This window comes from Hibiscus syriacus, unplaced genomic scaffold, assembly GCF_006381635.1.
Source record: "Hibiscus syriacus cultivar Baekdansim isolate YM2019G1 unplaced genomic scaffold, ASM638163v2 tig00001120_pilon, whole genome shotgun sequence".
Classification (NCBI taxonomy): domain Eukaryota; kingdom Viridiplantae; phylum Streptophyta; class Magnoliopsida; order Malvales; family Malvaceae; genus Hibiscus; species Hibiscus syriacus.
In genome coordinates, this window is record NW_024061845.1 from 172152 (window position 1) to 405542 (window position 233391).

General features: G+C 33.7%; 16 protein-coding genes, 1 long non-coding RNA gene and 9 pseudogenes across 25 annotated transcripts; 10 read left to right on the forward strand and 16 right to left on the reverse strand.

Moving 5' to 3' along the window:
- Positions 1–10559: 10559 nt before the first annotated feature.
- On the forward strand, positions 10560–12457 carry LOC120120111 (annotated as a pseudogene).
- A 4307-nt stretch (positions 12458–16764) lies between these two features.
- LOC120121201 lies at positions 16765–18826 on the reverse strand (annotated as a pseudogene).
- An 8621-nt stretch (positions 18827–27447) lies between these two features.
- LOC120121211 (vesicle transport protein GOT1-like) lies at positions 27448–31019 on the forward strand. 2 transcript variants are annotated; one of them, XR_005515972.1, is made up of 8 exons: positions 27448–27505; positions 27716–27773; positions 29237–29328; positions 29421–29501; positions 29587–29684; positions 29768–29849; positions 30749–30850; positions 30954–31019. XR_005515972.1 is itself a non-coding variant. In XM_039140629.1 (7 exons), exons 2-7 carry the CDS (start codon positions 27743–27745, stop codon positions 30785–30787), a joined length of 423 nt encoding a protein of 140 aa, XP_038996560.1. In that variant the 5' UTR covers positions 27448–27505; positions 27716–27742; the 3' UTR covers positions 30788–30938. The 2 variants fall into 2 exon arrangements, 1 of the variants encoding a protein (XP_038996560.1); XM_039140629.1 differs by lacking the exon at positions 30954–31019 and having other exon boundaries at positions 30749–30938.
- Positions 31020–42450: 11431 nt separating this feature from the next.
- On the forward strand, positions 42451–43108 carry LOC120120743 (auxin-responsive protein SAUR72-like). The gene has a single exon (XM_039140288.1). It carries the CDS (start codon positions 42593–42595, stop codon positions 42986–42988), a length of 396 nt encoding a protein of 131 aa, XP_038996219.1. The 5' UTR covers positions 42451–42592; the 3' UTR covers positions 42989–43108.
- Positions 43109–44141: 1033 nt separating this feature from the next.
- On the reverse strand, positions 44142–52161 carry LOC120121220 (nucleolar complex protein 3 homolog). 2 transcript variants are annotated; one of them, XM_039140645.1, is made up of 13 exons: positions 51913–52161; positions 51517–51659; positions 51237–51412; positions 49544–49752; positions 49325–49427; positions 48719–48882; positions 48005–48143; positions 47437–47616; positions 47213–47349; positions 45724–46050; positions 45329–45468; positions 45131–45231; positions 44142–44804 (listed from the first exon to the last, which is right to left on the reverse strand). In XM_039140645.1, the coding sequence occupies exons 1-13, from the start codon at positions 52080–52082 to the stop codon at positions 44307–44309; spliced, it is 2487 nt and encodes an 828-aa protein (XP_038996576.1). In that variant the 5' UTR covers positions 52083–52161; the 3' UTR covers positions 44142–44306. The 2 variants fall into 2 exon arrangements, with proteins under 2 accessions (XP_038996576.1, XP_038996570.1); XM_039140639.1 differs by having other exon boundaries at positions 51517–51686.
- An 18905-nt stretch (positions 52162–71066) lies between these two features.
- LOC120121236 lies at positions 71067–72580 on the reverse strand (annotated as a pseudogene).
- Positions 72581–79977: 7397 nt separating this feature from the next.
- On the forward strand, positions 79978–82005 carry LOC120121245 (ubiquitin-NEDD8-like protein RUB2). 2 transcript variants are annotated; one of them, XM_039140657.1, is made up of 3 exons: positions 79978–80191; positions 81206–81465; positions 81575–81698. In XM_039140657.1, exons 1-3 carry the CDS (start codon positions 80099–80101, stop codon positions 81642–81644), a joined length of 423 nt encoding a protein of 140 aa, XP_038996588.1. In that variant the 5' UTR covers positions 79978–80098; the 3' UTR covers positions 81645–81698. The 2 variants fall into 2 exon arrangements, with proteins under 2 accessions (XP_038996588.1, XP_038996586.1); XM_039140655.1 differs by having other exon boundaries at positions 79980–80191; positions 81663–82005.
- Positions 82006–83006: 1001 nt separating this feature from the next.
- LOC120121262 (pre-mRNA-splicing factor ATP-dependent RNA helicase DEAH7-like) lies at positions 83007–91039 on the forward strand. The gene is given in 19 exon segments (XM_039140667.1): positions 83007–83160; positions 83265–83304; positions 83394–83523; positions 84274–84489; positions 84949–85005; positions 85008–85027; positions 85137–85359; positions 85665–85838; positions 85966–86108; positions 86327–86421; positions 86603–86711; positions 87373–87550; positions 87633–87862; positions 87955–88131; positions 88419–88667; positions 88935–88996; positions 89097–89249; positions 89337–90947; positions 91019–91039. Coding segments are annotated over 17 exon segments (3822 nt in total). The 5' UTR covers positions 83007–83160; positions 83265–83298; the 3' UTR covers positions 90937–90947; positions 91019–91039.
- Positions 91040–96130: 5091 nt separating this feature from the next.
- Positions 96131–97757, forward strand: LOC120121272 (annotated as a pseudogene).
- A 170-nt stretch (positions 97758–97927) lies between these two features.
- Positions 97928–101164, reverse strand: LOC120121284 (annotated as a pseudogene).
- A 2195-nt stretch (positions 101165–103359) lies between these two features.
- Positions 103360–104398, reverse strand: LOC120120122 (heat shock 70 kDa protein 10, mitochondrial-like). Its single transcript, XM_039139845.1, has 2 exons — positions 103795–104398; positions 103360–103673 (listed from the first exon to the last, which is right to left on the reverse strand). The coding sequence occupies exons 1-2, from the start codon at positions 104396–104398 to the stop codon at positions 103360–103362; spliced, it is 918 nt and encodes a 305-aa protein (XP_038995776.1).
- Positions 104399–112803: 8405 nt separating this feature from the next.
- LOC120121295 lies at positions 112804–117756 on the forward strand (annotated as a pseudogene).
- On the reverse strand, positions 117271–135826 carry LOC120121313 (uncharacterized WD repeat-containing protein C2A9.03-like). 3 transcript variants are annotated; one of them, XM_039140710.1, is made up of 11 exons: positions 135403–135826; positions 135057–135224; positions 134882–134968; positions 134526–134660; positions 134293–134403; positions 133859–133950; positions 133675–133780; positions 133417–133503; positions 132886–133308; positions 128167–128181; positions 117271–117282 (listed from the first exon to the last, which is right to left on the reverse strand). In XM_039140710.1, the coding sequence occupies exons 1-9, from the start codon at positions 135580–135582 to the stop codon at positions 132892–132894; spliced, it is 1383 nt and encodes a 460-aa protein (XP_038996641.1). In that variant the 5' UTR covers positions 135583–135826; the 3' UTR covers positions 117271–117282; positions 128167–128181; positions 132886–132891. The 3 variants fall into 3 exon arrangements, with proteins under 3 accessions (XP_038996641.1, XP_038996634.1, XP_038996647.1); XM_039140716.1 differs by lacking the exons at positions 117271–117282; positions 128167–128181 and adding an exon at positions 132654–132803 and having other exon boundaries at positions 132888–133308; XM_039140703.1 differs by lacking the exons at positions 117271–117282; positions 128167–128181 and having other exon boundaries at positions 132653–133308.
- LOC120121304 lies at positions 124584–127912 on the forward strand (annotated as a pseudogene).
- Positions 128376–131634, reverse strand: LOC120121346 (high mobility group B protein 10-like). Its single transcript, XM_039140732.1, has 6 exons — positions 131444–131634; positions 130317–130395; positions 130022–130184; positions 129839–129916; positions 128849–129207; positions 128376–128709 (listed from the first exon to the last, which is right to left on the reverse strand). The coding sequence occupies exons 1-6, from the start codon at positions 131581–131583 to the stop codon at positions 128623–128625; spliced, it is 906 nt and encodes a 301-aa protein (XP_038996663.1). The 5' UTR covers positions 131584–131634; the 3' UTR covers positions 128376–128622.
- A 3177-nt stretch (positions 135827–139003) lies between the features above and the next one.
- LOC120121367 lies at positions 139004–139903 on the reverse strand. Its single transcript, XR_005515982.1, has 3 exons — positions 139833–139903; positions 139669–139749; positions 139004–139108 (listed from the first exon to the last, which is right to left on the reverse strand). It is a non-coding gene; the product is annotated as an uncharacterized LOC120121367 (long non-coding RNA).
- Positions 139904–147032: 7129 nt separating this feature from the next.
- Positions 147033–152729, forward strand: LOC120120132 (actin-related protein 8-like). The gene is made up of 13 exons (XM_039139849.1): positions 147033–147044; positions 147180–147580; positions 147883–147968; positions 148134–148204; positions 148356–148423; positions 148537–148598; positions 149140–149237; positions 149521–149602; positions 149893–150035; positions 151269–151417; positions 151709–151842; positions 151948–152066; positions 152459–152729. The coding sequence occupies exons 1-13, from the start codon at positions 147033–147035 to the stop codon at positions 152534–152536; spliced, it is 1503 nt and encodes a 500-aa protein (XP_038995780.1). The 3' UTR covers positions 152537–152729.
- A 1292-nt stretch (positions 152730–154021) lies between these two features.
- LOC120121356 lies at positions 154022–155144 on the reverse strand (annotated as a pseudogene).
- A 1822-nt stretch (positions 155145–156966) lies between these two features.
- Positions 156967–174246, reverse strand: LOC120121335 (annotated as a pseudogene).
- A 1620-nt stretch (positions 174247–175866) lies between these two features.
- On the reverse strand, positions 175867–177310 carry LOC120120143 (pentatricopeptide repeat-containing protein At4g11690-like). Its single transcript, XM_039139853.1, has 3 exons — positions 176839–177310; positions 176121–176452; positions 175867–175992 (listed from the first exon to the last, which is right to left on the reverse strand). Exons 1-3 carry the CDS (start codon positions 177308–177310, stop codon positions 175867–175869), a joined length of 930 nt encoding a protein of 309 aa, XP_038995784.1.
- A 14703-nt stretch (positions 177311–192013) lies between these two features.
- LOC120121373 (cell division control protein 48 homolog C-like) lies at positions 192014–195939 on the forward strand. Its single transcript, XM_039140741.1, is given in 10 exon segments — positions 192014–192515; positions 192679–193295; positions 194046–194198; positions 194497–194613; positions 194744–194848; positions 194944–195009; positions 195124–195188; positions 195263–195464; positions 195574–195705; positions 195804–195939. Coding segments are annotated over 10 exon segments (1878 nt in total). The 5' UTR covers positions 192014–192142; the 3' UTR covers positions 195852–195939.
- Positions 195940–198625: 2686 nt separating this feature from the next.
- Positions 198626–199273, reverse strand: LOC120120153 (pentatricopeptide repeat-containing protein At1g62670, mitochondrial-like). The gene is made up of 2 exons (XM_039139859.1): positions 199186–199273; positions 198626–198963 (listed from the first exon to the last, which is right to left on the reverse strand). The coding sequence occupies exons 1-2, from the start codon at positions 199271–199273 to the stop codon at positions 198626–198628; spliced, it is 426 nt and encodes a 141-aa protein (XP_038995790.1).
- Positions 199274–201285: 2012 nt separating this feature from the next.
- On the reverse strand, positions 201286–204776 carry LOC120121383 (vacuolar cation/proton exchanger 5-like). Of its 4 annotated transcripts, none has more exons than XM_039140745.1 (12): positions 204392–204774; positions 204009–204273; positions 203864–203931; positions 203740–203768; positions 203409–203605; positions 203109–203321; positions 202857–202997; positions 202611–202727; positions 202488–202541; positions 202005–202121; positions 201637–201733; positions 201286–201535 (listed from the first exon to the last, which is right to left on the reverse strand). In XM_039140745.1, the coding sequence occupies exons 1-12, from the start codon at positions 204430–204432 to the stop codon at positions 201510–201512; spliced, it is 1365 nt and encodes a 454-aa protein (XP_038996676.1). In that variant the 5' UTR covers positions 204433–204774; the 3' UTR covers positions 201286–201509. The 4 variants fall into 4 exon arrangements, 3 of the variants coding, with proteins under 3 accessions (XP_038996676.1, XP_038996681.1, XP_038996685.1); XM_039140750.1 differs by having other exon boundaries at positions 204009–204269; positions 204391–204774; XM_039140754.1 differs by lacking the exon at positions 202488–202541 and having other exon boundaries at positions 201287–201535; positions 204392–204773.
- Positions 204777–206281: 1505 nt separating this feature from the next.
- LOC120120169 (oleosin S1-2-like) lies at positions 206282–206676 on the reverse strand. Its single transcript, XM_039139860.1, has one exon. It carries the CDS (start codon positions 206654–206656, stop codon positions 206282–206284), a length of 375 nt encoding a protein of 124 aa, XP_038995791.1. The 5' UTR covers positions 206657–206676.
- Positions 206677–206946: 270 nt separating this feature from the next.
- Positions 206947–208583, reverse strand: LOC120120181 (cytochrome c oxidase assembly protein COX15-like). Its single transcript, XM_039139869.1, has 5 exons — positions 208376–208583; positions 208045–208223; positions 207831–207941; positions 207312–207443; positions 206947–207227 (listed from the first exon to the last, which is right to left on the reverse strand). Exons 1-5 carry the CDS (start codon positions 208581–208583, stop codon positions 207057–207059), a joined length of 801 nt encoding a protein of 266 aa, XP_038995800.1. The 3' UTR covers positions 206947–207056.
- Positions 208584–210622: 2039 nt separating this feature from the next.
- On the reverse strand, positions 210623–214618 carry LOC120121412 (probable galactinol--sucrose galactosyltransferase 1). The gene is given in 16 exon segments (XM_039140767.1): positions 210623–211018; positions 211246–211284; positions 211287–211417; positions 211552–211686; positions 211780–211847; positions 211940–212081; positions 212161–212182; positions 212185–212708; positions 212804–212908; positions 212995–213086; positions 213190–213238; positions 213557–213648; positions 213747–213943; positions 213946–213982; positions 214163–214388; positions 214455–214618. Coding segments are annotated over 15 exon segments (2214 nt in total). The 5' UTR covers positions 214361–214388; positions 214455–214618; the 3' UTR covers positions 210623–210635.
- Positions 214619–233391: the final 18773 nt, after the last annotated feature.

The following is a 233391-nucleotide window of genomic DNA, read 5'->3' on the forward strand; positions in this document are numbered from 1 at the left end:
ATTTTATAATAATTTATACACATGATAGTTATATTTAAAATGAGGACTTATATATTATACTAAGTAAAATAGAATTTATCAAATTGAATCAATAATAAAAAGAATTGTTATTTTTTATTAATTATGGATTTACGTAACAACGTTTGTAGAATATATGTGAGTAAAATAAATTAATTTTTTTTAAAAAAATATTATATTGTAATCACATTGAACTAGGGGTAAGCGTTCGATCGAGTCGAGTCGAGTAAACAAATTTCGAGTTGACGAGTCCTATTTTATAACTCAGAGTTGACTTGAAATTTTTTTGAGTCGCGTTTATAAAATTTGAGTCGAATCGAGTCAAATTTTTGAGTTTCTATTTAAATTTAATTGTAAATATTTATAATATTATGACATCTCTTGATTCCAATTTAAATGATATTTTATAATCATATACAATACGTATATATTTTTTTGTATTATTTTCATATGTGATTTACATATACCATACAAAGTCGAGAGACTTGACACAAACTTCGACTCAGATTTAAAAATCAATCTACTAATTACTAAAAAATTCGAGTTATTAGAGTTGTATTTTACACTTGATTTGAACTTAAAAAATTTTCAAGTCTAATCGAATTTTTCTCGTCTCTACCTTAAACTATTCAAGAAAAACATGTCTTTCAACATAAATTGAGTTTTTTTATAGATGGTTCTAATCTATCCTCTTTTTACAACCTTTTCCAGGCAATTAAAATGACAAAAAAATTGAATTATTCACAATAATTCAAAAGATTTAGTTTTGAAATGACAAAAAACTGAGTAATAATTTGAATGCTTTGATAGGGTAAGACAATCTTTACCGTTGGCAACTTTTTTTTTATTTTTTTATGATTATAAAGTAGTATATATTCAAAATATTTTTTAATTATTGACAATGCGTAGACACCATAAAAACGTAGCTAGTAGCTACTCGAATTCAAGACATCTAAAAAAAATAATACTTCCCTTTAACACTTAGATGACTTGACGAGTTCATAAAACATATAATTCTTAATATATATAAATTACCTTTTAATGAATTGTATGTACTTCAAGTATGGTATAGAAAATAAAGTTTTGTTGATGAGTTAATAATGCTTATTGGATTCATTGGGCTTAGACGCAACCCAAGAGCAGAGCCTAATCTCTATAGCCCAATAGTTAATCTAGATAGGTCTCGTCATATAGTCTATGAAGGGCTTCGGGCTAGTGACTCAGTGCCCAGTGGCAAGTATCTTTTTGGGTCTTTGTAATTTTAATAAACATCTGAACCTGAGTTTAAAAAGAAAATCAACAAAAAATAAAGGTTCACGATCTTAACTTTTATATTAATAATTTGTTTTCATATTTATTCAAAGTTGTATATCTATGTGGGTGTTATTCTCAGCTTTTTAGTATTAAAAAACAAAAATTATACTATTTTATTTGAGTGTGTGTATTGTTTATTGTATGCATAGTGCGCTTGTGAAATAAATTAGTATGTTAAAAACTGGAAAAAAATATGAGAAAGATTGCATAAGATATATTAAAAATATGTCCAAATATATACTATTTTGGATAACATAAAACAAATCAAAGTACAAAAAGAAGGTTGCGTTGTCTAACGTTCAAACAAAGAAACTAACAAATGGACAAAGTCACCTTTCTTAACCCAACATTAAAATTTTAAAAAGGACTGGGCATAAGAGCTTGCTTTAACAATGCATATACACATATATTTTTATATTATAGTTTCCTTATACGTATTTCTAGAATGCATATTGTAGGGAACATCTTAGTTCCAAACCCTGGAACCCTTACTAATTTATAAATGTATATAGAAAGGATTGTGTTTTTCTCTTCTAAGTTATTATTGCAATTAATATATATAATTATGATTAAAATTAATTAATATAAATATGCAAATAAAATTATAATTAATATTTATATAATTATATTTTTAATAAATATTACAATACATAAATAAAAGATTTGTAATTATAGTCAAAACATTCATATAATTATGATTAGAATCAATCATTATATTATATATAAATAATTGATAATTAAAATATATACAAATTTACATATAATTAGGGATAGACTCAAAATTTTATGTTAGAAACAAACTTATTAATTTTTTTAAAGCAATGTGTACTTACAACATTTTAAAGGAGGTGAAAATATTTTTCAAGAAAAAAAAAATATTTAATATATATATATTCAAAATTTTTAGGGAGAAAAACCACTCTCATACGCCCCCGGTTCATCCCTATAAATAATGATTCATTAATTGAGACTTTCAACAGTTTGAGATAACTAATGAAATCTTTAAATCAAACCTTTCTCAATATAACTCAAATATAATTTTGTTAATAGAAGTGGCTAGTTTTATTAAAAATATATAAAAAAAATAAATTACAACGAATGTTTATTACTATGACCGTAAACTAAACACATAATAAAGATATTCTACTATAATCATTAACACAATAAAACTAATCATTTAAGATCACAAAAAGACTATATAAGAAAAATGTTAAAATTTTAACCAAATAAACTCAAACAAAAGCTATATACGAGGAAATATGACCTCATCGGCAAACAAACTACAAAAGAGGATCAAACTATTGAGATATCATCGCCAAACTGTAAATCAGAATTCAGCGACATGAAAAAACTATCCACAAACACAAATCACATATCCAATCAAATTTGAGGGTCCAAAGCATGGAAGATCAATATGATAACAAATAAGCGCCATCTTGATCAGTCGTGACAATGTCAAATCCAACCTCAAGAAGAAAGATAAACGAAACCAATAATCAAACGACCGAAAGCATGCCATAAAAAATAAGAAAAATTGTGTCATAAAAAAGAGTAAAGTGTGTCATAAATGTAAAGTTATTAAAATAAAAAATAAAAATACATTATAATCAAATAACGAGAAAATAATGAATATCGGCAGTCGGTGACTAGTACCAAGACTAATATTGTCATCGATCATAAAGATGAAAAAGGAAAAATATTAACAATGATCAAAGAAGGAAGAGAAAATTAGGGCAAAATTCTAGAAAAAATTAAATATAATAAAACTTCAATTAAAATAAATCTTTAATAAAAAATCCTCCATGATAAAATGTTCAAACATATTAAGATTATCATTAAATCGTAATAAAATTAAAATTTAATTACTTCATTTACATAAAACAAAAAAATTGAAACCAAAAGAATAAAGAGAGACATAAGGAATTAATAGAACAATCATTATAATTTAATGGGAAGCAAGCAAGTGGGTATGTAAGTGGGGATACAGAGACAAGTCACAATCATTAAAAAAACTTAGTTTAATTTAGAGACATATTATAAAGCTACATTTTCTAGAATGTTTAGTTTGTTCAAGGTTTTTTTATCCTATCATTCTTTCTAGTTTATATTCTAAAATCATAAAGAAACGCAAAGGTGAAAATCCACTTATCATCAACCGTCACAAGTCATTTTCAAGTTTAGTTAACTTTTCACTCTATGCTCCAATGCCCTTTGTTTGTTGAAGAAATTATATTATATTTTTTTATTAAATAGAAATATATTATATTTTAAAAATAAATATCAAATTTCAATTTCATATAAAATAAGATAATATAAACATTTTGATCACTCGATTAATTAATGTATCTTATAAACGAATAAAAACGATAAATATATTATAGGAGGTTTGAGAACATTGTGTGAAGTTGTATCTCTCTATATATATACACGAACATTTTGGTGTACAAAAAGTGCATAAATTCATATACCATCAACAAATTGTATTATAATAGTCCTTAATAAAGTAATAAATGATTTTAAATAGCTATAATTGTTTATTTATTATTATCGATCAAATTATGTTTTGTGATCTGTTGGTGATATAAATTAGATTTGTTCAATATCAAATTATTTGTATAAGGTAAAATATATATTCAAAATTACCAACAATCAATTGGTATAGTGGGATGAGACACTAAGTACCTTAAACAAAGTCAGGGGTTCGAATCCTAGCGTTTGCGAATGGAACAAACTGGGTTGGGAGGGTCGCTCTCGCCTTTGCAGTACCCGATTTGGATTAATCAATCAATAGATCGGATACCAGTGATTAATTCAAATATATATATATATATATATATATATATATATATATATATATATATGAATCAAACTCAAACTATTTTCATAAAAAAAGTTGCATACTATTTGTTGGTGATATAAATTAGAGGAAAGCAACAGCTAAAGGCCATTAGTTAGGACTAATCCATCTTTATTCATAAAAAAAGTTTCATACGATTTTCTAAATTTCGAATACATTGTAGTACTTTAATTTATATATTATACAAATTGAATTGATCATTTAGAATTATAAATTAAATTAAACAAAACTTTCTATCTTAATATAGATTAAATAGAATTTAAATAAATATAAAATATATTAACATCGAGTATAGACTCGATCCAACTAATTATAAACCATAGACCTAAAACATGGCAAAAGTAATAACAGTTATATCATATATTGCAGAATGTGGGACACAAAACTAAAAAATGCAGCGGCCTCTGACAGTCCCACAAACCGCCCCGCAACGCCCACTTACTTGGCTTACACTATTTTAATTTTCTTGTTTGCTTGCTAAAGCAAACCCCACTTCTCCCTTTTCAGATATATATCTCTCTTTCTTGGATCACATGCTGCACGATTCTAATCTTTTTTATGTCCCATCATTCTTCCATTGCTCCTTATATATACATATTAAATAAACAAATAAATATTTTGATGACCATTTATCTCAACATGTTAATAATTTATAGTTTAAAAATACAGAAGCAGATTATAACTGTTACAAAATAATTCAATATATGAACTAATTCAATTAAATTTTAAGTTAAAATATTTTCACGTTTAAAATTCTCCAATAAGTTATTTGGAAAAGAGTTTTACCGTTTAATGTGGTGGGATTAATAGGAGTCTTGCGGAATGCACTCTAAGCAATCCATAACCGGCCAGACCGCAATGAAAATGACTTATTGACTTCCCTTCATCAGCTTTTATCTTAGTTTAGCTTTGTATGTAACTTAGATTAACCTAAGAAAATCATTAATGTATGTTACAGTTGAGCTTACACTTTACCATCTGTAGTAAATATTAATCAACTAACCCAGGGTCTCATTGGCCGGTAGACTTATATTACAATGTTTGAATTATTCAATCAAATTTAAATTTAAAATAAAATAGTCAAGTTGCGGTACTACTAGTATTAGTACTGTGTGAACGAGGAGGCAAGCAGGCAAAGAATAATAAAGAAAGAAGAGTCGATGAACGAATCATAATGTCTCTCATGAAGATGTATATATATGAGAGATGAAATTAGGGCATATAGGCAGATAGGGTCACTATGATTTCCATCGTAATATTCTGATCTTCAACACAAGATTGAGCCGCTCTACTTTCCTCTTGAAACAGTTTCGTTATTTACACTATAGACGGGACCAACCACTCGCATCAAATAAAAGTTATTGCATGTGACTAGACCGCTCTGGGATGAACCGGACTGTGGTTCACATTCGTTTTCACTGAACTTTTTTTTTTTTTTTGGTTTTAATCAATAATGATTACTGATGGTAGTATATATTCTAAAGATAATAAACGCTCAAATACCCTGCAATTGTTGGTGTTCGAACCCGAAACTTCTAAAAATAACAATTATTCAGTTGATTCTATCCACTTGACCCTATTTAAAAAAATTTAAAAAGTAATTTTAAATATATACATATATTCATAAAAATGTCCACCCCAAATTAAAGTAGAGACTAGTTTGTTTTCTTCAAGAGCCGTGTAGAGAAACGTCACAAAAAGTGTCTTTAATGTTTAACTTGCATCACCAATAGAAATGAGCACACAGAGATGTTTCGCTAAGACATTCATGACTGTTCCTTTTCTTTTTTTTCTGGAAAGGATTTGGTTTTACCATCATAACACTTTATCGTTTATCTCGTCGTAAGTATCAAGTTTTTGCCCAAAAATAAATGATGTGCATCCTAAATCACGAGTTCACGACTCACACATCCAGTAATCTAATGGATGCAGTAAGAACATGACTGAACTAATAGAATAGGATCATTTCTATCCTTGCCGATTTGATCAAGATTAATATTTAATCAATATATTTTATTTAGCCATATATAATATTCTCAATAATAAAATATTTTTTGAGCAAAACAAATATTTCTTAAATATTAATATAGGATGCTTCATTTTTTATGGTTTCACAAAGGACAAATAATAGAAAAGGAATATAGGTAGGTAGGATGTTGAAATTAGTCAGAGAAAGCTTGGAAGCCTTAAATTTAATGTTAACAGAATCTATCACAAGATATCCTTTCCTAACTAATTCACAACACCATCAATCACAATTATCACTTCCTTCTAACATTTGATATCCGATCGTAAGTGGGGCTAACCTACTTTTTCCAATTTCTTTAGTTTATTCAAAAATTAAGATTTTGTATTGTTTCTCTTAAAGCTTCCTTTCTTTGACAAGTTAAGTGGTTGATGATTTTAATTTAAATTAATTCAAATAAATTGTTGATGATTATGATCGAACGGGTTTAATTTGATTAAAAATTAAAAGAAGAAAAAAAGTGTTATTTGGATTTTTGAAGGTTATTTGGATTACTCACCATTATAATACAATTACAGTAGCATGTCTAAACTATAACAAATCTATGTAATACCAGCATATAGTTATTCTTAAACTTAATAAATTATGGAGAAAACGCACACAATTTAATAACACTTAAAATCTATAATGTCATAATTCTCAAATGTTCAATTTTATCATTAAAATAAGAGTTATTGGCAGAACTGTTAGGATTAAGTTCAAAGTTTACAATGATATAACAATTGAATGGAAATTAAATTATCTGAGAAATTGAATCTATCAGGGAAATACATATTATGTAATCAATTCGGCAAACAAACCCTTTCAAATTGAAATGGTAAGTAAAGCCATAATTAATTAATTGCCAATTAATCAATACGAAAGGGAGATGTGACTAATTATATGATGTATGGTCAATTTGTGTCATTAAGTTTTGAAGTTAGAATAGTAGTCCTGTCCATGAATGACTATATATATATTTATATGTATGCATGCATGCATGACAATCAAGAGGATATATCGCATCAGGTCGCGATGATTTTATCAAATTAGGGTCATGATTCTGTGGTTGATGACATGGACCCATCTTTGAGAATGTTGCTTAATTAGCAAATAAAACTTATAAAAAAATTAAGCAGTGCAATTAATTAATTAAATAGTGCTATACTTGTAGTATAAAAAATTAACACTTCTTTGTGAAGTGGAAGGGTAAATAATATAGGAGAATAATTGTACAAAATGATGTTCTTGTGGGTGATATTTACCTGTTTGAAATCACGCAAAATAAATAAATAAATTTACAAAAGTAAAAAACATAACCTAAATGTCAAAGGGTAAATACCAAATTTCCATGTACCGAATATGGAACTAATCTTTACCAGTTTTTTGTTTTTTCTTGGGAAATGCTTATTATCCTGATCATTACGTAACAACATGTTGACACCCTAAGATCGTAGGTCTTCTTTCTGTATAGATAGATATACCCTTTGAAAATGAGGTATCAACTTTTTATATTTTATTCTAAACAAATACAACTACTTGTTGTTTTTACTTCCTTTTTGTCTTTTAACTGTCTTTTTGTATTTTGATTAATGCACAAGTCTGTCCCTTGGTTTTTATTTCTTTACAAAATAATCATAGGGAAGCTTCTAAATGAAAACGAGCATGTAAAGAAATGCAAAGACGTAAACGGAATCCAATACTGTTCCATCTTTATAATATGTATGAAATATACAATTTATATTTAATCAATAAAATCACGAATTAAATAATAACAAATTATTTTAAATTTTCAATTGACATTAATCTCAAATTTAATCTTTGAAAAAAAAAATCCGTATTCCTTCCTCCAATCAAAACTTGTATTATTGTTCAAAGTAAATAATATTTAAAATATTTATGATTAAATATCTATAAAGGCAATGTTACATAGAGTGAAACAAAAGGAATGAAGCTAAATATGTTGTGATCTGCTTTACGAAGAAACAACTGTTTATAAGAAAGAAATGTGTGTTGTGTTTGTATACATAGTTTTCACTGCATTTTACAAGCATGCAATTTAGCCAATTAGAAGAAAATAAAATGTTACAGAGCATTAGAACATAAAATCAAAAGTAATATTCTGTTCCGTTTATACGCATAGATAACATGCCAGCTTAGTAGTACTCAGCGATCCCCAAAAGTCACTAATTATAATATATAATAATTACAATAAGAGCACTTTTGATAGCGTGCGTCTTAGGGTTTTTTTTAAGATCAGTTAATGCTCTATATATTTATAATAATAACATTGTTTAAATGTAATAACTCTATTTTATAGTTGGTGTTATTTAATAATATTGATGTAAATTGAATTAATATTGATAATTTATTATATTTTACTTGATTGGTTAGAGTGTATAATGAAGTTTTGTGTTATGAAAATCGAGATAGTAAAAAAATTTAGGGTCAAGATAAAAAAAGAATTGCATTAAAAAATAAATTGAACAAAAATGTAATTATGGAAATTGGATCGACCCATGCTGTGTGATTATTAGTAGCTATAAATTTCATCTATAATTAGGGTAAAGGCTTGAGTGAAAATCTAACTTCCGCACGCACTAATACATTTTTGTTTATATCCTACCATAAGAAGAATTTTAGTTAGAAAAGGAATAAATTATTCGAATTAAAAAAAAGCAGAGCTGTAATTACGAGAACAATGAAGTAGTAAAGGAGATAAAGGCAAGGGCAGTGATGATGACAAGGACCGTAGCTTTAGTGGGATCTCTCCCTTACTATACCCCCAAAGCAGAAGAAAGAGACAGATAATAACACACACAAATTTTTTATCCTATTTATCTTGATAAAGATTGCTTCTATATCCGACACTTATCGCTATATTAGCCATGCCAAATGGCAAGGGCGGCGCACCAATCACGACTTATTTTAATTCTATTAATATCGAGTTTGAGAGTCCAAAGTAATAAGATCAGCATAAAAATCAAATAAATATCATTTGAATTTAGAAGATGACGTAAAATCAACTCTAAAAAAAGACTTGTTACAACAAGAACATATAAAATTATCCACTATTTTCATACGAAAAGGAAAAAAAATTAAAAAAATACAACTCATATTACAAAAAAAAAGATGAAAAGAATAATAATTCACAACCAAATCAAAATTATTATCATTATTGACGAAAAATATAAAAAAATAAGAAAACAAAAACACAAAAAAGTGTTACATCTATATAAGTAAATACACAAGTACAAATAAAATGTTGATGTGAGGTTAATTATATTTAATATATTTTAACTTAAAGAAAATTTATTATTATATAAAAATATAATGTAAATATTTACCAAGAGTTAAAAAACAGTAATAATTTATATAGCCTTTATTTGCGTTGTTTTAATTGTTGCTAAAGTGAGGAAAATCTTGGGGCATAAAATTGGCGGGAAGGAAGAGGGGGTGGGGGTGGCGTGAAAATTTGGTGTCACGCCGTCCAAACGAACCTGTTCGTATATTCATTCATTTACCCTATCTATGCATCTGCCACCCCACGCGCAATCAATAACACTCTCTTCCCTTCCTCTTAACTATATATATTTATCTTCACCCTTTTCTTTACCACCTTCCTCTCTTACATTTCATCTTCTTTTTTCATATATAACAACACTCTCTCTCCCTTTGCAAACACTAACAGTCTTATAATCTCTCATTTCGATCTTCCGGCAAAGTATTCATCCCAAGAACAAGCCAAAGATCCCAATTTCCATCTTGGAGTATACATATGCTCCCTCTCTGCAATCTGCAGTTCTCACTGCGATCAGGGTTCTCTGTTAGCGTTTGTCATGCATATGCATTCAAAAGAATATTAGATTTCTAAATCATGCACATAGATCAAGTAGCATCATGTGGTAAGTAGATCAGAAGAGTTTAGTTTTCTTTATTAATGGAGAATAGGAGCTCTGATAGCCCACCACCGTGTAGAATTCGAGGGTGTAAATTAGTCTAACATATCGTTGGTGGGGACGTGAAAGCATATTATCCACTAACACCACATCGGAGTGCACTGCACTTAAAGCAACACCATGCTTGTTTGTGCCAGCAAACAAAGTGAAGCTTTTCGGCAAATTTTTATGCTTAATTTGCCCCTACCTAAGCTCATGAAACTCGACCAGACATCAAACATAACACTATTTGGGTTCAGTATAGCCTGACATTCTCTCTCTCTTTCTTTTTTATTCATTCTGAGATTGAAAAAATAAGCATGCAGAGGCTAACCGGCTTTGGGTCCCATAAGTTACATCATAATCATCATTGATCACCCACTATATAATAAAAAAGTAGCTACTCTTGCAACTCAAGAGTTGAGGAATGAAGTATAGGCAAAAATTTCTTCATTATCTTTGTAAAAAGCATTGGCAATTCTTGTCATCCAAGGGTCATGTCTTTCTCTCCCAACTTGCCTTGTATCAGGCTTACTCCAAAAACAAACTTCAACTCTATGTTTGTTGGGACACAACAACATTGTTAAAAAACCTTTGGGAAAACCTTGATTTATGCTTTCACTCTTTTTTTTCTTTCGATATAATATTTTTTTCATGTTTTCCAGGAATAGATCCATGAGGATTTGGAATCATGCGTGCCACCAGGCTTTAGATTTCATCCTACTGAAGAAGACTTGTAGGTACTATCTCAAAGAAAGATTAATGCACTCAAAATCGATCTAGATGTTATCATCGAGATTGATCTATACAAGATGGAGCCATGGGATATCCAAGGTAAATTTATTCATTAATTAACGAATGCTGTATATCTAAGAACTGCAAGTTTTTAACTTGGGTTCTACTTGTTGGTCCTATGCTAGCTAGGGTTTGACGTTTTGTAAAAGAAAATGTAAAAGAATAATTTCCTTTAGTCCAACTTTCTCTTAGTCATAAACTAATCATGTAATGATATATATCACCATGCCATGACAGAGGTGAAAGAGATATTTTCAAAGCTAACATATGTTCACACTAATGTTCCAAAACCAGGTTTTCCTGTTGACTAATACACGGTTTGGTTTTGGTTTTGTTCAGCAACATGTAATGTAGGGAATAAAGAACAAAGCGAGTGGTACTTCTTCAGTTATAAAGATAGGAAGTATCCAACGGGAACAGGACGAATAGAGCCACTGCGGCTGGGTTCTGGAAGGCAACAGGGAGGGATAATCTGTGCTTTCTAAGACAAAATTATATGAGAGAAAGACCCTTGTTTTCTACAAAGCCGTGCACCTAATGGTAGGAAAACTGATTGGATCATACATGAGTATCGACTCCAAACTTCTGAACTCGGACCGCCCCAAGTAAGTTATATATGTATATATATATCGATGAAGGATTGAATATGTATATATGTTTAATTGTTTACTGATATATTGAGTTTATTGGGATAGCAGGAAGAAGGATGGGTGTGTGTGCCGAGCATTTAAGAAGCCGAGTCCTAATCAAAGGCAAGGCTTTGAAGCATGGAACCATGCTTACTATATCAGAGATACCAGCCAAGTTACTCCATCTCATCTTCATCTTCACACGAAACAAGGATCAAGTTTTTATGAATCCTATGGTTCCGATAACCACACAATTTTTTGGACAGCCAACAACAATCATTGAACTACCGCAACTGGATAGTCCCCCGGCCATTACTGTATCACCAAGTTTAGCAGAAAAAGAAGTGATTTTCCACTGCGATGAAGAAAAGAGAAATAATAGCAGCAGTCAAATACAAATAATCGACTGGAAGAACTTCGACAACTTGCTTAACTCTCCGTTGACTTATACGACATCTTATCCGTTTCAAAGTACTGCGGCACTAATAACCCAAAACGATGAATTAGAAGCTCAAGAACAACACCATCTCCTGGGTTGCTTCCCTGAATCATAGCGGAAGCAAAAAGTTCTTCAACTGATTTATGCTATATAATGCCTGATTCAGACACCTAAAACTCTTGTGTCAAAGTAATATATATATATATATTGGAAGTAAGTTTGAAAATTATCCTTGACCAGATTTACCAAATGTAACTGCATAAAAGTAGATTACATATTGTAGTAGAGAAAGCAGGTTTTGTTATGATAGAGATTTCCTGCATGCTTTAGGGTGTATGCAGAAAGTTTCACTTTTACTTTTCTTCTTCTTCTTCTTCTTCTTCTTTTCATTTGTCATGTTTACAAAACTGTATATCGCGCATGCACAGGTGCATATATGTATGTAATAATGTTGGTCTTTGTTTATTTAATTATTGTTTTTCATCAACGTGACTATTTTTCTTTGGTTACGCCATGAATATATATATTGTAAAACTTCTCCATATTCTCTCTATTTATTTATCAAGGTAGAAGACAGAAAAAATGGAAGTGATAGTCTCGTCGACATTTCTTTGACTATCGGTTAGACAAGTGACGGTGAAAAATTTCCGGTGAGCTCGATGATCATCGACGTTGGAATATTATTTATATTTATGGTAAGATGAATTTAATTTAATTAAATTTGTAGCATTTAGAATGTATATAATTATAAATCCTTATTGCATCGGACGATAAAGGAAGAAATCGAGTACTTGACCATGGTGTGGTTTTGAAGAGCATGAAAGCGTATGGTGGCTGAAAATTGTAGTGTTTTTTTGTCCAACATGCAGGGATGACACAACAGTGGGTTGCATGCGGCTGACCTTCAGCATTTCTTAATTTGCAGCTGACTATATTGACATCTTTTAAATTCTGGAGGTTTATAATGCCCTTTTTTTTAATTAAAAAATAAATCTCGGCAACAAAAATTAAAGATCAGATTCAAATTGGTTGCAAAAAGTAAATCCAAGCTAAAGTAAAAGCGCAAGGCCCAAAGGTTCAATCCATAAGGCCTGCCCAAACGCGGGCTTATCTTCTGACATATTCTTATTTTTAAAGGTTATAGAGATTCAGTACCTGACTTTAATCTTACGGTTTAAATGTACGTGAACTTAATTTCTTGATTCAATTAACAAACTATTTTTATCCAATTAAATGCTTGAATTTAATATTTTATTCAGTTATATTTTTTTTGGTCAGTTATTTACATTTGAAAAATTACATTTATACAATTTCAAAACTACTTGAATTCTTTTAATTCCACCCGACCTAAACAGATATAGATCTAGATCCAAGTCTGGATTGAACTATAAAACAAATTTATATGTTTAATTGGAAAAAAATTATATCAAGAAGTCAAATATAAATATTATTTAATAAAGAAAATTGAAGTATTAAATTGAATCTTGAAGTAAACTTTAGATACCAAAAGGTATATTTACCCAGTTTTAAGCGTTATCTTCAACCACTAACAAGTCCGCTGCTGATTCGGAGAGCTAGTTCTTTTGATGTTGAACAGTGAAGACCGAAACTTAGAAAGAAAGGAAAATGCTTCTCCAACTACAATCTCACATCGGCCTTTGTATAATCGGCAACATGTTAGTCTAATGCTATGTTACTTGGACTCCGATGTGAGTGTCGATATGGTTGTCTGGCGCAGGCATGATTGATTTTTTTTTCTAGTTTTTCCATGTATTTGAAGAGTCTTTGGAGAATTATATCCCCATACATATGTCCGAATATGTGGTGGACTGGGTGGCAGCAACTTAGGTTACAAAATTCTGCTAAAAGAGGGTCAAAAATCGAAATAAACCTGTTCTTTTAGCTTAGTAAAGACACTGGATAATGCTGCTTTCAATGGTCCAGGCCATTGTTAGGTGTTATCGTGAACCAGCTCCGAAAACTCAGGGCAGCGATGGAGGTAAATGACACTAAACTTCTCAACCTGCAGGTAAGTTTTGTACTCTCTTAGCTTCAATTGTTTTTAAGATGAAATCCTTGTTTACAAAGAAAAACTGCAACATTCATTGCAGATAAGTTTCCATTCTTTATTCTTTGTTTAATTTAGTCATTCTACATGAGGGCCTCAGTTATCGACTTGGTCTTTCCCTTCATCTTCAGCCCTACTGTTTTGTTTTCCTAAAATAAATTCATTATGTTTTTTCGGAGCACTTTGACTTTAGTAATTTATACTTGTAGATAAAGCCATTCACCTAACAGGTGCAGCTAAATTTCATTAATTATCAGGAATGGCTGCTTTTAAAGTTGATTTTTAGCCGTTAGATTTCTTTTTATTTCATTTCTTGATTTCTTAAAGTTTAGCACCTTCAAACTATTTTACTTGGTACTTGCGCCTACATATATTGGTCCAAACAAATGTCTTGACTGATCATGAGAAGTAAGCATGTTCCCCCCCCCTTTTTGATGCTCTTGTTGTATAGGCAAACTCTTTTGTTTTTATGAAAATTAAGAAATATAGCAGTAAAACTGAGAGAGGTACATTATACTCCGTAGTTTGCTCTGCATGTATAGATCATAGTTACCTCTATTCCAAAGTAATTTAAGAAATGCATTATTCTCAGAAACCAGCAATATGATTAGAGTTGGGAGCTGGAATGTTGATTATTCATCCCTGTTTTAGTTGCAAGAGAGGTGTTCTGGTTTTGTCCTACATCATTAAAATTTTGGATTTACCCTCATTTAATTTCAGCTTTGGTTTCTACTATTTGTAAGGATTAAAGTCAAAGAGTTTAGGATTTCTCTTTTAAAACTAATTTTGAACTTGAAGTTTCAAGAAATGATGTTATCTTCATCTATTGCATTGAGACCAAAATTTGGTCGAAGGATTCTAAGTTTATGCTGTCACGTTCTGTAGCCCTATATTCGAGAAAGCTTCAAATCACTCAAAATTATATATATATATATATATAGTTATTTAATTTCGTAAATTTTATTTTTTAGAAAATCTAAACTAATAAAATAGTAGAGAACTACGAGTTATTTAATTTTGTAATTTTTTAAAAAAAAAATTAAAAAAAAATAAACTAATAAAGGGATAGAAATAAGACTCATAGAAAGATCATTTTCAACAATGAACAAATGAATAGAAAGATCATTTTCAAGGATGAACAAATGAAAAACCTTAATTTTAAAATAGAAAAGATAATAGAATAGAATAAAAAAATATTATTGTTACGCATTAAACTAACACATCCTTCTACTGTTAAAAAATTCAACTTTTTAATAAAAAATTAATATAAAAAATTTAATGTTAGAAGTAAAACTTTTTAAAATTTAATTACAAAATCTACACACTCTTGCAAATATATTCATCTGCTAAAGAATTGCAGATAAGAGCCTGTTTTGCAGTGCAAAAGAAAGCTGATTAAATCAGCCTTCAATCATGTTTATTTCACATTTTTAAATTTCTGATTATTTATTCCAGTTACCATCACAAAACAAAATGCAAATTGGTGAAGACTTTCAACACTTTGTTCGTAGCTTTATAGTGAATTTTGACTTCTCCTTTCTGCTTAAACCATTCTTCCTTAAAATGTTTGTTTTAATTTCAGGAACAAGTCAAAAGTGGAGATGCCAGTGAAATTGAGCTTCTTGAGCTAGTTGCCATTATGTTGAGGAGGAAATTTCATCCAGCTAAGAATAAGTTTTTGCTTCAGGCAATACAAAAATGGGACGGAGATGATTAAAACCTCGCCCAGGTATGATATCATTTGGATCTTCCAAATCTTACAAGCTGAAGCAATTGGTTCGTTTTTGTAAACCGTACTTCATGAAATGTGATACGTTTGTCTTGCTTTGCTGTTACAATAAGTTAAGTCAATCATTTTGTGTATGATCATTTCTTCTTTCGAATCATTTGGACGATTTCCTCGGAAACATTATCGGCTGTTAACATGACATCTTCGTCCACTAATGAAGCATTCTTCTTCTTTTGAGTTGTGAATCATGCACTAAACATGTGTTCTAAAGGAAGAGCATTGTGAACATCACGATTGCGGACTTCCTGCTATATATACTGATTGAAGCTTTGTAAACATGAAATGACTCTAATCTGTTCTGCTAACCATTGCACGGGTTTACAATGCTCTTGGTGTCGGTTATGTTCGGGACGGGAAGCTCTAGAAAGGAATCAATCAATTTGAAACTGCTGTGAAGCTTCAACCAGGATACGTCACAGCTTGAAACAATCTCGGCGATGCATATGAGAAGAAAAAGGACTATAAGTCTGAACTGAAAGCATTCGAGGAAGTGTTGCTTTTCGATCCTAATAATAAGATAGAACGTCCAAGGCGAGATGCCTTGAAGGATCCTGTGGAAATGTACAAAGGAGTTCCTATCAAATCAAAAGACATAATTTTGGACCATGTGACTAAAGGGTTGTTCAAACAATGGAACAGTCAAGAGAGAAATTGTCATTTATTTTACCATGTTGATACAATCTCTATACCTATATTCCATCTCATAAAGCTGATTCCCCTTAATCTACCTTGGCCATCACATATGATACCTTTTTTAGATTACTTGATCATGATATAAACTCTGTAATTTTGTATAATTAAAGTTAAATTTCCAGCAAATAACTAAAAATAAGTAAAATATCCTTCTTACAATCAAACTAATAATAATCCTGGTATCTCACTGTATGTATACATAGGATGGTGAAACGGTAGATAGTCTCTAATGTGCTCCAGCCATTACGGTTCCAGAGTTGAGGGGAACTTGATTTTTGGGATTGGGGAGTGCAAATATAGCCAACACAGCACTGATGGCAGCCACGATAGAGCCCAATACAAGGCTGGTAAGTTTCCGCCACCAAATGCAGCATCCAGAGGTCCACTCACCACTGATATTACCATCTGTCAACAACAAATCCCCCATTATTTGTACTCTTTTTTGAAACCGAATTCCACCAATTTAAGATGAAACAACCCCATCGTTACCTTTTAAAACCAATTAATATTGGCTTCTATTTTTGGATTTTGCTTACTCTTCTTCTTAACTAAAGGAACCATTTTGTAAAATGCAAAGGAAATTGATGTATTTACCTGGGGATAACTATAGATAAGTTTAGCACTCCCAATGACAGACCTACGATTTTGATTTTTGAGATATCCATCAAAATCATTTCATAATATAGCAAATAGAAAAGTAATACCTATATTTATACGTATAACATTTTGACATACCTTGACCGCCACCGGCGTCAGAGCAATAGATGGATGCCAGCGCGAATGGAATGCTAAATGTTACCTGCATGTATGCATCATCGTCATTTAAATAAATTTAATTAATAATATGAAAGCTAAGAATACAAATAGATTAGCAAAAAAACTAAGAATTAATTAAACGCTAAACGGATAAGATAAGGTGACGCGATGATATAGGGGTGCCCGTGATTCTAAAAAGGAATCACGGATTGTCACTTGAAAGCATTTACATTTTATTTTTGGTCGACGGTAACATCAAACATTAATGGAAGAGCGGTGGATAAGTGTGAAATAAAAGAAAAAGAGAAACTGACCGCTAATGGAATACCGAGCAGTCCGAACACGGCCAAAGCAGAGCCTTTGATGTTGATCGGTGGAGGGGTCAAGAATTGTAGTCCACGTTTATTCCGCCAAGCCTCCGCCAACTTAGTAACCGCCACGGTTCCGGCCAAGCAAGCGGCCAAAATGAAGTTGACCACCCCCACAGATTCTTAACCCCGCCCATCAACCGGCTCACAGGCTCCAACCCTAACGACGCAAACGCCAACACGATGGAGTTTATCATTAGCCCCAACGCACCGGCACGCACTCCTTGATCGTACAGTTTTTGTTCATTCGCGCTTCCCTTTACATTCCCTCCGTATACCTCCACTCCCATCCAGTCAGTGTCGTACAACAAGAACGGGAACCAAGCGATCCAATTGAGGCATGTAACTAGTAGCAATATCCACATTGGCTTTTTCAAGGTCTTGAATGCCGTCACTAACTCTCCGATGAATGCCTTAGATTGTCCTCCTTCGTCTCCGTCTCTAGCATCCTTACTTGTTAATGGCGTCTCTTTAACGGTGGTGACAGCGGTTATCGTCACCGTCATGAGGAAAACAATGTCGATTAGGAAACAAGTTTTAAGGTTTGCGCAGTATACGTCACAGGCTGTTGTTACAGTGAAGGGAAGTAGTTTATGGAGGTTGGAGAAGGAACCAGCCGCGTAACCCAAAACGTTCCCGATAGCCATGAAGAACGAGAACCACCCATTTGCGATCCTCATTCTTTTATGATCGTTTGCCGAAAGGTCAGCGAGGAAAGCACGGCAAGGACCTTGTAACATGTTGTTCGCGACATCGAGGATCCAAAAACCAGTGACGAAGATAGCCACCGCTCTCGGCTTGGTGGGACTGTGGAGTGAATCGCCGGCTCGGTGGCCTATGTCTTTAGCGAAACCGATGAAGAAAACAGCGACGGCAACGAAACAAGCTCCGGCGACAATGAAAGGTCGACGACGACCGATGCGGGAGTTGCAATGATCACTGCTGTAACCTACGATGGGTTGAACGAGGAGGCCGGAGATGGGGCCACAAAGCCAAATAAAAGCAGCCCAAACATGAGGAACGCCGAGGGTCTGAACGTAAGGGGTTAGAAGGGAGAGTTGCAGAGCCCAGCCGAACTGAATCCCGGCTGCAATGGCTGAAACCACCACAATATGCCATAGCGGACTAGGGTTTCCGTTTTGAACTGTCTCCATGGAACTGCTGCTGCTATTCAATTCAAACTTTATTATAGAGAGATAAAAAAAATGGATAAACAAGAAGCTGATGATTTGATTTAAAAGGGCGATGAGCATATATGTTATACGTATTTGGATTTTGGATCCTATGAACCGTGAATCATAAATAATATAACGACTACGCTAAAAAAGAAAGTCCGTAAATTAGGGTATTTATTTATTTACTTCTCTATTATTTAATTTTTATTTTAATCTTTTAATTATTATTTTCTGAAAATCATTATATTTTAATTTTATTTTTTTAATTTTTTTTATAAAAATCAACATAAATTTTAATGTGTTATCATAATATAATGTCACATCAACAAAAAATTGATTTTAAAATTTTACATTAATATCATTGTTAATATTTTTCAACAACGAAAGATCAAAATAAAATAAAATCAAAACATAATATTAAATATTTTTTAAATAATAATAAATTGACTGAAACAAAAATTATGTAATAGATAAGTACCCAAATAAGTAATTTAACCTCAAAATTACACATCACCCATATTCCGTATATTCACGGTAAGTTTTGATCTTAATTTAAATTATCGAATGGAATGAATGGATAGATTAAGAAATTAAATAAAATGAAGATCGATTCGAATAAATTGTAATGTCTAAATTTATAATAAAATATGAATTTTGAAAATGATGAATCTTAAATTGTTGAAGGTTGCCAAAAGAGAGACTATGGATTAACGCGTAATTTATTGGGAATTTATCTTATCCATATTAAGGGTTAGTTTAATATTGTTTTTACAAGTGATTTTAAAAAATATTGAAAATTAGAGTTTAAAATTTTAGTGTTTGGTATTGTTGTAAAAAAATATCTTTGAAAAGATAAAATATATATTTTAGACATTATATTTTTGTAATAATCTGAAATGATTACAATATAATATATATTTAAATTTTTATTTACCAATTGACAAAACTCAAATTTTAATCACTAAAGTAACTTAGTTCGTAGACTTTAAACATGATAATTTAAATTTAGAATAATTCAACTTAAATAATATCCAAATTCATTATATATATATATATATATATATATATATTAGTTGTTTGGGAATTTTTTTCTTAATAATTGATAATATATATATATATTATAAATACAATTATTTGAATTCGAGTCTTCTAAAAAATATTTTTTTCAAAAAAAAAAAACTTTAATGGTTGAATTAGAGAGTTTATTTAAGGCATTCAATTCTGTATCATAATTTGGTTTTTAGAATCAAAGTTTCAAATATCTTATCACTTATTCCTCCATTTTTCTTATCTCTTTTCCATTCCCATTTCCCATTTATTTATGGATTGATTCTCCCAAAATATAAGACATTAATTCTCATTTATTGGCATTTAATTCTTATACCAATTTGGAATTAAATTTAAACGTTTGACTTTTCTTTTTCTTGTAGTTTTCATAATTTTAATATTTCTATAATATTTGGTAATTCAACAACATCGTCTGGGGCATGCATGATCATGTAGAAAAAAAGGTAAAATGTTTCGTCTCAGCTTAAATTTCCAATAAATACATTTTGTTCTGCGAGGTTATCCTTGGTTAACTAGTCATTCAAATTCACATGTAAACATTGTTTTTCTATTAGTGAGAGAATATCAAATAATATATGTTTAATTATTTGATAGTAAATGTTCATACACCTCTACATACGTTGTGCTCGAATTTAAAACCTTAAAAGATAACAATCCTTTAACCATTAATATCAGTTTGAGCCGTATGCAAACATTAACTTAAAAGATAAAAACAATCCTTTGACCATTAATATCAGTATGAGCCGTATGCAAACATTACTGTTGTCAGACCTTTTGGTGGACAAATATTTGTTGAAAGTTGGGAGGTTGTTCCAAATTAGAGGTTCCTATATCAGCTTCGATTGTATTGGTCGAACATTATTTTAATTAGCAAATCGATTATATTCCAAAAGTGTATGGAGGCCATGGGTAAGTTCAACATTGCCCTACCGACGAAACAGGGATGTCGACTGCTAATGCACTCTAATTCGCTTGCAGCTAAAGTTTTAAAACCCAAGTATTACTCGAACACGATTTTAATAGCATTCAGAGTTAGGGAGGAATCCTTCTTATACCTGGCGTTATGTTTGGAGATGGGGTTGAAGTGCAGTGTTGGAAATGGTGTCTACGTTGATGCATGGAATGACCATTGGTTTCCTGGTAAAGGATCCTGCAAACTTTGACAGAAAGTGGTGCCTTTAGTTTAGTCTGTTATATATGCTCATGCAGATTGGGTTTCATCTGTTGAAGACAGGAGATCAACGACTAGTTATTGTATTTTTCTGGGTTCAAACTTTGTTGTGTGGAGTTCAAAGAAACATACTGCGGTTTCGAGGTCTACCTCCGAGACTGAATATAGGAGCTTGGCTAATGCTGTTTCTGAATTTGTTTGGGTTGAACATGTGTTGAAGGAGTTCGGTGTTCAGTTACCTGGTGTGTCAGTTGTGTCGAATGACAACACATCTACTGTGTCCATGGCAGCCAACCCAACACACCATGCTAAAATCAAACATGTCGAAATTGATTATCACTTTGTCAGAAAGATCCTAGCTCAACAGCTTATAGTCAACTTTGTTCCTTCAGCTGAACAGGTTGCAAATGTTTTCACTAAGCCTATTCCTCCATCCAGTTTGAAGGTATGAGATGCAGGCCTGGTGTTTTACCCGTTGAGGAGTAACAAGACAAAAGTCAAACGAAAGAAAATCAGAAAAAACGTTATATAAACTGAATAGGGTTGGCTGTTATTCAGTTACATGGGCCGTTAGCTGGCTTGTTTGGTTATATAAACTGAGAACCTTTGTATTATTGGGCTAAGTCTATTTTTTTTTGGGATAATTAAGCTTTTATTACCCAAATGATAGCAGTAACCTGCTACAAAACAAAAACAATCCAAAGAGCAAAAAGAAGGGGATCCTAATTACAACAAAATCATACTATACCCCAGTAATTACTGAGAGAAAGATTAGTTCTATCTAATCTATTAACATTCCTATTACTAAGTTGAATTCTTACAATTTACTTGATAGATTCTAGAATTTCATTCTCATTTCTGTAGGTTCGTCTAAATAATATTTGGTTTCTTTCTTCCCAAATAGTATAATTGAGAGTCCACCAAAAAATCTTCAAGATCGTAGTAAGAAAAGATTTACCTTTCCATGTATTTGTTGCCCATACAAGCAGATCATCCCAAGTTTGGGATGGTTTTTGTAAGCCTACAAGTAGTAGAATATAATTCTAGATTGTTGGAGTAAACTTACAATCAACAAATAGGTGGTTTCTTGATTCACTAGCTTCAGAACAAAGAATGCACATGTCATTCGTTTCAATACCGAATCTTTTCAATCTATCCTTTGTGGGAAGTTGATCTAAAATATCCATCCAAGAGATAAGACTGTATTTGGGAATGTGGAAAGAAAACCATATCAGATTCTGTAATGGTACTTTACTGCTTTTCATTCGAACCTCTTCCCAAATCTGCTTAGAATTCATTGCTCTAGAGTCGAGAATAGGACGAGCAACTGATCGGTAATTCATAATTTTCCTTAGGAGCCAGCTTGAATTCGTAGGAGCTTCTATCGCCCAAAAATCATGGTCCTTAAAATAATAAGATTGAATCCATGCAATCCAAAGGGATCCCTCCCCTGCAAGAAGTCGCCTAATGAGGAGCAGCATGCAAGATTTATTTCATGACTTGATGTCCTTGAGAACAAGTCCACCTTCCGTTTTTGGTTTACAAATTCTGTCCCAACTAACTCTAGCTTCCACAGCAGGAATATTAGAACCTTTCCAGAAGTATCTCGAACAAATATGTTCAATTTTATTGATCACAGATTGAGGCAGAATAAACTGCCTACACCAGTAATTAGCCACACTAAAAAGGAAAATTTATATCAGCTCCAATTTGCCGGCATAACTCAACTTCAACCTGGACCATTGATGAATTTTGAGTTTGATCTTGTCGATGAGAGGCTGACAATCTTTAACAGTAAGTTTCCTCATGACCAGAGGAATCCCCAGATATCTGACTGAAAGAGATCCAAGCTTAAAACCAGAAGACTTAATTACGGTGTCAAGAGACTGAGCAGAAATTCCAGCAGTAAAAATTTTGTATTTAGCAACACTGAGTTTGAGACCTGAAATTTCATAGAAATAGTCGAGAACAGAGGTTACTACCATGACAGATTCCATATTACCTTTGATGAATATTAGCAAATCATCAGCAAAAGTTAAATGTGTAAGGCAAGTTCTCTTGCATTTATGGTGGAAGTTAAAGATCCCTTTAGCAGCAACATTATTTAATAATTTAGAGAGGATGTTCATCACCATGACAAACAAGATAGGGGAGAGAAGGTCTCATTGTCTAAGACCCTTTTCAACCTTAAAGTACCCTATTAAGCTACCATTGAAATCAATGGAGTAAGTAACAGCAGAGTAGTAAACCTCAATCCACTGCATGAAATAATTTAGAAAACGAAGGGCCTTGAGAATGGAAGGGATAAAGTTCCAGTGAATAGAATCAAATGCTTTATGCAAGTCAATTTTGAGGGCACACCTAGGTGAAGTAGATTTCCTCCCATAACCTTTCACAATTTCTTGGGCTAAAAGGGTATTATCGATGATACTTCTTCCTTTGACAAACGCATACTGGTTTGAGGAAATGATATTTGGCAACAAGAGGGTTATTCTTTTAACAATAATCTTGGTAATGGTCTTACATATGACGGAGCAGCAGGAAATAGGTCGAAAGTCTGAAACTTTGCTGAGATTAAGAATCTTAGGGATCAAGATAAGAGTTCTTTAAGAAGACTTATGGAGCAGTCTTTGACATTAGGGTCATAGGAGCTAATGAGTCTTTTGAAGAAATTAACAAATTCTGAGGACATGTCATCAAATGTCTCAAGCCTTCTTCCTTGATCATCAACAATCACTCTAATGGTGTCTTTTTTCCTCTTAGTTGCAATTACTGAGTGAAAACATCTGGTACATTTATCTCCATCTTTAAGCCAGTGGATTTTAGTTTTTTGCTTAAAGAACATTTCCTTCGCTTCCTCTAAGGAATTGAGTTCATTTTGCAAATCCAGATCCTTATCAATAAGCTCAACACCATTAAGAGTGAGAATTAGCTATTTTTTAATTTCTTCTCTCTTTAGTCTAACCCGAGAAGAAATGTCACTATAATAGTCATTGTTGAGGGTTTTTAGACAAGCTTTAAGTCGTTTGAGCTTAAGAAATAGTTTCTTCATAGGGTTTCATTGGATAGGCACAGACCAAGAGTGGTTGACAATACTAAGGAAATTGTGATGAAGAGTCCAACAATTAAAGAATTTAAAAGGCTTTGGTCGGTTAGTTGGAACCTCTTTGTGAAGAAACACCAAAGCCATATAGTGGTCAGAGGGACCAGGAGCCAAAAATTCCACAAAATAGTAGGTAAAAGATTATGACCATGTTAGATTAATGAGAACTCTGTCGAGTTTGCGAGCAAGATAGTTTTCCTTTTACTTGTTACTCTAAGTGAATGAAGGACCAAAGAATGGATGTTCTTGGAGTTGGAGGTCTTGAATAACATCTTGGAATTCCAACATATCAAGGGAGGTGGTCATACCAAGATGTTCATGAGCAGAAGTTTCTTGAGGGTGAAGAATAACATTGAAATCTCCTCCCAAAATCCATGGGAGGTTACAGAAAGAGGAATAGATATTTCGAAGGTCTTGCCACAAATTTCTTCTTGAAATTCCATCATTGTGGCCATAGATTGCAGAAACCAAGAAAGGGTTGTTATTGAAGTAACTTTTGACAGTAATGATTTGGTCAGAGACATGGCATAAAGAAATATTTAGATCTTTCCTCCACAATAGCCAAATTCTATCATTCATAGCAAAGTTATAATTGGTATAATTATTCCTATTTTCAAAGGTGAAGACTAAAATAGTAGTAGAATTTTCCAGCTTGACATCGGTTTCCAACAAACAAAGAATGTCCACTTTATTAAGGTTAGTTAGGACCTTGCCTTGTTTAAGAGGATTGTTCAATCCTCTTACGTTCTAGAATGATATAATCATTGGACAAGAGGTGAAGGAGATTGTTCCCCTACTAAGCTTCCAGCAGTACTTTTAGACTTTTCAAGACTGGTTTTCTTTTTTGTTTTGAGCTCTTTGATCAAGACAGCAACTCCAGAAGCTGATTTCCTGGGATGTTTAACTTGGAAGTCAGGACATGGTTGAGTCTCTTCAATCGAAGTAAGAATTTCAAACTTATTACTGGAGACCGCTAGAGCTTTGTTGGGTTTTATTTTTGGAGGTCTACCTCTGCCTTTTTTGGTGGGAGAAGAGGCAGTAGTTTGCGAGATGTCAACAAGACTTTGAAGAGCTGGAGATAAATGAGCATTAGCATTTTTAAGAGCTGGGACAAATTCTGTGCTGGGAGAAGAGTGGAGAGAAGTTTCTTGAGAAAGAGGAGCATCCAAAGAAGCAGAGTTAATTTTCGAGGAGTGAAGATCAGATGCTGCTTTAATACTAGCAGGAATTTCCTTTAAAGGACATTTCACTGAGCAGATGACAACAAAAATAGGGTTTTCCTTTTCAACTGAGTTTTCTATTATAAGAGTATGAGAAGAAGAAAGAACTTCATTTTTCCTCCAAACTTGGGTAGTTTGAGGGACTAAAGGAAAGCCTTACAAGTTTTAGCACTATGACCAAATGTGTTGCATGATTTATAACAGGGAGGAGACCAGGGAACTTCAACAAATATTGAAGTTGTTTGTCCATTGTTCAGGATAACATCAATGTGTTTAGGAATCACATCTGAGGCCCTAATTTCAACACAGACCTTGGCAAATTCTAAACGAGACTTTGAAGCTGTAATTGAGTCCATAGAGAGTGGGAAACCTATGGCACTAGCGATGTAGCTTATGCCTTTACTAGAGAACAATTCAAGAGGCACGCTATACAAATGAACCCATAAAGGAATCCTAGATAAGTCAAATTGCAATTTCTTCATATTAGGTTCCCACTTCCTAAATATTAAGGGCTTGTTAAATAGATGCCAAGGGCCATTTTCCAGAACCCATTCACGAACAGATTCAGAATCAAAAGTAAACAGGTAGAGATTTGGTCCAGCGTAACTGACCTGAACTTTGGATCCTTGCAAGGGCTTTCTCCATAAGCTGTCGATGATTTTATGGAGAGAAGAAAAGCTTGGAGTTGCCCTGAGTACTTGCCCAACAAGAAAGATCCTCCATTCAGCAGTACCTTCTTCGAAGACTTCAGGCGGTGAGTGAACAGTTGAAATCCCATCTTTTTCGTTTGGGGGAAAATAACGCAATTGTTGATCGACAGAATAGGAGAATAATTTGCGCCAATCCATCTAAGACCGAAGGAGAATGGAATACTTGAAGATTGACAGTGAAAATCAGAAGAAATCTGTGAATAATAGGAACGATCGACGGTGACCCGAGTGGGTTTTCAGATTCCATTAGATCCGCTAATGTGCGCCCAGAGAAACCCAAAAGCATGCGCCATGGGATTTTTATTTTAATCACTGCTTTTTTTTTTCAAGTCTTTTTTATGTATAATTGAATATTGTTTTTCTATTCAGTTTCTTTTTCTTACTTTTCTATTTGTTATCCGTTCTTCACTGGTTCATCCTTCTTGCTCATCATTATCTTCTTCTTCATCTAGCTTAGCAGTTAAGTAAGTTTCAGACAGTAACTGATACATGTATGGACGGGTTCAAAATTTCGTGTCATGCGATTCTTTTGAAGAAATCTTGAGGGAATAATTTCTTTGAATGCCCATCTTCTCCTTTAATTTCTTCAATTGCAGTTTGCAAATTGTTTGTTGGCGACTGCATATTAATATGACAGTCATTTGGCTTGGCTGGACTGCATATATATATATATATGAACAACGCTGGAAAAATCAATTCAATAAGACTAACATCCAATCAACATAAGGTTTATTGTAAAATCATTGAATAAAATAAACCATTTGCAAATATTGATTTATATGTGTAAATTTCAAGAAAAAGAAAAGTTTTACATTCAAATTTCATGACCAGAGGAGACTACACAGTCAACTTTTTATAGTTTGTATCGGATCAATCCGTGTTCGTGATCTAAACTATGCTACTTATAGTATACCTAATTAAGCGTGTATTTTTCTTTTGACCCAAATATACCTAATTAAGCATATACTTAACAAACTTTTTTACATTAATACGGAAAGGTCGATTTTGGCCATTGATACAATACTTTATTACCAAAATGGGTATTTGAGCTAGGTAGCTGAGCTGCAGCAATTGAAAATCTTCTGCAAGTACAAAAGGAAAAGCTGGAAGTAGAAGGGTTAAATTAGAATCGTTTTTTTACTTTTTATATGATGGATGAGCTGAAGAATGTGTTCAGTTTTGATTGAAAAGCTGATGTAAGTGAAATTCGAAAATATAAATCGAAGATGAGGAGTTTTATGTCATTTTCGTTGCACCTAATGCAAAAACAGAGATGTAAAATTAAAATTTATATTTATTTATCTCGAGTCTTTCAACCTCTTTTTAATCACATTTCCTCGCGGCTACCTCTCTCGCTCGATTCTCATTCCTGAAATCACTCTCACGAAGGTGTTTCTCTTCGCTCTCTGTTTGATTTCCGAGAAAATACTTTCGTTTTTCCTTTGTAAACAAACGAATTTTGGATTTGAGATTTGTTTTCTTATTCTTCCTCTTTTGATAAGGACTGTCTACTCTTTTAGATCTGTATTTAATTATTTAATTCTGTTTTCTGATTCTCTCATGATTCTGTTTTTTTTTTACTTGTTTTGCTCTTTGAAGGTAACCGGTATCTGAAGAATCAGAAAAATGGTTTCCTTTGAAATGAACGATCGAAAAAGTGAGCTTTTATGTTCTTTTTTTGTGCTTTCTTTGTTTCTTTCAATTCAATGAACGCATCTTTGAATCTGTGGTTTTTGTGAAACTTCTGTTGGTTTGTTACTTGAAATATGAATCGATGTGAAATCCATAGCAATTTTAGTGAAACACAAATCTATGAAATTGGTTCTTCTTTTACTCTTGCGAAATTTATTCATTATTACGCATGTCAGTAAAATTTTAGAATTCATTCTGAGTTAGGAAAGTCTTTCAAATTTTCTTGTTATTTTACATTGAGATAGTTTGGGAATGCTTTGATGAACTAATTTATTTAAGCCGTTTAAATATGTTTGACAAAGTCAGTCGAATATATTTCCTTACAAAGAAAACTTTATTATTATATTATTTGATAGTAAAAAAGGCTAATATTAACACTTAGCAGTACATTAGTGGGATCTTACGTAACCAAATCCTAACCCATCGTTGGCAAGGATGTTCTCAATGCCCAACGGCATATTGACTTAATCGAAAAAACTAGGCATATTATTGAGCTCAAGTTTGGCCATGATCAATTTCAACATCCCAATACCTATTACAAATGTTTTTAATCTTCCTTATCAATGACATTCCACTGTCTGCAGCATGATCATCTTTTATAGAAAACTTTTATTATTGTTTATTAATCTATAATCCAAACAAATAGTTCAATAAATTATTAGGAGCTGTTTGGTAAGTTATGCTGCTTTATTAAGAAACAGATATCAGCTGGTAATTCTAATAAATTGATGCTAGCCAAACTTCAAGAAATTTTGCAAGTGGATCTCCGTTGATCACATTTGATGTGGTTACATTATGTAGGATTTTTAATTGATTTGTACCAGTCTTCTCGTTCTTCAAAGTTCAAATAGATAGGGAATTCAACAAGCTGTAGTTCCAATTATTAACTTCTTTTATGTATTAATTTATTCTTGACAAAGCATGTGCACCATGCTTGCTTGGAGTTGCTCATGATGGTATTGTTTAAAATGCACAAAATTACAAACCCTCTTACATGTATGTCTTGTATAGAAATACTAATTGAAATGGTTTGGGGTTATGAAATTTTCATAGGAGTATTGCAAAATGTCTTACTATATGTAAATAATTTAATAGATTATTTGGTGATAAGACTTTTACCACACCCTAGCTATATGTGATATAGACTATTTTGTTAACTCTTATTTTTGCTAGAGTCTAATCCTTTTGGTTTCAAACTGAACCTATCTGAACAAATTATTTGTTCTGTTATGTGGATTGTTGTGAGTGAAGATGTTTGGAGGTAAGTGGGGTGCTTTCGTACCCTCTATCATTTGGTTGACATGGACTTGGCTAGTGGAGACATATGGCTTAGTTTGTCATTAATATTTTGAGGAAAAAAGCTATTTTTTTGTTCACTTTTATTTGTTAACTTTTATATTTACTAATATTTGAAATTATGAAAAACAGAAATTGGGCTGGGATTAACGGGATTTGGCATATTTTTCTCATTTCTGGGAATTATCTTCTTTTTTGACAAGGGCTTGCTTGCCATGGGAAATGTAAGCTTAACTTTTATTATCTTTTTGCACTATTTTATTTTCCACATTGAATCATACTGGATTAATTCTTTATTTATTTTTCTGTTAATCAGGTCCTTTTCATATCAGGAGTGTCCTTAACCATTGGTCTGAAGTCCACCATGCAATTTTTCATGAAACCTCAAAATTTTAAGGTTTTATTTATTCTCTCTCATACATAAACACTCTCATACATAAACGTATCTTTCATTTTTAATGATGTATTGATGCTGAATTCAGGGAACAATTTCTTTTGGTGTTGGCTTCTTTTTTGTTGTCATTGGATGGCCTATCATTGGCATGATATTAGAGACTTATGGATTCGTCGTACTCTTCAGGTCTATATGAAATTTTTATTATCTTGATTCAACACAGATGCCATCTTTTTAGCTTATTGTTTAACATCCTCCTTTTTTTTCAGTGGTTTTTGGCCGACTCTGGCAGTGTTTCTGCAGAGGATACCCTTTCTTGGTTGGGTGTTCCAGCAACCATATGTCAGATCGGTATGTTCAGTTTCAAATTCAAGTAGATTTTCTTTTTAAATCAGGAACTGTCTGTAGGGCATGGATGCTTGCAATCTATTATTTTGTTTGTTCTTGGTTGGTTGGTGTAAAAGTTTAAAAGCATCCTGGAACAGTTCCAAAAACTGATAATTGATATCTTTTGTAGTCTCAAGAGTATGAAAGAAGGCTACATGGACTATCTTCACACACACACACACACATATATATATGGGTACCTTATTTAAACAGCCTTTCATCAAGTTATGAAGGTTATAGTTATCTATTTCTTTTCTTCCCCCCTCCCTCCCTGAAATCAACTGAAAATTATGTCAGAGAAAAAAAAATATGTTTGAATAATGATATGAAACCTGCTGCTTGGCTTAGTGGCTAATAGGAGTTTACTCCTCAATTTAGGTGGAGGGTTTGAGTCACAAGGTTTGCAACGTGGTGTGTGAGAGAGTTTTGTGTACATATATATGAAGTTAGGATCATGATTTAAGATCTATTCATTGTTAAGTATGAATAACGTAGATTAATAATGTTTCATTGTTTTTTATGGTGATTTTGTAATAATCTTTTATGATATTAAATTTGGAGTTATGGTAAGTTTTGAAACAATAAGGAAATGAAGAAATTTCTTGATTCTTAATTTAATCTTCATATTGATGGGAGGAAAAAGAGTGGGAAAAATTCTTGAAGCACAACCATAGATTAAAATTAACCTTGACATTCAAATTGTGCGAATTCCGAACGATCTGATCTTGATCTGAAGAGTAAACTGAACATCACTTCAGACATATGTATAGATGATGTTTTTTTAGTTTGTGGAACTGATTGATGGTCCTTTTTAAGAGGAAATTATTGAACTAATGTTAGTCCTTTTTTCCTTAATGGTGCAGTTGTTGGACCGATATCGGGGCAGGAGGGTGCCTGTATGATGTCCTCCCCAAAAGTGGAAATAGTGATAGGCTAATCGACTTTTGTAAGTCCTCTTCACTGAGTGTGTTGAATTGAATGGAGTTCTTATGAACTAAATAGGCGCAAGTGGAATGAATGGATGGAAAGAATGATGCGAATTTTATATATCGAAAGAAAAGTTTATGCTAAGTGGTGAAACATGTTATGTACTACCCATGCCAAATATGATGAAAATCGATTTTTTTAATTCTTGAAAATTTATGTTTGTTTGTTTGTTTATGAATTCTTTTATTTTTCATTTAAATATTACTGAACTGATGATTCAATTGTTTGAATCCATTAAATCTAGAATCAGTAATCTGATTATTTTCATCACTGATTTGATTCTTATAATATTGGTTTTTTATTATTATTTTTCATTTGATTTCTGTTTCAAAATTACCCTTTTTTCTTATTCAAATGGATGTTGTACATAAATAAATAAAAGAATAAATGGTATGCGCTACAACTTTTTTTTAATTTTCTTGTATTACGATTTTAATAGAGGTAGAGAACTATGTAATTTAACTTTGGTAAAAAAATTAAGAGTAATGTACACATATGGTCCCTTAACTATAAGATATTGTTTTGTTGAGTTCTTTAACTATTAAAAGTTACAAAATGATCATCTGATCGTAGGGAGTTGCTTTTGTGAGTCTCTTGACTATTAAAGGTTACAAAATGGTTTCCTGATTATAAGGAATTGTTTTGTTGAGTCTTTTGATTATTAAAAGTTACAAAATGGTAACCCAATTATTCATTATATTCCAAACTTGTATTTTTCCGTTAAAATTCTAATGGTAGTATGAGTTGGACGTTCATGATGATTGAGATATGATAGTAGTTTAAGATTTTAAGATCAAATTTTATCATATCTTTGTCAGTAGGTTAACGTCCAGCTCAATCTGTCGTTAATTTTTTAACGAAAAATGTCGAGTTTAAAACATAGTGAATAGTCGGGTGACCATCTTGTAACTTTTAATAGTTGAGGGATTCAACAAAACAACTCTTTATAGTTGGGGGTCATTTTATAACTTTTAATAGTTGGGAGATTCAACAAAATAATATCACATAGTCAAAGGACCATTTGTATAATTTACTCAAGAATTAAATGAAGGTGAAATAAAAGTAATTAAAAGGTCGTGTAAAATTGAGAAGAAAAAGATTAAGCTAAATAGATATTATATGTGCAAATGGACTTGAGATAAATTGAATAAATAATGGACTACATTATAAAATAGTCAAATCAAAATGAGTATGTTTTGAAATTTAATTTCAGTTTTTTTTAATTGGAAAAATATGAACTCAATTCGAACTTCAAAATTGATTTAATTTACTTGACTCCAAAAAAAAAAAATCGAGTTTTAATCATCCTTATTTTAAGTACCATAATCTATCTTCTTTTCTTTTTAAATTATTGAAGAATTAATAAATTTTTTATTGTTTAATTAATCATTTATATGTGTATCATGTATATTTATTCCATGAAAAAAGTGCAAATATAAATATAAAATAGAGTCGAATGTGGCATAATTTTAAATTATATATAATAAATGTATTAAAAATGTTATGTGGCATTATTTTTATCACAAATAATATTTCTTAAATGAGCCTGGTCCATTCGATTTAAATTTCAGAACTTAAATGTTGGCCGAATTGCATTTTGCTGTTCCTTTCAATCACGCACCTCCATTGCACTGCCTGGCCAATTAATATCCAAACTTGATTCAAACTCAAGCATTTTAAAAATAAAAATTCTTCATTCATTAGTATAATTTAAATTAATTGGAACTGAAACATAAAATTTAAAGGGAATAGTGGAATTGAGAAATGTAGTGTCAAGGCAAGACAAGGCTAGCCCAATTAATAAAGCTCATTGATTGAGGCTGTCGACCAACAGAATGATTTTATTTTAATTTGTATTTTATCCAGTCATTTTCCAATGTGCTAAAAAGATTAATTTGATGTGTATCACTCATTAATTGCAACCTTTATGATACCAAGAGGATAACATCAAATATTACTTTCAACGATTTTTTTTTCATTATTAAAAACTCTAAAGGCCTCATTAAATGTTCCACGACTTTGTTGCTCCCTCACAACCACGTCTATTTTGTGCAGATGTGAAGGGAGGAACCATAATTGGTTTATATTTGTATATAAAATAGTTAGTTAATTTACGCAATAAATAAAGCACAAAATGTGAGGGTTAGATTATCAGAGTTTGTAAAATTAAAACACGTATAAAGTAAATTTGAAACAAGATGTGTAACCTTTGGAGTAAATATTAAACACAACGAATTTCATTTTCATAAAGCCTTGATGTAGTGCTCGACTTGTAACAAATTCTGCCTTTTATTTAATATTTTAAAATACGTGTGAAAGGTGCCACCACAACTTTGTTGCAGTCTAACAATGTCATCGATGATGATATCATTTATATATTCAACCCTTTAGTGAGCTAGAAAGCAGGTCTTCTGATTTTCTCAGATCTCAGTGTAGAAGAAGAAGGATGTATTATGCAAGTGTTGTTGCGTATCACATATTCTTCAATCCAACCAAGTACCTCTATTTTCTTCTTCTACTTGGCTTTTCTTTGCTTTACATTTTCATGTTTCCAACAGATATGAAAGAATGTGCAGCTCTGGTTTCAGCTGGAAACAACAGTTTGTGGGATTCCTTACATCCTCCACCTTCCCCTCATTCCTACTTCAATCTCTCTTATCACTTCATCTAATTACCTTCTTACATCTATACGCTGTTGCAACATTTCTGGGTCACTTAATTACGTCGAGATATGTAAATTAGAAATTTATAAATTCCGTTTCATCCTCTATTTTACAATCAATATTTAAGTTGTAAGTTGACTGTTGAATAATATTGTCTCCAATAACATTTCAGATATTCCATCCCTTTTCCCTTTTTATGTATGATGTTAGCAGTGTCTTTGAATTTCTGGTTTTATTTTGGCATAATGTCCAAAATAGCCCCCAACGTTTCACTTTGGGGCAAAAAGCTCTATCTATAGATGAAAATTATTAGATAACACGCAATTAATGCTTCAGAATATGAGTATTTTTTAACCTAAAATGAAACGTTGAGGCCTAAAATACCCCAAGAAAAAAAAAGAATAAGTGACAAAGTGATTATCCTGTCAAATGTTAGGGACCTTTTTGCTCTAAAATAAAACGTTGGAAGCCAAAATGCCTAAAAAACAGAATAGAGAGTAAAATAACCATTTTGTAAATGTTGAGGACTAATTTTGACACTATACCTTTTAATTTTGGGTAAATCTTCTTTATCGTTCAAATCCATCCTCTTTAATGTTAACTTTATGGAGCCTGATAATATTATCGTTGGAAGTAAAAGATTGATGAAGGAGATTTTGTTGATACTAACAATAACCGGAAAGAATGTAAATGGTAGCAACGATCACAGGGTTAGAGTAAGCAGATGGTTATAGTGATATGATTGCTGCATCTTACATAGTGATCAAGGAGATTGACTATTTGGATTTTCTAAGGGTCTGTCTTATTAGTCCAGTTATGGGCAATTCATAATGCGCTTGGAGACTGCTTTACCATAAGATTAAAGTGGAATCTGTGATATAACAGGAGCAGTTCATTTATAATATAGTTCAATAATTACATTTTATATGCTTTCTTAATTTTTGCACTGTTTAATTCTATCGGTGTATTTTTGTTTTAAATTGATGCAGATTACTTTAAAATGCATAATTAATGTTTTTATATATTTTTAAATAAAATAATTAATATCTGCTGTTTTAGGAATTAGTATCATAAAAACTAGGTTATAACTTCTGCAGTAGTCAAATCTAAGCCCAAATCTACGCAGCAAGGGAGAGCCCAATCAATAAATGGCAGAAAGAGCTTTCGCATATTAAGTATTTTCTAAAGTTTGAAAATATTATCTTTTTTATTTAAAAAAGATAAACTATGAAGTTGATGAATATTTTTTCTTCCAATAATTACGAGGAAGGAGTAAGAGTCGAGTTTTGTATATATATATATATATTATTTTTTAACAGTCTATAGTGATTAAAAGATAATGTATATTTAAAATCTTTTTTTAATTATCGGCAACGCACGCACACATTACAAACGTAATTGTTTGAACTCAAAACCTCAAAGGATAACAACAAATGAATGGGTGTCCCTTTTTCCCATATATATGGAGTAAAGGGGAGGTAAGATAGTAGGCTACCCCCAACATCAGGTTGAGAGTAGCTTCCATAAGAGACCTCCGAATTATGAAATGCCCTCCGAGAGACCTCAAAGGATAACAACACTACCTCTAATTACTTAGACTACTTAATTAGTTTGGACATATATAATATTAACATCAGTTGCATCTTATTGTTAATTCTAAAGCAAAATGAACATTTTGGGTTAATACAAGTAATCATGCATGCCCAATCAAAGACAGCAGCATTAAACAAACAAAACTTCATTAGTAAAGATTAGCTGCTAGGTTGCTTTCATTTAAGCCACCCATCTATTTGTTTATGGGGAAAAAGCCACTGAGCAGGGGACCACCTTTTTGTCATGTTCATTTCTTACAATCACAATTCACAAAAAAAATAAAAAGCCTTATTTGATAAATTATTGAAAATTGACAGTTACAATGATTTGATGTTTTAAGCTTGTTTGATCCATTATTTATTGGATTTCTTCAATGAAAATGTGTGGAAAATGAATCTAATTATTCTTTGCAATTCATTAAAAAATTGGCAGGTAAAATGAATGTTGAAGCTTCAAAAATTAAGCTATGGTTGTGTTCATTTTGTTTTTAAATTCAATTTACGACTAAAATTTTATTTGGTCGGTCATGTTTTTTCTTCTGTTGATGATAAACACAAGAGGTCCTAGCAATTAGCCTCTGCTGTCTTAATCTAACCTAACACAATTGTTTTATTACATGTTCTAATATGTTTAATTACATTTTATGATGGAACAAACAATGGATGATAAGCAGAATGGGTCCTAGCCAATGGTATGTCGATGTCTTAATCTAACCTAACCCAAAATATTATTTATGGATTAAAACAAAATGATTAATGTCACGTTAGTTTAAAATAACTCGCTTGACCTTATTATTTAGAAACGAAGTTAGAAATAATATTTAGTAAAGAATAATATCACATTAAAGTATGTATAATCGCTAGAAAAGAAAAACAAAAGATGATATAAGATAAAAGAAAACCAGGTTTTTCTTACCTCAATATATTTCATTTAAAAATATTTTTTATCTGACACCTAATTTTAATTATTTCCTGGATTGACACCCATTTATATTTGTAATCATGTTCATACAATTATGTATCTTGACACGCATCACATACATTTGTTCTTTTTAGATAAAATATGTACATTTTCTTTATTTTTGATCTCATATTTTTTTTCCTTTCATTTCAACTTCACGTGTGTCCATGTCATGGTCACGCAGATGTCTTACAAAACGCGCTTTCAAAGATGTTTCTCCCATAATTCGTTTTTGTTTTATGTGACAAAATATAGTGTTAACCCTAAAAGTAATTTTAAAAATATATCATAATAAAAATAATTTTAAAAATATATCATAATAAAAATAATTTTAAAATAGATATATGTAGATAAAAAAAATGTGAAACCCAATTATAAATAATGTAATAAAAAATAATGGTTTTTGACTTCAAGGCTAGTCCTAAAACTGTTAAACATATGCGATCAGAAATCTAGAAAAGCATGGTGATTGCTTATTTGCTTAGCAGAATTTGAGATTTGCAGCCCCAAGTGATCACCCTAACAACTTTAACAATGTCTGACCCGCTTGCCCTAATTAACACCTTCATTTGTGTCGACATTTGCATATGTGTAGGTCCATTTTCGAACAAGGAATCGTGTCAGTATTCCATTCTAATAAACAATTGTGTCCGTAATGGGGCATGTACGGATTCCCTAACTCTACTAAATATATCTTTACAATCACCTAAAACTTGTCCCCTGTAATTTATGCTTTGCCATTGCATTTTCGCTGGGTGATGTGATTGAGAGATTTGTTCACTACGTTTTTCCAATGTAATTAGTTGAAAGCCTGAAACAATGCAATCAAGTAAGCAGATCTTTAAGTTAAAAGGGTCTATGTTTCATTCATTAATTAACAAAATTTGCCTAAAAAGTTGGGTGCTTTTTGTTGTTAGGTTGATTTGGTTTGTTGAGGGTTTGTACGGAAACGTAAATAAAAGTCTGTGGGCAAGTGGGAAGTGTCAATCGCTGGCAGCCATTGTTCTTGTTTCTTTGCTGAGTACTGATATTATGTTTTAATTCTACTCATTAAATATTATATCTCTTAAATAAAATTATAAAATTAAATTCTAATGTTTATGAATAAATTAAGTTGGAATGAAAAAGTCACTCTCACAATAAAACTTCATAAAGCCTGATTCGAAATAATCGATCGATAGATCGAATCACGGTGAGTCGGCTCAGCCTTCGTTTTCCCTTTTAACACTAACGGTGACCGTATGGCATCGTGGAAAGCCAAGCTTGCTGACTCTTATCAATTTTAATTATGTGTTCCTTTGACTTGGATCCCACTCTTCTCTCTTTACTTTTTTAAACCTTTTTATCTGTAACTTCTTTTTATAAAGAGATTTATCTCTGGGTTGTAAATATATACTGCAATAAGCTTTTTATGAAAATATTATTAATAAATGACAGCAAGATACAGCACGCATATAAGCATTCGCACGCGTTTACGTGTCATAATGCAAATTCATTAAATATTCCCTTATCAGTATAACCCACTCGGTCCATTCTCAGATTCCAACCGAAATTTAATATTCAATTTTCGGTCTTATTATTATTTGAGTTCCAACTGTGATTTATTCAACCAATTTAAGAATTTGATTCAGTTATGTTTTAATATATAAACAGACTGGTGTCATGTTTCCATTATTTATAATATATTCTTCAAACATATCAACCGTAAATATTTTTAAATCTTTTTTAGACAATTTTATATTTTCTTTATTAAGTTCCTTTTAAAGTTGTAATTACAACTATAATTAGTGTTTTTATTATTTATAATATATATTCATCAATGTTCGGTATTTTTATTTTTTTAACAAACGACAAGAGCATTCGATCGGGTTTCGGTAACGAACGAGTTGCTAGAAAAAACAAAAGATAATAACGTCGGTGGGGGAGCATATATGTTTGCGGAAAGATGGACGAAAGACGGTGGCTAACAGTATCACTAACGTAGTCAGAATTAAATATTGACAGGAGTTAAAATATTAGATTATTTAAGAAAAATATGAAGACTTAATAGGTATTTAAACTCAAAATTCAGTATGAACCAAACAACCTTAGTGATTAATGGGTTGTTGTTATCTTTGAGGTCCCGAGTTCAAACACGTATAATAGGGACATGAGCATTCATTGTCAAATAGTTGAAAGTCTTTGTACAAATATTACCTTGTATTCACCATAAATTAAAAAAAAAACCTCAAAACTCAAAAGACAACTTCTAATTTTCCTAATATTTGAACTTACAATGACTTAAATTGTAATTAGACCAAAAATTTGAGAACACAAACTTTTCATTCTTTTGTTTGATCCCTACTTGATTAAATATTTGATAAATTTTTAAATTTTTTAAATTTAAATATTTATTTTTACATGAACCAAAATAATATTAAACTAAAATTATATCGAAAATATAAATTTTAACAGTGGTCAGAACGTTTGGGCCATAAGGGACCTCCGTCCCTGGTGGCTAATGATGTCAATAAGCATAGATTAGGATTTGGGTTGGAGAATATGTGTTTTTTTTTTTGGAGTGTAAAAAAATAAAGTTTTAAAAGCTTATGGTCAAAATTAAAAGTTTCAAAGTTTAAGGGTTAAATTTGAATCTAGTTTTTTTGTTAACATGTCACGTCATTAAATTAACATGAGTTAATGATTTAGTTATCAAAATAAGATAGATAGAAAACATAAGTGACCAAATTGCTACTCTTTCAAAATTAATGACCAAAATAAGATAGACTAAAAAAAAGTAACTGCTCATGTAGTTTACCCGAAAAAATACATACATGTGAAATAATTTAAAAAATATTTAATGTGTCATTACAAAAATATCAATAAAATAACTTAAATACACAAAATAATATTTTATTATAATAAATATACAAGTTATTCGAATCTTCATTGAAATGATTAAATTAAAGAAAGAAAGAAAAAAACATGAATCGTAATTAAACTAGTGGAGTTGGTGAAGCATATAGCTAGGCCTAGATGTGAATATCCTTTAACAAAATCTTGCCTTTGGTTGTGGATTGCAAGGAAAAAACTAGGTCATGTTGTTTTCAAGTGCCTAACCAAACGTGATTCTTTTTATCTAGAACAAGCAATCAAGTTTTACCACGTTATTTTTTAAATAGTTGGGATCATTGTAATGTTATATCTGTTTTGAATATTTTTTATTTATTAATAATGTACGTATATCTTATTAACCTAATTGTTCAAATACGAATTCCCAATGAAAAATAATTTTTCTCTTTATTCATCAATTTTAGTAAGGGTAAATGAAATAGTTTTGTTTGTAAAATAAAACAATATGGTATGACGACGAGGATGGATTGAAGGAGGGCGGGTGGAGATAATCACCCTCTGAAAATTCAAAATTATCATATATTTTATATTTCTATACGTATTTTCTATTAAAAACTTATTTTCGCCTCTTTTAAATTTTTATAAATTTATCATCTCCTAAAATTTTAAAAGTCCGTCCCCTAACATAAAATCTTACATACGTTTAATATTTATTTTGTACGGGGAGAAGAATGAAGTAGGAATGTTGTGCCCTAATCTTGGTAGCATTGTGGTTTGCCTTTACGTGATGAAAATGGCTGCTACGATGAATAATAGAAATAGTTGGTTTTTAGGTGTTTCATTATCTAAATTATTTGTACTTGATAACGGCCTTGTTCACATTGTTCTTCTTTGTTTGCTCCAAATTCTCATGTACACTTACAAAACACGTACGCCAATACAAAGAAATCCAGTTGATGAGAAAGGTTTCATTTTTCTTACCAATTAAGGGGGGAAATGAACCGTAAATAGAAATATTGAGTGGGTGATGTTAATGTGAAGAAGTGCGCACATCATTGGATATTGCAATAAGAGTGTTAGGGTTATACACCATCTTAAGCTTCGGCAACAATTATCAATTTCTTCCTTTAAAAGTTTAGATACAACTGAACTCATCGAGTGATCTCGATCATTTAAGAGAGTGTTGTTATCTTTTGAGGTTCTGAACTCGAACAATTATAATTATAGGGTGTGTGTTTTATCAATGATTAAGAAGGATTATAAACAAATATTATCCCTTATAATTATACTAAACTATTACAAAATATTTAAATACATCTCGATTTTCAATCAAACCAATATACATTATAGAGTTATTACATGTTCATTTAATTAAAAAATATTTTATTTATTGATTTGTTTTTTTTTAATTATAATAAAATATAATTTTATTATATATTTTATTTATTGATTTGTTTTTTTTAATTATAATCAAATATAATTTTATTATATACTACCATAAATACCCATCAAAATAAGATGTGATCACTCATAATTATTTTCATATTTAATTAATGGCTGAATTAAGATATAGGTTACTAACCACATGAAGTTATTTCTACTTACTTTGGACAAATCTTTGCGCACTAAGTTCATTTTCACATTTATAAGGACAATATTACAGTTGATTTGACATAAAAATAGAGTTATTAAATCCATATATATCTAACTTCATTTCACTTTTACAACTACAACACCATCTTCGATCATCACGTTTTCTAAAGAAGATAAAAAGTAAGGGCTACTTTATTATTTACTAGTCATCCAGAATAAATATATATAAAATTGTTTCAATACATAAATCAATTATGATTTTGATAAGTACTAGTAATGATAAATATTAAAACAATTATAATTAGTTTAATGCTTATTCATTATTAGTATACGTTAAATACAAAAAAATAAACTTTTCAAAAGATTTTCAATCCTATCATATATGATAATATTTGAATGATTGATTTATTAAAATTGTATTTAAGTTTGTATCCTCAAACAATATTTAATCATTACCTAATTGGAGGTATATGGAATCCAATGAATTAATAGAATATTTAAAAAGAAAAACTACTTAATAATATGGCGTACGAATTACTCAAATAAATGCGAAAATTAAGAAAAATACAAAATCTTTATCGTTCACCCAAAGGAAAAGATCACCACAAACGTGAAAGAGCCGTGGGGTTGATCAACTTGACAATTCATTTCTTAATTTCTTTTTTAAATATTTTTAAATATTGCATATAACATATGCTGTAATATATTAATAATAATTTATCTTATATAAAATTAATATTTTAATACTATATATTTTATTAATTCAAAATTTTATATCTTTATAATATAAAAAATATTATGCAATCATATAACATGAATAATTCTATCCATTGAACACATCAAATGACTTGTAATAATATCTTAAATTCAAACAATTGTTTTTTAAAATATACATATTATTAACTAATTAAAAATTAAATAAATATTATCTTATAATTATCAAATATTATTAAACAAAAACAAATCTTTTATCTCCATGTTCCCTTATTATTCTGTCTTTTCGAGTTAAAAGAGGAAACATTGGTATCAAACTTTTCTTTTTCACAGTCTTTCTTTGTATAAACAGTATCATCAATTCTCAGGCTGAAAATTGAACGTGTATTACACGTTGTAAAAATAATCAATTCTCATTGGACAGTGGTCTCACGCGATTTGACAAGTGTAATAAATCATAAGGAATTCACACGTAGGCAACAGACAAAAGGTGTTAAAAGGAAATAACGGAACTGTACTGCCACGGACTACGGAAAAGACAGCGTTCTTCCGTAATTAAGAGAGTAAAATCTAATTAAACGTATTAAACTTTTTAAAAGTTTGATTAACTCATGGCCGATCAAAATATATTCTATTAATTGTTGATTGAAAATTTTGTATTATTTTAATCATTTAGTCCACTGCATCTTATTTATAAAATATAGTAATAAATTGAATTGACAATAAGTTATTACATTTTGTTTTATGAATAATAAAAAATATGTTGTTAATAATTAATTTGTTTTTGCAATGTTAACAGAATGTAGTAAGTGATATTAGTGATGAAAGGAAATGTTATTTTTCAAAAACGTCTTAAATTCTAATAGTTATATATGCAAGATATATATTTTATATTTATTTAAAATATTTATTAACCACTTATAAAAGAAAAAATCTTTCATAACTATTTACAATGTACATATATCATACAAATATAATTATTCGAACTCAAATTTTTTTAAAAAAATAATTCATTTTAATCATTAAAACTCTTTAGTAAATTCTATATATACGTTATCGGTAATTAAAATTGTGATTATATTATTAATAGAGATAGCAACCGTACCTGGTAAGTACTCCTACTTGTACCACTTTCTCTCTCTCATCATCATCATATCATCGCTATCATTTCTTTAATTTCTCTCTTTCCTCTTCTTTATATAATGCGTCCCTCAATCTCCTTCCTCCCGACTCACACTTTCCTTCTTCTTCTTCAACCAAACCAAACACCGAGGAGACGACAATCTCCATATTGAATAATAATAGTTTCACCATCGAACTCCAAGATATATTTTCTTCTCTTTGTCACATTTCATAAAAAGCCAAATGAAACAACTCATTCGCCGTCTCTCCCGCGTTGCCGATACTTCCTCCCAATACAGACTCCTCCGTTCGGACCGCAGCAACGCCACGCGTGGATCCGAGTCATTCCGCATCGCCGTGTCCTTTTCCAAGAAGCATGGACGCCGGTCGGTTCCCGAAGGACACGTGCCGGTTTATGTAGGGGAAGAAATGGAGCGGTTCGTGGTGAGCGCTGAGTTGCTGAACCACCCGGTTTTCGTTGGATTGCTTAATAAGTCGGCTCAGGAGTACGGGTATGAGCAAAAAGGGGTGCTTCATATTCCCTGTCACGTGCTGGTTTTCGAACGGGTCATGGAAGCGTTGAGACATGGTGCGGAGTCACGTGACCTCCAAGACCTCCTCTGCTCTTTCGATTTCTAAGAGGAAGAAAACGGTAATAACAGTGTGTCGTTTTGGGTTGTGTAAATATAGGAGGTTAAAATTTGTAGGGTTTTTTTTTTTCTGTTTAATTTGTCCAGTCCGTTTAACAGAAATGGAGGAATTGTTTTTCTATTTTTTTGCCCTACCAAATATGTTGTTTATTTTTCCTCTTATACTTCGACTTGTAATTTTCTGTGTACAACTCCATTTTTAAAGGATTCTAACATCTCCAGTTTTTATGTTTGGTTTCAAACCAAAACTGGAAGGCAAAATTAACAGTGTAAAAAAACAAACATATATTCTACAAATTTGGGATGGTTATTCACTTCTACTTTACCTTCCCACGAATGTGCTTTATATTTGAATTTTGAATTAATTTATTAATTAAAATAATGGAGTCCTAAATTAAATTATTTAATGCTGATTCCTACAACGACATAAAAAGAATTCAACTGCAAGTAGCTCAAGTATATACTATACTCTGGTAAAAGGGTAGACTGTCTTAATTGATTTATGATCTGATGCAATTCTCTTTGCGGCTAATATAGATAATTATTGTAGCCCACTAAAGAATTAAGCTAATTAGATGAGTTAGTTAAATATATGTGACCAACCTAATCGCACTTGTAGTTGACAGAAAAAAAGTCCAATAATTCCCGACCTTAGTGATTAAAGAATTATTGTTATTTCTTGAAATCTCAAATTCAAACACCATGAATATTAGAAGTGTGAGTATTCAATGTTAAATAGTTGAGAGTTATCTTTAAACAGATATTACATTGTACTCATTCCAGATTAATAAAAAAAAGAATACCTTAGAATATGATTTTAATTATTCAAAGCAAGTTAATCGTACTAATTATTATTCAAAATATATTTAAATTTAATTAACATATGTAAATATTAGTATAAAAAATTAAATAACAAAGAAATTGTGAATTTGGGTTGATAGGACCCATGGAAATCTCTGCCAGAAACCATTGAAGCATGATAATTGATAAGAAAGAAGACAGGAGAAAACAACTACGAGTAACATTAATATTATGGTTAGCTCTATTTATAAATTATACTTATTTTATTATTTAAAAAGGGATCAACTTGATATGTATTGGAAAACGAAAACCTAAAATCCTTTTAATGTTTGGAAATAAGAGAATCAAAATATGATGTTCCTTTTGCCTCTGACCATTGCAATAATTTTCAAGTTTTTAGTAATCTTTGTGAAATCAAGACGTCTGCACTTAAAACTTAGACCGAAACTGTAATAATAAACAGCATTATCAAATGGAAACTTACCAAAATGAATTTTATCTCAAGTTCAAACCCTAGCACTTGTGCATTTCTTGCTTTTCTTAATGGCCGACTTCCGTTGCTTCTTGTATTCTTCATATAACTGCAACGATGATGTTGTCCGATCCAGTTCCCCCCTTAATCTCTCGTTCTCTTTAATGTCCCGAAGGAGAGCAAAATGCCTACCGAGCTTCTTGCTGACCTCGTTTTCGTCGATCGGGGAAGGCTCATCTCTATCCAACATTGAGGGGAGTGCAGTGCTTCTGATTTTCCTCTTGTTATTTGATTTCTGGGTACTGCTCTGAGGGTTGAATTTGAACAAACCCTCTTCCAACGACAAGTTCTTAAAAGCTTGTTGAGGAGAAATGTTGATATAAACCTGGTTCTGGGCAGAATTCATGCTTGAGATGCCTGAGGCCAGTGTCGATATAGTTGGATGGTAGTGTTTAGACAGAAGATTCAGTTCCCAAAGTACTGAAGCAAGAGCCCCACTTAAGCTGGGGTCTGTGCCATATGGTTGGTATTTCTGGTTTTACATAGTTACAAAACAAAATACAAATCCAACAATCACATTAGTCCCTGTTAGTAAAAGAACCGAAATTCATAAAAAAGTGCCATAAAATTTCCATGCGTCACTATTCTTAATTATCTTCTGGACATTCTTCCCATAAACGAATCGCAAAGCTTAGAGCATAAAAATAGGTCAACAAGATAAAACGTAAATTTTAAAAGGAATGTTGAATTAATTTGCCAAGGAATCAAGGATATAGGAATAGAAAATTAATGCAATGTCACTCAATAAAATGCAAATTGGAAATTGTTCCATCATTTAAATAGTAGCAGAAAACTTACAGCGGCAATTGATCCTGACACGGAGCCACCACCAGCATCATTTTCTAATAGATTTCGGCACTTTACATTTTTCTGAAGAAGCTGCTTTAATGTTACCAAGGCTGTACATTCAAAAAAAGAAAACAAAAGAATGGCTTAAAAATACCATAATAAAGAACTGCAAATTAAGTTCTCCAGCAATTCAAATAACTCACTCACCAGCCATGGATTCAGCAGATCCAAAGCATAAAGAAAACGTGGCTAAGCGTTTTACAAATGCAGCTGCCTTTTGCATGTCATGTTGCCTATCATCACATAGAATTATCTTAAGAGCCTCGGCTAAAACTTCACCTTGATCCCTGCAACATAGAGAAAAAGCAAAAAAAATCAGCATTGACGACACATTTTGCAGTTTTCTTCTGGTGACTGGCTTTTCTTAAAAGGGAAAAAACCTGTTCCTGTTTCAGAAAATTGATTTCAGCGTTTAAAAAAGTTTGCACTAAGCTAGCCTCAGCCAGCTTTCGCAGCTGGACAAGACTTTAATCAAAGTGTTGATATTTACTCCGAAGCTACTGCTATTTAAGATAAAATGTAAGGGATGGCCAATATCCTACCTTCCAGGCCTGTAGTCAAGCACAAGATTGTAAAGCTGGACAAAAAAGTCTTGTAAATCAACATTCAAAGCATCAAGATTGCTCCTCATAACTTTAAAAGCAACAATGCAGCAGTGAAGGCGCTCAGAGACAGTCAAATTCTGCACTTTCTGGGCAGAACCATCTGAATTGGTACCTCTAGCGGCCAGCCTTTTCAAATAATTCATAAGATCCCCAATGTAATCCAGGTCAATCAGATGAGAAAACTTTCCTAAACCACTCAAACAAGGAGCTAGCAGATGATGTGCACCAGATCCACTAGAAGTTATATTACCATTCGCTTCAGAACTGAAAAGAAAATAATGGAATTACCTGGTCTGCTAGGGCTTAGAGATTTTAAAATATAGTAAAAATACAAGTTCAACTTAAATAAAAATAAATGGTATAAGAATTCATATGGTAACCACTTTATCATGTTGTCGGCAACTCGGTATTAACTACCCTAATCTAACATTATTTGGAAATCTCAATCAATGTTTTTTTGATAGAATTTAGGCCTCGTTAAAAACCCCTTTTGCACCCTCCATGTTATACAAGTAACATGAAGGACAAATAAGGAGGAAAAGAGTACCTAGAAATTTATAGATGAAAACTTTAGTACATCATAAGCAAACCCTCACAATCTGCTAACATCCCCATGGATTACATAAATCTCAATCAATGTTAACAGAGTTATGTTTATGAAACATGTATACCTAAACATAAGGAGATATTAAGATACCATACAAAGATAAGTTGAAATTCAACAAAAACAAGTTTGGCATAAAAAATCATCTTTTGTCACTTTATTTCATGTATAAACTAGGAAGAAGTCAAGCGAAAAGACCGATAGAGGAGATATATACAAAACAAGTCCCTCGCTGCCTTGCCTTATGATAACCTAGTGGCGCATCTTCCTTCAAACTAAAGCATGACATAGACTAGAGAAAATAAAGAGAAAATAAATATGATTTTATTTCTGGAATATTTGTCATCCACTATCCCTTTATAAATAAATCAAATACTAACGAGCTTTTATTTTGTATTATTATGGAAGCATACATGGCTGAAGCCAACACCCCTACGGCTACAATAATTGGTCAGAAAAGAAATAAACATCTCTCTCTCTCTCTCTCTCTCTCTCTCTCTTTCACACACACACTCTCTCCTGAGATCAAGGGCTGGGAGAGGTAACAAAAGAGCTCTTAGAAACACAATGCCCCTGAAACAGCAAGAGAATTCAGGGATCATCATTGCATTTGGTTAACTAGTTCTATTTCTACATAAGAGATTTCTCAACATATTTAGGCATATTATTGGTTCAGGGTTTCAGGCAAGGAGTTGAACATTGTTTTCATCAACAGAATAAACATGCAGCATATTTCAGCCTTAAACAATCAGTTACTGAAAAATTCAGAGTACCACTAATCAACCACACTGATAATTGTAATAGCGTAATGATCCAACACACCTGACTACAGATGATTGCATGGTATGCCTCAGGATGCGGAAATATGTCTCAAATACGGCAGAAAGTGTCTCAGACTGCATTCTCTTCTTTTCCACAACATCTGGTGTATAAGATACAGATTTATAATCTGCAGCAACCTAGGCAAAGCATTCAAAAATCAATGCAGTGATAATTATAACAAGATAAAGCAAACTTAAAAATAATGCAATTTCGGGTATAAGTACCTCTTCCTTCATCTTTGCTATAGTTTCTTTCTTACTTATCTTTCTGTTATTTCCTTGCAGTTGATTCGACTCCTCAAAATTCTTCCTCTTTTTATTTTTCTTGCTCTTCATTTTGTTATTATTATCTTCTTGAACTTCCGGCTTCCACAGATCATCATCAAATGACAAAGACATTAAGACCTGAAAAGGCATTGAAAATTAACTTTAGAAAAAGGAATTAAAGAGCAGGGAGACAACGTAATACATATATTACATATAATAACAAAATGAAATTTAGAACAGATGATGACAACTCAACATCTAATTAACATCTTAAAGATAAACATTCATTATGAAATTGAAATCCTATGTTTTCAGTTGTTGACCTCCATCTTGCATTCCTTACAACAACTTCAAATACCTTCTATGAGACAGCGGAAATGGAACTTCAACAAAGTTATTATCTTCTATGTCAAGGTTAAAAAGATCAGGGGTTGGAGATCATTATAGTCTCGAGAAGATAAAGTCCATAAAACAGATACTAACCATAAATGTAACGTGAAACGTAGCATTTAAGACTATCCAATACCTCAACAGAATCAGGATGCAGTTGACAATCATGAGCTTTGACATGATCCGCAATCAACCGAACGGCCTCAACAGTAGCTTCACCTCCATGTTTCCCCTCATTGGTAAAAAGTGACTTTATAGTTGAACAACAAAGTTTCCTGTAAGCATGTAATAGATACTTTGGTTGGAAAAGACAAAAGAAGCAAAGATGTACTTCATGTGATCATCACTGAAGCAACAATAGTAGCATGTTTTAAGGAGGGTGCAAGAAATTAATATCCAGGATGATACAGAAAATTCAAGTGAAATCTGTAATGATTTTCAAGTGATGATATTCAAGTGAAATCTGTAAGAAATAAAGTGAAACAATAGATTGTAAGATACTCCATAGTTTGATGGCTTTGGTCATTTGGTGAGGATTAACAGGTAAGCACAGTGATTGAGAAACAGAGAAGTATCAGCAGCTTTCTTTAAAAGGAGGCAACAGATCACTTGCCTCCTCTATGCATGAAATTATCAAAGTAATAGGATTGATCTTCTTGAGCAGAAGCTCAGACTCGTTAGATGTGGCAGAATGAAATTGTTAGCACACTGCTTTGGAGTTTAATAGTGCGTCTGAGTTCAACCATACAACTAATATATCGAATTCCCGTTAATAACGGCAAAACTTTAAAGGCCCTAAATAGATTACTGAACAATTTTAAACATTTCAAAGAACATCAAAACAGTATACCTTACAACATCATCTGAGGAGCCTATGTTTCTGACAACAGCTACTAACAAGCTTTCTCTGAAGTTGAAGTGAGGAACAGCATCAAGCAAAGTACAAACACAACGAACCACAACATGATGAAATATAGGCTGCTTTTCTAACGCTAACAACTTTTGCAGGAAGCCCTGTTGCATAACCCGATATTAGTATGAAGAAGAATGCCAAATTAACAACTATTTCTTGCACTAAAAAATAACTCAAATGGTGTGGAAACATCAAATCATATTGTTAGTCATACTACGAAACCAGCTAAAAGCTAGAATGCCCATAAGCATATCTTCATCACGATAGATGCAACATTTACTAAAATATATGACTTTGTTCACTAATTGCAGTGGCATTACACATTCTTTTCATATTCATCAAGAAATAATATGATTAAACAAATCCATGTGCCAATTAAACCACATTGTAGGCTTTCAGATAATAACAGCCTTATACAAAGAAAAGGTGGTAGACATACCTTTATCAAATTGTGAATACACGCATGTAGACTCCACTCAAGGACTAAACCAAATTATAGTTCAGAATTCAGAATAGTGACCACATTAAGATAGCAGTTCAAACCTTATAAGCTGATAGAAGTGTTGATTCATAGAACCGCATTTTTTTAACTTCCTTGGAAACTTTCATTTCTAGCTCTTTTTCAGTTGGAAGTCTAATCCGGTAGCTGTATTTTGCACGTTTAAAAGTTGAGTAAAAAATTGAAATACAATGCAATGAAAAGGAAAATTATCACAAAAAGATAATTAAGCGGCAGTACAGAAGGAAAGGAAAGATAGGTACCCAGGAATAATGTCTTTGAAGACAGCCAACAAGGAAAGCAGTCCAAGCTTTACGATTGTGTTATCGCCGTCTTTGGTAAATTGCAACATCTCTTTAAGAGACTTAATGTTTGTCTCTGGGTCTGCAAGTAATGCCATCCCAAGATCAGCTAGCTTACGCTTTTTGGTTTCAAATGCTTCTTCAGCCGTGAGGTCTTCTTTCACTTCTGCCTAAAAGGCAAACACTCTTAGAATATTGAAGATAATGAATAAAGAATAAGAATACATTATCTAGTCATTACCCACTGTAAATGCCATGAGGTAGGAACAAATGAAAAAAGCACACAAGCAGGATTTAGCACATCTAGCAGAATGCTCAAATAGATTTTTTTTTTTTGGGGGGGGGGGGATTTCTCCACCTATCTACCCCAAAAAATTTATAAAAATTGAGAACGACATCGATATAAATTGAATGAGAATGAATAAAACCTACCAGAAGGGTTTGTTAACATCATACATGTGTAGCCATTTTTAAGTTCTTGCCTTCTTGGTGATAATTGGTTTATGACGCAGAAATTATGATTACCACCATCCAAAAAGTTATAAACTTTGTGATGCACATACAAAAGCAAGAGGAAAATTTTTGTTTGCAACATCTTGACATGTAGAGAAGGGAAAGCCTTCCCCGAAAAATCCATATATATGAATATATAGATAATAACAAACACTTCCCTGAGATTTAAAGTGACTGAATCATTTCTATAAGATTCAAGTAGAATTTGCAGGTCCCCTTTCTTGTTCTCTTAGGACAGCTGTAAATATCATGATTTACTGATCACAACATAAGAAAGAATCCAATAAATCTGATATTTCCTTTTCTAAGGTAGGCAAAATTAAACACATTTAGATGCTTGACAAAATTAAGCCAACAACACTTTTTCCCATCAAATCCCATCGATCAACTCCTCCAAACTAATGATTCAAATGGCTGTTTATGCCAGAAAATATTGCATTACATTTCACCTTCAAGGCTTCCAGCCCCTCTATTTTTAAAATCCAATTGAACAGAACACTGAGAGCTAGCTTCTGCTATCAAAAATCCTAAAACCTTGTTTTTTAGATGTAGGCACTGAACATAACCCAACTAGGGAATTACATGAATTCAAATTATATCAGCCGGTCCAAAAGATAATACTTGTAGACTTCATAATATATGAACTCTGTTTCCATCATGTTCTGGTGATTGAAAGAGGTTATCATAAAGATGTAATAAGGATAAGGCAAAACAATAAGTGCCATAATAGACAAGCTGCTCTCGTTTAATTCAAGAACTCGAGGCAGTACCACATATAGTTATGTTGGTGCATGGATATAAAGAAATCTAAGGCGGGATGATTGTTATAATTGTCTGATAGGCCAGTCCAGCTCAAGTTTCATATAGTGCTACATGAATGCTGCTACAACTCTGATGCTCAACAAGAATGTTCCATTTTCTATGCATAGTGTATTAACATAATTGAAAATAACTAAGTTGATTATCCTCATTAGATGTAGCCTGTAGTGTGTAACAAAAAGAAAAGACATGGAACATTTGATTTCAAACATTATGTAAAAAAGGTTACCAAATCTGTCTGAGATGCTAATGTAAAATTTAATATTCACGCTTTTCTTGCTTAACATTGAAAGGCAGAAAGAAGAGAAATATAGAAACATACTAGTGCGGCTTCTTGTTGAGTTGGTTGCACTTCTTCGGTTTTAGCCGATTCCTTCCCCAGTTTCTTAGCCTCTTTCTTACTTTTTTTAAGCTTTGCTCTCCTTTCAGCTTTTGTCATCTTAACCATGCTCTTATCTACATCCCCTTCATTTTCAGCCACTTCTGCTGTCTGGGAAACTGCATTGTATAACAGCATAAACCATTGCATTCCTTCATTAAATGAATACACTTTCTTTAGAAACAAAGAAAGTAAAATAATTTATTGAAAAATGATAAGATACATGTTCGGTAATAAACTTCTCCATCCAAAGACTTGACAGGAAGAGCATCAACTGGAGCAACTTCAACAACACTTCTCTCATTCTCTTTGTGCTCCAACGCCTTCCTTCTTCGTTTCTCATATAAAGCCTCCAAAGCATCTTCGCTCACACCCTCCACCCGTGTGACTTGCCTGTCCACAAAAGAAGTTGCCATCATAAGTGGAAATAACTAATTCCCATTTCAAGTTGCCGCACCCAAATGCCAGTTTTAAAATTTAACTAATTACCACTATCCAAGTATTAAACCAAAGTATTTTGAAATAACAATCAAAAGAATTTCCAGTAGATAATAAATGATTTTGTAGCTTATATCTAAAAAAAATGAATCCGATAATTGAAGGGGGGGAAGAATGAGACTTGTTAATAGAATGAGTATCCAAGCGAGAGACGAAGCCAGCGTAGTCTTTGTTTTGATCAACGAATTGGAGATCCTCGTCAGAGACTTCAATCTCATCTTCTGCTATCTCCGGTGGGAGTTCCGGCGGCAGAATTATCTGCTTCCGCTGCTTACCCTTCCCTTTCCCCATGGCGATTTATTTTAATATGGTTTTTATTTTTTCTGAAATAAATAGAAATACGAAATTTATATGGCTCTTCAGTCTTCACTCTGCGATAAGCACTAAGCAGAACTGCAGAAGGATGCTAGGGTTTAGGGTTTATCTGTCTTCGAAAGGATATAGCCCAGGTCGAAGGCCCGTTGGGTCGGACTGGCAGCTAATATCTCGGGTCTCGGCCTTCAATAAAACTATTTTTACTGTATTTTTTAGATGGATCACTCGACTATAAAATTATAAAATAACCACTTAAGTTATTGGAGATTACAAAATGATTATATATATGAAACTACAAAAATGAATGTGAATACAAAATTTTAATTTAAAAGTATATAATATAGAATTTATTTTTATTTTAAATCTGACTATAATATAAAATATTCAATTATAAATCAACTATTGCATTTATTTTAGTGATTTAAGTATTCTCATGCTCCCTAAATAATTTAAGATTGAGTCCTTACTTGATCAATTTTATTTTTTGTCATTAACTGTACTATAAAAATATATAAATAAAATGTTGTAATTCATGTATCAAAAGTGGAATTTAGCCCATGATTAATGTGTCCCATTTCCCTCAACTTCTAGGTTTCATCCACCCAAAAATCATTTTTTATTAATTTATTTTCTTTTAATCAGACATTTGATTGGAGGATCACATTTATAAAATGGTCTGATTAAAAAAATTAAAAGATAAATAATCAGATTAGAATTTATCGCTAATTAAGTAGTAACGAGTGTTATTTTTTATTTTTGGTTCTAGACTACTTTTCCTCTGGTCTTGCGAGAGAGTAACAACCACCATCGTTAAAGACCTGTTGAACATTTTATCACTCAAAAGATTCTTCTCGATGCAATTTCAGTAGAGCACCCACTGTTCACGTAAAATTAACAGTCTTGTAAATTAAAAATATGTTATCAATATCGATAGCCTATTATTTTAATAGTTAAATGATATTGATAATTTTTATTCTATTAAAAAAACTGGAACTAATCTAAACCTATAACAACCTGGAAATTTGAAAATAATATTTAATTAAAATTGAGGATTTAATTGTGTAATTGGTGAAAATTAGAGATTAAATTGAAAGTTTTTAAAACTTGTAGGTTGTTGTACAGTTTAAGGAAATTCAGGGATTAAGCCATGAATTTATCCAAAAATATGTCGGCAGACACTATATAAAATGGAGAATCAGATGTGCGTGAGGTAAATTATTAACCAAAAAATTTATAAGTTTTCTTCCTTTCAAGTCTCAACTTCTAATCACGATCCCGACGTCGTCCGACCTCTGATCGTCGTTTTAAAAACATCATCGTGTCCATCATCAAATGAGGAACAAACCTCTTAAATTAATTGAAGTGAAACGCTGCCAAACGCCATGAATTTCAAGTCAAAGTCTCGACCTTTTTTTTAGTTCAATCGCCGAGAAAATCTTAAATTCATCGCCGATCGTTGCTCCGTTTACGACATCTCCCGCACCATCGTGTTCTTTATGTCGTTCCGAGTCCGCCGGTATCATCCTTGGTCTCCGTCGACGGCGGCGCGTGGGGAGGTGAAGCGGTCAAAGTTTCCGATTTGTTGAAATCGAGCTCTCCGCCGTTCAAAAATTTGAATCGAACTTTGTAAGTATCTCGAAATCGCTCAAAATAATTTTTAGGAATTTTTCCGTGAATTATACGCAGTTGGTCCCATGCGCCACCATTGCGTATGAGGAATGTAAAAAAGATCGGTTTGACCGGTTACAACCCGACACGACCCGTTGACCCGACCCGTTGACCCGGCCCGTTGACAGTTGACCGGGTGCTATTCTGGTAATTATTTGGAAAAGAGTGCTATTCTGGAAATTATTTTGAAAATGGTGTTATTTTCATAATTTTTTTAAAAAAATATTTTCCTAATTTTTTTTAAAAAAATGATATTTTAGTAATTATTTTGAAAATGGTGATATTTAGTAATTTTTTTTTGAAAATGATGCTATTTTCGTAAAATAATTGTTCATATCTTGACCACCTTTGACAAGAACTTTGATTGGTTTTGATAGGCCATTAAACGACCGTTAATATTTTTCGAGAATACCTATCCTGATATTTTTCGACGTCCCGAATACGTTTTTGGGGTCCGTTTCACCAAATTCGAACCTGAAAATCTCCAAATTGTCAGTCAACCCTTTGACTTTGACCAAGAATTTAAATATCCGACAGGTCATACTTTATGTTTTTTGACGTCATGAATCTGATTCTGAAGTTCGTTTTACCAAATTCTGACCCGAAATTCCCAAATCGAGCACGTGAACCCAAAAAGGCTTAGTAATTTAATATTTTGATTATTTATTTGAGTTTTGGTTAAGGAATTGATTCAATAAAATATTTTATGAAGGTACTCGTGTTTCACCTGAGCGAGGATCAGTTAGGTCTGGAGTTGTTCGTTCGTCAGATCAGCCCGAACCGCGTACTACAATAAATACATGTAGGTTTCCGTATATTAATTAAATAAAGATTAAGATTATTTATACTAGGATTCCAATATGAATTTTTTTCTAATTCGTAGGATCTAGTGCTGCAACAGAACGTGATCGACAAACCCAGTAATACGCTTCCCTATCTAATTTCTCAGATTGTTACAGGTGTGTTTCCCGACAGTGTTACATTATTATTGTTTTAAAATATATATTTGAATATTGTGTATCTGATATCTGATTTACCGCATATTTCTGATATGATTTCTGGTTACGGTATTTTATATCGATTCTCTTAATACTGATTATCCGATATCTGAATTTCCGTATACTACTGATTTGTCTTCTGATTTTCGTATTTCTGTATATGATTTACAAACATGAACACTTTTATGTTTTAAAGAATTAATCATGGTTTTCATTCAAATACATTCATGAACATCTCTATCATTGGGGGTATTGTTGAAGGAAATATATCTGTATGTTCCTCGGCTTTGTGCTCAGGGCCTTATTTGTTGTGTGGGCTGGGTGTATGGTTCAGGGGAACCTACACATTTTGTTTTGATGGGCTGGGGGTAGTGTTCATATTTTTTTAACGACATAATTGCATAAACTGATTTTACTGGAATATTTTTATCAGTATGTTTTTATATACACTGTATGGAGCACACTGGGCTTTTTAGCTCATTCTGTAGTTTTGCCCTTTTCAGATAACATCAGACCGTAAACTATCAGATTTGGCATCAGGAGAGATCAACTACTTATTTTGTACGAACTTATATTTCTATATGTTTTTCAGTTATGTTTGGTGACATGTATTTGCTATCGTTTTGGATATATCAATATTATTAACATTTTGTTATGTATTATATCTAATGTATTATAAGATGTTTTAAGGAAAAAAAATCTCTGAATGAGATATGTGACCACTTAGGTTTGGGTCTAAATTACAGACCGATTCTGGGGGTTACATTTGGTGGTATCAGAGCTTTCGGTTTTAAACACTCGGACTGTATATGGGTCCTAAATTTTGGATTTTTAAGAATTAAAAAAATGTCACCTTATTTTATGATTTAAAATTTTCTGGAGATCTCTGATGCTAATCTGACATATGTTTCAAATTCTTTTTGTAGAGCCTTATAGATCCAACGATGAGTGTTGCTAGAGCTCGTAGGAGTGACTCGACCTTCTGTTACGATTGACGATCCAATGTCTTCACGTGATCCTCCTGTTCCGCAAGTAGATCCGACCCTTTCTCATGATGATCAGTTTATTCCTGTGAGATACCCTCCCGTCACTGGAGATGAGGATACTGACGTGAATGAAGACGTCATTAATAGAGCTATATTCTGTATGTTTCAGAGAGCTGCCAGAGCCCCTAGTAATATGATTGCGGTTGAGATTTCAAATTCTTTGGTCGCTGCTGATGTAGTTCCATTCGAGGGTATTACTGGTGGACCCCAGACAGACGCTGAGTATTGGCTGGAAAACACATAGAGAATTATGGATGAGATGAACCTCGGACCTGAGCAGAAGTTGAAGGGGGCCCTAACTATGTTAAAGAAAGAGAGCTTTAGATGGTGGAAATCAATTTCTGGTAGTATTCTGAGAAACCAGTTAACATGGGATCTTTTTAAGACTCGCTTCCGGATTCACTACATCGGAGAAAGATACTTGCAGGAGCGACGTCAGGAGTTTCAGAATCTGGAGCAAGGTAATATGTCTGTTATGGACTACGAGGTTGAGTTCATCCGATTGAGCCGTTATGCTCCTGGACTTGTTGACACAGAGACAGATAAATGCTTGATATTCGAAAATGGACTCCAGTATGAGATCAGGAGTCGAGTTGCTACCCATCGGGAGAGGAATTTTGATGCCTTGGTTGAGATAGCCAAGACTGCTGAGGAAATAGAGCGATTGGGTATGGAGCGTAAGAGAGATAGTGATCGAGCTCAAACTCGATTCAGGAGGCCTTCTGGTTCTGTTGATTCTTCTGCATATCCTAGCAAGAGAGGCACCAGCTTACTTAGGAATGCATAAAAAAATTTGGTACCTGTTTTAAATATGGTTTTGGTGACCATTTTATAAGGGATTGTCCAGTATCAGTTACTACAGTTCAGACACCAGCTCGTACTCAGAGTATTGTTCAGACTCCAGTAGGGGGTTATACTTAGGAGAGGGCACCTGGATCGGCTAGTAGAGGCCGAGCATATCATAGTAGGGGTCCAGTCAGATCTGAGGCCAGACAACATGCATTGGTTTACACTGCCAGACTTTGACAAGATCGTGATGGACCTAATGTGACTACAATTACTATTACTATTCATTCAGTTCCCTACTTTGCATTGTTTGATAGTGGCTCTACCAATTCCTATGTATCGCATTCCATTTCTGATGGTCTAAATATTCCTGTTGAGAATACTGAGCATTCGGTGATAGTTCAAAGTCCCTTAGGCAAGTTCATAATGTTGGATCGTATTTTTAGAGAATGTCCTATAGAGATCAATGGGGAAATTTTTCTGGCCGACCTGATGGAGTTACCTTTTGGAAGAGTTTGATTTGATTCTCGGCGTAGATTGGTTGGACAAACATCGAGTAAATATTGATTTTGAGACCAAGAGAGCTATTCTGAATACCCCAGATAATCGAAAGATTGTAATGATCGGGGAACGCCGTGGATTTCTGACGAATGTTGTGTCTGCTTTAGTAGCTGAGAAGATGATCAGGAAAGGTTCCGAGGTGTTTCTTGCTTTTATATTGGATACCAGGAGTTCTCAATCTGATATTGAAGGCATCCGGATTGTCAAGGAATTTTCTGATGTTTTTCCCGAAGAGTTGTCTGGATTACCGCCGGATAGAGAGGTTGAGTTTGAAATTGAAGTCTATTCTGGTTCCACTCCGGTTTCAATGGCTCCTTATCGTATGGCCCCAAAGGAGCTTAAAGAACTGAAAGTCCAACTTCAGGAGTTGTTGGATAGGGGATTTATCCGACCCAGTGTATCACCGTGGGGAGCCCCAGTTCTCTTTGTCAAGAAGAAAGATGGGACATTAAGACTTTGTATTGATTTTAGAAAACTGAACAAGCTCACGGTTAAAAACAAATATCCTCTGCCCAGAATCGATGATCTATTTGAACAATTTCGAGGGGCTTTTATCCTTTTAAAAATAGACTTGAGGTCTGGTTATTATCAACTCAGGGTGAAAGACTCGGATATTCTGAAGACTGCTGTAACACCCCAACCCGTACCCGACCCGGATACGAGTCCGAGGTGTCACATTGACTTTTCAAACTTTGACTCTTGACAAAATTCAAAGAAAATTTAAAATTTTCCTTAGAGTAAAAGCAGTTTAGTTACGTAATTTGACCACAATAACCAAAATCGATCAAAGCATATTTAACTCAATCAATTAGTACATGCCAACTATATTCAAAATAACAAAAATCATTTAACTAATCTATTTTCTGATCTGAAATCTTGTAAGGGAGATGTTGACCTGTATTGCTCCTCACAGCTTCCATATTCACTTTTTGTAACCTGCGTGTGAAACACTCACACGCTAAGTCGATGACTTAGTGAGGCATAAAGAAAACACATCTAATGGAATTCATACCCACTAATCATGCATGACTGTTTTATGCTATCAAATTATACAACTCATTTACATATACATCAACACATATTCATGTATATTATGTAACATATACCATAACCCCTATCACACATATATCATATCATGCACACATCATATCACACATCATATACATATATCACATACATTGTTCTCATATCACCAACCTGTTTATCCTTACTAATTCCCTTGTCATTACTTCAATTCCGTCATATGAGCATATAATGAATATAAACATATTATATATTTTTTAATAAACCACAATACATTACTAATTTCTATAATCATATAATATATAAACACATAGCATCTCATATCACCATGACATATATGCACTTCTACCATGTCACGAGAAATACACATATCATTATATCAAATTATGTTCTCTTTTCAAAGCCCATGTACACATGTGAGAACTATAGATATGTGAGTATATAGAGGTTGTGTACTATGCTATCACCACAGCTCGTATAATTACACCGAAGTGCCACGTAGAATTGCACCGGAGTGCCGCGTAGAATTACACCGTAGTGCCATATAATAACGTCCATAAGGACCACATATCATTCCTTAAGAATCATATACATATACTAGGGATCAAGTATGTGTCTCACCAGACTTCACACATGCTCCAAAGAATACATATATGTCCCGAAGGACCACATATCATTCCTTAAGAATCATATACATATGCCAATGATCAAGTATGTGTCTCACCAGACTTTACACATATTCCAAAGAATACATATATGTCCCGAAGGATCGCGTAGACCCTCTACTCTTGGCATGCTAACTATACCCCTAGCTCTCAAGACACATAACATGGGCATTTTCTTTTATACTTATCATTTCACATAACACATAGTTCAATTACTCATAGAACATTTTCATATGATTCACATTTACATATCACATAGCTTATATACTTTCTCACGTAGTTACATAGATCCATGTCATATAACATATATCACAAAGTGCATATAATCACATATATCATATCATATAGCTTAGATCATTTCTCAGATGTTCATATAAACATACATATCATATCTTGTTCACATATGATCATATATGCTTCATATAACACATAGAAACACCTATAACACTTTCTCATAGCTTATATTAATTTTCAGAGTCCTTTCATATTACCTGATGACATATATCATATAGATATATAATAACTGATATCATATTATCTACATTATGCTCCATTTCTTTGTATTCCCTTAGATTATAAATTATGTCATATTTCTAAACATATATCATTTAATAGTATTTTTATTTAGGTGCTAATTTAATCTCTTTACTTAATTCAATTTCATATATTCATTATAATCTTTTCATATAGCTCCATTATACTAATTCTCATAATAAATCATACCACTATGTACTTGTCCAACTCATGTTTCCATTATGCATATACTGTTACTCATGTTTACCTAGTTCATATCACTTCTCATAAACTCACTTTCATCATATTTTCTTATTATTACATATTTTATCTCATAACCATGTATTCACATAGTCTTATATTTCATTATCATATTACTTATATTTGTTCTCTTATGACTCTTAATAAACATCTATTTCTATTTCCCTACATCTCTCGACTTATCTTCTATATTCCTATAATTTCATAACTTATTTTATATTCTCTTAATAACACTTAATCGTGTTTTTACATAAACCACATGGCACATACAAAACATATCAATTCAGATAATCAAACATACATACACTCATATTCAACTCATGCCTTTAATCATGAATTCATATGTAACACTTCAGGAAATAGACTCATCGCAAGTCTTATTCCCATCACACCATATACTATTGAATATGCACTCACCTGGTCTCACTAGTCAATCTCGATCTCTAATCTTTCCCCTGATCGATCTTACTTGCAGAATGTTCCAGAATTTCCTTATGCTCAGAATCTACATAAATGTACATTTTAAGGCAATTATTAGATACCTACACCTTGTAGTTGGATACTATCAACTTAAACGAACTTATTAAACCCATATTTTCAATTTTACTTTAGGGGGTATCGATTCCCTACTGGGGGTATCGATACCCTCATGACATTCTGGAATTATGTCGTTTGAGAGGGTATCGGTACCCCTTTGAATGGGTACCGATTCTCCCTAACCCAGAAATCATTTTCAGCACGAAATTACTTCATTTCCTCTCAAACACTTCATATATCATCCTCTTTCTTATTCTTAACTTACATATACATGCTTAAACTCATTACTACTCATTCAATACATCTTTAACTTCAAAATCTAATTCTCTACATATAATTCAAGAATCACACTAATTTTTCTTCTTGTTCTAAATTCAATTACATCACTTCATATCTCTTAATTCAACCATTGACAAGTCAAATTTATCTTCCAATTTGAGTAAAGAACTCTATTCCAGAATTTCATTCAAAAACTCTTAATCTTTAATCCATCCTAATTCCACTATCCTTTGTTTTTAAGATGATTCAAGATTTCCTTAAGCTTAATTATCATCCAATAATCATAACCAAACCTTTAGTTGAACAAATAATCAACTAATGAAGAAACTTACCTTTGCTTATGGCTTCACGATGGAAAAGAAGAGAATGAATAAGAGAAGTCTGGAACTCTCTCATATTTCCCACGTTTATAATACTCAAAAAGGAAGATAAAAATCTTTCCCATGAAAAGACCATTTTGCCCCTTTAGTTCATCCATCTTTGCTATTTAATCCAATATTAAAATTCTTTACTTAAATCCCAAGACTTTCAAAATTTACAATTTAGTCATTGACCCTGATTTGGGATGTTACAACTACTTTATGTACTCGGTATGGGCATTATAAGTTTTTAGTGATGTCATTCGGGTTAACAAATTCCTCTGATGCTTTTATGGATCTGATGCATAGGGTGTTTCGACCTTATTTGGACCAGTTTGTAGTTGTGTTCATTGATGACATACTGGTGTATTCTAGAAGTGAAGCAGAACATGAGGAGCATTTAAGAAATTGTTCTACAGTCTCCAAGGGAGAATAAGTTATACGCTAAGTTGAGCAAGTGTGAGTTTTGGCTCAGCAAAGTGACTTTTCTTGGACATATCGTTTCTGCTGATGGTATTCGGGTGGATCCAAGCAAAATATAGGTTATTCTGAATTGGAAGCAACCCATGAACGTTTCTGAGATCCTTAGTTTCTTGGGCTTAGCTGGTTGCTATCGTCGTTTCATTAAGGGGTTCTCCCTTATTGCAGCTCCTCTGACGAAACTATTGAGGAAAAATGTTCCATTTGTATGGTCTGAGAACCAACAAACTAGCTTTGAGAAATTGAAGATTGTTCTAACTCAAGCCCCATTGATGATTCAGCATAAATCTGAAAAAGATTTTTCTGTCTACATTGATGCTTCTCACTCTGGATTAGGATGTGTTTTGATGCAAGATGGGAAGGTTGTCGCTTATGCTTCGCGTCAGTTAAAGCCGCATGAGCGTAACTATCCTATTCACGATCTGGAGTTAGCTGCCGTGGTTTTTGCATTAAAGATCTGGAGACACTACCTCTACGGAGAAAAGTGTTATATGTATACTGATCATAAGAGTCTGAAGTATCTATTTACTCAGAAAGAATTAAATTTGAGAGAACGTCGCTGGTTGGAGGTTCTAAAGGACTATGATTTAGAAATAGAATATCATCCAGGGAAAGCTAATGTAGTGGCAGACGCCTTGAGCCGTAAGATGATATCATATCTCAGAGCCTTATTCGCCAACTTGAATTTATTTGATGATAATAGTTTGTTAGCAGAGTTGCAGGTTAAACCTACTTTGGCCGATGAGATTAAGACCAAACAACTTCTGGATAGCTCATTGCCTCCCATTATTGAGCAAGTTAAGCAAGGATCGAGTTCAGAGTATACTGTGGACCAGGATGGTAGTTTGTGTTTTCACGGTCGTTATTGTGTTCCTAAAGATGATGAGTTGAGACGGGTTATTCTTCAGGAGGCTATAGTAGTCCTTATGTTATGCATCCTGGCGGGGACAAAATGTACAATAATCTCAAAGAGCGCTACTTATGGACTGGTATTAAAAAGAATATTTCAGATTTTGTGGTGAGGTGTTTGACTTGTCAGCAGGTTAAGGCAGAACACCAGCATCTATCTGGATTGTTACAGTCAATTAAGATTCCTGAATGGAAATGGGATCGCATTACGATGGATTTCGTTACTGGTCTTCCTCTGACTCCTTCCAAAAAGGATTCTATTTGGGTGATTGTTGATCGAATCACCAAGTCAGCGCACTTTATCCCTATCCGGATTAACTATTCTCTGGACAAACTGGTTAAGTTGTACATTTCGGAGATTGTTAAACTTCATGGTGTACCGTTGTCTATCATATCTGATCGAGATCCAAGGTTCACTTCCAGGTTCTGGAAGGCTTTGCACGAGGCTCTGGGTACTCGTTTGAATTTCAGTACAGCTTTTCATCTCAGACTGATGGACAGTCTGAGCGAGTTATTAAGGTGTTGGAGAATATGTTACGGGGTAGTGTGATTGATTTTCGTGGTAGTTGGGAAGATTTCTTGCCACTAGTTGAGTTCACTTACAATAATAGTTATTAGGTGAGTATTCGCATGGCACCGTACGAGGCTCTGTATGGACGTAGATGTCGTACTCCTATATGTTGGACTGAGTTGCATTATAGAAAAACTTTGGGTCCAGACTTGGTTCGAGAAACTGAAGATACTGTCAGATTGATCCGTGATCGCTTAAAAGAGGTATTCGATAGGCAGAAATCATACGCAGATAAGCGACGTAAGGATATCGAGTTTGAGGTTGGAGATCAGGTTTTCTCAAGGTATCCCAATGGAAGAATGTATTGAGATTTAGACGTAAGGGTAAATTGATTCCGCGATTTATTGGGTCGTATCGTATTTTGAAGAAAGTTGGACATATTGCTTATCAACTTGAGTTGCCTCCCCAGCTCAGTCGTATTCATGATGTTCTTCATGTGTCTATGTTGAGGCGATATCGTCCAGATCCGGATCACATCATTCAGTTGATGAGGTAGAGCTGAGACCTGATTTGTCATATGAGGAAGAACCTATTCAGGTTTTAGAGAGAGATGAACGAGTTCTTCGGAATAGGCGTATTCCAATGGTCAAAGTTCAGTGGAGTAATCGTAGCCCATCAGAAGCTACTTGGGAGACATTGGAGTCAATGGAGGCTCAATTTCCTCATCTATTTTCATAAGGTAAATTTCGAGGACGAATTTCATGTAGAGGGGGAGAATTGTAACAACCTGGAAATTTGAAAATAATATTTAATTGAAATTTAGTATTTAATTGTGTAATTGGTGTAAATTGGGGATTAAATTGAAAGTTTTCAAAACTTGTAGGTTGTTGTAGAGTTTAAGGAAATTCAGGGATAAAACCCTGAATTTACCCAAAAAAGTATCGACAGACACTTTATTAAATGGGGAATCAGATGTGCGTGGGGGTGAATTATTAAGCAAAAAATTATAAGTTTTATTCCTTTCAAGCCCCAACTTCTAACCCCGATCCCGACGTCCTCCGACCTCTGATCGTCGTTTTGAAAACACCGTTGTGTTCATCATCGAGTGAGGAATAAACCCCTTAAATTAATTGAAGTGAAACACTGCCAAACGCCGTGGATTTCAAGTCAAAGTCTCAACGTTTTTTTAAGCTCAATCGCCAATAAAATCTTAAATTCATCGCCGATCGTTGCTCCGTTTACGACACTTCCCGCACCATCGTGTTTCTTATGACGTTCCGAGTCCGCTGGTGTCATCATTGGTCTCCGTCGACGGCGCGCGTGGGGATGTGAAGTGGTCAAAGTTTCCAATTTGTGAAATCGAGCTCTCCGCCGTTCAAAAATTTGAACCGAGCTTTGTAAGTATCTCGAAATAACTCAAAATAATTTTTAGAAATTTTTCCATGAATTATGCGCTGCCAGAAACGGTCCCACGCGCCGCCACTGCGCGTGGGGAAGGTAAAAATGATCGGTTTGACCGGTTACAACCCGACCCGACCCGTTGACCCGACCTGTTACCGTTGATCGGGTGCTATTCTAGTAATTATTTGGAAAAGTGTGTTATTCTGGTAATTATTTTGAAAATGGTTCTATTTTTGTAAATATTTTTTAAAAAGATAATTTTTAATTTTTTTAAAAAAATGGTATTTTAGTAATTATTTTGAAAATAGTGATATTTTGGTAATTTTTTTGAAAATGATGCTATTTTCGTAAAATGATTGTTCATATCTTGACCACCTTTGACCAGAACTTTGACTGGCTTTGATCGGCCATTAAACGGCCATTAATCTTTTTCGAGAATATCTATCCTGACATTTTTCGACGTCTCGAATCTGTTTTTGGGGTTTGTTTCACCAAATTCAAACATAAAAATCTCCAAATTGTCGCTTTGACCAATAATTTAAATATCCGACAGGGCATACTTTATGTTTTTCGACGTCCTGAATCTGATTCTGAAGTCCGTTTTGCCAAATTCTGACCCGAAATTCCCAAATCGAGCACGTGAACCCGAAAAGGCTTAGTATTTTAATATTTTGATTATTTATTTGAGTTTTGGTTAAGGATTGATTCAATAAAATATTTTATGAAGGTACTCGTGTTTCACCTGAGCGAGGATCAGTTAGGTTGGAGTTGTTCGTTTCAGATCAACCCGAACCGCGTACTACAATAAATACCCTTAGGTTTCCGTATATTAATTAAATAAAGATTAAGATTATTTATACTAGGATTCCAATATGGATTTTTTTCTAATTCGTATGATCTAGCGCTGCAACAGAGCGTGATCGATAAACCCAGTAATAGGCTTCCCTATCTGATTTCTCAGACTGTTACAGGTGTGTTTTCCGACAGTGTTACATTATTACTGTTTTAAAATATATATCTGAATATTGTGTATCTGATATCTGATTTACCGCATATTTCTGATATGATTTATGGTACGGTAGTTTATACCGATTCTCTAAATACTGATTATCCGATGTCTGAATTTTCGTATACTATTGATTTGTCTTATGATTTCCGTATTTCTGTATATGATTTCCAAACATAAACACTTTTATGTTTTAAAGAATTAATCATGGTTTTCATTCAAATACATTCATGAACATCTCTATCATTGGGGGGTATTGTTGAAGGAAGTATATCGCAGGTTCCTCGGCTTTGTGCTTAGGGCCTTATTTGTTGTGTGGGCTGGGTGTATGGTTATTGGGAACTTACACATTTTGTTGTGATGGCTGGGGGTAGTGTTCATATTTTTTTTAACGACATAATTGCATAAACTTATTTTACTGGAATATTTTTATCAGTATGTTTTTATATACACTGTATGGAGCACACTGGGCTTTTTAGCTCATTATGTAGTTTTACCCCTTTTCAGATAACAACATACCGTAAATTATCAGATTTGGCGTCAGGGGAGATCAATTACTTATTTTGTACGAACTTATATCTCTATATGTTTTTCAGTTATGTTTGGTGGCATATATTTGCTATCGTTTTGGATATATCAGTATTATTAACATTTTGTTCTGTATTATATCTAATGTATTATAAGATGTTTTAAGGGAAGAAAAATCTCTAAATGGATATGTGACCACTTAAGTTTATGTCTAAATTATAGACCGGGTATGGGGATTACAAAACCAGTAGTTTCTTCTTGTATTATCGATATTATGATCACTTCTAGGGGTTAAGAAAGTTATTGCAGTCCGCATGGGAGCGTTATTTGGTTAGAGAATAGGTCGTCTTGTTCCCTTTTCTTGGTATATGCTCAATCAACAATTTCCACAAATCCTTAATAAGATGAGTTCAGATAAATTATTCTTTGGTTGAATCATCTTCTTAGATCATTTTGACACTCTCGCAACTATCAATCTTGACTATTACTTGCAGGGGCGTTCAAAATTATCCGATTTGAATTATTTGACCCGTCGTTCCATTGACCCGGTTAAAAGATATTATGTATTTATAATGAAATTATTCGATTTTATCCGACCCACTGTTTTTCTCGGGTTTCTGGTTCGAGCCCGAATCACAAAATATCCTTTAATCGGATATCTGTCGACCCATTACCTGATTTCTTTATTTTTTTATTTTTTATTAAACTTTTTGTTACTAATTCTCAAATTATTTTGTCCTATCATTCTAAATTCTTAATTTCTTAAATTATTTTCACCACAACATTTTAAATTGTTAATTTCTTAAATTATATCACCCCAACAATCTAAATTATATCTCAAATTATTTCTTTTAACTTCAAACTATTTTAAATATAATTGTATTTTTTAATATTATTAATTAATTTTATCTTTTAATTAAGTAATTTGAATTTTTAAATTTTATGGGTGGATTATGTATTATAAACCTTTAAATTTTAAAAACAATATAATTTTTTTTAAAAATTAAAATAATTTAAAATCAACTACATGTGACTCGAAAATTAAGGTACCCAAACTTTACGAGTACCCGATTATGAATATGCAACCATATAAAACCATATATATAATGTATATTGTGTTTATAATATGTAACATTTTCATAATATATATATATATATATATATACAAACGCATGTGTAACCAATAATGATAATTAATTCATATAATCAAACACATATATTCACATAACTAATAATAATATAATATAATATAATATATATACCTATATAATAAGCACCCTACATATAACTAAATAACTAGCCCATTAATCTTTTGTATTTAATTTAATTAATATTATATATAAACATAAATGAACTTGGATGCAGTCTTGGACAAAATGAGTATCTACAATGTTTATATTTCTTTTGTTCCATACTGCCTAAATAATCGCTTCAAATAATATATTTTTAAATTAAAACATTAAATTTATAAAATCGCATGTATTCTATATAGTACTCAAAATAGACTAAAAAGAAGAAAAAAAAACTAAAAAAAAATGCAATGAAAGGTTTGACCGCAAAATTGATGTACTTAAAAAATTTTGAGATTTAAGGTTTAAATTATGATTCATTCAAACTTGAATCTTCTTGTATATGGATTATATTTATATCTATTTTAATTGTAATTATTTATATATTATATTATATTATATTGTGATTATAAATACATTTTTTCATATCATTTATCAACAAAATTATGAATTTATTGTCATTGATGAAAATGGCAATTATTTTAATGCTTTGCTGAATATTATAACAAGAAGTAATAGTTTGAAGCATCTATAAGCTGAAGTAATTTCAATTTCGTTGACAACTAAATACATGATACATCACCAACCATAATACATTTATTTGCATATTCATAGTTTATGAATCGAATACGTGCTAGTTATCATTTAAATAGATATTTGGTTATTTTAGGAAAAAATATTTGAATATGAATAGAATATTATGGTTTGAGATTTTTTAGAAAAAATAATTGGTTACTTTTTACCGGATCGATGGATCTATTATCAAATATCTGTATATATATTTATTTATTTAGTTGCCCAGGTTTCAAGGCTTTGCCTTGACTAATTCGGATCAACCCGTATCGCACACTTGACTTTGGTGGATGAGTATCTCAATAAGCATTTTATGTATTGAGTAATTTTATCTATATTTTTTTTGTACAAAAAGTATAGGTCATGAGTGATTCCCCCAGTCCAGGTCAAGACATACCTAAGACCCAATTGAAATTTATATAGGAATTTACAGATTACCCACCCAGAGTGACGGTTGTAGGATTCGAACTTGATCTTACAAGCTCAAATTATTAAATCTCAACCACTTGTATCAATACTCGTTGACATTTTATCTATAGTTTTATATATGAATTGATTGTAGTTATAATTATATTATTTTTTAAAAATAAATTTCCTTATTATTTATTTCTCTATAATATGTATCAAATTCATTATCTACTTAACCGATTTAATAAATCGATTAAATAATTTAGAACCGTTAAAAATATTAATTAATGCTTCTGATGTAAAAAATAAGCTAATTAATTTATGTGAAACTGTAAGTATCTTTGAAGTTAGCAGTGAGCAGAATAATTAGATTTTTTATACAATTACCCATATTTGATTTAGTAATCAATTAATCTGATTCGGATATTATAAAAATTAACTATACAATAATTTTTTGTTTAACTTTTCAAATAATTCTGGACCATTTAATGAATTCTTTATAAATTTAATTTTCTTAATCTAAAATGATAATATGTAAATATATTTTATTAATAATTTTAATTATCAGATAAACTAATATCAAATAATAACTATAAATTTTCAATGCAATAAAAGAATGGGTAAAGTACATAAATTATCTCTTGTTATATGATACTACTTTGTTGAGTCCATTGACTATTTAAAAGTTACAAAATCACCTAACTATTCATTATGTTCCAAACTCATCCTTTTCATTAGAAAATTAACGATCATCGAGTTAGACGTTAACATGCTGATTGAGATACGATAGTCGTTTGAGATTATGAGTGCAAATCTTATCACAGCTCAATCAATAAGTTAACGTTCATTTCAGACTGACATTAATTTTTTTAACAAAAAACGACGAGTTTGGAACATATGAATAGTTGAGTGACCATTTTGTAACTTTTAATAGTAGGAGACTCAACAAAACAACACTTTACAGCCGGGGTCATTTTGTAACTTTCAATAGTCGGAGACTCGGAAAAATAATATCCTATAGTTGAGGGATAATTTGTGTGATTTACCCTAAAAGAATTAAGTCTGCGAATTCTTTGACCAGTCGGATAATGATTACTTGTGGTATTTAAAAAGCTGCAGATGGTTTTGGTCCCAATTTTACGCCTTTGATTAGGCTCACCTACCTATTCTATAATTTCCAGAAAATAATCTAATTGGACCTTCCCTTGGTTTTTAATTAACAGAGGCATGTACTTTTTAATTACTTATGGCATTTAAAAATCTACGCACGTAAATACCTTTAGAAAAGTAATATAAAAATTAATTTGTTGTTTTTGTTGTAAACTGTGATAAAGAAAGTAGCTGATGACGGGACAAGCAGATCTGGTTTGCTAAATGAAAATATATGTAAGAATGGATCCATGGATTGATAGGAACCATTGTTTCTCTTAAATTTTTTAAAGTCTTATATATTTTAATTTTTTACATTTTTATTAATAATTTATTTTCATTCCTCCTAAAATTTTATTTTTTTAATATAAAATTTTATAATGAGATCGATATGAACTGAAACGAGAAGGTAGGTAGAAATACTTTAAAGGCGATGAAGCAAAATTAAATTCTCATTTATTACGTGTTAGGTATATTAATGAATTGGTGTAGTAAATGGAATCTAATTACGCTCATGCAGCAACCCTAATAAAGCTCCTCATTTGAGTGTAGTTGAATGCAGTTTTCAACCATTTATATGACCACAACCATATTTTTTTCCAACATTTACCATATAACCGAAACCAAAGGGTAAGTTGAATAATGTTGAAATGTGCAGCAAACAAATCAAAATTAATTTTATGATGCAGAAATGATAAATGCCTTGAATTCATCGGGAAATGAAGCTGCATTGTTCAACACTCAAACTCGGGGATTTAAAGATTAATCAATTCATTGGTTTTAGACTTTATAGCGTTTCTGTTGAGTTTCTTTCGCTTTCAGCTGGATCAGAGTCCTTAAAGGCTGATAATTAAGTGGAACAAACTTGTCAATGGTGCTGCCTTTGTTGCCAAGTATCATGTTGCAAATATAATTAACTTACTGAATTAAATTTTAATTCGATTGATATAATTAAAATTGTAACATATAAAAAGATACGAGTTTAAACTTATTTAAAACATCGTTTAAAGGTTGTATTATATTAATGCATCAATATAACAAATAATCGAAATTCTGGATTTTCAATTCTAAAAATCTATATAGATGCATTCTTTAAGCAAAGTATTGGAACCGCCTACTTAATTATGTCTTTAAATGAAGAAAGCTTATTTGAAGAGTGTGGTGGTGCAACTTCCTTCAAGTGTAGGGTTCGTAAAGTTTATTTAGGCTGTCTTGGTATTGAAACTTATTTACAATTAATTGATATAATATATGGTGACAAAATAAGTATACCTAACATGGAGCATTTATAATTAAGTTGTTCCTTATTATTTTTTTCAATTCAATAAAACAATGCAATAGAAGTTAGTCAGAAACATAATTCAATAATACAATAAGATGGAAATTAAGAATCGAAGGGTAAATTAAGTTTTAAGCTAACTTGCATTAATTAATTTGATAAAAAAAACATGGGATAGAAATGAAATGTGTTAAACTTAGAGGAGGTTATAAACTTATAATTGATCGTTTTTAATAGTTCAACCCGATTTTCTCTAGAGAAAACAACGTTTACTTTTATCACTGATATAACTCAATGAGTTCATGATTTTTTAAATTTTAATTCATTTGATAGTTTATATTTATATAAAAATGATAATTTCATATAATGGATGATCAAAATAATCAATTACTATAATAACTCTATACCAATAATGATAATAAAAAATTGCACCCCTCTATCTATTTAAAGTGGATTGTTTCCAAATTCATTGTATGATCCAAATTTTGCCATTTAAGAGTGAATACTAATACTATAGTTTAAATTCTGAATCTTGTTATTTAAGTATATAAATTCAATTTGTGAATATTTACATAGTATAATATTTAAAATTAAAAATAAATAAACCCAATAAAAACCAACAATCCATTTTTTTTTCTTTTATGGTCTTCTCCATCCAATATACACATACCCGATTTTTGCTAAGACATCTAATTCATCTATCATTTACAAAATTATAATTAAGCATTATTGAATATTCAAGTCCTTCACATTGATATATTGAGATCAATGGAGCCTTCTTAGCAGAAGGCATAATAGGAACAAGGGTATTGCATCTAGGACATTTAGGGTTATGTTTCATTATTAACACATAGGATAAGCAACCGGGGCAGCCAGCCGCGACCGGCGATGCGAGTTTCTCTTCACCTAAGTCAACCTCTCGTGAATCTTTGATCGAAGACGATGATGAAGAACACGAAGGAGATAAGGGTAATTTCCACAACGATGACATTGATGTTCGCTTCTTCACCGGCTCTTTCTCAAACCTTTCGAGCGCGAATTTTACTTTGTCGAGGGTGCACACGCTCTGGTAATTGCTTGATGATGGTGAAGAGACTAATTTCAATTCCAAGCTGTTCTCATCAAATAGGTTTAGCAAAGGTTTAGAAGAAGGCAACGGCGATGCCGGGAAATTCAAATCTTGAAGCTTTGCCATTGTTTGATTAGTTTGGTGTTTAGTCCCATCGGATGATGATGAAGAGTTTGTAGAATTGCATCTTTGCAAGTACACTTTACCAGACTGCAACCAATTTACAAAATAATCAATGACACATTAATTACAACATTAATCTAATAAATTGCTATTAATGCGATGATTCAAAGAGAAGTTATAATAATTAATAAAATTAAACTATAGCAGGCGGCATTTGAAGTTGCAGATCATTAAAGAGTAGATTAATTTTAAGGTAAATAAATGCAAATTTTAATGCTACTGATTGGTCATTAACATCAATTTCTACAAGGAAATAAAATGTTAAGAAATGTGAATGGGTTATATACTTCGAATCTAATATTTATTTAGAATCTCATTATAAATAAATGGCTTCTTTCAGTTGAATAAACTAATTAATTAGGCAACCCAATTGTGTTGATTTCTTTGAAGAGTGAAAGCTGATTTAATCTCTCAATTGCTTCATCATTTTCTCAAGATCCAAACAGAAGAATTTAACAATAACAAATATATATTTGATTCCCAAAAGGCATGACAGTAAAAAAAAAACTCCAAACAAATAAACAAAAATGATTAAAAAATATTGTAAAATAAATAAACCTTCATAACTAAAATCAAACGAATAAAAAAATCATTTAACAAAGATAATTAAAATTAAGCTTCCATCGATGAAATCGAAACCATGAGTGAAGAAATCAAATCATATAAAAGAACGGCACGTACCTTCAAGTCAAGGTGCTTCTCCCAACCGTGAGGGACATGAAGGTCGAGGTCAAGTTCTTGGGATTGATCATTTTTGGTATCGATCAAGGCGGAGCCACCGCCTCCGGCGCCAAGCAAGTCTCTAGTAATCAAAGCCGTTGATTTTGCTCCAACGGATTCATTCCCCAGCGTTAGGTCATCCTTGAACCCACTTAAAACTCTGTGCGAAGAGCTAACGTCGGCAACCATGGCCAAAGAGCTTTTTCCTATTCTTCTCTCTTAAGACAGAGAAAACAGAGTTTTTCTTTTTGGCTTTCTCTTGGAGTAATGTGACAATAAATATATAGAGATATGTGAGCCATTTATAGGTGTTATAGCGAGTATCATAGTTACGTTATTTAATATAAATAAATAAATGAAGGGTCATAATTGGTGTATTTAACCACTATTAAATTAAATTAAATTTTGATTTAAGAAAATATATCAATTGATTAAATTATTTGTTCTAATTTATTTGTTTCATTTATTGATTTCATATCTATTTAGGTGTTATTAATAGGTATTTATAGATACAATTATTTAATTAAGAATTTCTTTGAAGAATGAGAAGGTTACCATATATGTTATTATATAGATGGTAATACATTTAAATTATTAATATTTCGGGTGCATTGATTTCATTGAATAAGATTTTTAGAAAATGTTTTTCATAAATAATTTTCAGTGTTTGATTCCTGAATACATAATTTTTTTTATCTTTTATGTAGATTATTTTCTTCTTTTTAAAGGGTAAATATTCATAATTATTTTAGATATTTAGTAATAGGGTAAGGATTCATTTATTCTTATGAAACTTTTATTTTTACATTTTTTTATGATTTAAATGGTGAAAATAGAAGAGTGTGTCAATCTCAATTTTCTTACGGTGAATATCTTCTCATTTCATATTTTTAATATTATCAGTATATTTCCACTCATCAAATAGTCTTAAAAATGTTTAAAAATAAAAAAGTTTTACACAATGTTAACAATTTTGCTTTTCAATGGTTAAAGATCCACTTACACCGAGTGTAAAACTCTTAGTACACTTTCTAAGATTGTTAGATGAGTATAAATATATGGATGAAATTATATTCTTATCTTTTTTCAATGAATATATTTTGTTATTTCTTACTGTTAATGTCAGTTGTATATTTTCACTCATTAAACAACCTTCATTAACTGTTACATTATTGATGAAGCGTTTAATATGTTGACGTGACGGTCCATGATGATAACATGAAAATTCACATAATACAAAATTAATTATTATTTTTAACTAAATACAGATTTAATAAGTTTTGCATATATTACAATAATTAATAATAAAATTGAATCAGACGTGCTCGTTGAATCAAATAGCATGGAAGCTGTGAAGAGTTTTAAATAAAAGGTCAACGCTCGTCAAAAGTTTTTGCTCGTAAAATTATTGAACGAAAGATCTTCGATACTCTCCCTCAGTTGATTATGATGCTACAGAAAGAAACTGTACTAGTTTCATCAAATTAAGTGTCCTCGATAGATTAAAATAAAATTATTAATAAAATTTTATTTATATAGAATTAACATTTCCGTATTAATTTTAACAAAGACCCACACCGATCAACTAATAACATTTCAATGTATTTATTAAGGTAGGAATTTCGATGGAGGGTCCGAAATGAGAAGAGAAAGCATGCAAATAAATAAATATCCGCATTAATCATTTGGAAATACAAGTGGACAACTTTTAGGAAACTCTGTTTAGAACACATGTTTATAATTCCAGCACCCCTTTTCTTATTATGTTTCTTTGACCCTCATTTGGTTTTATTTGTTTTTGGATAAATTACACAAATGGTCTTCCGAATATAGAGTGTCAACTATTATAATATATAAAATGATCTTCCGATTATGGGGTGTTATTTTGTTGAGTCACCCGACTATTCATATGTTCCAAACTCTCCATTTTCCGTTAAAAAATTGATGACAACCTGAGCTGATCGTTAGCATGTTGATTGAGATATGTTAAAATATGATCTTAGAATTCCAAACGACTATTATATCTTAGTCAGCATGTTAATGTTCACCTCAGACAACCATTAATTTTTTTACTAAAAATTACGAGTTTGAAACATATGAATAGTTAGGTGATCATTTGTAATTTTTAATAGTTAGAGGACTCAACAAAATAACATCCCATAGTAAGAGGACCATTTATGTACTTTACCCTTTGTTTTCAATTTAATTTTGTAAAGTTATCTAATACATAAATAATCATGCCTTTAAATTCTGCCAACCATTTCTTATACCACTTGTTAGCAAAACTCATATAAAAATTTAAAACAATAACATTTTAGTCAACGTAAGTAATTTAAAATCTATCAATATTATATAAAATAATAATCCATTTAATTCCTGATTATCCTTTTATTATTGTTTTTATGTTTAACAATCAGATCCGCTAAAATCTCAAAACAAAAAATCAAAAATATTTTTAGTCAACTGATACAAATTAAAAATATTATCAATTTTGCATAAAATAATAATCTATTTACTTTATCATCTTCTCTATTGAGTAAACAATACATTTTTAATAGTACTATATATATGCATTCAATACTTCAAAAAATCTTAATTAAAATTACTCATGTTGCATTTAATATTATAATTAATTTAAAAAACGTAATAAAACATCTAAATAATACAAAATATGTATTAAATGGATTAGGTTTTGATATGACTACGTGTATTGAAGTTGTGCAAATCATTTTTGACTTTATTTAAAAATATTTGAGGCGTTAGTTGAAGGGAGATGAACGACCAGTGATTTGTCAATTAAAATTCTAGTTTAATATCGTTGCTTCGTTCATCTACTTAGGATCATTTTCAAAGTAGTTAACCCTTCCATCTCCTTCATTTAATATTTAGTTTTGAGGCACGAACGAATTGAATTCAATGGTCGAGGGACTTTATTTTTCTTAAAGGTCACAGATCCGAGTATCGACAAGGGTACGAATGTTTATAGTCAATTGGTTGAGAGTTTTTGAACACATATTGTATTGTATTTACTCCAAATGTATAAAAATATAGTTTTGAGCACAAACCAAACAACCTCGTCGGTAAAAGAGTTGTTGTTATTCCTTAAGGTATTGAGTTCATATGCCATAAATTCACGGGTGTGAGCGTAAAAGAAATTAGTGTTAAGTTGTCGCCAACATATCTAAGAGACAATGATTATAAGATAATATATGTTTAGAGTATTTTTAATCATTGATAACGCAAACACAATCACATACCATACATACTCAATTTCATATTAGCATACATTATTTTTTAAGTTTATCATGCAAGAATCATTAACATAATTGTTCAATATTATTTTATTATTAATTTACTATTAGCATTTAGCCACAAGAAACCCAACATATACACACAAGTCAAACAATTCTTCTTATTAAACAACAATGGAAAAATAAAAATGATTACAATCAGTGATGGATGACGCAACACTTAAAAGCAAACATAATCAACCGAAGACGAAACTAATCAAAGCATAGATCAACATAAGGAAACCAAAATGCAATGTCCAATTTCCTTGAACTTCGCAAAGTAAGTTTCGGGTTGTTCCTGGTAATGAACCTCGAACTCATCTTCTTCCCCAAATCCATCGGTGAACTCCCCATTGTTGATCCTCATCTTCATTTCCCCAATCCAAGTGTCAGCTTGTGGTACTGTTGGCGGTGATGGACCAAGAGAAAGCGGTCGGGAATAATTGTTCCCGGAAAATTTCAAAATTTATATTTTAAATATTTTCTTTGTATTTTATATCAACAATTCATTTTAATCTCTAAAATTTTATAAATTTATTCATTAATATAAAATCGTGCATTAGGGAAGGTTTGAGCCACCAAAACATAGAAGATAAGATGCGAAAGCAAAAACAAAGTAATGGGAGCCCAACAATGGCGACGTTAGAGACAAGTTGACTCAGCTTGAGCCATGAAGACAAGTGATGAGAATATGAAAATGAATAGGAAAAGTTCGTGGAGCTCGTTCCTCTTGGACACAAATCCGTTAATATTTTTTATTAATTTGATATGAGTACAAGATGATATGTATATAGAGATTTAACTATTTAAGATTAAACACAATACCCTTAACATATTTTATACTCAAATCCTAGACTTCAAGGAATTTTAACCAAATTACTTTTCTTAATTAGTTTAAGTTATGAGTATATTGAAAATATACAATTTTCATTTCTGTTTTGTTTCTTAATATACGTTTTTAACATTTTTAGTAAAATATAATTTTAAATAAGTATTTTAACGTTAAAAATACATATTAGGAAACAAATTTAAACTGAATGATTTAGATAGATAATTTACATACTACCATCAACAATTTTATCATACTATTAATAACATATTCGATTTTAATTAGTATTTACATTTTTTTATATAACCTGTTAAAGTTTTTATTAAAAATAAAAAAATATTTAAAACTATAATGAAAGTTTACAATCATAAAAGTAAACTAAAATATAATCAGAACATTGTTCTACAACCATTAACATAAAACTAGTCACTTAAGATCACATAAATACCATACAAAGAAAAAGTTAAAAAAACTAACAAAAAATTCGAATAAAACATAGATACGAACAGATCGGATATCATCGGCAAACAAACAACAAAAGAGAATAAAGTTAATGTCAAAATCACCGAAAAGTCGCATATTAGAGTCAAGCGACGTGAAAAAACTATCCATGAACGCAAATCACATATCTAAATCCAATCCGATGATAAACATGCCATACAGACAAAATTATTCAAAACTAAAAAAAAGAAGAAAAAAACATAGATGTGATATAAAAATTAAAGAAAAACCAAGAAATATCGATAACGACAACTAATACAAAGATTGACGTCGTTGTCTACCAACTAATAATGAAAAAGAAAGAGATAAAATATTTAAAGTTTTTTAAAGAGATAAAACGGCCAGAGTTATTAAAATTTACATATTACTACTCCAAATGTTTATTCATTACATTTATATACTTTTAAATTTGAACTTAAATATGTTTTAAAATCTTAATACATATTTTAACCATACGTGTAATTAATCTGTACATTGCGTCATATATAAATTAGTATACATATTACTAAATGTATTGTTTTCTTTAAATACTTAGTAGAAATAATATTCTTTTTTATTAATTTAAGGTAAGTACAAGATAATATCTGTTAAGCGACAATTCTTGTCCTTTTCACATTAAATACCCGTACTCTCGATATTCCTGGTGCTCGAACCCTGGAGATCAAGGGATAAAAAAAATTGCTATGACACTAATGATTAAATATATAAATAATTAGTGTATATAAGAAGAAATCTATTTTCCTTGAAATGGATTTTAAGGATGGTTAATTGTAATTTGAATAGATATTCTAAAAATACATTTAATTATATTTATCTTCGTATCATTGCAGTTTTAGGCAAAGGAAGGTGTAAACATTAAAGATCCACCATAAAGTTTTAAATAAGAGTATACCACATTTAATACCGTGAAAATATTTTATGATGGCGAAAATTTATGTTCTACCCAACTTTATAAAATAATTGATAAAATTAATAATTCCAAAACATGTCTTCTCATTATACTTCGTAAATTCATATTAAATTTTTATACATGGTATATATAATGATTTAATTTCTAAATACATAAATTTAAGATTTAAATATCGAATTTCGTGAAAAAGTTGTGCAAAGAAAAACAAAATATTAAAAACAAAAATAAAAAATGATTTCATGAAAATTGTAAATATATAAAAATTTAAGTAAAACATGCTATTAAGGTATAGAAAATTATACAAGTCTATACTAATTTACACTCTTTAGGCTTTATTGGGGCTGAGTTGTTTTCTCTACTGGTTGAAAGCGTTGTCATGCATTTATTCCTTTCTAATTAAAAGAACATTTAAATTATCTTCCTAATACCAGCCGAAAGAGTATAGATTCATTTGTTCAGTCAACAAGAGTCTTTCCATTGTCACTCATAGAACATAGTGATGCCTCAAACCCGTAATGGTTGAGATGCCTTCACATATTTCTGGTTGAAAGGCACGAAGATACATCAGTTTCACCTTAACTAGAGAGATTATATCGCGATATCTCCACCGAACCAAGAGAATTGAGATGCCTCAACTCCAATAATAGGAATCCCTCTATTGCTATTATAAGTTTCGAGATTCCTTTGTCCTAGCAAGAGGAAATCAAAATACCCCTCATTGCTTTTACTAAAGCAACGATGCCTTCGCCTGTCAATCATACTCCTCTAAGAATGTCGAGTTATCTCTTCTATATCTGTAGGAATGAGGATGCCTCCGTCCCATCCTAGTCACAAAGATTATATCACAATCTTCATCGACTAAAAAGAGTCAAGATACCTCCGCTAAGGTTATATGGATCTGTTATTGACATTTACAAAGTGTTGAGATGTTGACGTTGCCCAGACATCCCACTAAAGCATTGAGAATACTTTATAGAATATATATACATAGAAATAACTTCACCTAATCTAAAAATTACCCACTTAATTAAGATAACAATACGTTTGAATTGTGAACCTAAGCAAGATTCATAAAAAAAACGTCAAGGTCATTCGCAAAATGTTTAGAGTGGAGATATATTCGCCCGTTCACTAGCTTAAACGCTTTAATAATAGGAACAAAAATCTAAAACTCATTCAACTAACAGGGCCCATGAACCATCAAATTCAAAATAATTTAAAAGGTAAATTAGGGTAAAATAAAAAAAAAGTCATAACACATATTACAAAACAAGGCTAAGCCATATGAGTACCAATAAATGTAAATTATAATCGACAGAAATTTTCCTCCGATGCCCTTCCCCCACCTTTTATGATCAATGAGTTGGGTTCCGTGCTTGTTCCATTTGGATTACCGGATGAACTTTATTTTGTCTTGTCTATAGATTTGATTAAGGTGAAACATTGCTTGCCTCCTTCAAACCTTTTATGATCAATGAGTTGGGTTCAGTGCTAGTTCCATTTGGATTACCGGATGGCACTTTTGGCTTTCGTCCTCTCTTCTTCGTCTAGATTTATATAGTTTAGGGTACTTTCTAATCAAACAAATATCAAATTTACATTTAAAATGGTGAGATGCGTTTGAAGATACTTTCGACGATGGTGGTCAGAACGGTACTCAATATGATTATCAGAATATGGGTTTGTTTAAGTTGATGAGAGAAATAGAAAGAAAATGGGAGGAAGAAAAAAATGGAAATGAAATTTTTTTTACCCGCCTTTTAGTAATTAAAAAAATATTTGTTTAATTCATGTCATAACAACATTAGAAACTTGACGGTGAAGTAACTAACAAAAAAATGTATAAAGCTAAGAGAATTAATTGAAAAAAATTAAAAATGTAGTGAATAAAATGGGAGATAAAATAAACTTTAAGTTACTAAATTTTTAATTTACCTGATATAACTTTTCATCTAAATGAAAAGTTGAATATTCGAGTTATTACCATCCACACAAACTAAAGTCAGAGATATTGCCTGAAGCTCTCCAAATCCGAAATTCCAAATATAGCGTGAAGGTCCCCACCAGCCACCACTAAGCAAATTCCGACTTTAATAGAACACAGATTTTGGAGATTCCCATTCGCCGCTCGTTTTCTCATTACCACAAAACTAATATATTTAATTTATACACTTAAATATTCCTTTCCCTTCCAAAATTGCTTCTCAGCTTGTTTGCCAAACATTTTATTTGAAGAAAAAAGATTTTTGCATAGGAAAGACATGCAGATCTTTGTGAAAACACTTACAGGGAAGACTATTACTCTCGAGGTTGAGAGCTCCGACACCATTGATAATGTGAAGGCTAAGATTCAGGTCTTTCTTCTTTTGTTTTTCGTCTTCTATGCTTTTGATCCGGGTTTATCTTTTTTTGAAGGAATTAGTATTGTTACTGTTGTCGTAGTTGATATCGTGTTTGGTTGATGACAAAAATAACTAACCGATAATGGAAAACAATTCTAATTTTTTGAAGGGGAACTGTAGCTAGACCTTTTCTGTTTGGTTGAGGAGAAAAGTACACAAAACGAAAAGAAAAGCTAAAAGGCAAAAGGCAAAAGAAAATCGAATGGGTTATCACAAATTATGTTTTTCTTTTCTTGGGTGTATTTGTTTGGTTTCAAGTTTGGCTAAATTGATTAGATGCTGGAATGCTGCTAAGTCTGAATTCAAATTTTCTAGGAATGGAAATACTTTGAATTCTGAACTATATTTTGTATATAAAAAAAAAAACATTACTCAAATTTTATTTAGGATGAGAGACAGTTTGATATTCAATGGCGAAAACTTGCCATGATCACCCAACCTAACATCGAAACATCATTGTAATATTTTTGCCTTCTTGATTTTGTTCATAGCTTTTCTGCTATTTAACAGTGCTGGTAAATGATACTGTGTTGTTTTAAGTTTGAAAAGTTATTACCTAATTTACATCTCAAGAAGCTTTGATTTAAAATTTTCAAGAAATACTGGAAATTTATCATTAGTTATAAATAAGGTTATATCAGGCTAAATTATCCCGGGTTTGAGCTGCAGGGTGTGTGTTGTCATTAGGTTAAGAAATATTTTGAATAGATATTCCCTTATAATCGCCCCAAACTAATCACACACATAAAAAAACATAGTAAGGGGTATGATCCTCCAAAAACTTTCGAAAATGTTTATGATACAATCTAATGATAACAAAATTGTCAACAATGTCTCCATCTTGTGTTTTATTTATTTTCTTCTTATGAGTGTTTGTGTTACTCTGCCTTTTTTCCCTTTAGTCGTTTCGTTTTTCTTCCTGTAATGAAATGTCTGTGGATGCACGCACCTATTTCCACTTTACAGGACAAGGAAGGAATACCTCCTGATCAGCAGAGATTGATCTTTGCCGGCAAACAGCTTGAAGATGGTCGAACTATTGCGGATTATAACATCCAGAAGGAATCGACCCTTCACTTGGTTTTGAGGCTTAGGGGAGGAACTATGATCAAGGTCAAGACTCTCACTGGAAAGGAAATCGAGATCGATATCGAACCAACTGATACCATTGATCGGATTAAAGAACGTGTTGAAGAAAAAGAAGGAATTCCACCTGTGCAGCAAAGGTAGCCATCTTGTTCTCTGGGGGTTTCCTTTTTACATTGTTATCTTGGTTTGAATTATGTGCATACACCCTTAAAGATGCTTGTCGAGTATAAAGCACTTGGCTTTTAGTGGTTCACGTTTGCAGTTAGCGACACTTTATGGACTCCTCTTCATAATCATGATGTCTAATTTCAGTTGAACTGTTCCATGGTTGCAGGCTCATTTATGCTGGCAAGCAGCTCGCGGACGACAAAACCGCTCGTGAATACAATATTGAGGGTGGCTCCGTGCTTCACCTCGTGCTTGCACTGAGAGGAGGAAGCCTTATCAGAAACGTCTAATGGCATAAACTCTATGGTTTGCATACTTTGCAATGTGATCTGTGGTGATCGAAAAACATCATCTGATAATTTTCTTGACATGTTATAGACGTGTTCTGTTTCTTCTAGTAATCCATGGCTCACTGAGGAAGTTTACTTATCTACTTCCTGCTTTGAAACTGGGAAACTTTTGAGACAATCAAAAGAAATAAACTTCCTTCTGCATGAATTCCCTGCCAATGGAGCCCACAGTTGCTGCTTCGTGCATCTTATGTTTAGCCTGGATTTTTAAACTTTAGAATCCCTGATTATTTCTGGTAATCCTAGACGTGTTAATGATTATATGACATAAAAATGATAAAAAAAATAACTAAAATTATGTTCACATTTTGATTGTGTATGATCTTGTGTGTATCCATGTACAATTTAGTAAAAATGTTTATAAAATAAAATAAAGAAAATCACACAACACACTATTGGCATACTTAGATGTCCATTTAAATTTGCAAAGTCAAATGGATAATATATCTATCAGTTTCATTTTAAAATTGAGAGAAATGATAAAAAAAAACTCTTATTTTAAAATTGAGAGAAATGATTAAAAGCTTGGAATATTTAGAAGTGCAAGCTTGTTTGTGTGCAATTACTACATAATTTATGCTTGCTAATAACAAAAGCATATGGAAGAAAAATAAAAAAAATAAAAAAAATATTTTTAAAGTAAACTATAAGTTATTTTACAAATAAAGTGAATGTTAAAAATAATAATTTGTAGCTAGAATGAAGCTTGAACCCACTTTTCAATATTTTCGAGGTCTCAATCTAATCACTTGAGCTAAAGTTTCATTAAATTTTAAATGACATATAATAGATTTAAAAAATTATAAAAGTATTTATCTATGATTTTTTTAAAATAAATATATTACAATAATAATTTAATAAATTTATTTTAAAAGAATCTTATATTCTCCTAATTAAATATTATATTTTTTCGTATCTATCAAATAAATCAAATATAATATAATAAATCATAAAAAATACACTGTTATTAAAATTAATATTATCTTCTGAAAAATTTATCCTTATACATTTTGTGGATGAAACTTAACCTTATAAACACTTTAACAAAATACAAGAAAACGCCGTCGTACTGGAGTTGAATTATTAATATCTCATTTTTATTGACACCGTCGTCTGATTCACCTTCAAATCCCACACAAATTAGAAATAAAAAGGAAAAGAAATAAAAGTCCCTCCCGGTCTCGGCATAGGGCATAGGGCATCGGCCATCCTTATTTAAGCCTTTTGAAATCTTTCATAAATCTTCGGCAAAATTATCTTGAAGTGATAGATTTTTCGTTAATTTTCTCCCTACAAGAGTTTCCTTTAATCACTGTAAGTTTTGTTTTTGGCTTTATTTCGTTTCGATCACTAGTAGGTGACTAGGATTTAATTTACCTTAAATTAGTGTAAACCTTGTTCTTTAATTGTATTTTCAGGTTATATTATTGTGGATTTTCGTTTACTTCAGCGATGGAGGTTGTTTAATTATTCATTAATTTTTTTAAGTATTGAATATGGATTTTGTGGTTTGGACTTTGATTTTTTTTTTTATGTTTTAAAAACAGCAATTTGATGTGAATAAAACGATGGAAACATTGGAACCTGAAGTGGGCAATGACGGAAGTGGTGGGGGATTGTTTGTTCCAAAGGATAGACCCAAGTACATAGCTCCTGCTACCAAGAAATCTGTTTTAGGTATATTTTGGCTTTGACATAAAGATGCCGCTATAATACTTTTTTTAGGTTCTGAAATTTAATGGATTGTTTGAAATTGCCTGGAGCTTGATTGTGGGGTAAATTGTGAAGTTTAACTATTAGAATTGTTGAAACTTTTAGTAGTTTGATATATTACTCATTCTTATTGTATCTTCTTTCAGAAGGGTGCTCGTATCGCTTTACAAATAAAGTGTATAGATTAACTGAGTCAGTTTGCTAGCAGTCTTGCCACTTCACTTTCAAAATCTTGTCCATCTACAAGTATTATTTTGTGGTTTGGAGGTTAAATTTATAGATAACCTGATTCTTTTGGTTATCTTCTACTCAACTTTGTTTTCTGTTTCTTTGGACATTAGTTTGTTTTTCCAGTAGGGTTTTTTGTGCCCTTATTCAGCTTTCGTCGTAATAAGTGCTTCCATGGAGTGTATAGTCTGTTCTGATGGTTTTGTTGTTGAGAGTACTTTTACTACTCTTTTTTTCTTTGTTGTCTTATCATGAATCATGATTCTAGTCAATTTTATCTCTCTAGAAAAAAAGGAAGTAATAGCATGTTTGCTTTATTGCATAAATACACATATTATTTTTAAAATTTTGATTATCAATAATGCCTAACTTGTTCTCTTCTTCCTATGTATTCCATTACAGCTTTTAATTGTATTTTCTTTTAGGCATTTCTTCCTCCAACTAGCCTTTTGTTTGTTGATTGAGTGTTTTTATTTTAATTATTAGGTTTGGATGTTCGTGCTAAAGAGAAGCAAGGACATTCTAAGGTTGATGATGGATTCAAGGTTCCTAAAGAAAAAATCACATCCATTGCGGCATCTATTGATGTGGACGAGGGGTTTGAATCTTCAGAAGAAACTAGAAGTACTATTACTCATGGTAGCCGAAGCCACACTAGCAGACACTATCGTGATAAGACAGCTAGTGTAATAACTAATACTGGTAATCTATTTATTTACTTCGTCTTAAATAACTAAGTTGTTTGCACGATGACCAGCTTTGACATTAAGAATTGAGATAGATTTCCAGCACATGCTTTCTTAACCTTGTGGTTTCGAGTTATGAAACAATCTTTGTGCTACATTTGCCTTTTGTGGGAACTTTTTGTGATTATTTGGGGGTGGGTGGTTTTTTTGAATGTGGTGGTTCTGACAGTATACAACTTTTTCCACTAGTATTCCCTTTATTTTAACAAGCTTCAAAGGTTCTTTTCTGTCTGAAATACATTTTTTACATTGTTATGCTCTTCCTGCGTTTATGTTTTTCTTTCTTTCCTTCTATTATTCAATTTTAATTTCTGTTGTTGCTATATTGCAGAAAGTGCAGTTTCTGTAGACAGAGGAGGCAATTATGATACGGTTCTATTATTCAATTTTAATTTCTGTTGTTGCTATATTGCAGAAAGTGCAGTTTCTGTAGACAGAGGAGGCAATTATGATACGGTTTGTACTCCTTGCTCAGAGAACATAGGAGTTCAGATGCATGTGAATAACTTGCTGTCAATATTATTCTTTTTTTCGTTTTGTTGTACTTTTTATTCTGCAAACTTATTAAACCTTATATACATCTGGTTATTCTTTCAATTGAAGGTTCAAGCTTCACGTAGTCGGAGTTCCCGTACTGTCTCTTCTAAGAGTCCAAGGTATGAGAGAGATGAACATGGTACGGAGAGAACATGTTTTGGCGATGATTCTAGAAGTGAGAACAGGAACACAAGAAAGAGACACTATTATGATGATAGAAGAGATACCTATGGTCGATCTGGTGAAGATTATAGAAGAAGCCGAAGTAGATATGAAAGTTGGACACCTGGTATGTGATAATACTAAACAGAAGCTAGTTTGGGTATTTTATCTCTGAAATAACTTTTGCATTTCGGCTGTAATGCAAAAAAATTAACTTGTGCATTTTTCTGGGGTTGGGTGTTATTATGGGATGATGGATTATGCATCCAAACTCTATTACTTGGAACTAAGACATATTTAGGTTTGAGAATATTCTTGGTAACTTGTCATGTCAACATGCTGCTTAGAGTTTGTACTCTAATAGATTCATGCCATCTTTTCGGCATCTTTGCTGATGTGCAAGAAGGTAACTCATATCTTTATCCTTTGTAGGCAGATCTGATTGGGATGATGGAAGATGGGAATGGCAAGATACACCACACCGGGATGGTTACTCTGGTAGTAGCAGGCGCCATCAACCTTCTCCAGCTCCAATGTTTGTTGGAACTTCACCTGATGCTAGATTAGTTTCTCCATGGATGGGAGACCACACTCCTCGTTCAACTGGTATGTTATTCAGAAAGTAAAGCTTTCCTTATTCTTGATGCCATCCACTGTTCATTTCTTCTTTTATTTCAATATTTTGAGTTGAAAGATAAAACAATTTTTATATTTGTGCTGAAATTTGGTACAGTTGGTGCCTCTCCTTGGGACTATGCATCTCCTTCTCCAGTTCCAATACGAGCCTCTGGGGCATCTGCAAAATCTTCAAATTCTAGATATGGTCGGGCATCTCACCAGCGTAGCTTTTCAAGGGAAAATTCTCAGTCATTTGAGGTAGTATAAGGAATTGTCGTATTTTCTTTTCTTTTTCTCTCCATTCCCTCATAGATATTTATTTAAGTAATATTTCTGGAAATGAATGAACAATTATTTGATAGTGGTTAGAGGCTGTAATATTTCTCTCTTTTTTTGCTCTTTTCCCCTCTTTAAAGTAATCTTTTTACATTTTTCAATGGTAATTTTTTTATCATAATTTGTTATCTACTGTTTAGAACGAAGCAGATAAAAAGGGTTTGGAAGAAGAACACAATTACGAGATTACAGAAAGTATGCGCTTGGAGATGGAGTATAATTCAGACCGTGCATGGTAAATTATGTATTTAATTCATCCTAGATTGAGTATCTTATGGCTTCGTGCTTCAGTATTAAATGAAAATGGGAATTTGATTGGTTATTCTGTACAGTGACTTTTGACTGTTCATTTGTGGGCTCTATGAATTCTGCTGAAAAGTTGTCTCAACTTTCCTTGCTGGTATATCCTTATGTAGGTATGATAGAGAAGAAGGAAATACCATGTTCGATGCTGATAGTTCGTCATTTTTTCTTGGGGATGAAGCTTCATTCCAAAAGAAAGAGGCAGAGATGGCCAAAAGACTGGTATTGCTCTAGTGCTGTATTATCAAATAATTTTTTATGTGCAAAGTATTTGTCATTTTTCATGCTGTCATTTATGGTAAAATGTTGGATGCTTGGTTGAAAATCTTAGTAACTTATGTGTACTATCGCTCATTCTTGTGCAAATCTAGATATAAACACGGTTTAGCTGCTTCGTTGAAATAAATAGACCTTAGTAACATGTATTCAAAGATATTGATTAAAAATTGTTATTATCTTAGGGTTCATAATATCTTCTGACATTGAGTTCTGAATAATATCTAAATGATAGCGTGATAAGTGATGACATTGAGTCATGGCTTTAACATAAGTGATGAGATGTAAGAAGTAAATAATCTTCCGAAAATAGTATCCCTTCACACCTTTTGTTTATTAATTTTCAAGCCACTGTAGTTGGGGTTAAATGTTTTGCAGAGATTTAGAACTGGAGGAGCTATTCCTTTGTCATTTTATTGCCCTCCATATTTGGATATTAAAATAAGTAGAATGATAAACTTTTATCTACTTTTTTTTTTTATTTTCCTGGCTTAAGTTGTCTTAGTTTGAACATTTCCCCCTCCTCTCTGTCTCTCTCTCTTAAATCTGTTACCTGTCGTTTGCTGAATAAAATGGTTTCTAAACAATTGTGTCGGCTCCTAAACAGGTTCGAAGAGATGGGACTAAGATGTCCCTTGCTCAGAGCAAAAAGTTGTCTCAGCTTACCGCCGATAATGCTCAATGGGAAGACCGACAGCTTTTAAGATCTGGGGCTGTTAGAGGTACTGAGGTGCAAACTGAGTTTGATGATGAGGACGAACGCAAAGTGATTCTTCTAGTACATGGTAAGTGGATATTATGATCTTTCTGTTGATATATGAAATGCTCATATGTTTGGCTAAAAGTTCTGTATTTTTGTTGTCACAGATACAAAACCTCCATTCTTGGATGGCAGAATTGTTTTCACAAAACAAGCAGAGCCAGTCATGCCCATAAAAGATCCTACATCAGATATGGCCATAATTTCACGCAAAGGATCTAATTTGGTTAGGGAAATTCATGAGAAGCAAAGCATGAATAAATCTCGCCAACGATTTTGGGAGCTTGCAGGCTCTAAGCTTGGTGATATCCTTGGAGTTGAGAAAACAGCAGAACAGGTATTGTTTATAAAATGTATTTTTGACACTTTCTTTTTACTAAAAATGATAATGTATTTCATCAATTAACTGTCTCTTTCATTGGATGCTAGATTGATGCTGACACTGCTGAAGTAGGCGAACATGGTGAAGTTGATTTCAAAGAAGATGCCAAATTTTCACAGCATTTGAAGAAGGGGGAGGCTGTAAGTGAATTTGCAATGTCCAAAAGCTTAGCAGAGCAGCGTCAATACTTGCCCATATATTCAGTTCGAGATGAATTGCTGCAGGTTTGACATTTATCTGTTATTATATGTTGATATAAGTTTGAACCAAATAACAACTTTAGCTTACCACTTGCTCTTGTTGGGGCTGGTGGGTGTTAGCCACCTTGGACATCCAAGAGTTAAAACTGCAGCTGTCTGAAAGGAATGTAAAAGTCCCCCCCCCCCAATAATTTTTTTGGGTTTTTGTCATTTTTTTTAATTTTTAAAGTTGTATTATATCATGTTGACTATTTCTAAAGTACCAAGTTTTTATTGACCTTCTCCTTATTCTATTCTTGTATGTTTGACAGGTGATTAGAGAAAATCAAGTAGTTGTCGTTGTGGGTGAAACTGGCTCTGGGAAAACAACTCAACTTACACAATATCTTCATGAAGATGCGTACACTACAAATGGTGTAGTTGGTTGTACCCAACCTAGACGTGTGGCTGCCATGAGTGTTGCAAAAAGAGTTAGTGAAGAGATGGAAACAGAGCTGGGCGATAAAGTTGGCTATGCTATACGTTTTGAAGATGTGACTGGACAAAACACCATAATTAAGGTGTCATTCAGTTCTTATTTGAAACTCGATGTCAGATCTTTATACACTCAAGTATAATCTACATTTCTTATATTCTTAGCTTTTGGGATGAAGAATGCACAAATCTTTGTCTTTTCAATTCCAGTGGTTTGGCCGTCTTTCCATTGTTTTGGTCTAAAATCAATTTATTAGTTTCCCAAATAATTGTTTGGAGCATTGTCCCTTTTCCTTTGTTGTGTTTGCTTTTGATCTGACATTCTAATTTTTTTTTGTTCTTCAACTTTACAGTATATGACTGATGGAGTCCTCCTTCGTGAAACATTAAAAGATGCTGACCTTGACAAGTATCGGTGAGGAGAAATTTATCTTATTTTTCTTGTCTATTCCAATCGACAAATGAATTAGTGTTGAAACCTATGTTATTTACTTTCAATTTTGCAAATATTGCAGTGTCATTGTAATGGATGAGGCACATGAGAGATCACTAAACACTGATGTGCTTTTTGGAATATTGAAAAAGGTAGTTGCCCAACGCCGTGATTTCAAGCTTATTGTGACATCTGCAACACTAAATGCACAGAAATTTTCAAATTTCTTTGGAAGGTAAAGTGTCTTGTTTTAATATCAACATATGCCGACATCTTCCTCTAATGAATTTAATATAAATAATTATCATTTTAACTTTTGCAGTGTACCAATTTTCCACATTCCTGGTAGAACATTTCCCGTCAATACTCTGTACAGTAAGACTCCTTGTGAAGATTATGTTGAAGCTGCAGTGAAGCAGGCCATGACTATTCATATCACCAGCCCTCCAGGTGACATACTCATCTTCATGACTGGCCAAGATGAGATTGAGGCGGCTTGTCATGCCCTTGCAGAACGAATTGAGCAGCTTACCTCATCCACCAATAAAGCTGTTCCTAAACTACTCATACTACCAATATACTCTCAGTTGCCTGCTGATTTGCAGGCAAAGATATTCCATAAGGCTGAAGACGGAGCTCGCAAATGCATTGTTGCCACTAACATAGCCGAGACATCCTTGACTGTAGATGGAATTTTTTATGTTATTGATACCGGTTATGGTAAAATGAAAGTCTATAACCCCAAGATGGGTATGGATGCCCTTCAAGTTTTTCCTGTTAGTCGAGCTGCTGCTGACCAGCGTGCGGGACGTGCTGGTAGAACGGGGCCAGGCACATGTTATAGGTTGTATACAGAGAGTGCGTACTTAAATGAGATGTTGCCAGCTCCTGTGCCTGAGATACAGAGGACCAACCTTGGCAATGTGGTGTTGCTGCTCAAGTCTCTCAAAATAGAAAACTTGCTAGATTTTGATTTCATGGATCCACCACCACAGGAAAATATCCTTAATTCTATGTACCAGTTATGGGTCCTGGGCGCCCTTAACAATGTGGGGGCATTGACTGACATTGGATGGAAAATGGTGGAGTTCCCATTGGATCCCCCACTTGCGAAGATGCTTCTGATGGGTGAACGGCTAGAATGCCTAGATGAGGTCTTGACCATTGTTTCAATGCTTTCAGTCCCATCAGTGTTTTTTCGACCCAAGGATAGAGCAGAGGAGAGTGATGCTGCCAGGGAAAAGTTTTTTGTACCAGAATCCGATCACTTGACATTGCTCAATGTTTACCAGCAGTGGAAATCTAATCAGTATCGAGGAGACTGGTGTAACGACCACTTTTTGCATGTTAAAGGGTTGAAGAAAGCCCGAGAGGTGAGATCTCAGCTATTAGATATTCTGAAAACACTGAAAATTCCGCTAACATCATGTGGTTATGATTGGGACATTATCCGCAAAGCTATTTGTTCTGCATACTTCCACAATGCTGCAAGATTAAAGGGTGTTGGAGAGTATGTTAATTGCAGGAATGGGATGCCATGCCACTTGCACCCCAGCAGTGCTCTTTATGGTTTGGGTTATACTCCGGAGTATGTTGTTTATCATGAATTGATTTTGACAACAAAGGAGTACATGCAGTGCGTTTCGGCCGTGGAGCCGCAATGGCTGGCCGAACTGGGTCCCATGTTCTTTTCTGTGAAAGAGTCGGATACGACATTGTTAGAGCATAAGAAAAAACAAAAGGAGACTAAGAGTGCCATGGAGGAAGAAATGGAAAATTTGAGGAAGGTGCGAGCGGAGGCAGAGAAAGAAAGCAAGGAGAAGGAGAGACAGGAGAGAACAAAGCAACAGCAACAAGTTTCAATGCCTGGTTTGCGTCAGGGTTCTTCTACTTATCTCAGACCCAAGAAATTCGGTTTGTAATTGCAAATTACATTGCATTTGCTGTAGTTGATAAACTCTGCTTATTTGTTGTTAACCCGTCATCTAGAGATTGTTGTATTACATGCGTAGCAAAAATGAATTTTTTGTATAATTACTATTATCCGACTTGGAGATTATTGTGAGAACTTTTCTAATTCAGTTATTTCATTCACAATATCTTGATTTGAATATTAATATTACTTAAACTTATTAGAGAGTATTTAATCTGTTTGAAAATTTGTTTTGCTTGAAAACCAATGGAATCATGATATTTGATAGGAAATTTACAGAGAAATTTGTAACTCCAAGTGAATTTTGTTATTTACTAAAAATCTATTAAATACGATACACAATTGAGTATTTACTGACCCGTATCGCTCATCTGATTTTGGTGGGTGAGTCTCTTGGCAGAGATTTTTTACATACATAAAGACTCGAACTCAAGACCTTGTTTAAGCGATATCAAACTGTTTATCGCTTGAATCAACCCCTGTTGATAATGGATACTCAAATTTGATAAATCACTGAAAAGAAATGTAAATACCTAGCAAGATTATTAAAATCAAGTTAGTTTTTATTTGGGTATCGAGTATGGTTGATATAGTATGATTTAAAATATGATTAATTTCGATTTAAAAAGAGTATGATTAATCGGAATGTTAAACTTACATAGTTCCAACTTGAATAGATAAGACATGAAATCAACATTTTCTATTTCATCGACATTTATAACCCGACTAATTGAAAACTTGGTAACAATCTTTTCTTCACTTTTTTAATCCATATTAAATTTTATTGAAGTAAAAAATACAATTAATTAAAGAGAGAATTTTAGAGACTTTGTTTACAATAACAAAAAAAAAAACTTAAAACATAAAATAAATAAAAAACCTAAAAATATGTAATAATACTCTAACATTCTTTTGAAGATGATGTCCAATCATCCATAGTAATCTATTTATAGTCAATAGTACTTATTTGTCTTTATCAAATTTGATACACTTAGAAAAATGAAAGAGCGTCGAGTGAAAAGTAATCTTACAAGCTACTTAATAGAATAAATATGAATACATCAACAAATAACTATAAAAAATCTAACAATTAAAAGATCATTGATAATAATAAATCGAACATAAACGACGTGAAAATCTTTATACAGTCATGCATATTTTCTTCACTTTTTTTCTAGCTATAATTTTTTATCAAATCATCTATAAGATTATCCTTACTTTGAATATGATCAATATTAATGAAAACATTAATTATATGAAATCTCACGTAATTTTGTTTTCTTCTTACGAATATGGATTTTCCATTATGATATTTGCTGGTTGTTTCACACACTAAAGTTGGCTAAATCGAGAGCAATTTGCTTGTGGTTGAGTGGACAAAGAACAATCATTTTTTCGTCTTTTATTTCGACAGGAAATGTGGATTGATTACGTGTCAAATTGTGGTAGGTGACAAGTGCATCAAGGCGACTACACACATGCATGCAGGATGGGTAAAAGCTGTAAAACCAAACCCAATTAAAATTCCTTGATTTGGCAAGATTTGAAACTTCATGATATCTCTGAAGATTATGACAGTAAGAAAAAAATATAGTAGCACTTTTTATTGTTAAAAAATCAAAATTATTATTTTTCCTTGAAGGCATATGAAATTTTGAATGCTTGACAATTAAGAGAAGTTAATGGTGATAAAAATAGTTGAACCATGTAGAGATTTCTTTTAGACCGTTATTAGATTTTTTTTACAACAGTGCCCAATTCACTTTTTTCCCTCTAATTTTTATTTTATATTAAAAAAATTATTCTCAAATTCTAAATTATTTTATCGTAACATTCTAAATTTATAATTTCTTAAATTATTTTATCATAATATTCTAAATGATTTCTCATTTTTTAACATTAAAATACTCTAAATTTAATCGTATTTCTTTAATTTTATTTTTTAGAATTTTTATCTGAAATATGATTAGATGTGTATATTGATGCAAATAACTTACTATGATTCCTAGTTATATATTTAGATACAACATTCGTCTTACAAAATTTATAAGCTTTATATAGTATTACTAGGTTTTAAATATTTTAAAAATCATCATCTCATTATTTTATCAAAAATCATGTAAGTCATCATTAAATATCATAAATAACTTTTGTTCTTTTCATTCGAACATATTCCATAACTTTTTTTTTAATTCTATGTTCTTTTCTTTTATATACTGTCATAACTTTCATACTTATTGTTATAGCCTAATGTATATGTAAGAGAATATAAAGTACATGAGTTTAAGGTGCACATTAGGCACAACACGGTGCTGAATCATAACTGAAATTGCATATGATGCACTTCAGTGCAATCATAACCTGATGACCAACAGTGCTGAACATTGGTACACGAATGTACCAAAACTGAACTGATAACTGATAATCACTCACTTAATGGCATGCCAAACGTACCTACGACTCTCAATGCAACATACAGTGGGCTTATATGTATCATCATAGAATTATTTATTAATTTGTTTCTAATAACTGTAAAACATATGATATCTGTAAATATCTGATAAATGTAATCATCTGATAAATGAAAATCATCTGATAACTGTAAATATCTGATAACTGAAAATAATTTGATAATTGTAAATATCTAATAACGGTGAAATGTCTGATAACTGTAAACATTTAGAATTCATCATCACAAATATCATACTTGGGTTGTTCATACCCAAAATCATTCATAAAACTTGATGAAAAATATTATAGAAATATTCCTTACTGAAAATTTATAAATCATCCTGGAAATAAATAAACTAGAGTCATTTGAACAATTTACGTATAAATCAAATATAAGCCTCACTAAGCTTTAAAAATTGTTTCCACTACACAATTTATTGAAATTTCATATTATGACATTTTGCATTACCTTCAAATAAATATTATTATGTATTAATATATATATTGAAAAATTATTATGTTTGCACCACTGAAGACTAGACTCGAATACATATCTAACCATATAAGACACTTTGTCTAGTTCCACTTGTACAATTTATAGTAAATTCTCGAAGTTGGTTGACAGAAGCTGTTTTGGATAGAATTTGCTGTCATTTTTTCTGACCTATCATTGATTAAAAATCCATATCTTTTTTATACTTCTCGAAATCAGTCACCGTCTATTTTAAACGAATCTAGATTGACATACAAATCTAGATTGACATACGAATCAACGATGTAGATTTCATCCTCTAATCAATTCTGTATAATTTATGGTAAAATTCTAAACTTACTATTTGAATCATAATTTCTAGACAACTTTCTTTAATTAACATCCTTAGCTTAATTTCATAATTATGTAAGCTTAATAAATGAACCTTTAGGCTAGAATTACAATTCACATAACATTAGGAGTCACTTGTTACTGTAGTAACTCCGTCACTGGCTCATCGCAAGTCAATGTTTGTACGATAACACAAACACAAATTAAAAGCACTCACATTTGCCTTCCTGTCGAATCGCCTCCTCGATAATCTTCTCAATTTCCACACTTTTCCTTCTTTTTCGAGTTACTTGGATCACTAGATTTATTGAGGTCTGACGACATCATTTAATAACGTAAAATGTTCAAAGTATATGTTAGTATTGAACTAACATAATCTAAGCGTAAATATATAATTCGATAGAAATAAAATTGATACTTAAATCTATATAAAACTAAATCGTACTCCCATCAAAATTTCAAACTTCTCAAAATATTTCCTTAAACTCCAAAAATATATATTTCCATTATCAACCCTTCAATTTTTGCTAATTGCATAATCAAACAACTAATTATGAATTATTTCTATAATTCACCTTAACTTCCCATTAAATTCATAAGCCTTTCACTATTATGGTCATGTCACATTAATCACATAAAATTTCCAGCACCTTAATATAATATTCAAATCAACACTTTGACATCTAAAAACTTGCAATTTCATCCTTAACTTTTTGAAATTTTTCAATTTCAACCACCCAACTTGATAAACTTAAAATTCGATCCCAACTCAACATTGAAACTAAAAAATGAGCACAATCGAAGGTATTTTTGGTGCTTTTCAATCCTCACAATCTAAATCGAGTCATCGCTTCAGCCCTTGGCTTATGGAGAAATTAGCTAAGTATGACAATCATACTTAGCATCTTTAAAAATAAAAATAAAAAACTTTGAAAATAAAGAAAAACTTTTATAAAACCAAAAACAAAGAAGAAAAATGAAATCTGAATGTGTTTTCAAGCTTACCTGAGGGGTATTTATAGCTTTCTAAATCCCTAAAAATAATAGAAATATAATTCATAAAAATAAGAGATAATTACTAAAGATAATTCTTGAAAAATATTCAAACAAAAATCCTAAAAAATGAGATAATTTCGAATTCGAATTTCAAAAAGCGACTGATCCGTTCATCCTTCTAGAAACACTGACTGGACCTTCTAGAAACAGCTAACTCAACGCTACGTCAAATGCATCATGCCCACTAATCCAACCTTTATTCTAAAAATAAAAAACTGTAAAATTTTATTATTTTAGTTATTATGTTATTTTAGTGTAATTTCTAAAATCTAATTTCTTGCACAGGAAATAAATTAAAACTAATAAATCAACCATAAAAACTCAAAAGGAGCAAATTAAAGACAAAATAATAACCAAATAAACCACCGTCATTAAGTCAAAAAAATCTTGTGAAAACACTTTAAAAGGTCAAACTGATTATTATTTTTTTCAGTTTAAAAACACTTTTAGTGAAAAAAGAAATTAAAGATCACATTAACCACGTGGGATTCCATCTTCCATCCACAAAATGGCCTCTCTCTCTCTCTCTCTCTCTCCCCGTGTGTCTTGATTAGGATGGAAAATCTAAATGCCCTTGTTGTTGGATTGTAAAAACAAAGTTATCATCAAAGTGGGATCACATTAACCAAAGCCATTTCCTGTCCTTCCAAGTTCTACCCACTGCTTTTTTCAGATCTTGTAATCTGCATATTCATTCATTTAGATTTTATTGTTTCTTTGAGTATTGCATGGCCAAATATATAATGTTAAAATAGTATTCAAGATACTAATATCACAATTTATGATATTAATTGGAGGGCACTCTATTTTCTTCCATAACTCAACCTGAAATATTACTGTTCCGGGGATCCTGTGCAGCCATGGAAAACCAGATCCCTTGCTTTCTACTCCTTTTCACCTCTCTGATCTTCATATTCATGGCTTTGAGGATATGGATGAACTCCAAATCTAATCAATTTGCATCAAAGCTACCACCAGGTCCTCCAAAACTGCCACTCATCGGGAACTTACACCTCTTCATTGGCACTCAGCCTCATCACTGCCTCACCCGTTTGGCTCACAAGTACGGCCCCGTCATGCTTCTTCAACTTGGGGAACTGTCGTCATTTCTTCAGCAGAAGCTGCTAAACAAGTCATGAAAACTCATGACTCCATTTTTGCTGTGAGGCCTTATCTCTACGCTGCTGTGAGGATAACCTACAACTTTCAAGACTTGGTTATTTCTCGTGGTGATTACAGTAGACAAATACGCAAAATTTGTGTGCCGGAGCTCTTAAGTCAGAAACGAGTTCAGTCATTTAGAACAATCAGGGAAGAAGAGGTCTCTAATTTGGTGGAAACCATAAAATCGAATTCTGGGATGGCTATCAACCTGAAGAACTTGTTGTATTCTTTATCACTTACCGTACTCTCAAGAACAGCCTTTGGGGGAAGATTCAAACAGCAAGATGCATTCAAGAAACTCCTTCCTGACATTATTGAGTTGTTTGGAGGCATCAGTGTTGTTGATGTCTATCCTTCCATCAAATTTCTTCATCTGATCAATGCTGTGAGGCCTAAACAGAGGAGACTCCATAGAGAAGCAGATAAGATTCTCGAACGTGTCCTTCAAGAACATAAAACTGCAATGAAACAGGAAAACGAAGTAGATGATATCGTTCAAGTCCTTCTGGATATTCAGGATCGTGGAGATCTTGAAATTCCTTTATCAACCTCCGGCATCAAAGCCATTCTCATGGTTAGTGGATTAAATTCTGTTCTTTCAGTCTTTTTTTTTTGGGATGGTTCGTTGCAGACAATAAATCCCATTTTCAGGATCTGTTCCTGGCTGGGGCTGAAACCACATCTTCAATCGTAGAATGGGCAATGGCAGAACTGTTGAGAAATCATCAAGTGATGCAAAAGGCACAAGCAGAGGTGAGGCAAGTTATTGGTGATGGAGATGATGTTAATGAATCCGCCATTGTTGAACTGAAGTACCTCAATCCAGTCATCAAAGAGACACTAAGGTTGCACCCACCAGCTCCTTTGCTACTTCCCAGAGAATGCCAAGAAAGTTGCGAGGTTATGGGATGTGAGATACCAGCCAAATATAGGGTCATAGTTATTGCATGGGCGATCGGAAGAAATCACAATTACTGGACCGAAGCTGACAAATTTGAACCAGAGAGGTTTATGGAAAGTCCACTTAGCTACAAAGGAACAGATTTCGAACTAATTCTTTTTGGTGCAGGAAAGAGGATGTGTCCTGGTATGGGGTATGGTATTGCCAATGTTGAACTTATACTTGCAAATCTACTTTATCATTTTGATTGGAAGCTTCCTAATGGAATGGATCCTCAAGATCTTGACATGGCTGAGATTTTCGGTGCTTCTTTGAGAAGAAAACATGATCTGTGTCTAGTTCCGCTTCCTTATCAATTTGGCACTTGACGTGAATACTGATTTCTACCTACTTTAGCAATAAACAAATGAATAAAATGTTTGATTTGTGATGTTCTTTCACATTTATTTGGGACAAAACTTTACATATATTTTGAGTTTTAAAACTCATCTTCATGTTCTTGAAGGATTATGACATACAATATTCTCAAACTTCGAATAAAAGAGAAGTTAAAGCACTAAACAACTTCGCTGCAATGTGCAGTTTCTAATCCGTACTGTCTTCATCCTCATCGCTGTAGAAAGGCAGTGGCACCGATTTAAATGCACTTCACCACATTGTTCAAATGTTCATTCTCCAACCTAAAGAAATTCCATATGCCACGTCGAATAATCTCGATACCAGCTACGGTAGCAGTCAGTGCTTCTCTATGCAATGACAGATTTAGATCCAACACGGTTTGCAGCCACGCAAATCTCAGCAACACATTCAAAACCTGCATTTATGTATACAACCGGCTTTGTTAGAAACTGATCATAGCTGTTCCGCCATGCTTTGGAAGACATATAATATGTTTCATTTTAGTACCATTGCTCCGAAATATACACTTTTGTAAGGGATTAGAAGCTTGTCCCTCAACCAGCGGTTCTTGGACTGCCTTTGAAGAAGCCCCCAGTCGACAACAAGGTCCCAATAAGTACCATAGATAGCTGCCATGGCCGAGAACGTCCAAGCTAATGCTTCCCAACTGGTTCCCCTGTTGAGGCCATAGGCAGTCCTCATACAGACAGCAACAATTGTCAGAAACTACTTCAATCCATTGAGAGCTTGCATCGAATCTCTCTCGTCGTAGAACCTCCGTACACACTAACAGTTTGAAGAAGTATTTTAAACCTTCGATGTTTTTTTTTTCCGGGAATAAATTGAAACAGAAATGGAAGTGACAATACCTGGAGGAGACAGACCAGTAGGGGATTACTGCAACTATGAAGTAAAAAGTGTTGAATATGTCATTTGATTTGCATGTGTTTTGTCTGAGTTTGAAATCTCCCCAACCATAATGACAAATGTAATATTCCAGGCTTCTGAATGCTTGTACCTCGCTAGTAAACTGATCTGCCAAGTAAAAATCTTGAAATCTAACCTGCATCATTATTGCAAGTCACAGATTAATCCCCAATATATTGATTCAGCTTCAACAAAGGTATTGAAATTACTATATATATTTACCATGTATAGAGGAGCACATATACAACGAAACAAAGTTCTGAGCAAGAAGAAACGGCTTGAGCGATAAAGGATGTTGAAAGGACAGAGTAATACAATTACCACAAGCTGGTAAAGATCAAAAGAAAATGGGAAAAAAGATCAGGAAATTGTTTTGTTGAATTTGGATTTGTGATTATGAAATCAAAGTCTTTAGTTTTTACCAAAAGAAAGGTTAAAGGAAGTAGTTCAGTCTATGCTTTATAATCTCCGGTTTTAGGGTCCATTTCCATATCAAAGTTGGAGACCACGCTAATGAGTGCTAGCGTTCCGAGACCGAAACTCAAGAGAAGAACTTCTCGATATCCCAGCTCTGATCCTTGCTTGAACCCAAATATGGAGTAATTAACTCTGTATTTCCTCCAAAAGTATATATTCCCGGCATGCATAAACATATGCAGAACCATGAAACCAAACAAACTGCAATCATAGATAAGGTCACTTTGTCAAACAGTTATGGACTTATTTTTGGGTTTGTTTCAATGAAGATGTGAAATAGTATAAGAAAATAAACTATACAGAGGGAACATGCTTTCCATGTACTGTGTTCTTCCTTCCTTATCGAGGATATTGCGAGCATGTATAATCAATACCAGCGCCAGCACGAGGGCCACCGTGCAGCCAGCGAAGAAGCCTGAAAGATCATTTTACAATAAACATCTTTAAGTTAAAAAACGAAACATCTCCGCATGCCATTCTAAGTGAAAAGCTGACCTGTGCTGAATGATATCCTATGCCTTTCTTTCTTCTTTTTTGGTCTCAACTTGTTCATGCAATTACTCCGGTTTGAATTCGAGAAATGTTTGATGAATGTGGCTTCAACCCTCTCCATTAGCTTTGTTACCTGAAACAACAAACGTTTTGCGTTTAGACCTCTGCGACGTTATCTGATTTTTTGAACCGGGAAGCTACCTACCTCATCAGAGTTGCCAATATAAGAATCATCCACTGTCCACATATAATACTTTGATGCTCTTCTCGATGTCATCTGAGAGCCATGAAAGGAGAACAGTCAGTACCATCAGCCTGGTCGAGTTGAGATTGGATTCTGTTCGATGTTAAGAAGGCTTAAAAGTCATACCTTATCGTATTTCTTCAAGATTTTAGAGAATGCTAGCACATTCAAGAAGCTGTTTTTAGACACAAGCATCATAGATCAATCAATATACAATGTAAAAAAAAAATAGAAAGAAAAAGTAACCAAATATATAAAATTGGTTTTTAGCCATTTGTTTACCTGTAGTTCTTGAGACGCCGAAGCCTGTAATAAAATTCAATAAAGGCACGTTTCAATTGGTTTTCGATTTTCTTTAGATTCTCCCTGCTGAAATTCATTTTAGCAGCTGTTGAAGTAGCTTGATTCAACTTAACATGATTCAACACCTCTTGTGAAGCAAGTCTAATACTGGGAACTTTATTGGGCTCATCTTCTTGAATCTCTTGGCAGCCGTTATTGGATTGTTTAACATCAGTCGTTCCTTGTAACTGGTTCATGGGAATCATGATTTCTGCAAATTAAGCCATGGATATGAATTGTAACATCTCTCAAATTTGAAATATAAAACAATTTCTGAACAACTTACGGTGACTAGAACCAGAAACAAATTCCTCTAATTTTTCAGTTTTTATCCGAAAAGCAATTAAAGCATGCATTTGATCGGTGAGTGCTTCAGCTTCAGCCATTACTTCCTTCACCTTAGACCAATAAAACTCGTTAACTTTATTCAACTGATTATCAAGCTTTTTAAAGAACTCTTGCTCGTATTCAGCTCCTTCTTCTGTAACCATAAGAAAAGTGGTCTCATACTTCCCCGAGCCATTTCCTCGCACAGAACTCACAAGAATCGTTTGGTTTTCAACATCGTGATCGTCGAAAGAACTCGCACGTCTGTTTTGTGTGCGATTCAAACCGCTGAAGCTTCTATAAAGCGTTAAGGGTCGTTGAAGCCGAGCCGGGGTATCCGGTTGCCGATTCATTTGTTTCCAACGATGGATTTCTTTCAAACACGTCTTCAAAGAACTGTAATCCACGAAAGCTTCCTGCCATTCAGGCACCATTTGAGCAGCAAATTCCTTCCCGAACTTCATTTTATAGGAATACGATAGAGTACTTAATTTGCTGCACAAGTATGCAGGAAAATATCAGCAAATTAGTACAAAAGAACTTGGATCAATCAAAGGGGATAGAGGTAATAATAATGTTTTATAGCCTAAGAAGAAGACTTAAAGAACATGAGAAAAAGGAAACTTTCCACGATATTTCGATCTGAACTAACTTGTGCTTTTCTTTGCTTTTGTATGAATCGTAGCTTATAAAAAATGCCGGTGGTAATGTACGTGTAAATTGTTGCTGTTGTTGATTAAATTAACTTTAAATCAAGTGTATATTTCTATTAATATCATATATATATATAAGGATTATTAATATCTTTTATTTTAAATAAACAGCTTATTTAAATTTTAAAATCATAAACTCTAAAACAATCATATTTATATAAATTATATATCATATGATTTTTATATTTAATATGTAATTTAATTATAAAAGGTTGCTCCGAAATCCATTTGTTTAATCTTTGAATACAAGTGGTACTGCTACTTTTTTTCGGCTCATTCCGACCTAGTACTCGCTATCTCATTGTTTTAGTGGGTTTGTTAATATTCATCTTTCTTTTTTAAAAATAATTATTTTTGCTTGCCATTTTTCTTCGTAAAGCTGAAGTGAGTGTAAAGTAAACCGACGATGATTTCATCGCGTTATGATAGAATTTTATATTTAAATTTTAAATATAATTCAAATTATATTTATAAAAATACAACTGAAAAATTAATCTTTTTGTATTGTAAAAGTAATTGTGAATGGGGCATTTATTGTAATTAACGAATTAAATATTTCAAACATATAAATTTTCTCAGTGATGCCTAAAATATAGAGATATCATGAATCGGGTTAAGTCAAATTTTTTATTCACTCAAATTTAATATAAATGACGAATAGTAAACCCTTTTATATATAAAACTCGAATTTAAGAGGATTTCACCCAGTCAAATCTTTTAGGTGAAAATTTGCATCCAATCTAATATATATATATATATATATATATATTTAGGTAAAATAAAGACCTAATTAAAAATAATAATATAGAGATAATATATAAGGATAATAATAATACTATATTTGGTTTGGTCTGATCGAGTAATTTCATCCTAAATTCAAATTCAAATATGATCACCACATCTGAAAATGCTCACGTGCAGCAGTCTTAATATACGATTAAAAAAAGACGCTATCGATTTTGTTATTAATTAAATAATAAAACCAATAAAAATTACCAGAAACATTATTATTTCTACTGGTTTTGTTATTATTGGGCGCTTTACTGGATTTGGTAAAGCGCTATCGGTTTTGTTATTTTTTCTACTGATTTTGTTATTATTTGACACTTTTACCAAAATATTAAAAAAATTATGTTTTAAGTAAAAATGATAACATTTTAGGTAAAAATAATAATATTTTAAGTAACTTTTTATCAATTTTATTATTATTTAAATAATAATAAAACCGATAACATCTTATTTTAATCTTATATTAAAGTATGCACCGTAGAACTTTTCAAAAAATTGACTGATTAAACCCAAACATGAATTTTTAATAAATAAATAAATGACCCGATAAAATGGGGTCAAGTTGGAACCATTAGCCGCGAATCAAATGCTCATCCTATTAAAGTTTGACAAAAATTCACATCTCTATGTCTCCTATATAGGGACGAACCTACGTTGTAGGTGGGAGGAACAATTATTCATCACATAACTTTGATGATTCAATTATTTTTAGGTCATTACTATTTTTGAATTCATTATAATTAAGTCATTGTCCTTATAAACTTTGTTGGTTTCATTGTTTTTAAGACTCTTTCAATTTTAAAATGAAATTATATCTTGACCTCTAATTTTTCTGATTTAATTATTTTTTAAGACTCTTAAATTTTAAAATAAATAAAATTAAATCATAATCCTTTTAAATTTTATGATTTATTCCATTTTGATCTTATTTATCTTAAAATTAAACAATTTATCTCTAGTAGTTCAATTATAACTCTATCCTTACTCGTTTTGTGAGTAAGGGGACATCAATGACAAGGTGAGCATGAAGAAGAGATAGCAGCATGTATGCAGTAAAGAAAGTATAACACTTGTATATTGATTGTGTAAAGAACTGTGTATGGAATACAAAACTTATGTTGTTTATATACAGTTTCTAATGTCTAATACAAGCTTAACATACTTCACAACTGATACTAACAACCCTAACTACCACTAACAGCTTCAAGAAGCTCCTAACTACTTTACTAACAACATCATGCAAGCTAAGTATGCATACATAGTAGCATGGGCACCATTGTTACTGACTCGTCATGCTAACATTCAATCTACTTCTTCTTCTTCTGTTCTTCTGAACTTGAACATCCTTGAACTTGAAAAAAAAGAACTTCAAATGTTGCTTTGGCCAATGGTTTAGTAAAACCATCAGCCACTTGATGAGCTTTTTGATGAAAAGACGAATACTTGAAATGAAAGTGCGATACATCCTTCCGTTCAACTTGAATCGGAAGTGTTGATGCTTCCTTCCGTTCGTCTTGAATAGGAAGTGCTGATGATTCCTTCCGTTCGTCTTGAATCGGAAGTGCTGATGCTTCATTCCGTTCGTCTTGAATTGGAAGTTCTGATGCTTCCTTCCGTTCGACTTGAATCGGAAGTGCCGATGCTTCCTTCCGTTCTTCTTATTCACAATACGAATGAATAACACGAGCAGTAGTGAACCAAAACAACCAAATACTAACTAAAACAACATCTAAAAAATTGACATCTATGAGTATCATTGAAATAAGCTGGAACAGTGATAACAGCATTAGAAACGCTCTTTCCCAGGTAAGCCTCGACAGTTTCCTTCATATCGGTCAAAATAAATACAACAATTTGGCTAGGAGAATATTGTTGTCTGTTCGCTTCGACCCAGGCATCTCCATTAAGAGCCCTCACAATCTTGAAAGGAACCATCCCCATTTCTTTTATTATCTGGGGATCATCATATCGTCTACCAATCAGAGGCTTGGTCCCAAATAATGTATTAGTTGGATTGGTAACTGCCTGACGTTTTGCAGGGGTGCCCACAAGTAACTCTCCCTTTTGGTTGAAGGCAACAACAAATGGTGTGGTTCGTGTACCCTCCGAGTTCTCAATAACCTTAGGATTCTTTCCCTCAATGACAGCAATACAGGAGTTGGTTGTCCCCAAATCAATACCAATAACATCATTGCCTGCAGGTTTTGCACTGAAAGCTCTTGAAAAACTTGTCCAATTAATTCTTGCTGAGCTGTTGCCATTGCTAGTAAGGTATCTGTAAGCAGAGAGAGGTGTAGAGACGGCGTTGCATCGTCGAAATGAACGAAGCAAAGCTGTCGTAGCCATGACTGTAACTTGGACGGAGAGTAGAGGAGGATCGATTTGAAGTTCTTTGTGAAGGTAACTGTCCGCTGTTTGTGAGTACTATAAATGGTGCGGATATGTGTGCAAGTATACACAATCGAACAAGTAATAAAGTGATGAGTGAGTATCGTTCTCCACAGGGATTGGGGAAAATCAAATAAGTTTGTCACAACACTTTACTCTGTCACCTAAGTAAAGTTAGAGATGGTATATATACAAATGATGATGTTGTGGAAAAATGAATGGATGATATGGAAATGAAACGATGGCAATGTGGTAGCAGATGAATATGTTGTGGCAAAATGGATTGAGTGTAGTGCGATCAGATAAAAATGTAAAGGCAAAATAAACTGTAAATACTGGATTTGCTTATAAGAACTTTAGACTCCTCACACGACAAGCTACTATGGGAATGAGTGATAGGAGTTACCTAGGAAAATATAAGTCCACTTCTCATAATGGTTTTACTTCTATGCCTTAACTGCCCGACAGAGTTTACTAAGGGTGCCCTATGCTATCTCTAGTTAAGGGACTAGACAGATTGAAGATGCCTTGGCAAAATCGATTGGCGTTAGCTACTGCAGGGATCCTATTGGTCCAGATAACAGGATATGTCTCGGCAATACCTTTTTGCGGCAGTATTAACATCTAACCTATCGCTCATGCACAAATCCTTTTAGTCGAATGAAATCCTAGCCTTATCTCTAAGGTGGATTAGGCCTAGTTACTATCTAGAACCCCTTGCTTATGTGGTTCCTCCCTAGTTTCTCTCAAATACTAAGGATATGTTACTTAGGCCTTCTCTCGAATACTAAGTAATCACCTAAGGAATCGTTACTCTCATAGCTCCTACAACCTTAAGGCATTAAAATTCATAAGCAAAACAAATTATAACATAGAAAAATAATCATTCATTAAAGCAAATCTTAAATATCCAAAATAAACTCCCACCAAATAGGATTAGTTCATGGTGGGGTTCAAAATAAGCAGGCACAAAGCAAGTTAATCTGTTTCTTACAACCCAAATAATAAATAACGAAAGCAAAGAGCAAAGGGAAGGAGGAAAAGCCTTCGACGTGCACTGTCGGAGCTTCCCTCGGCCACAACGAACAGTCCCAGCGATCTAGCTCCTCTCGGACGCCTAGTTCGCCACTCCCTATAGCCTGTTAACGGAGGAATACCACGACAAAAACGATTGATGGGAAAAAGAGAGAACTTTTTCTTCAAATTTTTAGGCTCTTGGCGGCTGTCTAAAAATCTCCAAATCATTTTTTTTAAAAAAAAAGTCAGGCTTCTTCTTCTATTTATAGGGGAGAATGAACCTATGGTTTTGTGTTAAAATTACCCTTGCACCCTAAAGTTCATTCATTTTATGCGCGAGTTGGTGCAAAGATGGTAACTGGCCCCTCCTTTAATGCTGATTGCAGAAAGCACTTTTTATGCCATGACTGATGGCTCTTACTAAAAATATATTCTTTGACTTTTTCTGCCCAGAAATGCCGTTCGAGATGTCGCGGCAATCACATTTTGCTCAGTAGTCTCCTTATGTCATGGCATTTCCCTTTTGCTTTTCCTTTCTCCCAAATCCTGCACATCATTAAACAAAACACCTTCCCCATAATGCAACACTGATTACAAAATAAAATGCCACGACAAACAAAATTTCACCACATGCAACTATATGCTCCTAAATGCATCTATATGATCCAAAATGGGCTTTTAGACAATCAATAACTTAAGTGAAAAAGTCCAAAATATGACCTTTTTACGGAGTTATCACACCCCCAAACTTAAGCTATTGTTTGTCCTCAAGCAATGGATAATATTAAGCAAAATAAAAATACCCTGACAAGTTCAGAAGCAGAATAGTTATATGGTATATAATTTCAGCCCTCAGAACATTTGGCTTCAACATGTTAGACTAGTTTGAGAAATCAAGTACTGTCCCCTAGGGCAAGATTCTTTGTGTGGGTGTGTGCGTGTTTGTTTCCAGTCCATGCTTAACAAACCTAAAAATTTTCTACGCAAGTTTTCTTGTTTTGCCACGACATTTACAATTTTTACTCCCACATTCTTTTCCTTTTTGCTTTTTTTTTTGTTTTTTTAACACTGCTACGAGGGGAGTCAGCCCATCACACCTACCATCCCACACTCTAGGTGAAAGGGAGCATACATTCCACCCCCGAGCTAGTCAGGTAGAGTCATCCCGTGACTACTTTCATTCACTCATATACCATAGCTGTCATTTATTTATTTGTAGTTTCCAGAAAATGCCATGGCATAGCAGAGTGTCCCTCTACAGATATGCCGAAGCATTTATTCACAACTTCATTTTTTTTACAAAGTGGGGTTTTCATCGTTTATGCTAAGACATGTAAGAGTTTTCTTATAAAAAAAATTTAAGTTCCTTAAGCATGAAAAATATATAATCGTGTATTCAAAGGTTTCAAAGAAGCAAGTCCTAGAGTTGGTTCTATCATCCTCAACAGTCATGTACATTCAATCCTATCCATCAAGAGTTCATCATCATCGGGCATCATTAATTTATTCCAGAAAACCCATTCAACCACTTACTAATGTCATGGCATATTCATTCTACTAATACTATCATGCAATGATTTAAGAACCCTACCTCCCCCAAACTTGAGAGAAGCATTGTCCTCAATGCTTAAAAAAGACTATAGAAAATTAAACTACATGTTATGATATGCAATGCAATGCAAGGTACCTTGACTTTACGCTTGTGGTGGTGCGGCGGTCGTACGACGTGTGCGCTTTTGAAATTGTGTGGAGCTGGACTGTTCATGATTTGATGCTGGTACGGTTGAAATTTGGATGGACCCAAACCTTGCAAAGAAAAATAAAATAGTAAATTAAAAGGAAACTGAATAATAACAGTAACAAAATAACCATTTATTTATGCACAAGAGTAAAACTAAAATGTCACGACATCCTTAAGACGTTGGGCCAGTATCAACTTTATGCAAAAGAAATGCAGTCTTGTCACGCAATGGTGGGACTCCTTGGTAAGCTTTCAGGCGCTGTCCATTGACTTTAAAGATAGACCCATCGTCCAAGTTCTTGATATCAACAGCGCCGTACGGGTAAACATGGTGGACTTCGAATGGTCCTGACCAACGTGACTTTAATTTTCCCGGGAAGAGTTTGAGCCTAGAGTTAAACAGCAACACTTTCTGGCCTACATGAAAATGTCGAGGCAAAAGCATTTTGTCATGCCACTTCTTGGTTTTTTCCTTGTAGAGCTTGGCATTTTCATATGCTTGTGCTCGAAACTCCTCAATTTCATTCAGATTGAGTAGTCGTTTTTTCCCAGCAAGTTGCGCGTCGAAGTTTAGCTTCTTGATTGCCTAGTATGCCTTGCGTTTTAGCTCAACTGGCAGGTGACAGGCTTTTCCATATACCATCTTGAAGGGCGACATTCCCAAAGGTGTTTTAAATGTTGTCCGGTATGCCCAGAGTGCTTCATCGAGTTTTGGGGACCAGTATTTCCTTCGAGGGTTCACCGCCTTCTCGAGAATCTGCTTGACTTCACGGTTGGACACTTCAGCTTGCCCATTTGTTTGTGGGTGATATACCGTGGCAATTTTATGTCGCACTCCGTATTTCTGTAATGCCTTGGCAATTAGCTTGTTATCAAAATGGCAATTATATAACTATAATTTAAAATCGATTTTTAAACATTAAAATTCATACCTGTGTGCCAGCATTCTGATCGATTAACACCCTAATTTATTTTAAATCATCAGGTAGCTCCTGATGATTTTTCCTATCAGTAGACCACCTATTCAAGAAAAATAATTTCCTATTCACTGTATAAAATTATTAACATACAAAATCAGTTTTATAATTACCTCAAGAGTAGCGGAAATAAGAATGGGTTCTTGACAACGGGACATAAAAAGGGCAATCGATACCATGCACAACACTGCAGCAGCATGAGACATCCGCCGATAGCATTACGCCTGTAGTCAATGGCTCAACACATCTCCCTATACAGGCAAGCCAAAACTGTCGAGCCCCAACTTAGTGATCTGGCCATATGAAAGTCGCCATGATGTTGCAACCACATACAGTGAACTTGGTTGCGCGATTTGTCTGGCATCAGCAACCCTCCTATCAACTGCAGTATGCACGCCCGTGCATACTGTTTAACTTCATCGTCAGACGCGTCCTTGCTCAACTTCCAAAAATTGGCATATAACCAATTTAACGGTATCTCCACCGTTAAAATTTTCCGGGACACGTCCTAGACTAACCCGACACAAAGTAGTCCAAGAACCGGAAGTTATCCCTGATATCATACCTCCATCCACCGGAAGCCCCAGGTGCATAGAAACATCCTCAAGCGTGATCGTGCACTCTCCACACGAGAGATGGAATGTGTGGGTCTCCGGCCTCCACCGCTCTACTAAGGCAAAAATAAGGTTTGGTTCTATCTTACAATGACCCTGATATCTACCTAGGTGACTGAATCCAACCTCTACTAAACACGACATTACACGAGTAGGTATAACTAACTTAAGGTTCCTAATAAAAGGATCTAATATATATCTCTCCTAAAAATAAATAATTACACAAATTAATTTTTAAACTAATAATCATGCATTAAATTAATTAATTAATTAAATTAAAACGTTAAAATGTTACCGTATCAGCAAAGTGTCGATATATATGATTTCCATCCAACCATAGTAGGTCGCCTTCCATTTTATGTCTGCAAAAAAAATTAATTAAATAAAATATTTAGCAATTAAAATAATTAAATAAATTATTAAAAAACTAAATATAATAAAATATACCTTAATAATAGAATATAAGAGTATTTGAGAGAAGTTAAGAGGATTTGGTATGATGAAAATGATTGAGAATTGGGGTATTTATAGGGAGGGATGGGTGTGAACGGGTGAGGGTAATTTGGTAATTAAGGGTATAGCGCGGGGCAGGGCCCGTTCCTTTCTGACGCGTGTCAGAATCACAGGTAAGGCGCGGCCATACCCTTAATTACCAACCTACCCTTGCCCGTTCACACGTGTATCCATGTCAGCATAAGGCGCGTCGCAGGGGGCGCGCCTTACTACAAAGGTTGTTAGATCAGAAAATATAGTCTGACCGGTGCCTGATCGGGAATATTAAATTAAAAAAATAATTTTTTAGGAAAAAAGCGCCTTACCTTAATCCCCTCCGAAATTCAGTAGTCTTTCAAACAATTTAATTAGATGAAATATAATTTCTTTGTTTATTTAAAAAATCATAAATAATAAAAATTGATGCTCTGAATAATTTAATGAAACGTTATTTTCCTAAGTAGATGTAAAGTTTAAAAATATATTAAAAATAAAATTAATCTTATTTTATTTAAATTTATATTTTAGTTTTAGTTTTCTTAAAAAATATGTATATGTTATTTTTATTTTCAGTATTTAATATCTACAATCCATTATATAAAATATTGTAAGTATTTTTCTAAATTTATTTTCATAATCGTTACTTATTTTATCTATATTTGATCATATTATATTAAAAATTAAAACATACTTGTTATTTCATGTCACTCGACTTTGATTGGATTTAGACTCTATAATTAGATTTTGATACGATATTTGTGTTCATTAATAATTTTCTCACGTTACTCTTCTATGATTTATGATTTATCGATGATATTTTACTAGTTTGATATTCTTTTGTGATTCGTTTGTTGATGTTGTTAGAATTGTTTGTTTTTATCTTTTGTTCAAGTTTTTGTTTTGTTAAGTTTTTAACATTTATCTTATATAATCATTGTGCGATCTTAAATGACTAATTTTTTGTGTCAATGATTACAAAAATATTCTAATTATGAGTTTAGTTAATAATTATAGAGTTCATTATAATTCTAAATATGCTAAATTTTTTTAATAAAACCAGTAAAATTTATAAAAAAAAATTAAAACATACTTATTGAATTAAATTATTAAACTTACCCAAAAAGTTAAAAAATATAATGTTATATAAATATAAATATATTTTTATTTTTATTTTTAAAAGAATATTTATATTTATAATTTATATAATAATTTATAAAATATAATTATGTAGATAATTATTTAATAAATATTAATAAATAATATATTGAAACACATTGATACTAATATGGTAAAAATATTTTTTAAATTCAATCGATCTTTTTCAAATTTTAAGTGAGCAGTTAAGAACAATCATAAAATTAATATTTTTTTATTAATTATGTATAATTTTAATTGACGTAATAATAAATTTAACATTAAATATTTTTATATTATATCAATTTGATTATAATTCTAAAAAATAATTTTAACTTTTAGTATTTATAAAATATGTTAAATTTTCAATCAGAATTAAATCAACTTTATATATAAATATTAAAAATTAAATATATTATCTTTTCAATTAATATTTGATAAAATTAAAGAAAAATATTAAAATAATGATTAATTATCTTTAAATATGCATTTTTAAAATTAAAACTTTTTTAAAAATAAATTATTTAATTTTAAAATTAAGAGGACTTGGACTTATCTAGTAATCTTAATAGTAGATTATTCTTCTTAAATATTTCATATTCAAGCAATTACGTCTATAAAATATGTATGTATTTTTAATTAATTAATTTTTTTAAATAGATACTATATTGCAATTTACTTAGATTATTAAAAAAAAACTTTATATGTGTTCTTATCGTACCAATATCTATCTAAAGGTCTGAACCAAAACGTCTTACCTATGATTGTAAACGAATTGAGTCGAGCTAAGTATTGATGAGTTCAACACGACTCAAAAACTTTAAAATATAGATCGACTTAGCTCGAAAACTTGCGAGCTTAAAATTTTTTAAGCTCGACTCGAACTCAAAATCATGAACTGAATTTCGAAAAAAAAACTCAAAAAAACTCGAAATAAATAAAATCTTAAATTTAACCCGGTTAAAACTCGATCCCGAATTTTAATTACATTTATATTATATTTTAAAAAAACACATAAATATTAATATTATTAATAATTTATTTTTTAAAATAATAAAATTTCATATATTATTTTCTTTAAGTAGCTTGCGAGCTTTTCAAGCATGAAGTAGTACGTTTCTACTGGTTAAGAATTTGAATTGAACTCGAGCCGAATCTATTTAAATCGAATTTTATCAAATTTTGATCGAATCAATCTCGTTTACTCGCTATCTAAATCGTTTTATTTACAGCTCTAGTGTTGTAGTGCCCGGTGGCAGGCTTGAGTGCTTTATTCGTGGTGCAGGCGCGTGCTAACCATACAAAAGGCTTCGACGCGTGGTTCTCTACCAACAAGCAAGACACGCACACATGGAATCCGAAACCCAAACCCAAAAGCATGATTTTTATATTTATAAAATAAAAAATGGTAAACTGTATAAATAGTCTCCAAACTTTTAAGTTGCTTGCACTTTGGTCGCCCAACTTTTGAAAATCACAATAAAATCATCAACTTTGAGTTCATTTTCATTAAGGTCTCTGCCATTACTTCCCGTTAGTTTTAGCTTATATGTCACTTAACTCCGGTTAACCCTCTTTTTCTTCTTCTCTCACCTCTAGTCACCCCATATTTGGTCAGTGGTGGCTCACACTGCCATTATCAGCGTCGTCTCCCAACCACACCCGACCCTTGATTCATACTCACGGTCCATCATTCATCCCAAATCGTGAGAATACAGTTCGAAAACCCATCCCTAATCCCCATCGTCAGTCATTGATAACCTTTATTGTCGGTACCAATAGAAGTACAACCCTATTTTAACTAAAACCCCTCTAGCCATCACCAAAACTCACATCTATTTGTCGTGGAGAGGGTCCTGAATCTAATCAAAAAATCCTAACGCCCCTTTTATGTTTTCATCAATTTTAGTTGATTGGGTCGTTCGTTTGCCACACCGCCACCACTGTTGAAATCCTCACATTGTTCCGACCAAAACCCAGTCGGTTGTGCCTCCTCACCATTGCCCCTCATCGTCTGCCGTTGGTTAAGAAGAAAGAGAAAAAGGAAAAAAAGAAGAAAATAAGGGGATGGTGTTAACGGGAGTTAAGTTCCATGTTAGCTAAAACTAACGAGAGATAACAACATTGACATACTGAAAACGAACTAAAAATTTGATGATTATATTATAAGTTTTAAAAGTTAGTTTACCAAAATGTAAATGTCTTAAAAGTTTGGATATTATTTATATACTTTACCCTTAAAAAAATATTGTTAAGACAAAATGAAATACAAGGTAATAATTACCGAGAAAAAAAATATAAGGTAAAGCAAAAATTATCGAACACAAATTTTCTGCTGCTCCTCTAATAAATAAAAGAAACAGTTAAATTAAATGAATTTTAATGAGGGATTTTCATTTTCCTTGTTGGATCTGGAACCCTAAAGTTAAAGTAGATGGTATCCATCTTCATCCAAGCACATGTCATTCAAATTCAATAAAAAAGAAACCAAAAGGTTTGATCTTCAACTATTAATCCTATATTTCATTTCCTCTCCACTACATCGACTCTTGTTCGTCTTCCCCGCCCAATATGTTTATTATTGTAAACCTTTAGCAATGGATTGAAACTAATTAAAGTAAATACCCAGATTTTAATTTCTTGTTTTTCTATTGGGTTTTCCTTGATATTCGATACCGTGCTGTGTAGATACTTGATCTGCTTGGAACATGCATGCCAGACATAGAAACGCTGGGAATGACTACAGGTCTAATTCTATGACGATGGGGCTTTCCTCCTCCCGAATATCCCCTGAAACCTCGGGTAGAGGCCATGGTTTTTACAATTCAGAGTACCGCAGCTTCAAGCGTGGTTTTGGGCGTGGTCAAAGCCACCCAAAATCATTTCAATCGCATCCGCCTCCACCGCGCGAAGGCACTGACATATTTCTGGAAGCTGGCCGTCTTGCGGCGGAATATTTGGTTTCTCAGGGATTGTTGCCCCCGAGTGTGCTGCCTGCTAAATGGCAGAACGGTAGGTTGAAGAAGCAGATGGGGAATTATCAAGATTATAGGTCACAAGAGGGTGATAACTTGCACCTTCCTTCCGATGGCCGAACATCGGCCCTTGCTCGTCTGAGAAATTCTAACTCTGATTTGGGTTTAGGCAGGAGGAGGTATGCTGATGATAATAACTCCTCATGGTCTAGAAATCTTTCTAAAGGAAGAAGGAAAGAGGGATCTTACCGAGGTCGAGGACATGGGGGTAGCGGATCATGGTCCAATCGGATCCGGGGTTCTCCTGATTTGGAAATCGATGATGATAATGTTTCTGGACATCATGAAGAGTCACAAGTTGGTAAAGATGTTGGCGATGGATTGCAGAAGCATGTTTCAAGCGAGTTTGTGCAGAAAGGTGAAGAATTAGATAACTTTGATGATAAATACGCCTACAGGATGAATTGAGTTCAAAGGCAAGTTCTTCTGGTGCCGACAAAGATCTAAAGTCTGAAGCTGATGGTGATGGTGAGCTCTTGAAGAGATCCGATGAATCAACAGATTTTAGAATGGAGACTGGAGAGCTGAAAGATGGAAGCAACGATAATGCTGAAAATGAAGAAGAGGGTATTGAAGGATTTGTCTGTTAAGCACTCTTCGATGGTGGATGATGTCTCCGGCAAGACTAGTACAGGTTTACTGGCACTATGTAATTTTGCTAAGGTGCCTACTAAAACACGTTCTTCGTTGACAATGAAGAACTTAAAGGCAGATTCAGTTTCAGTCAATGAGCAGGAAAGTGTTTCTGATTTTGAAACGCCCAATGGTCCTCAGGCGTTTCTCGAAGACAACACTTTGGGAGGTTCCTCTGGCGATCTGCTATTAAATAAAAGGCAGGATTTGAAACCCGATTCTGAACTTCCTGAAGATTTGTCTGTTCATTCTTTTGGCTTAGATCACATGTATGGTGTTGAGCAAGGAAAGTGTACAAGGTCTCGGTCTTTCCCTGATAGAGCACTCAGTGAGCAGGAATTGGTTCCGGACATGTCTGGCCTCCAAAGATCCTGCTCTATGGTTACTGTTAAAGAGAGAGGCGAAAAACGAGGTTTGGAACAGAGTGATTTGAGGGAGGGAGCCAAAAAACCTAGAGAATGGCTTGAGCCTGTGACTACCAAGGCTGAGTTCCTGCCATTTTCTGATTTTGAGGACAAGAAAGTAGGTCTAGTAGAAGGGATAGCTTCAACTTCGGAGGAAGTTGGCGTGATTGTCGAGAAAGGGATCCAAGACAGCTTGGTTACTAATTCACATTTTCCAGGTGGAGATGGTGAATCAAGTGTCAATTATGTTCAAGAGAAACAGCTTTTTCCAAATGCATTCAAGATCTGTGACCTTAACCTGATTGAAGCGTCTGATATAAATGAAAGTCACCATAATGATCCGATTATTATGTACTCATCTGCTCCAGAAACCAAAATTGAAGCAGCAACGATTGGTATAGACTTGTCCATGAGTAATTCCAATGGTTCTGCTGGAGGTAATAGGCATGCAAATAACTGTAAGGAGATTGAAGTGATTGATCTAGAAAATGATTGCACCCAAGAAGACAAGATTGTAGATAATTTGGAGAGAAAGTAAGTTTACTTTACCAGTATGCTTTATTCATAATTCTGCTCATATGTTCCCCTCATGCATACAAATATTGACAAAATGATCTTAACAACATGGTTTTCGGTTATTTCCCACCTTTGTCCCAAATGCAAAGTGCCTCATGCGGCAACTAATTCCTCTAGGCTCCCATTGTCTTCTTGAATGTGAATTGTTTATCATGTAGGAGTGAACCAATGTTTGTGAGCATGAATGGCGATATGACTGATGTACCAGATCAATATGATGGGCTTATGATCACAGAGTTCCTCAGAAATTTTTCCAATTGCGCCTCAGATGATATCAGTTCTCACCCTCTACAAAATGAAAACATTAACACTCTGCAGAATGAGATGGGCCTTCATAATGGAGAGGTACAACACTAATTGCACTGAGTAGGATGTTCATTCAGCGTACAAATCTTTATGTTATTTACACCTAGTATCTTAATACTTACTGACCTTAATTTATGTTAACGAAAATTTTGCATGTTCCTAAATGTCAAATTTCTTAAAAAATGATATTGTGATGGTGATTATTACTATATTACTACTTTTTTAAAGAATAGCTATAAAAAGCATTTCAGTTGAATAAGTTAAGCATTTGCTTGATGTGTTTATTGGGATTTTATTTTCAGGGAACTCTTGCTGATGACGACTCAATATATATGTCCCTGGGAGAAATACCATTAAGTATGTGTCCTATTTAATTTATGGTTTGCTCTCTTGTGGCTGCAGGCTGGTTGAACTGTCTGATCTGTTGTTTCACTGGACCAGTAATTTAATACATTGTACATTCATGCATCAATTGAATATTGTGGAAACATGATATATGTTTAAAAGCTGCTAAAGGCAAGAAATAAAGATACATGGAAACTTCTTTCTTTTTTATGCATTTTTAGATGCTGAGAATTTACTTCTCATTTCCCCTTTAACTGCTACCATTTCATATACTGCATTTTCCGAAAATGATTTAATTGGTATTTGTCACCAAATTTCCTGAAGTTGATTGATTCCGGAGAACTCCTTTGAAAAGAAATCCAGTGGTGTTTGCTGAAAGAATACAGATGTATATGCTCAGCATCTGCAATTACCAAGAGGGTGCCTGTAAGATTGGCTAGTGTGTGCTTAGGTTCTAGATAGTAACTAAACTTTTTGCATTTTATGATTTGAAAGAATTGTGATCTTGTAAAGGATTATGAAACTTATTGTATGTGCTTAGATTATAGATAGTTTATTGGTCAGTTTTGGATAGAAAAGATAAGAAAGAATAACTTTAACTTTATAAAGAGAAAATAGGAGGGATACAAAGAGGGAAAGCTAAATCTCATGTTTGGCTTATTGATTGAAGGGAAGGCTAATTGAATACTGGGAAATTTTCTTCAAGTGATAAATCAACAATATAGTGACTAACTCACTATATCCAAACTTCCTCTCCCCTAGGTTTGATTTGGAAATTAAATAATTGTATCTCCTGTGGTGACTGTTCTTCTTCTCCATTTTCCTTGGTTAACCCGAACAAAAATGAATTCTCAAGCACCAGGGTTTTGCAATGACCCCACGGTTATGCTAATTTTGGATTTCTTTTCTATTTTATGTAAATCAGGTGCTAAGATGTGTGGTGGGAGAAGTTTCCTCCCATAGAAGGCTTTCTAAGAGTAAGAACATCCTGGAATAGCTGCAAACTTGCATGAATAAGTTTTAGGGTAGCTCAGGTTTTTTCATTAGTTCAAAAACATTTTCGTTGATTTCTTGGCCACAGGACAATTTTTCCCATTTTAGTTCCATTATTTATTCTGCATTGCATTTTAATGTAAACAATTGCTGCTAGTTTCTTACTTATTATTGGTAAAAATAGGTTAAATTATACATATGCTCTTCTAACTAAATATGGTTATGCTGTGAATTCTTTTTCATCCTTTTCGACTCATTTATTTTTCTATCCTGAGAAGCCTTTGATGATCTTTTACAGGCTTTTTTCCTGCATGGGAGCAACCACCAGCACAGGAGTATGAAAAGCCATTCTGATTTAATTGTGCAAATATGTGATGAAATATCGCTTAGCATGTTAACATTAGTCACTGGAATTCCTCTCTCATTGTTGTCTGTTCCATCCTAGTGCAACTTGCTTTTGAATTTATGCTTGTATATCTCTGCTGCCGATAGGAATTTACAACACGGTGAAGCGTTTCTTTCATTTGGCTGTTCGTCTACCTGATAAGAGGAAAGAAATCTCATCATGTTGATTTCTAAAGTATATTTTTCCTTTTTCGCTTGGACTGGATTGAGATATAGAATGATATTCAAGTAATTTGCTGAAAGTCTTTGTAGCCAACTTAGCAATTTTTAGCCAGGATAATGCTGATTGGGATAAACTTTGACTCTTACAATCTCTGATGTACAATGGTACTTGCATGACAATCCCTGGTAAACCTTGATGAGCAGGGATAAAGATAAGTAGATATATTGTATTATAGTATTATTTAGGAGGAAATTTTTTGTGGTTGTGGACTATACATCTCGAGTGTAAGTAGGATAAGATACTGTACTGCATGTGCCACAACATATGTTCTGAATCTGCAAAGACTCCTTAAGGGGATATAATGATTGATGCTCCTCAAATCTTATCTACTTGTATTTAATCTCGATTTCGAGCTTGATAGTATTTCATGCTTGTGTAATTTACCATAAGGTATTTAACTAGTACAACTTTGGTTGCCACACTATCCTAGTGTTTCTGATATCTTGTTATTCATACCAAGAATTCGTCTCCCTCTCTCTGTCATTTCCTATTTTCGTTCTCTTGACTGACTAAATTCTCTTCGGTTCCTGCCCTGTCCATTCCATCCCTTGATGTAGAGCAGCTAAGTTAGCTTGTTAGCTCTCAAATATATCTGCTGCAGGATGAGTGGCTTAGGCTTACTACTTGTTCTAGTTAAGCTATCCACTGCTTCTCTCCGCAACAATTTTGTTCGTTTATTTATTTTCATATACTAATATTTTATAACTTGCGGAGAGCAAGTCTTCACGCATTGCATCCTATCTTAGACTCTTGCACTATATATATATTGTAAGATATGAAAAGAAAGTAATGGGTAATTATATAATAATCATTGGGTCAAATTATTGTTGGTTTTCTTAAAAGTTGAGACTTGGAAGGAGCAAGTAATCTTAGCTGATGATTTGACCAGGTGAAAAGAGGCCCTACAAAAGCAATGATCCATTAGATAAGGACTGGAAATGAATCATCCAAATGCTCAAATTCTCTGGTTTCTGCAATGTAAGGAGCACAATTCTCTTCTACTGAAATCATCATTTCTTCCATTAGCAAGTATGAACATTGTCAGAATTCATGATTCATGTATGAAATGAACTTCAACATTCCGTTTCTATGTAAAAGGATGGTTCATGAATTTGAAGGAGCAGAAGTCTGACCCCATTTTGTTCTGAGATAGAGAAGCTTGCTTTATTCATTTAGGCCCCTTCTTTATTGAATTGAAAGTCCCCCCAAACATGAAATCTGCAAGTACAGCAGCTGCTTGTGCTACATATTTCTAACATACGACAGTCTTAATATAAGACTAAAGAAAGACGTTAGCGAAAATGTTAATATTTTTTTAAATATTTTTGGTAAAAAAATTACGGAAAACATTATTATTTTTTATCTAAAACATTAATATTTTTTTAACATTTTCGGTACAATGTGCAATATTAATATTTTCGATAGAAAAAATAATGTTTAGGTAGTGCTTTATCGAATATATTAAACATTTCCGGTAAAGCGTCCAATAATAATATTTTAAGTAATTTTTTACTGAAAATGTTAAAAAAATAACATTTCTAGTAGTGTATTTTTTTAACTGAAAATATTAAAAAAAATAACATTTCTGATAGCGTATTTTTTTAACTGTATATTAAAACCGTCGTACCTTCTTGAGTTTAGCATTGGTATGTGATTCTTATAATCATGTTTTCGAATCCAAGGCTTCTGAGGTAGCCTAGCCTAGCCTAGCCTAACCAATCAGCATCACCCCATGCATTCTTTTGGATCACAGCACTTCTCTCTGTCTCTCTCTCTTTTAAGAAAGTTCATATGTTCAACATAATGGAACCATGAAATATTATATGTAGAATTTAGCATAGCCCAATATTAGTTTGCGTTTTGGCAATGTTATGATACGCAGAGGGCTACATCTCACTTAACCCCTTTGTCTATAATCGGGCTGTTTCCAATATGATCCCACGACCACTTGGTCTCCGCGTTTGTATATCTGAAATATTTAAACTTATTCATTTATTTTTTGTACATTCGTATATAATATAAGTGATAAAAGAAAATATTTTTTTTGCATATAATATTATTTGTTTGAAGAATGGTTTCTCGTTGTTGTGACGAAATACATAAGGTTTTTTTTTTGTTAAATAATACTATATTGAATAAAATAAATTAGAAAATAAAGATCATCAAAAGTTGTTGATATGATATTTTTATATATAATCGATTATTGACCTAACATATGTTATATCACTAAAATAATAACATAATATATGTCACATCATTTAATGATGTGATATGTGATATAATTTTTAACATAATGATATTATATGTGTCACGTCATTCAATATAATGATATGATAAATATCACGTCATTTAAAATGATAGTATATATCAGATTACCAAAATGATAACGTGATATATATTAAATGTTAATCAACTATTTATTCTTATTAAAGATATAATGTTTTATTCTAATTCCTTAAAAGATTTTTAGTATTTATGTTGTAATAGAGAGAGAAATTGAAAATTATTTTGTTTAAAATATTTTATAATTATATTTCTTTTAAGAAATATAATAATTTAAAAAATCTAAATTAAAATGTAAAAATTAATTTTATAATTATATATAATTTGACGTCAAGATTTTTTAATATTTTAAAACATTTTATTTCCCAAGGTAAAGCTACCGTTAATAAAAATTTACCGACCAATACTAGAAGATATAGATATAGGTGGCACAGTACTGTAATGTACCGTCCTTTTAACTTTATTATAAAAGCCATCGTTTTCCCCTTCACAGTTAAACACCAACACTACTCTCAGTTAGGGATGATAAACGGCAGGTGGAGTGCGACATACTCATTTAATATTTTTAAATTTACTATCCGTTCACCATTTATGATGTGTAAAATTTTTTAAATACACACCCGTCCACATAAATATATTTCAAATCCATCATCACACCACTATCTAACTGGAGACATACTCGACCAAATTCGCCTGACATCAACTTTAAGTTATACATAAGTAATAAATATAAAACAAACACGTCCATTAATTATCTGAGTTAAATGTTAACATAGATCTTAAAGTATATAAAACACCATAATAAAAGACATAATTAAAGCCTACAAACATAAATGACAAACACATAATATTTTTGTTCTTTGACACACATAAATGACAAAATCTAAAATTATAACTAAATTTATAATGATCCAAAATTTAATGGGTATTTAGGGCGGGCGGATACGGGATGAATAAGGTCTTAAACCCATCATTCACCCACTACCTACGACGGGTACCACTTTCTAAATTCACACTCGTCCACTACTCACCAAAATTATATTCATCCTCGTCCCAATTAAAACGGATACGATGCGAGATCCACGAAATTAGATATATTTGCCATCACCCCTAATTCATTCTATAACCATGAAAAAACGCTGATTTCTTTTACATCTTATTAGATCATTATTATTTGAATTATTTCATTTTTTATTCTAATTTGATAATAAAAACTATATTATAATATCGATTAATAAAAATATAAATATAACATATAATAAATAACGTCATTTATAATAACATGATGTTATTAATTGATATTATTAATTTTTAGAAAATTTGAATCTAACTAATGATTTTAATGATAAAAGATAATATTAATTTTTTAGATATTTTAAATTCGAGCAACAATAACTATAAAATATTAATTTATTGTCAATATATTTTTAAATAAATATTACTTTATTATCATTTCAAAATATTTTAAAAATAGTTTTAGATTGTTTGAATAGAATATAATGGTACTGCAAACTTTTGCTTGCTTTTTTTTTAATTATTTTAATTTAAGGGAAGAAAAAGAGGGGGAAAGGGAACCTGATGCCTCTTTTGATGAGTGAGTGGGTGGTTCTGATTTCCCTTCGACTTTCTCTATCTCTCATTTTCTTGGGTGATTTTTTTTAAAAAAAAATTATTTGAATAAAACATTCAAAAGATTATTTATATGAATTTTATAATACACATCAAAGTTGTATTAGGCTTCTATGTCTCTCCAATGTCACATAGAACAGGACTCTCCTTTCCCCCTATCACAATGCGTCTCCCCCTCAAGTTTAACATTTTCAATTTTTATCTAATGATTAAAACTTAAATAAAATATAAAAATAGATACCTTATTCGAATAATTTTTTTCTAACTGTATTATTGCAAAAAAAAAAAAGAAAAAAGAAAACCTATTTTCTTTACCTTCTTTTCTTTCTTCCCAAACAAACACTCATCCTCTTAAACACTAATCTTTTTTGCCTTCTCTTCGATCAAAATTTCCCCCCAAAGGTAATTTCTTTTGCCTTAGTTCTCTCTTCTTTTACATCGATCCCGCCTGTTGTTGTTGTTCAAAGCAAAGGCTTCACTTGTTTTGAATTCTTCCACGTTCCTTCATAGAACTATTTACATATGATTTCACCGTCTCCTTTGTCTTCTCAGCTTCTGGATTTCTTTCTTGCTTAGTCCCAGGGTTACCAGGAAGGAAAATCTAGTCTGTGTTTTAAAATACTGGATTTCCTTCATGGGATCTGTTCTACTGTATGTTTCAGATTTGGGTTTCATCTCTTTCTTTGCTTCATTTCATGAAGCTTTCTGTGCTTGATTGCCTCGTTCAGTTTCTTACACGGTTTCAAAATTTTCCCGTTTATATGTACTAATCTCTGCCTTTATTCTCTCTATTATCTAATTAATTATGGATTGCCTTTTCTATGGAACTGGGTCATTTTCTTAAGACTTTTGGTATTGGATGGTGTTGTCACAAAGTCTCAAAGTTCAGTACTTTTCACTTCTCTGGGTTTGCCCACATAAAATAACGTTCCTCCAAGGACTTTTGTTGAGCAACATCTTTACTTGATGAACCAAATCACACATGCTTCCGATACACTTCCCTTGGCAAAATTCTTCACGTAATGCTTTGAAAAAAAAATAATTCTTCACAAATTGCATTTGATTAATTATTTACTGAAGTAACATGATTTCTATAGTAACAAGGTTGGTCGCCAGGTGCTCCAGGCAACCTGTGCAGGTCACCATGTCGTCCGAGCTCGTCCAAGAAAGGTCGCCAAGCAATTCATGCAGCGTTCAGTCTTCACGTGCATGGACGATGCAGATAACTGCTGCATTTCAACGCCCTTGGAGATAGGTCGCCAAGCAATCCAATGTTGGCCCGTGATTCCCCAGCTTCTGCTCCCTTGCTACATGGTAAACCAGAATGGCAGCAGCAACTAAACCAGAATGACATCAATATTTGTTGCATCCCAACGCTCGAACCCATTTCAACAAATAAACAGGTCGCCCGGAGCACCTAGCGACCAACCTGTTACTGTAGAAATCATACTATTTCAACAAATAATTGATCAACTGCAACATGTGAAGAATATTATTTTTTCAAAGCATTACGCGAAGAATTTTGCCCACTCCGCTTCTTTCACATAAAATAACGTCCTTTCACCGTCTTATCTTTTCCATCTTCTTCATACCATCTCATCTTTTTACTTCTCTCTATTATTGCTGGCGATATATGAATGAAGATGCGAGTGGGATATTGTTTGATCTTGTGAGTACTGTTTGCTAGAAAGAAATTATAAGAGAGGAAGGAGATCAGAGGGGAAAGTGTTATGCTGAAGATAAGGGGCTCTACTGCTGGAGAAAGAAGCAATATAAGTGTGGCTTGTGACTGTTGTGAAAACAGCCGAAGAAGAGAGAAGCTTTTCATCAGATGTTATCCATTGAAAACCCTCCACCAGATTCCCCATGTCCCTGCCAAGCTCTAGTACAGCTGAAAAGTGGTGGTGATGAGATTGAGAAGCCTCCTCATAAGCTTCCCTTGCCTGAGGTAGATATGCTAAAGAAGTTGATAATCATCATCATCATCAGCATCATAATACCCCACTCCCCAAGTTCTCCATCAGGTAATATAATCTAATCTTAGTTCAATTCAAGTTCTCTTCAACTTCAGAATGAACAGCGACCTTCATGCTTTTTCTTTGATCTCATCTTAAGACATCTGTAGGGTCAGATCCAGAGTTTTACCTTATCTGGTGACTCAGTTCAACAATATTGACACACCCCATTTTTGATTTCATGTCACTTTGGACATGGGATTTTATTTTTTGGAGCAAACTTCTGGGAAGTTCTTTGCCTTCCCTTTGCTGCTAGGTGTGTACTTGTCCATTCCAGGGAGAGTACTTTTCATTTCCCCCCTTTCTTTTTCTGGGGTAATTCAGTTTATAATAGATCATTGAATCTTGGGTTTTGTTTTGCTTGGTTGTTTCTTCACTGTTGATGTATTTCCTCTCTTTTGAGAATTTGTTAAGGTCCATGTATCCCCCTTCTTCCTGACTCAACGTACAATATCAGAATCTTCTAGAGTTCAACCTTTGATTCCCCTAAGAAAGCTCGAATGTTCAGTTTTTGCTTCTTTTATTATTACTTTCCCTTTTTAACATGTAAATATTTTTTCATGTATTTATTCCAGTTAAAAATTAAATGGCTTAATGTAAAGTTAAGTGTTCAAATTTTCGTGTCATTTTTTAAAATATTTTAAAATATTATTGTTATTTTTAAAAAAACCCAACATTTTTAAAATTACAAAAATACCCCAAAATTCTAAAATCCTTAATTTCAAATTTTATTTCTAACCGTAGTCGGTCATCGATCACCGTCTTCGTCGTGGAACGACCATCCATCTGTCGTTGTTCACTAACTAATAGGCTGTCGCTCTTATTGTTACCCTAAACCCATAAATCTCAAACCCTAAACTTAATTCTAAGTTTAAAATGCTTATCATAATTTTATCATTTGGGGCGTGCGTACGTTTACTGGGAATTCATGAACGTACAAGTTTGTTTGCGTTCACATAGGGTGTTGGGGATTCATGGGGTTGCTTGCATTCACACTGGGGTGTTTGCGTTCCCGGAAACGGAAGAATTAGCGTCGTCTGAGTTTTAGTGTTTTTCAATATTTATTTTTTAAAAATATAAAAATTTAAAAAATAATTTAACATAGGTCATTTAACAGCTTTTTTTTAACGTTCTCACGAGATTCTTAAAAATTATAATAGAAAAAAATATTATGTACCTACTTTTAACAAAAACTTTCTTTAGACACCTAAAGTTAATTTAGGGAATAGTTTGCGTACCTATTTTTGATATTAAGCCAAAAAAATTAAATTCCTGCCCTATATAACTTCAAATTAAGTACTGTATGGGGTTTCCCATTTCCTTCAGTTTATCATCACCGTTACTTTCTTCATCTTCGATTCTAAACTCTCAGTTCCATTTATCACAAACATATATCTATGTCTGCTTAAAGAAGGTACGAATTTTAATTGCATCTTTTTTTTTCTCTATTTTCAATTCTTTTTTAAATTATTTCAATTCAATCTTTGATACGCTTTCGTGATGTGTATTTATAGAAAAAGTTAAGCTCATTTGCTTGTGGAGTTTCTTGATTTTTATTCGAGATTGATGTTTAATTGATAATCCAATAATGATGCTTTTATATTTTATTTCACGTCATTGACTTTTTTCCATATTGGGGGAAATGACTGTGTTGATTCTCTTTTTTTTTTCCTTCAAAATTTTAATTGATTAGGTCATGATTTTGGTGGAATGGTAGTTATTGTTCCCGATCCTGATCTGAGTGAATCTTGTGCGATACCCAATTTACAGTTATGGATTTGCAAAGCGAACGTTCTGCACTTGAATTGGTTGAGGATAATGAAGCCACTCAGAACGTAATACCTCGTGTCGCTGGCGATACAATCAAGAATAAGCACGCCGCTGATCACGAGAATAAGTATAATGGATCGTGCACAAACGATGATCAGACTCAGAGGTTGTCCACGATTCAAACTGACAGATCCAATGCTTTGACAGCTGATAATCCTGTAAAGGGTACTTCTGGGATTGTGCAGCCAATGCATTCACCTCTTGCAGCTGTTAAATCTCCTTCTGCGTCATCTACTTCTTCCACCAAAGGGTATGGCTTGAAGAAATGGAGGCGGATTAAGCGAGACTTTGTTAAGGATGCCACTTTCACTATGGAAAGCGGTAAAATGTTGAAGCGCGGTTTAACCGGTTCCACAAATCCGGATCCAAGTAAACCACAACATAGGGCATCACCTGAGATCAAGCAGAACAGTGGAACCCCTACTGGACCAATGAATATTTGAAGAATGCAAGCGGTTCTCCTGGGTTCATGATGCATAGCCCTGATTCAGATTCCATTTTTGCAGTTGGAGCTGCTTTTGCTTCTGCTACAGACTCTGAAAATAGTGAGGATCGCAGTAGCAAGTCATCTATTGCAGCCAGTATGCCAAAGGTCAGATATGACCTGCCTTCAGTTTTGGGCTACATTCACGAGCAACACCAGATGGAGAATTTAAGTGGGAACACCGTGTATAATTCAAGTCAAGGAGTTCAACAGGGAAAAGGTCTGGCTGAAAGCAGCAAGAAGATCAGAGGAGTAAGGGTCAAAATCGAGAAGGAAAACTCTCATTCCAGCATGGAATCCGACTCAAGAAGCTCCAACTTTATCTTTACGCAGGGTCCAGTTTCAGTGACGAGTACGGAAAGCAATGTGGAAATTCCATGAATTATGATGGGGAAAATAGTGATAAGGCTCATGAAGACGAGCCCCAGATCAGTGAAGAAGATCAAACTGCTTATAGGAAAGAAAATTCTGGTGGCATTGAGGAACTTTCATCTGATTTAGCTGCTGGATTATCTTGGGAGAATAAAGCTGAAAAAAGTGAGAATCATCAACCTTCACCAGATCAAGACCCGTTGGTCCAGTCTATTCTTGGACTCCGGTCTGTTCAGGAAGCCCTTGAAAATGGTGGGTGTTCTATCCTCCTGAAAATTTTGATGAACGTTCTCATTGTTTGTTTATATATTCTTTACTAATGGATACTGTATCATATCTTTCAAGTTTAGCTTGGTGTTCTTAATTTGTTCAGGTTTAGTTAGCTTATTTTGGAATTTCAGAGATATTTCCGTTTACTTAATGCATGTGATAAGAAGGTCCTCCTTTAATTCGGGGTTGGTACAAAGATAGAACTTGGTTGTTATTTATAAATCCTGTTGGGGCCAACTATTAAATTCTCAAAACCAGTCTCCATGCATGTTCTTGGCTGAACTGGTATCAGGTAGTCTTAGATAAGTCGAGAACAATTTTCTTAATGGGCAGGTAGGGCTGCTGTCAACATATGCTGTAAAATGCTAACGAGAATATCATAAGGGAACTTCAGAATATTATTAAGTTAGTGAAACTATTTTTCAATAATTAACAATTGATAGCAGTGGTAAGTATTTGGTGAAGTCTGATTGCTTCAGGAATAAGGTTGACCTAGAAAAGGACATTTGCCAAGAATTGATTATTAGAAAAGAGTAATTATGTTCAGTTTATATGAGATTCACACCAATTGATTTTTGCTGGTTTATGGTCAATGTTAGAACGACACTCACATTTGTTTCGGTAGTCTTCAATGCATCATGGATATTTGTTGGTTAACATTACTCATATGGAAGAGTCTAGGACTTCAGCATACATGTTTTCATTGTTGGTGAAGTTAAATTGTTAATTGTCTATTTTACCCAAGTACTGATTTTTTCATCTAGCATAATTGCTGACCGTGCATATTTCCCCCCCATGCAGAATTACATAAGCTAGGAGATATAGGCAAGGAACCTCTACATGATGGTTCAGTTACCATTAAGGGTGTTGATGTGGATTCTACTTTTGCTGATGAGGAAATCCAAGAAACTTGCTCATCTGACCAATTAGCTTCTGAAAAGATAGCAAAAGGTACTTCAAGTTCCTTGGAAACTCAAATATTTACCTTGACACAGAAAGTAAAATATTTGGAGAGCAAACTGGAGGAAGCAAGGATCGTACTTCGGGCGAAGGAATCAAGAATTTTTCAACTGGAAACTGTAAAGAGTATCAGGTCACAGAAGGAAGAATCAAGCACTGCAGATTTGCAACAAGATAAATATAGGGAAATGGAACTTGACCTTGAGGGCCTCTTCCAACAGAAAGTGGAATCTGAAATCGAATTTCTAGTTCTAACCAACAAAGTGGAGAAGTTGAACAGTGCAGTATTTGAAGAAAAAACATCATTGGCCGGAGAACAAGAACAGATGTTGAATAAGCTCAGAGAGGTAGAAAGCAAGGCTATAACGTTAAAGAAACAAGCAGCGGAGTTGGAAAAGTATCACGGAAATATCTTAGACGTGGAAGAAGTTTTGAAGATGCACGGGAGAGTGAGCAAGGTTATGTCATGTTTTTTCACACAACTGGTACTACTGGTTTTGGTGTTCTTATTCCATATCTTTAATTTTTCAACCCATTCAGGGGTGGTTGTCCCCACCTGAGTTGAGGAAAATAGGCCTTTTCCTTTTTGCTACTGCATGTGTGTATTCTACTGTGTCTAGGTAATGTTCCAACTGTAAGATTTCAATGGTTAATTCCACAACTTGGTTAAAAGTGGAAATTTTTTCATACTTTATTAGGGCTTCTCTTCGCAGTATTACTGCTTAACCTATAATTACAGGGTTCCTTTTTCTGTGAAGATATGTATAATGCAATTCTATACTTATGGCCATGGGGGACTGCTGCATGCCGGTGGCCTGGCTTTGAATAATAGTGGTAGTCTATCTGAGCAAACCTCCATTATTCTCTTTATAATTTGGAAATGAAGGACGCTATGTGAATGACAGTTGAAATGTGTACCTAAGATTCATCAGATTATTCGTTTTTCCTAAAAAAGGTGCAATGAATCAGCAAAGCATCATTGATGAACTCCAAACCTTAAAAACTGGTTTTAAAGTATATGTTAATGTAAATTTAATATCTCCATATGCTTTCCATATTGCATATTTTCTACTAGACAACAATATACTAACTTCACTACAATGGCTGTTGGGGTAGAGAGAACGAAACATAGGAGGAACAATCTCAAAACTCGAACATAAATCGTGAAACAAACATGAATGATACCAAAAGTAAAATAAAATAAAATAAAAACATAGCACTGGAATTATGTTCTAGGTTTCTAGCATTCTGAAAGATATATAACCACATTTTACAAAGCTCTCCCATCTAATCACCCAAAGTTTCAGCAATGGGGCAAGGTTAAGATAATCCTCGTACAGAGAATTTAAGGAAATGGAAAAGTTGAGCAACAACAACAAACATACATTGAGCTAGGGTTTACATCTCATCATTTAGTTCCTAACAACCAACTCATCAGAGACTACTAAGGCGTCGAATCATGGGAAGATCTATATTGCAACATTTCAGTTCTGTATCTCTCATCGTCCTTCGTCCCTTTCTCCTGATAAACCTACATCCCAATTAAGAAATGTCATTTTGAAAGAGCTTCCAATACTTGAATGAAACAATGCAGTAGTAAAACCACAGAGACAATATATACAGATATATGCTGGATTATGTGAAACAAAAGATTACTAGTCTACTTCCACCTGTTTCTCGGCCTCTGTAAGATTGCTTTCTAGGTTTCCAATCTTCTCATTGATGACTTTCTCTTCCCCATAGTACGAGGGTTTGATTCCATCGTAATGTTCAGAAAAGAAAACATTATAACCACTCCTGTTAGGCTTTGGCCTAGAGGGGTCTTGTAAAGCTAGCCGGGATCTCTTTCGGCGTAGAGGGGGTACATCTAATGTATTTGAACTTTGAGACAATTGAAGCATTTGGGGGATATGATATAGGACACCTTTAAATTGATCAGACCCAACCCGAACAGTAACCAGATAGCCATTATCAAATTTTCCATCAATAATCCCCGTCACAGAACTGCCAATCTGCAATTCCTGAGTACCTGCTTGTATGAGAACGGTAAGAGCCCTCATTAAACAAAACAGCTGCATTAAATCACTCGCAAACAGGTATACAAAATAGACATATAAGATGGTGAAAATTTTGGTATAAATTATAACTAAAACTACCCTCTAAAATCCTTTCAAAATAAACTGATATAATTTTCAAATGAATGTTTTAGTCTCTAGAAGCTTAAACACTCAGCAATTGACATTGAAATGTTCAATGTTGCTGCTTTTGTTTTTTTAAGGAAATTTGATTTGCAGGTTTCATAACCCTTTCAACCAACTAGTCTTGATTCTTGAACAGCTAACTACGTAGGAAGAAACGTCACTTATTGCAGATTTTTCTGGATTCATTGAAATGCAACTGCAATATGCATGGTTTTCATAGTTGAAAATATATTTGAATTTTTTTTTCTCCAGAAAAAAGATTGCAACTAAAATGGCTATCAAAATATGATAGGATTGACAAAGACATGGCCATGCAAGTCTAGTAAGCCTAGCAATATCAAGTAATAAATGTCGATTAGATATTGGAATGAAAAGCTCCTTCATATAAAATACAGCTAGAAGTTAAAAAAGCCTGCCAGAGTAAACAGAGCTGCCATATCAATAGGTAGTTAAACATACCGACAGCTGCTAATTGGTTTGGAGAGGCATCTTCCCTAGAATTTGCAGATCCGGTCACAAGGCTCCCACTGGCACTGCCTGCAAGGATGTAGTTAAAAAATATATAAATTTACAAGCTGCAAATATTTCTTCAAAGACAAGGATGCTTCCATCCAAGGGGAAAAAAGAGTAGTTACCAAATACCTGGGGTTGAGACTGAAGAGACTTGTTTGCGGAAGTAATAGACTTGCTCGAATTGATAAAGCAACGATAAATAATACTTCCTTAAAACAAAAGATGCACTTGTAATGGTTGTTGGAAATCTGAAGGCCATAATCACTTCCTTCCATCTGCGATCTTTTATTACCTGTAAACCATTTCAAGGAAATTTAAATGGAAAATGAAAATAAACTTCCCTTCAGAGTGGCTGTAACAAATTAACATGTTGGGACAACTCAATTAGTTGATAACTCGAAAACCTTTAAAGAACTTTTTATACCTTTTCAAGACCTCCTCGTGATGTGACCTCCACAAAGAGTTGATGCAAATCCAGATCCTTTCCTCCAACAACCGGAACCCTATCCGACCAAAACAACAGAAGGCAATATACCCTAAGTAGTAGTTTACTTGCCCTAAATATATGTTATATTATTTCCCAACCCCCAGTTTTCTCTTTAACGAGTCAAATGATACATACTTTAAAAGCGTTAATGAAAATGAAAATGGAACCTCCAGTCTCCCACCTTAACAGGTGTGCACACATTTGTGTCATGTTTATTCATGCATAAACATTCTACATCATATCTCAATTTAATCAAGGTAAACAAAGGAAAAAAGGTAGACAATGAAGTTTGCAGGTTAGAAAAAGGTTACAAATTCTGCATCGACCAAGACCAAGAGACCAGATACATCAAGCAATACAAGTAACAAGAAAGAAGAATCATAAACTTAGGCAGATAATTTGATGCTATAGTTTCAAGCGTCAGGATCTAATTGCAAAACAACTAAATACTCTAGAGTAATTGAGACCGTTCAAATTAGAAATGAACACGCAGAATTTGCTATAATCCTCCATCAAAGAGCAAGTTTTACTAGTTTAGTTGTTTCATTTTTCCATAAAGAAAATGAGATGCTAAAAATGTTATAATTAGCAGTAATATATAAGAAAAACACCAAGTGTGCGCGATGTACAACATAAATTTATCTATCTATATATATATATATACACACACAAAAATAGTCAGCCAAAAACCTGCATGCAATCTAAGAAAAAGGGTGCTTATCAAGAAGAAAAGGGAAATAGGGGAAAATTACAACAATGGAACTTCAGATTAAACTGTTAAAGTGTAAGATGCCTTTTTTCCAGTACACAGAAATTAGAAAAACTAATCGAACTCATAAATGCTAGTAATGAAAGCAAATCATAAGAACATCCAGAACACCTGAAAATTGCAACACATAAATAAATAAATAAAAATAAGAAAAGAGGACTCCAAATATGAAGGACAAGGATCTGTGAAAGGCTACTCTTGCAAAATAAGCAGTTACAAAGCAAGGGGGGAAAACAACCCAGACAAGGAAATAAGGTTGGGAATAGTGAAACAAAACAAAAGATAAGAGAGTCACTTGAATTTCAAGCCGAGAGATTTGTGAAAAGCTTTGAGCTTTTCCCAGAAAAGGTCAGGACTTTGAACAACATCGTCGTAGTTAACGGTGGGAGAGGGATGCCCATTCCTACTCTGACTCTGCTGTTGATGCTGAGACATCTTTAGACTCAAATTCAAAAACAGTTTTGGATGATGATTTTTCCCCCTTCCTTTTGTCTTATGATTTATGGTATGCTATGTTACCCTATTAATATTAATTAATTAATGTTAACAACAAGCGATGCCAAAGTAAAGTTGGGTCGGCGAAAGTGTAGGATAAGGACAAGGCAAATTAAATAAAAAGTTATAACAAGGATTTTTTAATATAAACATTGAAAAATAATCCAAAAAACACACCATAATAATTAACTAATAATAGAATTTTTATAATTGAGAGGAAAATATAACCCTCCACCCAAGATTTACTAAAATAATTGAAATTTGTAAGTAACAATAAAATTGAATTATACTTATGATTATTATGTTATTCGAATTTTTAATTTTAGTAATTAAATCATTTGATTATTTAAATAATATTAATTAAATCACTAACATTTATCGGAAAAGATGGTATGATAATTTAAAATATATAATCATACATCTGATTTATTGAATTTATATATTCTTTTAATTAAATTTTAATTATAATTTAATATAATAAATTTAATCTTCTACGATATAATTAGAAGAAAATAAATTTAGTAACAATGAAAAAAAAGGGAAAATCAAACTTAAAATATTTAGCAAAACATATACATACCAAACCAGTGAGCCAAGGGTATTGGATAGTTATAATTAATCATATAAAATATACATTATATATTACTAATATTTAAATCCGTCATAAATTTATAAAATCTGAGGAGGCCATGGTGATGTTGCTTAAAGAGTATAGATTAAGAGATGAAAGATTTTGACCATTTTTAAAAAAAATACATATAATCAACAAAATGCATTAAATACTTGACAACTTTAATTTGGTTGGCTTTAATCAAACCAAAGTGGCTGAATATAATCATTTTCCTGAACAGTAAGGATGTTAATTCATATGTGCATGTAAACATATTTGTTAGAAATAAGAAACAGCAGTGAGCAGGAAGGAAGAAAGAAGCTACACGTGTTACAGAAGAGCAACGCAAATGGCTAATACAAAGGATTTGTGAACCATAGTTGTAACAGCATTCATTCTTGTTCACATAAACAGCGTTTTCTAGCCTTCTGTGCATACACCTCCCATTAACTTATGTTTGATGCCAAACCACCCTAAAGTTACAGCATACATTTTACATTTACATCTAAAATCCCCCCTTTTACTGCTTAGATACCATCAATAACCAAACAGACACGCTTATTTTTGTATTTTCCCCACTTCTACCGCTCAGATTTCATTAGTAACCAAACCGACACACTTATTTTGGATACTTCAACTCACATAATCAGGGAATCGAGGTATGAGTAGTTCCTCCGTCGACCATACTCAAGAAGGCTACCATATGTACGATCCCATACACCAATGAAGAGAGACTCTGTGTCAGGACTGAAGGATAGCCCGGATATCTCACCGAAGAAATCGATTTCTTGCTCATTCTCATACCCACTTTTCACATCATACACATGGACAAAGTCAGCAGGCTCAGCCATCGCCAAGTACCTACCATCAGATGTGTAGCGTATGGACCGTATTGCTCCAAGATTTCCCTTGAGGACTGAAACCGACTCGGACAAGTTCCGAACATCCCAAATCCGGCAAGTTTTGTCTTGGTTACCAGTTGCAAAAGTGACACCATCAGGATGCCATGCTGATGCAAATGAGTAATCCAAGTGTCCACGCAAAGGCATAACAGTCTGCAATGCAATTTCACATTGGCAAAACACTAAATCCCAGCCTTTGAAATCTCCAAAAAAAAAAGGTATATATATAATAAAATGGTGCAAAAGTAAGCAGCTACCTACCTTCCCCGTGTCAGAGTCCACCAACATAACATCAGGGTTGTCTCCAACGATTATTAAAAGTTTCCCATCAGGGCTCAGAGAAGCATGCTGCAAAAGCATGCACAGGCAGAGATTACAGTATCTCTCCTCAAGTGTATCTTTTACAGTATTAACAGAACCAATAATTAGAATATTGCACAATAAATTTTTTTAGATGGAATAATATTAAGTGTATGCACCAATCTAAAACAAACAGAATCCCCCATAAAAGGAACTTACATTGACTGGCCAAAGAAAATGAAAATGCTTAGAAAGCTGATATTTCTCCATATCAAAATCTCTTACTCCACAGTCATTATTTGAGGCAGTAAAGTGAACTGCACCACTAGTAATTTGAAAACAAAGCAAAATTAGGTTCAGGTTGAATGTGGTTGATGCCACCAACAGTGGGAACAAGATATACCTTGGAGTGACATAGATGTCAATGGCATTTGTAATGGCATTGTCATCGTATGTGGACCTGGAGCAAAAGCCTATTCCAGGTCGATCTAAATGCTACATTCCAGATCAAAATCAACATTAATTCTTAAGATAATTGGCAAGACGACAACAGTAAATAAGAACTCAGCCAAAGAACAAACATTTAACCTCTTCAAAAAGAAAAAAAAAGTTAAGCTTTTCGTTTTAAGCAATAAGCAATTTAAAAGTTGGAAAATCTTGGAACAGAATGAACAAGAAAACAAACATCATAGATTCTGAAGAGCTCAATGGAATCATTTAGCCAGACTCATCTTATAAGATGACTGAAAATCCAATAATGGATTGAAATAAAAAAGTTTAGATGTAGACATTCAACTTCAATATAACATTTTTCTTTTGGGTAAATACACTACTTACCTTGCATATCAGTTCACCCTGGAATCCTCCAGCAACTAGCAGCTTATCTTTAACTGCAAGAGTACTGACTTGAGTTTGAGTAAAACCTTCCATCAGACTTCCGGGATGTTTCTAAAGGAAGAACAAACACGTTGGTCAATCTCAAAAGAAATAAGAAAGGGGGAAACAAAAGAATAAAAAAGGGTAAAAACACCAACAAATCAGAAAAAGCCAATCACTGCCCGAACACTAACCTCAGATGGTGCCACATGGCCAGAAACATTAAGAATTTCACGCTTTTTGTGTTTCAACGAAGACCAATGAATGACAGAAAAATGTGACATAAGATAAACATCATGTTTTGATGTAGCCCATACCAAGTTCCTCAACTGCATCACCACAAATGGACATGTTTACCAGTCAGCACAGTCAGCAGAAAAAAGACAAAAGGTCTGCTAGCAACATCTTAAGATAGGAAAAAGGAACTTAAAAAAATCTATGAACTCACAGAATATGAATGGGTAAAAGAAAATTAAAAAAAATATACTCAAAAAATATGAATGGGGTAAAGAAAGCTGATTAATGAAATGAAAATTTCCATTTTGCTAACCTGAAAATGAAGTATTGTTGATTTTACAGATCTTGAATTTAGTCTGAAGTCATAAAATGATGCACCCTTGTTGGTAATTTTGCAATCCTATATACAAATTTAGCTCAGTTAGCACCAGAACATTAGAGCAATGAATTCATATACAAGGAAGTGAGCAACTTATAAGGACTTTTACCTTCCCAGACCTTTCTCCAGATTGAGGGATGTTCTCATAGTTCTTGTACTGTTCTAGCCTAGTTTGCCTGTATTTTTCCCTAGTGATGCTAAGCCGACCCCAAGGAATTCCCTGGATGTCTTTTCCTCTTCTAGCTTGAGCAGCAGAAGTATCAGAAATTTTATTGTTCTGCAGTATATTCAAATTACATAAGGGCTTCAAGTTCATGGATAATATAATACTAGAACAAAAGGTTCAAAAGATTTAAAAATAGCAAAGCCATGTTGTATATTTGCCTAAAATAATGATTCATGAACTCAGTTGTTAAAGAAGTGCCCATGTGAGTCTTGTAAAACATAAAACAAACCGAGTAGTCATTTTCATCAACATCAGGGTCTGAGCCAGAGATATATCTGCTGGGAAACTCTTCATCCATTTCATCATCTATGTCTTCAATGTCATACTCATCCATGTATTCAGCATCATCTTCTTGGTAATGGGACATATTCCACCCGATAAAAAAACTACACCAATATAAATTAAGCATCAATAAAAAATTAATAATAACTCAACAATAATAACCATATGTCCATACTAACAAAGAAAAAGGTCACAAAACATTGATTTGGAATATTGTCTTGGCTTAGATTTTTAAGGAGTGGACTTTGTGCTAAGTACACTGATGAACTGAAGATTTTAATTGATCAGATGGGGCAAATTTAATATCATCGTGACAGTAATATGATGAGTAGCGCCACCACAACTTATCCAAGTTTCAATCTAATTTTTCTTTTTGAAAATAACATGCCCCAAACAATCACAAATCCATCATATCAGTAATAGTTTTATGTTCCTTTACAACAAGTACAAAGCACAACGCTTACATGATTAAATCGGCAAGGACTTAAAAAAATTAGAGATCAATATAGCCTATAAGTCAATACAATCATAGGTTATTTTAAGGAATAGGGTTGATATAGAAATTAGCTTCTCCATTCAAGTATGCAACACCCAAAAAAACACTAACAAAACCTTCCCAGGATCCCTAGTTCAGAAACTTTTGCCTCCTATAAACAAACCAAATCTTCGTGAAATTCATAAACGAACAAATTTAGGGTCTGTAAAATAAAACTGCAAACAATGATTCGAAAAAAATGGGAAAAGAGCCTTATTAATAGAAACCCCAGCGGAGATTCAAACAAAAAAAATAAATTAAACTCCAAAAACAATCACGCCACAACAAGAACAAAATTCACATGAGAACAATAACACTTATCCAAAAACAAACATTGGACAACAAAAATTGGTGGGGTGGGGGAACCCTAATTTTCCTTTTCCCCCCTAAAGATAAATAAATAAACGGAATCCATTCCTATACGAAACTATGAAGCGATTATAAAAAAAGATCACATAACCAAAAAAAACATGATCGAAGAATATAAACATCAGCAATTGGATCGTGAAGCAGCAAAAATATAATAAAAAAAAAGAGAGAGAGAGAGAGAGAGAGAAGAAAAAACAAAGACCTTTAAAATAATTGATATTATTATGGGATGGGAAGCTGGCCTTCGTCTCCGATCTGGAGATTAAAAAAACCAGCATAAGAATTGCATTTTTTAAGAAAATATATATATTTTAGTATAAGAAATCTTAGATTTTATGTATAAAAATAATATCTGTTTTTTAGTTGTACTAACAAATAGTAATACAAACAATATTTTAGATATTATAATAAATATATTAAATCGATTTAAAAAATTAAATATAATTATATAAATATATTTATCAATTAAATTATTAAATATTGATTATATTAAAATTTATACATACATATATAATTAAAATCATTTTACATTAATAAAAACTGATTATTACTTAATAATAATAATTTACACTATTATTTAATGTCACCAACTGACATCTATTCAGTCCATTCTTTTAATATATATATATATATAAATGAATATTTCATTAATTTAATGATTTCTAATTATTTTTTAAAGTTTTATTTGATAAATTTCTTGAAAAAAGAAATTAACAGTATAATGAATATTATATTATAATTTAATGTTACAAATTAATCAATATTTATTTAATTAATTTAAAAAAATAATTATACAAACATAAAGAGATATTTTAATAATTTAATAAAATTTAATAAATTCAAAGGCTCTAAGAGTCAAAATTTAGAAATGTAAATTGAAGTTCAACGACACCACCATTTTCTTAAATTTCTCTTCTAATATTTTAACTTGGATCAAAATATAAGATTAAAATTAAGTGTTTATAGATATTATATATACAAATAATTATATTTATTAAACATGAAAAATAAATAAATACATATTTCTTTGAATACGTATAATTGATTTAAAATCAAAGTTTTATGTATACATTTTATTTTGTTGTTTAGTCTCATGTGTATATTGGAATTTCAGTTTTAAAATTCATGTATCAAATTATTGATTACACATTCGATTCGAGCAAAAAGTCCACATATTAAAAAAACATGTATAAAATTAGTATTTATTCCAAAATTGATTTATTTTACTTTTGGATAAACTACACATCTAGTACCTAACTATCATTTTTGTTCCATTTTGGTCATTCAACTATTTTTCGTTTCAAAATTTTACCTAATGTTACGATTTGGTCACCCGCCGTTATAAAATTAACAATTATGCTAATATGTCACCATAAGATAATGCCACATCATCATGATTTTTTTTATAGAAAAAATACCACGTTAGTAGTTCTATTTTTTTAACGATAAATGACCAAAATAAAACTAACAACATAACATTAGGTATGATTTTGAAAGAAAAAAAACTAATAATTAGAGGATCAAAACGAAACAAAAGTGATAGTTAAGTACTAAACATGTAGTTTACCCTTCTCTCTGACATGGAAGGTTTTGTTGTTAAACATAAAATTTTCAGTGCAAGCTCAAGAGCAATTGGAATGAAGTAGATTTCCATGTTAGAATGTCATTTCTCACTTTTTCTTTAACCTGGTCCTGTATGTAAGAACTTACAAAATTAGAAATTACATCTCAGTCATCACTCTCAAAGTCAATGGGAGCTTTTCCATACTCTTCATATCAAATTATACACTTGAAGGTTTATGGTGTATAAAAAAAGAAATGAAACTATCATAAAGCCACTGATGAGTGCATTTACCATCAAAATAAGGGAAATATTGAGACGTCTTACTTATATGCTTGGTTCCGAAGCTGATGATGACCTTGTGGTTTTGACTGGCATGCCGATAACATCATACGTAAGCGTCTAGCAATCCCGAGAATGAAGGTCGAACTGTAGGATCCGGAGCCCAACACTGCTCCATTAGTAACTTCCACTCAGGGTTAGCTCGGTACAGGTGGCCTCGGCGTGTTGCTTACAATGCCTCCTGCATGAGGTAATTAATCAGACCACAGACTACCATGTTAAAGTATTCAATTCACCATGGACGTGCATGGAAACGTGAGTTCGAAGCATTGTCCATGCTATAGTTATTCATAGATTGACACTTTAAATGGAGGTAAACTATCGACATGATAAATATTGAATTTAACAGAAGAAAATTTATGAAAAATAGAAAATTGGCTGTATGCACGGCATTCTAGGAAAAACTATATTTAGAAATATTACCTTTCTTTACTAAGAAAAACATGTCTAAGAGAGCCATTCACCATGAACTCAGTGACAGTGGCTGGTGTTCCTCCAGGTCTATCATGCACCACACCATAAAAGGTCAGCTCATTGGGGTGGGGAAGCTTTGAAAGGATGTCAGCTTCACGCCAGAACTCCCAGTCTGAAAAATATTTTATGTCGATTGTTATTAGTGACATGAGAAGAAGTATGAAAAGTATCAACATCCATTGATGATGCACAAAAAGCGAAGAAACAACAGGAAAACTCACGAATCTTTCTTGCTCAGATGAACGACCAGTGAAACATTTTTTTTATCCGCTTGATGGCAACATCTGTTCCTCTCCATTTTCCATGGTAAACAGTCCCAAATGTACCTGAACCCAACTCCTTTAGCTCTTCGAGATCTTCATTTCTAATGATCTGCCATGGAATTTGACAGAATTAGCTAACATGGAGTTAGAAATAGGGAACAAATTAGTTGAATAATCTTGGGACAAGAGGCAAAAATGCAGAATTTTTCAGTGTAGCAATACGCTCAATTATATTTGTTTGCCACATTTCTATTTAACTCATCATTATAAATAAAAATAATGTGATGGAAACAGATTACAGATATCGCAATGGTGAATACCATCCAAGGTGATAAAATTGGCAGAATGCTGGCTCAGGTGAGGTAGACGTTTACTATAATCATTATATGCATATAATAAGTGTTTAACATCTAGAAAGTAATCATTGGAAGCTGCAATGGTGCCATTGGAAAACAGATTCCACAAATGGTAGTGATGGCTGATCATGAATGGATACCCATGATACAGACAGAGAAAAAACTTCTAGAGAAGACTTAAGCATAAGCACATATGAATAAAATCGGGCTAAGCTTTATATTAAAGTTGGAAATTTTGGACAACATAAAAGCGAAGTTAAAATTCACCAGCTCTTTCTGTATTAGGGAATTAGATAACTGAGGATAGGTATACCTGCAACGTACTTGTATCAAATTCTTCATGGGAATGAAACACAAGAGATAGACCAGTACTCTGAATATCCAATTTCCAGCCCTTGAAAACAGGGACAAATGCAAGAATTATGTTTAGAAGCAAACGATATATAAATCAAAACCAATTGCACTAACCACTAGTACTTCAGACACAAATTCAGGTACCTGTAGGTGTTGCCCAACTCGTGCATTTTCATCATCCTTGACTGTATACAAATTCAGGGAGCCGTCTCGCTTTCTCCCTCTATTTTCTTGGTCAATTACATTCAAAATCACCTAATTGTGAATTTGGTAATAAATAGGTCATTCTTTTTTTAAAAAAATTACTAATAATTTTTTTTCTAAAAATTATAAATAGAGGATTAATTAAAATATTATTATAAATGTATTATTCTATCATTAAATATTTTTAATGCATATAGAACAGCTAATTTTATTAAAAATATAAAATATTCAAAATCACAAATGAAGTAGATAAACTAAAAATATAATTATAATATTTTTCTATAACTATTGACATAATAAAATAGTTCATCTAGAAATCACTCACGGACCATACGAGGAAAAAGTTAAAACTTATAGAAAAAATTCGAACAAAAGACAGATACACACAAATCTAAGCGCAGCAGCAAACGAACCACAATAAGAGATTAATCTACTAAAAGGTCACCGACAACCGCAAATCAGAATCGAGCGTCATGAGAAAACTATTTATGAACATAAACCTGGTATCCAAGTCCAATCCGAGTGTCTAAAGTAGAGAAAATCAACAGGATAACATAGGGGTGAGCAAAACTCGACTCGATTCGAAAAATTAATTTCTTTCAATTTCAAGTTATTTGAGTTAACTCGAATTATAAATTCGGATTTCGAGTTTGAGTTGAGTTGAATTTTTGAAATATTGAGTTACTCTAAAAATCGAAAATTTGACTAATTATTATGACAATGTTACTATTTAGTCCCTAATTTTATTATTCCTTAAATTTCTCTTTCGTTTTAAGTTATTTTTTACCAAATTTGAACCATATGATCCTAAACCATTATAGAATACATATGTACTTTCAATTTCTCTTTTTGATAACAAGTTTTCTATTTTTCAATTTAATCTCTCAATTTCGTTTTCCACCAAATTTGAACCACATGCTAAAATACCACTATAGAATACATATGTAACTTCAATTCTTTTTTTTATTTAGTCCCTTAACTTTGCATTTTACTCAATTTGATATTTTGATTGCAATTATTTACAAATTCTTTCTTTCTATTAATTCTTTGACTCCTTTATACTCTCATTAATATTTTATCCCTCAAAATACTTTCTTTTAAAATATAATATTATGAATATATTGTATAATTTTAGATTGTATTTGATATATTAAATAACATTATAATGTGAAAGCAATATAAAATATATATCTTACATAGTTAGAGAAAGTCAAAAAATTAGAACCAATCCTTATCATAGTAATTATAATAAAATTAAAATAGAAACTCGAATAACTCGAATCAAATTTCTTAAACTTGACTCGGTTCAAAAAATTTAAAGTTAAGTTCGAGTTATAAAATACGACTCGTCAACTCGAATAACTCGAAATTTTTTGACTCGACTTGACCATATGCTCAGTCGATGCAACATCAAATCTAGCTTTAAAAAATTAAACGAAAAAATAACTAAACAGAACTAACCATAAATACAGACGATAAGAAAAAATGTAGTATAAAAACAAAATTATTAAAAACTAAAAAACAAAAATAAATAAATATGTGATATATGAAAAGGTAAATAAAGAACAAAGAATAAAGAGGATTGACAACAAATATCAAAATTAATATCATCGTTTATCAAAATAAAATTAAAAGAAAAACGAGCGACGGTAAGAAAAAGATGACAGTAGAGTTTTTCTGAATATTCTATCATTGAATGATAGATAAAATAATAATGTAATATGATATATTAACAATTTTAGCTCTCGAAATTTATTCAAATCTCTTCTCGGACATATTTAAAATTCAAACTATAGAGATAAATTAAGGAAACTTGGAATTGATCTCTACTATCGGATGAATTAAGGGTCCGTTTTTGTGGCTGTAATTGGTTTTCCGAAAGATGAATTACTGTAATTTGAATTACTGAAATTTGAATTACTAAAATTTGAATTACTGAAAAATGAATTACATTTCTGGAAAACGTTTTCCGGAAAATGTTTTCCGTAAAATGAATTACATTTTTCTGAAAAACATATGGAAAACGTTTTTATAATGTTTGGAAGATGTTATTTAAACATTTTTTCCACTAGTTGAAGGGTTTTTTAAAAATTATTTATTACAAATATTAAATACAATAAATAATATTATTTATCATAAAACTTTTTTATTATTAAAAAATTTATTATTATTAAATAGTATTTTTATAATTTTATTAATAAAAATATTAATTTTTGTATATTTTATTGAAATAAAAATATTATAAATATTATAAATTATTTTAAAGTATAGTGTTATATATTTTAAAAATATTAATTAGTATATTTTAAATATATTTATTAAAATATATAAATAATATTATTCATTATTAAATATATAAATTTTTTTATTATATATTATTAAAATAATAATATAATATCTTATATTATTATAATATAATTGATTATTTTATATATATTAAAAATATAATATTATTATTATAAATTAATAAATAATAATATTTTGATGAAAATGATATTAAAATATTTTATTAATATTAAATTCATAAAAAAAATTATTTTGAGTATTTATTCTTTGAAGTGAAAAATTCAGAAAATGACTTACGTAATCCTTAAGTCATTTTCCATAAAACAAAAAGGAAATTTTGTTACTAGGAAAATGAATTACGTTCAGAAAAACCAATTGCGTGAAACAAACACTGGAAAATATTTTCCGGAAAACGAATTACGTGAAACAAACACGGGAAAACATTTTCTGGAAAACGAATTACGTGAAATAAATATGGGAAAACATTTTCTGGAAAACGAATTACATGAAACAAACATAGGAATTCGGGGAAAACCAATTCCGTAATTCCAATTACGGGAAACAAACAAACCCTTTAGGGTGCGTTTGGTTCACGGAATGTAAGATTACCAGTGGGAATGTAAGATTACCAGGGAATATGATTACTGGGAATGTTACATTACTGTGTTTGGTTTGTTTGGCAGGAATGTATGATTACAGTGTTTGGTTGAAGGAATATGAGATTACTAGAATGTATATTTTACCAAATTGTCCTTGTACTATATGTATTAAAAAGTGGAATTCTAAATATTTAAATTAAAATATTCATATAAAAAAGCATAAAAATATATTACTTTATTATTTTAAATTTATATACTTTTTAATAAAATTTATATATAATTTTTTTATAAAATGTAAAAGATAAATGGGTAGAATAAAAGAGTAAATATATCATGTATTATTTTAATTATAAATAATATTATTTTTTACATTAATTATCTAAAAAATATATTAAAATTTTACATCATGATTTAACTAAATAAGCATATGAAAATTTTAATAGATGAACCATTTTACTCCTAAAGATAACAAAAGCTAAATTTTATAATTTAAACATTTTTTAAAATCAGAACAAAAGGTAAAATTTATATTTATTCATTCAATAATTTCAGCATTTTATTTTGAAGTTCTTGATTGAGGTTTTTATTATTATTCTCTCCTAGAGTGGTCTTCATTGTTGTTTAAAATTTGCTCTAGTTTGTGGTGTCGCATAGTGGATTTGGAATTCCCGAAGATTGAAGTTTGATTCGCAAATTTGACTGTTGAATCTTTTGTCCATGTTTGGAGCAGGGCATTAGCAACCATTCCCAATTTTAATTTTAACATTGCCGAGGTAACAATTAATCTCTTTTTTACGAATGCCCTGCTATCCCAATATAGTAAAACAATTTAAACCAGGCTTACATGGAATAAGGATCAACCCGGTATAAAGAATTAAATTGAGAAGTAAATAGGTGTTCGGAACATAATTAAGGGATAGTATTCTCTTGTCCACTTAGTTATTCTAATGTTGAACAGAAATATCTTACAAGTATGGAGTTAAATTTCCCATGGAAGCTTCAAACTTTCATAAATACCCCATAACTCAGCATCCAATATCGAGCAGCAACCTATTGACTTTGCAAGACCCTTTTTATTACAACACAACAGATTCATTCTATTTTGTAGACAGGGCTAGATGAACACAAAACATGTGGTATTCTGGATACCCATTACGATGCAACATTTATGAGAAACACTGGGAAGCAACAACAATGTTCTAAAGTCAAAATGAAAAGTAAAAGTGCAAACTAAAGGATAAGAGATAAGCTTACGTTCTTTGTTTAGCTTACAGAACAAAAATAAGTATAACATTAACCATCAAAAGCAACAACAATATTTAGACTTACAAAAGATAATAGCCATGACATTCTAAACTTAATCATATATGTTGGCTATATTATATACACAAAAAACTCTTCAGAAAGAGCATTAAGAAATTCCTTAAAGGAGGGCAACAATCGATGCAACAATTATGTGCCAACAATTGAGTTTGACTTTAAAGAAGCTCTCATTTTTTATACGGTAATTTCTTGAGACCTACAACGGTTACTCTAAGAATCTTGAGAACTTCAACACCTTTTGAAGCAATTACATATTCTTCAACAAACTTATAAAGTATAGAAGAAAAAACATTATAGATTTTTGTGACGTGCTTGTCTCTTCATATGCGAACTTCACAAGCAGATGAACTCAGAGAGTCAGTCCCAAATTCTGATCTTGCAATGCGCCATTGCTTATCCCTACTTTTCCTCCCAGGTAAAGAGATCAGAGCATCATCAGTAGAAAGTAAATCTCTGTCTAGAGCTTCCCTTTCAATTCTGTCACGATCTTCCAATACTGAAAGAATTTGAGAAGTAAAGTTACTTCGGCATTCTTTGGTCATTGAAGTGAGAGCAGACACCAGAGAGGACTCTCTGGTAATGGTTCATCGAGATAAAACCTGAAAAAATGATAATGAACAAAAAGATGAGTTTGGGGAAGGGAATCATGTTTCTTCATAACAATGCATAGATAAACAATACTAAGAATAAGAAGAAATAAGCATTAGAGGCAATAAAGTGCTATTTTTTTTATCATAATTACTTTACTCCAATTCCGTGTGTAACGTTTAGTGACATCATAAACTCCATCTTCTGCAATAGCAATTACATAATTTAATTTCTTTTTCCACTTGTAGAAAAGAAGCATTTACTATAACTGTAGTATCAAAACAAAAAAAAAAGATTTTTTTCCTAAAAAATGGATAATAACACAAATTAGAGTACCCTTTTTCATATAATAGCGGCATGTCATAGATTGCTTCACAAGGATCAAGATGCATCCACCTGTACAAAAATGAATGAATAATTAGTTCGTGAAATGACCACATAGTTTAGCCTCTTTGCTACATAATAGGGATCCTTCCCAATTGAAGATTAAAAGGTATCAATTTGGGTTTTTTTTACCTTCCCAGGGCTTCTGAATAGTACTCTGTCCAAACATAGTATGTAAAATAAAGGACTTGAAAATGAAGAGTTGGTGCAAATAAAACATCATCTCAAGCAAGCAAATTATCCGAAGTCCCATGGAATGTCATCTTTAAACAGCTAGAGCTAATTAAAATGTATGCAACTATGCACGCATTTGCTGTTAAAGTACACAATTCTAGATACATTTCGTGCCACCATAAATATTGATTTCATATATTGCAAAATCAATAACTTCAATTTATACAATTATCAGCAAATGAACCAGTGAACCACTCAGTTATAAAGCTAAAAATGGGTTTCATTTACAATGTCAAAGACATCAAAATATTATACATAAACAAACATACCATTTCAAAATTCTTTAAATCTATCTTGAACATGTTCTTTGTTTGGTAGACAATACAGAATCAAAATAATCCAGGTCAAACATTGTCCTAATATCAAATAAAAGGTTTATCTTCACTGAGTTTCCAAATCCTTCTATTTAGTAGACTAGATATTACAGATATCATGTCATCAAAAGCTTCAGATCGAAAGAATAACAATTCCAGGTCCATATATATTGCAAGTACAACAGTCGGAACAAATTTCTTTCTTATTATAAATTAGCTTAACCATATTCTTTTTAACGATAGAAAGAGTTATGTTTTAGTCAGTTGTATTTGGAGATTGAATTGACATATAAATAACTAACCAGACGAGAGTCATAGCCAAAAGCACGACAGTACAATGTGAAGCAATTGGCCCACTCTCCACAACACCACTTTCTTGTTTCTACAAGCTGCAAAAAGAAATGGAGAAAATTCAACAATTGATAAGAAAGAAATAAGATAATGATAGAACGAAGTATTACAGCTTCATACCTTCAATGGGTCATTGTAGCGAGGGAACCGTGTAACTCTTGAACAAGAATTGCAACTACAGTTTTTCACCCAAGAATTAACTTTACTTTCTAACAGACAATTATCAGAAACCAAGTTATGATGTAAATGCAACAATGGAGAGAATGGGGCTCAACCAAGACTTATTAACCTCCTAAATTCCATCCAGATGATGTATCAAGACATCCATTTACCCCCAAAAAAACCCACTAAATAATGGAAGGATAGGACATGATACTAGGAAAATAACTCAAAAGAACCACTGAGAAAAATGATTAATTACATTTAATGAAAATAATTCAAAATAACCCTAAACCTTTGTTTCCACCATGAAAAGAACGAACAATTGTTTCCCTAGACCATGAAAACCCAGTTTTCAAATTCAACCATCAAGTCGATGAATCAAACGAAATAACTAAACTCGAAACCAAAGACCCATCAAAGCCCAGTTCAAGATCGAGTGCTAGACAAGACAGAACTAAGAAGACAAAGATGGAGGAGTAACCTTTGAATAATAGAAACACGTGGATTTAATAGTACTACTGGGGAGGAACAAAAACTACAAATAGGGAGAGAGAGAGAGAGACAAACCTAGCAACAGATTAGCGGATAGAGCTAGAGCACCACAAAGAAGTCCGTTGGAGAAATAATGGACAGATCTTCGCAACTCTTGCCAAATTGAAGAAGAAATTTTGTTTCAGTCAGAACCAAGCTAACGGGAGAAGGTATTTTAGCCAACAGAGAACGGGAATAAACAAATACCTAAGAGAGACATAGTATTTGGATTCCCAGTTAAACAGAACAAAAAAAACACTGTTGATATTTAGTTTTTACCCTCACTTAAAAATATGGTATATCCAAATATGGGTATCTTAATCCGAGAAAAAAAATTCCACCCAGGAATGAAAAAATCCGTGAACCAAATGGGCTGTGGTAAATTTTGGCAACTCCGTTATCCTGCTCCTTAACCCGCGTGTCCTCATCCGCTATTTCCACGTCACCGTCAACTACCACGCCACCTACCCACCGCGTGCCCTTCTGCCTTTTAGCTCCGCCAGTTCTCCGTCTCATCTCAATATCCACTCCTTTCAGGCTTAGCCATGGCCACGCTGCTGAGGAAAGTGTGGGGATCCGTTTCCAATCGTTCTTCTTCCACCTCCAACTCACCCTTCCAAATAGCTTCATCTTCGTATGTTGCAGCGACCTCATCGGATTCATCATCGCTGGGAGCTTTGTTCGATAGTATCCCGCTGGATATTCTGCTACAGATACTCAGGTTGGTGGGCCCCAAGGACACCATCAAGCTCAGTTGCGTTAGCCGAGCCTGGAGATTGCTTGTGTCCGATAATCGCCTTTGGATTTACTTCCTCCAAAACCACCAACACCACGGGGATCAATGGGACTCTGTTTTCTTCGCCGAGATGAACTTAAGAGCCGGCTATCCTCTCCAGTTCGTACCCCTTTCTCATATTCTTCTGATTATCACTTAAAACACTTGGATTGCTCGTATTGTTTCAGGAGTGATGCTTGCCTCGTAACCCAAATTTACTTGGAAGTTATTTTCATTCTAATACGATTGACAAATTTTCCCTCTTTTACTTGTGTTCTCATTTCTATCGACAACGTACGTTTTGAGGTTGAGGGTTGGCTTTAATTTGATTGAAACATTCTGTGGGTTCATTTTACATTTTATGAACTGGAGTTTTCATGTTCAGCGTGGAATAATTGATCCAATTACGTTTTGATTTGCAGACCATTCCCAAGTCACACGGGAGAGTTATCTTTCATGCGCATTTATGGTCAACGTGCACAAGTCTCTGGTTCTGTTGTTATTGATGGTAATTTAACTCTCTCTATAGTCACAGACACCATAACCCTTTCCCCCACTGATGCTGACTAACTCAGTCTTAGCAAAATTAAACCCTTTAAACTCTGGGCTGTTCTTGTCTTTGTCTTTGTCTATGTCTCAGTCGTTGTCTTTTTTTCTCTCTTTGGTGAAAAAGGTGGTTCCGGCTATTGCAAGTTTGGTTGGAGCAAGTATGCTTGTCCATCTGGGCGGTCGGCTACTTTTCTGGTAAGCTTGTAAGATTTACAAAAATGGTTTTTCCAGAAGCGGGAAAACTCCATTCTGTTGTTGGATATGTCTTCGGCTTCCTTATATATGTATATCCTCGATACTAATTTAACATGTTGTCTTTGACGTTTCTGGTATGCTTGTTCATCAGGAGTTCGGTAACATCGAATCTCCATTGTATTCTAGACTTCGACATTTTTTTGCCACAATCTATAGCAGGTTTGTTGCATTGCAACTGGTCATTCTTTTTTCTTGGCTTTTCTCTAATTTCTTAAACTTTATCTCGAATGAGGATTTTGGAATGCAAATATGACGAAGTAGTTCTTCTACAGGATGCAGGTTAGACCATCCACTCAACCCATCGTCCTTTCCATTCCATTATGTCATTATGATGGTTAGCTACTATATTTTCTTGCTTTAACATTGATTTTGGATGATCAAATTTTATGATAACTCATGCCATGATTTATTGGAATAAAGCAATATCTCATGAGAGCTATACTAGATTTTTGACAACTTTAATATCCTTTGTAGTACCATTTTTAGTCATATGCTTTTTAAATTATATCTTTTTAGCTAGTTAATCTGGGTTTATAAGCTTCCTTGTGGGTATGTGTTGGCCAATTTTCCCAGAATGCGGAGAAGAAGACCCACATGCATCCCTATGGATGAACTGGAATGTCATGTGTTTGATCATGAACTTATTCAGCTTTGATTATTGAATAACAGTATTGGTTGCAAAATCTGGACGCTTTCCATAGTTCTTTTATTGAATTCATTGGGAAAAAATTAGATAATTATTATCTCTACGAAGAAGGGAAGACTCCAGTGGTATTATTGCCTGACCCTGATTGTGTAATGTTTAGTTGTCAGTGACGGTTAGACTATCATGGTTGACGCTTTGGTTTTCACCTCTTCTGGATTCATTTCTCCAGATACTGATTCCACCAAAGCATCAAGAAGGCAGCTTAGAGACGCCATCCACACTGTCTTGTTTGACATGAATGTTCCTGCTGTTTGTGCTGTCAGTCAGGTACATCATTGTATCTATGTATATTGTCTAGTAATTATTGTTCTCAAAAGAAATAGTCAAAGGAAGGAAAAATGGAACATGGTGTTTACCATGCTTATACACTCTCTCAAAACTCATGCACGATTCAAGTTGGATGAACCTTACATCTTTCCACATCTTTAAGTGTTTTTTCCCCTATTTGTCGTATGCAGAGATGTAGCATCCTCTCCAACTCATTCTTTGGAGACACAGTCTTTTAGTTTTCCTTCTTAATTCAATGACTTTTTCATTTGATTTAATGCAGGCAACTTTAGCTCTCTTTGCTGCAAGACGAACATCTGGAATTGTTGTTAACATTGGTTTCCAAGTTACAACTGTTGTTCCAAGTATGTACTCGATTTCTCTCAAGTTGTTTTAGCATGTGTTGATTGATAATTATACATTAATGTTGATTTATCAATGTGTTTATTAGTAATAATATTTTCTGATTTCTTGTGTATGCCAATCTCCTTGATCCTTTAGTATTTTTTTGTGTGTGTGTGTGTGTAAAAAGGGAATTGAAAGAACTGGTCATTGTGACTATTTTCAATTAATATGTATTTACTATGTTCTCTTGCTCCATTTTTCTATAATAATTTAATTCTGGATTTGTATGGTTACTCTACGTGTTTTATAGTTTTAAATGGGAAAGTTATGCATAAGGTGGGTGTTGAAGTCATTGGGCTGGGAGCATTGAAACTCACAGGATACCTCAAGGAGCTCTTGCAGCAGAACAACATTAACTTTGAATCGTTGTACACTGTGCGGACACTGAAAGAGGTATGCTGTAATCCTCTGCAACTTGGGGTTAATGCAATTTCCTTTATATGATTTAAGTAGTAGAAAGATAACCACCCTTTGATTGTTTCCTTGCCATGAGTCAAGAAAAACAAATCCAACTTATATATATAACTTATCATTGCATACATTCTGTGCTTAATTTGATATTTTCAAAGGTTTTTAAATTGATAAATTTACTTTGGTGCCTTTGCTCCATTTTGGAATCAATGACTAGTAACCTTTGGAGACTCCAGACCTTCACTCTGATGTTCATGCAATCATTTCTTTTTTGCTTTCTTGCTGTAAATTGCAACATGCTCATTCAATTTTCTTGATACTCTTTTAGTTTGATTAAAATACAGAACCTATGCTACGTTGCTACTGATTTATAAAACAGAACTACAAAAGATACTCGACATCATTGGATGTTCCAGCTGTGGGCTGGTTTACTCTGTCAAAGGAACGCTTTCAAACTGGAGAGTCTTATTCCAGCCACGTATTTTATCAATGTGTTTATTAGTAATAATATTTTCTGATTTCTTGTGTATGCCAATCTCCTTGATCCTTTAGTATTTTTTGTGTGTGTGTGTGTGTTAAAAAGGGAATTGAAAGAACTGGTCATTGTGACTATTTTCAATTAATATGTATTTACTATGTTCTCTTGCTCCATTTTTCTATAATAATTTAATTCTGGATTTGTATGGTTACTCTACGTGTTTTATAGTTTTAAATGGGAAAGTTATGCATAAGGTGGGTGTTGAAGTCATTGGGCTGGGAGCATTGAAACTCACAGGATACCTCAAGGAGCTCTTGCAGCAGAACAACATTAACTTTGAATCGTTGTACACTGTGCGGACACTGAAAGAGGTATGCTGTAATCCTCTGCAACTTGGGGTTAATGCAATTTCCTTTATATGATTTAAGTAGTAGAAAGATAACCACCCTTTGATTGTTTCCTTGCCATGAGTCAAGAAAAACAAATCCAACTTATATATATAACTTATCATTGCATACATTCTGTGCTTAATTTGATATTTTCAAAGGTTTTTAAAATTGATAAATTTACTTTGGTGCCTTTGCTCCATTTTGGAATCAATGACTAGTTAACCTTTGGAGACTCCAGACCTTCACTCTGATGTTCATGCAAGATCATTTCTTTTTGCTTTCTTGCTGTAAATTGGCAACATGCTCATTCAATTTTCTTGATACTCTTTTAGTTTGATTAAAATACAGAACCTATGCTACGTTGCTACTGATTATAAAACAGAACTATCAAAAGATACTCGAGCATCATTGGATGTTCCAGCTGTGGGCTGGTTTACTCTGTCAAAGGAACGCTTTCAAACTGGAGAGATCTTATTCCAGCCACGTATTGCAGGAGTGTAAGTCTGTAAATAGTAGCTTCAATAAAATTGTCTCTCTCAAGTCATTAAGGAAGAAACATGAGTGCCATTTGTGAGACCTTATTGATTCCTTGCAAGTTGCGAATGGTTAAAAACAAAATACTATAAAGGAAAAAAACACAAATAAAGAAAATGTAGAATGTTTATGAACTATCTAAAGGTTAATTGATTACAAGTGATGTTCTTGAGATCTTATTGACACCTTGCAAATAATTTGGAACCGAAACAGTAAGAAAGTTTTGAATGTTTATAAGTTATATCTTTGTACAGGCGTGCCATGGGACTGCATCAGGCGGTAGCACTTTGCATGGATCATTGCTATGCTGCAGAATTGACAGGTGATGATACTTGGTTCAAGACTATAGTTTTGTCCGGGGGAACTGGATGTTTACCAGGACTAGCAGGTAGAATCTGCATTTCTGTCTTTTATCATTTGTTTCCGTTTCATTTCAAGTAAATAGATAGTAGCATGATATATGAGGTTTTGAGTTTGTTTGAGCTGTTCACAGAGAGATTAGAGAAGGAGCTATATGAGATTCTTTCCCCTTCTGTAGCAAATGGAATAAAAGTCATTCCTCCTCCTCATGGTGCTGATACTGCATGGTTTGGGGCAAAGTTTATCAGCAACGTAAGTACCACTTAACCATATCACTTAACATTAACTTCTATGCAAAATTTAGTTATCAATGTTCACTCGTATTAAATTTGGCCTCCGTTTTACCGGTTTGTCACTTAAGAAATGACTCAAGATGCTATGGTTTTTTCAATGTTACTCAAGTTTAGATGCAAGTGTCAAATATGCCTAGCACGTGTACATTCATTCTGGAAAGTTCATTTATGTATTCAGAGGTTAAGGATGATCATATCTCTATATCCATAACTTAGATACGGATCAAAGTGGCGTAGGCCTTTTCAGAGCTGCTTGCTTCAATGGTCACACACTTGATATTGCACGATAATAAGAAGATGCCCCATTCTTTTGTATCGTATATTTATTAACATAGACCTAGTGTATTGCAGTTAAGCTCATTCCCAGGGTCGTGGTGCATAACCAAGAAGCAGTTCCGACGTAAATCGAAGGCCAACATCATGTGGTGAAGCATATTGGGGTACTGGTACGTTCTAAAGTCGATCATCTTCATCGTGACTGTTGTATTTGTATAGTAATAATGCAGCATACCTTGGTTTCTTGGCGTGGCAAGATATATGGTAGCACTATTAAGCTACTGTAATCTTTTTTCTTCCTGGCCTGGATTTAAGAAATAAAGGGCATAGTATAATATAGCACAACACATGGAGCTTCTTTAAATTGTATTTTTTTACAGAACTTTATTCTTAAGGTGTGTCCATTATAGGAGAACAGCCCTTGAATGGATATAAAATTAAGGGTAAAGTATAGTAATGGTCACTGAACATTTTTGAAGCTTGCATTTAGGTCCCCCAACTTTTAAAACTTGTAATACAGTCCCCTAACATTTATTCCGTTTGCAATATGGTCCTCCAACTTAAACCACCGTTAGAAATTAGGGTAAATTATATAAAAGGTTATTGAACTTTTCAGACACTTGAATTTAGGTCCCCCAGCTTTTAAAACTTGCAAAACAGTCATCAATTTCATTCTAAACCCCAATTTCCAAAGTAATTCAATTTCATTCTAAATTCTAAATTCCAAATAATTCAATTAAATTCATTATGTCAGATTATTATTATTTAATTTTATCTTATTTCATGTGATACATATTTTTTATATAAATAAATAGTATAATTCTTATCTGTTGAAGAAATTTTTTAATTAAAAAAAGTAGTTTAGGATATAAGAGGTTGAAAATAATTCGAATTTTAAATTAAAATGTTATTTTGACGTATAAATAAGTGGAAACTACTAGGTTGATAACTTAACTATCTAGCCCTTTTTACTTTTGTCATCGATCTTTTAAATTTATCAGTCATACAACATAATTATTTAACTGTTTCAACTAAGCCACTAGTCGTTACCAATTGATAAAAATGATGATGTGATGGTTAAAAGGAAATTGACATTATTATACATTCAGTCTTTATTATTTATATATCATTTGGTCATAAATTAATAGAATTAAATAAATTAATCATTTAATTAGGATCTGATATGTTTAACACATGATCATGACACGTGTCATTGGTGACACATGTCACCACCTAATTATTATATATGCTATTAATTTGGTCCTAAATTAAATAAATTTAATAAATTAATCATTTAACCAGGATCTGACATGTGTTAAACATGATCATGATATGTGTTATTTGGTGACACATGTCACCACCTAATTAGAAGAAAATTAGTTACAAAGAAGTAAAATTTGAGTCTTGGGCAAACTCAAACCTGAGTCACGCAATGAAAGATACATGGTGGCGCCACTAAGCTAACATCATCGTTTGTGTTAAGAGATATACATAATACATATACTAATAGTATGATCAATGCCAGAAAAAGATATAATGGAAAACAAACGTAAAATAATTAAATTAAATCTGTAACTGGAATGTCTGTCTACACAAATCGAAAATACAAATAAAAGCATGCGACAAGAACAAACCTAATGTATGAAATGAGAACACTGTAACTCTTATTAACAATGTTTAAAGTGGGAATATATATGTATCAACAAATGGAGTGATTGGGAATTTTTCTCCAAGCTTTCATAACAACATAGCCGCGGCTATAGTTGCGGCCATTACCAGCACCGGTGGATTACTTATCAGCTGCTGACTACCACTAGAGTTCTCCGATGCCGACGGTGATAACGCGGGGCAAGCCAGCCCTAATTTGCCTTAACGACACTCGCTAGCAAAAAGGCCAGGTATTTCCCGTATAGATTAATGTAGCTGAACATCGTCGAAGCACAATCGGTCGTCAAGTCGTTGATCTGTTCAGCATAAGGGCAAGCAAAATCCTTGAATGCTGAACAACAGCTTTGAGGTGGAAACTTGGGTCCTTTGCATCGGCTTGTGATAATTGTGTAGTTCAGAAACTCAAAGTTGACAGGGCAAGCTACAAAATATAAGGGATAAAATTAATTATATATCCCTTTCAAGGTTAAACAACTAAGCCTTCCCCAAAAAAGAAACAACTGCTATTTCAAATCAGTCTACTTCATCAGCAGATTTCACATCATCAGTTTCATGGAAACCGGAAAGGCAATCCCTTTCTGCCCCATGGTAAAGATTTTCAACTGGCCTAAATCATATTCATTTGAGCAGCAAACTCATGTATTTGCCTAAAATGATGCAAGATCTCCAAAGGGCACACACCAAGAATTGAAATACCCTAACCAAGGCATTAGATCTGGTTAAAAAAAGAAGGGAAAAATAACCTTTCTTGGCCTGAAGGAGATTTCTTCCGGTAGAAGTGAAAGAGCTGAAAACACCATCTGCAGTTATTCAGTTCATCGCATGTCAGAAGGCTAAAAAAGCATGAAAGCTATGAAATTTATTGATAAACTACCTGAAATCGAAGTGCAAGCAGAGAAACCCAACAAAAAGAAGAATACTGCAAACCAATACAACAACTTATTTGTCCCCATCAATTTCTTTAATCTTGCAGCAGCTTCTGTTTATCTGTTTTTTTGTTTTGTTTTGTTCAAGCAATAGGAGAAGGGAGAAGGGAGAAGGGAGAAGAAGGTTGAACTGCTGAAGCGAAGAGATTTTTAATGGTAGTTTGAAATAATATATGAATAAGAGATGACAGAGAGACAGCAGAGAAGAAGCCGTGTTTCCTCTTATCATTGAAAATTGGTAACAGCTCATCACTGTTTTTTTAGCCACCAAGTCTAGCGAGTACCAGTAGGATTTTTCTTGGGATAAAACAACTTTTAATCCCTGAACTTAGAACTTTATTCTATTTTGCTCTTCGAACCAATTTTTTTGGCCACGTTAGCAAATGGTTTATGAATTTGTTTGACAAATGTCTGCATAAATTGACCATGATTTGGGTCCAAAACTCACATGTGGGCATAAGTCTTCTGCCCAACCTCCCACCACCAGGTTAAGGCTCGCTAACATATTAATACCAATATACCATTATAGGACACAAACAAAACATGAATACACATTGGCACTAACTTTGCAAATAAATAACCACTATCATTTTACTTCATCTTTTTACAAAGGTTTACCAAACTCACTAATGGGTTTTACTAACGATATTCTTAACAAAAATACTTATTCATGTATGTCATTACCATGGATGAACAATATTACGTTTGATGGTACTTTCTTTTTAGGGTTTTATAGGAGATGATTGACTTGACCGATACTCAGACAAAATGTGGTCCAGCTATTTTTGCATACCACGTCTTCCGACTATTTATTTATGGTCAACCACTCCCTCTTACTCTTGCATTGATCTTCATTTATATACGCTAGCCTGATTTGAACTCTGAAACTGATTGCTTTGAACATTTTTTTTTTAATTTACAAGGAAGACCAATGCAGGCTGGGTGGCATAAGATTTGGAATTTACAACGTCTCATGAACGTCATCTGTTAAAATGAGACGAGAATTGAAAAAACACTCGTTAACTTTCATTGATAATATCATTGATTTTTATATACACGAATATAACAACAAACTTCTAACAGTTAAAACAGACTAACAATCAGCTTCTTAACACTCCCTCTCAAGTTGAAGGTTGAAAAACATTTTTAACTCGTAACTTGAATAGCAGATTGTTATGTTGCTGCAGCCCTAATGCCTTTGTCATGATGGCTACAATCTAATTTACAGTTGAAACATGCTCTGTTCGAATAAGTCATTCTTGTATCTTTTCTCTCAGGAAGCGACAATCAATTTCGATTTATTGGATATCCGTTTGAATAAGTCATTCTTGTATCTAAATTCATATTATTTATATAGATGTAAATTATGGATTTAAATATTTGAATATCACTATTGATTATAAAATAGAAAATATATTTTCTTTTAAAGGGATTTGAACCTTGATCATCGAACTTTTAGCGGATTCATTTTTATACAGATTCGAATATTTGGCATATTATTAAATGACTAAAATAATTATTCAAATATAATTTAATATCTTATAATATTCGTTACCTTAATACTTACAAAGAAAATATTATTCGCAACAATTTTATCTACATGTGCTTGATTTTTTGACATCATCATCAAAATACTCCATAATAATCCTTCAAACAATATATACAAAATTATCTTACAAACGAATGCTTATAAAGAAAACCCTACATTTCCTCGCAATAAGCCAATAACTAGATCTAGAAATAACCCTGCCTTGCAGACAGGAAAAAACCAGAGTACAATCAAAGACTACCCAAATGGTCATCCATGCACCGAAGGAGAAATCATGACAATATTATTTGATCCCGACCCTACAATTCCAATACCAGTTTTCCTAAGCATCTGGAAAACCACAACACCTGTCCTAGTCAATGACCAATTGTAATTTCCCACCAAATGTAATAACCCATAGCGTAAATTATAAACAACTAAAATACCAGACAATATATATATGTGTGTGCGCGCGTCTCTCTTCTCCTGATCGCCTAGAATCAATGGATTGCTTACTTTGATCTTGCAGTTATGATCCCTTCAATGGATCCAACCAGTGCAAACTGTTAGATTTGTCTAGAAATTAAGTTGACAAGTTGGAAATTTCATCTTGGTTGGTGGCTAACTTATTGGAAATTTCATCTTGGTTGGTGGCCAAACTTTGAACATGTGAATTTTATATTTGGTGGCTAACTTGTACACATTGGAAAATTCTTTGGTAGGTGGCCAAAGTTTGAACATATTGTTCTTGAAACTCAATATAAATAGGCCTAAGTATTTCCATTAGAAATCATCCCAAAAACAAGTTCTCTATTCCTCTTGTATTCTTCATTCTCCCACTTTGGGAATTCCAAAGAATTCCATTTGTTGTAATATTGGCGATATAGTGAAGTTATCATCCGGTGTGGTGCCCGAGGAGTAGACGATTCGTCGAACCTCGTAAATTTGTGTGTTCTCTCCTTTATTGTTTTTTATTCGGTTCTTTTCCATTGTGTTTCAATATTCAATAGTTTGACAGGTTTATCCACTGTGTAACATTTGGTGGTTTTAATCTTGACATTTTAGGTCAATTTTAAAACTATGTTCGTGTGGAAAATAACCCGTTTTCCCCAATAATTGACATCAGAGCTTCGGTTGAGGTTATCCTGGTGGTTCCGTTGTGAAAAGATACAGTTCGTGATATTGAATATTGTTCGTTAGAATTAAAATGCCAAAATACGGATCAGTTGAGACATCAAGCTCTTCATCTAGACCGGTAAGGAGGGTGATGTCAAATGCAAATTTCTCGGTGGAGTTGTTCGATGGATCCGGTCATTTTGGCATGTGGCAAGGCGAGGTGTTAGACGCTTATTAACAAGGTCTAGACATCGCCATTGAGGAAGAAAAGCCCGAAATATGGAGGAGAAAGAATGGGGAACAATCAATCGTTTGGCGTGCAGCACGATTCGATCTTGTCTTTCCAGGGAGCAGAAGTATGGCTACAAGAACGAGACTTCTACAAGTAAGATGTGGAAAGCTTTGGAGGAAAAATTCATGAAGAAAAGCTCTCAGAATCGTCTCCACATGAAGAAAAGATTGTTCAGATTTGATTATCAACCAGGCACCAGTATGAATGAACACATCACTGCGTTCAATGAGCTAGTGGAAAACTTATTGGGCATGGATGAAACCTTCAAAGATGAAGATTTGGCTTTGATGTTATTGTCATCTCTTCCAGATGAATTTGAGCACCTTGAGACAACGTTACTTCATGGTAAGGATAATGTTACCCTTAAAGATGTAACTGCTGCTTTGTATAGTTATGAACTCAGGAAGAAAACCAAGGAGAGCAAGTACGAAGCAGCAGAGGCCATGGTGGCAAGAGGTCGCTCGAAAAGTCAAAAGCCAAAGTGGAGAGGGAGATCAAAGTTTAAGTCCAGACTGGGAAAAGATGAATGTGCCTTTTGTCATGAGAAAGACCATTGAAGAAAGATTGTCCGAAGCTGAAGAAGAAAGGAAAAGCTGCTCCAGATGCATGTGTTGCAGAGCATGATGCATATGACTCTGACATATCATTGGTTGCTTCATCAACAACATTCCATTCCGATGAGTGGATATTAGATTCGGGTTGCACCTATCATATGTCCCCTAATCGGGAGTGGTTCTCCGATTTAGTGGAACTAAATGCAGGAGTTGTTTATATGGGCAATGACAATGCCTGCAAAACTGTTGGGATATGTTCAATTCGATTGAAGAATCAAGATGGATCAACCAAAGTTCTGACAGATGTCCGATACGTGCCCAGTTTGAAGAACAATCTCATCTCGTTGGGAGCCTTAGAATTCAAAGGCTCAGTAGTCACTATGAGAGATGGAGTTTTAAAAGTCACATATGGCGCACTTGTGATGATGAAGGGCATCAGAAAAATAATTTGTATTACTACCAAGGTAGTACAATTATTGGAGCAGTTGCAGCAGCTTCCGGAGGTGATGATTTGGACACAACCCAGTTGTGGCATGTGCGGTTGGGACATACTGGAGAGAAATCCTTGCAAATTATGGCAAAGAAAGGATTGTTGAAAGGTGCAAAGGCTTGCAAATTGAACTTTTGCGAGCATTGTGTTTGGGAAAGCAAAGAGAGAGTGAAGTTTGGCACCACTATAAATAATACAAAAGGTATGTAGATTATATTCACTCATATGTATGGGGGGGTCCTTCAAAGACATCGTCTTTGGGATGAAACCATTATTTTGTAACTTTTGTAGATGACTTTTCTAGAAGAGTTTGGGTGTATCCGATGAAGTCTAAAGATGAAGTGCTTCAAATTTTCCTGAAATGGAAAAATATGATCGAGAACCAGACTGGTAGAAAGATCAAACGTCTTAGGACAGACAATGGAGGGGAATATAAAAGTGACCAATTCTTTGACGTTTGCCATGTGTATGGTATTGTTCGACACTTCACTGTTAGACATATACCACAACAGAATGGGGTGGCAGAGCGTATGAATCAAACACTATTAGAGAAAGTTCGATGCATGTTGTCTAATGCTGGGTTAGGCAAGGCATTTTGGGCTGAAGCTGTGACATATGCTGGCCATCTCATTAATCGTCTGCCGTCATCAGCGATAGGAGGAAAAACACCATTGGAGGTATGGTCTGGAAAATCTGCTACTCTCATTATCGTCTGCCGTCATCAGCGATAGGAGGAAAAACACCATGGAGGTATGGTCTGGAAAATCTGCTACTGATTATTATTCATTACATATATTTGGATTCACTGCTTATTATCAGTGAAGGAATCCAAGCTTGATCCGAGAGCAAAGAAGGCTCTCTTTATGGGAACACACATGGAGTGAAGGGATTCTGCCTTTGGTGTTTAGACACCAAGAAGATAATTTGTAGCAGAGATGTTACCTTTGATGAATCTGCCCTATAAAGAAGGTAACAAGTGAAGCTGTCCAGACAAGTAGTACTCCGCAGCAGGTGGAGCATACTCCAAACAGTGGAGTTTCAGCAGATGATGATCCCAAGTTGATGCAGCTGATTCTTCAACTCCAATAGAAGATCAGAAGATGAATATGTTCAAACCCAAGAACCATTGGAGACACCAGAAACACTTGCAGATACAAGGCCAAGGAGAGAATTTCGTAGACATGCTCGATTTGTTGATATGGTGGCCTATGCTCTTCCAGTTGTTGATGATGATATCCCTATCACTTACCAACAATAATACAAAGCTTGGAAAGTGATAAGTGGAAAAGTGTCATGGATGAAATGTAATCTCTCCAAAGAACGACACTTGGAACTGGCACAATTACCGAAAGGTAAAGAGCCATTGAATGCAAGTGGGTATTTGTAAAGAAAGATGTTCGCTACAAGGCACGGTTGGTAGCTAAAGGCTACGCTCAAAAAGAGGGAATCGACTACAATGAAGTATTTTCCCCTGTTGTGAAGCATTCCTCCATTAGAATGATGATTAATTTGCAAAGTTTCAACATTTGGTGATTTAAGTAAAATGATGGAATAGTGTAATGATCTAATTGAGTTATTTGGTGTAGGATTGAATTATAAAGAAGGAATTAAGAGGGTAAAAGTAATTGAGTAAATGAATAATTAAATATTCTTTGGGGATTATATTAGAACCCACGTGGGTATTAGGTTTCCAGAATTCTCTCATTTCTTCTTCCTTCTTTCTTATCTTCTTCTCTTCCTTCTCCAAACGTGGAGCTTGCAAGTAAAGGTAAGAAGCTGAACCTTGGTAGTTTCTTTGATTTTTAAGATTGGAAATGAAAGTTTGGATGTTATATAAGCTAAAGGAAAGCTTATATGACATTAAAATTACAAGATAATTATTTTAGAGAGATTTGGAAAATGAGTTTTTAGATGAAATTTTGATATGGATGAGTTTTTGATGTTTGAATAAGATTTTTGACTTGTCATAGCTAATTAAGAAGTATGAAGTAATAGAATTGAAATTAGAACAGTTGAATTGGAGTAAGATTCTTCAATTCTATGGATGAGTAGTTTTCTTAGTTTTAGAAGTATTGAATGGATATCATTAGTTTAAGTAGTGTATGAGAGCTAAGAGTATTAAAGGGAGTGAAATATGTATGTTTGAGCTGAAATGAGATGATTTCCGGCTCAAATAGATTTCTGGGTTAGGGAATCGGTACCCATTCAAGGGGAACTGATACCCCCTCAACGAATATGAATTTGCAGAATGCTAGAGGGGAATCGATACCCCCAGGGGGGAACCGATACCCCCTCAACGGATATGAAATTCCAGAATGCTAGAGGGGAACCGATACCCCCAGGGGGGGAACCGATTCCCCCATGAGAAAAAAAGAAAGAAAGAAAAGAAAGAAAGACTAAGCTATAAATTCCTTAAATTAGTAAGCTATTAAAGCTTAATTTCAGACATAGACATCTGATGATCATCTTGAAATTATGTTTATGTAGATACCGGCCTACTCGAGTTCGGGAACAATCTACAAGTAGGATCGATCGAGGAAAAGGCAAGAAGTATAGGTGAGTGCATATGCATAGCATGATTATAGAAATATCCTGCATTCTAGACTTGTGATAAGTCTAGATTTTTATATCTTGATACATGAGCATATTCTGTATTATGAGACATGACATGAGTTCATATGAAAATGCATTATATGACATGAATATGTGGGAAAAATTATGAGCTATGTGAAAAGGTAAGAAATTACATGTCTACGCGATATAGACTATGAAATGTAAAAGCCCATGTTATGTAGATGAGAACTATAGGTATAGTTGGCATGCCAAGGGTAGAGGGTCTACGCGGTTCTTTAGACATATGTATATCCTTGGAACCTGTGTGAAGTCTTGAAAGACACATACTTGATCCATAGTATATGTATATGATTCTTAAGGAATTCTATGTGGTCCTTATGGACATCATTATATGGCACTACGGTGCAATTCTACGGGGCACTTCGGTGCATTTATACGAGCTGTGGTGACAGCATAGTGCACAACCTCACATTACTCCGATACCTTAGGTTCTTATGCTATCATGGGCCAATAAACTTATTAATACAGATTCATGAATGTTACAGTCATACGCTTACAGGTATGGATTGATGATGTATACTACATTGATTAAGTACATGTTTGCATCTCATCTCATATGATCCTGACATTTTCATTACATTACATTGCCTTGTTTATTATTGCCTCACTAAGTCGATGACTTAGCGTGTGAGTGTTTCACACGTAGGATCCGAGGAATTAGACGAGACAGGTGAAGCAGCTTGACAGTATTACTCCTGCAACCACCAGATCAGAAGCACTTAATCAGTAGGTCTTTTGTTATGTAAATAGCAGTTGGCATGTAATTAAAGGGTTAAGTTGTTTATGCTCTGAATATTTTGGTAAACTTATATTACAGTATGTATATTTTGTATTTTCTTAATATAAGATCAAATATTTTACTATTATTTATTAAGAGTTGTGTTTTAAAGTCAATGTAGTATCTCTGACTCATATCCGGGTCGGGTATAGGTTGGGGTGTTACATTTAATGGTATCAGAGCTATGGTTTAGCCGATTCTAGGCAAAACCAGAGTCTATGGAGTCTTTAAATGGAATACATGCCAACAAATAGCGAGAACTTCTGATCTGGTATAGTATGAGTATGTTGTTTTGCTAATAGAACAATGTGTTTATTCTATTAGATGTCCGGACATAATAGCTCCCGAAGTGAAGCGGGAGAAGATAGGCATGCTGAAAGCATAATTCACCTGCCCTGGCCAGGCGAGTGAAGAACAGGCATCTCAAGGAGTGCCTGTGCAAGATCAAGATACGTTCTTCAGAACGTTAGACGCTATTCTGACGCAACCTCCTGCTCCACTAACTCCAAGAATTAATGTAGCAAAAGAGTTGAGAAGTTTAGGAGCTCCCGAATTTAAGGGAGAAGCTGAGGAAGGTCCAGTGTCAGCGGATCTTTGGTTGAATGATTTGAAAATCATGTTAGATGGTCTCCACTGTTCCGAAGTGGAGAAATTAGATGGAGCTGTGTCTTTATTGAGGGTCAGGCGAGGATATGGTGGACGAATGTCACCATGAGGATGTCAACCGACCAGTTGACTTGGTCTTTGTTTTTAGAAGAATTTAAAAACAAGTATATTGGAGATCAGTTTATCCGACAAATGAAGCAGGAGTTTATGAATTTGAAGCAGATGAGCTGCTCTGTATATGAGTACGAATGTGAGTTTAATAAGCTGAGCAGGTTTGCAGCTGAGCTTGTGCCTACTGAAAAGATGCTTGCGAATGGTTCGTGGAGGCTTGCGCCCTAGACTTAAAGAAATGTTGATAGTATTAAACTTGTCTCGTTCCAGAGGTGATCAATCGTGCAAAAGCTCTTGAAAGGGCTCAGAATGAACGATTTGGGGACTCAAGAGTTCAGACATCAAAGAGGACGACTACTTCTTCTAGCTCAGCACCAACAAAAAGGGGAAGAGACTCAGGATTTCGATCACAAACTAGATCAGAATCAGTTGCATCGTCTGCTAGGGGAGCAAGTCAGGCAAGACCTAGACAGACGCAGTCAGTGGAATCTGGTGCTGGGAGATCTACTCCGGGTCAAGGAGACAGTGTCAGCATTGTGGGAAAAACCATTATGGAGCTTGTCGTATGGCAGCTTGGACTTGTTTTTGATGCGGAGATGCCGGACATTTTGTCCGGGATTGTCCATTGATTGTTGGTGAGCCGGCACCATCTGGAAGAGCGGGTTCTTCCTCACAAAGAGGACGAGGAAGAGGCAGAGGAAGGAACCCGTCTGAATTCTCTGCTCAACCTGAAGTTCGATCCACTGCTCGAGTATACAACTAAAGACAAGTGAAGACCGTGATGACCCTGATATTATAGCAGGTACTTTTCAGTTGTATGATAAATTAGTATTGGTACTGATTGATCCGGGTTCTAATTATTCTTATATTACAAGTAAGTTAGTAAAGGAGTTGGGGATTCCCTTAGAAGCTACGAGTAATGAGATTATAGTAACAACTCCGTTAGGCCATAGTGCCCGGGTGAATAAAGTCTGTAAGGGGTGTCCCATAAGGTTCAGGGAATTGAATTCCCTGCTAATCTGATGGAATTACCCTTTGACGAGTTTAAAGTGATTCTGGGAATGGATTGGTTGTTCCGTTATTATGGAGATGTTAGTTGCAGATTGAAAAAGGTAACTCTGAAAAGTCCAGAAGGAACAGAGATAAGTGTGAGCAGTGAAAAGTTTAATCCTTTAGCAAATGTAATATCAGTGATGTCTGCCAAGAATTATTGCTACAAGGATGTCAGGTTTTCTTGCAAATGTGATTGATTCAGAGTTCAAGAGAAAGGTTAGAGGAAATTCCAATAGTTCGAGAGTTCCCTGATGTTTTTCCTGCTGAATTGCCAGGATTACTTCCGGATAGAGAGGTAGAATTCCAAATTGAAATAATGCCGGGAACAGCTCCGATTGCAATGGCACCTTATCGGATGGCTCCGAAGGAATTGCAAGAGTTAAAGAATCAATTGCAAGATTTGTTAGAAAAAGGATTTATTCGACCAAGTGTGTCACCTTGGGAGCTCCGGTGTTATTTGTTAAAAGAAGGATGGATCAATGCGCCTTTGCATTGACTATCGACAGCTCAATAAGGTGACCATCAAGAACAAGTATCCCCTTCCGCGCATTGATGACTTGTTTGATCAACTAAAAGGAGCTTCGGTATTTTCGAAGATTGATCTACGTTCGGGTTATCATCAATTGAAGATCCAGGAGAAAGATATTCCGAAAACAGCTTTCAGAACGAGATATGGTCATTATGAATTCATCGTAATGCCATTCGGAGTAACGAATGCACCTGCTGCTTTCATGGATCTCATGAACAGGATTTTTCAGCCCTATCTGGACCAGTTTGTTGTTGTCTTTATTGATGACATACTGGTGTACTCGAATCCCATGTAGAGCATAGCACACATCTGAGGATCGTCTTGCAAATTTTAAGAGATAAAAGTATGTTAAATTGTCCAAATGTGAGTTCTGGTTAAAGGAAGTAATTTTCCTGGGGCATGTGATCTCGGCAGTTGGGATTAGAGTAGACCCTCAGAAAGTTAAAGCTATAATGGATTGGGAAGTTCCTAAGAATGTGTCTGAAGTTCGGAGTTTTCTTGGACTTGCCGGTTACTATCGAAGATTCGTTAAGAATTTTTCGATGATTGTGCTGCCTCTAACAAAGCTAATGAGAAAGAACGTACCATTTGTTTGGACTTCTGAATGACAAGAAAGCTTCGAAGCTTTAAAGAGAATTCTGACGGAAACTCCGATATTGGTTCAACCGGAATCTAGCAAGAATTTTGTAGTATACAGTGACGCATCCCATCACGGTTGGGTGTGTATTAATGCAAGAAGGAAAGTGGTAGCGTACGCATTGAGACAGTTGAAACCACATGAAAGGAATTACCCCACTCATGATTTAGAAATGGCTGCTGTAGTATTCGCTCTCAGGATTTGGCGTCATTATCTTTATGGGGAGCGTTGTTACTTATATACGGATCATAAGAGCCTGAAGTACCTGATGACTCAAAAAGAATTGAATTTGAGGCAACGTAGATGGGTAGAGTTCTTAAAGGATTATGATGTGATAATTGACTATCATCCCGGAAAGGCTAATGTGGTAGCAGATGCTCTGAGTAGAAAGACGTTTGCAGCTTTACGAGCTATGGATGCAAGATTATCTTTAACGAGAGACGGTGGTCTTTGTGCAGAATTAACCCTTAAACCAGCATGGTTGGAACGAATTGGAGAATTGCAAAGTAAAGATGAAATGTGTTTGAAAAGAATTGAACAAGTAAAGAACAAAGAGATTAAAGATTTTAAGATTAAGTCAGATGGAAATCTATATTGTAAGGGAAGAATTGTAATACCCGACGATGATGACTTGAAGAAAGAAATATTAACAGAGGCTCATTGCAGTCCGTTAACAATGCACCCGGGTGGAACCAAGATGTATATGGATTTGAAGAATCGATTTTGGTGGTCAGGGATGAAGCGAAGCGTCACCGAATTTGTGTCTAAGTGTTTGATATGTCAACAAGTCAAAGCCGAGCATCAAGTTCCATCAGGATTATTGCAACCGCTTTTCATTCCTCAATGGAAATGGGAAAATGTTACGATGGATTTTGTTTCGGGGTTACCCTTGACTCCGAACAAAAGAGAATCAATCTGGGTAATTGTTGATCGATTAACTAAGTCAGCGCATTTCCTCCCTGTTAGAACGAATTTCTCTATGGAAAAGTATGCAGAGCTGTATATTAGAGAAGTTATTAGATTGCATGGAGTACCTGTTTCCATAGTCTCTGATCGAGACCCTCGATTCACCTCTAGATTCTGGAAATCTTTGCATGGAGCGTTGGGGACTCGTTTAAACTTTAGTACGGCTTTTCATCCTCAGACTGATGGGCAATCAGAGAGAACTATTCAGATATTGGAAGATATGCTGAGAGCATGCGTAATGGAATTTAAAGGATCATGGAAAGTATTTCCGCTGGCAGAGTTCGCTTACAACAATAGTTATCAGTCGAGTATAAAGATGGCTCCCTATGAAGCTCTTTATGGAAGGAAATGTCGTACGCCTTTGAACTGGTATGAGCTTAAAGATAAAGAAGTGCTTGGTCCTGAGTTGATTCAGGAAGTAGAAGAAAAGGTCCGGATAATTCAGAAATCTCAAGCTGCAGCAGACAGGCAAATCATATGCAGATCTAAAAGGAAAGAAATTGAATTTCAAGTTGGAGATAAAGTGTTTTTAAAAGTGTCTCCATGGAAGAAGGTGTTGAGATTTGGTCGAAAAGGAAAATTGAGTCCTCGGTTTATTGGACCATATAAGATTGTAAAGAGAGTAGGACCGGTAGCATATCAACTAGCTTTACCACCTGAGATGGAAAAGATACATGATGTCTTTCACGTTTCAATGCTTCGAAGATATCGATCGGATCCCTCCCATATTGTAAATCCAGAAGAGATCGAGGTACAACCGGATATGACTTATGAGGAAGAACCGATTCAAATTTTAGCACATGAAGTTAAGCAATTGAGGAACAAGACTATTCCTTTGGTCAAAGTGTTGTGGAGAAATCACAAAGTAGAAGAAGCAACGTGGAGCGTGAAGAGGATATGCGACATCAATACCCTCATTTGTTCGTGCAATGAAAAAATTCGAGGACGAATTTTCTTAAGGGGGAGAGATTTGTAACATCCTCCATGCCGGGTTAGTGATTAATTTGCAAAGTTTCAACATTTGGTGATTTAAGTAAAATGATGGAATAGTGTAATGATCTAATTGAGTTATTTGGTGTAGGATTGAATTATAAAAGGGGAATTAAGAGGGTAAAAGAGTAATTGAGTAAATGAAATAATTAATATTCTTTGGGGATTATATTGAACCCACGTGGGTATTAGGTTTCCAGAATTCTCTCATTTCTTCTTCCTTCTTCTTATCTTCTTCTCTTCCTTCTCCAACGTGAGCTTGCAAGTAAAGGTAAGAAGCTGAACCTTGGTAGTTTCTTTGATTTTTAAGATTGGAAATGAAAGTTTGGATGTTATATAAGCTAAAGGAAAGCTTATATGACATTAAAATTACAAGATAATTGTTTTAGAGATAGATTTGGAAAATGAGTTTTTAGATGAAATTTTGATATGGATGAGTTTTTGATGTTTGAATAAGATTTTGACTTGTCAATAAGCTAATTAAGAAGTATGAAGTAATAGAATTGAAATTAGAACAAGTTGGAATTGGAGTAAGATTCTTCAATTCTATATGGATGAGTAGTTTTCTTAGTTTTAGAAGTATTGAATGGATAATCATTAGTTTAAGTAAGTGTATGAGAGCTAAGAGTATTAAAGGGAGTGAAATATGTATGTTTGAGCTGAAATGAGATGATTTCCGGGCTCAAAATAGGATTTCTGGGTTAGGGGAATCGGTACCCATTCAAGGGGAACCGATACCCCCTCAACGAATATGAATTTGCAGAATGCTAGAGGGGAATCGATACCCCCAGGGGGGAACCGATACCCCCTCAACGGATATGAAATTCCAGAATGCTAGAGGGAACCGATACCCCCAGGGGGGGAACCGATTCCCCATGAGAAAAAAAAGAAAGAAAAGAAAGAAAGACTAAGCTATAAATTCCTTAAATTAGTAAGCTATTAAAGTTTAATTTCAAGACATAGACATCTGATGATCATCTTGAAAATTATGTTTATGTAGATACCGAGCCTACTCGAGTTCGGGAACAATCTACAAGTAGGATCGATCGAGGAAAATGCAAAGAAGTATAGGTGAGTGCATATGCATAGCATGATTATAGAAATATCCTGCATTCTAGACTTGTGATAAGTCTAGATTTTTATATCTTGATACATGAGCATATTATGTATTATGAGACATGACATGAGTTCATATGAAAATGCATTATATGACATGAATATGTGGGAAAATTATGAGCTATGTGAAAAGGTAAGAAATTACATGTCTACGCGATATAGACTACGTGAAATGTAAAAGCCCATGTTATGTAGATGAGAACTATAGGTATAGTTGGCATGCCAAGGGTAGAGGGTCTACGCGGTTCTTTAGGACATATGTATATCCTTTGGAACCTGTGTGAAGTCTTGAAAGACACATACTTGATCCATAGTATATGTATATGATTCTTAAGGAATTCTATGTGGTCCTTGTGGACATCATTATATGGCACTACGGTGCAATTCTACGGGGCACTTCGGTGCATTTATACGAGCTGTGGTGACAGCATAGTGCACAACCTCACATTACTCCGATACCTTAGGTTCTCAATATGCTATCATGGGCCAATAAACTTATTAATACATATTCATGAATGTTACAGTCATACGCTTACAGGTATGGATATTGATGATGTATACTACATTGATTAAGTACATGTTTGCATCTCATCTCATATGATCCTGACATTTTCATTACATTACATTGCCTTGTTATTATTATTGCCTCACTAAGTCGATGACTTAGCGTGTGAGTGTTTCACACGTAGGATCTGAGGAATTAGACGAGACAGGTGAAGCAGCTTGACAGTATTACTCCTGCAACCACCAGATCAGAAGCAACTTAATCAGTAGGTCATTTTGTTATGTAAATAGCAGTTGGCATGTAATTAAAGGGTTAAGTTGTGTATGCTCTGAATATTTTGGTAAACTTATATTACAGTATGTATATTATTGTATTTTCTTAATATAAGATCAAATATTTTACTATTATTTATTAAGAGTTGTGTTTTAAAGTCAATGTAGTATCTCTGACTCATATCCGGGTCGGGTATGGGTTGGGGGTGTTACAAGAATATTGTTGGCCTTGGTAGAACAATTGAATTTGGAGCTAGCTCAACTTGATGTAAAGACGACTTTCTTGCACGGTGATTTAGAAGAGGAGATCTATATGACACAGCCAGAAGGATAGAAAGATGGTGGTTGTGAGAAATGGGTTTGTAAGCTGAACAAATCGCTATATGGATTGAAGCAATCTTCGAGGAAGTGGTACAAGTGATTTGATAGCTTTATGAGGAGGCAAAAGTATACTAGAAGCAAATATGATCATTGTGTGTATTTGCAAAAGCTCAAAGATGGATCTTTCATTTATCTTCTCTTGTACGTTGACGATATGTTGATCGCTTCGAAGAGTCAAAAGGAGATAGACAAATTAAAGGCTCAGTTGAATCAAGAGTTTGAGATGAAAGATCTAGGTGAGGCCAAGAAGATTCTTGGTATGGAGATAAGCAGAGATAGACATAGAGGGAAACTTTGTTTAACACAGAAACAGTATCTGAGAAAGGTATTACAATGTTTTGGCATGAATGAAAATACCAAACATGTAAGTATCCCATTGGCTTCTCATTTGAAACTTAGTTCTCAATTATCTCCTAAAACTAACGAAGAATGAGTGTATATGGCAAAAGTTCCATATGCTAATGCAGTTGGGAGCTTGATGTATGCAATGGTGTGTGCGCGTCCTGACATTTCACAAGCAGTTGGAGTTGTGAGCAGGTACATGCATGATCCTGGAGAAGGACATTGGCAAGCTGTGAAATGGATTCTACGGTATCTCCAACAAACCGTGGATGTTGGTTTAGTTTTTGAACAGGATGAAGCACTTGGTCAGTGTATGGTTGGATATGTTGATTCCGACTGGTGATTTGGATAAGCGTCGGTCAACTACTAGGTATTTGTTTACTAGTGCTAAAGCCCCAGTAAGTTGGAAGTCTACATTGCAATCTACGGTGGCCTTGTCTACTACAGAGGCAGAATACATGGCAGTTTCAGAGGCTGTAAAGGAAGCAATTTGGCTTAACGGGTTGATGGAAGACTTGGGAGTTGTTCAAAGTCACATTAGTCTTTATTGTGACAGTCAGGGCGCTATTCACTTAGCGAAAAATCAAGTCTACCATTCAAGGACTAAGCATATCGACGGGAGGTATCACTTTGTGCGGGAGATCTTTGAAGAAGGAAAGATTCTACTTCAGAAAATTGCGACATCAGAAAATCCTGCAGATATGATGACCAAGGTGGTAACAGTAATCAAGTTCAATCATTGTTTGAACTTGATTAACATCCTGAAAGTATGAACACCTTCGGGTGTGTGGCGCTTGTGAGCGCAATTAGAGGCACTACAAATTTGGGGAGTTGAAGAAGTTGAGTAGGCTTGGTAATTTCAAGCCAAGGTGGAGATTTGTTAGATTTGTCTAGAAAATAAGTTGACAAGTTGGAAATTTCATCTTGGTTGGTGGCCAACTTATTGGAAATTTCATCTTGGTTGGTGGCCAAACTTTGAACATGTGAATTTCATATTTGGTGGCTAACTTGTACACATTGGAAAATTCTTTGGTAGGTAGCCAAACTTTGAACATATTGTTCTTGAAACTCAACTATAAATAGGCCTAAGTATTTCCATTAGAAATCATCCCAAAAACATGTTCTCTCTTCCTCTTGTATTCTTCATTCTCCCACTTTGGGAATTCCAAAGAATTCCATTTGTTGTAATATTGGCGATATAGTGAAGTTATCATCCGGTGTGGTGCCCGAGGAGTAGACGATATTCTCGTCGAACCTCGTAAATTTGGTATGTTCTCTCCTTTATTGTTTTTTATTCGGTTCTTTTCCATTGTATTTCAATATTCAATAGTTTGATAGGTTTATCCGCTGTGCAACCTTTGGTGGTTTTAATCTTGACATTTTAGGTCAATTTTAAAAATACGTTCGTGTGGGAAATAACCCGTTTTCCCCAACACAAACAACGTTATGGGAAGGCACACGATGCTGAAAGTCTGAAGCATCACCCACTTAGCCGACCAGATTTCCACGTTCCTCTGATTGAAGTACATCTGCACTGGAAAATATATTGATAGAGGCCAAAAGTAAATACCTCCCTGCACTCCCAAAACTTGGTTGAAATACGGGAATAACATGGCGATTATCGTTGTGGATGCTACGAACATGGTCCGTAAACACATCCGGAGAATGCTTAATCGAAAAGCTTTCACAAGTGGGAGTTTCACTTTGAAATCCTTGTGTATGTATCCATTGTCGGGGAATTTCTGAGACACCCATTTTTCAACGTTTGCAAATAGTGGTTGACTGTAAACCTGATGAAATGAGAGCATGGACACAAAACACCTATGTTATTTGATCGGATTCGGGTCTGTGTCTATTCATTTGAAGGATTTTTAGGTCATATTTCCATATATATGTTCCTAATAATGATGATGTTCAGCTGAACTAGAAAATCTAGTACCTGATATCCTCCAACTAGGTGGATAACAATGCACATATTGGCAAAGTTTATGAGCCAATACGGTTCGTAAAATCCGAAACCAGTCAAGAGGTTTCCTGGTGTATTATCGCCGAAGGCTGCATATCCAAGTGCTCCACAACAGATATAGAAGAAGGTTGTTGCTGAAATTGATATGACTGAGGTTGTCTTCATGGTGTCTATCTCTGACGGAGGTGACAAAGTATCCTTCAAGTTTTGAAAATTGTAATCATCATCAGTTCAGCATATAACACATCAATTATCAGTTTCGAAATCGATATGAAGTCATGTTTAATGGCGGAAGACCTGTATCTCAATAAGAATTAGGGAGTATGGATAGGCGAATGCTATGTCTCCAAGTGCTTAAGAAACCAACCAGACTTTTTCACCATTAGTAGATGTTGAGATTCCTCGGATGGAACCCATAGCAAAACCATTTGCTGCAATTTTAACAAGATCAAATGGGTAGGATCTTTGTCAATTTCTTCCAAATATTCTACAATGAGAAATTTGTATTTACAAATATCTAGGATCATCACTTTACCTATGACTTTAACAATGCCAAGTGCAAGACCAATGACAGAATAAGCAAAGGACATGATTGCAGCAACCACTGATAGCCATTGTATGTTGTGGAAATTATTTATCTGAGATAGTATTAATTGAATAGCTCCGAAAGCTAGCATGTATTGAGCATCTCCAAAATAGCATTCAGCATCATTCCCTTCTTTGTGGTAACAGTTCGATTTTTGAATTGCTCTGCATTCACAAGTAGAACAGGCATTGACAACCAAAACCATACCTCTCAAAAGAGGAGAATCAATAGCAACAACCTATGTTACCCGGAACCGGGTGCGAGTGTCCTTGGAGGGTTCTTTCATGTATGTTCATTCTTTTCAAGTTTTTTCATGTATGTGGAAGGCCCTTTGAGAGTCATATCTCATACTCTTGTTTATATATGCATCGGGTGCAAGTGTTGGACATAGGTACTTCAAGAAAATGAAGAGTCAAAGTAACATAAGAGCAGCGTCTTTTGACTGAACTAGTCATACGAAATTAGGATCGAGCAGTGGGAGTAAAAGGAACTTGATAACACACCTCAGGCTAATAGCAGATGTAATTGTATATGCTATTCCCATACCATACAAGCCTATCTGAACAAAAAGGCCGCAAATCCTTGCATTCGTTTGCCCTGAAAATCCATGTTAAGCAACTAGAATTTATTACCAACTAGCAAACAAACAGTGAAGTATGGTCTTAGTAGCCGCAGGCATTTGATTTCAATATAAGGATTGGTCTCTTTTATATCAATGGCATGGTTCTGGTGCATGATTTTGACTGAAAATTACTTGGTTTTTCAAGTTCTTTTTCCTATTAATAAAGCCTGATTAGATTTGATTTTAAAGTTTAAGCAGTTCAGAAATTCTTGGAGATTACCCAATCCCTGATGCACACATCACAGCATAGGCAAGGTAAAGTATGATTTTTTCTAAATACCAGCAGAAGATGGTCCAGACAAGTGGAAACTCAGGAAAAGGATTACGTGAAAGAAAGGAATTTAGTGATCAAGGTGGTGGACATGTATGCACTATATGATCAATCCATAGCTCCACTAGGGCCCCACCACACATCATCATCACCATATTATTCAGCAGCAGAATTAATATTCATGTTCATCATCATCACAACATTTAAGAAATAACCAATGAATTTAACTTCATGCGTTAAACTAAAAATATTCATATTATATTTATATCTAAATTTTCGATATGGGTTTATATTTGACAATTAAATTCAAATTTAGCTAATTATGATAGAATCTAAATCCTTGTGGAATTTCCCTTGATGCATGGATTACACTACAAAAGAGTGATGAAAAGAAAATTCTTGCAGAACTATAGAATTATGAGCATAAAAACTATCTAATCCTTTTTTCTATGCTGGGTTCAGTGATTTAATCTACCATTTCATATCTACCAATATTTTCTCAATTCCCTTGTAAACTCTAGCAGGCAATCGTGCAAACACTAGATACGTTTTTTTCTTCTTCAGACTTTTAAATCTATCAGCAGTATTAAACATCATTAATAAGATATTTTGAATTCTTTAATAAAAATCTGGAGTATATGTAAATATGATGAAGTGTTCAATAATCTCACCTAAATTGATATTAACAGCATCGATGTAGGACCGATTTCTGACCGGTCCAACTTCAGGATCGGTAGTTTTATAACAGTTGCAGAGAAGGTAAGTGGAAATCAAAGTGACCGATGCGAAGAGCAGCATAGCCAAAGGACCAAAGGTCCAGCGATCCACCCCAGTTGAGCCATGCTCCACGCCAGCGATAGCACACCGGCGCCTATGACGCTCGTTATTATATGCGCCACCGCCGTCCATACGGTACCTTCATCGAACCATCAATCGAAATTTCGAATTATTGAATAAATTTCATGTTAAAAACAAAATAATGATCCACAAGTGGAAATGATTATGAAATCGTGAAATTAATATCGAAACTAAGGGAAACATATTACTTACAAGTTCTACGGGGGGGCTTACGAGGTCGTGGCTGGTTCGTATTGGCCAACAACGGGGCTTGATGATCTGAATGCGCTTCTTCCATGCCGTTTTTTATTTAAGTGTAGCACTCTTTTTACTCTAACTCCCTTACTTCCTGTAAAGAAAAAAAAAGAATATTGGTTGATATTTATAGATGAAGATTACGTACAAAGAAGCAACTTCGAATTTGAATTCCATTGAAGAAAAAGATGCGATGTGTAGTACTTTCGTGTTGCATATTAAACCTAAGCAAACTACCAGAAATTTACTGAACTTTCTTGAAGATTTAATTGAAAAAATAGGCAAGAGCATGCTTAGTAGTACGATTATATGTAATGTCACTATCATTTTAAAAAATGTACTAAAATTGTAATATATACTTAATAATGAGATGTAATACGCTGGTTGTTGACTTTATGTTTTAATTATAAAATCAGGGTTCAATTTTCATTCATAAAAATTAAATATATTTTATAATCAATTGCTTCTTTTTACGATAAAAAAATTAATAGAAATTTCATGCTCAACATAGTTTTATACAATAAAACTTATTAAATATCATGGGAAATTCTATTTTACGTTGTTTGCGTGTTTGATTTTTTTTAGTTTGGCGTAAAATAAGACATTGTCATGATTTCAACATGGGGAAAATTAGATAACCACACTCCTTTGAGGTCACATTTCCCTTTAAAGAAAAAACAAAATCAGCACTACTTAATTAATAATGATGAAGGCTGGGTTTGTGCAGCTGTAAGGCTAAGAATCCAACCTCTAACCTAACCCAACCTTCCAACTCATTGGCTTATCCAATACTTCTGACATTAATTCGAACTCTACCACCCATTTGTTGCATGAAAATAATTAACACGCTCTTCGATTACTTTTATTTATTCACTTTTAAATAATAAAAATATTATTTAATTTCAATTATTATTGTAAATAAATTAATAGGATATATAAATGTTAAGCGTAAAATTCATTATTATGCTAATAAAAAAAGGATACATTAATAACTTTTTTCACGATGTGGGACTAAAATAATATTTTTTGTAACATTAATGACTGAATTAACAAAACGTATAGTTGAATTAACAAAATAGAAACACACTAACTGAATAACTAAATTTATGATTTACCCTAACATTTATTTTAAGGTACTTTCTATCTTTTCAAAATACTTTTGTATAATTTTAAAAAATAAAATAACTAGAGCCATTATCAAAGGTTTAAGGATGTGAGATAAGGATATAGTCAAAGAAATTACAACAATGCTATTAGTTCGGCATTCAAGGATTTAGCTTGTCATGCGGAACATATCAACTCGACGACGTATTGCACTTTGCCGATGTTCAACTACATTAATTTTTATGGGAAATACCGTCCTGATCTTTCTGCTAGTGAACGTCGCAAAGGGAATGAAGGACTTGCTTCCCCCACGTTACTGCCATCAGCATCAGAGAAAACTAGTGGCAGTCAACAGCTAATATGAAGCACTTGCTTATCTAACTCTGATGATATGAAGCTGCACCAACAGAGGTTGGAACATTCAGGAGTAAACTGATCAATATACTGAAAATTGCATTTCCACCCACTGTATATCTGAACATAACAGATTGTAGTTTCCAACAACTTTTAGCTTATCACAGCAATATGAACAAATTGATTCACTTATGCGACTGACGATCTTTACCCTATCTTTGATACATTTCAAATCAAAATTGATTTACCATATCGTAATATGAGGTCAAGAAATAAGGTGGCAGCGCATAAATTTGCAGAAAACCCTCACTGACCATTTCTGTAAGAACTTCTGTTGCCTTTGATGTATAGCTGTTTCGAAGAAGCCCTTGGATCATTACATTATAACAGCAGCTATTAGGCGAGCAACCATTATCTTCCATGCTCCTAAACAATTGGCATGCTTCATCTGGCAATCCCACTGTATAGAATCCATTAATAATTACAGTATATGTGTAAACATCGGGTTTTAAACCATTGACTGAGAGTTCACGAAATATTTCCTTTGCAACTTCGATGTGGCCAGCTTTGCACAAGCCATTAACCCACACTGTTCTGCATTGCTCGGAAAACTCTCAATGCCTCTTCGAGTTTACCACCTCTGCAGCAACCATCCAGCAGAATGGAACAGGTCACTAGATCTGGAACTTGTCCAAAAGCCAACATCTTTCTCCAAAGTTCCTGCAGCTGAAATCATCCGTAATTGAAACATACCTTGCATAAGAGTGCTGTACATGACAACATTAGGCTCAATGACTTGCTTTCTCATTGTACCGACAATATCTTCAGCTTTAGAAACCACCCCTTTCTTGCAATGTGCATCAACCAATGTGTTGTACGTGACAACATCAGGCTCAATGTCTTGCTTTCTGATTGTGTCGACAATATCTTCAGCTTCAGAAACCATCCCTTTCTTGCAATATGCATCAACCAATATACCATACGTGACAACATCAGGCTCAATGCCTTGCTTTCTCATTTTATCAACAATATCTTTAGCTTCAAATATCATTCCCTTTTTGCAATACGCATCAACCAATATAGTATAAGTGACAACATTAGGCTTAAGCCCTTGCTTTCTCATTGTGTGAACAGTATCTACAGCTTCAAAAATAAGCCCCTCCTTGCAAAACGCATCAACCAATATATTATATGCGACAATATTAAGTGAAATATTGTTACCCTTCATTTCATTCAAAAGCTTTGTTGCCTCCTTCTGCTGGCCCGAATTAAACATAGCAAGAATTAAGCAATTGTAAGTAATGATATTTGGTCTATTGCCCTTAACCTTCACCTCGGAGAAGAGATGGAGAGCCTCCTTTAACAACCCACACTTACAAAGACAATCAATGACAGTGTTATATGCTACAATATCGGGTTTGAAACCATCTGTTTCCATCATCCTTAGTAATCTAACAGCTCTACCGGTATCACCAATCTTACACAACCTGTTTTGTACTGTAAGTAATTAAATGAGGTTGATACCTTTTTCAACCATTCCATCAAACAAACTCGCAGCCTGTGATATCTTTCTTTATTTGCGAAGTCCATTAATCAAAGTGGACAAAGTTACGGGAGTAGGTTCAACACCTATCTTCAGCATTTTCCCCAAAACGAAAAACCTAAAATCAGTTTGACCTAATTAACAAAAGCAATTAATCAAGACACTCAAAGAATAAGCATCGTGAGGAACTACTACTAAGTCCATCTGGCTACGCATAGAAACAACAGTGGCATGATGTTTCATTCGAACAGTGGCTCCAAATAATTTAGTGAACTCCACAATCGAAGGCTTTGGGCATTTCTGAATCATCTTATTAAACGAAGTCAGAGCTTCAACAATATTATCGAAGTGGTCATGATTCTTCCGGTTTCCCCTTACAGACATGGAATTACTTAAAGCTTTGTAGTGGGTAGCAAGGATTTTAATAGAAGAAGAAAAAGAAGAGTGGAAAGTATCGTTCGAGCATTGACAATTGAAACAAAATGAAAATGAGTACGAATTAATTTTTTTAAATCGAATGATCATTTGTTTAAAAAAAATAAACAAAGTGATCAAATATTTTACCCTATAATTAATATTACACTAACTTATTAATTCCCTTTTCTTTTCTAGCTTACCTCGCCCGGATTCTCCTGAGAAACAAAACAATGGGAAGAAGAATGGGTGACGGCCGCTCACCTGCTGCTTCCTCCTCAGTTCTTAACCACAGTATACTCAGCCGTCGACTCTAATCTTGTCAACATTCCTACTCCACCGTCGATGAAATCGTCGATCACCTTCGAACTAACTACCCCGATTACAAACGCATCAAGCAACAACCTTTAACCAGGGCCATCCAACAAGCTCTTCAATCCTCTTCCAAACACACCCAAAAGACGCCTCCTTCACATTCTGATTTCAAATTCGATAATGATAGTGACGAACATGAGCATGACATTGCAGCTTCTTCTTCCTCGCCTTCGCTTTTGCGTTCGCGGAAGAAGCTTAAGAGAACCAATGTCACTGAGCAAAGGTTGCAACGTTTAGAGGAATCGCACATTGAAATGAGACGGATTCAGCACGATGACTCATGCTCGAGCTCTGTAACGGACTCATCATCTTCATCGGAAGAAGTAGGCGAGGCAGTTTCTGTTGGAAAATAAACCAAGTACCTATAGTCAGATTAGTGAGAATACGAAATAAAAACAGAAAAATAATACCCGAAATTGATAACGGAGTTCAGCCAATTGTGCTTACGTCTCCGGATTGCTGCAGATCTTTTACTAATAGAGAAAATTTACAGGTGTTTATAAAACACTCACTACTCACAAGAAAGCTCTCTAGTATTGAGAGAAAGAAATGATTTTTGGGATTGTTTTGAAGCTAAATCATCTAGGATATTTATAGTTGAAATTTAAGGACTTAATCTTATAAATACCCTAAAGCCTAGGAATTAATTGTGATTATCTCATTATCATTTTTCAACAAACATCTACCAAACTTTAAAAAACTATTTTTCAAAGAAACATTTACCAAACTTTGAAAACCATTTTCAAATAAACATTTACCAAACTTTGAAAACTATTTTTCAAAGTTGGTTACTAAACTTGAAAACCATTTTAATAATTTCAACAATCTCCCACTTGAAGACTGATTTTAATCTGTCTTCACACCTCGATTAATGCAACAGCTTTTCTAGTCTTGTTACTCTAGCATGCCAACTGAAGTTGAACACAACTTCAGTTTGTCTGTAGTCACCGGCTTTGTCAACATGTCTGCCGGATTTTGAGCTCCACTGATCTTTTCAAGTTTCAAAATCCAATCTTCCAGAAGAGACCGGATAAAATGATATCGCAATTGTATGTGTTTTGTCCTGGAATGAAAAGACGGATTCTTTGCTAGATGTATAACACTTTGACTGTCGCAATACAATACATTGTTTTCTTGTTTCTTGCCTAACTCTTCCAAGAAACTTTGGAGCCAAACCATCTCCTTACTGGCTTCCGTAACAGCGACATATTCTGCTTCAGTTGTGGAGAGAGCAACTATCTTCTGTAGTTGAGAAACCCAACTCACTGCGGTTCCTCATAGAGTATAGACATACCCTGTAGTGCTCCTTCTGATGTCAACTTTTCCGGCTAAGTCAGCATCTACATAGCCTGTCAATATCGTATCTCCACCTTTGAAACAAAGTGTTTTGTTTGTGGTACCCCGCAGATATTTGAGGATCCATTTGACTGCTTCCCAGTGTACCTTGCCCGGATTATTCATGTGCCTGCTAACAGCTCCCACTACTTGAGCAATATCTGGTTTGGTACAAACCATGGCATACATCAGACTTCCAATTGCTGAGGCATACGACACCTTCACCATGTGTGCACGTTCTTCCTCTGTCTTTGGTGACTGTTCTTTGGAGAGCCTGAAATGAACACCTAAAGGTGTACTTACTAGTTTAGCATCTTGCATGTTGAACCTGGAGAGTACTTTGTTGATGTACTCAGCCTGTGATAATATCAAAGTCCCCGACTTTGTGTCTCTCTTGATCCTCATCCAAGAATCTGCTTTGCAGCGCCCAGATCCTTCATAGCAAACTGCTTTGACAATTTTTGCTTCAAGTTTATAATCTTTTGCATGTCTGAGCCTGCAACGAGCATGTCATCAACGTACAACAATAAGATAATGAAGCTATTATCGAACCTCTTGATGTAGCAACAATGATCTGCTTGGCATCTGGTAAAACCATTGCTACTCATGAAACTATCGAACTTATTGTACCACTGTCTAGGAGCTTGTTTTAAACCATACAAGCTCTTATTCAACCTGCATACCAGGTTTTTCTTGCCTACCTCTATGAAGCCTTATGGCTGCCTCATATAGATTTCTTTCTCCAAATCACCATGAAGGAAAGCTTTCTTTACATCTAACTGCTCAAGATGTAAATTCTCTGCAGCTACAATTTTCAACACCAGTCTGATTGTAGATAGCTTCACGACTGGAGAGAAAATTTCATTGTAATCAATACCTTCTTTTTGTTGAAAACCTTTGACAACTAATCTTGCTTTATAGCGTTTGCTCCCATCGTGCTCTTCTTTGATCCTGTAAATCCACTTGTTATGGAGCGCTTTCTTTCCTGGTGGTAATTCAGCTAATTCCCATGTCTGATTTGACATAAGCGAGTCCATCTCATCTTTCATGGAAGACTCCCACTTGACTGAATCCTCCACTTGCATTGCTTCATCATAGCACTCTGGTTCACCATTGTCAGTCAGCAACAAGTAGTGCAAAGAAGGAGAATACCGTTGGGTTGGTTTAGGAATTCTGGAGGAGCGTCTCAGTTCTGGTGTGCCTGGTTCTTCCTCTTGAACTGCTTCAGGACTGATCTGAACATCATTTCCAGAAATCTCCTCGAACTCAACAAATTCCTTTGTTTCAGCTTTTGTATTACTTGATTCTGCGGTTGACATGTCTTTGTACATCACATTTTCATTGAAAATTACGTCTCTGCTTCTAATGATCTTCCGATTTTCGTAGTCCCAAAACCGATAACCAAACTAATCACTACCGTAACCAACAAATACGCATTTGTTTGACTTGGCATCAAGTTTACTTCTTTCAACAGAGTTTATGTGTACATAAGAAATACAACCAAACACTCTTAAGTGTGAAAGGTTTATTTCTTTCTTGCTCCAAGCTTCCTCTGGTATTCCGCCATCCAAAGGAACTGAGGGCCCACGGTTGATCAGGTAAGCTACAGTGTTGATAGCTTCAGCCCATAGAAATTTGGGCAATCCGTCATGTATCCTTATGCTTCTGGCACGTTCATTCAGAGTTCTGTTCATGCGCTCTGCTACGACATTCTGCTGCGGTGTTATGGGAACTGTTGTCTCCATCTTGATCCCATTGTTTGCGCAGAAATCTCTAAATCTACTATCTCTGTACTCTCCTCCATTGTCAGACCTCAATCGCTTGACTTTTAAACCAGTCTCATTTTCCACCACGGCCTTCCATTTTCTGAAGGTATCGAAGACTTCTGATTTCTTCTTCAGAAAATAAACCCACACCTTCCTTGTTGAATCATCGATGAAGGTGACATAATATAGTGAGCCTGCAAGAGATGGAACTGGGGATGGTCCCCATACATCAGTATGAACCAATTCTAACATTTCTGCCTTGGGTGTTTTGCCAATGTTTGTAAAACTGACTTTCTTTTGTTTGCCAAAGATGCAATCCTCGCATAGTCCGACATCTAAATTCTTTAGATCCGGCAGCTTCCCTTTTGAAAGAAGTATCTTCATTTCTTTCTTGCTCATATGGCCAAGCCTTTGGTGCCATAGGTTTGATTTTCCATCAACATCTGCTACTACAATGATATTCTCTAAATTTGAGGTTACATAGAGAGTACCAGTCTTCTTACCACGAGTATTGACGAGTGCTCTTTTGGTAATCTTCCATTCACAGCCTGAAAAGGTTGTACTGTATCCTTCTCCATCAAGCTGTCCTACAGAAATCAAATTTCTTTTGAGACCAGGAATATGTCTCACTCCTGTCAGCTTCCAGGTGGTCTGGTTTGGCAGCTTTAGTCGGATGTCTCCTTTTCCGACGATCTTCAAGGTTTCATCATCAGCAAGATGAACCTTCCCAAAATCACCACTGACATAGTTCTCCATGATTTCTTGGCATGACGTGGAGTGAAAAGATGCCCCTGAATCCAAAATCCATGATTCAATCGGACTGCTGACGCTTAAAATCATAGCATCACCTGTCTCCTCCGTCATGTTGGCAGATTCCTGTGCGTCGGTATTTTTCTTCGGTGCTCGACAATCTTTTTTGAAGTGGCCCTTCTTGCCGCAATTATAACAGGTAAAATCTTTATTTCCTGTTCTTGATTTTCCCCTTCTGGATTTCGATCTGCCACGATTTGAATTTCTTTCTGAAGTTGTTGAAAACATTTTTGATATTTCGATATAACAAATTAAGTTAAATGAATTTTAAGATTTTACAAATTTATATTCGATTTAATTAACCGAATATCAAATTATTACTCCAAGTTTTCAAGATCAATTTTAATCCTTACTAAATGTGTAAAATTGTGATTTGTACTTAAACTATTTTTGAAACAATTTTCACAAAGTATTTTGAACCAAAAATAAGCATTAAATCAATTATTCAAATGCATGCACTGATGCATCAGTCCATGCATCGATGCATCGATGAATTAATTGAACATCGAATGCATTCCATGCACCGATGCACTCTCCATGCATCGATGCACTCTGAATATTTTCAAAACATCGAATGCATTTGATGCATCGATGCACAAGTCATGCATCGATGCACCAGGCTATTTTTCAAACATCGAGTGCATTTCATGCATCGATGCACACTTGGTGCACCGATGCATCAAGTGTTCCAATGGTCAAAATATTTGAATTTTACACTGATGCACCGATGCATCATCCATTATGCATCGATGCATGAGACGCTCCACCTAGAAAAATTAATTGCTTTCACACTTAAACGGCTATATGATCTTCACTAAGCATCCCCAACGTTTAGAAGTGATTCAAGGTGTATTTAAACAAGTTCTGAAGCCCTTGATCAATAAGAAATTATAGAGAAACAAGAGAGAAAGCATCAAACACCAAGTTTGTGCAAATCAAGCCAATTTTCCTTTCAATATTCATTTTGCTTTCAAGAACACCATTTGTGCTCATTTGTAATTATCTTTTAGTGTTCTTTTCTTGTTCTAGAATTGTGCAAACATCTTACCTTGTGAGGTTTTCTTGTAAGTTTGCAAATTTGTAATCTTCTCTTTGGGAAAAGAGTGTTCTCAAGAATTGGGGTATATTCTTGAGGGTATTGTAAGGTTATCTCTTTGGCCTCAAAAGAAAGAACAAATTAGTGAATTTGTTGGAAAATCCATAGTGTGGATAGCTAAGGTAGTGGACGTAGACTTTGATTGAGAAAGTCGAACCACTCTAAATCGCTGTGCAAATCTTTTCAATTTTCTGCAAAAGCTTCCACCAAATTTTTAATTGCCAATTCACCCCCCTCTTGGCTAATTCCGTCGATCTATTAACTCAACAATTGGTATCAGAGCCTCACTCATTTGAAGGTTTAATCGCCTCTTGAGTCGATTCGGGAAGAGTTACATCGATTACAAAGTCATCAATGGCCTCCACTTCAAATTACGACTCCGGTCTCGATTCGATGCCCGTCAACAAGCCTCCTTTCTTCAATGGGGCTAATTATACCTATTGGAAGAATAGAATGATGTACGTCATTCAAGAAAGTGACATAGGAGCATGGAATGCCGTAGAAGAATGATATATCAAACCTCTCACTCATCCAAGGTTGTGGAGTGAAGGAGAGACAAGAATGTTCCAGCTCAACTCCAAAGTCATCCATATCATTTTTTGTGCTCTTGGACCAGATGAATACGGAAGAGTTTCATCGTGTACAACCGCCAAAGAAATATGGGACAAACTTCAAGTTACTCATGAAGGTACCGATGAGGTAAAGAAATCTAAAATTAGTATTCTAACGCATAGCTATGAAAATTTCAGGATGAAACCAAATGAAGATATCAAAGCTATGAAGGATAGATTTTCAACGATTGTCAATGGTATCAAATCATATGGAGAGATCATTTCAAATGAAAAGCTTGTGAGGAAGTTAGTCTACTCCCTCCCAAAATCGTGGCAATCAAAGAAGACGACAATCATCGAGTCTAAGGACTTAACGTCCTTAACTCTTGAAGAGCTAATTGGGTCACTCCTCACTCATGAAATGATGCTCGAAGATGAGGTGGACCTCGACAAAATTGACGAGACACCAAAGGAGAAGGAGAAGAAGAAAAACATTGGAGTTGCTCTCAAATCCACAAAAGATGAGAGTGATTCGAATAACGATGACGATGACGAGGAAATGAAATTGTTTGCCAAACGGTTCAGAAAAATGATGAGACCTTATCGAGGAAGAAAATTCAACGAAATGAAGGCCTAAAAAATGAACCGAAAGAGAAGGACCCAATCATTTGCTACGAATGCAAAAAGCCAGGGCATGTTAAATATGATTGCCCACAATTGAAGAAAAAAGGGTCAATCAATGAATAAGCACAAGGCTCATGTGGCTACATGGAGCGATGAAGAAAGTTCCGATGAAGAGGAACAAGAAGTAGCTAAGTTGTGCTTGATGGCATTTGGGGGAGATTCTAAGGTAACCTCTAACTCATTCGATTTTGATGATTTATCCTATGATGAGTTATTAGAGGAATATAATGGGTTGGCTTCGGATTATGAGAAATTATTTTTAAAATATAAAAACGATGTTTCAAAATTGAAAAATGAAAACAAACTCATATCCAAAACCATCAACGATCTTGAAAGTAAAATCAAAGACTTGCAAATCAAACTAGAAGAGTTTGAAAAGAAAAATTTAGATTTGCAAAATTTAGTTTCAAAGATCAATGATGATCATCAAAAGAAAATTGATGATCTTAAAACTTCTTTTGATAAAGTTGGAACAAAACATTTTGAAAAAGGTGGAAATTCAAAATCCAACTTTGTTAGAAAAAGTTTTAGAAACTACAATCATAGAGGTCCCCAAAGAACCTCTAATGGAAAAATCGTTAGAAGTATGTGGGTTCCTAAAGAACTCATTACTACTAAAGATAAAAATATCCTACACAAATGGATACCTAATGGGACTAGGATTTTGGAAACTAATGAATATGGACCCAAAAGAATTTGAGTACCAAAAATCAAAAGTTAATCTATGTTTGTAGGGAAAGGAGCATTACTACAAGGCACGGGAAACAAATTCAAATTCATGGTACCTTGATAGTGGATGCTCAAGATATATGACCGGAGACAAAAGCCGGTTCATTGAGCTTAACGCCAAAAATGGAGGAGAAGTGACTTTTGGAGACAATTCAAAAGGTCACATTGAAGGTATTGGTACAATAGGTAATACCTCTTCCATACAAATTAAGAATGTTTTATATGTGAATGGATTAAAGCATAATATATTGAGTATTAGTCAATTATGCGATAAAAGGATTCAATGTCTTATTTGAAATTAATGGTTGTAAAGTTATTGACATTGCATCTAATCGGATTATGCTTGTTGGTCATAGAATAGGAAACATTTACATGGTGCATTTAGATTCTATTGATATGACTAATTTATGCCTAGTTGCTAAGGATGAGCATGATAGTTGGTTATGGCATAGGAGACTAGGACATGCTAGTATGAGTGTTTTGCAACGGTTAATTCAAGGAGACTTAGTAAGAGGGTTGCCTAAGCTTAAATTTGATAATGATAAAATCTGTGATGCTTGTGCTAAAGGAAAACAAAAGCGAGTTTCTTTTAAATCTATTAATGAGTATCAACTAGTAGAGTATTACAATTGATCCATTTAGATCTTTTGGGCCAACTAGAACTACTAGCTTGGGAGGAAAACAATATGCATTTGTCTTGGTAGATGACTATTCTAGATACACTTGGGTTATATTCTTAAGTACTAAAGATGAAGCATTAGAAAATTTCATCACATTTTCAAAAATAATCCAAAATGAAAAAGGTTACTCTATCACTAGTGTTAGAAGTGATCATGGAACTGAATTTGAAAATCTTGGATTTATTGAATTTTGTAATTCTAATGGTATTAGTCATAATTTTTCAGCGCCTAGAACCCCTCAACAAAATGGAGTTGTTGAGAGGAAAAATCGAACTTTAGAAGAAATGGCTAGAACCATGCTTTGTGAAAATAATTTGCCAAAATATTTTTGGGCGGAAGCCACAAATACCGCTTGTTATGTTGTAAATCGAGTAATGATTAGGCCAATTTTAAAGAAAACTCCATACGAAATTTCAAAAATAAAAGCCTAACATTAGTTATTTTCATCCTTTTGGATGTAAATGTTTTGTTTTAAACAACGGTAAAGAAAACCTTGGCAAATTTGATGCTAAAAGTGATGAAGGAATTTTTCTGGGATATTCCTTAAATTCTAAAGCCTATCGTGTATTTAATAAAAGAACTTTAGTTGTAGAAGAGTCTATACATGTTGTTTTCGATGATAATTCCCTTCCGAGGAAGGATTCTTGTGTGAATGATGATGTAGGTGTTATAAATACAAATGACGTTAGACATGAAGTTGGAGAATCATTATCAAAGGAAGAAACAAAGGATGAGGAAACTCATGATCCCCTCGAGAATCCAACCATTGAAGAAAGGGAAGTATCTTTTCCAAGAGAGTACAACTATGTCAAGGATGGTGAAATTATAGGTGATCCATCAAAAGGGGTAACTACTCGATCTTCTCTTAGAAATATCTATAATTATGTTGCATTTATTTCATGCATAGAGCCTAAGAACATCAAAGAAGCATTAAAAGATGAACATTGGATTATGGCTATGCAAGAAGAATTAAATCAATTTTAGAGAAGAAAGTATGGACATTAGTGAAAGGCCTAGTAATAAATCTACTGTAGGTACTAGATGGGTTTTTAGAAATAAACTTGATGAAAGTGGTAATATAGTGAGGAACAAGGCTAGACTTGTTGCTCAAGGCTATACTCAAGAAGAAGGCATAGACTATGATGAAACATACGCTCCCGTAGCTAGGATGGAAGCAATTAGAATGTTATTAGCATTTGCATGTTTCAATGAATTTAAATTATATCAAATGGATGTTAAAAGTGCATTTTTAAATGGTTTTATAAAAGAAGAAGTGTACGTGGAACAACCTCCAGGTTTTGAAGATTTAAATTTTCCGGATCATGTTTTAAAATTGACAAAAGCTCTTTATGGTTTAAAACAAGCTCCTAGAGCTTGGTATGAAAGATTGTCAAATTTTTTAATTGAAAAGGTTTTTCAAAAGGAAAGGTTGACACTACATTGTTTTTAAAGAGAAAAGGTAAAGATTTATTAGTAGTTCAAATTTATGTGATGATATAATATTTGGTTCTACTAAGATGTTCTTTGCCAAGAATTTTCTAAGCTAATGCAAAGTGAGTTCGAGATGAGCATGATGGGGGAGCTCTCATATTTCTTGGGACTCCAAATCAAGCAAAGGAAAGATGACATCTTCATTAATCAAGCTAAGTATGTCAAAGATATGCTCAAGAAATTTGGATTGGAAAATGGGAAGCCTTATGCCACTCCAATGAGCTCTTCTACAAAGCTTGACTTAGATGAAGGAGGTAAATGTGTGGATGTTAAATTATATAGATCCATGATTGGCTCATTGCTTTATCTAACTGCAAGTAGACCGGACATTATGTTTAGTGTTTGCTTATGTGCTAGATTTCAATCATGTCCTAAGGAATCACATTTACTAGCTGTTAAGAGAATCTTTAGATACCTTAAGGACACTCCTAGTTTAGAACTTTGGTATCCTAGAGACTCTAGCTTTAGCTTGCATGCCTTTTCTGATGCGGATTATGGAGGATGCAAATTAGATAGGAAAAGCACCTCCGGTACTTGTCAATTCCTTGGAAATATGCTGATTTCTTGGTTTTCAAAGAAGCAAAATTGTGTTGTATTATCTACCACTGAAGTGGAATACATTTCAGCCGGTAGTTATTGTGCACAAGTTTTATGGATGAAACAACAACTTTTTGATTATGGAATTGAAGTAGGTACCATTCCTATCAAGTGTGACAATACTAGTGCTATTTGTCTCATTAAAAATCCCATCCAACACTCTAGAACTAAGCACATTGAAATAAGACATCACTTCATTAGAGACCATGTCACTAAGGAAGATGTAGTTCTAGAATATGTTGATACTTTGCATCAATTAGCGGATATCTTTACAAAACCCTTAGACAAGAAAAAGTTTTGGACACTTAGAAGAGAATTAGGTTTAACTGACCTATCTTCACTTAGTGTTTAAAATAATTTAGCACTTTTAATAAATACTGAAAAATGCTTATAATAATAATTTTTGATTGCATTCTTGCTATTAGTTAGGGGGAGTTTATGATTCTTAGTGAAAATTAATTTTATGTTCAAATAATGTTTAAAGATTAATTTGATTGATTGAATATAATTAATTTTTGATATATGAGTTGCCATTACCATTAGAGCCAAATTATTTAGCATTTTAAGTGTTTAAAACGGATTTTTGACATTTTTGTGCTTCATGCACCGATGCATTTAACAATGCATCGATGCATCGCTTTGAATATGTATCGATGCATCACCATGATGCACCGATGCATGCCTTGAATATGCATCGATGCATAAGACCATGCACCGATGCATCCGTCGGGTTTTAGGTTTAAAATCCTCATATTCTTCATTTTTCTCAAACCCTAAACACTAAAACATACGGCCATTCGACCCCTCTCTCTCCAAAATCTCCATTTTGCTCAAAATCTTCGGGAAAACATCGGATTCTTCAAGTTTTATATCCTACAAACCTGCTACAATCATTAAATCGCACAAAACATCTCCACATTCTCCTCAATCCGAATTTTTCAAGGTGATATTCCTTTTCCGATTTTCCTTACCATGACTAATCCTAAATGCCCTAGGACATCCTCTAGTCGGTCTCACCAAAACCGTCCTCCCGTTCCTCAACATCCTCCTCCCAATCCTCCGATAGAGTAGACTTACTTGCCATGTTTTCTTGTTTTTAAAACTTGGATTGATTTTGATTTTTGTGCTTTGTTTGGTACTTTGAACTTGATTAGTTGTTGGATGTTTGTTTGAGGATGCTTGAACTTATTATATATATTTGGTTTGATATTTTAACGCTTTCTGTTTATTAATTTTGCATCATTAGAAATTTATGACCAAATTATGCCATTTCACATTTATTATGAATTGTTTATGAAAACTAATGGCTAATCTCTCTTTTGATTGTGATCTTAGCAGCTTATTAATAAATCAATTGGCTAACGTTTTATAGAGTCTTTTTGATTTAACAAAAAGGGGGAGAAAATTTAAGATGTGCTATAGTAAGGGGGAGTAAGTTTTTGATGTGCTATAGTAAGGGGGAGTAAGTTTTTCAAAATCGATTTCAAAAAATAATTTCTTAAACAAATCTTAAAATTACTTAAATGTTTTGTTATATCAAAAAGGGGGAGATTGTTGAAAACATTTTTGATATTTCGATATAACAAATTAAGTTAAATGAATTTTAAGATTTTACAAATTTATATTCGATTCAATTAACCGAATATCAAATTATTACTCCAAGTTTTTCAAGATCAATTTTAATCCTTACTAAATGTGTAAAATTGTGATTTGTACTTAAACTATTTTGAAACAATTTTCACAAAGTATTTTGAACCAAAAACAAGCCTTAAATCAATTATCAAAGGCATGCACCGATGCATCAGTCCATGCATCGATGCATCGATGAATTAATTGAACATCGAATGCATTCCATGCACCGATGCACTCTCCATGCATCGATGCACTCTCCATGCATCGATGCACTCTGAATATTTTCAAAACATCGAATGCATTTGATGCATCGATGCACAAGTCATGCATCGATGCACCAGGCTATTTTTCAAACATCGAATGCATTTCATGCATCGATGCACACTTGGTGCACCGATGCATCAAGTGTTCCAACGGTCAAAATATTTGAATTTTACACTGATGCACCGATGCATCATCCATCATGCATCGATGCATGAGACGCTCCACCTAGAAAAATTAATTGCTTCCACACTTAAACGGCTATATGATCTTCACTAATCATCCCCAACGTTCAGAAGTGATTCAAGGTGTATTTAAACAAGTTCTGAAGCCCTTGATCAATAAGAAATTATAGAGAAACAAGAGAGAAAGCATCAAACACCAAGTTTGTGCAAATCAAGCCAATTTTCCTTTCAATATTCATTTTCCTTTCAAGAACACCATTTGTGCTCATTTGTAATTATCTTTGAGTGTTCTTTTCTTGTTCTAGAATTGTGCAAACATCTTACCTTGTGAGGTTTTCTTGTAAGTTTGCAAATTTATAATCTTCTCTTTGGGAAAAGAGTGTTCTCAAGAATTGGGGTATATTCTTGAGGGTATTGTAAGGTTATCTCTTTGGCCTCAAAAGAAAGAACAAATTAGTGAATTTGTTGGAAAATCCTTAGTGTGGATAGCTAAGGTAGTGGACGTAGACTTTGATTGAGAAAGTCGAACCACTCTAAATCGCTGTGCAAATCTTTTCAATTTTCTGCAAAAGCTTCCACCGAATTTTTAATTGCCAATTCACCCCCCTCTTGGCTAATTCCGTCGATCGATTAACTCAACAGAAGTTCTCCCTCTGGACTCTGTGTGCAAGGCTGAGGAGGTTGATGCTTCACCCGATTCTCTCCGTCGAATTTCTTCGCTCAGTACCAAATCCCGAACATCGTCGAATTTTAATTTGTTGTTTCCCGACGAACTGCTGACTGCTGTAACAGTAGCATTCCAACTGTCTGGTAAAGATGATAAGAGAATTAAAGCTCGAACTTCATCATCAAATTCAATTTCCACTGAACTTAACTGGGTTGTGATTGTGTTGAGTTCATTTAGGTGTTGTGCCACCGATGCCCCTTCCGTCATCCGCAAATTAAATAATCGCCTCATCAAATGAACTTTGTTTGAGGCCGATGGCTTCTCATACATACTGGAGAGAGCCGTCATAAGACCTGCCGTGGTCTTTTCCTTTGCTATGTTGAAAGCAACATTACGGGATAACGTCAGTCGGATAACTCTGAGGGCTTGTCTGTCGAGAAGAGCCCAGTCTTCATTCTTCATGCCCTCTGGTTGTTTTCCTAAGAGGGGTTGATATAGATTTTTCTGGTATAGAAAATCTTCAATTTGTATCTTCCAAAATCCAAAGTCCGCACCATCGAACTTTTCAATTTTCACATTCCCTTCGTCTGCAGTCATCGCTCCCACTCAAATCTGGCTTCGTTTGGATCGTTTCTGACAATTTCTGCGAACCGCCGTGTATTAGAACACCTCCGTCGACAAACTCGTATCGCCGACTGAATTTTACTATTCACTATTCACGTGAATAGTAACCCGAATAGTAACCTCGAAAAAATTGACAGAATTCACAACCAAAAGCTCTGATACCAGTTGTTAGGAAATAAACGAGTAACAAGTAATTTCCCTATAGTCATATTAGTGAGAATACGAAATAAAAGCGGAAAAATAATACCCGAAATTGATAACGGAGTTCAGTCAATTGTGCTTACGTCTCCGGACTGCTGCAGATCTTTTACTAAGAGAGAAAATTTACAGGTGTTTACAAAACACTCACTACTCACAAGAAAGCTCTCTAGTATTGGGAGAAAGAAATGATTTTTGGGATTGTTTTGAAACTAAATGAGCTAGGATATTTATAGTTGAAACTTAAGGACTTAATCTTGTAAATACCCTAAAGCCTAGGGATTAATTGTGATTATCCCATTATCATTTTTCAACAAACATCTACCAAACTTTGAAAAACTATTTTTCAAAGAAACATTTACCAAACTTTGAAAACAATTTTCAAAGAAACATTTACCAAACTTTGAAAATCATTTTCAAAGAAACATTTACCAAACTTTGAAGACTATTTTTTTAAAGTTGGTTACCAAACTTGAAAACCATTTTAATAATTTCAACAGTTTCAACTTCGGAAGATGCTATTTATGGAGAAAAAGAGGAGCCGAAGTATGATTTAACGAAATCAAAGCTACGGCACACTTACAATCAATCCAACAACACAAAATCGAAGTTTGAAGAAAAAAAATATCGAAATGGAGGTTGCAACTAATAAAAATAAGGATAATATTGAAATGATCAATCAAGGAGGAGCTGAAAAGAAACATGCAAAGGCTTCAGTTACAACTGCTACTGCTGCTGATGCTGTGGAGGTAAATGGGAAAGAGGGGCCGAGGTTCAGGGATTTGGGTGGGATGGGAGGTGTACTGGAGGAGTTGATGATGGAAGTCATAGTGCCTCTTTATCATCCACATTTGCCACGATGGTTGGGAGTTAGGCCAATGGCCGGAATTTTGCTCCATGGCCCACCTGGTTGCGGCAAGACCAAATTGGCCCACGCAATTGCCAATGAAACTGGTGTTCCTTTCTATAAAATTTCAGCTACAGAGGTGGTTTCGGGTGTCTCAGGTATTCATCTTCTGTTTTTCTTTCTTTGACTCTTCCTGCTGAATATGATTATTGAGGCTTCATGAATTCATAGCATTATCATGGAGTTGTTGTATGGACTTTGATAAATGAACCGTGATCGGAGATGTTTTCTGATAGTAATGTTTCGTATTTAATATATTATGTGCATCAGAGGAAAATATTAGGGAACTCTTCTCAAAAGCATATAGGACTGCTCCTTCAATTGTTTTCATTGATTAGATTGATGCCATTGCATCTAAAAGAGAAAATCTGCAGAGGGAGATGGAGCGGAGAATCGTCACACAGTTGATGACTTGTATGGATGAATCTCATAGACTTGTGCAACCAAATGATAAGGATTCTAGTTCAGAGATCTCTGATTCCAAGCCTGGTTATGTGCTTGTGATTGGAGCTACCAATAGACCTGATGCTGTTGATGCTGCGCTATGGAGGTCTGGACGATTTGATCGTGAGATTGTTCTTGGTGTTCCGGATGAAAATGTCAGGTGTGAGATTCTTTCTGTGATTACACGAAATCTTAGGCTTGAAGGGTCTTTTGATCTTTTGAAAATAGCAAGGGCTACACCAGGTTTTGTTGGAGCGGATTTGGCTGCCTTAGCTAACAAGGCTGGTAATCTTGCCATGAAGAGGATCATAGACCAGAGAAAGCATGTTATTTCTAAAGAATCTATTGATGAGGAGCAAGCTGATCAGTGGTGGAGGCAGCCTTGGTTGCCCGAGGAGATGGAAAAACTAACAATCACTATGGCTGATTTTGAGGTAATTCAGGGTGTAACTTTTGTTTGTTTCATTTATTTATAAGACAAAACGCAAGCTGTTGTGTATGCTTAGTTTAGTGGCTTTCTGTTCTATATGCTATTTATAAAAGTTAGTTTGGAAATGAATTTGTATTTTCATTTCTAAATGCGGTTTTCCTACTTGTAAGTAAAAAAAAAAAGTGGTTGTCAATGCTGTTGTATGAGCTTTAACTTTGATGTTATTTTATTATTTTAGTCTTATTAATTAATTAGTAGACATATAGACAGACAGCTAGGATTATAAGACATCTTTAGGGTTAAATATAGGTTTAGGATTATTATTTATCTTTTGGGTTTAAATATAGGGTTATGATTAAAACTTTGCTTGCAAGAAAACAAGCCTATATAAATAATTTGTAGGCTTTATGGCCAAAATAATTATCCTTATTATTTTCTTTGAATTAATAGAAAACTAGAGGTTTTAATAACCCTAAGTTTTTCTTGAGTTCCATCTTTCACATTCGTATTTCAGTCATAATTTTATTGTTTTATTCCTGATTTTCTTCTTAGCCACATCAAATGCCTTAAATATAGTATAGTTGCCATTATTAAGAGTTCTAATGAACTTCCATTGATGCTCTATTAGTTTGAGACAAAGCTGGTATATTTCTGCCTGTGATGCATATGTAAATTTTTTATGCTAGAAATTTTTATATGAACTTTAGTTATGCCCCTGTATTCATGTATTTGCTTAAAAATATTTTAGCTGCAGGAAGCAGTTAAAATGGTTCAGCCCTCATCACGAAGAGAAGGATTCTCTACAATTCCAAATGTTAAGTGGGAGGATGTTGGTGGTCTTGATTTCCTAAGGCAGGAATTTGACTGTTACATAGTCAGGCGCATAAAATTTCCCGAGGAATATGTGGTAATTATATATTATTTCTACTTCTTTATTCTATCTTTCTCTTTGCTGTATCCAGAAAAAAAAGGGAAGAGAAACCTTGAACATAGAATTATATAATTGTAGGGCCTTCTTAATGTGGTAAATGAAAGAAAGTCATCCATGAGAAATTGGTTAGAATGCGTTAAACATGTCATGCATGACCTCCAACATAGTTGACTTGAAATCTCAGAGCAACTATAATATAAGCAATATTTACTTTGTTAGTGTGCTTGCTACTATAGTATTGATTTTCAAATCCCTGTGTTATTCACAATGTCAGGAATTTGGAGTGGACTTGGAGACAGGATTTTTGCTTTATGGACCACCAGGCTGTGGTAAAACGTTGATTGCAAAGGCTGTAGCTAATGAGGCTGGAGCCAATTTCATTCACATCAAGGTCAGCTTATAGCATGTATTTCAACTGGTTTTGTCTGTTATGATGTTAAGTGTTAACTGGGTCTAGAATACATTAAGCTAATTTTCCTATGTTTTTGCTTTCACTGATCATGAGTTCCTTTGCTGATTAGGGCCCTGAACTTTTGAATAAATATGTTGGAGAAAGTGAGCTGGCAGTTCGGACATTGTTCAGCCGTGCTAGGACATGTTCTCCATGCATACTTTTTTTTGATGAGGTCTGTCTTTTTTATTTAGAAATGAGAAAATTTTCTGGAGAAAACATTCCTACTGTGAGGTTTGGTGTTTTTGAGGTCTTTCTGATCTTATCTAGGTGGATGCTTTGACCACAAAGCAAGGGAAAGAGGGGGGGGGGGTTGTTGAACGACTTCTGAACCAGGTTAGTTAATCTGGTATGGCTATCTCTAAGCGAATTGATTACCACTTCCTATCTTTCCATATAAAAAATTACAAAATGCAAATAATGACTTGGAAGCATCTGTCATATTTTCAGTTGCTCGTTGAGTTGGATGGATCGGATCAGCGGCGTGGTGTTTATGTTATTGGTGCCACTAATAGGTAGAATATGTAGTTTCGGTTTTTCAGATGAAGATCATCGATTATCATTTCTTTACACTGTTTGGCTTTGGCAGACCTGAAGTGATGGATCGTGCTGTTTTACGGCCTGGTAGATTTGGTAAACTTCTTTATGTACCTCTTCCCAGTCCTGACGAACGTGGGTTGATCTTAAAAGCTCTAGCTAGGAAGAAACCGATTGATGCCAATGTGGATTTGAGTGCAATTGGACAAATGGAGGCTTGTGATAATTTAAGTGGGGATGATCTTTCTGCACTGGTGTACCTGTTTTTTATACATTGAAATTCTAGGAACTATGAAGTAATTAAACCTTAATTCTGGAACAAAATTGTGAAACTTTTATCCCATTGGGGTTGAAAATATTCAGATGAATGAAGCACCCATGGCTGCACTGGAAGAGAAACTGACTTCAACAGGGATATATGAGGCTTCATGGACAATCAAGACGTTGCATTTCGAACATGCACTGAATAAGATCTCACCATCAGTGTCCGACAAGGTATAATTTACTCTGAGTCACTACATCATGGCTTCTGATGAAAAGATTCTTTGATAGCAGAGAGGTTGATTAACCTGTTTGTGATCATCTTGGAACAGCAAAAACAGTTCTACAAGGTATTATCAGAGAGCTTCAAAGCTGGTTGATAATGAGGTAAAGACGTATGCCGTTAACTGGAGCTTTATTGATGTCTGATATCCTACACTTGAAGAGTGCATGATCAAAAGTGCCGCCATTCTAATCGATATGGGTGCGACATCCATTATACAATTAAACCCATCAGGAATGGATGGATTGTTTTCAAGACAGGTTTTTGTCACCATACATTAAATTTATGTATTTTCTTATCACTATTGTTTTGTTTTGCAGCTTTATTATTTCTAACGAGGATAAACATAAATGATCAAAAACATGCAATGGTTTCCCATAACCAAAATTAAGAATGCTAACACCACACTCAAGGATATTAACATGAGAAATAGAGGTTGAGAGCAGGTATTCGTAGCAAAATGAGATTAACATCAAAAGCAGAGACGTTTTCTAAAATATTAAATCAAATTAGATTTATTGATTTATTGAAACGAGCAACGGTCTCTAGAATATTAAATAAATCCATCTAAGAAACATTAATTTTTATCCATAAATTTATCGAATATATAAAATTAAATTATTGAATCAATAAAAAGAACAAATATAATAAAATCAATTTAAAAAAAAAACTGTAAAATCTAATCAACATTGATTGAAATGTACACAAACTAAAATGATAAAAATAAAACAATCATTTTATACGTAAAGACTATGCGTAAAGACTATTACGATTCTAAGGAGCAAATTTTTTTTATATAAAAAAAATCCAAGCCAAGAAAACAACTGTGGGGTTGGGAAGATAAGTTGAATACTCTGAAAAATTCAAACCGCACCTCTAATGAACATAAACATATATTAGGATACCTATCATATACAATCTCCAACAGTACCATACCATTATCAAAGTTATTTAGGTTATCTCCAGCCCTCATTTCTACTCTACAGCATCTTTATCTCTACTCTAAAGATGAAACAGTAATTCATCTCCAGTACTATCTCTATATTATCACAAACTCTACTTTATTCACAATATTTAACTATTATAATATTGATTTTACAAATATAAAATAAAACATATACATTTTTAATAAATATCAAGATAAAAGACATAAATAAAGCATTACAAAAATACAAATAAAAAAAATACAATTCATAATAATAATAATACAAAAAAATATAAGTTACATAATTATATATTTTAATTCTCCGAATTAGAATATCTCAACCATTCAATTTTATACCAACTTTTTCTATAAATAACTGGCATCACATTTTCTCTAACACGACTCAGAAAAATCACAATTCTTACATTTCTCATTTCTAAAATGTCGACAAAGTCACGCACTAATTTCAAATAAGGTGAAGATCGATACCTCTGCAGTGTCTATCTTGATATTACACAAGATCCGATCGTTGGCAACAACCAAACGAAATATCGTTTTTGGCAGCGTGTTGAAGTAAAACACAATGGCGAAGCAAAACACAATGGTGAATCAAAACCTTCTCACATTGTCGATGTAATTATAGATCGATATAATATCGCATGTCTACTTGAATTTATTATCTAATTTCAATGTATTTTTATCTATCTTGCAGTTTAATCTACTTGAATTTATTATATTATGTTTAATTTTTTTTATTGTGTAGAAATTACAATAAAAAAAACATAAAAGATAAAATAAGATAACAAAGAAAAGGAAAAGAAAAAGAAAATAACAAAAGAAATTAAAAAAACCAAAAATCAGAAGAAAAAAATGTAACGCATCTACAATGCAACACCAGTTGTAGCGTGCACTATAGCCCGACACCACAATCCAGCATAACAATGACAATGGACTGGAGCATAGGATCATCTCCAAAGTGGAGATGAATACCACTCCAGCGATGGGCTGGAGATGTCCTCAAAGAAACAATCTTTGGGATAGGACATAGTCACTGAAAGTCTGAAATTATAATAATGCTACTGGTCGTCAATCTTAGGGGTTCAGGCCTCTCTGCTTCCTCATCTAGGAACGGTCTTTTATTCATTGTTTGATTGTTACTCGAAAAATGTTATAAAAATTGAATGAGAGTTTAATTTGCCTTCTAACTTTGAGTTTCTGAACTACAAAATTATACAAGCCAATGAAAAGGACCCAATTATCTACCTCAAAGTTGTTCTGAATTCAAGGATTTAACTTGTCCAGAAGCGGAATAGATCAATAAGTGAAAGTTGGATTACGCTTTACCGATATTCAGCTGCATCCATGACTGGTAAATTGGTAATGGCTGAAACCTCAGCCCCATCTATATTGTTATGAAAGCCTGGAAATGAATTCCATTTATTCTATTTGTTGGTTTATATATATATATATATATATATATATATATATATATATATATATATATATTTCTCACTTCTAATATCGTGAAGAAGACTTATAGTGTTATCATTTCATACATCAGGTTTGTTTCGGTGCCTGTCATTTGTGTTGACAAACATCATTGGTTGGAATAATTAAGGTTTACAGATTATCAGATAATCAAGTTAAAAACGTACCATACAATGCTGATACTCTTACGATTTTATGATACAAGGAAGCATTGCAAACACCATGTTGAAGTATCATTAAGCACTTGATTATCTAACTCTCTGATGATATGAAGCTGCACCAGCAGAGGTTGGAACATTCAGCTTGAAATTGATCTATATATTGAAAATTGCATTTCCATCCAGTGTTTATCTGAACATAACAGATTGTAGTTTCCAACAACTTCCAACTTACCACAGCAATATGAACAAGTTGATTCAATATGCAACTGACGATCTTTACACTATCTTTGCTATATTTCAAATCAAGATTGATTTATCATATCGTAATATGAGGTCGGCAAATAAGGTGGCAGTGCATAAATTTGCAGAAAAACCCTTACCGACCATTTCTGCAAGAACTTCTGTTGCCTTTGACGTAGAGTTGTTTCGAAGAAGCCCTTGGATCATTACATTAAAACAGCATCTATCAGGCGAGCAACCATTATCTTCGATGCTCCTAAACAATTGGTATGCTTCATCTGGCAATCCCTTTTTACAGTTTCCATTAATGATTACAGCATATGTGTAAACATCGGGTTTTAAACCATTGACTGAGAGTTCACGAAATACTTCCTTTTCCACTTTGATATGGCCAGCTTTGCACAAGCCATCAATTAGGATATTATATGAGACAATATTGAGCTCAAATCCACTGTTCTGCATTGCTCAAAAAACTTTCAATGCCTCTTAGAGTTTACCACTTTTGCAGCAACCATCCAGCAGAATGGAACAGCTCACTAGGTTTGGAATTTGTCCAAAAGCAAACATATTTCTTCAAAGTTCAATCGCAGCTGAAATTCTCCCTGATTGACACATACCTTGCATAAGAGTGTTGTACGTGACAACATTAGGCTCAATGTCTTGCTTTCTCATTGTGTCGACAATATCTTCAGCTTCAGAAACCATTCCTTTCTTGCAATGTGCATCAACCAAAATACTATACGTGACAACATTAGGCTCGATGATTTGCTTTCTCATTGTATCAACAATATCTTCAGCTTCAGAAACCATCCCTTTCTCGCAATGTGCATCAACCAATGTATTATACGTGACAACATCAGGTCAATCCCTTGCTTTCTCATTTTATCAACAATATCTTTAGCTTCAAAAACCATTCCCTTCTTGCAATGAGGATCAACCAATATAGTATATGTGACAACATTAGGCTTAAGGCCTTGCTTTCTCGTTAGGCTTAAGCCCTTTCTTGCAAAACGCATCAACCAATATACTATATGCGACAATATTAGGTGAAATATTGTTATCCATCATTTCATTCAAAAGCTTTGTTTCCTCCTTCTGATGGCCCAAATTACACATAGCATGAATTAAGCAACTGTAGGTAGTGATGTTCGGTCTATTGCCCTTAACCTTCACTTCGGAGAAGAGATCGAGAGCCTCCAACTGCATTTACAAAGACAGTCGATAACAGTGTTATATGCTACAATATCGAGTTTGAAACCTCTTGCTTCCATCATCCTTAGAAACCTAACAGCTCTATGGGTATCACCGGTCTTAAACAACCCGTTAAGTATTGTACTATAAGTAATTAAAGGAGGTTGATACCCTTTTCCAATCATTCCATCAAACAAGCTCACAGCCTGAAATACCTTTCTTTGTTTACAAAGTCCATTAATCAAAGTGGACAAAGTTACAGCAGTAGGTTCAACACCTATCTTCAGCATTTTCCTCAAAACAGAAAACCCAAAATCAGTTTGACCTAATTGACAAAACAATTAATCAAGACGCTCAAACAATAAGCATCTGGAGGAACTCCTACGGAGTCCATCTGTCTACACATAGAAATAACAGTGGCATAATGTTTCATTCGAGCAGTGGCAGTGGCTCCTAATAGTTTAGTGAATTCCACAATCGAAGGCTTTGGACATTTCTGAATCTCATCTTATTAAACAAAGTCAGAGCTTCATCAACATTATCGAAGCGATCATAATTTCTCTGGTTTCCCCTTAAAGGCATGCAATTACTTACAGCTTTAGCAACGGTTTTAAGAGAAGAAAAGAAGAGTGGAAAACAGAAAAAATCGTTCGACCATTAACAATTGAAGGAGGAAGTGATGAAGAAATAAGCTTACCCATATCTTGAAATTAAGAAAAACGTTAAAACAAGGGGTGAGCTTTGAAATGAAACCACAAATGGCGGCGGCAGTAGCGTGTTCTCTTCGACACCAAGAGAGCAGAAGTAGATGACTTTGAAACTTGGCTAATTGGCTTAATGCACCATTTATCAGTTTTCGCTAACAAATGTTTACTTTTAACAGTAATGCCCCTAAAGTATACGAACATACAAAAAAAAAACAGTCATTACATTTCATTTTATTAAATTAAATTAAATTAAATTAAATAAAAATTTTGTTTAATATTAATAAATGTTTGACATGATTCAAACCAGAATCTTTGTATTTAACCCGAGATCAACTTAAAATCTTCATATAATTTGAAACAATACATAACTTGTTGAAGAACTTGCCACCAATGGATTATCTTCATCTTCTTCGCCCATGTTTGATGATTTTGATGCATCAAAGAAAATAAGAATTTTTTTCTTAATGGTCTAAAGTGATTATAGGATAATATTTGATAATAATTTTTCTTTCTTAGTCATTGACACTGCTGGTTAAATGAACAAAACAAGAACATTTTAGGTTGTTTAGTGGAATTAGTTTAACCAGAAGTTTAACAATAATGCCATACAATGGGCAAAGGCTTTTTCATGCAAGCGCCAATGAATTAAGCCTTGAAGTGGTTGTTATGAAGCCTTCAGCCATAAACAGAAATGGTAGAACTTGAAAACCAACTATTTATTTTCATTGCAAACAATCCCTTAGCAAAGGGGGCGGCGTTAAAAAGAATTAAGTGTGTTAAATGACTATCAAAAGTTAGAGACACTATTTCTTTTGCCTACATTATATACAGTCTCCCTGGATTTTTCGCCATCTTGGCAGGATGTTTAGCATCACAAGTAGGACAATACGAGCAAAGACCCCCAGTGTTCTTTTTGATAACATAAACTGCACAAGCATAAGCAGCTGGAAAAAAATGGAGTATGTGTGATCGAAAATATTTACAGTGTTGAAGTGGGACAAAAGTTCTTTCGGAAACCATCCCTTAATATTCAATTGTTTCGTTCACGTTTTTGGTTGCTTGTTTTGATCTGTAAATTTGAATCAATTACGGCACAGCCGTTACTAAAACCATAAAAGAGGAACCAAAAGAGAGATACGGAGCACCGAAATTGAAATGGAAAAAACTTACTAGTTGTAGTAGGATCTTCGTGTGCATAGAAACTAGCAGCTACTATTAGATAGCAAAGAATGAGCATTAGTCCTTTGAAGTAGTTTGCCGTTCCCTCCTACAGAGAAAAAAAGAAAGAAAAAGAAAGCATTTGTCCTACATGTTGCATCTTCTTTGAACTATTTTACTCGATCATGGGTGTAAATATCAAGTATTGTTCCTGTTCAATTTTTTCCAAGTTTTTCAAGTCCTAATATGCATCAGACGCCAATATTTTAAGAAAAATGAAGAGACAGAGCAATATAAATGTCTGAAGATTCCTTCCATTCCTGACAATAAAGATAACCGTTGGCCGTTATTACTTTTCAAAGCCATTGATATACACCAACCTGCAGAAAGAAGGCTACAACCATAACGGTTATGAACAAAGTTGCTGTCTCGAAAAGGTGAAAGTTTAAGTCCATTTCCCTTCCCATCATCCATCCTATAACCACACAAAAAGGAATCTGCATATTCAACAAGAATATGGATCAGCACACTAAGGCTAAACAAACATATTAACCATATGTATGTATCTACAATACACATACGCATACACATATCATGGTTCAGTTCAAATTCAGGATCAAAAGTTGATCAAAATTCCAGGATTTAAGAATTGTCTATGCACGATCATCATGTAAAAAGAGTGGAGATTGCTATATAATTGACAAAAATGAGTAAACCCGTACGAGAACAGATATAAGAACAAAATATATGTTCTTCATAACTCAACTGCCAAGAAAACAAAAGAACAATATCACAAAGTAAACCCGAAAAAGCTCCAGACATTAGATGGCATTATATCAAACAAAATGTAATATGGGTCCTACCCCAAACATAGAAATTTGAGTCGATGATCCTATTGCCACTCCCAATGTTATATCCTAAAAAGAAGTTTATTAATTAGCAAACCATACAAATTCAATGAAATGGAAGTTTAGAGAATCGCTTACAAGCTTGTCTTTCATGGCAAACATAATAGCACTAGCATGCTCTGCTGCATTCCCAATAACGGGGAGCAAGATAACACTGATAAATGCAATTGACAAATCCCATGCCTCAGATGCCCCCTGATAAACAACAATCAGAAAGGAGAAAGACGGTAAAGGTAATCAGCCTATATCCTCGTGAATATAATTTTAAAAAGAATGAATGAAAGAGAAAAAAAGGTGCAAATCACCAAAAATAACAATTGTTACCTGTATTGTATCCACCAAATAGCCTGATAGAATGGAGATCCAAGCAGTCAAGATTGTAAGCCAAATCACAGATTCCCATTTGGTGATCTCCGGAGCTTCATCCTCGTCATTATCTGAGCCCTCCCCATCGTGACTTCCTTCCTGATATCACACCATTTGCCATAACATTTCATATTCTTCCATAAATACTTTTGGGCCAAAATAACAAAGTACTTATCATATTCAAAAGATACCAAAACAACAATAACCAACCTCATCAATAGGGGAATAGAAATCATTTGGACTTCTCAACTGGAAAAAAAGATAGGCAGCATACGCTACAAGCATAATACAACTGCTAAATCTTGAAAGAGCCAACTCTGACTTCCCGACTTGTCGTTCAGTGTGTGTGTAGTGGAGGACAGCCGGGAATAGTAAACCCATGACTGCCATCAGCAGCAGTCCTGAATTGACAACGCCTGTGGCCTGGATAAAATTTTAGGTTCGTTTAGAGTGATAAGAAAACGAAAAATAGCAAAAATTAATGCAGGCAACATACCAATGTCTCCTTACCTTGTTAAAAACTTGTTCCTTTCTATGATATACGAGCCCATCACAGAAGAACGCACACCCAAGAACAAGAAGCATGTTTGACAAAATTGAGCCCAACAATGACAGCTGAACAACACGTGTCATTCCACTTTTCAGTGCATATATCGAAATAATCAGTTCTGTTGCATTCCCAAACGTAGCATTTAGAAGACCACCAACTGCAATTGATCTCAACATATTAAATGTCGTTACTAACAAGAAATTTAAACATAAAAATTTTGATAGGGTTTAGAAATAGTAGTTTAATCTAGACAATAACAAAAAATCCATAACAACTAAGAATAATAAGTACCGGTAGGTCCAGTGTAAAAAGCCAATTGCCTACATTCAATCAAAAGATATGGCAATGTTAAACGCCAATAAAACAACTGATAGCTCCAAAAGAACAAATTCAATGAAAGAAAATGAATTCATACTCAGTCGCATAACCCAAACGCTCTGCCAAAGGTGTTATACCCAGTAAGCTTAGAAAGAAGACCCACGCCTGCAATCCACTTCGCAATTAAACAACTTACATGAAAAAGAATATGAAGCAAGGAAAGAGCAACAATAAAAACTCACATTATTGGCAGTCAGTTTGTGAACCAGGATTGCTTGAGGCCCAAAAGGCATGAGCAAGTTAAGTTTATTAGAAAAAACTACGGTCTTTATGCTACCATAGACACGGTTCCTTATCATTTTATGATAACGAATAGGGAAACCATCAGAAAGTGGTAATTGTTGATCTGAAAATGGTATTTGTATTTTTCGAGCATCCTTTCCAGGGGAGAGGAGGCACTCATAATCGAGATCAAGCATTGACCTATTGTCTACTGATCCCATCTGCACAACAATCATTAAAACAAAATGCAGGATAGAAATACTCAAAAAGAAGAAGAATTAGCAACTCGCATATTCCCCAACCACAAAAAAGGGTAGAACATTAAAATTAAGAATAGCATACCTCAACGAGGGATTGAACTCCGACTCGCTGCTTGTAATCCATCTTCACCAATCAAAAGAGCAAAAAGTTCACCATTGCCATTAACATAAAAATGCATTGCAATATCACTTTTTTGGTTCTTAATTCCTCAATGTCTAAACAACAACAGCACAATTGAAATTTGTTCCCAGAAAAATGCATAATATTAGTAAGCATACAATACCTTAAATTGTAATAAAGTAATACCATTCCATATCAAGATCTCAGCTTTCAAGTTGATTCTCCTAGATACTCATCCATCAATTCATATTATAATAAAACCAAACTAATTTTTTTCCCATGACTTCTATGCATCAAACAGAAACCAACAACATCGAATACACGGAAAAATTAACCGATTCAAATTCCAAACAATCAATAGCACACATTATATTCAAATATTAACATCAAAGGATGCTTAATAAAAAATATCAAACAACGCAAGAACAAACAAAACTTCAACGGATCTGAGAAAGAACTAATATTTATTACGAACCTTCAGAAATCTCGAAATGTGTGTGAATAAAAATACCCCAAAAATATTATAATTAATAATAGGAAATAAAATATTGTTCCTTCCCCCCAAAAGAAAAAAAAAGGAGTCTTTTTTTTTTTTCTTTTGGTAGGAAAGAGAACCCTCAACAACGATACCGTACGAATGAAAGAGGATTCCAATTTCGTATTTACGGGATTATATGTAGCGTAGCTAAGTTCTGATTCTCCGTTTTCTTAGTGTAATTTCTCGTGTAGTAATTTGAAGTGCCCGTCTTTCTTTGTTTCTTTTTTAAGCCTTAAGGTTTTACAAAAATCTAACTTTTTCATATATAAAAAAATCAACTCAATCTTTAAATTCTTTTTATAACTAATTACACTCTATACCTAAAATATAATTAATGTAATTTTTTGACCAAATAACTTTAATTTATTTTTTTTCTGAAATTATTTCTATCATTTGTTATGATGATGTGATTTGGTATTTTCAGAATTTGTTAATTTTTACTTTTAAAAAATATTTTAGATTTTTAAAAAATATAAAAATATTAACTTTATTTATCTATTTATTAAAATTCTAAAATTTTATTTAAAAAATAAAAAATAAACATTAATAAAAATGAAAAAAATTAAAAAATTATTTTTTTTTTTTGAAAAAAATTAATATATAAAATATTATATTGTTTTTGAAACATGTGATCCCAATTTATATTTTTGAAACCAGATCATTGTTTATTAATTCATCATTTTTATTGTAAATATCATCCATTTGAATGAATTTTCTTTTGTTTATTTAAAATATCATTCAGTTTTTATTTAATTAATTCACTCCTTATCTGAAAAGCGAATCATATAAAATGTAATCATAATCATTTAAACATTGCATTTCATTTTCTTAATCTTAAAATTTTATAGTAATATCTTTATGGTTTAATTTTTTTTACCAGAGAAAATGAAATCACCTATTTATTTCATTTTATCTCAAATCTAAACCATTTTTCAAAGTAAAATTTTGATTTCAATCTCCATGTCTAAAGTCAGATAGTGCTGCCTGAACTTTATCCAACTTTGGTTCAAAATGAGTTGTCGCTATCACAAATAAAATATAAAAATACTTTCATTTAAAAAATATTCAAGGAAGAAAAGAAGAAGAAAAATATCCATGTACAATGTTTTGTGTTCTTGGGACAGGTCTTGAGCCAGACAACAAATGTGTGTGTGTGTGTGTATATATATATAAACAAAACATTCAATTCTGAATATGCAAGAGAAATTACAAAGATTGTTTACTTACAACATAATATCATAATACCAACTTATTTCCATTTTCAAACAGACAACAAAAAAGATCTCGAATCAAACGCAACACATTCACACATGATTAACAGACCAGACCAGACCAGTGTTTCAGATGGTAGATATCTCTTGCCAGTTTTGGTGCAAATGCTTCACTGGAACCAGCTCCTAAACTATCTCTTCTTATCTCTCTATACATCCACACTAGAGCCGATACACCTGCAAAAGCCATGGTTGCAGCAATGGCGAAACCGGCCAAGGCAACCGTGAAAACCAACCCAACAAAAAGTAGCAGAGGACTGAACAGTAGCAGCAGAGGTAAGCTTATAAATAGCAGTGTTGATGTTGCCAAGAAGCCGAACCCCATCATTCCCAGCAGCGGTGCAGTCAGGGCCACACCAGCCATTGCTGCCAACATCATTGACCTTCCTGTTTGCTGTTGTTGAAGCCTTTCTCCCATTGATCTACACTTCTGTTTTCTATTTTTCCACCTTGGGAAAGTGATTGATTCTTTTATCTTATAACCGAAAGAGGCTAAAATGACGTGTTGTTTAGGTGCTTCTTGGAACCTACGTGTATGGATTTGGCTCTTCCATGTGTCGGCCACTAAGCCATTCAAACGACACGTGCTTTTTGCAAGGTTAGTCAATAAGGCACAAGAGAACAATTCCCACGAATTTCAATAACTTTTTTTTATCACAGAGGTCTTTACAAAATTTTGATTTTCCAGTGACAATCAAAATGTCAAAATGAACTCGGGGTTTGAAAATGGAATATCGATACAGAACAACAAGAGGATCGAATAACAAATCGATGTGTTTGATTAATCTAATACAATATTCTCAAAAAAACAATGGCTATCAAGCTATCCTTGCAACCTGCGGCAGTGTTTTCAGAAGCGACATTGATGGTTTCCTCACAGTGTGATTGAGCAGTAGCATCAGTGTTAGAAGGGTCAAGGCCCCTGCCTGATGTGCAGTGCCTAGCGAAACAGGCACGTATGATAGAAGTGTTGAGACACCTAATGTTACCTGTAATAATGAAAAATAGAGTTAATTATATGTCATATATAGAAGAACTATCAAAGGAAAAACAGGGTCGAAATGGAGAGTCACCTGAAGAGCAGCCATGCCAAAAGTGGCTCCGACCAGAGATCTAATAGCCGGATGGACGTCCAGCTTTTTGGTCCACCACCATAAGCCACAGATGGAGATCAAACTGGAAGTTGCAAGGATACGATGGTCAAGCTGCAAAAAGAAATACGTATACCATCTGTTATCGAAATAGTTGTTTCTCATTTTCCTAAGATATCAGTTGTTACCACGTACAAATCTTAATGCAGAGTAACTGTAAAGGAATCCCAGTTTAAAAGGGCACTATGTGTGTGTATATGGAGCTTCTTCGAGTTGACTGTATCAAAATTATAAGTATCATTGTGTTCAAACAATATAAAACAAAATCGAATTGAAGTGACAATTCGAGCTTCACAAATATACTTTGAACAGATTATCCAGTATAAATGAACTGATGCCCGCATTTCAATTGTTTCCCTTATCTAAGCAATTATAAGCAATTGTTTCACAAATATACTTTGAACAGATTATCCAGTATAAATATTATAGAAGACGAATTACCTGCACCATGGCCGTATTCTCGAAGAAGTTTCGGATTATTGGTTTCAACTCAAATAAATTATCAGGAACCCACACATCTCCCATCTTTAGAAAGGTAATGTATGCACGGCCCTAGAAATGAAAGGATACCCAAATTGATCATTGGCAAGGGCAGAAAAGGTTTAAGGTTATTGGAAAGAAGAGATGCAAGAATTGAATAAAAATAATTACATACGGCATCGTTTCCAGCAACAAATGCTCCAGAAACAGCGGTAATGCCGACAACAAGGCTCACTGGAATTGCAATTCTCCTGACTTTGGCAGCCCCTTGAACCCAAGCTAATGATTCAGCAAGAGGTTCAGGCATTACAACAGAAAGAGCAGTCCAGAACAGGCCACTGTAAATAACGAATGCTGAAGTAAGATGAGCGGGCTCACTCGTGGCTCGACATATTCAGAAGCCGGTTCCTGTAGGAAGAAATTATCTGTGCAGTGAACGATACTCTACTAATTTGGACTCAAATTTACCAAGAAAGGAGAAATGAAATTAGGAGAATGTGGGTTACTTCTCTCCTCTAATCCACTTTTAACCATCCACCAACCAATTAAACCCTGACCAGCACCAAGAGCAAAAAGGGCAGACAGCCTTAGTCCAATATATCCCTTACGAAGAAAATATGAGAATGGCAATGCAAACATGACACCTAGGGCTCTACCCCACATTCGATGTGCGTATTCCATCCAGTATATGAACTTAAAATCTTCAATACCCATCCCTTTGTTTACTCTGACTATAAAGGTTATTTAAATTAAAACTAAATAACAGGTAAAATACAATTTACGAGACAAGTTTACCTAGGGCTTCAAACTACAAATACTTAGGAATGAAACAACAAAATATTACAGATAAATACATCATTATGCCACATTTTTTCTCGTACCGCCTGTACTCTGGTGACTGCTCGAATTTCTCAAACTCTTGCTGCCACTCCTCATCAGATAGAGGAGGAAGGTTCCCCGTGAATTTCCAATCAGTCATTGAGAGACCAGATCGTGTCAGTCGTGTGACACCACCTAAAACCACCATACTAAAGACCCATGCAGTAGAACCAAAAAGCCATATCCCCACCATTTTCTGAGCACGCGGACATGCAGTTACTAATTGCTTTAATCCCCCTCAGCGCCAACAGAGGCCATGGTGGACATTTTCCTGAAAGACGACACATGATGATCCTAAAACAAATAAAAGAACACCCTTTTAGTGACATTCACATAACACTGGGAGAGCAAATCATTATTGTTCTTTTACATAATTTTAAGAGAAAATATAAAGAAGAAGCGACTTCCTGTCATCGAATGCAAAAACAGGAGTTGAAACATCATTTTCACCTTCAAGTACTTATGCCAGATGGGATAATTAAAAGATAAATGTAGCCTCTTGATAGTTGTAGAAAGGTAAGATTGCTCAAAATCCCTAATAATTATTCAAATTAGAACAGAATGCATCGGTTATGATAGAATCAAAGACTAATCTTAAGTGCTTCCATAAAACTGAAAATGTGGTTTTAGAATGAAAATTTCTAATTTAAATGAATTCCCATCATTCATCTAAAAAGTTTAATCAAACAAAACCAAAAATTGGGATGATCCGAGTCACTCGGTATTACATTTTCTCAACAAATATCTTTAAGAAATAAACTACAAGTGAGTAATCAACCCAATCACATCCTAAGCTAAACTACAAACGATTCATTCGAAATCTAAAGCAAAAGAAATAAGGTAAAGGATTTCCATGTTCATAAAGTGGATAAAGAATCGAAATTGAGAAGAAGAAGAAAAAAATAACCTTAGGCAGAGATCTAAAGCCATAAAAGGAGGTCCTTGCAAATGAATTAGCAATCGGAGCATAAGCAGAAGAAGATGAAAAACAACGAGAGGAAGAGGTTCCCCTGAGATTGGATGTTAAGCTATTGAGTATAGATTTGTTTCTCTTTAGAATTGAAGCAACCACTCTGCTTTGAAACATTTCCCCCCTTTTTTGCGTCTTCTCTCTGGCTTTCTCTTCTCCTTAATTCTTAAAAACTGAGGGTTTATTGAGGTTTTTCGACAAACTGTTTAAGGGATTTGCCTTTGGCCGGGTTTGGAGGATCCATTTTGCTATTAGTTTTGGTGGTTTCAAACCGACATAATTCCCCAAAACATTTTCTAAAAGAGCAGATAAACTCATATTTTCACCATTTGATACATAAGGCATCATTGATGACTTGTTCGAAATCTCAGTTTCAAGTCGACCAAGATATGTGTTTTCACCATTTGATAAATAAATCATGGTTTTATTTTAAAAGAGAGTTTGTGACCTGCACGAGTTAATCGATTCAAATTTAGTGACGAAAAATATCTATTTACGCCTCACCATTTAGATCTTAATGGCTCAATGCTAAATTAAAAAGTTAGTACTAAAACAGTATCGTTGTTTAGTTTAAATTTTCCCTTATGTTGATTTAGTTCTTGAAAACTCCATTAGCTGCTGATATCCATTTAGAATTACAGAAATTTGTCTCACGTCAAATTGGAGCTTCGATGTACATCTAATTTTGCCTCATAATGCCTGAAACAACAATTGATATTTTCTTTATCTTTTCTATCATTGGCTAAAACATTTCCTTTATGCATCTTAGCTTACAGTTAGACCAACCCCTGGTTTCTATCATTGTCTCAAGCAACCTGATTTTTATATATGATCGAATGAGCTACGGAAATGCTCTTTGTGAGACCCGAATTGCCTTGGTTTTTCCTTTGATAAGGGTTTGTTGTTGTTGTTGTTCATCACAGTTCAATGCTTATGCTCCAAAAATACATCTCTTCCTTAGGAACCCTCAAAGAAAGAGTCGCTAAACCAGACGCATCTTCGTATTCAAAACTCACTTCTTCAGTATCAACGGTTATTCTCTTTGGCCGTGTCAACAAATAGGATCCGAATAGGCCACATCCTCGAACTTTCATGTTGATGTTTGGGGTTTTCCCAGGCTGATGATGATATCTGAGTTCCTTGATGGCTCCTCCTGGATTGAACATCTTTATTAAGCCAATTGGAGCGAATTTATACCCATCGGATAATATCTTTACAGGTACCACTGTGAAAACTTCGTATTCTCGTGCCTTTAGAGTGATCGGCATTGTTGCCTCATTTGGAAGGTAAACCAATTCTCCTGCATTTAGGAATCAGTGAAGTTTGTTCAGCAAAATTGAAACATTCTTGCATAATTCTGAGTATCTGTCATGAAATACCTGTCTGGATCATATTCAGACACGAGCATCGGATATGACTCTTGAAACGTGGAAAAACATGCTTATGTCGGGCACGTAATCGTATCCCACATAACTAAGTTAGAGTAATATAGGGTAAAAGGACATGAAATTAGCATGCTTGACATACCACCAAGATGGGAATATACGACAGAATCTCCGTTCATTCATATCCTGTAATTGTACCAGGTTGTTCATCATGAATGACATTTGTTTTTCCAACTTTACACCACCCAGCACCTTGGCAGTTGAATGAACCGATGACTCCGGTGAACTCGTTCAGATTCCAAATCTTCAAAAGGCTGCACAGTAGAGATACCAAGAGTATAATGAGCATAATTCAAGAAATATTTGTGTCAGACATATTTGAACGTTGATACATATTCGTATCCGACACTCAGACCCGTATCCAAGTAACATAGTACAAAATCCTCACCTTTTCCCATCTCTGGCAGGATCTGAGAACAAGCAATCCTTTGTAGGTCTTCCTGGAAGTTTGGCTCTCAATATAGAACCATCAGGAAGTACAAGTTTCCTGAGTAGGTTAAAGTCATGTTGCCCAGGTTTGTCACTGTAATAATACAACACCCAGTATGAGAAATCATATGTTAAATTACTACTTTCAAAATCTAACTATCAAGAACTAAACGACACTAAATTTTACCCGACATAAATAGCACATCCTCCGACTGCACGGACTGCTCCATGGTATTTGGCCATCGGATGCAGGCTCTGTAGTCAACTTCATTCATGAGTTAACATTTGACGATGAAGCATGGATCGAAATTGAATGTTTTAAACATAGACAAAATCTGCTAACTTACATGGAACATATCCCAATCTGGTTGCATAAATTCCCCAAGAAAAACAGTGTTGTATGCAACTGATGCAATGTGGATCGTGTGGGATGCCAGATCTCTAGGCCAGAAATCATCCGATGCCCTAATAACAGCGGTTCGTTTCGCACTGCATGAATAAGTCATATGTCAGTGTAAGTTCAAGGATCACCGGTAGCTTTACTAGTACATGAAAGATGAAATTTTACCTGTATAAACCATCTGTGTTATACAAGAGATTATATCATTGTTTTTGAAGTTCCTAGCAATTGATGACTCTAAAGCCTGATGATATTTTCTAGCAAGTTTCACTCTTCCGCCATGGCCTGATCCGAGAGTTTTAAGGATATTCTGAACATCAACTTTGACTCCGTCAATGCCGGCTGATGCAAGGTATGCATGGAGTTCATCATAGAAGCTGAAAACTTTTTCGGGGTTAGCAAGGCCAAGGCCAAGGCCGTTCTTAGTTAAGCTGTCGAAAGCTTGGTCAGGCTCATTTGACTTAACTCCAGGAGATGAAATAGGGTAAACCACTTTGGATTTATAGTGTTCCATTTCGGTAACATCAGGTCTAACACCTCCCCAATACCCTGTAATTGCCTGCCAGACATAAGCATACTTCAAAGCATGTTTTTGTTTGATTTCAGTGACAATGTGGCGAAGCGCCAAAGCCGGATCCTCTACTCTGTGACCCTCTTTGCGATCTTTCTGAAATTTATGGTTCTCTTTGATATTTGTCAATCTGTTTGTGAAACTGAAACACAAGAAAACCGAAACAACAATACCTTTTAGCCTATGAAAAGGAAGAATTAGCAAGAATAAAGAGAGAATTTGGGTTTAAATCCTTAAATGGCAGCGTTATCAGCTTTGAATTCAGATCCATTGGCATCCATAGCAACAGATTGCCATCCATCATTAATAATAACAAACTTTGGAGGAATCCCACCTTTCTCCAAGCTGCAAGAGTTACTAAGTTTATCACCTATGTCTAATGCTCTAGACACTGTATTCCTGATAAATAGAATCGAATACGAAAACCTTACCTCTGCAATCCTTCCTTTAAACTCTCAGAAGTGACATTGGTGTAGAAAGCATCCCATGTACACCAACCAAACCAGTTCAGCATGTCTGGCATCTTAACAACGAAGAACAAATGCAATTATAATTCGGTGTATTAGGAACGGAGATGTCATGATTCGAACTCTAGCGACAGAATGTTACTCTCAATAAAGACTTACCTTCTTTCTTTCCCGATTAGAAAACGTCTTCAAATGTTTTTCAACTGACCTGCATAAAATTTCAAGTATTACTTAGCTAAAGTGGATTTGAAGTCATGCAGCACTTGAAGGACCAAGGCTGAAGTAAACTATGTCATTTTGGACTCAACTGTAAATGTTGGATATGGATGTGCTTAATTTTCTTAATGTTGTTTCGAGTATTTAGAAGGTACTTGAAGGGATATATCCGTACTCGATTCCATTTCGAATGAGTGTAGAACATATGTATTCTAGAAAAACGAAGAACTGGAATAACAGAGAAAGTAAATACTACTTTCAAGCTGAATATGTAAAAGATGTCATCAAAGTAGAGTGTTTTAAAACTTACTTAACAGCGTCAGTGATGACCTCAAATGGATCTGATCCAGCTGCCATGAAAACCAAATGATTACCCTGAAACTCATCGACAGCAGGATCTCCGCAATGGCCAATGATCCCATAAGTTCTATCGGGACAACCAAAAATGTTTTTAAGACAATACCAAATCTGAGTTAATGGCTTGATTCTCCTCTCATACCACTTTCCAAACAAATCTCCAGCTCATTTCTTTCATTGCCTTGAAGAACAGCCCTGAAATCGCCTTCGAGAATAGGTAAAAACACGACATATACGGCGGAGTCGTCTCCGTTTCCAGAGCCCTCGTGTGCCTCCACGATCAAAAACTGGGTTTCGAAAGGGATATCTTGACCGCATGTTCCCATCCTCTGTGTCATCACCACATTTTGAATCTGAAAACGCACATAAACGGAATCCCCTGCAAGAGAACCACACATGATAATCCTTAGCAGTTTAGCACATTAAAAGCAAAACAACAGTCTTAATACTAATTTCCAGCCAATATAAAGGTTCTTTTTTTCTCTTTCTATCAAATTTTCTCGTGAAACAAACAGAAAGTTACGCAGGAAGAAACAAGATATATGTGATAAAAGATAACATACTGAAGCTTGCCGACGGGGAAGATCCTGCGGCTACCGATCTTATCGGAAACAACTCCCATGAAAGCTCCATTAGCCAATGCAGAACCAGAAGCCGGAGCCACCACGATGTTGTTAGGAACATCGTGAAGAACGCAGTTTCCAAACACCATTAACTTGCCATCATCACTCACACAAATCCCAGCCCCTACAGTCATCTTCTTTTTCTTGTTTCAACCAACAAAAATAAGTAACAAAAATTTCATAGGAAACAAAACAAAGTTACCCTTCCAAACAACAAAATAAAGGAAACCCAATCCCAGATGCAATTAATGAATTTCCGGGGAGGATATATTTATAAACCGGGAACAACACAGGAGAACGGTTTTACAATGGGATAAAGGTAAATCTTTGATCTTTTTTGATAGGCATAAATGTAAAAATCTAGAATTTACTTGGTGTATTTTTTCTATATATAGATGTGGTTATCTTTAAATGTAAACCAATGAGTTGCTTTACAATCTGAGTGAGTCCGTAAAGCAAGGCCAGACTCGTTCTTTTTGAGTTAATATCATTGCTCCCGCGGGAACATGTTTGGATTTAACTTTTTTTGTCAGATTGTCATATATCTGCAATAGGCTCTTCTGAATAAAAAGTTCATAGCTTTCTACTTTTCTAATTCGGCGCAATCTATTGGACCACACCTCGTACTCTATTACCCTTCGTATAATGAGCTATGTTAATTTATTGTCAAAAGATATGTTTTTATAGGAGGTTATTATTTTAAAATTTTAAGATATCTTTTTAATTTTAAATAAAATTGATATTATTAATCGAACCATCAAACGATTTTAGTGTTTAAAGTATGTATTTTTTAATTTTGAATTCGAATAATTGTGTTTGATGCCTTGTTAATGGATAAATTTTTTTAAATAAATACTACATTATAATCACCTCAATTGATTCAAAAAAATTATTAATTTCGCCAATATGTGATGATCGAATGTGACCGGTCTTTAAAGTTTAAATTTTATTATAAATTTAGATAAGTTGAATTTTACATTATCTTTCAAGTTGTAATATTTTTTTAAAGAATAATTAAAACATATTGATTCTTATTAAATTTAATGAAAACTTTAATTACTTAAAATAAAATATTTGATCTAAATGTTTTAAATAAAAATATTATTCATATTTAAGATAAATCACTTGACGAGCAAGTATACTTGACCGATTGATCAAACTGCTATCTTTATTTCTTCGTATTTCTTTATGTCATGAGTTATAGATTCACTAAGAATATTTTTTTTCCTCTAGAGTATTTTCTTCCCTCTATTCTAAATAAAACTGTAATTAGGTTTACAATTTATTAAAATAAAAATAAATTATTTGATTTATTAATAATGGAGGTTGCTGTTAAATTTAAGTAAAATGCATAAAATGTGGACCACGCCATATTCTGTCGTACGGACCACCACAAAGTCTAAGCCCTATGATTGGTACTTAGTACACGCAAGAAATGAACAATTTTGTTTCATCTGATGTTGTGTTCTGATGTGAGTTTGGCGAACCGTTGTGGCATTCGATAAAATCCCACAAATCAGGCTTTTCAAATATCTCTCTTTTTGAAGAAAGTACGACGTGCGGTAGGTTTAATATATGATTAAGAAAAGATGATATAAGTTTTATTATTATTTTTTTAATAAAAGTAGTGAAAAATTATCTGAAATATTATTATTTTTATTATTTTTATTATTATTTAACGTTTTACCTGTTTTATTAATATATCTGGTAAAGTGTTACTTAAAACATTATTTTTTACTTATTTTGTTATTATTGGACATTTTACCGGAAATATTAAAAAACATTAATGTTTTAGGTATAAATAATAATGTTTTAGGTAAATTTTTATCGGTTTTTTTTTAAATAATAACAAAACTTGTAGCGTCTTTCCTTAGCCGTATATTAAGACTGTCGCACGATAGAACTTCTCCTCTTTTCCTTCGACTTGGAAAAACATGTTCCAAAATATCTTATCTTTTTTGTTATTTTAATTAATCATTGATATTCAATCTATTAATCGACTAAATTAGATTAGGTAATACAGAGACGAATATGACCTTTCTAACCCTATTTACTCAATATGCAAACTCCAAGATTCAAACTTTTGACCTGGTAAAGAATTTAGTATCTAACCTCACTAGACCAATTAGTCATTAGTATCTTTTCGCCTCTTTTGATCCTATGTGAAATTAAATAGTACACATTCGAATAAATTATAGGATAAAACTACACCCTTAGTCACTAAATGTTGGGTTTTGTATCAATGTTAATATCAAATTTTGTTTTTGGTTCAATTAAATTATTGGATCATTAAATTCGAAATGGTGTGATGCACATGGTTATTTTGGTGTTGGTATAGAAGTTAAAAAAATATTTTATTCTATTTTATCAATTTTTTCATTAAGATTAAGATTTTATCTCTAGTTCTTTTTAGTCGTCTTAGAAGTTATCATTATTTGACGTCTTTATGGCCTCCGTAAACACCAGTAAACTCGTCTTATCCTCCTCAATCACTTTATTAATTTGGATTTTTCTCAAAACTTCTTTAAAATTTATAAATTAAACATAAAAAATCAATCGTTTTAGAAGGCTTGAGGGCTATCTTGGATTTTAGGTTTTTTGTGTGTTTATTCAAAAATCTAAACGACAAAATGCATTCTTTCAAGAAGACGAATGACATACATTTAAATTAGATTCATCGGACGATCGGGGAGGGAATCAGAGCATTAGAACATCAAACTTTTTATAATTTTTTTTTATCAATTTTGAGTGAGTTCCATGAGAAATCAATCTAATAATTATATATATAGTGCAAACATTTTAATATTAAACTTGCCGCAAATGATAACCTATGATGGACCATGACTGGACAAAAATAGTGACCAAAGGGGTTGACAACTATCTATTAAAAAATGAGGAAGAAACAATCACCTCATCATATTGTTAACAATATATCGACTCAATGCTCTAATTGAACCTAAAGTCTCACATTAAAGTATTTTAAAAGTATTGTACTAAAAATAATACAAACCCTAACTTTAATGACTAACATTATAATTTACCCAAAATTATAATAAAAATATTCATTAAAAACATAATTCAATAACCTAAAAACATCTCTAATCGGAATAAATCTGGAATATAAAATGGGATTTGATGTTGGCAGCTAACATTGAGTGGGTGACATGCAATGAGTGGGAAAAGATGGGGATAATTTACGTGTGGCCACGGAGATCACGTGGAAACACACATTGTATCCGACTTGGCACCCATCTATGTGAGTAATGAAAAATAACTTTTCCCTTACGTTATTATTAGTTTTATACTCAATAAAAATCTACTTATTTTTATTATTTTTCTTCTTGTCATCATCGGTTCACTTAAAATTAGCTTTCAAATCAGAGGTGGATACACTAAACTTTTAGGAATTAAGTGCATACTATTATTTTAAAAAAATAATCAAATTTATAAATTAATGTGTTTAAAAAATTGTATACTCATTTTAAGAAAAATATTAAAATTTTAGATTTCGTTCTTAAATTTTTATATGGGTCACTATTTCAGATAATCATCCATTACATGTTTACCTTAAAAAATTGAAGATTCATTCTTGTAAAATGATAATACAAAGAGAAAATTATGCAATGTATAATTTTAATTGACTGGAATTGTAGACACTGTGGTGAAACAAGTTTATATCATGTTTTGGATAAACTACATAAATAGTTACAGAAATTTAAAGGTGTTTATATTTTGATCATCAAGTTTTTAAAATTTAAAATATAATTATTAAATTTTTAACTCGGTTTTATTATATTCATTAGTATTAACAACTGTTAAGAAAAATTGGTTTGACATATTAAAATTAGATTTTTCTTATTTTTATATTTTGTTTAATATTTTCTTTTGTGTTTTTTCATTTGCATGCAATAGCTCAACCAACAACATAAGTGTGAACTCATTTCATGACCAGGGTTGCCGATTATAGCACATGGACCGAAATAGATGGTAAAATTGTTGGGATGATACATTGAGAAAACTTATTTGTTTATACGAGGTGTCATAAAAATTATTATTTTTAAATAAAGTTAATGTTACGGTGTTAATTGAAAGTAGTTGAGATTATCGGATGTCTTTTGAAAGATACAACATCTTCTTAATCTATGTGCATCTGGTCAGCTTTGCATGGTCGATGAGCGTGAAAATGATGATGCTCTTGTTAATGGCCTTGAGCTGACGAAAGAGCTATGTGGAGATGGTGAACTTACCGACTTTTTCGATGACTTCAGTAACGCTTGTTAGAGCAAAAGACAAGGAAGCTAATACGAACTCCATTAATTGAGTTTGGGAAGACGAAGAACGGAAGCTAATAAAGAAAGACGCCGTATCTTTTAAAAGACGTTAAGTGATTTCAACTATTTTTTATTGACACAGTAACGTTCATCATATTTAAAAATATAATCTCTTTAACGTTTAATATTAACAAATTCATTTTCTCACCTGATTGTTCAGGTAAATTTGCGCAAGATAGGGTTGCCAACTAACAAATAACAATTTCCATTTTTGGCAGAGAAACATGCTGGGGTACCATTTGTAATAAACATCTATTGCAATTTTCCATATTCATTCAACTGAAAGAAGGATTAATAAAGGGATGAAGCAACTTGGGTGCTGGGCCTGGATCGTGACAAACTTGGTTCAGCCCCCCATCAATCTAAAATATGCAGTCCAACTAATTTGTCCCCAAAACCCTATCCATTTGTCCGGTTCTATGCCACTCCTGCCAATCTACAATTGCTAATGCAGCTGTCAGTTTACTGCATTTGATGGATGATCGTATTAACAAGATTCTTTACTCATAACCATTATGTTGATAGTATTGGAATTTGATCCAAACTTATTCTTTTTACTTCAGCTTGAAGCGTTATTACAATAGGAGATTATAAATAATTTTACGTGTACTTATTTTGTATTTAAAAGTTATGAATTATATATGTAATTTAAATATTCTAATCTGTTCTTTCATTCAGAAAAACATTGAGAATTGGAAGTTAAATTCAAGTCTGTCAATGAGTGATACTTCACCCAAATATTAGTGAATCGCGTAGTGGATGTTGTCCCCCCACCCAAAAAAAAAATAGAATAATTGTTCACACAATAATTTTAATAAGGTATATTTGAAAAACTATAAGCAAAAGGATACATGAGGTTTTTATACTTTAAAATTAATGCGATTCTCGAAATATTTTTACATATAATGTGATATTTTGACTAATGGTTTTCATCCTCAGTCATATTATTAACTATTATTGACTGACATGTTAGCACCGTAGATCATCACATCAACATCGTAATGGCCAACGATGAAAACGGTTGATAAAAAAATCACATTGAATTTTTTTTAAGTTTGAGAGTTACACTAAGTACAAAAATAGTTTGACAATCACATTAATTTTTTTTTTAAATAATACAATAACTTCAAGTACCCTTTTGTCAAAAATATATAATAATTTAATTTTAGTATAATCACGTAATTATAATATGTTTGAACAATTTGTTGAAAAGTCAAGGCCATTAATTGCAAAACAAACTTTCAACATTGTTTTCGGTGGAAACATGTGGCTTTGCACATGTAATTTCGGTAGGCACCGAAAATTAATTGGAATTTGTTGAAATTTGAAAAATGGTAAAATCATTTTTAGTCATTGTAATTTAGGATATTTATAAATTAGTCTTTAAGTTTCAACTATAAATACCCTAGCTCATTTAGCTTCAAATTCATCCCCAAAGCATTCTAGCTTTCTTCTAATACTAGAGAATTTAGAGAGTTTCTTTAGAGTTGTTTTATCCTTTTTATCAAGAGAGAATTATCATTGTTTTCTCCTTGGTAGATCGAGAGAAGTTGTAATTCCTATTTTCTCATAGTGAAATTCTTCTACCGTTGTCCGTGGTTTTTACCCTATATAATTTAGGAGTTTTTCACGTAAATTTTGTGTATTCTTTATCTTCATTTTTATTTTCTCAAATTATCAGTTGCGATTTCGCTCTATCCGATAACCGTCTTCCGTAATACAATTGTTATAATTTTTATGAGATTCGAAGGTCTCAACTAAAAGAACAGATGTAAGGTGTTTCGGATTTTTGTTGTTGTTATAATTGGATACCTCTAATTACACTCTTCAATTCTTATAATGAGGGATGGAAATATATATATAATTACACACATAATTATACTTTCGATCTTATACTCAGTATTGCCCTCCTCTGCTTCTTTATCTTTAGAGTTTCTACCTTTTTATATATAAATTAGATTAACTTTTTTTCTTTGATTTTGTTTAGTCGACGGCAGCACCCGTTTTGATCCGTTTTGATGTTGATTGTCAACCGTCGATTCTATTCTATTTTTGTTTATTTTTTTTAACTTTTTAATAAGAATAATTATATATTTGTGACACATTTATCTCTACCTTTATGACATATTTTTTTCCTGCCTTTGTGGCACACTTTTCGTATTCTTTTTCAATCATTTGCCCATTCTTTTTATTTTATATTTTCTTAAGATTGAATTTGACGACGTCACGACTGATCAAAATGTTGCTTATTTGTAATCCAATTGATCTTCCCTGTTATGGACCCTCTGATTGAATTTAGATACGTGATTTTGCGATCGTAGATAGTTTCTCACGACACTCGGCTCTGATTTGATATTATCGATAATATTTCAATAGCTTAATATCCTCTTGTGGTCGTTTGCCGATGCAGACATATTTACTTGTATCTATTTTTTGTTTGAGTCTTTTGGTTGGGTTTTTAATATTTCCCATGCATGTTCTTTATATGATCTAAAGTAGCTAGTTCAATGTTATAGGAAAATGTCCAAATTATATATTAAATTTACAATGATAGTTGAGAATTTTTATTGTAATTTTGGATATTCATTTTTTAATAAGACTAGCGACTTTCATTAAAAAAATCTTATACAATGTATTATTTTAAAATTTGAACTTAGATGTGTAAATATAATTTGTACTACTAAATCTTATAAAAAGTAATGAAGATATAACTTTACACACTTTGGTTGAATAAACAAAACGAACAAATAAAAGGATAATGGATTATTGTGTCTAATGTCCCTCATAGTTTAAAAGAACTTTATATACCAGTTTGTCATTCCATAAAATTTGTATAGAAAATAGAGCTAATGCAACTCATTATCAATCTAATAAGTGTAAACATGATACAAGATCAATCAGAGTATATTTAATAAAGTCTCATTCTAGAAGATCATATGTTTTATCTGGATTTACCTTAGTAATCATTCGATCCCTTTTACCATATATTTTACACTTCGAATAGATGATCTCTGTGTCAATATAATATTGATCACAATGCTTGTACATGAAACAAAGCTAGACCGGTTTTGCGTCACACATCTTAACATAAAAGATTCCAATCTGTTTTCTATCACATTGGCAACAATTTTATGTCGTACATAAATTTATTCTTATAAATAAAATGATTCTAAAAACTAAATTTTAGGACGCAGTATTGAGAACGTCTTATGAACCCATCCATGCAAAAATATGAAACATATCAATAAATTTATGTTTTCATGCTCGTTTATTTCTATGATCTATACAAACTCTTAAATATTAGTTTAATTATTTTAAAATAATAAAATATATCTATAATAAAAGTTAAATAAAATGATTATTTAATGTGTAAAATAATAATTCAAACGGAGTTTCAAACTTGTAAAGTTGAAAATCGCATCATCCAAGACTCAGCCTATCAGTTTGAGTCTAGAGTATAGACGTATATAAATTGGCATCCGTCACCTGGGTATTATTTAGTTATATATATTCTCTTGATAATTCTGCAATTTAATTACTTTGTTCCTTGTCCGATCCAAATGGCTCGAGGCTATTTATTTAGAACAGGCATTTAATTAAACTAGAATTGAAGCAATACCTAACTTTGTAATATTCTACGTCTCCATTGAAATAGCCACTTCTCACCAAACCTGTATTTTGCATCATGGAATTGGAATCCTATCTGATCTTCTAATTGCATATACTTCAATTTAAATGAGTAAATCAATTCCAAACTCCTTTTACCCTATAATTACTTTATGAATTCTACATAAAGTATTTGTCATAACCATTTTTAGGTGGAACCATTATTTATGGTTTTAAAAAACGATTACGACTTTAATTTGGAAAATTTGGTGATTTTGAATTGATTGAAATAAAATGGAAAAGGGAGTCGCCATTGACCTTTAGGTTAGGTAGGTCGAATACCTAAAAACGTCTTTTAAAACAATTTTAAAAAAAATCATTTTTAAGACAAAATTCGGTCTGCGTTACCAAAGATTCATTTAAATGGATTCGAGAGTCGGTTACGTGTAGGGAAGGGTAAACACCCCACAACGCCCAAAATTGGTACTGTGTCACTTACACATCGTCGTAAATGGTGGAAATTACAAATCGAATATAAAGTTAAAATATGATCTATTTATCAAACATTGATTAATTTGCTTCAAATTAAATAATTAGAGAAAATTCTTTAACTCGAAAAGAAATCTCAAAATTAGCAATCCTCCGTCGGGAAAGCTAACTCGACTATTTCTCATTTGTAAAAAATATTCCTATCCGGTTAAAATATGAATCAAATATAAATTGACAATCAACATTTGCGTGAAATTAAATTGATATCTAGTAACATGCATCACATTGTTTAACTTAAAATAAAAAGAATTAATTAGCAAAATAAAATCAACTTTGTTTCAAGTTCACATTTGTTCGAACATCGTATCAGATTACACCACTTCGATCAAGCAATGTTTTCCACGCCCATTCTACAAATCGTTGTTCTTGAAAGTATTCGAATATCATACGATAGATAAAACATTGAGGAAATAAATACGATGTAAAATAAGATATTGACAATGTAAAATAATAACATTTACATGTACATACATGAAAACAAATAAATATTACAAACTGAAATATAAGTGAGCAAAAAGTAAGTATTTGAAATTACAAGGATCAAAATTGAGAAAAAAAAAACAAAAACTTAAAAGACTAAAACATTAAAAACAAAAATTTAAAGGACTAAAATAAAAAATAGAAACTTAAAAGGCTAAACCACAAATATATAAAAATAGAGCTAACATCAAAATATTAAACATTGTAGGTAATACAAATGCAAATAACCCAAAACTAATATAGAGGACAAAAATGAAAAAAACATAAAGGAGCAAATACTAATTAAACCCAACAAAAGGCAGTGACTAAAATGAAATAATTACACATGTCATGACCAAAGTCAAACATAAAAGAAAATGGTAAAAATAAGTAAACTGGTGACTAAAATATAAATATGGAAAGATAAAGGTTCAAAACGAAATAATGTAAACTTCACTCCAATGCCCGAATCTTGAGACTACAAAGGACCATGGATCTACATGGCTATTTGACCCTAAAACGGATAACTAGAATATACATAAGAGGCTAAGTTATAGGGGCTTAATAAGTAATTAATCCTAAACCTAATATATATCCTAAAACTTAAACTAAACCCTCCCCCACTGAAACTCTTTCTCTCGTCGTTTCCTCCCTGCGGCCGAGAAAGAGGAGCTCTCGCAAACAAACACCGGCCACCACGCATTGGTGGTCGTTTACCACTCCAACGTCGCTAGCCACCACCGAGGAGGCTCCACCGTCCCTAGATGAGTCAAAAAAAACCTCAATTCCATCTCTACCCCGAAACCTCAGAGACCCGACCACTAAAGGCCCCAAAATATCCACCCTCTCGAACGGTTCTAAGCTAAACCCCGATCACCACACCTCCTCTGACTCCGGCGACCTCCAAACCCGATGATAAGGGTCGACGGCTAAGGTAAATAAACCATTTCCCTATCTTATTTTCTTACATTCGAATGAAAATAGGATATTCGTGCTTAGATCGAAAGAGAAAAAAAGCTAAATACCTTTGAAATTTTCGGTTATGTTTTATTGATTGCTGATAGAAATTGGGTTGTTACATGGCTTTTTGTTCTTCCCTCCCTGTGTTTCTGATCGGGAGTCCCTCTCTGCTTTTTTTTCCGGGCCCCCCGTTTACATTGCTTTTGGGTGGGTTAAATACCCATTACATAGAATAAAAAAAAGTAGTGGAGCAATACTAGCATGGGCGGTATGGGACTTGCACGGTATGGGCAAGGTGTTGGGTTTGGAAATGACACTTAGTGGGGAACAACAGGGCATGGGTTGTGCATGGGGGACATCAATGTATGGAAGCTGTGTAGGGACCAAAAATTGGTTACTACAGCTGCCCCTCTTTGCTCATTGCTGTGAGAACAGGAATAGAGCAAAGACATAAAATACCAATTTTTGGATTGTCAACAAGTCTCAAGCTCTTCTTTGATCGGCTCTCATTTCTTCGATTAATCGTTGTTTATTGATGACACATTCTTTTTGGAGGTAATTTGTTGCTGAAGACGACACTGCTCATCCGCGATGATTAGATCGTGTCGTTTTCGATTACGATGTTGTTCCTTCGTGATGAGGAAGTCAGATTGTCTGAGGGTGACACTGCTCCTTCGTGATGAAGAGATCTGGTATGTTTGATGTTGAAGACGACACTGCTCATCCGCGATGAAGAGAATCTTGGCCATCTTTAGGAAAGATGATAACATGGTTCCACTCTGCTGGGGACATCTGGCCGAGGGATGACACTGCTCATCCGCGATGAAGAGTTCTGGCCATCTTTAGGAATGATGCTAACACGGTTCCACTCTGCTGCGGACGGCTGGTTATCTGAGGTTGACACGGCTCCTACGTGATGAAGAGTTCTGGTCAGGGGATGACATTACTCATACATGATAAAGAGTTCTTGGCCATCTAAAGGTGATAACACGGTTCCTACGTGATGAGGACGGCTGGTTATCTAAGGGTGACACGGCTCCTACGTGATGAAGAGGTCTGGTCGAGAGATGACACTGCTCATACGTGGTGAAGAGTTCTTGGCCATCTAAAGGTGATAACACGGTTCCTACGTGATGAAGATGGTTGGTTATCTAAGGGTGACACGACTCCTACGTGATGAGGAGGTCTGGTCAGGGGATGACACGGTTCCTACGTGATGAGGACGGCTGGACATCTTTAGGGATTATGGTTTCAAGAGAAACCGATTCAAAGATTTATTTCAAAAGAAACAGACTCAAAGATGTGTTTCAAGAAAAACAAGTTCAAAGATAATGTGTTTCAAAAGCAACTGTCTTGAAAGAGACAAAATTTGTTTCAAAGGAAACAACCCAAAGATGGCGTTTAAAGGGAATTGTCTCAAGCGAGACAAAATTTATTTTTAAGGGAAACGTTCTCAAAGATCGGTGTTTCATGGGAAACTGTCTCAAATGAGACAAAATTCATTTTAAGGGAAACGATCTCAAAGATATTTGTTTTGTTTCAAGGGAAACATATTTAAAGATGGTAAATTTTGTTTCCAAAGAAACAAACTCAAAGATTTTTCAAAAGAAATTGTCTTTAAGAGATAAAATTTTGTTTTAAAAGAAATAGACTCAAAGATTTTTATTCAAAAGGAACAAACTCAAAGATTTGTTTCAAGAGAAACTGTCTCAAAGCTGATGTGTTTTAAAAGCAATTGTCTCGGAAGAGACAAAAATTCGTTTCAAGGGAAACGATCTCAAAGATGTGTGTTTTGTTTCAAGAGAAACAGACTCAAAGATGGTAAATTTTGCTTCTAAAGAAACAAACTCAAAGATTTTTTCCAAAAGACACTGTATCAAGAGATAAAACCTTGTTTCTAGAGAAACAAACTCAAAGATGATCTTGTTTTAAGAGAAAATGTTTCAAGAAACAAAATTCGTTTCAAGGGAAACGACTCAAAGATTTCTCAAGAAGATCTGTCTCAAATGAGACAAAGTTTTGTTTTAAAAGAAATAAACTCAAAGATTTTTATTTCAAAAGAAACAACCCAAAAAGTTTTTCAGGAAATTGTCTCAAGAGAGACAAAACTTTGTTTCAAAAGAAATATACTCAAAGATTTTTTTTCACGAAATTGTCTCAAGAGAGACAAAACTTTGTTTCAAAAGAAACAGACTTAAAGATGTTTTTTCAAAACTCAAAGACTTTTATTCAAAAGGAACAGACTCAAAGATTTGTTTCAAGAGAAACTGTCTCAAGAGAGACAAAAATCGTTTTAAGAGAAAAAGAATCAAAGATTGTCGATTTTGTTTATAGGGAAATAATCTCAAAGGTGTTTGTTTGTTTACAGGGAAACAATTTCAGGATTTGTGTTTAAAAGGGAAACTGTCTCACGCGAGACGAATCAACTTTGAAAATATCAAGTGATATTAATTTTGTTTCAAGTAAAACAACTTTGAAATTTGTATTCTGAGGGAAAATGTCTCAAGTGAGACGAAATTTGTTTTGAAATAAACAACAATCTCAAGTGAGATTAATTTTGTTTCAAGTGAAGCAAATTCAAAATTTGTATCAAAGGAAAAAATGTCTCAAGCGAGACGAAGTTTGTTTGTTTGTTTTTTTTTTGAGAAATAACAATCTCAAGTGAGATTAATTTTGTTTCAAGTGAAACAAATTCAAAATTTGTATCAAAGGAAAAAATGTCTCAAGCGAGACGAAGTTTGTTTTTTTTTTTTTGAGAAATAACAATCTCAAGTGAGATTAATTTTGTTTCAAGTGAAACAAATTCAAAATTTGTATCTCAAAGGAAAAATGTCTCAAGCGAGATGAAATTTGTTTTGAAATAAATTGTCTTAAGCGAGACAAAATTTGTTTTTCAAGAACTGTCTCAAGCGAGACAAAATTTTGTTTCAAGCAAACAACATCAAAGGATACTGATAGTCTGTTTGTTCCTGCTGTTGAAGGAGATGTCTTAATTATTGACTTCAGGAAGTCATATCTATGGATGTCATTGTTCTTTCAGGCTGAATACATTTGGTCATTTCTGAGCTTTGATTTCCTGAGAGATCAAAATGATGTATTTATGAATGCCTAATCTTTGATGTTATGATGAATGTCAAGATGAAATTTACTTGAATTTTATTGAATTTATCCTCAAGTGAGGATGAAAATGTCTTTAATGCACATGATGATAAATGTTTGATGCAAAGATGCAAACTCATGTAACATGTATGTATGTGTTGATGTATGTATGTATCTGTGAGAGGAATAGTTGTGTGAGAAGTCTTCATTCTATCCCTGACTCAGTTTGTCTTCATTTCCACCAAGGTGTACTCTTGCAAACCTTGACCTGAGACAATTTGTTTCCTTGCCCCAGTAAATTTTGACCCAAGAATTGACTTTTCTTGCCCAGCTTCGATTCTGAGCTTCGGAGATATATTCGTTGAATTCCAAGATATACTTCCAGAGAACTTATCTTGTTTGAAAATGTTTGCTTCTTTTAAAAACAACTTGATGAAGAAAGAATATGTGGTTTTTTCATTGTCAAATGAACTAAAATAATGCCCCTTCTTCGGCCTCACAATTGGAGCAAATCACAAAATATGAATTCATTGAATATCAAAAATCAACTACTCTTTTAAGCTTTAATAGCTGCAAATCTTTGACAAATATCAAGATCGAAAGGTTGTTTTAGAGGTTGGAAACCTAAATTCTAGGGTTTGTTTCCTCTATTTGGTCATCGTGATGATCGTGGCATGCTCCTCTTTCTTGGTTTGTCATTTTGATCGGAGGCGAACAAAATGACGCAACTAGCATAGTCACTTGCTAAACTCTTTAGAACACTTTTGTTTCAGTTCTCTGAAATCTTCCATTTGTTCAGGCTTCGTAGGTTCACCTAGTCAAGGTAGTGCAAAAATATCGGTCTAAAAATGAGATTTCTGAGTGTTCGTGTGAGTTCGACTATAACAGGTGTTCCTCAACTCCCTTAGTCCATATTCACCGAAACTCCTTATATTAGTGAATTTGATTTAATTTTCCATTGTTTGGCTAGCTGAATTCAGCTTTATTGTATATATATTTTATAATTGCCTTTATCAAGCTAGCTGAAGGATTCATGTCGTCACAAAGTCTTCGACTTGACAACCACAGTGGAGCATACACCGGATTGCCAAATACTCGATCAATGTCATTGTTTGAATGTACTCTATTCATAAAGCCAGGGCTTTCGAGTTTCCTCTATTACCAATTGCTTTAGCGGAATAGCTCAGCTTTATTGTATACATATATATGTTTTTTTGTTTGTTTACGGATTCCATTTCTTAAGCTCGCTGAGGAAAACATGTTATAGTCCCTGTGTTTGTTGAAGGTAAGAAAATCTCATCGTTAGAGTTCAATTTCCAAGCAACTGACCTAAACTGGATTCATCTACGTGACCATTCCATCTGAGAAGATTATGATCATCATTGAACGTCATAAACAGAAATAATAACCAATTAGTTTTGCAATCTCATGTGCTAGTTGCCCCATTTTATCCGCTCCTAACACATACCTGAATGCCAAACCCTTTGATTGACTCTTTATGTGAATAGAAAACTAGCTCGGTCCCTGCAAGAAAATGGTATGTACTCTGGTGTACCTCTGGATTAGGATCAAGGGGTCATTGTTTTGCAGGGTTAAATCTTGTCATTTATCAAAGATTTACAACCTCAGTTATTAAAAAACTTTTAATTAAAATGATATTCAAAGAATTCAAAATTGAAATATGCTCATTGTTCATTTCCTAAGAATGAAGCATTTTATTGAAAATGTTCACATGTCAAGCGACTTACAAACATTCACACATAAAAAAAAGAAAAAGAAAAAAAAAACAAGATCAAACAAGATGACATGCATGAGAATGTAACAAAAACTCCTGATAGATGCCCCAACCGACTCCCGATCAGAATGTCTCGTCATACATTGAACGTCAATGCCCCTGAATCGATCAGATCTTGGACCTTGTGCTTCAATGTCCTACAATTGTCAGTGGTATGCCCCGAGCTCCCAATATGATAGCTGCATATGGCGTTAATATCATGGCCTTCAGGATATGAGATCTCTCTTGCTTTAGATTGAACTGGAGTCACAAGGTTCCTCTTAACTAGCATTGGGAGCAATTCTTCATATGTCATTGGGATTGGATTGATGCGACGGAATGCCTTATGAGGTTTGGTCCCCAGATTAGCTAGATAAGATCCTTCAATGTTAATCTCATCTCTTTCCTCATTGTCGGAAAGACTAGTGCCTCCTATCTGGCCATTTTTTATTGTTTTTTCGATCATTTCTCCACACATGACGATGTTAGAGAAACTCTTGGTGGCAGCTCCTATCATGTACTCGATATATGGAGACTTCAACGTATCAATGAATAGAGTGATGAACTCTCTTTCAGTCATTGGTGGATGTACCTGAGATGCGACATCTCTCCATCGTTGAGCATATTGTCGGAAGTTTTCACCATTCTTCATCTCCATATTCTGTAGTGTTGTTCGATCAGGGTCCAAATCGATCATGTGCTTGTATTGACTCAGAAAGGTACTAGCCAAATCCTTTCACGAGCGGATTTGAGTACGACTCAGTTGATTGTACCACCTTGAAGCGGGTCCACTCAAACTACCTTGGAAGCAGTGGATCAACATCGGATCATTGTTGGTGTATCCAGTCATCCTTCGGATAAACATCGTGAGAAGTGCATTGGGGCAACTGGTTCCACTATACTTTTCAAACTCGGGCATCTTGAATTTGGGCAGAAGCACCAGGTCAGGAACTAGTACTGGTTCTGTTGTATCCATCCCGCTGTGAGAGCTCTGTCCTCTCATTCCCTGGAATGTTTCTCTACACCATTGTTTCAAATTCTCCGGGATCTCGTTATTTGTTCTTTTTGTCACTTCGTGACTAGGAATCCTGTTGGGCGATATAATTGGTTGTGAACTAGCCTGTGCCTTCACACATTCAACTGTTTCACGGGTCAAGGAAATCTTCTCTTTGCCTTTTCCTTGGTTAAGCTCAATCAATTTTGTTACCATTTGATCCACTAGGTCACTTTGATTTTGCAAGATATGATCCACGGTGGTCTTTTGCACCTGCTCCATTTTAACCTCCCACTCAGCTTGCATCTTTTGCAAACTCTCGTTCAGCTCTTTCTTCAATTCCTCAAATTTTGCCTCCCTTCTCAGTACTTTGTGAATGCAGTTGCACAGTTAGGAGTACTTCCTCAAAGTTTTCACATTAATGCATGTAAACATGCTTAAATGAATGTTGTGCAAAATGCAACTATGCAAATGCAAATGCAGAAATATCGATCCCAACGATGAATATTTTAGAACATTTTTCACCAGAGATAAAAGTTTTCACATTACAAGACAGTCCACTTTACATACTTGACTTCTCTTAGATGTTGAATCTGAAATGGGTCGTTTCTTCGTCTCGGATCTTCGTCCTAAAAAATGATGCCCCTTAAGCATTCTATAATCTAACTCTGTTACTGCCCCGACGGTGGTGAAGTCATGCGCCACTCCCTGATGGTTAGTGATGGAATGTTCGTAGATAAGAATCTACTGTTGGATTACTCCTTGGCTCAATAGATCATCATTTCAGTCTCGGATGCTGCACTATCTTCGAGCGAGTCTCATTCTTGTATTCTGGACTTCTTTTAGCCCTCAATGCATGTCTGTATATGCGACTACTTGATTGAAAACTTTCATCTCTTATTGTGAAAATTTTCTCTCGAATATCCCCTTGCTGATCAACATTTTCGCATTATGTTATGATGATGCAATGTAAAGAAGAATGAAAAAAAACACAAACAAAAGAAAATAAATAAGTTAGTGCACACAAAGATAAAAAAAGAACTTAGTTAGTACAGGTAAGACAATCGATATATATAAAAATGTTATTTAAAGATGAATATAACACCTACCCCGTCATGATATCTACCCGGGCATGCTTTCAATAGATAGCAATCCTAACCGGACATGCTTTCTACCCACAATGATCTATTTTCAAGAAATTGGTTCTAACCGCATGGTATCTAGTTCGCATGCTTTTATTCGAAAAAATATATTCTACAAATTTAAAAGATAAAGGTTTAGAGTCGTTCCTCCTTCGTGTACACCTATTTTGGGTACCTACTGACGGATAAAGGTTCAGTATGACTATTCCTAGGGTGATCGTTCTACGGTTCACTATATGCATGGTTTCGGCTCTAACGGGAAAAGGGTACTCGAATTGTCCTTGATGTCGGTGCCCCCTTGGGCTGCCAGACCCTCGATCCTCACCCATTACAGGTTTCGAGCGGAACGAGTTCAATTCGAGGGGATTCACTGCCTTATACCCATACGAGGAATAAATCCCTACGAAGGTATAAGGTATGTATCCCATGGGTTATTTGCTAAAACTCATACGAAGAATAAATTCTTACGAGAGTAAAGCAATCACCCCAACTAATTTGGATCGAAGCTCGTGTTTAGAGCTTATGCCATGCAAATGCAGTGATGTGTGTGAGGAGGAACATACCTACCTTCGACTCAAAAGGAAAACAAAACAAGGAAAAAAAATGATAAAATCTTGACAAAGCTGAAAGACAAAAATAAAATGTTAGCATGACAAAAAATGAAGCAATTAAAAATTTCAATAAACGGATCATAAGTTAACTATGTACTCAAACTTATGATCTCCACTAAGACGACAATGTGTAAGCGACCTACAGCTTGACTCTCTAAAAAAAGATTCCCCAGTGGAGTCGCCAAGCTGTCATAACCATTTTTAGGTGGAACCATTATTTATGGTTTTAAAAAACGATTACGACTTTAATTTGGAAAATTTGGTGATTTTGAATTGATTGAAATAAAATGGAAAAGGGAGTCGCCATTGACCTTTAGGTTAGGTAGGTCGAATACCTAAAAACGTCTTTTAAAACAATTTTAAAAAAAATCATTTTTTAAGACAAAATTCGGTCTGCGTTACCAAAGATTCATTTAAATGGATTCGGGAGTCGGTTACGTGTAGGGAAGGGTAAACACCCCACAACGCCCAAAATTGGTACTGTGTCACTTACACATCGTCGTAAATGGTGGAAATTACAAATCGAATATAAAGTTAAAATATGATCTATTTATCAAACATTGATTAATTTGCTTCAAATTAAATAATTAGAGAAAATTCTTTAACTCGAAAAGAAATCTCAAAATTAGCAATCCTCCGTCGGGAAAGCTAACTCGACTATTTCTCATTTGTAAAAAATATTCCTATCCGGTTAAAATATGAATCAAATATAAATTGACAATCAACATTTGCGTGAAATTAAATTGATATCTAGTAACATGCATCACATTGTTTAACTTAAAATAAAAAGAATTAATTAGCAAAATAAAATCAACTTTGTTTCAAGTTCACATTTGTTCGAACATCGTATCAGATTACACCACTTCGATCAAGCAATGTTTTCCACGCCCATTCTACAAATCGTTGTTCTTGAAAGTATTCGAATATCATACGATAGATAAAACATTGAGGAAATAAATACGATGTAAAATAAGATATTGACAATGTAAAATAATAACATTTACATGTACATACATGAAAACAAATAAATATTACAAACTGAAATATAAGTGAGCAAAAAGTAAGTATTTGAAATTACAAGGATCAAAATTGAGAAAAAAACAAAAACTTAAAAGACTAAAACATTAAAAACAAAAATTTAAAGGACTAAAATAAAAAATAGAAACTTAAAAGGCTAAACCACAAATATATAAAAATAGAGCTAACATCAAAATATTAAACATTGTAGGTAATACAAATGCAAATAACCCAAAACTAATATAGAGGACAAAAATGAAAAAAACATAAAGGAGCAAATACTAATTAAACCCAACAAAAGGCAGTGACTAAAATGAAATAATTACACATGTCATGACCAAAGTCAAACATAAAAGAAAATGGTAAAAATAAGTAAACTGGTGACTAAAATATAAATATGGAAAGATAAAGGTTCAAAACGAAATAATGTAAACTTCACTCCAATGCCCGAATCTTGAGACTACAAAGGACCATGGATCTACATGGCTATTTGACCCTAAAACGGATAACTAGAATATACATAAGAGGCTAAGTTATAGGGGCTTAATAAGTAATTAATCCTAAACCTAATATATATCCTAAAACTTAAACTAAACCCTCCCCCACTGAAACTCTTTCTCTCG

Coding starts and splice junctions, on each gene's coding strand:
- LOC120120169 (XM_039139860.1), bottom strand. CDS start 206,656: ATGGGAGAAAGGCTTCAACAACAGCAAACAGGAAGGTCAATGATGTTG.
- LOC120121313 (XM_039140710.1), bottom strand. CDS start 135,582: ATGCTTAATTTATATTGGTGTAGTTTTTTTATCGGGTGGAATATGTCC. Junction 135,225..135,402: donor TTGATGAAAATGACTACTCG/GTTTGTTTTATG, acceptor AATATACTGCAG/AACAATAAAATTTCTGATAC. Junction 133,781..133,858: donor GACATCTATGTCACTCCAAG/GTATATCTTGTT, acceptor TCAAATTACTAG/TGGTGCAGTTCACTTTACTG.
- LOC120121245 (XM_039140655.1), top strand. CDS start 80,099: ATGCAGATCTTTGTGAAAACACTTACAGGGAAGACTATTACTCTCGAG. Junction 80,192..81,205: donor ATGTGAAGGCTAAGATTCAG/GTCTTTCTTCTT, acceptor TCCACTTTACAG/GACAAGGAAGGAATACCTCC. Junction 81,466..81,662: donor ATTCCACCTGTGCAGCAAAG/GTAGCCATCTTG, acceptor CCATGGTTGCAG/GCTCATTTATGCTGGCAAGC.
- LOC120120153 (XM_039139859.1), bottom strand. CDS start 199,273: ATGGTTTCTGAAGCTGAAGATATTGTCGACACAATGAGAAAGCAAGAC. Junction 198,964..199,185: donor GTACAACACTCTTATGCAAG/GTATGTGTCAAT, acceptor GCTTGTGCAAAG/CTGGCCATATCAAAGTGGAA.
- LOC120121220 (XM_039140639.1), bottom strand. CDS start 52,082: ATGGGGAAAGGGAAGGGTAAGCAGCGGAAGCAGATAATTCTGCCGCCG. Junction 47,617..48,004: donor TGCATCCTGATTCTGTTGAG/GTATTGGATAGT, acceptor ATGCCTTTTCAG/GTCTTAATGTCTTTGTCATT. Junction 44,805..45,130: donor TGTCAGGATCAATTGCCGCT/GTAAGTTTTCTG, acceptor ATGTAAAACCAG/AAATACCAACCATATGGCAC.
- LOC120121383 (XM_039140745.1), bottom strand. CDS start 204,432: ATGGATTACAAGCAGCGAGTCGGAGTTCAATCCCTCGTTGA. Junction 204,274..204,391: donor GGAGTTCAATCCCTCGTTGA/GGTATGCTATTC, acceptor AATGATTGTTGT/GCAGATGGGATCAGTAGACA. Junction 202,998..203,108: donor TCTATTCCCCTATTGATGAG/GTTGGTTATTGT, acceptor GTGTGATATCAG/GAAGGAAGTCACGATGGGGA.
- LOC120120181 (XM_039139869.1), bottom strand. CDS start 208,583: ATGGGTATTGAAGATTTTAAGTTCATATACTGGATGGAATACGCACAT. Junction 207,942..208,044: donor TTGTTGCTGGAAACGATGCC/GTATGTAATTAT, acceptor TTTCATTTCTAG/GGCCGTGCATACATTACCTT. Junction 207,444..207,830: donor AGAATACGGCCATGGTGCAG/GTAATTCGTCTT, acceptor TTCTTTTTGCAG/CTTGACCATCGTATCCTTGC.
- LOC120120132 (XM_039139849.1), top strand. Junction 148,205..148,355: donor GGCGGTCGGCTACTTTTCTG/GTAAGCTTGTAA, acceptor CTTGTTCATCAG/GAGTTCGGTAACATCGAATC. Junction 151,418..151,708: donor CAGCCACGTATTGCAGGAGT/GTAAGTCTGTAA, acceptor ATCTTTGTACAG/GCGTGCCATGGGACTGCATC.
- LOC120121346 (XM_039140732.1), bottom strand. CDS start 131,583: ATGTCTCAGCATCAACAGCAGAGTCAGAGTAGGAATGGGCATCCCTCT. Junction 130,396..131,443: donor TCTCTCGGCTTGAAATTCAA/GTGACTCTCTTA, acceptor TTGGTCGGATAG/GGTTCCGGTTGTTGGAGGAA. Junction 129,917..130,021: donor CTCTTCAGTCTCAACCCCAG/GTATTTGGTAAC, acceptor ACATCCTTGCAG/GCAGTGCCAGTGGGAGCCTT.
- LOC120120143 (XM_039139853.1), bottom strand. CDS start 177,310: ATGGAAACAGATGGTTTCAAACCCGATATTGTAGCATATAACACTGTC. Junction 176,453..176,838: donor CACGTATGGTATATTGGTTG/ATGCATATTGCA, acceptor CAGTGTGGGTTA/ATGGCTTGTGCAAAGCTGGC. Junction 175,993..176,120: donor TGACCTCATATTACGATATG/GTAAATCAATTT, acceptor TGTTATGTTCAG/ATATACAGTGGGTGGAAATG.
- LOC120120122 (XM_039139845.1), bottom strand. CDS start 104,398: ATGGCTACGACAGCTTTGCTTCGTTCATTTCGACGATGCAACGCCGTC. Junction 103,674..103,794: donor TTTCAATGATACTCATAGAT/GTCAATTTTTTA, acceptor TTCCGATTCAAG/TCGAACGGAAGGAAGCATCA.
- LOC120121211 (XM_039140629.1), top strand. CDS start 27,743: ATGGTTTCCTTTGAAATGAACGATCGAAAAA. Junction 29,502..29,586: donor TGAAACCTCAAAATTTTAAG/GTTTTATTTATT, acceptor TGCTGAATTCAG/GGAACAATTTCTTTTGGTGT. Junction 29,685..29,767: donor GGATTCGTCGTACTCTTCAG/GTCTATATGAAA, acceptor CTTTTTTTTCAG/TGGTTTTTGGCCGACTCTGG.
- LOC120120743 (XM_039140288.1), top strand. CDS start 42,593: ATGAAACAACTCATTCGCCGTCTCTCCCGCGTTGCCGATACTTCCTCC.